This window comes from Plectropomus leopardus, chromosome 11 (genome assembly GCF_026936395.1).
Source record: "Plectropomus leopardus strain MGB_pleo_1.0 chromosome 11, ASM2693639v1, whole genome shotgun sequence".
In the NCBI taxonomy this organism is placed as follows: Eukaryota; Metazoa; Chordata; class Actinopteri; order Perciformes; family Serranidae; genus Plectropomus; species Plectropomus leopardus.
In genome coordinates, this window is record NC_142186.1 from 32,426,361 (window position 1) to 32,634,049 (window position 207,689).

The following is a 207,689-nucleotide window of genomic DNA, read 5'->3' on the forward strand; positions in this document are numbered from 1 at the left end:
ATGTAAAACAGAAAAAAGGCTAAAAAGTTTAAATAAAGAGTCAATAAATTAATAAATACAGTTCAATTAAAAGCTAGACTAAAAAGGTAGGTTTTTGGTTTAAGTTAAAAATTATCGACCCCCCTCCTCCACTGTTTGACAAAAAAGACGCCTCTCTGTGAGTTTTTGCACTAACTTTAGCTCATGAAAAACAAAATCTGTGACGCACACTGTAATGTTTTAAAATGACAAATGCTAATCGTTGTTTGACCTGAATTTGTAAAGCAGATGTAAAAAGGGCTTAAGTATGAGTGACGACCTAGTTCACACACACACACACACACACACACACACACACACACACACACACACACACACACACACACTTACTGACCTTAACTAGGCCAAAGAAAGCCAAAGGCAGCAGCAGCAGACACTTCAGAGCCATTTACATTAAATTTTACTGGCTTAAATAAGAAGTCACCTCCAAAAGATTTGCTTGTTAATCTCCTGTCTTTCGCTGGCTGTAATCCGCTGCAAATTATGTTTTGACACACAAATCGATTCATTCAAATGCTCCTGCGTATGTTTTTGATGAGACGCTCCATTTTACCCTCGAGATACTTGCACTCCGGACCCAGAGGGGGCAAACCCCAGTTTTCCGGCAGAGAACCGTGACCTCTGACTCCGAGGTGCTGACTCTCATCTCGACCGCTTCACACCTGGCTGCAAACCGCCCCAGTGCATGCTGGGGGTCATGATGTGATGAAGCCAACAGAACCACATCGTCTGCAAAAAAAAGCAGAGATGCAATTCTGAGTCCCCTAAACCCGACCCCGTCCTTGCCTTTTTAATTACTTGTAAATTAAAACTTGTGTTTTTAGAATTTTGTTACCTGAGACCTGCTCCCTTTAGGGAATAAGATCTCGTCACCATGTCGCACCTGCATGTTTCTACAGTAGCCCAGAACGGACAAACCAAACACTGGCTCTAGATGGTTTGCATTTTCATGTTGGTAGCTGCTGGAGTTTCAACACCTTTTTGGAAAAATACACTTATTTTTTTTTTTAGGTGAAATGGCTTTATTCAGTGTTTTTAACTGATGTAAAACACCAGGTTGGTTTGTTTTGGAGAGGAGCGCTCTGTCAGCGCTTTTGGTGCACAAGCGGGATGCCAAAAACCACCTTCTGCGTCGAGCGGGAACGCAGCTGGACGGCGTCAGATGAAAATGCGTTCGACCAGAACAGGTGGCTTTGGTATCATACGTTGGCGGACGGCCTGATGGTGTCAGGGTGTGTCCACATGCAACAGGCAGCGTCACTTGAGAGCGGGGCTGCATGAAACAGTTTTGTAGATTTAGAATTTTTTTTTTAAAGCTATGGAAAAATGCCCAATATCCATAATTATCTTAATTATATATTTAAAAATATTTTACAGAATTGTTTTTTTAAATTATTTTTTTCAAAGTCATTTCCTTTTCTTTTTCTTTTCTTTCTTTTTTTAAACTCAACAAAGCTAAATGAATCACAAAATATTTATGATGCAACCAACCTCCAAAGGAAGACACAGAACCAAAGATAGGTTTTGCATATTAAAATATTGTCCGCCTCTATAAGTGACTCGAGTAGGTTGTAGCCATCGTTTTCTGTCTATGCATTTTTGGAAGATTCGCTGCAAACAGTTTCGCACGCAACAACATTCAAAATCTGGAATTTAAACTGGTAAGTACATTTTATTTTTCTATTGCACTTTTTACAATATTCAGTGACTGCATAATGATAAGGGCCGAATAATTATCCAACGGTTTATTTCAGGGTTCAGTTTCCAGCATTTGAAACTCGTCTCATTTTTTTAAATCAGAAAATCTGATGCACTGATTGATTATTCGTACGTCAAAATTTGTTTAAACATCCCACCAGAAACTGGGGCAATGTTAAATTATCTAAACAACCTGTAAACATATGAATGTTCAATTCAAACTACTATATTTTCACGGGGAGCAGATCTTAAATATATATTTGATCATATGTTGAAATGGTATTGATATTAATAATATATATTTATGTGTGACCTTGAGACTTCCTCAAACCTGTAAATCACCACATATAAAAATACAGAAAAATGATCCCAGTAATAAAAAGTGCACCACTAATATATCTTTGTACCTAATTTTTCTTGTGTTTTAAGATGCCTCCATGCAAAACTTATGAAGTACATATTTCAATTTAGCATTTTTTCACATTTGTCCTTTTCTCCATCTCTATTGTCATTGCAGCTGTTCTAACTTTTCTTTATAATTATTCCTAAAGTTTGATGATCTTAAATTTTTTTTTTTTTTTTTTTTTTTTTGCAGAAAAAAAACAGGAATGGATTGTTACGTGACTGTAATTTTCCTCTTCTTGGGTAAGTTCAAGTTATTTACATAACTTCATGTATGAAATGTGTTTTTTTAATTTAATAAAGAAGCTAGTTAATTAAACTTCAGTGACTAATGCAGAAGGAATAGGATTAAATAAGTTTGCACTACGTCTCACTCCTTTTCAAATATGTAAACAAGTCATCATCATGTTTAATAATTTCTTTTGCTTCATGTTTTTCATTGTTAATATATTTTTCGGTCTGTCTGCTTTTGCATAATAATTTCTCTATTTCCCTTTTTACATGTTCAAAATAATCAAATATTTAATTCATTCAAATGACTCACCTAATGTTAAATCTGCCCCTCTCATCAAGAGAAGAAAAAACAAAGTCTGCACATTAAATCATGCTGCCATGAATAAAAATTAAAAATAAAATTACCACCAAGGTGACGTTTCAGGCTTTCATCCGTCTGATTCACATCAATTCAAAACAATTTATTTATTATTATTTGTAAGGCACTCACAGTAGTGTGGTTAAAAAAAAAAAAAAAAATTATATATATATATATATATATATATATATATATATATATATATATATATATATATATATATATATATATACATAATAACAATGACATAAAAATGAAATGAAATGGAATAAAGTAAATAAATAAATAACTGAATAAATAAAATAAAAATAATATTAAAAATGTGTTGTGCAGACTTTGTTTGTCTTTGCTTGTATTATCTTGTACTATCTCTTGTCAGCACCTATGTTGTTGTTGACTGGATGTGCAGACTTTTGTGAATTAACCCTCTCATGCACCCTCAGGACTGAGCCTCGGCTCCGGCTCTCACTTCCCCCTGTGGGAGTATTACTATGTCGACTTGGAAATGAGCTGGACCGACGCTCAGAGTTACTGCAGAATGTATTACAGCGACCTGGCGACCTTTGAGAGCGCGGATGATCAAAGCAGGCTTCAACCTGCTGCCCCCGATACATGGTTTTGGATCGGACTGAGTGATGACCCAAAATCCTGGAAAGGAATCATGGGCACCGACGCCAACTCCTGGAGGTGGACAAGGACCGGTGAAACGAGCAAAACTGGTTACCAAAACTGGGATGGATCCCAACCAAATAATCATTATGGAAAGGAGGGCTGCGTGACAATGGCCAGGAATGGACGATGGATGGATGCGCCCTGTGACGAAATCAGGACTTTTGCTTGTTACAGTGGTAAGAAAAGATCACAGCTAATACTTTTCAGGTGCATCTCAGCTCCCCTTGTGAACTTGCCTGGGGCCATCAAAGGCTGTTTTTACACCAAATTTAACAACTATTTTCATTAATTAGTACCTGTGCCACAACACAAAAAATAATTTAATCCAATGGTTCCTAACTGGTCCGGTCACTGGATCCAGATTTCTCCTTAGTGCGATTAGTCCAAGGTCTGCAGATAAGAGAAATGATCACATGTTCATTTTTATTGGATAAAATGTAAATAAGACGCAGGCTAAGAGCACGATAAAATAAAACATATTGCAAGAATGTAGTGAAATTAGTTAAAACCAGGATGTTTAGCACATTTGAAGGCATTGAGGGCTTAGCTGAGGGCCCGAGGGTTGGAAGGTAGTGATTTTTTTTTCCTTTTAAAATTTTGGGTAATTTATAAATACTTTAGGGGAATTTTTGTTTTCAAAATTTGGGGCATTTTTTTTTCTTTTTTAGAATTTTTTTTGGTATTTTTTTTTTAAATTAGCAATTTTCTTTCACTCTGAAATATTTTGTCTTTTTTTTTCTCAGGAAAAATTTTGCAGTTTTTTAAAAAAGAAAACATGCCTTTCAAAGCGAGAGGCCCGCCGAAATGAAAATCACCAAAATGATACCTTCAATCACACCCAGAAACTTTAAAAACAGAAATTCAGTCACTCTGTAGCTTTGGGGACAGTGAAAAAAAACCCAAAAAAACTTGACTTTTGCACTGGCTTCCTTTTTTTCTATTGCAGAGATAAACCAAACCCAGAAAACCTTTTTTTTCATCATAAACTCAAGAACGTGGCCCGATGCCCGCGACTACTGCAGAGAACACTACACGGACTTGGCTTTCATCGAGAACAGTGAAGAAAACGATGAGGTCTTTTCTGTGAAACTACACAATTCTGAGGTTTGGATTGGTCTGTACCGAGAGCTGTGGACTTGGTCCGACAAGACCCGAAGCTCCTTCACATCCTGGAAACACGGCAGCCCAAATAACGAAGGTCTTAACCAGTTCTGCGTCAGTCAGAACTCTGATCACGAATGGGAGGACGACGAATGTGGGCTGATGCAGCCTTTCATCTGCCATCAAGGTGCTTTTTGATGACAACACTGATAAATTATGTTGAGTTTTATCAGTGAATATTCAACAGTATCTGTGTCTCTTTGTTTTACTGCTGCATGTTTGTTGTGTTGCTCAGTTTCAAAATTTAAGACCTTGGTGAAGATGACATTCGAGACTGACGCTGACTTTACCGATTCAGCTACTAACACTCAGATCCTGCAGCAGGTACAACTTTCTTTCTTCCTCTTATTTATTCATTTTTAATTTTTTCTTTTAAGATTTAAAATGAAAGAGATATTAAGAATATGATGGTAAATTACAGACAACAGACGAGTGGAGGAAAAAATAATGAAATTTGTATATTTTATTTCTCAGCTGGATGCAGTGCTAAAAAGTCTGGGAAGGACTGACGTCAAGCTGCAGTGGACGATTCAGCCCAGAAAACAAGAGAAACTGATAAAATGATTTTGTTGTGTTTGTGTAAATCAAATAATTTGTGCGTGTGATTACTAGTCAGCTAATGCAGCATGAGAATATAATATGAGATAATTAGATTTTTAGTATTCGGCTACAAATTGAGTGGGAGATTTGTCAACTATGTAAGCGACAAATGGCCAAAAAATGGTCCTAATAGCAGAGTTAAACTGATTTAATAATCTGCAACTATTTTGATTATGTATTAATCACTTTATTAAAAAAACAAACATTACACAGTTGCAGGTTCTCAGATGTTAAGATTAGCTGATTTTCTTTGCACAATGTGTGCTGAAACTAAAGATTTTTGGGGTTCTGGTCAGACGAAGCAGGACGTTTAGATGCATCAGCTGCTATTTTTATATTTTAACCTTTTGAAACCTAGATTGACTTGTTATTTCATTATTTATTTGAGCAAAAATGTCAAAAAAAAAAATAGAAAATGTCTAGTTGAAAGTGCCATAATTTTACTTTTTTTTTTTTTTTTGCTTTTCTTTTTGTTTGTTTCTTATTTTCTTTATTTTCTTGTAATGTTTTCACTAATTTCTTGCTAATTTTTGGACCACATCTTGTTGAATTGCCCATTTTTCTTCCTTTGTGTGTGAAAGACCAAACCAAGGTTTGGCCCAGGTCTCAAATGGTTAAGACTGAAAAATTAATAAAATTGATAATGTGCAACCGAATGAATAACAGATCTAGTCATTGGTTGCAGTTCAGCTAAGAAATGCAGCCCCGTTGCCAGATGAAAATGTTGACATAGTACATTTTTGCAAACCAAGTAAAACTTGCATTTTCATATTTCATACGCATCATATCAACTTTCCTAAAGTGATGTTTTAATGCAAGTTGACTCTGACATTGTGACACTTTGGCAAGACGGCTGCCAAGCTGCAGACCGCCGTTTGAGACCAACAAACAACAAAACCTGTTGTGATTTAGCGAGCCATTGCTGTGTTTCAGCTGCTCTTTAGGCACCACACATGGGTGTTTTGTAGCAACCTGTCAGCGGGGATAATGCCACAAAAAGCCACTGTTTATTCACAACAACATTTCTTCTTTTCCTGCTAGGATTGTGCCTCCCAAACTGGGTATTTTAAGCCAAAATATGTTTTCTTAACCATAACCAAGTGGTTTTTGTGCCTAAACCTCACCACGTTTAACTTAACAGTGTTGGCACATAAAGTTAGAAAATGAGTGAGTGTGTTGAAGAAATGGTAGAGTGTGCGTTTTCACTTTGCATGTACCAATAATGAAAAAATAATGTAAAATTTAAAAAAAAACAATTGCTGTTAATCTTATGGCTATTTTTTCATTGATTACACTTTTGTTGTTGCTTGTTTGCTGTCCGTGTTTTGTTTTTTTCAAGTAACTATTCTGTCTTACTTTTTTATTGTACTGAAACTTGTAAAGTTTCTCACTGACTGACTGTTACCGCCAACTTTTGTTAAAATTTCTTGTTTTTAGACGTGTTAATATATACAGAGGAAACCACTGATAGTGTTTACATCTGTTAGGATCAGACTGATCGTGCTTTAAAAAATATGCTTTATGAATAAACTTGCCTTACTTTGCCCCCAAGTGGCCAAAAACCCCAGTTAATGCAGCAAGGTCGCAAAACATGTTGAAAAATGAAATAATTTATATTTATGCTGAGAAGAGGCTGATGAGATTACCTCAACAAATTAGACAAACCTGCCAGGAGAAGGACACTTAAGATGCAACCAAAGAATGACTTTGATCCAGAGGCAAACTTTGCATATTAAAATGTTCTTGAGCTCTACAAATTAGCCAAGCAGGTGATAGTCATTGTTTTCTGTCTCTGCGTTTTTGGAGGATTGACTGCAAAGTGTTCGGATCTCAACCTTTTAGCATGATTCAGAAGCTGGAGGTTAAATTTGTGAGTATACTTTTAATTTTTCCATTGCATTTTTACAAAAAACTAGGACTGCAGGGGAATAATTATCCGACTGTTTAAGAGCCGAGGGTAGATGATGAGTTTTGAAACGAGCTTTTAAAACTTTTTGATGTTCGTTTGTATTTGTTAATACTGAAATAAATAGAATCTGAATTGTTTTAAAAATCTGAAGTGTTTGATGGTTTGCAGGTCAAAAGATGTTTAAACATCACAACAGAAACGACGGTGCAAGTCCCAATTTTATCAATGTGGTGAAAACTCAGTTTTATATTTGACCTCTGGACTTCTCCGGACTTGCAAATCACCAAATCATGAAAACTGAGCAAAAACAGTAAAATATTAAGAATTATAGCTTTCAAAGTTTGGTGTTAAGTTTTGTTGTTTACTTATCTTCTTCTTATTTGCAGTAAAAAATCAGAAATGGATTGTAACATGACTCTGATCCTCCTCTTCTTTGGTAAGTTCAAGTCATTTACATAACTTCATGGACCAAATGTGTGTTTTGGTTATCAGTTCACGCTTACTACACCACAGTATTGTAATCCTATCATGCAGAACAAAAAATTCAGAGAGGTAACTTGTGTTCACATATGGTGTTTATTTCGATTACCATGTTTAGGAGTCATTTTTCCCTCATCACAAACATGAACTGTTTCATTTGGTGAGGACTCGAGGAAATTTGTCGGAGGAGTGAAGTTTTTAAAACCATTACGTGTAAATTCTGACAGAGTTGTTAGCAGGAAAAGAGATTATACATGGTTAGTTCTGCAAACTGAATTTGCATCATCTCACATCTTTGCATATATTTTGTTTCTAATCTCGTCACATGAAACGCTCAATCTGTGAGCACGCAAAAATCCAAATTATGAGTTACTGTGAGTATTCTGTCTTTTTTTCATTACCTTTCTGAAACGAAATTGACTTCCTTATTGAAATAATGACATTATTTCAGTAATAATGACCAGCTTTGCTGTCATCATTCATATGGAAATTCAACACTGTTCAGCATAACATTATTGAAGTGAAAGAAATTAAAAGTGATAGTTATAAGGTAATGCCAGCCCAGTCCTCACACACCGCCACTTTGACAATACTTTCAGCATACGATCCCAAAGCCAGAAGGCACCTTTTGTGTCCACATGCTGATGCTGATGTGGTCAAAGACACCAAAGGACATCTGGATGACACCTGCCACATCAGCCTGAATACATTAATGTAGTTTAAGACTGCAGCTGCCCAAAACCTGCCCAAGATTTGGGAGCCTGCTAAAACCATCGTGATGATGACGTTCTGTTTAGCTCTCCGCATCAGTCCGAACCATAGACTGTATGTAAAGATGGACAACATGACAGCTCCCCAGAGTGTAACTTTTCCATCTCGATCGCCCCCTGGTGTCTGACTGCAGTATAGGTCATGAAGCCCGCCGCTCCATGTTAGTGAATGGGACATTAACCAAACTAAAACTCAAAGTAGACGGCAAACAAATTTTTCCCAAAGATGGTTTCTGACACTAAAGGTAGTTCACATCGACCTGATGTTTGTTCAAGTGTTTGTTTTTAAGAGAAGTTTGGTTTTAATGAGTTATTCAATTCTAAAAAGAAAAAAAAAGGGAAAAAAGAGGATTTTTCCACCATGATTGACAGCTGTGACAGCCAATCTTTGCGCTCGCATTCAGTGGGGCTGCTCACGATTGGTTGGACAAATGTTTTGGCAGGTCCACTGCAAAGCAGCAACATGATGAATTGGGATGAGATCGTGTCGGCAATAGTTGAGAGGATTTAATGCCATTGAGTAAAGGTATATGTTGTAAATTTGTACAAACAGTTTTTGTGATAATTTTTATTGCTTTTGCATGGCAGAAGCCCCCCTTTCCTTGGCGTCCCTCCACCCAAAAGATCTCCATAAACACAAATTTAGGAAAATCTTAAGTCTTTATTGAGGATGAAATAATTCCATCATAGCCGTAAATCATATATGCATAGTTAAACAATAATTTGTGTGTATATATACACATACAAACTTGCACATGCACATACATATACATGTTTATACAAATACATATATCTTGCATATATTCCAGATATGCTGGTTCAGAATTATACCGATGACTAGAAAACGTTTATGCTCTAACTAACAGGTCATTTTTAATGATTAAACTGTAGTTAGTGTCTCCGCACAGGATAAGATGCATTCTACGTTTTCTGTTCTGAATGCAGGAGTGAAAGCTACATCAACATTTAACATTTTTGATAAAGACAGAACATTTGTAGAAACATCTTTCCATTTGTCTGTTTTTCCTCTTTAAAACCATTTTAGTTAATTTTCAATTCTGTCCAGTTATGGACTGAAATTTAAACTTGTCCTCTCTCATCCACCCTCAGGACTGAGCCTCGGCTCCGGCTCTCACTTCCCTCTGCGGGAGTATTACTATGTCAACTTGGAAATGAGCTGGACCGACGCTCAGAGTTACTGCAGAATGTATTATGGCGACCTGGCGACCTTTGAGAGCGCGGATGATCAAAGCAGGCTTCAACCCACTTTCTCCTATTCATGGGCATGGATCGGACTGCATGATGACCCAAAATCCTGGAAGGAGAACATGGGCAACGACGCCAACTCCTGGAGATGGTCAAGTACCGATGAAACCAGCAAAACTGGTTACCAAAACTGGGATCCGCCTGATCCATCTAATAACAAAGGACAAGAAAGCTGTGCGATAACTAACTATCGGGGAATATGGTACGATGCGTCCTGTCAGTCAGCCTGGACTTTTGTTTGTTACACTGGTAAGAAAAGATTTTTGTTTACTTTCTGTTTGCTTTTGTTTACTTTTTTCTCAGTTACATGAATGATGCTTTGCAGGTGCATCTCAGAGCTCGTCGTTGACTTGTCTGGTGCCATCTAACGCCATTTTTACACCGAATTTAACAATTATTTTTATTGATTAATCCGTTTTTGTGTCTATGATTTTGAATTTCTTGATCAGTTATTTAAATTAAATCCACCTCGACCCGCCCTCACTATGAGAAGCTGTGACTCAGCAGCAGAAATAATTTATTATCACACTGGCTTCCCTTTTGTCTATTGCAGAGATAAACCAAACTGAGAAAACCTATGTGTTCATCTCAAGCCCAAAAACGTGGTATGCTGCCCGTGACTACTGCAGAAAACACTACACGGACTTACCTGTGATCGAGAGCAATGAAGAAAAGAATGAGGTCATTTCTGTGATGCCGCACTTGGCTGATTCTTGGATTGGTCTGTACCGAGTGCCGTGGACTTGGTCTGACAAGACCCAAAGCTCCTTCACATCCTGGAAAAGCGGGAGCCCAAATAACAATCGTGGTGATGAGTTCTATGTCGCAGAGAATCCCAAACATGAATGGGAAGATGGCAGATGTCGGGTGAAGAAACCTTTCATCTGCCATCGAGGTGATTGTTCACTGCAAAGCAAAAAAATATATTTTGGGTTCTGTCCATTAAAATTAACAGTATGTGTCTCTTTGTTTTGTGGCTGCATGTTTGTTGTGTTGTTCAGTTTTGAAACTGAAGACCACGGTGAAGCTGATGCTTGAGACTGACGCTGACATGACCGATCCGGCTACTAACACCCAGATCCTGCAGCAGGTACAGCTCTCTGTCTTCCTCTTCTTCTGCTTTTTCTTCATTTTATTTTATTTATTTATTTTGAAGACGTAAAATGAAAGGATGAAGAAAATGATGGGAAACTACATACTCTACCTGTGCAGAAAAACAAAATGTCTGTATATTTATTCTGTTTCTCCTCAGCTGGATGCAGTGCTAAAAAGTCAGGGATGGACTGACTTCAAGCTGCAGTGGACGATTCAGCCCAAAAAACAAAAGAAACTGATAGAATGAGTTTGTTTTGCTGTTAATCAAATAATTTATGCACGTGATTCCTAGTCAGCTAATACAGCATAAGAATATAATATGAGGTAAGTAGCGGTTTTTGTGTGTGTGATTGGCTATTCATTGAGTGGTGATATTGTCTATATGTAAGCAACAAATGGCCAAAAACTGATCCAATAATCTAAAGCTATTTTGATTATATATGATATAATAACTTTATGAAACATTACATAGTTTCAGCGTCCGTGTATCATCAGTTCATTCAATTATTCAATTCCATCTGGATAACCAAAAACAACAACAAGTAACAAAAAATGAGAATTTCGTTTTTTTTCCTGTATAAATGAAATATTGAAAAAAATGTTTTCTTTTTATCTTATTATTAAGGAAATGAAAACAAAGTAAGTCAATTTTACGTTGTTCTGTATTTTGTGTTAATTTTTAGTTTTTATTTCCTATGGTATCATTGGATCCACGCTTCGTCCATGCTCCGCCAGAAGAGTGATGCGCAGAGTTGAGCATGTGACGGTGGAAAACATTTCAAAAATATTTTAGGTCCTATGGTCATCATAGCCAAGTTATTATAGAAATTTCTATAAGTCAGTCTGTTTTTAGTGGTGTATATTCAAACATTTGTCTTTTAAGTTTAATTCTGCATAAATAATCATAAATATAAAATGGCTTGTTCAATTGTAACCAAACTTGGTGCACATATGCGGATGGTTTGTCTGAGCTTCGCCAAGCAATCTTTGGATATTCTGTCATTAGGGGGCGCCACAAATGCCAAAAGTTAAGTTAAGTTGCAAAAAATTTTGATTGTTTAAAGTGGGCATGGCTTATCTCAAGGCATATCACATTTCAACCTTAAAACAACCCAATAAATCACCATTTTCTTCAGCATATAAACTGACGTGTGACAGCAGTTTTCCTCACTGCGACCATTAGACAGTTCAGACGTCCGTCACTCTGAATCTTCCTGTTTCAGAAGAATATTCAACATGTGTAAAATAATACAAAACTCAACTAAAAAAAACTTTATTCAATTCATAATTTGTACCCTCTGGACATGCTGCTAGGTATTTTTTATGCTTGTTGATACACAGTGACCAGTTCATTTACTGAGTGGTGAGATGTTTATTTTTAATGCAAAGAGTTAAGAGTTGAAATCGTACTTTTGACACTTTTCACACAGTAGCACTATTTGTGTATACATTAATAGACATGGGTTTCATTCCAGATCTTGACCAAAATAAAAATTAAATACAAATGTCATGTACCACATGTTTGCAGGGAAGGTGATCGGTTACATCTAATGTTTTTGAAAGAAGATTTATATTTGTAACAGAGCATATAGAGTTTTGTTTCTTGTCAATTAGATAAAGATACAAGCATTCAAATGCTGGCAGTCTGTTTGGATCATAATAAATGCCTCTTGTGGCTTTAATACTTCTTGTGTTTCTTCTTTTACTGTGTTTATGTTTAGATTAAAGCACTTTGAATGGCCCTCTTTTTGAAACGTGCTGTGAAAATAAACTTTTCTCAATCCCAGTTAATGCAGCAAGGTTGTAAAATATGTTGGAAAATGAAATAATTTATTTTAATGCTGAGAGGAGGCTGATGAGATTCCTGCAACGAAAAAGATATAAATAAATAAGGATAAAACATTTTAAATCAACAGTACTGTCATGTACGATCTGACAGGAGAAGGACATTTAAGATGCAGCCAACCTCCAAATGACGACTTTGATCCTGAGATACACTTTGCATATGAAAATGTTCTCGAGCTCTTATCAAATTAGTCAAGCAGGTTATAGTCATTGTTTTCTGTCTCTGCAATTTTGGAGGATTGACTTCAAAGAGTTCGGATGTCAACCATTTAGCATGATTCAGAAGCTGGATTTTAAATTTGTGAGTATACTTCTTATTTTTACATTGCTTTTTTTCCAGTAATCAAGGACTGCAGGAGTATAATAACTGTTCATGTAAGAGCTGGTAGAGGGTGAGTTTTGAAATGTGCATTAAAAACTCGCTGATGTTCTTTTTTCTTTTGTTAACATTGAAATTAATCATTTAAGACACCTCTCACAAGTATTTAATCTGTAAATCCTGAGCAAATTGATGCAGTTTCTTTCAGACACATCAGAAAAAGGTAGCTATTTGATAAATGTTTCACATATAAGTAGATTTAGATTTTTTTTAAGGTATGGAAAAATGTCTATGGAAAAAGTATGATTATAAATATCAAAATTACGTATTTAAAACTGTTAAAAAACAATATAATATTTTACGCACTTTTCCCATTCCATTTGCATGTTTTCTAGTTTTATAACTTTCTTCTACATTTATTTAAATTTCTTATGTATTTATTTAATGCATTTTCAGATCGTTTTCTTGTGCTATAAACACAATTTCTTGATATATATTTTTTTTCATTTCTTTTGTTTCTCATTTCTTCCTCCCATGTTTTTGTGAGACATCAAGTGATGCTCAGGTTTCAAAGGGTTAAATAGATGAAATCTGAAACATTTTAAAAATCTGACCTGTTTAATGATTTGCTGGTCAAAAGATGTTTAAACATCACAACAGAAACTAGGATAGGTTTTGAATTATTTAAATGACTTTTGAACAGATGAGCGTTTCATTTCATTGACTATTTCACACGAAACAGGCACCAATTACACATCAAAGTGGTAAAACTGAACTCAGTTTTACATTTGACCTCAAGACTTCTTTGGACTTGCAAATCACCAAATTATGAATGCTAAGCAAATTCAGTAAAATAATCCCATGAATAGCTTTCAGTGCTTGGTGTTACATTTTCTTTTCTTCTTTTTATTTGCAGTAAAAAATCAGAAATGGATCGTTACGTGACTCTGATTCTCCTCCTCTTTGGTAAGTTCAAGTCATTTACAAAATTTCATGGCCCATATGTGTGTTTTTGTTTTCAGTTCAGGCTCACCCCTCCACAGTATTGTAATCTTGTTGGATCACAATAATAAAAAAGGCCTAAAGATAAAAATTTCAGGCAATTCGAAATAGCCAAATGTTGCCAAACTGTCATGGAAACACGTTTGTTTGGCTTTTATCGGTCACATGATGGTGACTATGGCTATGTGTTTGTCAGCAGGAACTTGAAAGAGGTGTTATTGCATTGCATCACTTTTCAAATGTTGAGCGGATCATCCAGAGGTTTTGAATCCATAATTCCTGTGAAATCATGGACTATCACCTCCCAGAAATTCCTCATACTTGACTGCTCCCACATATAAGGGGCTTGCTTCTCCATTTTTGCAAGCTTAACACGCCTATGACGTCTTCCATTGGAGATAATGACGGCTCGTGCGGTGGCTGCAATAAAAATTAACCTGATAATGTTTTGAACATCCATCGCCATGGTTACTGGAGTGTTTTTGCAAGAGGAGGTCGCTTAACATCACTCAGTGGAAACCCATTCACCACAGTTTTGTTTTATTCATTTTATTGAAAAAATATCTCTTAATTTTTGCAAAAATCTGTAATGAAAACCCGCCTACTGTTTCAGAAATACTGGCCAGCTTGTCTGTCATCATTCAGGTGGAAATTCAACATTGTGTAGCCAACGTTAATGTAGTGAAAAAAATAAACAGTGACAGTTATCCAGCCCCTTCTTATTCAGAAGTCATCAAATACTGCCACTTAAACAGTGCTTTACACGTACGATGCTGACGGCATCAATTCAGAACGCGGGCGGACAGAGCCGTTCGTGGTGCTATTTTACACCACTGGATGGCCAGACAGCACCTGCCACAGCAGCATGATACGTGGATGGGCAGCGTCAGTTGACGGCGTGGCTGGACGAAACCTGTCACGTCCACATGATACTCCGTGGATGCTACTGGATAGCATCAGGTTGAAATGCTGTCTGTAACAACGTATGAGGAGCACGAAGGCACCAATAGAGCAGGCGGGAGTGGTGGATGGGTTCAAGAAAACTTCAAACTTTTACATCCAGTGTTGGCATCCAAATGTAATTGTTTTTTTTCTCCACCTTATCATGCGCCTCCATCCCCTAATCCTAACTACTCGTGTTAACATTTTAGAGTTGGTTGCTATGTTCTTGTGTTGTTTCCACATAACTGCTTGCAACGTCGTGGCACCTTGGACGTCAACATGCAGAAAAAACGTAATATGAAAAGTCCACTGCAAAGCAGCAACATGTGAGGACTTGGGATGACAACTTGTAATTGCTTGGATTAGTGCTTTTGTGTAAAGATATTTGTTGGAAACAAATGTTTTTCTTCCTCTTTGAACCCTTTAAAATTGTTAAAAGTCTTTCAAATTACTCCCTGAAATTTAAACTTGCCCTCTCTCATCCACCCTCAGGACTGAGCCTCGGCTCCGGCTCTCACTTCCCTCTGCGGGAGTATTACTATGTCGACTTGGAAATGAGCTGGACCGACGCTCAGAGTTACTGCAGAATGAATTACGACGACCTGGCGACCTTTGAGAGCGCGGATGATCAAAGCAGGCTTCAACCCACTTTCTCCTATTCATGGGCATGGATCGGACTGCATGATGACCCAAAATCCTGGAAGGAGAACATGGGCAACGACGCCAACTCCTGGAGATGGTCAAGTACCGATGAAACCAGCAAAACTGGTTACCAAAACTGGGATCCGCCTGATCCATCTAATAACAACGGACAAGAAAGCTGTGCGATAACTAACTATCGGGGAATATGGTACGATGCGTCCTGTCAGTCAGTCTGGACTTTTGTTTGTTACACTGGTAAGAAAAGATTTTTGTCTACTTTCTGTTTGCTTTTGTTTACTTTTTTTTTCTTTTTACAAAATGTCTCAGTTGCATGAATGATGCTTTGCAGGTGCATCTCAGAGCTCGTCGTTGACTTGATGATGCGATCTAAGGCTGTTTTTACACCGAGTTTAACAATTATTAATCAGTTTTTCCGTCTATGATTATGAATTTCTTGATCATGGAAACAAATTCTCATTTTTGAGGCCAGGATAAAAAAATCTTTGTTCTGTCTGAAAACTCAAAGATGTTCAGTATGAAGAAATTTTACACAGTGTGCAAAAATAGCAAGTTATTTAAATTAAATCCACCTCGACCCGCCCTCACTATGAGAAGCTGTGACTCAGCAGCAGAAAAGACAGTTTATTGTTACACTGGCTTCCCTTTTGTCTATTGCAGAGATAAACCAAACTGAGAAAACCTATGTGTTCATCTCAAGCCCAAAAACATGGTATGGTGCCCTCAACTACTGCAGAAAACACTACACGGACTTACCTGTGATCGAGAGCAATGAAGAAAAGAATGAGGTCATTTCTGTGATGCCGCACTTGGCTGATTCTTGGATTGGTCTGTACCGAGTGCCGTGGACTTGGTCTGACAAGACCCAAAGCTCCTTCACATCCTGGACAAGCGGGAGCCCAAATAACTATCGTGGTGACCAATTCTGTGTCCTGGAGAATCCCAAACATGAATGGGAGGACGACAGATGTCGGCTGAAGAAACCTTTCATCTGCCATCGAGGTGATTGTTCACTGCAAAGAAAAAAAATATATTTTGGGTTCTGTCCATTAAAATTAACAGTATGTGTCTCTTTGTTTTGTGGCTGCATGTTTGTTGTGTTGTTCAGTTTTGAAACTGAAGACCACGGTGAAGCTGATGCTTGAGACTGACGCTGACATGACCGATCCGGCTACTAACACCCAGATCCTGCAGCAGGTACAGCTCTCTGTCTTCCTCTTCTTCCTCGTTTCATTTTTGTTTATTTATTGCAGAAAAATGAAAAGTATGTATGTTTTATTCCTTCTCAGCTGGATGCAGTGCTAAAAAGTCAGAGGTGGATTGACTTCAAGCTGCAGTGGATGATTCAGCCCAAAAAATGAGAGAAACTGATAGAGGGATTTTGTTTTGCTGTTAATCAAATAATTTATGCAGGTGATTGCTAGTCAGCAAATACAGCATGAGAATATAATACGAGGTAATTAGGGGTTTGTGTGTGTGTGTGTGTGTGTGTGTGTGTCTGTGTGTGTGAAAAACTGTCATGATTGTAGAGTTAAATTGATCTAATAATCTGCAACTATTTCAATTATATATGAATCTCCATCCCTTTATAAGATCATCCAATTCCATCTGGCAAACTTTAAAAAAAAAAACCAAAAAAAAAACCAGAGAATTTCGTTCCCTTTTTCTCTAAAAACCACATATTAAAAGAAAAAATATATGTTTTCTCATATCTGCTTGAAAGGAAAAATTGAACAAATAAGGAAACAAAAACAATATAAGAAGTCAAATTTACATTCTAACATTTATTTTCTTATTTCTCATTGTGTCATTTTGCTGCGACTCTTCGTGCACGCGCCACCAGAAGAGTGACGCGCAGAGTTGAGGACATAACGGTGGAGAATATTTCAAAAATATTTAAATGTTTCATAAATATTTTATGTTGTGTGGTCATCATAGCCAAGGTATTACAGAAGTTTTCTTTAGTTATGTTATTCTTTAGTTTCTTTAAGTTATGTATTTTCAAACATTTGTCATTTAAGTTTCATTCTGCATAAATAATTATAAATATAAAATGGCTTATGCAACTGTAACCAAATTCGGTGCACATATGCAGATGGTTTGTCTGAGCTTCGCCAATATCTCATAATCAGCCACAGGGATTCGTATGAAATTTGGGTTGCAACATTTCGGGTCATGACTTAGTTAGTGCATGAAATTTGGTAATGACTGTTTAAAGTTGGCATGGCTTATTACAAAAAAATTCAAGGCATGTCACTTTCTAAACTTAAAAAATCCAAATAAATCACCACTTTATCCTTCAGCATATAAACTGAGGTGTGACAGCAATTTTCCTCACTGTGACCATTAGTCAGTTCAGACGTCCGTCACTCTGAATCTTCCTGTTTCTACCCAGTTGGTGTGAATTGTGACGGCTTAAAATTCTAAATGTCTTAATCTGTGCAACTTTATCAATTCCCAAACCAAAATTCCCAGTATCCTGTGACAAATATTCAACATGTGTAAAATAATACAAAGTTCAACTAAAAAAACTTTATTCAATTCATAACCCTCTGGACATGCCACTAGGTACTTTTTATGCTTGTTGATACACAGTGACCAGTTCATTTACTGAGTGGTGAGATGTTTATTTTTAATGCAAAGGGTTAAGAGTTGAAATGGTACTTTTGTCGTCCTGCTCATGCTTTTCCAAAACATTTGACACTTTTCACACAGTAGCACTATTTGTGTATACATTAATAGACATGGGTTTCATTCCAGATCTTGACCAAAATAAAAATTAAATACAAATGTCATGTACCACATGTTTGCAGGGAAGGTGATCGGCTACATCTAATGTTTTTGAAAGAAGATTTATATTTGTAACAGAGCATATAGAGTTTTGTTTCTTGTCAATTAGATAAAGATACAAGCATTCAAATGCTGGCAGTCTGTTTGGATCATAATAAATGCATCTTGTGGCTTTAATACTTCTTGTGTTTCTTCTTTTACTGTGTTTATGTTTAGATTAAAGCACTTTGAATGGCCCTCTTTTTGAAACGTGCTGTGAAAATAAACTTTTCTCAATCCCGGTTAATGCAGCAAGGTTGTAAAATATGTTGGAAAATGAAATAATTTATTTTAATGCTGAGAGGAGGCTGATGAGATTCCTGCAACAAAAAAGATATAAATAAATAAGGATAAAACATTTTAAATCAACAGTACTGTCATGTACGATCTGACAGGAGAAGGACATTTAAGATGCAGCCAACCTCCAAATGACGACTTGACCGAATGATAATTTTTGCATATGAAAATGTTCTCGAGCTCTTCAAATTAGTCAAGCAGGTTATAGTCATTGTTTTCTGTCTCTGCAATTTTGGAGGATCGACTTCAAAGAGTTTGGATCTCAACCATTTAGCATGATTCAGAAGCTGGATTTTAAATTTGTGAGTATACTTCTTATTTTTACATTGCTTTTTTTCCAGTAATCAAGGCCTGAAGGAGTATAATAACTGTTCATGTAAGAGCTGGTAGAGGGTGAGTTTTGAAATGTGCATTAAAAACTCGCTGATGTTCTTTTTTCTTTTGTTAACATTGAAATTAATCCTTTAAAACCTGGAGCGACATCGCTTTCATATAAGTAGATTTTGAACGTCTATGGAAAAACTCTGTTTATGAATATCATAATTACATTTTTAAAAATGTTAGAAAAATTTTATATTTTAAGCACTTTTCCCATTCCTTTTGCATTTTTGCTTGTTTTATAACCTTTTCTATATTTATCTATTAATTAAATGCATTTTTTTAATAATTTTCTTGTATTTTAATTGTAATGTAATTTTTTTGTCATTTCTTTTGTTGCTCATATTCTCCTCTCATGTTTTTGAGAGAAATCAAGCCAGTTTGCTCAGTTTTCAAAGGATTAAATAGTTGAAATCTGAATATTTTTAAAAAACTGAACTGTTTGATGATTTGCAAGTCAAAAGACAATTAACATTATAATTGAAAATAGGAGAGGTTTTGCATTATTTAGATAACTTGTTAACGTAATAGCTTTAAATTTGAATGGCTTTATTTTAGATGTGGCAGGTCCCAAATACATGTCATTGTGGTGAAAACTGAACTCAGTTTTATATGTGAAGTCTGGACTTCTTTGGACAAATCACCAAATCATGAATACTGACCAAATACAGTAAAATAATCCCAAGAGCAGTTTTCAGAGTTTGGTTTTATATTTTCTATTTACTCATTTTCTTCTTATTTGCAGTAAAAAATCAGAAATGGATCGTTATGTGACCCTGATTCTCCTCCTCTTTGGTAAGTTCAAGTCATTTACATAGTTTCATGGACCAAATATGTGTTTTGGTTTTCAGTTCAGACTCACCACGTCACAGTATTGTGATTGATTTATTTATTTCATAGCATATTAATGAACATCAGTATAAAAAACAAATGTGAATATGCCTGAGTTAGCATGACTGCTAATTTACATCCATAATGCCTTGGCAGGTAGTAAACTGTAAACTGGATGACATAAAGTGCATGGTGCAAAGTACTTCATGTGCAGAGAATAGAGTTAAACGTGTCGGTTTCGCACACAACAGTAATTCGAGAGTGTTAAACAACATGCAGCATCACGCCACCCTGAACATCAACGGCAGACGCAGAAGGACACCTAAGGCGTAAAATACAGACACAGCAGTCCACTGCAAAAAGTGTGATGACCTAGGATGAGAACATGTTAGCGCTAGTTTCTTGGATTTAATGCTATTGTATAACAATATTAGTTGGAAATTTGTACAGACATATTTCAGTTTTTTTTTCTTTAAAAGCCTTAAATTGTTTCAATTCTTTCAAATTACTCACTTAATATTAAACCTGCCGTCTCTCATCCACCCTCAGGACTGAGCCTCAGCTCCTGCTCTCACTTCCCCCTGCGGGAGTATTACTATGTCGACTTGGAAATGAGCTGGACCGACGCTCAGAGTTACTGCAGAATGTATTACGGCGACCTGGCGACCTTTGAGAGCGCGGATGATCAAAGCAGGCTTCAATCCACTTTCTCCTATTCATGGGCATGGATCGGACTGCATGATGACCCAAAATCCTGGAAGGAGAACATGGGCAACGACGCCAACTCCTGGAGATGGTCAAGTACCGATGAAACCAGCAAAACTGGTTACCAAAACTGGGATCCAAATGAACCAGCCAGTAGCCATGCAAATGAAAACTGTGTGGGAATGACCACTCATGGACGATGGTATGACGCGCCCTGTCAGTCAGACAGGTCTTTTGTTTGTTACACTGGTAAGAAAAGATGATTTTTTTTCACAATGTCTCAGATGCACAAATGATGCTTTGCAGGTGCGTCTCAGAGCTCGTCTTGCACACGATTGGCATCATCTAACGTCATTTTTGCACGGAGTTTAACAATTATCTCCATTGATTAATCAGTTTTAGTATCTATGATTTTGAATTTCTTTGTAAGTAAAAATATCTTATTTTTGAGGCCAGGATAAAATCGTCACAATGTTTGCCTGAAAACACAAAGATATTCAATATGAGGAAATTTTACACAGTGTGCAAAAATAGCAAACTAGTCAAATTGAATCCACCTCACCCGCCCTCACTATGAGAAGCTGCGACTCAGTAATGGAAATAATTTATTGTGGTTTGCCTTTTGTCTCTTGCAGAGATAAACCAAACTGAGAAAACCTATGTGTTCATCTCAAGCCCAAAAATGTGGTATGCTGCCCGCGACTACTGCAGAAAACACTACACGGACTTAGCTGCGATCGAGAGCAGCGAAGAAAACGATGAGGTCTTCTCTGTGATACCATCCATGGCTCGAACTTGGATTGGTCTGTACCGAGTGCCGTGGACTTGGTCCGACAAGACCCAAAGCTCCTTCACATCCTGGACAAGCGGGAGCCCAAATAACTATCGTGGTGACCAATTCTGTGTCCTGGAGAATCCCAAACATGAATGGGAGGACGACAGATGTCAGCTGAAGAAACCTTTCATCTGCCATCGAGGTGATTGTTCACTGCAAAGCAAAAAAATATATTTTGGGTTCTGTCCATTAAAATTAACAGTATGTGTCTCTTTGTTTTGTGGCTGCATGTTTGTTGTGTTGTTCAGTTTTGAAATTGAAGACCACGGTGAAGCTGATGCTTGAGACTGACGCTGACATGACCGATCCGGCTACTAACACCCAGATCCTGCAGCAGGTACAAGTCTTTACCTTTCTGTTTCTTGAAGACGGGTTGGGAATAATGGGAAATTACAAAGTTTGCTGGTACAGAAAAATAAATAAAGTCTGTATATTTTATTTCTCCTCAGCTGGATGCCGTGCTAAAAAGCCAGGGATGGACTGACGTCAAGCTGCAGTGGACGATTCAGCCCAAAAAATAAGAGAAATAAGAACTCACTGAATCACACTGCATTTTAATTTTTTAAAAAATTTTATCTCCAAACCTACAAAATTACATAATAATTTTTCTGTGTTGTTAATTATTTTCCTGTTTTTTCTCTTTTTCTTTTTTTAACTGTTGTTTTGTCCTTTCCTGGCCAAAAGTAATGCTCCGAATTAAAATATTAGTAAATCAATTTTTTAGAAAATGAGAGTTAAGTAGCCAGTTAAGATATTGCTTATTATTATATTGATTATTATTATTATTGTTTTTATTATTACTACATGTTTTGTTTTTGTATTTTAGCTTTCTGTATTTCTCTACTCGCCAGTTTTGTTTCTGTTTTATTCTTTTGATCGGTAACTCGCCCTTGTCCTGATTGAGCTGAACATTTTGATGTTTGAATGACGTTTCTCAATCGAGAAATGTTGAGGAAGGTGAGCGAAAAACGAATTGAATGCTTGCAGCCCAATCAGGCTTTTTGTTGCGTGTTACACATCGGTTAGTGTTGTGGTTAACTGTGAGCAATGAATAGCAAAAAAATCATTTGGTTTGCATGTACCAAAAACAGCCTTATAGCAGATTAATTGAACTGTTTTTTTAATTGCTGTGTTTATTTTATGGCCGTGTGTCTTCATATCGAGGATTGTTTGCTGTGTGAGTTTTTTGGAGTTACTCTGTTGTCTTACTTTTTAATTGTACTGACACCTGCACTAAAAATGCCTTGTACACAGTACTTGGTGAATTAAGTGTCTTACTAACTGACTGTCACTACCAGCTCTTTTTAAAAATGCTCTTGTTGTTCATTTTATGACCTATTATTAAGTTGTCTCTTGCCCGGACTGATTGATTGAAATTATACTAAATTTGCTGGGAGGGTTTTAAATGTTGTGTTTTATCGAAATTTCAAAAATATCATTTAAGTTTTGTGCAAATTTGTAACTGAAACCCAGCTAGTTTGTCTGGACAACTGTTACATATGACAATTATTTCAGCTGCATTTAAATTGCTATATTTCAATAAGTAGCACCAAAGTCGATATGTACTCACTAAAAGGTCATCTTCACTCCATGCAAATAAAGGCTGAGCTTGGACTTCCACATCTTTTGACTTGCAAATGAACAAAGTCATGATTATTCAACTTAATTGTTAATTACATATCACTATATCTTTGCACTGAATTGTAAAAGTTGCCATTAAATTTTATGAATTTGATGCACAAACTGTCACTGTCACTCACTGATTACATTTACATGCACAGAATACTCCAGTTTTTACCCTTATTCCCAAAGAAGCACAATATTCCCACCACAGAGTTTAAACAGCTACTTAAAAATAACATTCAGTTCATTTTCTCATTACATGCAGCAGAGCGTACTCTGATTAACATGCCCTTTTCATTCGTCACATCAAAATAAAAAGTAGAACTTCCTCAGCAGCTTGTTGTTTTGCGTCTTTGCATAAAAATAGGATGTTTTCTGATCGTATGAGCACAGTCCCTCTTTCATTCCTTCAACCACCTTCTTCAAAAGGTCAGCACTGTAGTATTTGCATATATAAAAAAATATGCATGAAGTTTAAAAGTAAAGTAGGTAAATGTTGACCAGTTGGTTGCTTAAAGGCTCTCTGCAAATGGTTGCAAAATATTTTTTGTGCAGAGAGGAGGCTGATGAGATTATAGGAGAGAAAAAAAAACTTTTTATCATCAACAGTGGTCAGTGAATGGTCTGTGAGGATATTTATTGTGCAACCAACCTATAAAGGAGGCGTTTGCATATGTAAATACGACCAGCATGTATCTCTCAAACACGTGTAACCAATGTGTTCTTTCAATACATTTAGTGCAAAGAGTTCAGATCTCATCCAACAACATTCAAGAGCTGGATTTTAAGCTTGTGAGTGTACTCTTTTATTTTTCCATCACACTTTTACAGCAAACAAAGACTGCAGGGGAATAATTATTCATCTGTACATTTACGGGATGAGTTGTTGTTATTGGAATTGTAATGTACTGTGAGGCACGTATTTTTGGATTTCTAATCTTTTACAAACTAGTTTACACATTTTTTTGTTACATAATGCACATATTTTTACGTTTACACATATAGTTACATGCAATTTTATAAACTGTAATTTGCAAATAAGAATATTTTCATGTTTCTAAACATTTACATGCTAATTTATACATTGCAATGTAGCTTAAGGCACATATTTTTCTAAAATTTAACATTCATTGTAAAGAAGCATGATGCAAATATTTATATATTTTAAAACTTTACATACTAGGTTATGCATTGTACTGTAGCATAACACATATTTTTATACTTCTTAAACTTAATGTACTAAGTTTTACATTGTAAAGTAGCACATGCTTTAATATTTCTTAAACTTAAGATACTAGTTCATACATTGAAATGTAGCACTTATTTTAATATTTCTTAATTTTTATATACTTGTTTATTGTAAAGTATCATGAGGCACATATTTCTAGATTTCTAAAACTTTAGTTTATACATTGTAATGTAGCATAATGCAATTATTTTATTTTTATAAAACTTTACATACCCTGCATATTATACATATTTTATATTTTAAAATATTTTACACATTGGTATAAAAATTTAAACAAAATGCACATATTTTTATATATTTTTAAGTTACTTCTTATTGTCATACTTCTTTATTGTACTTTCTCAAATTCTCTGTACTTCATATTAGAGCTGTAACGTATTTTCATCCTCATGGGCATTGATGAAGTATTCTGATTCTAATAATCGTCACAGAAACGAGGACACTTTGCATAATTAAAACAACTTTATTAGCATGAACATTCAATTTCAGTGGCTTTATTACGATGTGGAGCCGGTCCCGCTTACACATTGAACTTGTGATGAAAAATTGTATCTATGTTGCTGTGTTTCAGATGCTTCTACACACAACTTAAAAAGTACACAGGTGTTTTCATTTCCAGCCTCACCCAGTGACAACCAGTGCAAAGCTCCCAGTCAGCAGCCAGATTAACTGGGAACACCTGTGTGCTCATGCAGAGCTTTGAAAGCTCAGTGTTGCATTTTATTATTTGCTTTTTTTTAAAACTTATCTTGTTTCATTTGCAGTTGAAAAAAAACAAAAACAGAAATGGATTGTTGCATGACTCCGATTCTCCTCTTCTTTGGTAAGGTCAAGTTATTTACATAATCGCATGGATGAAATGTCTGTTTTTGTTTTCAATTTGTTTTAAGCTTTCGGCATAAAAGAGGACCACAGATGAAAACAGAGAGAAAATTCACAGCGGATTTATGCAGTGATGAAATGTTAAAAGAAGTATCTATTGTCATCATTTCTGGCAATAACATTTAAAAAGTCAGTAAGCATAAAAAAAATATTAATATTAAGAAATGCCTTGTTTATAAAACACTAAAAATGCAAATTCTGAAAAGCTCTACATAGATATATGTGCTGTGCCGAGCAATCTTATTTTCATAGCTACTACTTGTAAAAATTAAAAAAATATATAAAAAATAAAAAGATTTGTGCACACTTATATCCATGCAGTCTTTCACTCTTTTTACACTGCCTACACCACCCACAAATCACTGCATTTTTTAAAATATTTTTATCTTTGCATCTGTTGTCTGAATTTTTGCCATTTTCAACAGTGATTTTTAGTTTTATATTTTATGTCTTATCTCTTAACTCTTTACACAAATAAAGTTGCCCTGCCGTATTCTGAGCGTGATGATGCTGTGTCTGATGACAGACTGAAAGCAGGAAAAGTGCTTTGAAATACTTATTACTTATTTGGAAAATGACCTCATTTGAACCAATCTAACTGCAATCTCTTGGTATGTGGGTTTTTTCAGCTAAGCTATATATAAAATATATTTTTAATTCCTCCTTAAATCCTTTTTTTTCTTCAGTTCGTTCAAACAACTCACTAAATACTAAATATGCTCTCTCTCTCGTCCGCCCTCAGGACTGAGCCTCGGCTCCTGCTCTCACTTCCCCCCGAGGAAGTACTATTATGTACATACAGCAATGACCTGGACCGACGCTCAGAGTCACTGCAGATCAAAATACACCGACCTGGCGACCTTTGAGAGCGTGGATGATCAAAAAAGGCTGGAACCTGTTGCCCCTGGTTTATGGTTTTGGATCGGACTTCATGACGATCCAAAATCCTGGAGGGAAGGTTTTGGTAGTGAAGCCAACTCCTGGAGATGGTCAGCGACTGGTGGAACAAGCAGAACTGGTTACCAAAACTGGGCTGTATACCAACCAAATAATTATTACACAGATGAGGGCTGCGTGGAGATGATCACAAATGGAGGATGGACTGACGTGCGCTGTAACACAAACAGGAGGTTTGTTTGTTACACTGGTAAGAAATGATTTTCTGGATTTTAATGAACTTAATGCATTTGTTCACTGATGAATTTCATACAAAATGTCACGGCTGCAGCGCTGATGCTTTGCAGGTGCACTTCACATCTCCTTTCCAACAAACTAGCTCTGGTTCTTGAACTGGTTCCTTTCAAACCTTAGTTATCAAGTGAACCAGCCCGTGTTTCCACCAGTTTTGATCAACCGTGGATTTGTCATCAACAGAGGGCACAACATAGGTCAAAAGTTATAGCCAGATGGCTGCTAACTGTTGTTCTGTCCTTACAAATATTTTATCCAAAAACAAGCATGGATCAACTAAAATGAGAGGACTGCTGCTCCTTTTATCCCAGATGATTTCTCACTTAAGATCCATTTTTGACTTCTCCATCTTTTCAGTCTGTCGAATATGAAACGCACACATGCTGTTTTTTGGCTCCAGCTGGGTACCAACTTTTCGGGTTCTGAACAAATTTATTTGAGGTGCAAAATGCTCTGAACGGTTTAAAATTAGGTGCAGTACCCACGATGGACCCAGGTTATGTTAGTGGATAAAGGGGACTTGGGAACTTGTTTGGCATCTGATATTGTAGACTTGCTGACTCCAACACATCTGACCACAAGTTTTTTAAGGGTGTGCATGAGCCTCCACATTCAAGTTACAGTCTGATGCCGTTCGATCGGTGTATCATGTGGAGGCGACAGGTTACGAACACCACAAATATTGCTGTACAGCTGTGTTCTCAGCTCACACCGTCCAGCAGCGTATCATGCAGACGCAAAGAGTGGCTTTTAGCACCAGGATCTTGCACAGGAATCACTGCAAAAGTGTCAGAATTTGATGATAGTAAAACAGGCTAAGTTTTAGACCAGCAGGAAAATAATGTTGGAGCACAACCGATGTGAACACCCCTCATGTGTTCGAATTGCAAAAAGTAAAAATATGAGGACCTGTCTCGCTGCCTTTGTTGACAAAAAAGAAAAAAAACAATCATGTTTCATCAAATTTGTTGCATCAAAAATATCTTTTTTCCTTTCTATAAATGCAAAAATGGCACTTAAACATGCATTTTTTTCTTCCTGAGAAGGTGTTCATATTTATTTATCGCACAGCTACAAGGTACCCTAAAAGCTAGCCACCTAAACAGACAGAGACACTCTGAGTCAGGACAGTCCTGAAAACTGTTCAGTACACTGGGATGGACAAACATTGTAACTTTCATGACTCATAATGTAGAAATCTTCAGCAGCAAGCAGAAACAATAATTCAGATTAGTCAAAATGAGTGCACCACACACAAAACTTACTAACTATAAGTAGCAGCAATGGAAATAACTTTACTAATTTTCATACTGGCTTAATTTCTCTCGATTGCAGTTACAAACCAAACTGAGAAAACCTACGTGTTCATCTCAGACCCACAAAAGTGGACTGATGCCCGCGACTACTGCAGAAAACACCACACAGACTTAGCTGTGATCGAGAGCAGTGAAGAAAACGATGAGGTCAGGTCTCTGACACCTAACGGTGTTAAAAGCTGGATCGGTCTGCACCGAGTGACGTGGACTTGGTCCGACAAGTCCCAAAGCTCCTTCACACCCTGGCGAGGAGGCAGCCCAAACAGCAAAGGTCGTAACCAGTTCTGTGTCACTCAGAGTTCGTCTTACAGATGGGACGACGCCGGGTGTTGGGAGGAGTACCCTTTCATCTGCCATCAAGGTGATTTTTCACTACAACACAAAGAAATGATTATAAAGATTATTATTGTGTGATATTATGTGTTTCTTTTGTGTGTGTGTGTGGTTGTGTGGTTGTGTGCTTTGTGTTGTTCAGCTCTAACATTGAAGACCACGGTGAAGATGATGTTTGAGACTGACGCTGATATGACCAATCAGGCGACGAGCTCCCAGATCCTGCAGCAGGTACAGTTCTTCCTATTTCTCTGTTTTTTTGGGGGGTTTCAGAATATGTAAAATGACTGATGGTGAAGACAATAAGAAACTACAGACTCTACAAGTACAGGAAAAAAAGATAAAGCCTAATTTAGTTTTATTTCTCTTCAGTTGGATGCAGAGCTAAAAAGTCAGAGATGGACTGACTACAAACTGCAATGGACGATTCAGCCCAGAAAACAGAAAAAGAAACGTACTGAACCTCACCACACTTTACATTTATAATACATTTTCATCTCCAAACTTAATTAATGATATAATTATTTTTTAATTTGTGTATGTATTTACACATAATATACTTAGACTATAATAATAACAACATATAATTAGGTTTTTTATTGTTTGCTGCACTTGTTTGTGAGAAGGTTACATCGCCAAAAAAATTGTCCAGATGCACAAAAAATGCAGAGCTAAAACAGTAAGTTGATAAATCTGCAACCATTTTGATTAATCATTTTATTAACTTTCTAAACAAAATTAAACATGACAATTAGCTGCTTTTTTTGTCTAATGTGTCCTGAAAACAGAGCTTTTTGGGGTTCAGTAATGTAATTATCAAGTTTTGTTGTTTTGTTTATTTTACCATATTCTTATATTTTATAGTTTAAACAAGTAATCAAAAAGATAATGCACAGATGAATCAATAATGGAATTAATCAATGGTTGTGGTTATACAAAGAAATGCAGCCCAGTAGCAGATAGAAATGTTGGTATTATACATTTATGCAAAAAAACATTTGAAACTTGCATATGAATCATATCAATGTTTTAAAGTGATGAAATAAATGAGCTGATTCTGACAATGTGGAGGTCGAGGGTTGTGACGGTGGAGGGTCACCTGGGCGAGACGCCTGCAAAACTGCAGGTCACAAAGCCAACAAACAACAAAACCGGTTCAAATTTAGGGAGTTTTTTTACGGCAGCTTTTTAGGCTCCAACATGGGTGTTCTGTAGCAACTCAACATGAACTTTTTCTAACCATAATGAAGTGATTTTGTGCCTAAACTTAACCACATGTTAACCGCAGTGTTTTTAAATCATTTAGTTTCAATGTAGACTCACAATAATGTACAAATGTGACATATATAGTTTACAGAAATGTAAAATGCCAACATTCTTTCTTTTTTGCGACTGGGTTGAAGAAATGCTGTGCTGTCGCTCTGCATTTACCAAAAAACAGCTTAATGAAAAATCAACTGAACTGATTTTTGACTGTTGTGTTGATTTTCTGGCCTTTTGTCTTCGTAGATGTGAATTATATCGTGGCTTGTTTGCTCTCTGAGTTTTTTGGAGTTGTCTTACCTTTTTATTGTACTCAAACCTGCACCTAAATCCTTTATACATGATACTTGAATAAAGTTTCTTACTGTCACCACCAACTTTGTTAAACTTGCTTTTGTTATTAAACAAGTTTAAGAAAGACAAAAATGGTGCACATTTATGTGCCTTTACGCAATGGTTCGGGCCATGCTGCTGTTGAATTGTGCTTCTTATCGCAGTGTAACTGGTCGTGCCATTCAATTGTTTATTTGTGTCCATTTCTGCATCTTTATGCAGCGCTGCTGGTCATGCTATTGCGTTGGTTTGTTCGTATTTATGCATAGTGTGCATCTTAACTCAATGTTGTTGATTGTTAGTCATGCTCAGCTGTGTTTTTTATCAGTGTTTGCGCCGCCCAATTGTGCACTGGTTTCTAGCAACGAATCCACCCGTTGCTGCTGTTAAGGCATAAGGACTCTAAATCACAGCTATCTAAATCACACGCTCTCTCTAACATGCCCTGACACCGGGGCTGAACAATGTTTTTGTTAAACTTTAATTCTGAATGTTAAATAATCCATTATAAATCTTGAATGCAGCCAGTCACTTTAAATAAATCTTATTTTTTAAGTAATCCTGTTTTGTTGGGGTTTTTTAAAATGTGCTTAAACGTCTATCTGCATTTGAAGGATATAGGATGCTTTCAGGGGCAGATAAAACAGCTGTAGTACAAAAACAGTTTTTTGCACTGGCTGTTTTTTGTTTGTTTGTCTACTTGTTTTAAAGGTTTCCCCTTCAGAGGATTAATGAAAAAACAGACTTCTTGAGTCAAACGTTGCACATGCATCATTCTGCAAGAAACACCGAAGCAAAGTAACAATAAGAGACTTACTTTTTAGTAGAGGGGGATATTTAACTTGAACCAAAAGTAAAATGTCATACCATTAGTAAAAGAGAACCGTTGGCAATGTTCCCTGAAATTGATTGTTGATTGTTGATTGATTCCCTGATTATAAACTGAATATCTATGGCTTTTGGACTGTTGGTCGCACAAAACAAACACCTGAAGGAATCCTCTTGGACTTAATCAAGAAAATAATCATCAGACTATTTGATAATGTAAATCATTATTTACAACTTTATGAAAGACATTTCTGTTTTTTACTTGCACTGTTGGTAATCTTTAGTATTGTATAACACCATGGTCTAATTGTGGTCTGTGGCATATCAGGAAGCATGTGCGTGCTTTGCATATGAAAATAGTTGCAAGACTATTGTGTAAACTACAGTACAAATCAAAGGGCATTAGCAGACATCTGTTTGGAAGATTTATTACAAAGAGGTCAGCTCAGCTCAACAGTTATTGTGACTATGCCTTTTTATTTCCGGGGAATACGTGATTAAATACCACTGAAAATTTTCAAGCAAGGTAAGAAATTAATGTCTTTAATTTCTAAGATTGACGTATTCTGTCTTCCAGTAAGATGCAGGAAACAGCAGAAGCCTTTACAGACTTTTACAGTCGTATTTTTGTATTTGCTGATATTGAAATACTTTCCATCATTGTTTTCATGTATAACTGCTTGACTTCTCCAGTATTATTTACTGTGCCTCTGAAATAATTAATATGTAAATAAAAGATTAATCATATTTAATGTATGATAATGTACACAGATACACAGATGAGACATGTTTTCTTGGTTTGCCAGAACAAAATGTACAAACCACTAAGTCATTACATTTGCATGTTGGAGAGGTGGTGGCTCGCATGTCTCTGAGATGGGAAGTCTGTCAATCGTACAGATTACTTTTTGAGATCAACAAATAACAAAACTGGTTGTAATTTAGCGAATTACTTCTGTTTTTAACGGCTTTTTGGGCACCAAACATGGGTGCTTAGTCAAAACCTGTTGCCCCTTTTCTAGCATCTTTTTAGGCACCAAACATGGGTGTTTTGTAACAACCTGTTGGCAGAGATAGTGACACAAAAAGTGTTTTTTTATTGAGACTTTGCTTCTTTTCCAGAGGGATTGTTCCCTGAATACCAGGTATTTTAAGACAAATCATAATTCTTTCCTTATTAAGACAAAGTGGTTTGTGTGTGTAATCTTAACCACGTTTTAAACACAGCAGTGTTGAAATATAAAGTTTCAGGGGTTGAATGGGTTGCTCTGTATGAAGAGTCCTGTCTGACTCAAAGTATGTTGACTATGCGTACTTACATTGGTGCTATGTTTCAGATGAAATGCTCCCCCCTATCTGTTATCTCCAGCACCATTTTGTATGAGAAGTGTCGCCCAAGATTATTTTGATTGGTTTAAAGAAAAACAAACAACCTATAAGTGCAGTATTATGATGGTTTTAGCCAGATCTTTCTCCAGTGCTTGCACAGTGCTAAAACAAAGTGTGGTGCTAGGTCTGGCAATACAAGGCTAGTAGAGTTTGTGATCATATCTGTGTGCTTTTCTCTAAATGTTGCATGTTGCTTCATTGCATTTTATGACCTACTGATGCCTTTGTGTTTGCAGAAAGTCACATGGCGCTCATCTAGCATCAGATTTCTTCCTGGACTGATTGACCGCTGGCAGAAAAAGGTGGAACTTCACCAGAGACACAAGGTAAGCTCTGAAAAGAGGATTTGTAGGTCAGAGGACCTTGAGACATGCAGATAAAAACACAGGTTTGGTTCAAGAAATTACACTAAATTTGGCAAATAACAGTTTCTTTAGTCAACTATGTTACATCTGACAATTGTTCCAACTTCATTTATTTGATTTATAGCACCAAACCACACACTGGAATATAATCACTGAAAGGTCATATTAATCCTAAACAAATGAAGTCCAGGTTGAGCCCAGTCTTCCAGAAATATTTTGACTTGCAAATCCCCAAAGCCATGATTACAAGGAACCATCAACTTAATTGTTCCCAGTAGTGCAAAGTATAACACCATTAAGATATTTTGGCTTCACTTTTGGGGAACTGTCAAGTTTTCAATCTTTATATACAGTCTATAATTTGAACTTTTCTATTTTCTGGAACTTAATGTAATTCCCGTGTTCTCATCCCAGCTTATAAAATACAGCTGCTTTGTCTGTGGACATACACATCAAAATATAAAAAAAACATAAAAATTTGGCTTAAAACTCACACAGGAACTGAACAGCAAACATATTCTCATCACAAGTCATCATATATCGCCATTTTGTCAGTGGACTTCCGAGTCTACTTATTACACAGGCTGGAACAACAAGCTCCTGAGTAAAAGTCTGGGCTTTTGATAAAATGGCGTTATTTGATGGCTTGGGTCTTTGCACACTGCCTCTGAAAATGACAAGCTTGGTGCATATCATACTGCCATGAAAAGTGCCTCTGTGCATTGGTCTCTGATGCCAAAATCACTGACAAAGCAACGTTATTTGGTGGGCTTTGAGTTAGAATGGGCTGGTAATTCCCAACATAGCTTTGTCAAATGTCAACCAGAGATGAGGTCTGTACATCGAGAATAACTGGAATCTCCCATGTGGCAGTGCAGTTTGTGATTTATACTTCACACATACTACAGTCCCCAACACATTCATTATTTGTGGTGGGCCGCCATAATGAAAACATCTCTTGCCACAAATAGATTTTCTCGCAATGTTGAAATATATATACTGTTATTCATTGCACCACCACACTCTCAGACTGCAGAGTGTACTGTTGTCACAGATGGAGGAACAGAACACCAGGTGCAATGAAAGTGAAACTTAACTGTTCATTCTGCAGAGTCCAAAAGTTTGCATTCACTCACTGTGCACTCTGCTTCTCCTCTAATCCATTAATCTTTTTTAAAAATGGACAAATGTACAAATGATTTAAAAAATAATCATAACAAAACTGATCATCAGATACTGCTACACATAAATTCTTGTAAATTAAAACATTGTATGCAGTATAACATGCACCATTTTTTTCCTTGTTCACAGTTAAGTCATAAATGGATCGTCACATCACTCTGATTCTACTCTTCTTTGGTAAAATTCGGGAGTGTTTTTGTATTATCTTACAGATGATTCTTTTGGTTAATGCAATATTAATGATAAATACACCACTCTAAACATAGATATCTATCTATCATAAATCCCCAGGACTTTGCATCCTGTTCTCGAACGCCCTTCGTCAATTCCACTACATCAACCTGCCAATGAGCTGGGACGACGCTCAGGACTACTGCAGGTTGCATTACACTGACCTGGCAACCATAAAAAGCATGGAGGACATAAACAGGTTGAACAGACCTACTTTGGACACATGGGCATGGATCGGACTGAGAGATGACCCACAATCCTGGAAGGGAACCATGGGCAATGACAGCAACTCCTGGAGATGGTCTGCAACTAATGAAACGAGCCGAACTGGTTATGCTGCCTGGAATTCTGGTGAACCAAACAATTACCATAGTGAGAACTGTGCTATGATGAACTCTTTTGGCAAATGGATTGATATGTCCTGTGAACACGTGCAAAGTTTCATTTGTTATACTGGTAAGAATATATTGGATTTATGTAATCCGATGATTAATGTTCATTATGTATAGAAACTAGTGAAAAATCCCCACATTTCCACATCCTCAAAGAGAACATATTCAAAATGCTTGTTTTGTTACAACAACAGTAATCTCTCAATTGATCTGCATCTTTGCTTCGATAGTCTTCTGCTCAAGAATGTCAAATTTTGCAACTCAATCATACTTTCACAAACTACTACACAACTGTTGGGCCAACAGACCTTGGCAGGATAATTTACAGATATTGTTGATTTAAAGTTATTATATAAAATTTGATAAGTCAGTCTCTTTTGAGGATATATATTTTGAAACTATTGTCTTTTAAGTTTAATTTTACACGAATACTCATAAATCAAAAGTGGATTAAGCAATTAGAATCATAATGTTTTTAATAATTATTATGTTGGCTTCTCTTCTGTCTACAGCAGAAACAAACCAAACCGAGAAAACCTATGTGTTCATTATAACCTTGAAAACGTGGACTGATGCCCGCGACTACTGCAGAAAATACCACACAGACTTGGCCATGATCGAGAACAATGATGAAAACACAGCTGTCAAAATCACAGTACCATACCTTGCCTTTGGTTGGATTGGTTTGTACCGAGTGCCGTGGACTTGGGCCGATAACAGCAACAGCTTATTCAGAAATTGGCAAATTGGAGAGCCAAATAACGGTGGTGGTACCCAGCACTGTGTGACTGAAAATGCTCAACACAAATGGGATGATAATTTCTGTTGGAAAGAGCTCCCTTTCATCTGCCATGAAGGTGATCAGTACAACACAAAGATTTTTTTCTAAAATATTCTTCTTCACAGTCTCTGTGGTTTGTGATTGTATTTAATAGATCATCCACCTCTGAAATTGAACTCGACCGTGGTGAGGATGCTGATGCAGACTGCTGCTGACTTGGCAGATGCAGCTACCAACACCCAGATCCTCCAACAGGTAAACTCTTTATGTTTCTCTCGACATGTTCAGCCTATATATTGAAAAAAATTACAAAATATGCAACACTGTCTCATCCCAAGGTTATCAGATACTGCCACTTTTGCAGAGATTTTGGTGTAAGATCTGGACATCAAAAGCATTTTTTTTCTGTATGATAAGCCACCCCATTCCAAGTCGTCAAATACCACCACTTTTGCAGTGTTTTTCCACGTAAGATGTTGCCGCCAAAAGACCATACACTTTGGAGTAGACGGCACCTGCCACAGCAGTATGACACGCCAACAGGAGGTATTAGTTGTGTATGTGACCAGAATGAAACTGTTGTGGATGATACTCTGCTGGACGAATTTCAGGTTGAAATGTTGCTGGTAACGTCGTAATATAAGGAGCACAAGGGTGTCCTTTTTGCCTAAACCTAACCATCCGAGCTGTGCATGTGCTTTGACATCCCGGCATTGGTAGCGGCATCCGTAAACGCCAACAGCAGACACAAGGACACCTGGAGCTGAAAATGTTGACGTGGAAGTTCACCGACAAAGCGACAATATGTGACAGCTTGGGATGAGAATGTTTTGAAATATGACATGAGGCTATACAGAATCTAAAATGTTACAGAAAATAGATTTTTAAAAGTCTGTATGTTTCCTTTATTCCTCTTCAGCTGGGTGCAGCGCTGCAGAGTCATGGAGGGTCTGACATTAAGCTGCAATGGAGGATTCAGCCCACAAAACAAGAGAAAAAGAAACCCAAAGAATCTCACTGCAACTGACATTTTTGACATATTTTTGTCCGCAAACCACAGTCAGACGCTTGGATGACAAATTTGACCAGTAATACTGTACCTAAAACACACCTATTCTTTTAAATGATATAATGACTTTGTTGTGTGAAATTATCTGTGTTTAGCAAAGTTTCAGCTTAAAGGAGACTAAAATGGAGCTTGTGCACAAAAATCATAATTTTTAAAGTGTGAAGTCGAGTAGAAGTAAGGAAAAAGTGAAAGTATCTCAAATTTGTACATTATGTTAGTAAATGTACTTAGTTACACCCCACCACTGGATATAATAATATGAGATTGTAAGGGTTTTGCTGTGTGCTGCATAATTGCTTGGTAATGTGTTTAGCTGTAAGCTGCGCTCTAAGATGTTACAACACACTCTCATCTCAAGTCGTCACATATCGCTGCTTTATCAGCGGACTACTGCATCTATATATTACGCTCTAGGTATTCTCCTGCGTCTGCTGTTGATGTTCTGGGATGGCACAACAAACGATGTCAACAAAAGCACATGGTTAGGTTTAGGCGACAAAAGCAAGTGTTTAAGTTGAGAGATTAACATAATGGTTTGACTCTACATTCACACGTGGCAAAACGTGGCTTTTGGCGACCGTATCTTACACTGTAATCACTGACAGAGCGGCGATATTTGACGACTTCGGAATGAAAATGGGTTGGATATTATGTTATATAATGAATCTGAATAACTAGTTTGTTTGATAGTGCCCTGAATTAGTTTAATTAATTTTTAAATAAAGTGGAAATAGACCATTTTTTAACTTATAAAGCAAATACTGCGCAGTGTAATAGCAATAGAATAATGGCACCATCTGTGTTTACAATGTTTCCCTATTAGCCTCGCGTTCTCGATGCAGTTCTGTCTGCCGCCATGTACGACCTCTTGGGAAAACAAAGGCTCAATTTATGGCACAAAAGAAGTGCATCAGCCATGGAGAAATGGAGAAACAGTTTAATACCCACTCTCAGATCTGTGAATCTTTTATTATTAATCATTTTTTAAATTTATGTTAGGAAATGTTTCTACTACTCTGTTTTTATTCGTAAAAACACACAATTTTTTTCAGTTTTACTGTTTTTATCCTTTCTAGATCACATTAGACCAGATGTTGATCAAAAAGCATGAAATTTAGACCTGCACAAAGTGTGTGCAAAGCTGCAGAGTGTGTTTCAGACAAATCTAAATGGTAAATGTCTTAGTTTTACTGCTTTTTGCACACATCTGCACAAATAAAGTTTATGTTTATTTATGTTATGTTAAAATAATAAAGAAAAATACTCAGAGGAAAATGGGAATTAAATGTTTCTGCATTCTTTTTTATCAAGATTTACCAAGAAACGCATTTGTTTTTGTTTTGCCTTCACGAAATGACAAAATTATCCTGTGATGTGAGTGCTTGTGTTCTGTTTGTTTTGTTCTTTTCCACCACTCTGCGCCTAAAATTTGTTCAAGATTTTGAGTTGTGTGCATTGGTTTTCCTGAACAAGCTTCCTTTATTTTATATTAACATTATTTTACGTTATTAGTTGTAGTAGTAGTAGTAATAGTAGAAACTATTTTATTAATACTGAAGTGTATTTTTGCTCTCCACTGTCCTGGCAAATTATGTTTTATTATTTAATACTTTTCTAGTTTGAGCCAAGGTGACCTTAAACAGCTGCCTATTTGGATATTTAAATACTGCATGAAAAAATGCATCACCGGATGCTTCTCAGACAGGTGAGCAGACATTTCTTTACAGACAGAAAGGATTCCAAGTTTGGTTGGTTTGTTGCCAACAGTTTGAGCGCTGGATTTAGTTCATGTGAGTACATATCATTATTATTGGTAGTAGTAGTATTAGTATTACAGCAGTAATAGGCATTTTATTAAAGTTACAAAATTCACTTATCTTATTAACTTTTAACAATATGTAGAATGTACTGCCTCAAAATATTCCTGTTTATTATTATTTATTTTATAAATATTTGAACTCAATTTTTTTTTTTTTTACTTTTCAGTGAAATCAGAGATGGATTATACCACGCTTTTGATTTCCGTCTTTGTTGGTAAGTGTTTTTGTAAACTCAGTAAAATAGTCTTTTGAAACACAATTTCAAAAACGATCTTTGACAGTTTACAGACAAATGTACTTTTTTTATCCACCCTCAGGTTTCGGCCTCACGTCCTGCTCTCACATCCCCTCTCGTGTGTACCACTACGTCAATTTAAAAATGAAGTGGAGCAACACTCGGGACTACTGCAGACTAAAGTACGACGACCTGGCGACCATTGAAAGCATGGATGACGCAAGCAGACTAATCAGACCAAGCTCAGACACCTCTTGGTTGTGGATCGGACTGACCGATGACCCAAAATCCTGGAAGGGATCCATGGGCAATGATGCAAACTCCTGGAAGTGGTCCGCAACTGGTGAAATGAGCAAAAGTGGCTTCCAAAACTGGGCATCGCATCAGCCAAATTACTTAAAGACTCATCAGGCCTGTGTGTTTTCAAACACTAATGGACAGTGGGCTGATTTTTTCTGTGGCAAACAACTTTATTTTGTTTGTTACAACGGTAAGAAAAAAATGTGTTTATTGGATTAACTATTTGAAACCTGGGTTGACATGACTTTTCTTGTGCTGCTTTCAGACGCCTGTAAAAAGTATTTTAACCTTTGAACCCTGACCAAATTGGTTTGATTTCTTAAATAAATAAATAAATAAAAAAAAGTTCAAGAAAATTACCTGTACAAAATAGCACACAAAAACAAGGACATGACCTAAAAAATGCTTTCAAACAATAATGTTAAATCTTTAATTATGATAATTTAATATAGTTCACTGGGCAATTTTCCCTATAGCTTTTGTAAAAATAATACTATAAAACTGTCTTAAAAAGCTCATTGCCTTTTTCCCCAGTGTTTTTGAAAAATATCGCACCAATTTGGTCCAAAGGTTTAAACGCTTGTGAAAGTCATCTGAATGCAGTCACTCCAGGTTTCACAGAGTTAAAGCAGTGGTTTAATTGATAGTGTTGATTCTTTGCAGTTAAAGTAGTTTCACCTTTTCTTCTATTGCAGATAAAATTGATCCTGGTCAGAAAACATACACTTTAATTCAGATTTCACTGGCGTGGGAGGACGCCAAAACTTACTGCAGAGAACACTACACAGACCTGGCTGTGATCGAGAGCGCTCAGGAAAACGCAGACGTGTTGTCATTACAGTTAATATATCATGTGTGGATTGGCTTGTATCGAGTATTATGGAGGTGGTCTGACAACAGCGACAGCCCCTTCAGAAACTGGTTGAGGGGACAGCCAAATAACTACCTTAGCCAGTACTGTGCGGCTGAGGATTCAGCCCACCGCTGGGCTGATTTGAGCTGTGAAGATGAGATTTTCTTTTGGTGCCATACAGGTGAAAAAAATATAAATCTCATGCGCTTTTCCATTTTACTTTTCTGGCATTTAAATGATGTTTCTCTCTTTGGTTTATGGTGTTTGTTGGATTGTCCAGTTGTAAAACTGAAGACAACAGTGAGTGTGAAGATTCAGACCGAGGCTGACCTCTCAGATCCAGCTACTAACGCCCAGATCCTACAGCAGGTAAAGCTCCCGTCCATATTCTCTTTTTGGGAGGGGGGACAGCTGAGGAACAATTTTGGGCAAGCTTCAGACCTTAGGGCCCTGATACACCAAGCTGACAGTTGATTTCATGCCGCTGGTGGGTATCTGTCGTTGCTGTGGTGTGTCATGCACGTTGGTCCTCGTCAGCTGATTCAGCATATTAAATCAGCATCAGATATAATGAAGTCATTTAATGAACTCAATTACCACTTCAGCTCAGTACACGAGCAAAGAAATAGAAGTTAGGAAAGTAAAAACGATGACAAAAGTCATGAGGGAGCGAGATCAAAACAAAGTTGTAGTATTAGGTACACTTATTTCTTTTAACTATTGAGCTTTTTAGCAGAAATGGTTTGTTATTGTTTGTGATGTTGTTCGCGAGTTGTGTTCCAGTTTCACTTTTCAAATGATGAATAAAGACGACCACCAGCTGCTGCTATGGAGTTTTTTCCTCTCGTGCAGGATGGCCATCGCTTGTAGTCTTTGCGGTGTGTTCAGGTGCAGGTTTTTGGCTCGGACACCGGTGACGTGAACTCAACAGTTGACCTTCGTCTGTTTGATGTGCCTCGGCCTTAAGTATCAGATCTTGTAATCATACATCAGCGTTTGAATTACAGGCATCAGACATCCCACATCTCAAGATCAGACATCAGACCTTAAGGCCCGGACGTCAAAGAACTAGCAGTGATGAAACTGTTGTGTCGCCTCACGCCGCCTTCGTCTACGCCAAAAAGTTGCACACATATAACTGATGGCCAAGCAGCACACGTGATCTGCACCTGCGTTAAAGAGAAGAAATCTCCAGACCAGCAGACGCTGGTTGTCTGTAATCACCGTTAAAAAAAGGGAAACTAGAAGACCGTCATGCTGCTAGTTAGCCACTTAGCACATTAACAATGCAATCTTATGGTGGAGGAACAAAAAAATATTAACCGTGCGTTAGTGAACATCGACACAACCCATCAGGAATTATCTCCGCTAAAGAGCTCGAACAGTCTCACCTCACTCCCTCTTGACTTAAGCTGTTGTCTTTCTCACTTCCAGTTCTTGTCTTGTGCACTGATCTGAACTCATTCATTCACAGATAGGCCTCAACACAGATTCAAATTGCTGAATTGGGCTGAAAAAAAGCCGACAAGGCCCAACGAGGTCCAAGAGTATGGGACTCGCCGCCGAAACTGTGTTGACAGAGGCTCACCGACAGCCGACTATCAGCTGTTGGATAATCCGGGCAGTCGGTGAGCGTCTGTTGACCTTGTTTCAGTGGTGAGTCTTGCACTGTTGGCACGACGGCCGGTTTAGTATGCTGCAGACAGAAGGCAGTGGGGGACATGACGCAGTGAATATAGCCGACACGCTCACCAGCAGCCCAACGTTGATCAGTGGCCAACAGTCGACTCGGTGTGTCGCTGCCTTTAGGTATAAGACAAAGAAAGCCAGACCCCAGAAATCAGACTCTAGGATCAGATCTTTGGCATCAGACCTCAAGAATCAGACTTCTCTGGAGTAAACATCAGGAATCAGCTCAAACTTTATTTTGACACACTGGACAACAATTAAAGACAGCTGTTTACTCTCGTAACTCCCTAAAGTAACGCTGCGTTGCACTAACAAAAATAAACACAACAGAGAACATGTGTGTCAGATGCTACGTGTCTTAGTAAGTTGCATTTGCAAAAGATTAGTATCGGGGTGTTTTTTTTTTTTTTAACAATTTTCCTCTACAGTTGCATTTATTCCCTCTCAGATAGGTGCAGCGATAATGAGCGAGACTTCACAGACTGACTTTAACCTCAGCTGGAAGACCCAACCCCGAAAACAAGAGCGAGAGAGTGATTGACACAGTCAGTGACTGACTGTGATTGATGTCTTCTGCAAGCTGCAACGGCAGAATGCCTGGAGCATTTATTTATTTATTTATTTATTTATTTATTTATTCATTTATTGACGACAACATTCTATTTTTATGCTTTTTTCAGAAATACAATCTGCCCTTTATATGTATATATATTTTTTCTTTTTAGATTAATTATGAAAGAGGAAAGAAGAAAAAAAAAATCCCATTCAGACAGAAACCTGCGTGACCAACACGAGCAGCGTTTCGACCTGACGCCATCCTGCCACGTTTCGTGCAGACAGCGTTCTGAAGCGACGCAGACATCCATGCATCATGTTGACATAGCCGGTGCCATCCGGCCATCTGGCATCGTATAATAAAACCAGAAGCAGTTCTGCCCTCCCACAGTCTCACTGATGCCATCCAGTGGTTTATCATGCAGAATCGAAATGTATTTTTTGGAGCTTTAGGCAGAAATAACGGTAAAATTGTATATTACTAATTATCAGACATTGGTTTTTTTTTAGTTATTCTGTTTTAAAGTTGTGTAATTTAGTGTATTATTGAGCCAAATGAGATCCAAGTGATTAGCTAATGTATTTTTTAGAATGCTTAGGAACCACTAAGGCAATATATACAATAATTTACTGTTAATATTGCTGCAGCTAATTTGTGGATATTTCATCATGTCTAAAACATGGCTGTATACTCACTAAAAATGCAACACACTGTATGCACATCTTTTTTTTCAGGGTGGACTTTTGCTTTAACGTCTGCTGTCTCTGTTAATAAGACTTTTAAATTGTTTTTCTCTTTGAGGCTTTGGTTAATCTCCGGACACCAACGCCTCACAATGGTCTGTGTCCTATTAAAGCAAATTAAACATTTACTGTAATTTAGCACCCTGTTCTGCTTCCCACTGAAAAAATGAACAGCAGTTACAGAAAAATGTCATTTGTCAAAGCTTTCTGCAATAGTGTGTTTCCAATAATTGGCCAAACATCCACAAAGTGTCTTGAAATCAGTTTCTTCAACCTGTAAACCCTCAGCACATTGGTGAGATTTTTTTGAAAAACATGGGGAAAAGGCAATGAGCAACCTCGTAAGAAATATTCTACATATTGTAAAAAATAATAGATTTATAAAATATTATAAAAATTTATAAAAATTATAAAAAATTCTACATAGACAAAGAAAAAAACTGGGCCAAAATATATTTGTCATTGTCATAATTACTAATATTTTGTTTGATTTGATTTTTGTTTTTTGTTTTTTTTTTGGGGGGGGGGTGATTAATAGGCAATAGTTTTGTAATTTATTGCTAATTTTTGAGTCATTTCTTCTTTTGTAGCTCATGTCCTTCTTCCTATGTTTTTGAAAGAAAATAAGCCAATTTTCTTAGGTTACAAACGGTTAACTTGGGCAGACTAAGCATTTATCAAGCCAATGATCGACGTTTTTGTCCTTGTGTGAATTTAATGTTTAGTTCTGTGTATGTGAATCAACAATTGGTGTGTGTGTGGATATTTTATCACTCCAAGAATGGCCTTTGTCTGAGATGAAATCAGATAATTTATTTGATTTAGGTTCTATATATTCTAAAAACTAATAAAACATTAATCAGTCTGAAGTACGTCCCCTTTGGAAAGTGTAAAACTCTACTTAATCCCCGACAGGTCAGCGTTACAAACTGTCGTGTCGCAGAGATCTTATCGGCTGCAGATGTTCCAAATTAAGAAATCGTAGCAGCCGTTCATCAATCAGCAAGAGTGGTCTAAATTTTCAGTTTTTTAATAGGCCAGACGCGATCCTTTAGAAAACTTCAAAGAGGAGTTTGACTTACAGAGAGCCCTTTAAACCTGCTCGGTCTCTGCCATCCCATTGCTGTTTGTGTGACAGTGAAAATAAAGAGATATATTGCGCTAATAAATAACCCCTGAATGGTGTCGGGCTCCCAGTGAAGGTTTACAACTGGCTGTAAAGAATCAAAAGGAAGGCTGAGGATCTGTTAAGTAGCTGGTCATTCTGCTCCTATTTACCATTTGGTGCGACACCATATTTGGACGAAACGCTGGGAAAATGCACAAAGTGAGGAGCAGATGAAAAGCATTTTACAGCTGTAACAAACCAAAGACGTGGTTTGAGTGGTTTTTTATATTTAAAGTAGAATTCCTTGATGACACCAAATCTGAAGGAAAAAACCCAAATAATAGAAACACTCTAAAAGTAGATTGTTCTGAACATTTCATATAATAACATATATCATAGTATATAAATAATGAGCATATTTATGTTTAACATTATCTAATATTTAACTGAAACCAGATTTTATTACCATGAAATCTGATGAAAATACACTTTAGGATGATTGATGGATAGTTGGATAAACGCTTGAGACTTTGGTGATCGTGTTTCTGTTCATCAGGTGCCGGTAATAGGATAAAGTTGTTTCTGTCGGCCTGGTTTACCACTTTCTCATCCCAAATTGTGACGAATTGCTGCTTTTTCAATGACTGCAGTGTCTACATATTACTCTCTAGGTATCCTTGTGCGTTTGCTGTTGACGTTCAACGATGCTGGTCGCATTTCCACGATCGGACGTTATAAACAGAACAGTGACATTCTCAGCTGACTCTGTATTATACAGCCGAAGGGTTGCTTTTTTTCTTGCATCAGGATTTCGAGCTGAAATTACTGCAAAAGCGGCAGTGTTTGAAACCTCAGAACGAGAGCAGGCTGGGTTTAGACACATATGTTCACAGGAAAATCTTGCTCTTAAATATGGCGGCACTGTTGACGCACAGAAAAAGTCAACGTGACTTTTACAAATAATGTTATACACCTGTATGTTATACACCTTTTATTTATATTTTGCAATAATTCAGCTACTGGTACTTTATTCTTATCCCAGTTCCTTGGCTCCTGGTGCACTTGCATGTTTTTGTGCGTGTATTTGTTTTATAGTCTTTACATGCTGCTCTAAACTAACTGCCCCTAGTGGGACTGAATTGAATTGAATTTTTTAACAATATGTTTATTAATTTTTGATTTTTCAGGGCAAAACAATGCAACAATAAACAGAAAATACAGAAAAAAATGTGAAAAAAACTTGACTCAGCTCACAGATACTAACATCTATAAAGGAAAGAGACTCAGGCGTTATACATTAAAACTTAAAGAAAAACAGGTGACAAAACATATTAATCCCCTACTACACAAAACAAAGCAGGATCGAAACGCTGTCTTGAATAAACTTGTGTGGCATGGAGTAATTGTGCAAGCGTTACCTTTTTCATCATGCATGTTTTTTGAAAGCTTTGCACTCACGCGATGTCGGGTAACCATCCTTTTTTCAGCATGTTTGCATGCAGACATTAGCATGCCTTCAAAAAACAGCTGTGCCAAAGTTTAATGTCAAAAAACTGCTGTTTAATCCGAAAAAATCTCTATATCTTAACCTCCTGCCACAAACACTTATGATGAATGGCCGAACAGATGCACGACCATGAAAAGAAATAAATAAAGAAATAAATAAATATATAAATGCCTGAGTGAACATTGGAGAGAGTGATCGAGATGGAGACCTAAAAAAAAAAAATAAGTGAGCAATGCTAAATGGGACAGAACGACAAGGAGGTAGACGAGGAGCCGGGGGAGGATGGATGAAGGAGGAGAAAGGAGGACAGGGGAAGACTGGGCTGGAGGGAGGTCCAGCAGCGGGCTGCAGGAATGTTTCACATGCCTGTCCTCCGGATGACCTCGCCTCCCTGGAGTGTGGGAGATACTGGGAGTAATTAGCCTCCTTTAACATTGGATCTGCGCTGCCTCTGCGCCTCAATGGGGTTAGCAGTGGCATTGAAGGAGATCAAGTGTATTTTTATTTCAAACAAAACAAAATAGTTTCTTCTTTGGTACCGCCCGCCTGTCTTTATCATTTTTACATGACGCATTAACATCCTCTTTTATAAATTTCTTTTTTGTTTTTAGGGCAGGGAACTTGTTTTCAGTCATTTCCAGCTGATGAATGCTGTAAATTAGGTCCATTATTTTAAAGTGGAACAGATTTCCTTCCCCCCTCCGCCCACCAACCCATCTTGCAGCTGACCTACTTTATCTCCTGGTAGATTTAATTATGGATCCTCCTGGCTGCAAATATTTCTCACTTAAAGTCAAGGATCAAGAACTGAAGTGGACGTGAATGAAGAGAAACTGAGGCTAAAAAGTATTGACTTTGTAAAAGGCCACATGCTTTCAATCACGAAATGCCAATACGGGGACATCAGTGTTAATCTGCTTTGCTGTGATGCCCTTTATGTAGAGCAGACGCGTGTCCCTTTACGGTCACCCATGAATCCAGAGCTAAAAGCCTGAATGTCCAGCATAATGATCATTTTACTGCACTTGTGTGATTTTGGGAGGGTGGGGGGGGCAGGAAGAGTATTTCACTTTAGATTAGGAGTCATTTGAATATTATCAGCGTCAAGTGAAAACAAATTTTTTTTTTTGCTTAGTCATTATCCAAGAAAATTCCACCTCTTAAACTCCTAAAATAATTTTAACGTCAATGGAGGATCTTAGGAAATAAAAAACATGCAAATGCGTAATAGTTAAATAGAAAAACATTACTTTAAAATTCTTTAAATCATTGTGAAAAAGGGCAGAGTGTTAAATTATTAACAGCTGGTGCATGTTAAAAACATCATTGATTAAATACAAACTTTACCTTTGCTGGTGCAGAAAATAATATAAATAATATAAATAAATATTTCTAATTGTTACTATAATAAAATCATTCTTTTGCTCTGAGAAATTAACATTAAGGGGGCAGTTTACAAGATCTTTACCAAACAATATAGCTGCTGAATGTAAAATTATGAGTTGTCAATGCAAGATATCAAATCATCTTTGTTTGGTTTGATGCTTGGATGAATAATATTTAACCCTTTGACACCTGGGTTGACATCACTTTCCTCAAACTGCTTTCAGATGTATTTCACAAGTACTTAACCCTTTGAAACATGAAAAAATAGGCTTGATTTCTTCCAAAAACACTGGAAAGGAGCATCTTGGTTATAAGTGTTTCACAAATTGCAAGAAATTTGTAGATTTAGAAGAGTTTCTTCAAAAAGCTAGGGCAAATGTCTTAAAAAAAGACAAGGTAAAAACTATATTTATAATAATTATTATAATAATGACATATTTAAAATTATGTTGGTCCTTTCTGTCAGTTTTTAACTTCTTTTCTTTTGTTTTTTTTAATACTATTTTAAGGTAATTCTGTTGTACTTCTTATTTCTAACTCCATGCTGATTTTGGGTCATTTCTTCATTCTTCCTATGTTTCTGAAAGAAATCAGGCCAATTTTGCAGGTTGCAAAGGGTTAACCCTTAACCTGGATGGACATCAGTTTTCCTTTGCTGCAGTCAGACGCCTTTCCAAAGTACTTAAACCTTTGCAATGTAAGCAAACTGGTTTGATGTCTGTCAAAAACATTGGGAAAAGACAATCAGCAACTTGGTATGAAATGTCCTGCAAACTGCAAAAAAAAAAAAAAGAGAGAGTCAGTAGAAAATTACGAAATAACTGGGGGAAAATGTGTATATTTATATTGGTGTACAGAAAAAAATTTTTTTTTTTTTTTCAAGCTTCCAAAATGTAGTGGAGTAAATGTAAAAAGTGGACAAACTTGATTAAAATACATAAAAAATTGTACTTTCATGCAGTAAATATTTGCACCAATATCCACCACTGATTAGCTGCTAACAGAGCCGTTTAAGAGACTATGGTGTCTATTTTAGCGCACTAGCTGCTACAATCAAAACACAACCGCATCTCCGACCATTGGTGGTCGAGTTGCATTGTGGGTAATGTAGGCACCATGTTGTGGATTTAAAAATCTGGTATTTCTGATTCTTCTGCAATCACTTTTGACACTTTTTGAGGTTAAACTTTGATTAAAGTAGGTTACTTTTACTCGAGTCCACCTCAGTGTCGATACTCTTACCTGTGCGCGCGGGACTTGTTTGCAGCCGCTGTGTGACGTCAGACAGCGGCTGGGTCATGTGAAGGTCAGCAGGAGGAGGTTCACAAGGAGTTCACTCGCATACATTAGGTAACACCATCGCTCGCGCTGACATAACTAGTATGAAGCAGGTTGAGTTGAGACATTCGTCAATAAAGACGAGATAAGAGGAAGAAGTCCTGGAAGTAACTTTGTTATGCAAAACAGCCTCCAGATCTGGACTTTAACCGTCGTCCCGCTGCTGCAACATGCAAACACTTTCAGACCGGCTGCGGGAAATCTGGGTCTGATCCCGAGCGCACACGCCCCTCTGACTGCAACACGGGCACGTTTTTACTGCTAAAACACCGTTTGCACCAAAACACAGAGGAAGAAACCCGCCCTGCTGCGGAGAATTGCACATGCAGACGTTTCCACTCGGACTTTGCAGACTCTGAAGCCACATCATGTTTGACTATCTGGAGTTTCAAGCTTTCGGTCCTGGAGAAATCATGGACTTGTACACTTCCACATCCAGCCCCGCGTGCACGCTGCAGGAGCAGGACCAGGATCTGGCAGCCTACTTCCCCGAGCTGATCGAGGCGGACTGGCAGCAGCACCGGTGCTCACAGTGTAGGTGGAAAAATCCTGATTTTGCTCCAAGATTTGAATCATTAATGTTGTGCTGAATATATGGACATCCACAAGGAAAACATCAGCTCATTATCAAAACAGAAATCAATCAGGGATAGATCAAGTTGATTTTATTGACCACAAATTTGCCTCCAAGGTCTTGTAATTTGACCTTTCATCCTTACAGCACTAAAAATAATTTATTATAGTGGCGTACAATGCAGTATTTAGCCATGCATCTACTCATATTTACATGCATTTTCAATAAGACTGTTTGGTATTTACATTTTAAGTTAAGTGTTGTGCAAAGATATTTATCCTTTTGCAGAAAGATACATTTTGGTGAATCTGTGGATTTAAAAGAAAAATATCGCTGTTGTTTTTTTTTAAATCAATTATAGTAAATAAAGTTAATTTATGCAGGACACCATTCATCCTAAGGCCCTCAAAAATATTTCAGTATGTTTGCTTAATAAAATTGTATCAGGTGTGTTTACTCACTAAGGCTTGACATAATAGGTCAACATTTTTAGCCTTGCATCTCCAAATTTTTCATTGAATTTTCAATTGTAATATGTGACTGTTTGGTTTTTAGATAAGAAATAACTTTATTTATCCTGAGAAAAAAAATAGTTAGGCAGTTGCAGCACAAAGTAGGAGAGAGTGTAGAGATAAAACATCCAAAATACATATATATATAGTACATATATATATAACAGTGTTGATTATAAGATATATAGGGCTACAGGTTAGTGGTAAGGGTGATTGCATATAGTTATATTTTGACAAATCTGTGTTTTTATAAGGACAAAAAACATGTTATTATCAACCATGTTAAATCAAGTTAATTTTATTGATGTGACCCAAAATCAGAAACCATAAATCTGCCTCAGAGGTCTTCAGATCTGTGGCTGGACGCCCTCCATCCTCAGACCCTCAAGAATGCTTAAATATCTTTGCTAAACAAAATTATATCAAATGAGTTTACAGCCAAAGAGTTGAACCAATTTTTGTTTTGCATTTATTGATTTTTGTGTGATTTTGTGTCTTTAGTTTGGTGATTACACTAAAGGTCAGGAGGTGTGCTAAGAAAGATAAGACAGAACTTTATTTGTCCTGAGGGAAATTGTTCTGCTGCAGAAAAAAGGTAAAAATACAGAGAAAAAACATAAAATAATGTGCAAATCCAAAATACACACAATGCAGAAAAAACACAAGCTGGTTAATGTTAGGGTGAGGCCCAGTCTCTGTTAGTTGAATGCATGATTAGGATCAATTTTAACATTTAAATAACATTTTAAAACACGACGTTGCACCGATAGGGGGATGGATTTTGATAATATGTGTATACAGGTAGAAATATGGCTTAAATTCACTGCACTTCTTATCTTCCCTGTTGTGACTTTTCTTAATCAATAAGTAAATCAACATATTTTGTTGAGCACTTTTTATACAATGTAGCATAATTCATAATGCTTTACTGTGGACTGACAAACAAACGTAAACAGTAAAACAATTTGAGACTAATGTGCAGAAGGAAAAAAAAGATGAAAATTAATAAATAAATAAAATAAAATACATTTAAAGCTAAAAGGCCAAAAATAAATAAAAAAAAAAAAAACATTTGTGTGCATAAAAAATAATAAAAAGTTAGATATGGTGTATCAACACTTTTAAAACAGGAAATGTTACCATCCTCAGTTTATCCTTTAATCATGTGTGGAGGACTTTACCTTTGACTGCAACCCTCTTATTTAACATTTATAAGCTGTGCATACGTCTTTAATCAATGGATAAATGTATAAATGTGGTTGTAAGCAGATATAAGTGCTTATTAATGCGTTTGTCAACAAAAATAAGTCCTCATGTGGGCTCCTGTATGTAGGAGCTGATGTATAAACACATAATAAATGACAATATAGTAAAAACAGTTGTAATTTAAATGTCTTTAAAGGAGATAGTTGAAAAATACTGAACAGAAATGACACTTTATGTCTTTGTAGCTGTGTACAACTACACAGTGCTTATTACTGCCAGATACTAGTAAAACTAAATACTATGATGCTTTTTCGATGAGTTTCGTCTGGCAGGAGTTTTTCTTTTGAGCAGGAAAGTGGGAGAGCAGCAGCGGTAAACGGGGTATCAGAGCGGCTCGTGACGGTGTGGTGGTCTGTGTTTGGGACGGGGGACGGTCAGTTTGGGGTCACAGCGGGTTCACCGGACGGTCACCGGCTCAGGAGGTCAGAGGAGAGCCGGACTGCTGCCAATGATGGAGGAAGTATCCTTAGATACTTTGCTGCAGGAAAAGTGCAAGTAAAAAAGAAGATGAAGTAAAAGTCCTGCAAAATTTATCATTAAGAAGTAAAAGTACCAAAGTATAAGTACTTTTTCTACAGAAAAATGGCACCTGTGACTGATTTATTATTATATTTCACATTATTAGATATTATATATTTCATTTTATGGATTTGATGTATTTTTTTTCATTTTTTATTTTTTAGTAATTTACTTTTTGTTGCTTTTTATCAAATATAAACAGAATAGTACAATAAAAAATACAAGAAACAAAGAATGAGAGCAAAACAAAAAACTAAACAAAACAAACATACAGGACAAGCAGTCGTTTCAACAGAGAGTGTATATGTTATATTATCTTTTTATTATCTTTTTTTTTTAAAAAAAAAAAAGGGACAATTTGTCCTCTTCAGCCTCTTTGTTGAGTAAATCGATTTGTTTAATGAAAAAAAATTATTTTGCAATTTTTTTGACAATCGACCATTATTTCGGCCATTTTTAAGTAAATATACTCCAAAATTTGCTAGTTTTAGCTTCTCAAACGTGGAGATTTGAAGTTTTTCTTCATCAAATATGACAGTAGAGTAAATGTATCTTTCAGTGTTTTTTGGTATTTCATAGGACAAACAGTTATGATTCAGCAAACTATATTCATTATTTTAAAAGTTTCAACATTTTGATTTTATTTTATCTTTTGAATTTATGTTTATATTTACAAATATAGATTATTATTAATGTTATTATTAATTGCAAAACATACAAAATACCAGGAGGAGACAAAAGTTAACATTTGCATAAAAATGACATAAGATAAATAATAAATAACCCAAAGCTGCAGCAATTCATTAAATTACGTGTATTTTGATAATAAATTTATAATTTTGCTCATATTTCAAGCAGAAGCAGGAAAGCCCCAAAATTTGCTGGTTCCAGCTCCTCAAACATGAGGATTTAAAGCGTTTCTTTGTCATGTATGACAGTAAATTTTGGATTTTGGTTGCATAAAACAAGCAACTTGAAGGAAGTTAGTTTTTGACATTTCATATTATTAAAAAATATATAAAAATATTCAACAACATAAGTTAATACGTCACCAGGGCTGCAACAGAAAATGCATCTGCAGAATTATGATTTATGGATGTTGTATTTGGTATCTTATCAGTAGAACCACAGATAACATGCACCAGTGTGACATGAAAGTTTCTGTGATTTTACTCAACAGCTGCTGTTCAAATGTTTCAGGGTTTTTGACTCACACAATACATCGTTGCATACATCAAATAACACCTCCTAAATTGGGATGGGGGGGTCTTTCTCCCTTCCCTCGACCACATCACTCTCGCCGCCCCTCCGCGCACACACACACACACACACACACACACACACTCTCTCCTCCCTCTCATCTGTCAGCTGGGCTCGTGGCATGCTCCTGCATTGTTGTGTGTTGTTGGAGGGCTCGGGCTGATGGGGGTGTCCTCGACTGACCCGCTGATTCCAGGTTCAATCGGAGGCCACGGGTTCAAGGGGATGTAGATGAGCAATTTTTCTCGTTTTGTGCCTCTTTTCAAAAACGGCTTTCTTTCGTTTTCTGTCAGCGTCGGCGCGGTGGAGGTGATCAGAGAGCCGGCGGGGAGGCTGAGCGAGCCCCTCGGACCGCAGCAGTCGGGAGGGCGGGCTGTTGTGATCGATGGAGTGAAATGATACATTCAGCTGGGAAAAACGCAGCTTTAAGCTGTTTGCACTTTAGGGAAGAAACATCTGCAGTGAAAACATTTTCAAAGAAAATAAAATGAGTCAATTTTGTGATGTTGCAAGAAAGTCAAAGACTGATGAGTTCAGCTTTTGTTGCACCACGGAGCACCAACTCTGCTTTTTCTGACACATTTTGGGTTTCACTCTTTTTTCTTTTTGGTTTCTTAGGTGCAGATACGTCACTCCACACTTTTTTATTGGGAAAAGTTGACTGACGTTGCCTCAAGTCAAACAGTTGGATATTTGGGTGGATGTCTCGCATGTTTTGGGCCCTAGATTTTGCTGTAGAGTGAACGCTCTAGACTTTCACGCTACTCTTTGTAGACAGACGGGAGTAGGAGAGACCTCGTGTTTATAAGTGGATCATTTACAGCTCACAGCAACTTAATGCAACACACTCTCTGGCTTTTGCCTGATATCTAGTGTTGGAGTGAGTCGGGCAGAGCCCTAGATCTTTGATTTTTTTAGTATTTCTGCTGTATAAGTTTACATTTTGGCCTGACGTTGATGGAGAGGACAGGCTTTATTCACAGGAGGAAACTGGTGTCTGTAAAAAAAAAATCCTTGTAGTAAAGAGTGGCTGCTGCCTTATTTTTGTTATTTTGCCATCAATTGTTTGGAGCTCAAAACACTTAAAACGCCCTCTCAGGTGTTTCGACGTTATGATCATCCCATCAGCTTTGCTCACTGATCGGTCAAGAATTTTAAAAACGCCTCAAAGCAAACGACCTCATACGATCCATCGAGGTCAGAGAAAACAAAATTTGAATGCAAATGTGACATTGCAGTTAGAATATTTAATTTTAAAACTTGAGAATAAAAAGGTTGCAGTCCTGTAATAGATTCATTGATGTTATAATATGTTAAAAAAAACTTTACTGCATGTCGTCCACACTCACTTTCTCTCACCTTTACCATCGACATCAGCTGTTCTGAATAATACTGAAAAAAAATCTAATTTAAAAAGGAAAAAAACTTTAAAATGCTCGTTCCCCACAGTTAAAATTGTTGCTTTGTTTGACCAAAACCCAAAGATATTCTATTAACTGTCACGCCGTCATCATGAAATCATGCACAAGTCAAATTTTCAGACGAGTAAGTTACAGTGTGTTACTTTCTCTGTGCTGTGTGTGTTTGAGTTTTTTATGGTCTGATATTGTGTGTTTGCAGCCGTCGGAAGTCAGAGCTCCAGCTCCAGCTCAGACGACCTGTTCGCCAGCCCCGCCTCCCCGCCGCCGCCTCCTCGCACATACAAACCCTGTTTTGTGTGTCAAGACAAGTCCTCGGGCTACCACTATGGCGTCAGCGCCTGCGAGGGCTGCAAGGTAACTTGTCCTCCTCACAGCATGCTCTGGGACAAAGACATGCTGTCCACGATTTCACTAAAAATAAATATATAGACTTACACCGAAATAATACTTCTCAATCATCACCTGTGACCGTCCCTCTGTGTGTAGCAGTGTTTTTATATTCTTAACTTGGTTTTTTTTTTGCTGTGCTCCGCAGCACAACATGCAGATAATGTTGGGACTTAATTAAAAAGTAGTGACCAGAACATAAGGATGATGCATGCAAGAGAAAGCGACAGAAATCCCGCACACGATGCAGAAAAAATGCAAATATAGCAAAGCTTAAGTTCGTTACAATGTTAATTTTAACAAAGCGAACAGTAACGGACAATTTAATATTAATTTATACCTTTAAGTTGTTTGCTCAAAAACAGTTTTCTCATTTTCTAAATGTGTGTCATGCACTTTTTGGGATGAAACTTTTTAATTGATTCTGAAGTTTAGAGGGAAAAAATTAACTAAATATGAAGCAAATATGTTGAGAACATTTAAGAATATTTTTCACATTATGTTTGTTTTTTTGTGTCACATATCAGTTATTGATGGCTGAATTTTCTCAGAGAAACATCAACGTCCTGAACTTTGTCCTGATAAACCAACACGTGTTAGCAAATGTCAACGTGGTCAATATTACAGTGCAACATAAACACGCTTTTGTAAATAATCAGATTTGTAGACGTTTTTACTCCACTTTTTCTTTCATGTTTCTTGCTAATAAAGTTTTAGTCTATGACATTTTTGTAGAATCGCACTTAGTTTCTGCTGAAAATGAAGCTTTGTGAAAGCTTTGTAACACCCTCAAATGTATTAAACCACAAACATAAAACAAATCTGCACGTTTTAATGTAATAATCCCACAAGCGGAATAAAAGTTGCCCACTATAAATGTAATAACTGTTACATTTTTGCAGGGATTTATTACGTTTATGGGAATCTTCAGCTTTCTAAATTGTAATAACTTCCCACAAATTTAATATGAAAATGAAAAATGGTCTTTGTAGTCATTGTTGTTGTTTGTTTATTTACTCATACACCTGCTAACGGGTTCGAGTCAGCTCATGAGAAAATATCAGAGGTTTGGGCAGAACGTGTCAGAGCAGCGTCTGAGTTAAGTAACTGACAGAAACATTACGCTCAGAAAGTCCATCCTTCACCGTCTCTTCCACTTTCTCTGTCACTCTCTCAAACACACACAACTTTATCATTCGCTGTCAGAATTGTTTTTCGGCACGTTAATATCCTGTTTAAATAGATTTTTTTTGCATAAGTCAAATGCCACAAACGTAACAAATCTGCAGATGTAAAAACAGTTGCAGGAAATTACGTACTACCGTTGTAGTGGGCAACTGCTATCAGGTTTGTGGAAAATGTGTCATGTTTGTGAGATTATTACATTAAAAGCTGCAGATTTTGTATTACGTTTGATAAGATAAGAACTTTATTAATCCTGAAGGAAATTCTTGTGCCAGCTTGCTCCAAAAGTACAGTAGCAAAAAATAACAATAACACAACAACAGAGCATCAAATAAGTGAAAATAAAATACAAAGTGTCTAATAATAATGTTTAAAGGTAATATTGAACATTGAGTTTAAAAGTGCATATTAACATAAGTAAAGTTTGTGGGCTGGTCTCAGAGAGTTGTACACATAACAGTATTTTCACTGTCAAAACAGTAAAACTATAATATTCTCAACTGAGCAGGCAGATGTTTTAATACACATCAGTATTTTCAAAATATTGCGCAGGTATTCGTGGTTTCCATAGGATGTTTCCTATTGACTCCTAATGAGGTCAAATATTTCAGTGAAATAACTCATCTAATGAATTGATGTTATTTTAATTAATTGAATTTCTTTATGTGTAACACATTTGCACAGGAGGTTTTATTGTGTCCTGTCACATTAGTCAGTTATTGATTATTGTATTTGCACAGATAAAGACACCAAGATCAATATGAACCAGCCGATTCAACTCAAATTCAAAGAAGTCCAGCAAAGGTCTGAACCTCATAATGTCTGTCAAATAAAATCAACAAAGTACAATATCCATATCATTTCAACAATATTTTTGAACAACATTAACATGCAAATATATTATGGCAAATGTGTGGAAACAACAGCTGCCTTTACAGAAATAAAGTAACAGAAAACAGACCATAATCCTTTTAAACAAAAGATATGCCTATTTTAGAAAAGTGCAAACACAGCTTTCTCTTTTCTCTCTTATTTCACATTATTTTCTTTTTCCCTTCTTTTCTTAGCAAAGTGAAATTCAGGCTTTCAAGTGAAATAACAAGTATCTCAAGTAAAAAGTAGAAATAAAAACTGCCACTTTTTTGAAAAAGTGTGAACAGAGAGGAGCAGCCTCTCTCTCTCTTTAAATTATTTTCTACTTTTCTTCATTTGGATATTGGCCATACCTTCTCAAGACAAAACTCTTCAGCGGTTCTGTGCGGCAAACGCCAACAATCGTAGTCGTGGCACCTGTCAAAAAATAAAAAAACGCTCGGTGCAGATTATTGTTCTCATTCTTACACATTATTAAAACTTGGCCACGGGTGCAGATAGGGTGGTGTTTTGGTCCATCAAACTAGAACAGAAATATACCTGCTTACACCGTCAAAAATACTCTGGTCCCTTAAATAATTCATATCTTCTCTGTTCTCCCCTGTTGCCTCTGCAGGGCTTCTTCCGGCGCAGCGTGCAGAAAAACATGGTGTACACCTGCCACCGAGACAGAAACTGCATCATCAACAAGATCACCAGGAACCGCTGTCAGTACTGCCGGCTGCAGAAGTGCTTCGCAGCGGGAATGTCGAAGGAGTGTAAGTGTTTGACCCACTCTGATTCAGCAGGAGGCCTCCTGAGACCTCCTGAGACCTCCTCCTCTGCGCGCTCTCAGGCTGAAGGCTGTGAGGAAAAGGTGACGCCTTCAAGGACAGAGCAGATAACAGATAGCGGACGATGGATTGTAGATGTCATTGATCACAGAGAGGAAGATAAAGGTCAGAGTCACTGACTGACACCTCAGGTTTATCGTTTGTGTCTTTTAGAAGCAGTTACACATTAGGTTTGTGATTTATGGAAGCACAATGCAAAAAAAAAGCATATTTGGACCATAGAAACCACCATGGAGTCCACAGCTTTAACTGGTAGGGCCCGCTTTAATATTAGAATAGAAAAAATAGAAATACTTTATTAATCCTGTGAGGGAAATTGTTTTGTTACAGCAGCAAATAAGAAAGCAGCAACTGAATAAAATATTCATTTAAAAGGGCAAAATAATGCAAATATAAATCTACAAAGGAAGGCACTTAACATAGAATATAATGCAATAGAATAAAATAAAATAATAACAACAACAATAATAATAATAATAATAATGTACAAAAATACACCGAATATTACACACACACTCTGTGCACAAAATTTATATTACTTTCTAATTTCATTTTCAAAAAATTTTCAAAAAAATGAAAAATTAAAAGCACGTAAAATGCGCCAATCAGTCCTTAAAAGTTTACTCAAATCATAAAACGAAAATCTTCTGCTTTTACTGAAGTTTTGTCCGAACGTGCAGATAGTTTCAGTTTGAAAAAGCTCTGCTGCCGCCTCGCTCACGATGAAACGATCAAAACAAAATGAGTCAAGGGCTCAATAATTAAAACGTTTTATATCAGCAGATCCAGAAAATCCCTAAAACTGTCCACAGTGAGGTTTTTTTGGGGGAAGGTTGTTTGGGAGTAAATCCTCTTAGTGGGTATTTCCCATTCGACTGACATCTGAGTGTTGCTAGGAGACGTGGTGTCAATTTTGCCCTCGAAAGGCAGATTAGTTATTATACCGTGTGTCCCCTAATATCATTAAACATGTGGGACGATCCTTTGTGCAAAATGACGACTGACACATCACTCACTCACAAAGTGTTGCTGTGAATTTGTTAACAAAACTTTGTTTTTCTCGCACGATTTCGTGTTGAACGAAGATTTCAAAAAAAGGTGAGCAGGGACTCATCTATCAGTGCTCAGCACTTTCCAAACATTTTCGCTGAAACATGATTTGAAACACGTCGATACAAACAGTCTCGTGTGTAATATTAAATGGGCCTTCAGGGTTAAAAAATGCAAGAAAAGGAGCTCAAAAGTCCGTCTGTTAGAGGAGCTCTTTGGGTGGAGATATACTAAGATTTGAAAAATCAGAAAGAAAGCTTTACAATGTTAAAACGTCTTTATTTCTACGGCATGGTCACGATGGACCTTAAAAACACACTCCTACGCGTTTCGGCATACAAGCCTTCGTAGGGGAGTCAAAAAAAAAAAACGCATGAGTTTTATTTGATTTAATTTTTTGACTCCCTGACAGACTTATATGCCTAAACGCGTAGTTTCTAAGGTCCATCATGACCATGCTGTAGAAATAAAGCCATTTAAACATTTTACAAGTGAGTTCCTTGGAGTTTTCTTATGATTTTTGGGGCCCTAAGGGTTAATTAATCTTTTAAAATACTGACTTTCATGGAGAAGTTCTCAATGAGCTCGAACTCCAGCGTCTCAACTGTACCACAGAAACAAAGTCATCGACCCAGATAGCGGAGCGTGTGTTATGTGGAGGAGGGCAGCGATAGGGCAGCAGAGGAGGAGCCTCCCATCCGCCTGTTCTCATTGTTGCTGCTCCGCACTCAGACGCACATTACATAAAAACGTCACATGGAGCAGACAGATGGATGCTATGTAACCGCTCGCCGCGCCGCTTCACTCAGTCAGTGTGTAACACGATCTCACTGCGAGTGTTTACACAATGATGGCTGAATGTAGGGCATCAGGGAGGAGGAGGAGGAGGAGGGGGAGGAGGACGGGGAGGAGGGGGAGGCTGGAGTAGGCAGGAGGGCAGAGACGGAGGTGTTGCATAATCCTCAGCTCCTCTGACATGTGTGTAGCTGCCTGAGCCAAGTCAGTGGGACGCACTGAAACGTGTTGACACCGTTACCGAAGTGATTATGAAACACTAACCTGGTTAGGCTGCGTTAGCCGGCTTCACGTGCTCCCTGAGGATCAGTTCAGACTCACTGCCAACTGGTTTCACTGGAAACTATTTGCTGTCGGAGGAAGAGTTCATTTGTTATTTTTAGAGGCGTTAACTGAAATTCCCTTCACCTGAGCTGCACTGCAAAAATATGTGAAACCCCTGTCCTCATACTTTTGGTCTCGTCTCCTTGGCTGCTAAAGTGTGACACAGTTTTTTATTTTAGTCTGCAGGATTTAATTCGGGGCAGCACTGAGTAGTAAAAGCTCTAAAAGGGACAGTTCACCCCCTAAAGTTGCCAAATTTTGGAGATATCGGCCGTAGAGACGTCTTCCTTCTCTCCACTAAAATGTTTAAAGAGCCAAAAATAAATACAATTGAAAAACTCTGCCGATCTACTCCACCACGCTCGTGACAACATGAGAGGTCACCATTAATAACTGCGGTTGCTAGGAGACAATACCAACATCTGTGGTGTGTCACTAACTGTAACACGGAGGCACAGGGCGTTTCCTCCTCTGCCGAAAACACGCCACGGTGTTTTTGTGCTGTGAGGAATTTAAATCGTCCTTTTAAACATTCGGCTGTTGAAACGAGTCAAAACAAATAGCAAGGACATTAAATAGACACACAGTACAAATACACACACACACACATATATATATATACTGTTTACACACACAAGCTGTACACTCAGGATGTGTACAGCAAAAACTCAGTTAACCATGTAATGTCCACGCGAGGAAGAAGAGCAAGGGAAAGATTCTTCCTCTGCATTCATTTATCAATTTTTTTTATTTTATGTATTTACTAATTTATATATTTTATTTATTTATGTATTTCCTCAGAGTCATCATTTTTTCTTTCATTTATTTATTATTTATTTTACAGACCCCATAGTTTTTTTTAGAAATAGGCTTCTACCAAAAAGTTGAGATGTCACTTCATGTTAATGTTATAACAAAAAACAAAACTAAACATATTAGGAACCATGTACTGTTACAATGTTTGCTTTTTGTTAGTTTACCAACATATGTCAGTTTTTTGACAACGAAATTAGTAGTTTCACCAGCGCGAGTATTATTTCCACACATTTATTCCAGATTTTACCATCACCGTTCTTTGAAAACATCTCAGAAAAGGTGAAAAACATTAAACATATAATGGATTTACATTAAATTTATGGTTTTAACAACAGTGAATATTCATGCTTTTTATATTAAAAAAAATAATTTATTTACCATAAAAATACAATTCTGTTGTTTTGTACACAGCTTTAGACAGTTAAAAATCATACTTATGGAATTATTATTAATGAATAATCAGATTTTTTTTCATTTCTTAGCAAATAGTCCATTTTAATCTCATTAGCTGAGTTTCATTACCTTTACCAAAATCAGCAGATTGGTATGGCATGTTTTGTTTTTTCTTTGGTTTGTTTTGGGGTTTTTTTTGTAATATTTGACTCTTATTTGATTTTTATTTTTTGTATACATTTTTGTGACATAAATCTGTTGGGTAACATGTCGAATAAATGCGTCCACATTTAAAATTCCTGCAACACAAAGTGTTTGTGAATGTCTGGAGTTCAACTTCCAGTAGGAGGCAAACTGGAAAGAAAGACTAACTGTATTAAGATACAGCAGTATCTCGTGTATTTTGTTATCATAAGAAACTTAAACTGAATGGTGGAGATGGCTCAGTCAAGTTGAATTAAGTATAACACATTTTTTATGAAGATACAGTCACTCAAAATGTGGTCAACTAAACTGTTGATGTTGCATTTTTTTGTGCAATTCCCTGTTTGCTTTCACGTCCAACAATGTCTGTCTTTTCTGAAATGTGTGGACAAAAAAATAAGCATCTCACGCTTGAAGAGTAATGAAAAAGGCTCGTGAATGACCTGCAATCAAGAGACAAACGCATCAAAATGCCAAATGTTTAAAATCAGGTTTTGTCATTTAAACAGTCTGAATCCCTTTCACTGATTTCCTGAACGTCTCGTAATCTGGGTCGTTGTTTTCCTCAGCAGTGAGAAACGACAGAAACTCCAGGAAGCTGAAGAAGGAGGCGGTGAAGATGACCGTCATGGAGACGTACGAGCTGACGGCGGAGCTCGGCCTGATCGTGGAGAAGATCTGCAGAGCTCACAGAGAGACGTTCCCCTCTCTCTGCCAGCTGGGAAAATACACCACGGTGAGTCACCGCATGAGAGCCGACTGCTGGAATAATATTCCTCTACGGAGGAAAAACTATCTGCAGAGAGGAGATGATCAAAGCGGTGCTCTCTGAACGCTGCGTCATCACATTTAAATATGGATTTATGGACAATCATTGGTGCAAAGCATTAAATTTAGACAGATATATCAACAGAAAATATACACGAAAGAGGTCCCAAAACTTGCTTAATATTTCGTATTTTTAAAACATTGATTTAAGAAGGCAGCAGCTGAATAAAATATTTGTTAAAAAGGGCAGAATAATGCAAATATAAATCTACAAAGGAAGGCACTTAACATAGAATATAATGCAATAGAATAAAATAATAAATAATAATAACAATAATGATAATAAAGACATATACATAATGTACAGAAATACACAGAATATTATTACTCATAAATTTATTTATTACTCCCTAATTTCATTTAGTTTATTTTTTTAACCAACATCAGTCCTAATCATAAATATCAAATATTCATTATTTTCAGAATTTTAATCCTTTAAATACCAGGTTTTTGTCATGATGTCGCTATGTTTTTAGATGAAAAAAAACCACAAAAATCACATTATTTTCAATATACTACACAGCCTAGGATGTGTCAATAATTAGCAGCAACAATATTTCTTTTTACATAACTATTTTTTGTGCAGTGTAAGGTGAGTTATTAACCCTTTAGGGCCCGCTTTAATATCACACACTCCTATCGCTCTTCACAAAAAATGTGCTTTTCAAAATAAGGCTTTAAAAAAAATTATATAGTAGTATTATTTTCTGCTTTCATTAAGTTAAGGTTTTTGACCAACATTAGTCCTATAAACAAAAATCAAATATTCATTGATTTTTTGTAGACGTTTAACCCTTTGAATACCTGTTTTTGTCATGCTGCAACTTTTTTAGATGAAAAAAAAAACACAAAAATGAATTATTATTTTCAATATACTACGTGCAAAGTGGATTTTTTCAAAATTATTATTATCACAGCCTGTCAATGATTTGCAGCAATATTGATTTTGACAGTGCACCTGGTGGAAATAGCCTGCATTTTCTCAAAATACCAAATGGGGTAAAAATGACTTCATCAGGTGGATTTTTTCATTTTTGCATGTTAAGCTGCGCTGACCAACAGGGCAGCCGATAAACATTCAAATTGGGTTTTTCTGCATTAAATAAAGGGCCTGTTTGGTCTCATCCTCATCCAAAAACGTACCTGTAAATGTTCGTGCAAGCTGGGACACACATGCATCATAAACAGGAACAAGTTCTTGTTCCTTCGTGACAAAGTCAGTGATCCGGCTGGTTTAATGTGTCCGGGTGTGCCCTTTTCAGAAACGCATGAATGGTTTCACATCAGTTTAAAGTCAGAAGAGGTGAGCGACGCCTGGAGGTGTGAGTGAAATCAGGAAGGACAAAAGGAACAGCATGTTTTTCTGTTGAAAAAACTTCCTGGTTTGAGATTAATTAGGATTATGACTCTTAAACTCTCTGAAAATCCTAAATTGGCTCACTTAAATCCCTCAAATAGGATATTTTTGGTACTCTGCTTAGAAGTCGTAGTCGTTGTTTTGCTCTATTGATGCTTTTTTTATTTTTAGAGTTAAAAATCCTCAAGTTTAATCACTTTAAAAGACATACAAGACGCTTTTTATCCACTTTGCCTAAAATTATGAATTAAAGGATCATTGTGATAAATTTTGAGTTTAAAACTTTTTTTGTTGTTTCTTCTGAGTGGATTTTGACAGTTACTCAAACAGATTTCCTTTTACTGTTGACGATGTACGATTATTGTCTGTTTTTCTAAAGCCATAATCAGTATTTTTTATATTAACACAGTGTTAACTCCAGGGCGTCGTAAGGTCCAAAAGTCCAAATTCTATAATATAAAAATATTTATATTATTTTCTTTGGGGGTTGACAGATTAATGGGGCCAATATTGGGGCAGATTGGGGCAGATATTGTAATGATTGACATTAATTAATTAATCGATTGAAAAGTGCAAAGAAAGTGTCATCACAGGAGGAACTTTTACTTTGTAAAAGCTCTGGGAGCAATTTCTATTTATTCATTTTTTATTAAAATTTTCAATTGATTTTATAAAAAAAAAGATTGCTGGGAAACTGCTGTATATGATGTTAAAAGTCTCGGATTTGATCAAACATTTGCCAAATACATTAAAACAACGTTTTGTGTTTGAATTGGTTATATTCTACATTTTTAATATTCACAGAAAAATTTAAATTTTAAGTATAAATGCATATCGTATCCAAATATCAGTTATCGGTCTCATTAACTGCTAATAATCTGTAACAGCTCTGAAAAACCGATATCAGTCGACCCCTAATTTTTATTGATGCCCACAGTGTGCTGTCATGCTGTTATTGGTAAGAAACCTTATTCGGATGTTGCTTGTGGTTCTGATCCAGAACTCCAGCTCAGACCACCGGATCCAGCTGGACCTCGGGCTGTGGGACAAGTTCAGCGAGCTCGCCACCAAGTGCATCATCAAGGTGGTGGAGTTCGCCAAGAGAGTGCCTGGTTTCACTGGCTTGACCATCGCCGACCAGATCACTCTGCTAAAAACCGCCTGCCTGGACATCCTGGTACGTCTGAGTGTCTCCTAAAATAACTTTCTACTTCAAGACTTCAGGAAATTGTAGCAGAAACTTTTTGATGATGACAAAATATATGAGTGAGCTGCAGATCTCTTTATCTCCCCAACACGAGATTCTCTAAAACTGAACGAGATGGATTACTCTTAGGCCACGTTTAGACGAGAGCGGCACTGCTAAAAATGGAAAACTGTTTCCTTTGTGTTTCAAAAAAATCCATGTTTATATGCTAACATTGTAAAAGTGATCCTTGTGTACATGGATCTGCACAAAGAACCAACATTACTGCAGTTTTTCATGTCAGGCCACACCACCGAAGAACACAGGATTCTCACAGGATCTGCACGCTGCCACTTTACACGGCGGCAGAAAGGGTTGCAGTTTTAAAAGTTTGCATTTCAGTCCCCCAAAACGCCATAATCTTATGAATGAAAGGCCAAACTGCAACAAAAGTTTAATGTTTCATTCAAGAACCATTGCCATGTCACACAGAGAACAGACACAGATCTAGTCAAGTCAATTTTATCATTTTACTGTTATCACAAATTACAATTTAGGGCTTTACTGTTTGACACATTGACTAAGGAAAACTCCCCCCAAAAAAAACAAACATAATAATGGGAAAAAAATAAAACTACACACATACACACACCTACTGAGATTCACACCTCTGTGGGTCGTGACTCGCCGTCAGCCAGCGTTCCTGCCGAAGACAGACTGACAGGCGTGCTGTCAGACAGACAGCAGCCCTCAGGCAGAGTGCGTTGTTTGTTTTATCGCCTTACACCCTCCCTCCGTCTCCCCCCGTCACCGCCTGCCAAGTCTGTCTGTCGTCGTCCCCGTCAGGACAGGATCTTCCTCTGATGCTCTCTGATAGCAGCAGGGGAACGTCGTGTACCCGCAGAGGCTCTGTCGAGTCTTTACACGATGAAGCGTTCTGGGATTTCTGCCAGGTTCTCCTCGTTTGGTCTTTTTTGTCTGGTCTAGATTTGTCACACCCTCCTCAACACTTTGAACCAGAGTTAAACAAGAAGATGTTACGCTCAAATAAAAACATGAAAGCGTATTTCTTTGTTCTGTAAAAAAAAAAAAAAAAAAACTATCGGAGCATATCGGACAACTTACGGCATTACTGCTATGTCTGTGAGAAGCCAATATCGGCCAGTATAAATCAATATATCAGTTGGTCTCTAATAGGAAAGGAGCTCACACACCTCTGAATAATGAACACTTAGCTTCACGATTTAACCGATCGTTGGTATGGGCAACTAGTTTTATTTGCTAATTTTGCAAAAACGCCAACAACAAATTAATGAGATACAGAACTGTTAAACATTTCCTGTCAGTTTGTCATTGTCGTTGATAAATTAGCCGTACCGTGTATTTTGTATCAAATCGGGCCTCCACCTGAGCACCTTATTTTTGCCAGAAGCAGCTGGCTCGGTAACTTCTTCTCTTGCATAGCTCACTGTGGTCTTTAGGAGTTATCTGACCTTTATTACACACTTTCAGTGAAAAAGTAGATTTTTCACAGCGCTGTGTACGGTAGAAAAAACTGAAGGAATAATCCCAAAATGAAAGCTCACTGTCTTGTTAGTGTCGCATCTTCAGTGTAGCCCAAAAAAAATCACGATAAGCTGACCGCGCAGCTCATTACAACGTTTTTAATGTTTTCTGTCCAGATGCAGGCAAAGAGGCAAGACTGTGATGGCGTATTCGGGCCATTGTAGATGAAAAAAATAAAATAAATTTAAAAAATGGAGGGGAATATTCAGAAAAAATACTCAGAATTTTGAAGATTAATGCCGCAATTTGGTGAGAAAAAAAATGTATATTTTCTGAGTTTATAAAGTCTGAAATTTCCAGGAAAAAAAAGTCAGAAAAATAGTAATAGTAAAAATAGTATTTTTTTTCTTTTTTTCTCAGCTTTTTTCACTCAGAGAATATCCAACTAAATTTCCAACTTTCTAAACTCAGAAATAGCATTTTTTTCTCACAAATTTGTGACATTCAACTTTGAAAATCTGTTTTTTTTTTTCTCAGAATATTGCCCTCCATTTTTTGTTTTTGTTTTTTTTAATCGACAGTGGCCCTAATATCCTGTCGTACTTGTCAGTGCGCCTGTGCAAACTCTGAGGATGACGTATGACCAACAGCTCTGACGAAAGTCCTACTCAGCATTTTAGCAACAGCCTTCTTTTTTTAACTTTGGACATAACATGAAGTTATTTGTTAAAAAGATCAGGGAAACAGTGCAGCTATTCAACATCAGTGACAAAAAAATATGTGATTTAAAATGCCAAAATACTCAGAGGGACTTTAACTGACCGTCAGTTCTTTCTCGTGTGCAGATGTGCCTCTGAGGTGCAGAAGCACATTTGGGTACAAATGTGACGTGCAGCTTGAACTCATTTCATTGTTTTTCCGATCTTTCCTGCAGCTGCTTCTGTCCCATATTACCGTGTGCCACAGTTTTATCATGACCTAATTATCTTCCCTCTGCCCTCCTCCTCCTCACTCTTTTCTTCCTCCATCCAGATCCTGAGAATTTGCACGAGATACACTCCCGACCAGGACACCATGACCTTCTCAGACGGGCTGACTCTGACCCGCACTCAGATCCACAACGCCGGTTTTGGACCGCTGACAGACCAGGTCTTCACGTTTGCCGGCCAGCTGCTCCCGCTGCAGATGGACGACACGGAGAGCGGCCTGCTCAGCGCCATCTGTCTCGTCTCTGGAGGTGCTGAAGCTCAGAGGACACAAACACCACCTAAGTTTTTACAATTTGGGGAGAAAATGTGATACATGTGAACCATAAACTCCTCCTTTTACAGCTAAATATTCACTCCTGTGTTTCCTGTCCGTCTGAACAGACCGGCAGGACCTGGAGGAGCCATCTAAGGTGGAGGTGCTGCAGGAGCCGCTGCTGGAGGCGCTGAAGATTTACTCCCGCAAAAGGCGGCCCAGCATGCCCCTCATGTTCCCCAAAGCCCTCATGAAGATCACCGACCTGCGCAGCATCAGCGCCAAAGGTCAGAAAACAAAGTTCTTAATTCATCACAAATTATTTCAGTATTAAAATAACTCTAAAGCACCTTTCACATTACCCGGTCAAAGCATGAACGTAACGCTTTTGTGCCACCTCGTCGTTCTGTATAACGTATACGATCGCAAATAAATGAGAAATGAGTTATCGCGTCTTTACACCGGCAGTGGAGCTACAAACAGCACCGAAACGAGGTCTGTTAAGATGCGAAGACATTTTGCATGCAAATATATGATTTCAGCAAACCTTTGAACCCTGAGAAAATTAGTACAAAATCTTTCAAAAATGTTCCACAAATAAAACTCCAACTCTAGTTATCAAAATTACAAATTTAAAATTCTGTTACAGATTTGTTACAATTTTCTACTTTTTTACTTTTGTTAATTTTATGTTTTCTTTATTAACCAATTCTCAGGTAATTTTCTTGTCCTTTTTTATTTTATTTTTTTTCATAAATCAAGCAAGTTTGCATTGCATCGAATGTTAGGCCATTGTGACTGTTAGAAAGTGCTGCCAATGTGCATGTTTTCTGTCACATTAGAGGTCGGCGCTTTTGCGTTAAACGCCACCCCACCACGCCGCTTTTGTTCAAAAATCCACGCAGGAGCATCATGATGCTGCCATTGTTTTGTTAAGTGTAAAAAATGCAAACTAGGCATAAGAGACTTAAATCTCTGTGTAAAACGATCTGTGATGGGAGGTGATAAAGTCGCCGTTGCTCATTGTCCAATCATGATCGAAACATTTCCACAGGAGCTGAGCGGGTGGTGACTCTGAAGATGGAGATCCCGGGCTCTATGCCGCCTCTGATCGAGGAGATGCTGGAGGATCTGCAGAAGCTGGAGAAACACTCTGAGGAGAGCAGAGCGGAGGCAAACAGCAGCCAGCACACACACACACACGCACACACACCGTCTCCTCACAGCACATGAACTCCTCCGACTCCTCTCTCTGAAAGAACAGTGGCTCCGTCTACCAGAGAAAACGCTAACAACTCAACCACAGATGCAGTCCAGACGGTTTCTTGTGTCTTACCTCAGTTTCACAGAGACGCCGCCGCGTTTGAAGAAGAGATGCAGTTGTTTTGGTAACGACTTCGCTCATGAACGAAGAGCTAAACTCTGCTTCGAAGGGGGAAAAGAGAACGAAGCAGTCATTGTTTTATTTGCATCACAGTTTAATTTTTCACCTCTCCTTGCAGACACCTCAAAACCACAGAAACATGTTTCTGCTGTATTTATATTTGCATGAGATATCACATGGATTCATTTTTACCTCATTAAATAACAACACCCGTAGCTTTAGTGTAGCAAAGTTAGAAAACGTGGACTTAAAACGTCCACTGCGATTTATTAATTTCCATATGTGTAAAAAGACTAACTGAACATATTTGGAGAAAAAAAGACAAATTTATCTGCGCAAAAGGGAAATGTAAACATTTTTACTGGTAAGGCTGAATGTTCATAACTGGCATTAACAGTTTTATACAACTGAGTTCATACTGGAAAATAAATAATAAGAGAAAAACAATTTATTATCAGTGACGATAAATCTTTGAAGTGAACCAAACAAAGTGGTTCAAATCAAATCTGCAAAGTGATTCGTGATCGGCACCTTTAGCTGAGTTTCACAACAGCAGTTGCATTTGTATTGTGGGATTGTTTGCAGAAAGTACATGCAGCTCGTCTCATTTCCAGAGCATCAAATGCTCCGCTTTGTCACGCCCAAAGGCAAACTTTAACGTCTTTATGGGGCACGCCGAGCTCTGTGCAAACCCATCTGCTGCCATATTTGACCCTGAGAGAAACTGAAGTGTTTAAAGTGAGAGAAAGTCGATGTAGAGCGACACGTTCCACGTGAACTGTAGTTTTAACGTATCCTGCGTAACCTTCGTCCCATGTGAAACCAAAAGCCAACGTTTTAATGTAACGTAACAAAAAGTACGGACTTGCACGCTGGTGTCAGTAACTTGATGTATTTACATCACGTTATATTACAACAGTAATTTCAGTTTTATTTGCACAAAATAAGATAAAGTTGTGCAGTAATAAACAAATACAAGTCATGTAATAAAAAGTTAACAAGAAAACACAAAGTAAGCAATGTAAATAAACCAAACAATAGAATAATAAAATAAAAATTAAATAGAATAATAAAGTAATTAACTTAATCGAGTAGTTGTGTTGCCTCCCTGACCTCATCGTGAAAACATTTTCACGTTTCAGTGTCACTAGAGATGCTAAACATTTAAAGAGTTATGTGAAGCAATAACAGCTCTGTAGCTCCTGCTGCTTCACACAACCACAGCATCATGTGACCTAGAAAAGTCGAAAAGTGTTTCCACTGTAGTTTTGCGAAATCTGGCTTTTTCAAACTGCCTGAAATACAACCTCATGCGAGCGTGAAAACTTTTCTTCGTACTTTATATTTGTGATTACAATTTGAGCAAATTGAGGGTTGATGGAAACCCGCCGTGTGAGACACTGAAGGGTGTGACAAGACGTCAGTATTTGACGTCTGAGGAACGAGCTCAGGTTCATACCATGGACGCATTTTTTCAGTTGACTAATGCATGTTTTGTTTTTTTAAGGCACTATGAAATTTAATTTCATTTCACGCTCAGTGGAGGGTAAATGTGAAGCACTGTGTTATTAAATGGGATTAATTTTGGACTCTTTTAGCTTTGCCAACTCACTCCAGAGTCACGCACCCCCTAAAAACCACAAATTGTTATTTTAACACTTCGATTTATATACATTTAAAAAAATAAATAAAAGACATAATGTGTTAATCGGTGAGCTTTAGAGGTGCTGGTCGGTGGAGTTTGTCTCTTTCGGACAGAACCATGCTAACTGTTTCCCCCTGTTTCCAGTCTTTATGCTAAGCTAAGCTGCTGGCTCCAGCTTTATATTTACTGTACAGACGTGAGAGTCGTATTGATTCACTCCGAGCAAGAAGTCAAATGAGCGCATTTCCCAAAATGTCTCACTGCTCCTTTAAGAGCTGTCCGCTCATCAGGTGTCAGAGTCTCTTAAAGGAACAGTTGTGCTGGAGATCTGCTTCACTGTTTTTTGCAGTTATTAAATTTAAGCTCACTGTATGTAAAATAATACACAACTTTATTCTTTCTCACATATTTTAAATGCAAAGTTTTATGCACAGATGACATATTTGTTGCATATTGTTCGAAATTTTTGAGTTCCAGTATTAATAATGAAAATCCTTTTTTTTATGTAAAAAAAGGATTTTTGTCACTTTGTTGAGTTCTGCATAAACATATTTTCTGCAAGTGTTTATATTTCTTTAACAAAATAAGCCAGTTATTAAAAAATGCCGCAGTGTTCATATCGTATTATCACAGATAACCTTACGTTATTTTTTCCTAAATAAAATACTGTATACTGTAGAAATATCACTAATAAGAAAGAAAACTTGCAACGGGAGGAAAGAATCGTGGTGAAAACTTGTCTCATGTTTGTCAAAACAAACAAAAAGGTACACATACAGTGGCATTGTCTCATTGTTTGCAAATCAAATAGGTATAAAATATAAAATCAGATTCTTAAATGACATTTGTGCCTAAATAAATGTACATTCCCGACACAGACGGATGTTTACGTTCATAAAATGTTGACTGTAAGTGGCAAAACAAGCAGCCTGCGTACTGTAAGAACTCATGTGCCTACTTCAAATGTGCAAACATCTTTTTTTTGTGTGAATTTTACATATTGTGCCAAGTTAACCTGGAACAGATCACATTTCATATGTTTTTGTTACTCTATTAAAGTCTTGTGTACTGAATGTTAGTTTTCTCCTTGATGTTTCCGCTGAAGCTGCTGTTTTTTTTTTGTTTTTTGTTATTGTCTGAAGAAGAGGACGGCATGTACTATAGAGTGACGCAGAGGTTCATATTTCATGTTGTGGAGCAGTGAGGTTGTTTGAGGACAGCTTTGCAGACTTCTCTCTAAATTTGGGATTGTACTGCCCCCTGTGGCTCATGTGAGGTAACTGCACTGCAGCAGAAATAGTCATAACCGCATCCAGTTAATGTGAGTAAATTCCAGATTTACAGACTAAAAGCTCATTTTACAGGAAAACCTGGAAAAGTCATTCAATTTCACAATTTAAAATCATCAGCAGAAATTCATTGGTAAGATTTGGAAAAATCACAGAATTTTGTTGTAATTAATTAATTTACATTAATGCCACATAACAGTGACTTTATTTTCTGTCACTGACAATGAAGCGTATCTCTAATATGTGTCGACGTGTGACAACGGTTTGGTTGTTTTTTGTTTTTTTTCATCACAAAACTTTCTTCATTCTTGATTTTCCCTGTGCTTAGTCTGGCCCTTCATGTCTGTCCACTGAGCATTTCAAATATGTTTTAAGTACTTTTGGTTCATGTGGGAAGCATGCAACTTTAAATTACTGTCCTTTGGAATTATTTTCCTACCTTTGAGGAAAATGTGCCTTTTTATTTATGAATAATGACTTTTAATTTTTTTTCTGTAATTTTTTATAGAAAACTTTAATTTAGGTTTTTTTCTTTAGATTTTTTATATTTTTTTTAATGATGTCAAATTGGCAATTTTCTTTTTTTTAATTTTACATATATTTTTAAAGAAAACCACAGATTTTTGGCATGCTCTTCTTACAATATTTCTTTTTCAAGAATTGCCAAAATTACACTGCTTATCGTACCCAGAAACTTTAAGAGCAGAATTTATTGGGTGTTTAATATTTCTTACGGTCCCTGAACACATAATTGGGATTTTAAAATTATGTTTGAATAGAGTTTGAATATTTTTAAACGCAGGGAAAATGCGGTAAGAAAAAAAAGTATTTAAATTTTGTGGGAACCCTGATTACTAAAGGGGAAAATTCAGCCCAAAATCAAAAACACATATATTTGTTCTTACCTGTAGTGTTATTTATCAGTGTAGAGTGTTTAGGTGTGAGGTGCTGAGTGTTGGAGAAAAACTTGTTCCATTATTTTGGAGAGAAAGCAGACACGATATCTCCCAAAAAAAACTCTAAAGCAATCTGGATTGATAAAAATGAGGACATTTAATTTGGGGATGAACTGTCCCGTAAAGGTTTCACACATATTTCAGATTTCACTTTGCTGAAATCTGAGTCACCAGTATGGACAGGTAATTATTGTCAGTAGTCAGAGGAGATGAAGTGAGTTCTCCCAAATAAAAGTAGCAGAACAAATGTAAAAACACACATGCAGTGGTGTGTTTGTGTTTGTGTTTGTGTTTGTGTGTGTGTGTGTGTGTGTGTGTGTGTGTGTGTGTGTGTGTGTGTGTGTGTGTGTGTTCCTCTGTTGCAGATTCATGTTAACTGATGGGCGGGTCTTTACAATTTGGCTGACTGTGAACACCTGGGCCCAGTGCTCCCAATCACACAAACCTTTGGCGTCTGTTTGTTTGCCTTGAACGTCTAAACTGGTCATGAAAGCAGCTTTTCAGTGATTTATGTGCACAGAAAATGAAAATGAAACTGTGTATTTGGAAAATTTCAAACTTTACGACTTTTAAGCACTTTAATGAATTAAGGAATGAACTCTGTGCAGCTGAACCGCCTTCATCACCAGTGACTGAAAGTAAGTACATTAACATTTTTACAACTTTAAAGTACTTTACTTGAGTATTTCCATTTTATGCCAGTTTGCACTTCTCTTTGGGATTATTGTACTTTTCCATTTATCTGTCCGTTAAACTGTTGTTTAAGATATTACATAAGCGACGAATGCTTATAAAATACAGTACAATGTTACTGATAAATCTGCAGTTTGTTTGCAACTGTTTTGGCTTGTGACACCTTTTAAAAAAGCAGAGTGTAGTTGGGCCTCCTGAGTTGGTTGCAGTTTCACCAAAGAAATGCAAGTTCATAAAATGCCTGTTAAACAGATTAAAGTGTTTTTTAATGTGATATTATTTTTGGCCTGCAGCCCCCCCCCGTCTAATTTTTTTTCTCTTCATGGGAAAGAATTTGTGCACTTTCGCTCTAAACTTTCCAGATGCTACATTTAAATAACAGTTTGAGGCCCAAATAGGTCAAATTACCCCCACTCACAAAAAAAAGTCCAAAACACACATATTTGTGTATCAGAACTTTTTGTTCTTTCCTCTCCAGTTAATCGTTTTAATTTGGCGGGGCCTGACCTGGAACCACTTAACTAAAATATGTTCGATATAATCAGCCACAGGGGACATTATTTTACAAAATGAGTACTTTTACTTGTGATGCTATAAGTATATTATATACTACTTATGTTTCTGTCCTTTTACTTGAGTAAGATTCCTGATGTTTTCCATGTATTCGAGTATTTTTATAATGTTGTATTCATACTATGAAGTTAATCTCAGTGCGTCTTCTCAAAGTTAAACTTTTTTCACTGTGCAGCAAAAGGGCAGAGTGTTTAAACTTTATATATAAATGTGATGAATGACTACGGGACATTTTATGCATTAAATAGTTTATTTTTCATTTTAAATTATCTATTCCTTATACAGATTATACTGACAAATCCCTTTTGGATCAAAGTGCATAAGAAAGCATCCCTCCGCTCTTCAAAATGACAGTGAAAATGTTCAGGAAGTATATTTCAGATGTTTATCGTATGAAAAATGATAGCAGTGTTATCTGAGCACATTTTAATAAAGTTGAACCGTCTGCCAGAGCTGCAGTCACATGTTGTGTTATCTTTGGAAACTGATGTTGAATTAAGGTGAAGGTTTAGTTTTTTATCAGCTGTGGAGGGAATTTGGCTTTGCAGCTTTGGTCAGCAGCCATTAGAAACACGTCTTGTGATGTGCAGCCCTGCAGCGAGGAGTTAAAACAGTCAAATCGCAAAGTCCGATCCTGAGAATTTAAAGTGCTAGACTCAGAAACAACATCGCAGAAAGCTTCAGATGGCAGATAAAAAGCTCTGGACAGTGTTTGAGGTTCAGTTTGACGTGAGAAGCTTCTCATGAGCTCAAGTGACAGAAAAAAAAACTTCATTACAAACAGCACAGTGTCAACATGTTAAATTATCTTTGGAGATTCACACAGTCACATCAAATTTGTACAAATAACACCTGAGAGCTGAGGAGGTGTGTGGCATAGAGCTGCAACTATTAACCCTTTCAAACATGAGAAAACTGTCTTAATTTCTTTCAAAAACGGGGATTAAGACAATGAGCAGTTTAAAGATAAATGACCCAAATATTAGCAAGATATTAGAAAACACTTCAGAAAAAAAAGTGAAAATTAGCAAAGAATAAAAAATAAAAAAAACATAAAAAGAAATTACCTGAAAAAAATGCAAAAGTAAAACTAATTATAGGTAAATTATAACAACAATAATTATTAGAATATTTACTAATAATAATAATAATAACTAATAATAATAATAATAATTAAGTCTATATATTTTGTTCCTTCATTTTAAATGTATAATTATAATTATTATAAATACAATTAAATGAACAGTTTCCCTGAGTTTTTAAAACATTTTTCTAATTATTGTCTCTCCCTTTTTTTTTTTTAGCTAATTTTAAGGTAATTTTCTTATCATATTTTAATAATTTCTTGCAATTTGCTTTTCATTTCATGCCATGTTGCTGCATGTTTTAATCAAACCAGTATGCTCAGGTTTCAAAGGTGTTATTGCTTGTGAAAGGCGTCTGAACGCAGCACAAGAAAGCTGATGCAGATCAAAGTTTCAAAGGGTTAATCGATTAATCTGCAATAATCAACATTTAATATCTTTGGTTTTTGGACTGTTGGTCAAATAAAGTTAAACATTTTTCTGGCATTTTAAAGTCCAAAGATGAATCAATCGATTGAGAAAATAATGACATTAATAACTGAATGCAGCCTAACAACAATGTCAGCTTATTTCTTGCTGTAATTATTCTGCTGGAACAAAGTTGTCAGTATGTTAGTGAGAACAAACACGCGTTTACGTGGTATTTTCATAGTTTCTTATGTTAAAAAATTATATATAAAGATGCTTTAAATTAAGGTTACTAAGAAGTATTTTTATGAGGTCAGGTTCAAATCTTGCCACGCTGGAATAAATGTTTATCCCGCTGCATCTGAGGGTAACTATGGACGACGGTCACTTGTTTTCGAGGCCATTTCTGTTCTCTGCAAATCTAAAATAGAATAAAAAACATTAAATATTTTCTAAAACCACATCAGCTCTTTTTCAATTTAGTCAATTGTTTTTTTGCTGTAGAAATTTAAAAAAGAATTTGTTTGCTTTTAAGAAAAGCAAGTTTTTCTATAGTTTCCCTTTCTTTTACACTTTGTTCACAGTAGTCAGTCTGATAGATTTCTGACCCTTTAACAGCCCGGAAACCAATAATACACAAGTGCTGCCATTAGAATAAAATGCACTGTGACAATCGTGACTCATCTTTGGAAAAGCAAACACTAAACAGTTTTCACAGCTTTTAACGATGAACGATGAGTTTAGGCGTCTGTTATGGTCAGAATGGTAAAATGTCACCTGCTGTTTGTTGCTTCATAGTAGCCGCTCTCCTCCAGCAGCTCCTCGATGATCCCCTGAAAAATAACGTTTGTACAGGAAATCACTTCACTGCCGGCAGACAGACGTTCAACATGACCGTGAAGCGGAAATTAAAGAATTTTGTCCGAAAATGAGACTAAATCCAGCAGGAGAAAACAAAGGCGACACCTGCTCTGACAGAAGAATACATAATACTCAGTACTGACACTACTGGTGTATATTAAATTAAAAAAAAAATGTTTATTATGTCTTGATTACCTGGAGGGAATAGTTTGGCATTTTAGGAGAAAAACACCTATTCATTGAGCATTACAGGTGTTAGCTTAGCTTAGCATAAAGACTAGAAGTAGAGGGAAACGGCTAGCCTGACTTCAACCAAAGGAACAAAACTTCACGATTCAACACTTAAAAATCTCAGATCTGAGGAAAACTGTAAAGGAAAAGTGTAAAAATGAAATGCTAAATCAAACTCACCCTGCAAACACCTACATGAAATCTAACTAAACCCAAGCAGTTGACACCCTGTCTATCTGTTTTGGGGCGGGTTTTTTTTTTTTTTTTGGTCATTTATTTGATTTTACTCTTTTTTTTCCTTTTGTTTTCCCTTTATTTTTTAAGCATCTTAACATTCATTAATGTTACTCCTTAATATTGTAGCTTTCTTACTTCTATCCAATATCCAGTCTAATATTCTACTTTGTATTTGATTATATGTATGCACTAAATGGTGAAAAAAGGTTTTAAAAAAAAGTTGGGATTTTATTGGGGTTTTATGCTGGAACTTTCTTGACGAGACACAGTCGAGGCCGTCTCCCAGTGCTGCCAGTGTTTGTGCTCAGCTAATTATTAACTGATCATTAACTTACAGAGAAGTGGTATCAATCTTCTCAGCTCAAAGGCGAATAAGCGTATTTTCCTAAGAAGGTTTTCCTGACGACCTGTGTTTGTTTTCCAGATGTTAAATGATCTGGTAATTGTTTATTATTCAAAACTTTAAAATCCAGAAGCTGACCTGCATCTGCTGATATGTGACTCCATCTTTAAGATTTCCGTCACCTGTCAAAAGCAGAGAGAAAATCAGATGCACATTCTTGGTATTTTAACCCTTTGAAACCTGGATCATCATCAGTTTTCTTGTGTCTTTCCAAAGCATTTAAACCTTTGAAACATTGAGCAAATTTGTTTTCTTTCTTCTGACATGGGAAGAAGGTAATAATCAGCTTTGCCAGATTGCAAAAAAAAATGGAAATGTTGAAAATTACCTTAAAAAAATAGCTAGAGAGAATCATTAGAAAATTTTAAAATAACTAAAATAATTAAAAACAAACAGCTATAAATATTATAACTATCAGAAATTATTATTTATATATGAAACTATTATTATTGTTATGTATTTATCTTAGCACCTTTCCAGCTCATTTCCTTTTTTGTTTCTTTTACTTTTTATTTTTGTTTGGCTGATTTTGGGTAATTTTCTTGAAACTTTTTTCAATTTTTCTTTTGTTAATTTTTTGGTCATTTTTTTAAAAGTTGCTCTTTGCCTGCTCTCCATGTTTTTGAAAGAAATCAAGCCAATGTCAGGTTTCACAGGTTAAAATTAAATTGAGGCATGCAACATTTGACTTCAGTTAGGACACTACTTTTGATTTTCACAAGGTTTACTAACCAGATTACAATCTGGAAAATCACAATATGCCAAAAATGCCCCAGATGACATCCTAATCTCCTTGGGTTTGAGTAGCTGTAGGTAACTCTTACCTGTGCTGTCAGCAGAATTTGGGTCTCCTGTAAAGTGGTGGACTAGAGGCCACCAGTCTGAACTGGTTGAGCTGAACTCCATCAGCTCTGGAGAGGCCTGGAGGAGCTGCAGGGACACAAAAAAGAGATTCTCATCTGCTCAGGGACCGTGCAAAGATTTAAGGCCCGCCCCACTGTCATATTCCCATTGCTTTACAATAAAACTGCTGTAAAATATTATAACAGAATTGGATTTGTACAGTTCATTTTACATTAATAAATACAAGAAAAACATAACATTGTAATATTATGTATATCAGTTTAATCATTAATGTCATTTTCTTGCTCTCAGACATAAATAGACCAATTTTGTTGCAATAAATCTGACATGAGTAGGGTAACATAAAAGAGAGAGAAAAGACTTTTCCCTGTTCTCCCCAAATAATTAGAAATAAATCTGTGACCAGATTATTTAATTTATGCACGGTTTAGAGCTAAAACAATTAAATTAATTTGTCTGAAGAAAAGTAACATTGTTTATGGAGTTTTTTCAAGCTTTTCTTGGTCTTATGTGACGATGTCTTTAGGTTTTGAGTAATTCGACCGTACGAACCTTACTGAGCTCCACTTTCAGGTTGCACGGATCGCTGCCAAAGTGGAAAAGAGACTTTTTAAATCTTTCAATGATCCGTCGTTTGGTGTTGTAGTGCGGAGCAGGCGGAAGCTGGGGATTTAAGGGGGAAAAAAGACAAAGTTACTATCAACATTTCATATTTATATTGAAGTATCTGTCCTGCTTTATTTGAGGATGAAATAATGTTTTGCATGTTGGTGGACGTGATTTAAAGTTTTTTTTGAAGGATGTGTAACACAATTAATTAGCCAACAGTCATGAAACCGTCTACATGTTAATGAATCTTAAATTCTAATGAAATGTGTCTGCAGCTTTAAATTGAACTTTGATAGATTTAACAAAAATGTTTCTGCACCTGAGTGACGTAAATAATTTTGTGCAGCTGCAGGAGGAGCCTCTGAATGGGATCATCGATCTGCCGAACTTTCTTCTGGGAGACGCAGATCCCCGCTGACACTGAGGTAAGAGCAAACAAACACACACACACACACACACACACACACACACAGAGGTGAGGCGAAATAACACAACTATATATTTTATAAGAAACTTTAAGGGACGTCTGCTCTCTGGGTTGTTTTGTGTTCTGGTTGAAGATGTACCTGGTCGTGGTTTAATCTTTGCAGCAGCGTAATCTCCACTGAGAGGAGAGGAAGATTAAAAAAGCAGATTAATAAAAATTGTCCGATATGAATAAACTGCTTTTGTGTGGGTGTTTGTGCATCAACAAACATCAGCTTCAATTACATATTAATGTTTTTTAACATTACTAATACAGTTTCAAATATATACAATAAACATGTCACACTGTGCATTTTTTCTGAAAACCACGGATACTTTACATTTGTGTGTTTTATATGTCTCATATCAATGTTCCTAAAGTGACGTAGTATACGAGCTGAGAGGTGGAGGGGACGGTGTGACATCTTGGTGAGATCTCTACCAAGCTTCAGACCACAGTTTGAAACCAATGAACAACTAAACCGAAATATCACTGTGCTTCCAGCAGCGTTTTAGCCCCCAAAAGCTGTGTGTTCGTGGTGAAATGTTGCTCTGTTCCCACCAGGAACAAGCCAGAGAAATCACTGCGTTTCCAGCCATGATTGTGCAACAAGAAAAGGGTTTTTTAAGCCAAAACATGATCTTTTCCTAACTGTAACCAAGTGGTGCTTGTGTCAAAGCATAACCACATCCATTAAAGTTTGAATGCGTCTGCTACATAACGTGCACATGTATCGTGTCTGTGGTCTGCAGAAACGTACCATGCCGATATTTACTCTAACGATAGGGTTGTAATGTAAGATTTTTACTTACCCACATTGAATTTGGTGCGGTGTAACACAGACTTTGGGCTTTAGTTCTTTGATCAAAAGGAAACAAATGAAAAAGATCAAACCATATATCATCATGAATAAACCAACCTGAAAAGCTTCAAACAAAAATAACTTCTAGATTCAAAAAATGAGCCATGTTACTGCAAGACTGTCGATTCAAACTCCAAACTGCCTTTATTTCTTTGCAATCAGCAGGTCAACTTATTTATCATGGAAAACAACGTGCTTGTTGTATGAATATCCCCCATATAAATACCAAAAAAGTCCCACCCAGCCACATGATGAATACAAACCGTAGTGTTTTCTTGTAGCAGCCGTGGTGTCACATTGTTCAACATCACCATCTGAGGCATCATCTGAAAACATAAAATTCTAACATGTAATGATTTCGTATTTTTAATCTTTCCCAATCTGCGTTAAAGTCGGTGCAGTATGAAACAGGATTGACCTTGAATGATGTTTTCCTCACTGTAGTTTGACCTGCAGGCTGCAGAGGAGCGTGGAACTTGAGTTTCTGGATTCATTTTGGGTTTAATCTGCAAAAAAGTGCAACATGTGTTTTAAAAACCCTGCAGGAAAAACTAAAAATAAATAGTTAGTCACTTACTTTAACATTAAATCACAAATTTGCAAACACATATTAAATCATTTTTATGTAAATAGTCTATAATGACGAATTTTAGATTTTTAAAATCCCGTTCACCTGCGACAGGCTCGGGTGACAGCAGTCCGTTTGGCTTTTGTGCCTCTCCAGGAAGTACTTCTGCGCTCGTTTCCTGTCTCTCTCTGCTCTCCTTTCCAGTGTATTCTGGGAAGTGTAGAGGCCGTCCATCAGCCTCATCATGAGGTCAGAGATCCTGGAGCTGACGGCCACAATGTCGGGCCGCTGCTCTGCGTCTGGACTCAAACACCTGACAGAGCGTCCCATAACAGAGTAGAGTCGTGTATGAATCCGTTTAATGACTTCAGTTTTTAAATGACATTAAATCTACAGCAATACTCAAGTGTCCCCAACATTAACTATGCACAACATTATGTATTACTGAAATGTAAACAGGTCAGTTATAGAAAAAATCTACAGTTGTCATGAATATTGAAAATGGCGCTAGTGACCAAAACTTTTTTTTTTGTTCCAGGCTGTAAACATGTTTGTTTTAGCTCTAAAGGTTGTAAAATTTTAACATTGGATTGACTCGCGCTTGGAGCGCCAGAGGTTGCTACTTGACCAGTATCCATAATTTCAAAATAAAAGTCTCACCATCTGATCATGTCAGTGACCCTCTCTGAGAAAGCTCCTTCTTCGATCGGCTCATAGAGGGCCTCGACAATCTACCGGCACAGAAAAAGAAGCAACGGGCGGCCGAGAGGGAAACATTTCACAAGTTCAGAGAGTGTGTTGTGTGTGTTATGTGTGTTGTGTGTGTTGTGTGTGTTGTGTGTGTTGTGTGTAACCTTGCTGGCCAGCGACAGCATGTTACTGCTGTAGAATGGAGGCTGTAAAGAGGCCATCTGGTAGAGGATGCAGCCCAAAGCCCAGACGTCGGCTTTCTCTCCGTACGGCTCGTTCTTCACCACCTCTGGACTAACACACACAAATGTTTGCACGTGTTACCGTATGAGTCACCCTCATAATGCATTCCCAAAATACCCAGCCCTCCTCTATTTAAATTTAATCTTATCCAAACCTGAGAACAGCTTGTTGACAAAGTGAGGACCAGAAAATCACTCACTCTCAAGGTGTACACACACACACACACACACACACACACACACACACACACACACACACACACACACACACACACACAGCTGTTGGCAGGGCCATAAACACACTTTAGTTTCTCTACATTTCTAATAGGCAGTAAAAACATAAAAACAGCTCTGCCACACTCCCTTTAAAGGGCTGGTTCACTCAAAACCCATTTTCTTACCTTCCTCTAGAGCAGTGATGCTTAAATTATGGCCAGCGGGCCAAAATCTGACCCGTAAACCATTTTCTTATTCACAATTTAAAAAAAATAATGATTCTTAATGGGAATTGTTTTGTACTTTTTGTATACATTAGGAGCTAGAGTGCAAAAAAACAGCAAAAAAATTGTTTTAGAAAAAAAAAGGTGACAGTATAGGATCCCCCACAACCAGGCAGATGTCTCAGCTAAGCCACTAATGTCCTAAAATCCCCAAAATGTCCTAAAATTATAGGAAGGTCCTAAAGTTCTAGAAACGTCTTAAAATCCTACAAATGTCCTGAAATGCTAGAAACATTTTAAAATCCTAAAAAGGTGCTAAAACCCTACAAATGTCTTTGAGAAAAATTACAATCCTAGAAATTTTCCCAATGTCTTAAAATCCTTAAATTGTCCTAAAATCCTAGAAAGATATGTCTTAAAATCTAGAACTGCCCTAAAATCCTAAAAGTGTATTAAAATCCTTGAAACATCTTAAAATACTAAAAGTGTCCTAAAATCGAAGAAACATGTATAGGGCTGCTGTGATTGGCCCCTGGCCTTCTGTGCACTTTGTGAAAGTGGCCCCAAAGCAAAGCACGTTGAGTATCGCTGCTGTAGTCTTATCTAGCCTTGCAGATTATTTTATTTGCACAGGTTTTGAGATATCTGATTCCATCCTCAAAGTCATGGAAAAAAAATCTCAAAACAGTCATTGTTAATCTGGATAATCCACCGACCTCACCACAAGCAGATTTAATTGGATCTACTATCAACCAAAGAAATGACGAAAACTCCTCACAGTGACCCTTAAAACCGACCGTTTAATCAAAAAAGCCGCTGAAATCTCAGACGGAGTTTCCTCACCAGGAGTAAAGGATGGTGCCGACCACCGACGTCAGCTTGCTGTTTTCCTGTTTCTGCTTGGCGAGGCCGAAGTCGGCTTCAGACAGAGAAAAACACGCAGGTTAAAATTTTATAATAACAGAAGACGAAGAGATGAATTGCTGCAACTCACTGATGGTGACTTTGTCCTTCTCCCCAAGCATGATGTTGTTTGGTGTGAGGTCGCGGTGGACTATTCTCTTTTCCTTGTGCAGGTACCTCAGAGCCAGACACATCTGAGGGAACACAGAGGTTATTTATCCATCAGTTCATATGTGATTAAAAAGACACTTTGGAGAGAGACTGAGATGTTTCCACTGTGATAAAATGGCTTTTCTTTGCCAATGGAAATTATTTACATTCATATTTCAGGCTTTTATCCAAAGCTATTGGCAATGAACGCAGAAATAGATCAGACTGAAATTCTCCAACTGTTGGAGAACCAAAAATATCTGTTGTAATACGAGAAATATGAAGAAAACAGTCTTTCTATGCAGTGGTCCCCAATGTTACAGCAATTCACAGATAGACAAAGGGTTAAATCAAAATAAGCATTGCAAAAAAAAAAAATCAACACACAAAGAATGACTTTCTTTAGTAGTAGTTCTGGTCAAGATTTTAATTCAACTGGTTCTTCTAGTCTTGTGAAATGTTGGACCGAATGGATCAAATTTTGAAACAAGCCGTTTTGCAGGGCTGTGATGCTAAAAAAAAAAAAAAAAAAAGATGTCCTCTTTAAAAAAAGAGGTGAGGATTATATTTGAAAATGATCAAACAAAATAAGAAAAAATGTAAATATATATATATATATATATATATATATATATATATATATATATTTACAACTATAATATTTTTATATTTAAAATGATGTAGCAGAAAAAAATTATAAAATATATAAAATACTAATATTTTATTTTCTGCAATTTTTCTAGGTAATTTAGTTTTCTTGTCTTATCTTTGGGTAATTTTCTTGTAACATTTTTACATTTTGTTGCAGTTTTTTGGGGCCATGTTTTTTAAGTGGGTTGTTGCTTCCTCTCTATGTTTTTAAAAGAAACCAAAACAATCTGCTCAGGTTTCAAAGGTTTAATCAATTGGAGATTTTTTTCCCAAAAAGATTAAGGTCAAAAGTTGTTACCTGTATGAATATATTCCAAATTCTGTCTTCTGTGAATTTCTGCAGTTTCTCCTTTAGAGAGTTAAAATGTTCGGCCAGCGGCACACCTTCAATCAGCTCCATCACGATGTACAGCTTGTCGCCTAAAACAAACAGTATGATTTTTAAGCTTTGAATTTGTGTTGTATTTCTTCCTCACTGAAGCTGGGAGCTAAAAGAGTCAGAAAAAAATTAGTCTCACCTTCCAAAAATGTCTTGTAGTATTTAACAATGTTTGGGTGTGTCATCTAGAGAAGAGGAATCAAGGAGTATATAAACAACAACAGGCCATAGCCACACGCCTGTAAATAAATGTATTAATAATAACAATTATTGTTATTATTTATATAGCAGTTTTCAAGCCCATTAATAAAATAAGATGTCAGAGACCCATGTAGCCCCCCCCTGCCCCCTTATGACAAAACTAAAATTGAGAACATCGAGAACATTTAAGCACAAAAATAAAATAGCAATGTGTACAAAAACATATGACATATATGTGAACATATGTAAGTAGAAAAATACAATTTCATAAATAAGTAAATAAAATGTGGAAAAGAGAATTGACCTCACTTAAGCAGATAAAAAAATAAGATTAAAAGAAATAACCATACGTATAAGCAGATAAGATGCTAATAAAAATAAATGATGTCATATAAAACAGGTTGAATACCAATAAAAGAAGAAACTTTGAATTCAAAACAGGTGAAAGTGCAAAATATATGGCTAATAATAATAATAATAATGCTAAATACACTGAAACGTTGTACCTGTTCTTTGATGATCGTGAGTTCGGAGATGATTTTCTCCACGTTACTGTCTCTGGACTTCTTGTCTTTGCCAAACGCCGGGTTGTGGAGGTTCACTTCCTTCAGAGCCAGGAGGTTCTGGCCGCTCTGCTTTCGGACCTGTCGTTATGTACGAGTATAGGATCCAACAACACATGATGATGATGTGAACTAAAACTACTCAGCTGTTTAAAATATGTTCGTCGTACCTTAAAGACGCTTCCAAAGGCGCCGGTGCCCAGATGGTCCAGTATGGAGAAACCATTGATCACTTTAAGTGGAGGCCGGTTCTGGTCCACAGTCTCGATGCTGTCTCTCAGACTGTCCAGCTCCTCTTCCTGCATCACAAAATACACAACAATAAAGTCACTCTCAGTGGTTTATTGGAGGTTCCCAAAAACAGCTAAGAGGAAATTTGGGATGCAGCGTTTGTCAGTTATGCCCCAAAGCTCTGACACACACTGCCTTTCAATATTAGAGATGCCACCTCACTTAATATTTTGAAATAAAACTAAAAACTCAGTTTTAGTCTCAAACTTGCTCTGTTTTAACTGCTGCATCTCTTTACAATTTTCCATAATTTTATGCATTTTATACTCAATTTTTAGCTTATTTTTTACTGATATGTGGGTTTTGTTTTTCATCTTATATTATGCATTCTGTGCATTCTATTTTTCTCCTTATTTTTATCTTACTTTTACTGGTATTGTCAAGAGGTTTTGTCCATGTGAACATGCATTCTGTGTATTATATTCTGATCTTATTTTTACTTGCAGGTTTTATGTCTTTTATGTCTTTTCATGTGAAGTACTTGGTGCATGTAATGTCTTTGATTTAAAATGTATTGGGCTGCATCTTATGTTTGAAAGGTGCCATACAGATAAAGTTGATTTATATTTTCATCATAATCTTTATCGCAAAACACAATTACATTTTTTATTTTACAGCCAAAAGCTGTCTGAACAAACAGCTGAATCCTTTTAGAAGCTGCTCTCTTACAGTGTAGAGGGAAACGTTGGTTTGCAGTCCTTCGTAGGCCGCGAGGTCCCGAACATAATGTCCAACATCAATAAACAACTCAAAGAGGTCTGTGGGAAAGAGTCTGAAACGGATAAGAGATTACATAACAGCACTGGAGAATTATTTGAGGAGATTTTTTTCCAAAACAGATACAGAACAGTAGCCAGATTTCAACAATTCGTGCATGACATGAACTGAAGGTTTTGTACAATATGTTTTCTTTCTAAAATAAATATCACCTCTTGAACAGATGTCTGTTTCTCTCCACGCTGAAGAGAAACCGGAGGGTCCGAAATGCATAGCACTGCCGATATTAAGACAAATGTACAAATATGTTACTCTCTAGTACAATATCGTCTTTTACATTATAATTCAATACATATATGAACTCATACCTGTAAAGATGAGACCTTTAATCCAGAGTTTTGCGGTAAAATCAACTTTGCAATTATATAGACCCCATTTTCCTAACAAAAAGACAAAAGTAACACAATGTTTTAAAATATTTCACACACAGTAATTTGATTAAATGTTGGATTTATTCAGCCCCGCCCCCTCAACTCTCCCGCTCTTTGTGTGAGGAAGTTTTCTTACCTGCACAATGTGGTGAGCAGATGTGTCATCCAGACTTAGCTCAGTCAGAACTGTACAGCAAGCTGGAAAAAGGATTAAAGGGGATATGATTTAATTTAAGAACTCATACATGCAATCTTACAGTCTCAGACAGTCCAATGAGCAGCTGTAGACATTAATAACTCACTCCCCGAACCACAGGAGGAACACAGACTGGAAACAATGATGACTTCAGACTGTAAAAATCAAAGATTTTCCTGCAGATTCTTATTGGGACAGACATAATGAAATGTTTGTGTTTTTACCCATATTAGTTTGATTATATAGCGGCATACAGAATCAGAAAATTTACAACCATTTCCTCCCAAATCATGGATAGAGTTAGTCAAGTCTTTAGTAGGTCTGGATTATCACTTCAGGAAAAAAGCAGCTGATAAAACTCCTCTGTGGGAAGAGTTTACTGTCCACACTGGCCTTCTTCACCATCATACATTATTTACAAAATTACTCTAGGTAGTCTATATCTATCAAAAAACCCCAAAGAAAGAAACATGTTAATATTAAGCATGTTGTGGGTGCCTGGTGGCCCAGCCATCCATTTTCTAATAAAATAGAAATAAGATGATTCACACTGGGAATTGTTTTTGTTCTTCTAGTGTACATAAGGTGCCACAGTGCATAAAACAGCATCAAAACAGAGACTGCTCTTCAAAGAAAGTACCAGTGGAGGATCCCCCACACCCCCCAACATCGGTCCAAGCCCCTAATGTCCCAAAATCCTAGAAACATCCTACAATCTGAGAAATGTCTTGAAATCCTAGAAATGTCTTATAACCCAATAAATGTCATAAAGTCCAAGAAACATACCAAAATCCTAGAAATGTCCTGAAATCCTAGAAATGTCTTAAAATGAGTGTTGTGGGTTGTGCCGTCCCTGACCTGACTGCAGGGCCATAGTGTTGTCCACCTCCTCCTGCGGGCTGAGCTCCTCCCTCATGTGCTCTCTCTGGATGCGGCCGGCTGCGTTGGCGCTGGAGAGCGTCTCGATGGACGAGCGGTCAGAGACATACTGCCTGTCACTGGAAGAGTTATCATGTGTATTACTGTATGATATGTTGTAAATATATATTTTAATAAATCAGCAAAATCAGGGCACCACTTGGTGCTGTGTGGCATTGATTGATTGATTGATTGCGGACTAGGGGAATCCGACTGTTTAACTAAAAGAAAGCATCACAAATGTCACAAAACCCCTTCTGGTACTTGGCTGGGGTACAGTTGTAAAACGGGTTACCAGGGGAGCCCCCATGATGGGAAGGATTGCTGGGGTGCTGGAGGCGTGACTTTGGCACAGGAGCTGACTGGAGGGGGATGGCAGGGGGCGACCTCCAGGAAATATGACAGACAGAGGGCAAGTTAGAGTCCTCAAGGGGCACTGGAAGGGTCCTGGAGGACGGCCTCCAGGAGATGGGACTGATAGAGGGTTACCCAGGGCGGGCTGGAGTTCTCAACGATCATTGGAAGATCAGAAAATAGAGATTCTGCTTTTAATTTTAATTATGGCTAAAACTAAATAAAATATAAAAGTAGTTTCACATAAACATCGTTTTTAATCTCTGCCTCAGACCTGCTGAGCAGCCGGAGGAGCTGCTGCACCCCGCCCCAGCTCCGGATCTCCGTTCTGGTGTCCGGATCCTCGCACAGCTGCACCAGGATCCAGGTGACGCTCCACAGCAGCTTCAGGTGCTGACCGTACAGCAGACTGAGCAGCACCGGCAGACCCTCCAGCTCCCGCACCTGGTCCCTCACCTGCTTCACCGGGGACAGCAGCCTCAGCAGCTCCGCACTCATCCTGCAGGAAACATCAGGGTCAGTCTAACCTTTGTTTTCATATTTTATGTAGTTTGGAATCCTTTAAATTGCAAAAAAAAGTCAGTAACTGTGTTATGAAACGCTTTTTGAAACAAAGTTACAAAGTGCTTTACATGGTTGATCCCAGATTTAAAACAATGTAGCATTTGAGCAAATGAAATCCAGCAATTTCAAGAAATACAAAGAAACAGCAACCCCAACAATAAAAATAAAAAGGTTTATAGAGGTATATATGAGGTTTATAAAATCAGACAATTAGAATAACACTACAATAAAAGAATATAATACCTGATGACCGTATTAGATAATAACAATAACGACAATAAAAAAAGGCCTGGTTAAAACAAACCGTGTGCTAAAATTAATAAAAGGCTTAAGAAAACAACAAAAAACAGATCAGTTTAAAGAAGTGATTGAAAATGAAGGGAAGAAGGTTCCCAAAGTGATTTCTAACCTCTTTGACAGCAGGTCGTACTCCTGCAGTATTACAAGAAGGTTCTCCACTATCTGCAGCTCGCCAATCTCCTCCTTACTTTCTGGGCTGCAGGAAAAAAAAGGCTTGCAACAGGTGAAATCATAAACGTATTTAAAGCAATAAATGAAGTGTTTGTTTACCTGTCAGCCAGAGTGGTGAGTGCCAGCAGGGCTCCCAGCAGCACGCTGCTTTCTGTCGTGGAGAGGAGCTTCACCAGCGTCTATAAATGGTTTACTTAATTAGAAACGTAAATATTTTTACATAAAATACATCAAATGTAGAAGAACTAGAGATGATAAAGAGCAGAGAGACTCACTGACCATCACGCTACATGAAAAGCATGACTTATATGGTCATTAATCTCACAGAGATTTGGTTCATTTGAAAACAGTGTAAATATCTGTTTGCACCCTGGAAGCTGCAATGTTCATAATCACTCCAAATACCAAGTACTGAATGAAGCAAGCAACAATACTGACAATGCTGCTATTCTTAGAGCTACAGTACCATACAGCCAAAAATGTAAAAATGTTCATGTGGGTGACGGTAGGGGTCCGTTCGTAAATCCAATCAAACAACTATTACAACATAATACAGGTCGCATTATGGATTTATGAGATCCTATTTTTTTTTTATTGTTATGTGACTTTTGCACTAAAATCCTTTGAAAACTCGTTGTGATCTTTCTTGTGCCGTGTTCAGACGCCTTTCATAAGTATTTTAACCTTTTAACCCAGAGCACATAGGTTTGATTTCTTTGGAGAACACATGGGAAAGGAAATGAGCTACTTGGTGAGAAATGTCTTGCAAATTTCAAGAAATTAAGTTTAGAAAATTATTTTTTTAAAATGTCCAGAAAACTATATAATTATAAAAATTCTATATGTAAAATTATTTTACAGAATTAGGTATTTTTTAAAAGTAATTTCCTTGTTTCTTTTTGTGTTTTACTTTCCTTTAATTTATTTGTTTTGTTTGTTAGTTTTCACTTATGTAGTTTTTACTAATTTCTTGCTAAATTTTGAGTCATTTCCTATTAAGGTGTTTTTTGTCTTCTCTCCATGTTTTTGAAATATTATTTTTTTTTAGTTTTATTTTTATTTTTCACAGACTAGCAGTCTTGTGCTGTGTGGACATACGTAGTTACAGTTTCAGCAAAAAGGAGTTCTTTTCTTAAAACTTTACAACTAGAGCAATAAGGTCCAGTGCTAAATAAAACAATAACTAAAGTGAATTATAATAAATAAACTGTGAAAAATAAATTGTATTCTCAATTTAAAAAAAAAAACTTTGAAAAAAATTTACAAAAAAAATGGTATAATAATTTGAAAATTAAACAGCCTATAGTCACAGATACTCTCCTCAGGACTTATCACTCACCCTGTGAGCGCCGCTCTCGATGACCCAGACTCTTTGATCTTCAGTGGCAGACAGTTTCTGAAACATGTCTGCAGAGCAATCAGTGTTGATGAGGACGTACACAAGACTTAAATTATCAGTGGCAACTTGATATTCAGAATACTCACAGGTCATCGTGACCAGTTTCTGCACAGCAAACGCCTGCTCGCCGCAGTTTATGTACATGGCAGTGACGTGCTCCATATACTGACAGAGAAAGAGAGCAACAATGAGGAAGACGTGTGGAAAAATGACAAAGTCAGCCTGTTTAGGCAGGTGAGAAAAATCTTAGAGAGCATTTACCCTGGCAAGTAAGTGGATGCCTTGGAGCTGATGGAGGATTTTCTAAAAGAGAGCAGTTAAGAGAGGAATTTTATTATATTAAACGCTAAAAAATGAGTTTTTTTCAAGCTGTACCTGATGGTGGGGGTCTCTGATCAATAACCGCAGGCAGATCAGAACTCTGACAACAGACTCAGGCGGTGCAGAGTCAATCCATTCACTACAGAGAGAGTAAACACTGTCAGTTTTTATGAGACTAAATAATAAACAGAATAAATGCTGCAATGTTTAAAATATCTTCTACCTGCAAAGTCGGTTCTTGATCAAAGATGTAAGGATGTCAGAGAAGAGTTTGTGCAGCGGGTGGCTGCTGAAACATCTTTGGTCTCTGTATGTGATGCTGAAAAATTGACATATATATATAATTAGGTACAAAAAATTACAGACTGTATTTAATCTTTAAAAGAAACGAATGTTTTTTTTGTTGAAAAAGCCAATGAGCAACTTGAGGAGAAATGACCAAAAACTTAGCAAGACAAAAAAAACCTGTAAAAAGTACAAAAAAACTACATGAAAATGTGCCAAAAGAGAAAGGAATTTACCTTGAGAAACGGTGCTTTAAAATAATAATAATACTGTTCAAAAAATCAAATATACAATTGGGATAATTATAAATACAGATTTTTGGAAAAAAAAGTTCCTAGCATTCTTAAAAATGATTTAATCCTAATAATTTTTTGCAACATTTCTTGCCAAGTTACTTTTTCCCTTTTCCCTAAAAGGAAGGTCCGGGTTCAGATTTTGTAAAGGCGTCTAAACGCAGCACAAGTAAAATTATGCTGAATGACAGGTTTCAAAGGGTTAAAGTGATATTGATAAGTTATATAATAAGTGTTATTGCTGACCCCATCCACATGTGTAGACTGCTTAGCTTCTTTGTCAGACTCAGCGTGCTTCTCCAAACTGTGGAGGCGTGCCGTAATACTGTCTATGAAAAAGTCACTCAGAAATTCCCACTTCCAAAATCCAAACTATTCCATAAAAAAAAAAAAAAAAAAGATTAAAAAAATGAATGAGACCTGAATTTTTCTAGCTCAGAGGCTTCACTGGTGAGGTCGCTGTCACTCCTCTGTCTGCTGGCGTCTCTCTGAGGCTGCTGAGCTCTGCTGGCTCCACTGCTGCGAGCTTTACTGTGACTCAGCACTGCCACCTGCGACACACACACACACACACACACACACACACACACACACACACACACACACACACACACACACACACACACACACACAGAGTCTCATACTACAAAATACACAGACCTGCAGAAATATGAGTCTCTTTGTAGTCGTTATCAAAATGTCTAGACACAGCGCCTCGGCGTGGCGTCATGTGTTTTTGTTCACCTCGTGTCTGGGAATGCTTTTGGCAAGCAGGGACTGAAGCCTCCTGAGATCATGAGATGTCCTAAAAAAACAGCCTTTATCAGGGTTTTTTTTCTTTCATATCAGGCAAATTAAATCTTTTTAACAGACTGTTAAATGGATGTAAGGAGAAGACTTGGCTAACTTGCTCTGGATTCCTCTGGATTTCAGGGGCGATTTTTCTCCTTGTCTCACTTTTTTAACCGGATTGGACATTTTCAGCTTTCCCCATGAGTAACCTGTGGTACATGTAGACAGTGGTTTAATGCAACAAAGTAAATTCACTCTGTAATTACTTAAGTATAATTTTAGGTGCTTGTACTCTACTTGAACATTTCCATTTTATGCTACTAATATATTATAATACCAGTGGTGTAACAAGTACTCACATATTTTACTTGAATGAAAATGTAAGATTCTGTAGTGTAAAAATACATTGTTCTTATTCAAGTACAAGTACAAAAGTAATACCATAAACATATACATAACCAAAATTAAAAGTACTGAAGAATGGCCCATTATAGAATTATTTACATAATAGGTTTTTACTGAATTATTATTATTATTATTATTATTATTGTCATTATTATTTGTAGTACTAGTAGTCTTTGTTTTTTTTTTAATTAATAATAATTAATAATAATATTTGCATTATTTATACATGAATATGTTCATCACTTTAATGTTGGAGTTTGTAAATGTGGAGCTAATTTTAACTTCTTTATATGCTGCTGGCAAAATTGTAATTTATTACTTGATTTTTTGTGTTAATTTAAATTTGCACAGTATCTTGTGTCAAATAAAAGTAGCGGAATAAAAAGTGCAATGTTTGCCTCTAAGTGGAATAGAATTATGAATTAATATAAAATACTCTAATAAAGTGACAGTAGTCTTGTGTTTAAGTACACTACTTAAATAAATCTACTTTTTTACATTCCTCCACTGTAATACTAATATTGGACTTTTTACTCCATAATTATCTGGCAACTCAATGGAGACTGATGGCTCTGATGAGGGTATAGATTCTTAATATAGCATTAATTTAACCCTTTGATACCTAATTTATTTTTAAAAAAATATGGGAAGAAGGCATTAAGCATATTAAGGTGAAATTATCCCAAAAATAGCAATTTAAAAAAAAGACCTAAAAAATTGCCAAAAAACTTTTTGAAAATTAAAAAAGAGGGAAAATGACAAGAAAAAAATGCTTTTAAATATTTTTAAAAAAAAATATGTTAAAAAATACACTTATTAATAAGATAATTTGGTGTAGGGAAGGTCATGCCCCAGCCACTGAAGGAAGTCACACCTAAGCCACCTTTACTCTGATAAATAGAGTACAGTCCCTAACTAGGGTATGTTTTGATGTTTTTGAACGGGTTTAAATGCAGGAGTTTTACTTGTGACAGTATCTTTTTACAATGTATGTTACTTTTCATAAAGTACACAATCATAATAATTCTTCCACTACTGCATTTACACATTAAAAAGTCGCACAGAAGAAACACATCAGAGGGCCTAACGGTTGACCTGAGCTGTCGTTATTTAGCGGCTAAAAACACAAACAACAAAAGTCTCTTACCTTTCCTCCAGCATCGTAAACAAACACAGACTGTTGATTTTTCAAGCTGCTAAATGCGTATTTTTCGTCAATGAAATGATAAAGGCGACACAGTTTTTTTTTTTTACTCCTGAAACAGAAGCTGCTCTTTACATTAGCAAATGAGACAAAGCGATGTTCAGATTCACGGAGTTTTTAACCAATCAGGGTGATCGATGTTAGAGAGTCTCGGTTTCCATGGATACAACAGACGCTGTTCGCATTCCGTCACCAGGGTGCAATTTGACCCAAAGACTCCCACGTATTTTGTAAACTGCCATTGAATATGTAACAGCAACATACCAGCATTTATAATAATAATAATTATAATAATGGTAATAGTCGTAATAGTAGAAATAATAGTAAATATTACTACTACTACTACTACTACTACTACTACTACTACTACTAATAATAATAATAATAATAATAATAATAATAATAATAATAATAATGATGATGATGATGATGATGATGATGATGATGATGATGATGATGATGATGATGATGATGATAATAATAATGATAATAATAATAATAATGATAATAATTAAAATCATTATAGTGGTGGTAGTAGTATGCTAAGAATGGTCATAATAATAGTAATACGTTCCATTTATTTACTTTATATGCTGCTGATTAAATTATAATTTAGTTGATTTATATTATTTTGATGTAAATCTGCAAAGTAACTAATGTAAAATAAAAGTAGTGGAGGAACAAAATGCAATGTTTGCTTCTAAAATACAGTGCAATAGAATTATGAATCTATATAAAATGAAAATACTCTAGTGAAGTTGAGGTAATCTTGCTCTTAAATACTATACTAAAGTAAATTTGGTTGGTTACATTTCTCCAATACATAACACTAATATTGTAATTTTTACTCCATGATCATGTGGCGTTGGTGTGTGCTAATTTTCAAATAATTTACTTGTATTTTTTTACCATTTTGTTTCATTTCTTCTAAATACCCCCAGAACCCCCCAAACTGCAAGTGGGTTTTAGAGGCATGTTTTCATTATTTAAAAAATGTAGCGAGAAACTACTGGTATGATTTTTAAGGTGGATTTTTAAGGTGGATTTGAGGATAACTCTCAATCCAGTCGTGTTGATGCATAAATTTAAATTTAAAAAAATGCAAGTAGTATTGCAAATTCCGGGGACATACATATAGAATAGGAAAAGGAAAGATACCATACAAATATGCCAATAAATATTTTTATTTGATTTCATTTATTCATTAATTCACACTTAATTAAATGTATTCAATATAGCCAAATAGAAATGCATAATGTGCATAATTGTGCAAAATATTATCCAAGAAACAAAAATTCATAGTGAAAGAAAGAATGTGCCATGTGGAAAAATCTGCCCCCATCATCATTTAATCATCATTTAATTAAACTGCACTTTAATGGTTACAGAGCAGGAGGTGTAATTAGTTTAACATGTTGAAAAAAAAAAGTTTCACAGAAAAAAAGCCTTTTTACTCGTTATCGCGAGAACGTATGAAGACTGAAAGAAATTACAACTTATCGCGAGGATTCACTGTTCCTCCCTTAGTGATTCACGTAAAATTTACGTCAGCCTCCCTGCGTAGCTCCGTTGATGACGGGGTGCGCTGCGTGCCTCATATTGCGTAGCTCGAGGAGAGTCAGTTAGAAACGGAATGACGGCTTGTGAATGATCGCACCGAGGCGGCACGGAGAGTTAACGTTATGGGTAAGAGCACTGCACTCAGATACCTTAACGATTTATCGCGAAACCAGTGTTTTAAACTCAAGCTCTGATGTGTCGGATTAAATCCGCTTTTTGTTAATAATTTGTCTGTACCGCTGTTTAGCTTGTGCAGTTGTCTGAGCAACCAACGCCCAGTCCGCCTCCACTTGGATGGGTGCTAAGTAGCTAGCTAGCTGTTAGCTTCGCATAACCTAACGGTAGAGTCATTTCCTGTCTTTAGCTCTTTAGCAAAGTATTTTAGTCAACGTTTCTGTGAGTCTAAAGAGCTAACACAGTAAATCACATTAACACATACGTTATAAATGCTTTATAAACTTGCCAAGCGATACAATTATTAGCTATTAGACTAACGTTAACTGGCTAACTGTCGTTAGTTGGATTACATAGCGAACGTTAATGCTAACAAAATACTGCATTGAGGTGTTTGTGGCTTCATATTCAACTTTTACACTTTTGTTAACATAAAATAACATTTATCGTGTCAAATAAGAGAAAACTGACATTTTATGCCAAGGTGCTTGTTGCCTTTTTGGGGAAAAAACACAAATTTTCAGTCAGGGAGGCTCTAGGAAATATGTTTTTAGCTTCAGGGACAGTTTTAAAAAAGCCAATAAAACATGGAAATTATTTGAAAAAGGCAATTAAAATTGGTATTTATTTATTTATATTTTAAATACTTAATTTCTATTGTTATTGTTCTTTGGACATTTTCCATAACTCTAAAAATAACAGAACATATAATATAATATAATAACAGAACTGCAGTTTTGTCCTTTTTCAAAATGTTTCTTTAAAAACAAGGAGCATGACTACTTTTCTGTCGCCTCTGTGCCCTACATGGGGGCTGCATTAGTGTGTGTGATCAATAATTTGATTAAACTGTCACGATTGGGGCATCTAGGTTAGACAAACGAAGCCAAAGCTGGAAGATGTGTCAGAGTCAGGCAGAAGGAAGGCATGGCTGCCATCTAATCTGGATTACAGTTGATCTAGTACCTCAGAGTTCACTTTTTTTTTAAGTTCATTGGCTTCAGACTGTAAGCTTAAAGTCAGGATACCGTAGCTGGTGTTTCCCTCAAACTGACACACACCAAAAAAATACCTTCTTTAGCAAAAGAAAACTGTAGTTTCATCCTCCACATGTCACCACTTCCTCTAGCAGACTTGTCAGACACTGCCGGAAAAAGGAAACAGACAGCTGTCGTTTTAGAATGACAGTTCTCACAATTTCCCCTTGGCTTTTTAAATTAAAAATTTCAGCTGTTGTAAAAGATGACTGATAGAGGTTTGCCGTCCCAGTTTGGAGGAGTAGACTGGAGTCTGACATTAAATCTGAGCAATCTGCTGCTGTGAAGGAGTCAACAACAAAACATATTTTGTAGGGATATCAGGGGGTAATATCAGCAAGTCATCGGTATCAGCAGATAATGGCTTTAAAATGAAATATCTGCACTGGCCCAAAATAATTATTTCTGCCAGTATGACGATTGGCAATATGACACTTTAATTATGCAATTTTAATTAGTTAAAATAGGTCAAATTTTCTCAGTTTTTGGCTATTGTCAGGATTGTATTTGTGAGGGCATCATCCAAGCCTGTTAGAGTGGGAGGAATTTTTAAGTTCTGCATAAAATTTGTTACATAAGAATAAATTTATCATGTTTTACATAAAAGCAGCAGTAATAGAGATTTTACGTTCTATGCATATATTGGCATTGACATCTGCAGTCAGCCAAAATGTTAGAAAACATGAGAAAGAATTCAATTTTATACATCCCTAATATTTTGAGAATAAATATGTCATGTTTAAAATATAATCTTAGTTAAAGTAGAAGTAAGAGAGATTTTATTTTTTCTGCATTTGTTCAGTGAGCTAAAATTACTGTTTTTGTCAGTTGAGTCTGGTGGCTTTGACAAGAGATGTTAACGCAAAGCAGTAAAAATACTATAATAGCATATTATAGCATACATTTTTATTAGCAAAAACATTATGGGTTGCCGATTTTAATTGCTTAACCTCTGTACTGGACTCCTGCCTGCTTCTCCAAACTAGGCGCATGTCGACTGACATTTACTGTGTGTAATACACAGACTGTGGATGAGTACCTCATACAACCCCACTTTAAATATCTAAACTATCCCTTTAATCTATTTGCAGAATACAATATGTGGTTGTTAACAAACTGAAGCAGTCAGATGCTGCTGAGATTAAACTGCATGTGCTGTAGGCAAATGTAGTCGCAGCGTCACACAGAAGACATGTGGGCTGCTGCTGGCGAGCAGGAGATGCTTCAGAGTTACCTCACAGAAATCCACTCCTCTCCTCTCCACAGGCGCAAAGAAAAAGCTGCCGCAGTGAATGGGCCTTGCTTTATGGTGTTACTGACATTAAAAAGGAGCAAGTGGAGTGGAATATGTACCACACTGGCCAACTGTCTGTGTTGTTACAGTAGCCCAGATCATGAATCATTTTGCCTCGGGCTCCTCAGCCTGGGAAACTGATTCTGGAGACAGAATGGTTTGTTTGTCAGATGGCCTGAGATTGATTCTCTGTTGCTCTTTTTGTTTTTGTGCTCTCCCCCTTTGCTTTCTGACCCTGGAAACGCTGGATTTTCCTGCTCACTGGGACCAAAACACATGGATCTACACAAAACAGCTGTAAGTATTGAAATTCTGCTTTTATTAACACAATGTTATTTTTTTCCATCCATTGCTTACACACAGACAGTCAGTGTCCAGCTCTGCAGAATGTAATTTTACTCAAGATCTTCAAATACTCCAGTGTACCATCTAGCGCTGATGACAATCGACGATCGATTAATCTGCATAAAGATTTAATGTACTTGATCAATCATTAGGTGATGTAACGTGTTCAAAGTATATACAATATGTTGCTGTGAGCTTTGAGGAAAAATGCATTTGGTATTTTGTATAAGCATAAGTATGAGTTATTTTTTTAAATAATGATAAATCAATCATTATTTTACCAATAATTGATTAAATAAAGGACCCATAATTTGCAACTCTAATGCCAACTGTTTCCATTTTAAATGTAAAAATGTGTGACGGATAGGGGTCAACAAATAATTGTCCTGGCCTGTTATTGGGGCCAGTGTTTGTTTTTTGCCAATTAGCTGTATCAGAGCTTAATTTAATAATGAATTATGAATGGTCTCATTAACCACTACTCATTGGTGTCGGCCGTGAAAACCCAATATTGGTCAACCCCCAGTGACTCCAGCTCATTCAAATATTGGGTGCATCTTGAATTTTTGTATTTTTCTCAATGTACGTTTGATGTAATAAAAACAGGAATAAGCACATGTAGAGTATGTATGTGAAGCTGGCGAACATTGTTAGAAAAAATATTATGAATGTACTAAAAGGGGAACATTTGGGTTCAGGTGGTTAGAAGACTGGGAGTATATTTCAGAGTTGGCAGCGCGGGATGATAAAAACTTTTTAAAGTCTTGCAGTCGAAGCTGGGGTGCAAGATTAGATTTCTGTAAATTTAATGTTGTTGTTTTTTTAACTTTCTTACAGCAGCAAAAGAATCTGGAAGGATATGTTGGCTTTGCAAGCCTCCCCAACCAAGTGTACAGGAAGTCTGTGAAGAGGGGCTTTGAGTTCACCCTGATGGTCGTGGGTAAGAACACACGCTGCTCAGCCCTCTGTTTGCTCGTTTTTATATGAATCATTTCATTGTGTTTTTTGCGGTTGGCATTTGCAAATCCCTCGCTGCGGTTTGTTTTCAACACAGAGACAGAGAGGTTGTGTGTGCGTACAGTCATATTTATACACAAGGGGACATGCCCCCAGCTTTGAAGTGTTAATTGCTAAGTCAGGGAGGAGCGGGGGCGTTTTGTTGCTGTTTTTCAAAGTAATCTTGATGTCACGTCCTTGACACTGTCTCCCAGAACAGACACATTTGGTACGGATTTATCTAGCACTCCACTCAGAGAATCAAAAATGGACACATTCTTTTAAAAATGCCTGGATGTGGTGGTTGACACGGATCCAAGATCCTCCTCGGCTGATCAGACCCTGTTTGGAGGGAAAATGTTTCCTCGGGTCAAAACCATTTCCTGTGGTGGGAGCGACAGAATATGTACCCAGCATGCCTCTAAGAATAGCGCATCTCCCATTGCTTTCCACAACACTGTGTTTCGACAGGCTTTTGCTTATAGTAGGGCAGATGCATTTCTGTAACATGTTAGTGTGCAGTCTTTGTATTGCTGTTATTAGGTACTTACATTAGAACACCCTCGTGACAAGGCACTTAGATTGTGCTTCAACTCTCTGCAGCATGTCCACTGGAAACGCTGCTGGATGGAGACCAAGTGGTCCTCCTGGGCCTGTGAATGCTTTAATGCATTGATACTCAACTTGTGGCCCACAGGCTAAATCTATCAGGGGGACAGTAAAAATAGTAATATACACATTCAGAATTGGTTTTGTACTTTGAGTGTACAGAAGGTGCCAAAGTTTATGAAAGAGCATCAAATAGAGCTTGCTTTTCAAAATAAGTGTTGGTGGAGGATCCCCCACAACCCCCAACAGGACTCCTGGCTAAGCCCCTAATGTCCTTAACTCCTAGAAATGTATCTGAGAAACATCCTAATATCTGAGAAATGCTACAAACATCCTAAAATCCTATAAACATCCAAAAAACTTAGATTCATCTTAAAATCCTACAAACATCTTAAAAGCCCAGAAATGTCCTAAAATCCCCAAAAATTCCTAAAATCCTAAAAATGTCCTGAAGTCCTGGAAATGTCCCCAAATCCTAGATTCATCCTAAAATCCTAGAAATGTCTTGAAATCCTAGAAATGTCCTAAAATTGTAAATGCGTCCTAAAATCCCAGAATTCTTCTAAACATCCTTAAGTTCCACTGTGTCCTAAAATCATAGAAACATGTATGGAGATGCTGCGACTGGCCCCTGGCCTCCTTTCATTTTGCAAAAGCGGCCCTCAAGGAAAGCCAGTCCATGCTTCCTGCTTAGATGTGTTTGCAACAAACAGCTTTATTTTGGGAATAATTTCAGAGAAGATACAAATGGCATTACATCTAGGAACAAGGAAAAGTCCTCTGGGCTTTGTCGGTACTTAAATGCTCGTCATTGTTTAATGGTATCTCCCTCTTGCATGGACTCTCTCACACACACACAATATTCAGCTTTTCTTGGCTCTGACGAGCTGTGAGCCCACATGTCCCTGTCGTGCAACGCAGTGCGTCACCAGTGTGGTGTGAAAGAGGAAAAGAGGATGAAAGAAAGAGGAAGGGAAGCAGAGAGATGGGACTGGTATTAGCTGCAGTGACTGGCACGTCGTCTGCCCACGCCTCTTGAAGCACATGACCCAACAACCTGTTCAGTTCACAGATTGCAGAGCAGCACATTTCACGGGCCTGTCACCGCTTCATATCGCAGTAAATTTAACAAGCGCATACCCACACACAGTGACGTGCCATGCATAAACCGTGCAACAAACAAATGCCGCAGTGCAAGATCCACACTTTGACTGCAGCTCTGGTGTAAATGGTGACTCGTTAAATATTGACTCGTGGCCATCAGCCAAGGCGGGCGGCATCAGTGGTCGTTTCCACTAATGATTCTTTTCATTGGGAGCTTGGAAACTGGGCGCACAATGGCCAGCCAAGCTTGAGAAGCCTCCCAGACCGCACAGCCAGTCAGCTGCACATAACAAGAGTCATTGTCTGTGTTGTTTCCTTAGCCTTTTAACTGTTAGCCCAAATGGATTAATGTCTTGGGCAAATGTCAGTCTCATCTCGGACAGACACACGGCCTTTGGTTGTGTGCAGGATGTCAACAGTGATCTTTGTGTGAATATAAAACAGGCGCTGATGCAGTGCTTTACAGTGCAGCAAACTTTCTGATTATCACCTGAAGGAAGAGGTCACTCACTACAGAAACATGATGACAGAAAACGTCCAGTTATTGTGTTAGTTTGACTAAAACTGGACTTTTAAAATACACGTGAACATGATATTCGGACTGAAAGTCAAATTTCTCAAAGTCAGACGCACCAAGATAATCTGGTTGACGGTGAATTTACTGTTTCATGTGTACGTTGTAACTGGCCAAGGTGTTCTGTGCGTGCTCTGTAGTCCCTGTGCCAGACTTTGACCTGAAAGACAAACAGCATAAATTCAGAGAAGAAAGGCAGGAAAAACAAAAAAGAAGACGAATGAAGGAAATCAAACGAGAAAAAAGGGCAAAGTACGTACAACTTGTTTGGTATGTGACATAATTCGTCAAGCGGAAAAGGGTCCAATGGCAACTATCTGAGAGGGGACATATCCCCACCTCCTGTAGCGGAGTCAGGCATATTTCCATCTATGAATTGATCCTCCAGCGTTGCCTGTATACTGGGAAAGGAACAGAAGTCCTAATAAATGGCCTAACGTAGCGAAAATCTTAAATCAGCTTCACTGGGCATGTAAACTGACTGATGAAATGCTGATTTAATGTATGTTTTTGTTTTTTTCCAGGTGAATCAGGGTTGGGCAAATCCACGTTGATCAACTCCCTGTTCCTAACGGACCTGTATTCACCTGAGTATCCTGGACCTTCACACAGAATCAAAAAGACTGTACAGGTACGTTTGGCCACAAAAAGATCTTTGAGCTGACATGCTGCACACATTGTTTAAGAGGAACTCTGGTATTTTTCAACTGGATTTGTTGCTTTCTATGGAAAAATATTTAATTTTGCTGTAGGGCCCTGCAGCACTCTCTCAATACTGGACCTATTTCAAAAATTGTTGTTTTTAGGAGTTACCTACTGAGAAAAAAGGGTCCAGGTTCATTTAAAAAAAACAAAAGTTCCCCTTAAAACACACCTGCTCTGTAAAAATGATCTGGGACAAAAAAAAACACACTGAGTGGAACTGCCACAGTTTTTAATTACAGCAACAAAATAACCAAACAACATTCGATAAATGGCACAGTTTAAAAAAAACCCATCTAAATGCTGTCTTTTACTTTAGCTGTGCCTGTTTACGATTATCTAACATACCAGCAGCTTTGGCACAATCTTTATGATATTTTCTTTTAAAAATGTGTCCCTGACTAAACAGATAGAACCAACAAGTACAGATTAACTGTCTCATAGCACTTCTGTGTTAATGATATAAATGCCTTCTTATTCATCAGTTTATTTTTAACTTGTTCTCCGCCATTACATTTTTTAACAGTTACAGCAGCATTAGGACCATTAACAGACTTTACATATTGCAATGAAAACATAAATGAGTGCTCTGTTGATATAACATTGTGATGAAGAGTGTTACAGTGCCAGAAAACCTGCTTTGTGAAAACTGTTATCCTTTCCTTTCTTTCCATACGTCATCTGAAGTAGTCACTACAAAGGTTTAACATCAGCAGACATCGTCTAAATATTAAAGAAAGCTATTGTACTTTTAGATTTATGTTTATATGACTTAACCAAGTTTACCAAACTGTAACGAGGTTTGATTGACGCTTTAGGAAGTGCAGTAAAACCTCTGAGAGTCTGACTTGTTTAAACCAACATGAGAAACTGGCAGCTGCTGCCATGAACACCTTCATCTTCGTCTTCCCTAATTACACAACTTGGTCCTGAATCTCGAGTGCTGCACTTGTATCAGTCTGGCTCCTGACTGACAGCGCTGCTATCTCCACATGCTTGTGTGTCGTTTCTGGCTTCTTAGCATAGTTAGCTAATAGCACAGTGTGACATGGCGTGTTGCTGCATGCTGCAAGCTTAAAGTGTTTTTATGTGAAATACACCGGGTTCATACGGTCATGACAAACCTGGAAAAGTCCTGGAATTTGCAGAAAGTAGTTTCCAGGCCGGGAACAGTTTTGGAAAACTAAATGTACCCTCAAAAATTATGGAAAAGTCAAAATAAAACTTTAGAATAAGTAATAAATAGAGATTTTAAGTTGTATCCCCTCCAGCTAAGTGAAACTTCAAACATAAGTCCCTCCCCAGTGCTTAAATATTATTTGACATGCCTCCATGTTTTTGCACCAGCCCCTCCTCTCTCATAAAAAAGTGCCTGTTATATTTGAATATTAAGTCTTGTTTTGAATTCATTATTTGAATTTATTATTTTTTGGATAACATAAAAAAGCTATTATTAATTAAAAAGAACAGATAAGTAGTCTCAATGGTCTTTTCAGAGAATGTATGGTCTTTAAAATTTGCCTCAAAGTCACAGAAAATGTATTGGTAAAAATGTGTTCTGAACCCTGAAATTATGATCCTGGATGTTAATAACTTGCCTTCCATATAGTGTTTTTTTATTTTTGTTGTTAATTAAAATATTTAATCAATTTAAGGCAGAAATAAACACAATATGCCCTTGTTTCTGTCTCCTGTGCCAGGTGGAACAGTCAAAAGTTTTAGTTAAGGAAGGCGGCGTCCAGCTGCTGCTCACCATCGTCGACACTCCAGGGTTCGGAGATGCCGTCGACAACAGCGACTGGTAAGGATCGCCACAACTCAAACTCAGCACTGATACTTCATTTATGATCCTTGAAATACCAAATGTACTCTCCGACATTCCTAATTCAAGAGGTATTTTGTGAGGATTTGTTTCTTAAGAGAAATTTCTGTTGTGCAGCTGGCAGCCCATCATTGACCATATTGACAGCAAGTTTGAAGACTACCTGAACTCCGAATCCCGGGTGAACAGACGACAGATGCCCGACAGCCGGATCCACTGCTGTCTCTACTTCATCACCTCGTCGGGACACGGGTGAGTCTGGGAGACAAAATCATAAGACTGTTTAATTCTACGAATGCTAAGCATCGGTATTTGCCTCTTTGACTGCAATCAGAATATCTGCAAATTAGATGACGTTTTCCGATGGCTCTGACCGATTTTTTTCTGTTGTCACATCAAACTAGCACAGGCTAAAAAGCTTAAACTGTCTGTGATGAGATCGCTGGTAACAGCCAGCATCCTGGGGACAATAGGAAATGTGTTTGGGTTCCCCCCGGATGACTTGAGGACCTAAGGCCAAGAAAGTTGTTTCAGAAATGCATATGATCCGATTTCTGCTTATTCAAAAGTCCTATAATGGAAGGCTGAATAATGGTTAAACTGTATCTTTTTATAGTGTAGATTTGATTGTTTTCCTAGTAAAAAATGGGAATAAATGACAAAATAAACAATATAAAAATATCAGTATCAACTTTTTGTAACTGCCCAGAATTTCACCTTTTGTGCATCCTTATTAAGTTTATAAGAATCTTAATATCTTTTTTAATGCTCTCATAGAGTGCCCTGCACTGCTCATGTTGTAGTATGAGCATATCCCATAAGAATCAAGCTCCTGAAATGTCACAACAGGACAAGAGGATGAATGTGATGAATGAAAAGGGCTGGAGAAAGGAAAACGTTGGAGGGAAAGGGGGAACACTAAGAGGAAATAAGTCAAAAATAGTGTAAGGAGGGAAACGAGAGGTCAAGAGTCCCCTAAAGGTCAGGGTGGCAGGTTTGTGACTGCAAGTGATGGTCACTGGTTCAGGCCTCTGTGCAGTCTGGGCAATCCAGTAAAGCACCTCCCCTATCTCCTTTAGCATTTTGCAACTCCCCAACTGCTTCTGGAGCAGCTCTGCAGCCACAGCATGAATCTGGTGTCACGCAGGGCCGCTCACGAGTGTGTGCGCAGTAAATGTGTCATACTCTATCTCCTACAACTGCTCCCCTCAGGCCTTTACTGTAAATGAGAATGTGAGACTGCTTGTCGTGCAAAGTAAGGGTTAAAACTTGTAAAAGTGGGAAAAAAAGGAGGACGCAGGCCGTGCAGATGAAGACGCTGGCAGAAAGCCCGGCTGATGATACCGATCGCTGAATGTTTCATAAAGAGAGGACTGTGAGGAATTTTAACTGTTGTGCTTATTTTTTCACAAGCCACCAGATCGTCCCGCTCACATGTGCTCATCTTATCTTTTTTTTCACAAGTGTACGTGTCCTGTGTGATTCACAGTGCAGTCCAACAGCAGAAAGTGTGGGAGTAGTGAAATATCAGAGAGAAACTTCAGAGGTTACTTCCTGCGTTTTGAGTCAATAACTGATCTAAATGCATGTATGGGTTTACTCTTGGAAACCTTTAAAAAAGCATTTTTAAATGATTTTTTGTTCATTGTTCACTTATCTTCATTGTCATCAAGACATGATTTCACACGCAAAATAAATGTTTTTCCTAATATAGAAAAAACAAAACAAAAAGTTAAGCAAAAAATATATAAATATATAAATAAATGATGTACATTTTAGCTGTTGACCTGAGAAAAGAAAAAAAAAGAAAAAATGCATTTTTCTCTTTTTGTTTTTACTTTTTCTGAGGTCATTTTTCTGCACCTTTTTACAAATTTCTTGCGAATTTCAGGCTATGTCTTAAATTTCTCATTGTCTTTTTGCCATGTTTTTTTAAAGAAATTTGCTCAGGTTTCAAAGGGTTAAAATTGTGTTAATATGAAAGCCTGCCCCTTGTCAAGGCTCCTAAACTTTTTAAAAATACAGAAGGAGCTCACGCTGTTTGTCATTAGAGGACAGGATAGTGGTGTGTTTGTGTGTGTGGAGCTGCCTTATTTGTGTGTATGCAAATGTCCAGCGTGTGCTCACATGTCCTCAGAGCTGTTGACCGTGACTTACTGTAAACAACGATGAAGACTCTGTCCTCCTCTCGCCTCTTTTTTTTTCTTCCTTCCTCGGTCTGTCCGTCCTCTGTAAGACATTGTGTTTGTACAAGCCTGTCCTCTGTCCCCACACAAGCAGCGCTTTAGCCTTGAGGATGGGCAGCGTATGTTCTGTCACACACACAGAGCGTCCCCTCACGACACCAGCTGACTGCTCTCACGCAGCAGCACGACCTCCAACACCGAGAGACAATCTGAACATTGAACTCGCAGCTGAACTCTGCTGACGGGTTTTTCTCCAAGGCTGAGGAAAAATCACCCACGTTAATCTGTCAAATCATTAAACGTGGCCTTCCTCAAACTGCGGTTTAACCCAAATGTGAGACCTTTTTGACATTGTGAACGTCAAAGTATTGCTTAATCTAATTTATTGATCAGTTGATTGCCACAACTTCTGTGGCTTCACTAATGTGAAAATTTGCTGCTTCTCTTGGTCATAATAGTGACCTAAATATCGTTCGATCAGCGAAAACAAGACATTTTATGAGTGGCTCGAGTGTTTTGTGATTGCGTTTTTTTTCCCCAATATTGCCAATATCTGGGTTTTATCCTGTTTTTTATGACAATCATGACATTTGAAGGTGTCACTCTAGGTTTCTGTAATGTGATCCACATTTGTCACTATTTTCTGGCATTTTGTTGACCAATTCATTGGTTTTATTGTAATTAATGTATAATCTGATGTGATGTATTTACAGATAATGCTGAGATTATCCATCATATAGTGTTATGGTGATTTTTTAAAAATGTTTTCCTCCTCAAAGGGCGTACTGATGTGTGTATGACTGCTCATTATTTGTTTGGATTATGATAAAAGTTAACTATTTTGAGAGCAACATGATCAGTTAGGTCACCTGTTAATGATGCTCGTAGGATGCTTTAAACAATAATTAATCTGATAAATTGAAACCAGTGAAGTAGTTTTTATTGTTGCTCTTCTTTGGGAAGAGCAGTCGCTGTCAGCTGCTGCATTCAGGTTTTCTTAAGAGCGTCAGTGCAGCGCTGAGCTGCAGGCTGACCTGCATTTCTGTTGGCAATGTGACAAAACATCCCACTCTTCAAACTACCAGAATCAGATTCTGCTTGAGGGCAGATTCTGACTCAGAGGGATATTTCCACTGTGCCCTCAAAGAATCAAATGAAAATTAAGTTATGCTTTTTAACCAAATGCAAAGCTTTAACTCAATAAATTAGTCATGTCAAATGGTATTTATACAGCTCCAAAACAGCCAAGTATAGCAAGGCTTTCTCACGACTACAAGGTCATTTTCTTAGACATTACAAACATCATTCGTGCGTCACAGAGGTTTTCTTTATTTGGGTATAACTCAACTTATTCTTGTGCTGTCTAAGGAAGACATAAACAAGAACATTGATGAAATGTAAATTCAAAAGCCTGTCAGCTCCAAAATATCCAATTTTCTGTTTTAATGACAAAGGAGCAGCAACAGTTTGATGATGTTGTTCTTAAATGTGTCAGATTTAAGTTATCAATACTTATTTCAGGCTACAGAGTGATTCAGAATGATTTAACACAACTTGCTGCAACCAGTTGAGCAACATGCTAAGCTGTATTTTTATCTCCACGCAGACTGAAGCCCTTGGACATTGAATTTATGAAACGGTTACACGAAAAAGTGAATGTCATCCCGCTGATCGCGAAAGCTGACACGCTCACCCCAGAGGAATGTCAGCAGTTCAAGAAACAGGTCAGTGGTTTCCACAGCTGCACACTACTGCAGAAAAAGTATCCCAGAGCATTTTTTCACTGTAGTCATCGGTGTGATGGTGAAAATGTGCATCACGAAGCCAAATAAAGAGGACCCTCTGTTGTGTTACAGATCTTTGTGCAGCGACGTTCTGCTCTGTGGGGAAGGTTTTTCTGTAAATTAAACATGCCTATGAATAAAAGCCAAGAAAAGAGAAGAGACTGGTAGTTTCCTGAAGAAGCAGAAATGCAAACAGTTTAATTTTTGCATTGTGCTTTCGTGTGATGTTTTATTTCATCATACACAGTGAGTCAGACAGTGTCAAGAAGACAGGTGTGACCCAAAACGACAGCTGTCATCTCCTAAGCACCGATCCAAATACATCTGCTCTGAGTTTAAACAAAAGACTGTATAAGTAAGAGAGATATAAAGAGAAGAAATCACTGAAAAGTTTTCAGACTTGTGTTCCTGCTGCTGTCGACCGTTTACCTGTTCTGTGACGTTGCATGGACGAACAGCCCACACTCACAAAGTTTAACAGAAAAGCAGACCTTTGTTGCAGCAGTGTGCTCACTGGCAATGGGAATGCAGTCTATTGCTCTTTTATTTAGCATTTAGCCATGTTTGAAAAAAATGTTTGAAAAACCAGTGTGCACGTGCTAATTTGGGAGAAAGGGATGCAAGTGTAGCTCAAGAGTCATGGCTCAATGCAGGTCGGTGCTCATGATGACGAGCCCACAGCAGTGTTTATCGCTTTGTCACTCGGACACAAAGAGGCACAGTGCACTCGTGTAAGCTTGGAGGACGACGTATAACCTACAGCTCCTACTATAACCATACGTCATCTCCCTGTTTTTAACTTTGAGCACAATATTTAAGTCATATTTGGCAAATATTGTTAAGAAATGGCTCTTAAAATTATGAAATATCATAAAAATTACAATTTACTTTAGTGATCTTCTCTTTCGTTTTAGATCATGCGAGAAATACAAGAGCACAAAATCAAAATCTACGAGTTCCCTGAGACGGATGATGAAGAGGAGAACAGGCTGGTGAAGAAAATAAAGGTACTGTATGTCACCTGACACGTCGTATAACATAAATACATTTGTTTACACTCTTGCATTAATAATGCCATTTATTCTTCCCATCCCAGGACAAACTGCCGCTGGCTGTCGTAGGTAGCAACACCATCATTGAGGTGAACAGCAAGAGGGTCAGAGGGAGACAATACCCCTGGGGGGTTGCAGAAGGTATGAAAGTTTAGTTAGTTAAACATTAACGCAGAAAAACAGTTTAAGATGCTGATATCAAGTTAAAGAAACGGTAGGAAAAGTAAGACATTAGATGTAAGAGAGAACGAGTGTTTCATACGGAGGCTGTCAGCGGAGTCGGAGTGATTCAAAAAATGCAATTAATCTCAATTAACGATAGAAGTTTGAAATTAATCACAATTTTAAAAATCTGCTGTTTGGTATCCAACACGTGAGAAAAGTGGGAAATTTTTGAGCATCATGAAAGGAGAACATTCCTGAAAAAAACAGCATTACTTATGCTCCTGTTTTCTTCTGCATCAAGTTCAAGATGTTACTCGGTGTCTGAGGTACAAACAAGGTCACTCATTTACTTTATTATGATAACTGACTGACTTTTTGTGTTTTTTTTATAGTTGAAAACAGCGACCACTGTGACTTCACCATCCTCAGGGACATGCTCATCAGGTACGGAGAAAAAGGAACATGTCGAAAAACACTTTAAACTATCAGGCAGATCATTAGCAGCAGGGATGTGCCTTATCGACTGTCAGGGTACTACCCGTGTGGTTTTTAGTATGATCAAAAAATTAAAAAAAATATTGTGATAATGGCAATTTTCCAACATGTTCACATAAAGACGTCTTACCGTTACACACGGCAACAACAAGCATAGCTGAGAGCAAAATGCTACCAGTTACTGTTTTTTTTTCAACCTAAAGAAATGATTTGTTTGTTTACTGAATATCAGTGTAATTAATTGCTTTAATATTTTTCAGTGTTATGTCACATGATTGAGAGTAACGAGTATTAGTATTAGAGTATTAGTCCACCCCTAATAAACAGAGCATCTATAAAGACTGTTAAGTGGTTTTATTATGTAAGGTCTGACTGTAATTAAAAGAGCAGTTGAAACATGACTCATGGAGCATTTGAAATAGCTTCAATTCTTTGCCGTCTCTCCGCAGAACTCACATGCAGGACCTGAAGGACGTGACAAACAACGTCCACTACGAGAACTACCGCAGCAGGAAGCTGGCTGCTGTCACTTACAATGGGGTGGACAACAACAGAGCTAGAGGTCAGCTGTCCACAAAGTAAGTACAGCAGATGCAGGATAAGTGCACTGATATATAATGATATCCAACAGCTGCTTTATTTATTTACGAAGCCACTTTACAACACCGTTAAAGTTTGGGGGATTAAGTTCACCAACCAAATGCTGCAGAATACTTGCTGAATCAATCAGGAGTTTTAACAACCAGTGATCACCTGGAGGCTGTTGTCAAGAATTTAAATGATTTATACAGATGCACTCATGATTCCATTAGTAGGTTTTTCTGGCTTTAAATTGACCTAAATTTCACAGTTGCATCTGTTGAACCAATTGTGATAAATTTGTGAAACAGGGTCTCTGCAGGTCTTGAACAAATTTTATAAAGAACCATTAAGTAGGGCTGCAACAGCATGATTTCTCACAGTACAGTAACCGTCTCAGAAAACTGCACCGCGTCACGTTCTTATTGTCAGTATTGGTTTGGTCTATTTTTCTTGGTCTATTTATAAATTTATTATATTATATTTATAAATGTATTATATTATATTTGTTATATTATATTTATTTTATATTTAAACATAGGTTTTCATACTACAGCAGACGGTTTCACAGTATACCGCTGCAACCCTAGCATCGAATTGAGTTTCTTCAAATAAAAACAAAATAACATTCAGTTGAAATAACACTTCATGAAATATTTTCTTTTATATATCTGTTATATAATAATACATGATCATTTTGTCTGTCAGCTGACGCTGCTTGCCACAGTAGCTTTGAGGCTCATTGTCAGTGTCAGTTTGAGCAAAAACTTTAATTTACTCAGAATAATTACTAATTAATTAGTTTTTTTAATTGCTGAATTTCAATAGTTAATTGCTATAAATTGCATCTTTACTGTGTTTATAAGACTGTAAAAGTGTCCCAATATGCCAACCTGAGGACGTCCCTCAGTCTTCCACCATGTTGGCTGGTCTGCAGTCAGTTTTCACACACTGCAGAGCTGTAGTTAACTTTTTCAATTTAGTTTCTAGGTCACATTCATGTAATGTCATTGGTAATTATTGTTATATACTGCTGGGAATTCCAGAAAAAATACATCTAGGCCCTATCGTCCCTCCTGGTTTTCCATCATAAGTCGATACTTCTGCCAGTGTGATAGTGAAACAGGTATTAAATTGCATTTATTGTACTTGGATTTTTTTTAAAGTCATGAAAGATTTCGTTTTTAACTTTGTGATCCTGCAGAGACCCTGATGAAGCAATATGAGACATTTGGTTTGGAGAAAATGATTGCAGATGGCTGATTCATATTCTGATTATTTACCTCTGTCTAATTTATTTAGGTGTTTAGGTTCCAGGTAAAAGGAAAAGTCTAAGTTTGGGGAGTTCATTCATCACCTGTTGGTTCTCTGTTTGTGATGTTTAACTCTCAGTGATTCTGCTTTTGTCGTAGCCTCTCACTGTGCCACTTTGCATAAAATCATGCCACTGATTTTCATACGTTTTCATTCAAAGCACCGCGCTGCTCTGTCGTTCATGTAGACACAAGCAAACGTCTAACTCACTAAGCCGAAATTCTAGCTGAACCGAGGCCTCACACTGCTGATGCTAACACACAGCTCAACATTTGGCCAACTCTGCTGATGTATTTGACACCCAGCTCACAAAGCCCACATTGTTGTTTTTTCCAAGCTTTCTTTTTTTCCATTTACAGCAAAAATGTCACTGAAATCACAGAAATAGACTGTAGTTTTATTTCAGTGCATGACCTCATTGTTGCATGCTGTGTGTGTGTGTGTGTGTGTGTGTGTGTGTGTGTGTGTGTGTGTGTGTGTGTGTGTGTGTGTGTGTGTGTGTGTGTGTGTGTGTGTGTGTTTGGTTGAATGTGTTTTTGTTTTTAGACTTGACACAGTTGAAGGAATGTAAGTGCTCATTTTTTTTTCACCTATATTTTAGACTCTTGTCTTACTCTTCCTCTACTCTCCCCTGTTGGCTGCATTTAGGCATTTTCCCTGTTGTCTGTTTTAGGTCTGCCGCCTCCTCCTCCTCACAATCCCCACCTCACCCTACCCCCCTCCCCGACTCCCCTCCCATCAGTAGATATTTCGAGGAACAGGTGGTGGAAAAAATGGAAATTTCCACATTTTTGAATTTTTTTTTCATTTTTCATTTTTTGTAAATAAAAACCTTTAATTCTTTGCACTAATGTTTTCACTGCTACTGCTGGAGTGATAACAGAGACCTGTAGATGTGTGGAGTGGTTAAAAATGATTAGGAGATGCACGGCTTTGACTTAATTCCCTTATTTTGACATTACTTAAAGCTACAACTTAAAACTTTTTGGACTGGGATTGATGTACTGACATCTATAAACCAACACTATAATCTGTAATAATGAGATACAGAGGAAGGTCCCTTTATTAGTCATTTTTTAAACAAAGGCTAAAAAAACAAAATTTAAATTGTCCTTGACGTTGCTACATCTTTGAGTTAAAGGCTGAGTTGATAAAAATCAGCAGCTAATGTAAAAATTCCATCCAGTTGCTCGGGCATGTTGCTGCTGAATTTGCATCACAGTCTTGAGTCCTTATGGCTCCCAAACTAACTAGATTTGTGTGACAAGCCCCTCAACTCTTGGTGTCAAATCCCAACTACTTCTCTTAAGGTGTCAAAATTCAGGACTGAACTCGAGTTGTCCCGAATATCATTTCTAGGCTCCAAAGTTTCAGCACTGATCCACAGCAAACTGTTGTCAGGGAGAGACACGGTACGCCAGCAGCTGACGCCCGACGGTTTCAGCGTCAGGTTACGAATGGGCACATTATTATAGACCCACAAATGACTCATAATAAACTCCAGCTAATCTAACATATGTGATGGATTTCTTTTCTCACAAACATTGAAATTTCATTCATCTTCTCCAAAAAATTAAAAAAATCAAATTCCTAAATTGAATTGAAAAACAAACATCCATGGATATTCGTGGCGTTCTTATGTTCATAAAAAAACTGTAGAAGTCATGGAATTTACACATTCAACACATTTTCTGGACCTGTAAAAATAAAAACACTGAAATCTCTGGAAAAGTCAACAGTAATTGAAAAATGTCCATGTAACATAACATGACGGCAAATGAATTTTCTGTAGCTGACGATGTAACTGTTCATTGTGTGATGTTTTGTTTACCATCACACACAAAAAAAACATTTTGGGTCCTTGAGAAGTCATGAAAAAGTATTTATTTTTTATTATGTTTTATGAATAATTTGTTCATCAAGTAATTTAATTATTTAGTTTTTATGATGGCACATTTGGTCCTCCATATCATTGAGGGTCCCTCTCTTGTCGTCACTCCTGTAATCTCAGTAAACGTCTCCACACACATCAGAACGGGTCTCTGAGCACTAACCCTGCAATGAAGCATCCCGATGAGCTTCACTAACATTTAACCCACAACCTGCACTAACAGCCGCTGCTCCAGGCGTCTCCCATCACCCTCTGGGTTCCTCCTCTGGGTTCCTCCTCTGCCTCTCTAAAGGCTCATGGTTGGTTTCCTGTTCCTGTCACAGCCTTGTTGGAGCCCATCGTTCCTCAACGTTCACCTCTTGCTCTGTTTTCCCTCCTGCACCCCGACGTGTTGTATTTCTTTGGGAAATGAGGGTGAATGTTGTCATGATACAGGTTGTGCGGCGTCTGTAGGCGAGTTTACATTAACCCTCAAATTGTGCAAATTGAAATTGGGAATGTAGAATGCGTCTAATGGAAACATGTCAGTATTGGAAAAAAACTCAGATTTATCAAAAAAAAAAAAAAGGTTTTTATACTTGTATGAGCTGGTATTTCAGGCAATTCGAAAAAGCCATATTTTGCAAAATTGCATTGTCACTTTTATAGGTCACATGATGTACAACATGATGTGTGAACGGAAGAAGAGACCAAGATCTTTCATGATCCTTATTTGATACAAAGAAATTACAGCGATATTAGATTAATCACAGCAGTAAAATGCCAGTAAGACCTCCAAGCAGATATGAGTGAGGGGGGCTCGCCTTTCCATTATCGCTCGCATTAAAACGCCTACGTCCCCTTCAGTTGGAAATAATGACAGCTAGTGTGGTGGCTGCAATAGAGATAAACCTGCTAATGTGTTGAACGTCCGTTGTAATGCTTCTTGGAACATTATCACCAGGGAAGTCTCAACACATCACTCATGGACATTTTTAAAAAATCGCTCAAGTTTTGCACAAATCTGAAATGGAAATCCGCTGTTACCTCTTGGAGACAAAATTTTGCATGTTTTACTTTGTCCTGTGTAGTGAAAGCAGGTGTAAGTAAAACATGCTCCTCAAGTCAAGTCAACTTTATTTATATAGCGCATTTCAAACAACTAGTCAAGTCAGTTTTATTTATAGAGCCCATTATCATAAAACATGGTTTGCCTCAGAGGGCTTTACAGTTTACGACAACCCTCTGCCCCTAGACCCTCACATCATCCAAGGAAAAACTCCCGAAAAGGAACCACTGAAACGGGGGAAAACAAAAAAGGAAGAAACCTCAGGGAGCGCGGTAGAGGATGATGAGGGATCCCTCTTCCAGGACGGACAGACGAGCAATAGATGTCGTAAATAACAAAACACAATCATGGCAAAAAGGAAAGAGAAGGGGGGGGGGGTGCATGTCATATTACAATAACGGTAGGTGTGAAATTATTAATTGCTCTCTATGATGATGTTGAGGGAGATGATAACAGTCTCATGCATATGTTGATAGGGAGGAGTCCAAAGGCAAGATCACAGCATCGGCGCAACCAGGAGCAGACCACGATCAGGGCGAGCGGGGGGCACAGTATCAGTACAGCCACAGCACGAGCACAACCAAAGGCAGGGTCGCAGCATCAGCACAGCTATCACCACGGTCAGGCACAGTCAAGGTTACGGCCAGGATCCGGGAAAACTAGGAAACAAGGGAGCAGGAACGCTCCCGAGAGGCAACGGGATTAGCGTAGTGCAGTTCAACAGACCCAGGCTTCTTAATCGTGAGACCCTCGGTTTACCAAAGTGCTTTACAGGGTAAAAAGGCAAATAGAAGACATCACACAACCTAAAAAAATATCTACATTATCGGCAATATCAACAAAAACAGTAAAATCTGTTGGGATAAAAACATTTTCATCTTAAACCAAGTAGGACTAGACTGGAGTGCAGCACCTATAATCCCCACACAATTTTTTAAGCGGGACAGGAGAATTCTGTGATCGACGGTACGCATATTTTTTCAATTTCAACAAATTTAAGAAAATAGTCACAGAGGGTGGAGGATGGTGTGACAGGAGCTGTATCACAGGGGTTTATGAGAGTGTTAAAAACACTTAAAACGCAATTTTTACAGCTCGTTGGTAATTAGACAGGTCTGTAATATTTCAAATGACACACAAAGTTTGTCCTTTTTCCTCCTTCTCTCGGCCTGCCGGCATTCACGTCTGAGAGCGCGGGTAGAGTCATTTAACCACGGCTCAGAAAGTCTTCAGTGCGTTTCAATTTCAAAGGGGCAGCAGAGAGTCCAAAGTGCGGGTTGAGTTAAAAAGAGTTAAAAGCTCATCATGACCTCACGCTCATGTCTCTTTATCGCCTTTATAAATCAGTTTTTAAATGCTAAAATAAGATTCCTCTTTGCAGAATTTTATTTTTTTTCAGCAGTCGTGACATTTATAATCTGATCAGTCAATGTTGAAAAACTGAAGCTCTAATCATGACAACTCGATGCAAACTGATGAGCACGCCTTTCATACTCTGTAGAGCTGCTCTAAATCTGTGTGTGTTTTACGTGTGTGTGCGCGCTTCATCTCTCGTCGTGCAGGAGTCCCCTGGCTCAGATGGAGGAGGAGCGACGAGAGCATGTGACCAAGATGAAGAAGATGGAGATGGAGATGGAGCAGGTGTTTGAGATGAAAGTCAAAGAAAAAGTGCAGAAGCTCAAAGACTCTGAAGCTGAGGTAACACACACACACACACACACACACACACACACACACACACACACACACACACACACACACACACACACACACATCTGTCTGAGCTCCTTCCTCTCGTGCTGACGTGTGTCGGCGGTTAGAAGTGTGACTGAGCTTTTTTATGAGTGTGGTGTTGATTTGTTTAAACGGACGTCCTATTTTTTAGTTGCCTTTTTCTGTAACTGTGTGTGTTACTTATTTGTCTGTAAAATCAAATGTTGGATTTAGGTCCGCTCACATGTGGGTTACCTGTCGGGGCGGGAATCACCAGAAACCTGCTGATACATTATCACAGTCCAAAGGTCACAGTTTTTCTAATATGATACAGCAAACAAAGCCGAACTAACTTAAAACAAATAAAGGAAACATAACATTTACCTTCCCGTGAAAATCCTGATAACATAATGTTGTTATTCTAGACAGAGGATAAAAAGTTTGTGCATTTTCCCATTTTTGTCTCTGTTAAACAAGCTGAACATTTATCTTTTCGGGTTATTGTGCTTGAAAAAAATATTTCAGTACCATCAGCGTCTCTGATTTGTATTTGATGCAGTTCTGTTTTTATCTGTTTAAATGCTTCTTACTCTTAAATTTAACCAGAGAGGCTTTTGTGTTGTTAAAAGCTGCAGAATTGACATAATGTTGTCTACATTTCGCTGTTAAACTGCATGTGAGACTGTGCTCGTGTATTGACGTCGTCCTCTGTCCTGTGCGTCTCTCTGCAGCTTCAGCGGCGTCACGAGCAGATGAAGAAGAACCTGGAGGCTCAGCACAAGGAGCTGGAGGAGAAGAGACGCGTGTTTGAGGAGGAGAGAGCGAACTGGGAGGCCCAGCAGCGCCTGGAGCAGCAGAAACTGGAGGCCTCCAGGTACAGCCGAAACCTCACGGCACACTTTTAACGGTTCAGCTGTTTGTTGTAAAAGACCCCAAACATTTAAGCACCTTATACCTAACCATTATTTACAATGAGGTTACAGGTATTTTTTAGATTATTTTTACTTTATCTCTTTTTTTTGCAGTCATTTCCTATTTTTGTTCTTTTACTTTGCTATTTTGTGCTATTTTCAGGTGATTTTCTTGTAGGTTTTTACATATTTCTTGCCAATTTTTAGGGCATTTCTTGCTGAGTGAAAAAAAATCTGAAAATGAATGTAACTTTATAAAATAACAGTAAAAGTAAATATAAAAATAAATAAAAAGAACTACAAATGATGATAAATGTAGTGAGAAAATCAGTTTGAAATTCATGGTAATAAATAGTCAATGTAATATAATAAAAATAGAATTTAATAGAATTAGTGAAAAATAAAATGTTTGCATTTGTTTTGTATGGTATCTGTTTTCACTTTTCATTAATAAAACAGTTGATAACAAAACAAAAAGAATTAGTGAAAAATAAAAATACTGAAATCAGTCTGGGCTTTGCAGAGTTTTGAAGTGAAGCAATTCCATTGCAAAAAATGTCAATGAAAAAATGTCTTGTCACTGATAATACTCTGTCTGTCTGTCTGTCTGTCTGTCTGTCTGTCTGTCTGTCTGTCTGTCTGTCTGTCTGTCTGTCCTCTCTTGCAGGACTCTGGAGAAAAACAAAAAGAAAGGCAAGATCTTTTAAAAGACGGCAGGACCACCCAAAATCCAGTTAATTTTTGTTTGCCAACGTTGCCGGTCAGGACACCAGTGTGTGGCACTGACATCACCCTCCTCCTCCTCTTCCTCCTCCTCTTCCTCCTCTGTCTCCCGTCTCCTCCCCATTGTCTCCAAACCTGTCCCCTGTCTCCTGTCTCTGCTCTGTCTGCCCGCACAGCTGTGCTCCTGCTCCCAGCCACCAGAGGGGGTACTATGGGTATGTGTGGAGGTGGAGGGGGTCTGAATGTGCGGTCAGAGCCGCCACCACAGAGCCCCCTCGCTGCCTCCGGACTTATCATAAAAACAAATAAAAAAACACATTTTCAGAAAGGCCAAACCCATATTATTATTTTAATTGTTATTATTATTATTGATGTTATTATTATTAATATTATTATTATTGTTGTTATATCTGAATACTGTCCCCGCCCCTTCCTGCTGCTCTCCTCTTTTACACCCCAAGGTTGCTTTTAAATGAATGATGTGTACAGTTTGACGGAGAGCACAGAAAGAAACAAAAAAAAACAACAAAAAAAAACATAACGATGAGTCATGTTTGTACAATCAAGTCCTGGTGAGTTTTACTTCTTGTTTACAGGAATTCTGAAACAGTATATGAACATTAACCTGATCTTCCTTCGTGTATTAAAGTAAGAAGAGGAAAAGGCATTAACTAATCCTTTTTGTTTTGTTTTGAGTGTATCCGGTAAACCTTTTTAACTCCTCCTCATCAGTGTGACAGAAATGAAACGGTGTCAGCAGAAAAACCCGAAGAAAAACAATAAAATGCACCTTGGGCCTTTTTTATAGATTAAAAAAATGGCTTCTTTTTTTCTGAAATGTAACGCTTTGTTTTTTTTTCCTCTGTGTTTAGCTATTTCCACTAGCCTTGGACCACCATTTATAATGTCATAAGTGTTATATTTCACTTTAGTTTATTTTTATATATACCGAGCCAGCTGAAGTAATAACTTCTTTTGTATGTTTAGAAAATCCTCAGAGACTTGAGAGCGGCGTCCACTGTTTAACAAAACACGCTTTCAAATACAACAGTGACCCATCGACGCTTTAAAAGACAAAAACAATACTTCAACCACTCTGCGGTAACGGTCTGTGGGAAATGAAGAGTCAACACCGCAGTTTGCTTTGGCTATGTACTCCGTCTCTGTATTTTAATTTTATTTTTCATTTGTATTGTACAAAGTCACTTAATAAACCTGTGATGATATTGAGGGGTGAGATGGGCTTATTATGAAAACTGGTGTGCAGACTTGTGAGGTGATGACGCTTTTATTTTTTTTAGTTTTTAAATGTTACTTTTGAGTTTCTTTTAATGATGCATTCAAAGCCTCCAGACTGTTTCCATCATTTTATTTTAACACTAGATGGCGCCGTTTGCCTGAAGCTTCTCTGCTTTTGCAACAGTGTGAACTTGATTCTTTAAATGTGACGTTGTAAATGAAATGATGGCAGACTGATGGCACAAATGTATTATTTTGTGTGATTTAATATCTTGAAAGACACATAAGAAAACAATTGTAGATCCTCAAATCTTCAATCTACCAGGCAGATTTCCATTTAAATAACCCTCCAATATACAATATTTAAAGGGTCAGTGTGCAGGATTTAGGGCAGCAGTGCTGCAAAATGTCAGGTCAGGGCCCATGGATGTATTATAGGTAAGTCATGTTTCTTGGATTTTAGCGCGTCCCAAGGATTTTAACATGTTTCTAAGACTTTAGGATGTTTTTGTGATGTTAGGGAGTTTCAAGGATTTGGGCACATATCCAGTATTATATATTTCTAGGATTTCAGGACAAGAAACAGGTCAGTGGTTTCCACAGCTGCACACTACTGCAGAAAAAGTATCCCAGAGCATTTTTTCACTGTAGTCATCGGTGTGATGGTGAAAATGTGCATCACGAAGCCAAATAAAGAGGACCCTCTGTTGTGTTACAGATCTTTGTGCAGCGACGTTCTGCTCTGTGGGGAAGGTTTTTCTGTAAATTAAACATGCATATGAATATAAGCCAAGAAAAGAGAAGAGACTGGTAGTTTCTTGAAGAAGCAGAAATGCAAACAGTTTAATTTTTGCATTGTGCTTTCGTGTGATGTTTTATTTCATCATACACAGTGAGTCAGACAGTGTCAAGAAGACAGGTGTGACCCAAAACGACAGCTGTCATCTCCTCCTAAGCACCGATCCAAATACATCTGCTCTGAGTTTAAACGAAAGACTGTATAAGTAAGAGAGATATAAAGAGAAGAAATCACTGAAAAGTTTTCAGACTTGTGTTCCTGCTGCTGTCGACCGTTTACCTGTTCTGTGACGTTGCATGGACGAACAGCCCACACTCACAAAGTTTAACAGAAAAGCAGACCTTTGTTGCAGCAGTGTGCTCACTGGCAATGGGAATGCAGTCTGTTGCTCTTTTATTTAGCATTTAGCCATGTTTGAAAAAAATGTTTGAAAGACCAGTGTGCACGTGCTAATTTGGGAGAAAGGGATGCAAGTGTAGCTCAAGAGTCATGGCTCAGTGCAGGTCGGTGCTCATGATGACGAGCCCACAGCAGTGTTTATCGCTTTGTCGCTCGGACACAAAGAGGCACAGTGCACTCGTGTAAGCTTGGAGGACGACGTATAACCTACAGCTCCTACTATAACCATACGTCATCTCCCTGTTTTTAACTTTGAGCACAATATTTAAGTCATATTTGGCAAATATTGTTAAGAAATGGCTCTTAAAAATATGAAATATCACAAAAATTACAATTTACTTGAGTGATCTTCTCTTTCATTTTAGATCATGCGAGAAATACAAGAGCACAAAATCAAAATCTACGAGTTCCCTGAGACGGACGATGAAGAGGAGAACAGGCTGGTGAAGAAAATAAAGGTAAAGGTACTGTATGTCGCCTAAAACAAACAGTATGATTTTTAAGCTTTGAATTTGTGTTGTATTTCTTCCTCATTAAAGCTGGGAGCTAAAAGAGTCAGAAAAAAATTAGTCTTAGAGACTGATAGAGGGTTACCCAGGGCGGGTTGGAGTTCTCAACGATCATTGGAAGATCAGAAAATAGAGATTCTGCTTTTAATTTTAATTATGGTTAAAACTAAATAAAATATAAAAGCAGTTTCACATAAACATCGTTTTTAATCTCTGCCTCAGACCTGCTGAGCAGCCGGAGGAGCTGCTGCATCCCGCCCCAGCTCCGGATCTCCGTTCTGGTGTCCGGATCCTCGCACAGCTGCACCAGGATCCAGGTGACGCTCCACAGCAGCTTCAGGTGCTGACCGTACAGCAGACTGAGCAGCACCGGCAGACCCTCCAGCTCCCGCACCTGGTCCCTCACCTGCTTCACCGGGGACAGCAGCCTCAGCAGCTCCGCACTCATCCTGCAGGAAACATCAGGGTCAGTCTAACCTTTGTTTTCATATTTTATGTAGTTTGGAATCCTTTAAATTGCTTTCTAACTGCAGTTAAATTATGGAAAGTTTTTAGATATGATATCCAAAGGTTTACATGATCAATTCCTGCAACAGTAATGTGTACTTTCTGATGAGACGACACAACAGAAGAGATCCGTCATTTTTTGTTTTTCTCAGTTCTGGTTAATAATAATAATAATAATAATAACAATAATAATAAGAATAATAATAAGAATAATAACAAAGAAGTCAGTAACATTTACATTTTACATTTTAACAACATTTACATGGTTGATCCCAGATTTAAAACAATGTAGCATTTGAGCAAATGAAATCCAGCAATTTCAAGAAATACAAAGAAACAGCAACCCCAACAATAAAAATAAAAAACATAAATGAAGCAGATTAGCAAAGTTTGTGCTGAGGTTTATAAAATCAGACAATTAGAATAACACTACAATAAAAGAATATAATACCTGATGACCGTATTAGATAATAACAATAACGACAATAAAAAAAGGCCTGGTTAAAACAAACCGTGTGCTAAAATTAATAAAAGGCTTAAGAAAACAACAAAAAACAGATCAGTTTAAAGAAGTGATTGAAAATGAAGGGAAGAAGGTTCCCAAAGTGATTTCTAACCTCTTTGACAGCAGGTCGTACTCCTGCAGTATTACAAGAAGGTTCTCCACTATCTGCAGCTCGCCAATCTCCTCCTTACTTTCTGGGCTGCAGGAAAAAAAAGGCTTGCAACAGGTGAAATCATAAACGTATTTAAAGCAGTAAATGAAGTGTTTGATGAAGAAGAGATCAGAGATCAGAACTCTGACAACAGACTCAGGCGGTGCAGAGTCAATCCATTCACTACAGAGAGAGTAAACACTGTCAGTTTTTATGAGACTAAATAATAAAGTCGGTTCTTGATCAAAGATGTAAGGATGTCAGAGAAGAGTTTGTGCAGCGGGTGGCTGCTGAAACATCTTTGGTCTCTGTATGTGATGCTGAAAAATTTACATATATATATAATTAGGTCCAAAAAATTACAGACTGTATTTAATCTTTAAAAGAAACAATCTGATAACGAATGTTTTATCCTCCAAAAGCAAAGAGTGCGTCTGGATCACCTTAGCAACTTCAATATGCAAAAATGGCCCATAATTTATCTTCAACAACTTTTGCAGTATAACACAGGTTGCATCATGGATTGATTGAGTATTTAAACCTTGTAACCCTAAAAACTGGTTTGACTACTTGCAAAAACCTGGGTAAAAAAGGTGATGTGCAACTTGGCAAGAAATGTCCCACAAATAAATTTTTTTTTTAAATAATTTTTAATTTTAATGAAAATACTCTTATTCTAGCACACTCTTAACCATTTGAAGCCTGAGCAAATTGCTTTGATTTATCTCAACAACATGGGAAAAAGCCAATGAGCAACTTGAGGAGAAATGACCAAAAACTGACCAAAAACAAGACAAAAAAAACCTATAAAAAGTACAAGAAAACTACATGAAAATGTGCCAAAAGAGAAAGAAATTTACCTTGAGAAAAGGTGCTTTAAAATAATAATAATACTGTTCAAAAAATCAAATATACAATTGGGATAATTATAAATACAGATTTTTGGAAAAAAAAGTTCCTAGCATTCTTAAAAAAATATAATCCTAATAATTTTTTTTGCAACATTTCTTGCCAAGTTACTTTTTCCCTTTTCCTTAGAAGGAAGGTCAGGGTTCTCAGATTTTGTAAAGGCGTCTAAACGCAGCACAAGTAAAATTATGCTGAATGACAGGTTTCAAAGGGTTAAAGTGATATTGATAATTTATATAATAGGTGTTATTGCTGACCCCATCCACATGTGTAGACTGCTTAGCTTCTTTGTCAGACTCAGCGTGCTTCTCCAAACTGTGGAGGCGTGCCGTAATACTGTCTATGAGAAAGTCACTCAGAAATTCCCACTTCCAAAATCCAAACTATTCCTTAAAAAAAAAGATTAAAAAAATGAATGAGACCTGAATTTTTCTAGCTCAGAGGCTTCACTGGTGAGGTCGCTGTCACTCCTCTGTCTGCTGGCGTCTCTCTGAGGCTGCTGAGCTCTGCTGGCTCCACTGCTGCGAGCTTTACTGTGACTCAGCACTGCCACCTGCGACACACACACACACACACACACACACACACACACACACACACACACACACACACACACACACACACACAGAGTCTCATACTACAAAATACACAGACCTGCAGAAATATGAGTCTCTTTGTAGTCGTTATCAAAATGTCTAGACACAGCGCCTCGGCGTGGCGTCATGTGTTTTTGTTCACCTCGTGTCTGGGAATGCTTTTGGCAAGCAGGGACTGAAGCCTCCTGAGATCATGAGATGTCCTAAAAAAACAGGCTTTATCAGGGTTTTTTTTCTTTCATATCAGGCAAATTAAATCTTTTTAACAGACTGTTAAATGGATGTAAGGAGAAGACTTGGCTAACTTGCTCTGGATTCCTCTGGATTTCAGGGGCGATTTTTCTCCTTGTCTCACTTTTTTAACCGGATTGGACATTTTCAGCTTTCCCCATGAGTAACCTGTGGTACATGTAGACAGTGGTTTAATGCAACAAAGTAAATTCACTCTGTAATTACTTAAGTATAATTTTAGGTGCTTGTACTCTACTTGAACATTTCCATTTTATGCTACTAATATATTATAACACCAGTGGTGATACAAGTACTCACATATTTTACTTGAATGAAAATGTAAGATTCTGTAGTGTAAAAATACATTATTCTTATTCAAGTACAAGTACAAAAGTAATACCATAAACATATACATAACCAAAATTAAAAGTACTGAAGAATGGCCCATTATAGAATTATTTATATAATAGGTTTTTACTGAATTATTATTATTATTATTATTATTATTATTATTATTATTATTATTATTATTATTATTATTATTATTATTATTTATAGTACTAGTAGTCATTTTTTATTAATAATAATAATAAAAATATTTGCATTATTTATACATGAATGTGTTCATCACTTTAATGTTGGAGTTTGAGTTAATTTAAATTTGCACAAATGTGTCAAATAAAAGTAGCGGAATAAAAAGTGCAATGTTTTCCTCTAGGTGGAATAGAATTATGAATTAATATAAAATGAAAATACTCTAATAAAGTGACAGTAGTCTTGTGTTTAAGTACAGTACTTAAGTAAATCTACTTTTTTACATTCCTCCACTGTAATACTAATATTGGACTTTTTACTCCATAATTATCTGGCAACTCGATGGAGACTGATGGCTCTGACGAGGGTATAGATTCTTAATATAGCATTAATTTAACCCTTTGATACCTAATTTATTTAAAAAAAAATATGGGAAGAAGGCATTAAGCATATTAAGGTGAAATTGTCCCAAAAATAGCAATTAAAATGACCTAAAAAACTGCCAAAAAACTTTTAAAAAATTAAACAAAAGAGGGAAAATGACAAGAAAAAAATGCTTTAAAATAATTCTTCAAAAATATGTTAAAAAATACACTTATTAATAAGATAATTTGGTGTAGGGAAGGTCATGCCCCAGCCACTGAAGGAAGTCACACCTAAGCCACCTTTACTCTGATAAATAGAGTACAGTCCCTAACTAGGGTATGTTTTGATGTTTTTGAACAGGAGGAAGCTGCTCTTTACATTAGCAAATGAGACAAAGCGATGTTCAGATTCACGGAGTTTTTAACCAATCAGGGTGATCGATGTTAGAGAGTCTCGGTTTCCATGGATACAACAGACGCTGTTCGCATTCCGTCACCAGGGTGCAATTTGACCCAAAGACTCCCACGTATTTTGTAAACTGCCATTGGATATGTAACAGCAACATACCAGCATTTATAATAATAATAATTATAATAATGGTAATAGTCGTAATAGTAGAAATAATAGTAAATACTACTACTACTACTACTACTACTACTACTAATAATAATAATAATAATAATAATTAAAATCATTATAGTGGTGGTAGTAGTATGCTAAGAATGGTCATAATAATAGTAATACGTTCCATTTAATTACTTTATATGCTGCTGATTAAATAATAACTTGAAGTTGATTTATATTATTTTGATGTAAATCTGCAAAGTAACTAATGTAAAATAAAAGTAGTGGAGGAACAAAATGCAATGTTTGCTTCTAAAATACAGTGCAATAGAATTATGAATTTATATAAAATGAAAATACTCTAGTGAAGTTGAGGTAATCTTGCTCTTGAATACTATACTAAAGTAAATTTGGTTGGTTACATTTCTCCAATACATAACACTAATATTGTAATTTTTACTCCATGATCATGTGGCGTTGGTGTGTGCTAATTTTCAAATAATTTACTTGTATTTTTTTACCATTTTGTTTCATTTCTTCTAAATACCCCCAGAACCCCCCAAACTGCAAGTGGGTTTTAGAGGCATGTTTTCATTATTTAAAAAATGTAGCGAGAAACTACTGGTATGATTTTTAAGGTGGATTTGAGGATAACTCTCAATCCGGTCGTGTTAATGCATAAATTTACATTTTTTAAAAAAGCAAGTATTCCAGGGACATACATATAGAATAAAGGAAAATTACCATAAAAATATGCCAATAAATATTTTTATGTGATTTCATTTATTCATTAATTCACACTTAATTAAATGTATTCAATATAGCCAAATAGAAATGCATAATGTGCATAACTGTGCAAAATATTATCCAAGACACGGGCAAAAATTCATAGTGAAAGAAAGAATGTGCCGTGTGGAAAAATCTGCCCCCTTCATCATTTAATCATCATTTAATTAAACTGCACTTTAATGGTTACAGAGCAGGAGGTGTAATTAGTTTAACATGTTGAAAAAAAAAAGTTTTACATAAAAAAAGCCTTTTTACTCGTTATCGCGAGAACGTATGAAGACTGAAAGAAATTACAATTTATCGCGAGGGTTCACTGTTCCTCCCTTAGTGATTCACGTAAAACCTACGTCAGCCTCCCTGCGTAGCTCCGTTGATGACGGGGTGCGCTGCGTGCCTCATATTGCGTAGCTCGAGCAGAATCAGTTAGAAACGGACCGACAACTTGTGAATGATCGCACCGAGACGGCACGGAGAGTTAACGTTATGGGTAAGAGCACTGCACTCAGATACCTTAACGATTTATCGCGAAACCAGTGTTTTAAACTCAAGCTCTGATGTGTCGGATTAAATCCGCTTTTTATTAATAATTTGTCTGTAACGCTGTTTAGCTTGTGCAGTTGTCTGAGCAACCAACGGCCAGTCCGGCCAGGCCAGCTGTTAGCTTCGCATAACCTAACGGTAGAGTCATTTCCTGTCTTTAGCTCTTTAGCAAAGTATTTTAGTCAACGTTTCTGTGAGTCTAAAGAGCTAACACAGTAAATCACATTAACACATACGTTATAAATGCTTTATAAACTTGCCAAGCGATACAATTATTAGCTATTAGACTAACGTTAACTGGCTAACTGTCGTTAGTTGGATTACATAGCGAACGTTAATGCTAACAAAATACTGCATTGAGGTGTTTGTGGCTTCATATTCAACTTTTACATTTTTGTTAACATAAAATAACATTTATCGTGTCAAATAAGAGAAAACTGACATTTTATGCCAAGGTGCTTGTTGCCTTTTTGGGGAAAAAACACACATTTTCAGTCAGGGAGGCTCTAGGAAATATGTTTTTAGCTTCAGGGACAGTTTTGAAAAAAGCAAATAAATCATGGAAATTATTTGAAAAAGGCAATTAAAATTGGTATTTATTTATTTATATTTTAAATACTTAATTTCTATTGTTATTGTTCTTTGGACATTTTCCATAACTCTTTTAAAAAATAACAGAACATAGTAACTGTAGCTTTGTGCAAAATAAGAGAAAACTGACATTTTATACCAAGGTGCTTGTTGCCTTTTTGGGAAAAAAACACACATTTTCAGTCAGGGAGGCTCTAGGAAATATATTTTTAGCTTCAGGGACAGTTTAAAAAAAGCAAATAAATCATGGAAATTATTTGAAAAAGGCAGTTAAATATTGGTATTTATTTATTTATATTTTAGATACTTAATTTCTATTGTTATTGTTCTTTGGACATTTTTCATAACTCCTTTAAAAAATAACAGAACATAGTAACTGTAGCTTTGTGCAAAATAAGACAACCTGACATTTTATATCAAGGTGCTTGTTGCCTTTTTGGGGAAAAAAAACACACATTTTCACTCAGGGAGGCTCAAGGAAATATATTTGTAGCTTCAGAGACAGTTTTTTAAAAAAAAGCAAATCAAACATGGAAATTACTTGAAAAAAGGCAATTAAATATTGGTATTTATATTTTAAATACTTAGTTTCTATAGTTATAGTTCTATGGACATTTTCCATAGCTCCTTTAAAAAATAACAGAACATAGTAACTGTAGTTTTGTCCTTTTTCAAAATGTTTCTTTAAAAACAAGGAGCATGACCACTTTTCTGTCGCCTCTGTGCCCTACATGGGGGCTGCATTAGTGTGTGTGATCAATAATTTGATTAAACTGTCACGATTGGGGCATCTAGGTTAGACAAACGAAGCCAAAGCTGGAAGATGTGTCAGAGTCAGGCAGAAGGAAGGCATGGCTGCCATCTAATCTGGATTACAGTTGATCTAGTACCTCAGAGTTCACTTTTTTTTAAGTTCATTGGCTTCAGACTGTAAGCTTAAAGTCAGGATACCGTAGCTGGTGTTTCCCTCAAACTGACACACACCAAAAAAATACCTTCTTTAGCAAAAGAAAACTGTAGTTTCATCCTCCACATGTCACCACTTCCTCTAGCAGACTTGTCAGACACTGCCGGAAAAAGGAAACAGACAGCTGTCGTTTTAGAATGACAGTTCTCACAATTTCCCCTTGGCTTTTTAAATTAAAAATTTCAGCTGTTGTAAAAGATGACTGATAGAGGTTTGCCGTCCCAGTTTGGAGGAGTAGACTGGAGTCTGACATTAAATCTGAGCAATCTGCTGCTGTGAAGGAGTCAACAACAAAACATATTTTGTAGGGATGCACGGTAATATCAGCAAGTCATCGGTATCAGCAGATAATGGCTTTAAAATGAAATATCTGCACTGGCCCAAAATAATTATTTCTGCCAGTATGACGATTGGTAATATGACACTTTAATTATGCAATTTTAGTTAGTTAAAATAGGTCAAATTTTCTCAGTTTTTGGCTATTGTCAGGATTGTATTTGTGAGGGCATCATCCAAGCCTGTTAGAGTGGGAGGAATTTTTAAGTTCTGCATAAAATTTGTTACATAAGAATAAATTTATCATGTTTTACATAAAAGCAGCAGTAATAGAGATTTTACGTTCTATGTATATATTGGCATTGACATCTGCAGTCAGCCAAAATGTTAGAAAACATGAGAAAGAATTCAATTTTATACATCCCTAATATTTTGAGAATAAATATGTCATGTTTAAAATATAATCTTAGTTAAAGTAGAAGTAAGAGAGATTTTATTTTTTCTGCATTTGTTCAGTGAGCTAAAATTACTGTTTTTGTCAGTTGAGTCTGGTGGCTTTGACAAGAGATGTTAACGCAAAGCAGTAAAAATACTATAATAGCATATTATAGCATACATTTTTATTAGCAAAAACATTATGTGTTGCCGATTTTAATTGCTTAACCTCTGTACTGGACTCCTGCCTGCTTCTCCAAACTAGGCGCATGTCGACTGACATTTACTGTGTGTAATACACAGACTGTGGATGAGTACCTCATACAACCCCACTTTAAATATCTAAACTATCCCTTTAATCTATCTGCAGAATACAATATGTGGTTGTTAACAAACTGAAGCAGTCAGATGCTGCTGAGATTAAACTGCATGTGCTGTAGGCAAATGTAGTCGCAGCGTCACACAGAAGACATGTGGGCTGCTGCTGGCGAGCAGGAGATGCTTCAGAGTTACCTCACAGAAATCCACTCCTCTCCTCTCTACAGGCGCAAAGAAAAAGCTGCCGCAGTGAATGGGCCTTGCTTTATGGTGTTACTGACATTAAAAAGGAACAAGTGGAGTGGAATATGTACCACACTGGCCAACTGTCTGTGTTGTTACAGTAGCCCAGATCATGAATCATTTTGCCTCGGGCTCCTCAGCCTGGGAAACTGATTCTGGAGACAGAATGGTTTGTTTGTCAGATGGCCTGAGATTGATTCTCTGTTGCTCTTTTTGTTTTTGTGCTCTCCCCCTTTGCTTTCTGACCCTGGAAACGCTGGATTTTCCTGCTCACTGGGACCAAATCACATGGATCTACACAAAACAGCTGTAAGTATTGAAATTATGCTTTTATTAACACAATGTTGAATAAGCACATGTAGAGTATGTATGTGAAGCTGGCGAACATTGTTAGAAAAAATATTATGAATGTACTAAAAGGGGAACATTTGGGTTCAGGTGGTTAGAAGACTGGGAGTATATTTCAGAGTTGGCAGCGCGGGATGATAAAAACTTTTTAAAGTCTTGCAGTCGAAGCTGGGGTGCAAGATTAGATTTCTGTAAATTTAATGTTGTTTTTTTTTAACTTTCTTACAGCAGAAAGAGAATCTGGAAGGATATGTTGGCTTTGCAAGCCTCCCCAACCAAGTGTACAGGGAGTCTGTGAAGAGGGGCTGTGAGTTCACCCTGATGGTCGTGGGTAAGAACACACGCTGCTCAGCCCTCTGTTTGCTCGTTTTTATATGAATCATTTCATTGTGTTTTTTGCGGTTGGCATTTGCAAATCCCTCGCTGCAGTTTGTTTTCAACACAGAGACAGAGAGGTTGTGTGTGCGTACAGTCATATTTATACACAAGGGGACATGCCCCCAGCTTTGAAGTGTTAATTGCTAAGTCAATTAATCTTGATGTCACGTCCTTGACACTGTCTCCCAGAACAGACACATTTGGTACGGATTTATCTAGCGCTCCACTCAGAGAATCAAAAATGGACACATTCTTTTAAAAATGCCTGGATGTGGTGGTTGACACGGATCCAAGATCCTCCTCGGCTGATCAGACCCTGTTTGGAGGGAAAATGTTTCCACGGGTCAAAACCATTTCCTGTGGTGGGAGCGACAGGAAATGCCTCTAAGAATAGCGCATCTCCCATTGCTTTCCACAACACTGTGTTTCGACAGGCTTTTGCTTATAGTAGGGCTGATGCATTTCTGTAACATGTTAGTGTGCAGTCTTTGTATTGCTGTTATTAGGTACTTACATTAGAACACCCTCGTGACAAGGCACTTAGATTGTGCTTCAACTCTCTGCAGCGTGTCCACTGGAAACGCTGCTGGATGGAGACCAAGTGGTCCTCCTGGGCCTGTGAATGCTTTAATGCATTGATACTCAACTTGTGGCCCACAGGCTAAATCTATCAGGGGGACAGTAAAAATAGTAATATACACATTCAGAATTGGTTTTGTACTTTGAGTGTACAGAAGGTGCCAAAGTTTATGAAAGAGCATCAAATAGAGCTTGCTTTTCAAAATAAGTGTTAGTGGAGGATCCCCCACAACCCCCAACAGGACTCCTGGCTAAGCCCCTAATGTCCTTCACTCCTAGAAATGTATCTGAGAAACGTCCCAAAATCCTTGACACATCCTAATATCTGAGAAATGCTACAAACATCCTAAAATCCTATAAACATCCAAAAAACTTAGATTCATCTTAAAATCCTACAAACATCTTAAAAGCCCAGAAATGTCCTAAAATCCCCAAAAATTCTTAAAATCCTAAAAATGTCTTGAAATCCTAGAAATGTCCTAAAATTGTAAATGTGTCCTAAAATCCCAGAATTCTTCTAAACATCCTTAAGTTCCATTGTGTCCTAAAATCATAGAAACATGTATGGAGATGCTGCGACTGGCCCCTGGCCTCCTTTCATTTTGCAAAAGCGGCCCTCAAGGAAAGCCAGTCCATGCTTCCTGCTTAGATGTGTTTGCAACAAACAGCTTCATTTTGGGAATAATTTCAGAGAAGATACAAATGGCATTACATCTAGGAACAAGGAAAAGTCCTCTGGGCTTTGTCGGTACTTAAATGCTCGTCATTGTTTAATGGTATCTCCCTCTTGCATGGACTCTCTCACACACACACACAATATTCAGCTTTTCTTGGCTCTGACGAGCTGTGAGCCCACATGTCCCTGTCGTGCAACGCAGTGCGTCACCAGTGTGGTGTGAAAGAGGAAAAGAGGATGAAAGAAAGAGGAAGGGAAGCAGAGAGATGGGACTGGTATTAGCAGCAGTGACTGGCACGTCGTCTGCCCACGCCTCTTGAAGCACATGACCCAACAACCTGTTCAGTTCACAGATTGCAGAGCAGCACATTTCACGGGCCTGTCACCGCTTCATATCGCAGTAAATTTAACAAGCGCATACCCACACACAGTGACGTGCCATGCATAAACCGTGCAACAAACAAGGATGCAGTGCAAGATCCACACTTTGACTGCAGCTCTGGTGTGAATGGTAGCTCGTTAAATATTGACTCGTGGCCATCAGCCAAGGCGGGCGGCATCAGTGGTCGTTTCCACTAATGATTCTTTTCATTGGGAGCTTGGAAACTGGGCGCACAATGGCTAGCCAAGCTTGAGAAGCCTCCCAGACCGCACAGCCAGTCAGCTGCACATAACAAGAGTCATTGTCTGTGTTGTTTCCTTAGCCTTTTAACTGTTAGCCCAAATGGATTAATGTCTTGGGCAAATGTCAGTCTCATCTCGGACAGACACACGGCCTTTGGTTGTGTGCAGGATGTCAACAGTGATCTTTGTGTGAATATAAAACAGGCGCTGATGCAGTGCTTTACAGTGCAGCAAACTTTCTGATTATCACCTGAAGGAAGAGGTCACTCACTACAGAAACATGATGACAGAAAACGTCCAGTTATTGTGTTAGTTTGACTAAAACTGGACTTTTAAAATACACGTGAACATGATATTCGGACTGAAAGTCAAATTTCTCAAAGTCAGACGCACCAAGATAATCTAATAAAATAAATAAAATAAATTTACTGTTTCATGTGTACGTTGTAACTGGCCAAGGTGTTCTGTGCGTGCTCTATAGTCCCTGTGCCAGACTTTGACCTGAAAGACAAACAGCATAAATTCAGAGAAGAAAGGCAGGAAAAACACAAAAGAAGACGAATGAAGGAAAACAAACGAGAAAAAAGGGCAAAGTACGTACAACTTGTTTGGTATGTGACATAATTCGTCAAGCGAAAAAGGGTCCAATGGCAACTATCTGAGAGGGGACATATCCCCACCTCCTGTAGCGGAGTCAGGCATATTTCCATCTATGAATTGATCCTCCAGCGTTGCCTGTATACTGGGACAGGAACAGAAGTCCTAATAAATGGCCTAACGTAGCGAAAATCTTAAATCAGCTTCACTGGTCATGTAAACTGACTGATGAAATGCTGATTTAATGTATGTTTTTGTTTTTTTCCAGGTGAATCAGGGTTGGGCAAATCCACGTTGATCAACTCCCTGTTCCTAACAGACCTGTATTCACCAGAGTATCCTGGACCTTCACACAGAATCAAAAAGACTGTACAGGTACGTTTGGCCACAAAAAGATCTTTGAGCTGACATGCTGCACACATTGTTTAAGAGGAACTCTGGTATTTTTCAACTGGATTTCTTGTTTTCTATGGAAAAATATTTAATTTTGCTGTAGGGTCCTGCAGCACTCTCTCAATACTGCACCTATTTCAAAAATTGTTGTTTTTAGGAGTTACCTACTGAGAAAAAAGGGTCCAGGTTCATTTAAAAAAACAAAAGTTCCCCTTAAAACACACCTGCTTTGTAAAAATGATCTGGGACAAAAAAAACACACTGAGTGGAACTGCCACAGTTTTTAATTACAGCAACAAAATAACCAAACAACATTCGATAAATGGCACAGTTTAAAAAAAACCCATCTAAATGCTGTCTTTTACTTTAGCTGTGCCTGTTTACGATTATCTAACATACCAGCAGCTTTGGCACAATCTTTATGATATTTTCTTTTAAAAATGTGTCCCTGACTAAACAGACAGAACCAACAAGTACAGATTAACTGTCTCATAGCACTTCTGTGTTAATGATATAAATGCCTTCTTATTCATCAGTTTATTTTTAACTTGTTCTCCGCCATTACATTTTTTAACAGTTACAGCAGCATTAGGACCATTAACAGACTTTACATATTGCAATGAAAACATAAATGAGTGCTCTGTTGATATAACATTGTGATGAAGATTGTTACAGTGCCAGAAAACCTGCTTTGTGAAAACTGTTATCTTTTCCTTTCTCTCCGTACGTCATCCGAAGTAGTCACTACAAAGGTTTAACATCAGCAGACATCGTCTAAATATTAAAGAAAGCTATTGTACTTTTAGATTTATGTTTATATGACTTAACCAAGTTTACCAAACTGTAACGAGGTTTGATTGACGCTTTAGGAAGTGCAGTAAAACCTCTGAGAGTCTGACTTGTTTAAACCAACATGAGAAACTGGCAGCTGCTGCCATGAACACCTTCATCTTCGTCTTCCCTAATTACACAACTTGGTCCTGAATCTCGAGTGCTGCACTTGTATCAGTCTGGCTCCTGACTGACAGCGCTGCTATCTCCACATGCTTGTGTGTCGTTTCTGGCTTCTTAGCATAGTTAGCTAATAGCACAGTGTGACATGGCGTGTTGCTGCATGCTGCAAGCTTAAAGTGTTTTTATGTGAAATACACCGGGTTCATACGGTCATGACAAACCTGGAATTTGCAGAAAGTAGTTTCCAGGCCGGGAACAGTTTTGGAAAACTAAATGTACCCTTAAAAATTATGGAAAAGTCAAAATAAAAATTTAGAATAAGTATTATTAGTATTATTATTAGTAGTATTATTTGACATGCCTCCATGTTTTTGCACCAGCCCCTCCTCTCTCATAAAAAAGTGCCTGTTATATTTGAATATTAAGTCTTGTTTTGAATTCATTATTTGAATTTATTATTTTTTGGATAACATAAAAAAGCTATTATTAATTAAAAAGAACAGATAAGTAGTCTCAATGGTCTTTTCAGAGAATGTATGGTCTTTAAAATTTGCCTCAAAGTCACAGAAAATTTATTGGTAAAAATGTGTTCTGAACCCTGAAATTATGATCCTGGATGTTAATTACTTGCCTTCCATATAGTGTTTTTTTATTTTTGTTGTTAATTAAAATATTTAATCAATTTAAGGCAGAAATAAACACAATATGCCCTTGTTTCTGTCTCCTGTGCCAGGTGGAACAGTCAAAAGTTTTAGTTAAAGAAGACGGCGTCGAGCTGCTGCTCACCATCGTCGACACTCCAGGGTTCGGAGATGCCATCGACGACAGCGGCTGGTAAGGATCGCCACAACTCAAACTCAGCACTGATACTTCATTTATGATCCTTGAAATACCAAATGTACTCTCCGACATTCCTAATTCAAGAGGTATTTTGTGAGGATTTGTTTCTAACGAGAAATTTCTGTTGTGCAGCTGGCAGCCCATCATTGACCATATTGACAGCAAGTTTGATGACTACCTGAACACCGAATCCCGGGTGAACAGACGACAGATGCCCGACAGCCGGATCCACTGCTGTCTCTACTTCATCAACTCGTTGGGACACGGGTGAGTCTGGGAGACAAAATCATAAGACTGTTTAATTCTACGAATGCTAAGCATCGGTATTTGCCTCTTTGACTGCAATCAGAATATCTGCAAATTAGATGACGTTTTCCGATGGCTCTGACCGATTTTTTTCTGTTGTCACATCAAACTAGCACAGGCTAAAAAGCTTAAACTGTTTGTGATGAGATCGCTGGTAACAGCCAGCATCCTGGGGACAATAGGAAATGTGTTTGGGTTCCCCCCGGATGACTTGAGGACCTAAGGTCAAGAAAGTTGTTTCAGAAATGCATATGATCCGATTTCTGCTTATTCAAAAGTCCTATAATGGAAGGCTGAATAATGCTTAAACTGTATCTTTTTATAGTGTAGATTTGATTGTTTTCCTAGTAAAAAATGGGAGTAAATGACAAAATAAACAATACAAAAATATCAGTATCAACTTTTGGCAAAATTCTTATTTTAAACAATTGTAACTGCCCAGAATTTCACCTTTTGTGCATCCTTATTAAGTTTATAAGAAAATTAATATCTTTTTTAATGCTCTCATAGAGTGCCCTGCACTGCTCATGTTGTAGTATGAGCAGATCCCGTAAGAATCAAGCTCCTGAACTGTCACAACAGGACAAGAGGATGAATGTGATGAATGAAAAGGGCTGGAGAAAGGAAAACGTTGGAGGGAAAGGGGGAACACTAAGAGGAAATAAGTCAAAAATAGTGTAAGGAGGGAAACGAGAGGTCAAGAGTCCCCTAAAGGTCAGGGTGGCAGGTTTGTGACTGCAAGTGATGGTCACTGGTTCAGGCCTCTGTGCAGTCTGGACAGTCCAGAAAAGCTCCTCCTCTTCCTCCTTTAGCATTTTGCAACTCCCCAACTGCCTCTGGAGCAGCTCTGCAGCCACAGCATGAATCTGGTGTCACGCAGGGCCGCTCGCGAGTGTGTGCGCAGTAAATGTGTCATACTCTATCTCCTACAACTGCTCCCCTCAGGCCTTTACTGTAAATGAGAATGTGAGACTGCTTGTCGTGCAAAGTAAGGGTTAAAACTTGTAAAAGTGGACAAAAAAGGAGGACGCAGGCCGTGCAGATGAAGACGCTGGCAGAAAGCCCGGCTGATGATACCGATCGCTGAATGTTTCATAAAGAGAGGACTGTGAGGAATTTTAACTGTTGTGCTTATTTTTTCACAAGCCACCAGATCGTCCCGCTCACATGTGCTCATCTTATCTTTTTTTTCACAAGTGTACGTGTCCTGTGTGATTCACAGTGCAGTCCAACAGCAGAAAGTGTGGGAGTAGTGAAATATCAGAGAGAAACTTCAGAGGTTACTTCCTGCGTTTTGAGTCAATAACTGATCTAAATGCATGTATGGGTTTACTCTTGGAAACCTTTAAAAAAGCATTTTTAAATGATTTTTTGTTCATTGTTCACTTATCTTCATTGTCATTAAGACATGATTTCACACGCAAAATAAATGTTTTTCCTAATATAGAAAAAACAAAACAAAAAGTTAAGCAAAAAATATATAAATATATAAATAAATGATGTACATTTTAGCTGTTGACCTGAGAAAAGAAAAAAAAAGAAAAAATGCATTTTTCTCTTTTTGTTTTTACTTTTTCTGAGGTCATTTTTCTGCACCTTTTTACAAATTTCTTGCGAATTTCAGGCTATGTCTTAAGTTTCTCATTGTCTTTTTGCCATGTTTTTTTAAAGAAATTTGCTCAGGTTTCAAAGGGTTAAAATTGTGCTAATATGAAGGCCTGCCCCTTGTCGAGGCTCCTAAACTTTTTAAAAATACAGAAGGAGCTCACGCTGTTTGTCATTAGAGGACAGGATAGTGGTGTGTTTGTGTGTGTGGAGCTGCCTTATTTGTGTGTATGCAAATGTCCAGCGTGTGCTCACATGTCCTCAGAGCTGTTGACCGTGACTTACTGTAAACAACGATGAAGACTCTGTCCTCCTCTCGCCTCTTTTTTTTCCTTCCTTCCTCGGTCTGTCCGTCCTCTGTAAGACATTGTGTTTGTACAAGCCTGTCCTCTGTCCCCACACAAGCAGCGCTTTAGCCTTGAGGATGGGCAGCGTATGTTCTGTCACACACACAGAGAGCGTCCCCTCACGACACCAGCTGACTGCTCTCACGCAGCAGCACGACCTCCAACACCGAGAGACAATCTGAACATTGAACTCGCAGCTGAACTCTGCTGACGGGTTTTTCTCCAAGGCTGAGGAAAAATCACCCACGTTAATCTGTCAAATCATTAAACGTGGCCTTCCTCAAACTGCGGTTTAACCCAAATGTGAGACGTTTTTGACATTGTGCACATCAAAGTATTGCTTAATCTATGCAATTTATTGATCAGTTGATTGCCACAACTTCTGTGGCTTCACTAATGTGAAAATTTGCTGCTTCTCTTGGTCATAATAGTGACCTAAATAGCGTTCGATCAGCGAAAACAAGACATTTTATGAGTGGCTCGAGTGTTTTGTGATTGCGGTTTTTTTCCCCAGTATTGCCAATATCTGGGTTTTATCCTGTTTTTTATGACAATCATGACATTTGAAGGTGTCACTCTAGGTTTCTGTAATGTGATCCACATTTGTCACTATTTTCTGGCATTTTGTTGACCAATTCATTGGTTTTATTGTAATTAATGTATAATCTGATGTGATGTATTTACAGATAATGCTGAGATTATCCATCATATAGTGTTATGGTGATTTTTTAAAAATGTTTTCCTCCTCAAAGGGCGTGCTGATGTGTGTATGACTGCTCATTATTTGTTTGGATTATGATAAAAGTTAACTATTTTGAGAGCAACATGATCAGTTAGGTCACCTGTTAATGATGCTTGTAGGATGCTTTAAACAATAATTAATCTGATAAATTGAAATCAGTGAAGTAGTTTTTATTGTTGCTCTTCTTTGGGAAGGGCAGTCGCTGTCAGCTGCTGCATTCAGGTTTTCTTAAGAGCGTCAGTGCAGCGCTGAGCTGCAGGCTGACCTGCATTTCTGTTGGCGATGTGACAAAACATCCCACTCTTCAAACTACCAGAATCAGATTCTGCTTGAGGGCAGATTCTGACTCAGAGGGATATTTCCACTGTGCCCTCAAAGAATCAAATGAAAATTAAGTTATGCTTTTTAACCAAATGCAAAGCTTTAACTCAATAAATTAGTCATGTCAAATGGTATTTATACAGCTCCAAAACAGCCAAGTATAGCGAGGCTTTCTCACGACTACAAGGTCATTTTCTTAGACATTACAAACATCATTTGTGCGTCACAGAGGTTTTCTTTATTTGGGTATAACTCAACTTATTCTTGTGCTGTCTAAGGAAGACATAAACAAGAACATTGATGAAATGTAAATTCAAAAGCCTGTCAGCTCCAAAATATCCAATTTCCTGTTTTAATGACAAAGGAGCAGCAACAGTTTGATGATGTTGTTCTTAAATGTGTTAGATTTAAGTTATCAATACTTATTTCAGGCTACAGAGTGATTCAGAATGATTTAACACAACTTGCTGCAACCAGTTGAGCAACATGCTAAGCTGTGTTTTTATCTCCACGCAGACTGAAGCCCTTGGACATTGAATTTATGAAACGGTTACACGAAAAAGTGAATGTCATCCCACTGATTGCAAAAGCGGACACCCTCACCCTTAAAGAATGTCAGCAGTTAAAGAAAAAGGTCAGTGGTTTCCACAGCTGCACACTACTGCAGAAAAAGTATCCCAGAGCATTTTTTCACTGTAGTCATCGGTGTGATGGTGAAAATGTGCATCACGAAGCCAAATAAAGAGGACCCTCTGTTGTGTTACAGATCTTTGTGCAGCGACGTTCTGCTCTGTGGGGAAGGTTTTTCTGTAAATTAAACATGCGTATGAATATAAGCCAAGAAAAGAGAAGAGACTGGTAGTTTCTTGAAGAAGCAGAAATGCAAACAGTTTAATTTTTGCATTGTGCTTTTGTGTGATGTTTTATTTCATCATACACAGTGAGTCAGACAGTGTCGAGAAGACAGGTGTGACCCAAAACGACAGCTGTCATCTCCTCCTAAGCACCGATCCAAATACATCTGCTCTGAGTTTAAACGAAAGACTGTATAAGTAAGAGAGATATAAAGAGAAGAAATCACTGAAAAGTTTTCAGACTTGTGTTCCTGCTGCTGTCGACCGTTTACCTCTTCTGTGACGTTGCATGGACGAACAGCCCACACTCACAAAGTTTAACAGAAAAGCAGACCTTTGTTGCAGCAGTGTGCTCACTGGCAATGGGAATGCAGTCTGTTGCTCTTTTATTTAGCATTTAGCCATGTTTGAAAAAAATGTTTGAAAGACCAGTGTGCACGTGCTAATTTGGGAGAAAGGGATGCAAGTGTAGCTCAAGAGTCATGGCTCAATGCAGGTCGGTGCTCATGATGACGAGCCCACAGCAGTGTTTATCGCTTTGTCGCTCGGACACAAAGAGGCACAGTGCACTTGTGTAAGCTTGGAGGACGACGTATAACCTACAGCTCCTACTATAACCATACGTCATCTCCCTGTTTTTAACTTTGAGCACAATATTTAAGTCATATTTGGCAAATATTGTTAAGAAATGGCTTTTAAAATTATGAAATATTATAAAAATTACAATTTACTTGAGTGATCTTCTCTTTCGTTTTAGATCATGCGAGAAATAATGGAAAACAAAATAAAAATCTACGAGTTCCCAGAGACGGGTGATGAGGAGGAGAACAGTCTCTGTTGGAAAATAAAGGTACTGTATGTCACCTGATACGTCGTATAACATAAATGCATTCGTTTACACTCTTGCATTAATAATGCCATTTATTCTTCCCATCCCAGGACAAACTGCCGCTGGCTGTAATCGGCAGTAACATTGTCATCGAGGTGAACGGCAAGAGGGTCAGAGGGAGAGAATACCCCTGGGGGGTTGCAGAAGGTATGAAAGTTTAGTTAGTTAAACATTAACGCAGAGAAAACAGTTTAAGATGCTGATATCAAGTTAAAGAAACGGTAGAAAAAGTAAGACATTAGATGTAAGAGAGAACGAGTGTTTCATACGGAGGCTGTCAGCGTTAACAGCAAGGCTGTAAGCGTTGTGTTAATTGCGATGTGATTAAGGTCTGAAATTAACTGTAAAGTTTTTTTAAATCATGTAGACATTTCTGTCTGTCTGTGCTGGGCTGCGTGTGATGATGATACTGGTATCATATAAAACTAGAGGACCTGAAGAAACCAGAGGTACCAAACATGTCATGTCAGCTGCAGCAGGTCAAGGGTCGTTTGACTTCTGACCTCAAGATAACTGAATAAAAACGTGTTCTTTGGGTCCCCATAAGTCTGCTCTTTACAGACAGGCCAACTTTATGCTTAGTCCTATAGTTTTTTTGGGGCTGACATTTGATTCCTAATCAAGACAATCTGGTAAGAACTACTTTAATTACTTGGACTTCAAAACAGTTTTTTTAATGCAAAATAATGGAACTAAAATCATGATTCAAAAAATGCAATAAATCTCAATTAACAATAGAAGTTTGCAATTAATCACAATTTTAAAAATCTGCTTTTTGGTATCCAACACGTGAGAAAAGTGGGACATTTTTGAGCATCATGAAAGAAGAACATTCCTGAAAAAAACAGCATTACTTATGCTCCTGTTTTCTTCTGCATCAAGTTCAAGATGTTACTCGGTGTCTGAGGTACAAACAAGGTCACTCATTTACTTTATTATGATAACTGACTGACTTTTTGTGTTTTTTTTATAGTTGAAAACACAGACCACTGCGACTTCACCATCCTCAGGGACATGCTCATCAGGTACGGAGAAAAAGGAACATGTCGAAAAACACTTTAAACTATCAGGCAGATCATTAGCAGCAGGGATGTGCCTTATCGACTGTCAGGGTACTACCCGTGTGGTTTTTAGTATGATCAAAAAATTAAAAAAAATATTGTGATAATGGCAATTTTCCAACATGTTCACATAAAGACGTCTTACCGTTACACACGGCAACAACAAGCATAGCTGAGAGCAAAATGCTACCAGTTACTGTTTTTTTTTTCAACCTAAAGAAATGATTTGTTTGTTTACTGAATATCAGTGTAATTAATAGCTTTAATATTTTTCAGTGTTATGTCACATGATTGAGAGTAACGAGTATTAGTATTAGAGTATTAGTCCACCCCTAATAAACAGAGCATCTATAAAGACTGTTAAGTGGTTTTATTATGTAAGGTCTGACTGTAATTAAAAGAGCAGTTGAAACATGACTCATGGAGCATTTGAAATAGCTTCAATTCTTTGCCGTCTCTCCGCAGAACTCACATGCAGGACCTGAAGGACGTGACAAACAACGTCCACTACGAAAATTACCGCAGCAGGAAGCTGGCTGCTGGTCAGCTGTCCACAAAGTAAGTACAGCAGATGCAGGATAAGTGCACTGATATATAATGATATCCAACAGCTGCTTTATTTATTTACGAAGCCACTTTACAACACCGTTAAAGTTTGGGGGATTAAGTTCACCAACCAAATGCTGCAGAATACTTGCTGAATCAATCAGGAGTTTTAACAACCAGTGATCACCTGGAGGCTGTTGTCAAGAATTTAAATGATTTATACAGATGCACTCATGATTCCATTAGTAGGTTTTTCTGGCTTTAAATTGACCTAAATTTCACAGTTGCATCTGTTGAACCAATTGTGATAAATTTGTGAAACAGGGTCTCTGCAGGTCTTGAACAAATCTTTATAAAGAACCATTAAGTAGGGCTGCAACAGCATGATTTCTCACAGTACAGTAACCGTCTCAGAAAACTGCACCGCGTCACGTTCTTATTGTCAGTAACAATAACCGAGAGGGTTTTTTGGTTTGGTCTATTTTTTATTTTATTAATAAATTGATTATATTATATTAATATTTATAAATGTATTATATTATATTTGTTATATTACATTTATTTTATATTAAAACATAGGTTTTCAGACTACAGCAAATGGTTTCACAGTATACCGCTGCAATCCTCGCATCGAATTGAGTTTCTTCAAATAAAAACAAAATAACATTCAGTTGAAATAACACTTCATGAAATATTTTCTTTTATATATCTGTTATATAATAATACATGATCATTTTGTCTGTCAGCTGACGCTGCTTGCCACAGAAGCTTTGAGGCTCATTGTCAGTGTCAGTTTGAGCAAAAACTTTAATTTACTCAGAATAGTTACTAATTAATTAGTTTTTTTAATTGCTGAGTTTCAATAGTTAATTGCTATAAATTGCATCTTTATTGTGTTTATAAGACTGTAAAAGTGTCCCAATATGCCAACCTGAGGACGTCCCTCAGTCTTCCACCATGTTGGCTGGTCTGCAGTCAGTTTTCACACACTGCAGAGCTGTAGTTAACTTTTTCAATTTAGTTTCTAGGTCACATTCATGTAATGTCATTGGTAATTATTGTTATATACTGCTGGGAATTACAGAAAAAATACATCTAGGCCCTATCGTCCCTCCTGGTTTTCCATCATAAGTCGATACTTCTGCCAGTGTGATAGTGAAACAGGTATTAAATTGCATTTATTGTACTTGGATTTTTTTTAAAGTCATGAAAGATTTCGTTTTTAACTTTGTGATCCTGCAGAGACCCTGATGAAGCAATATGAGACATTTGGTTTGGAGAAAATGATTGCAGATGGCTGATTCATATTCTGATTATTTACCTCTGTCTAATTTATTTAGGTGTTTAGGTTCCAGGTAAAAGGAAAAGTCTCAGTTTGGGGAGTTCATTCATCACCTGTTGGTTCTCTGTTTGTGATGTTTAACACTCAGTGATTCTGCTTTTGTCGTAGCCTCTCACTGTGCCACTTTGCATAAAATCATGCCACTGATTTTCATACGTTTTCATTCAAAGCACCGCGCCGCTCTCTCGTTCATGTAGACACAAGCAAACGTCTAACTCACTAAGCCGAAATTCTAGCTGAACCGAGGCCTCACACTGCTGATGCTAACACACAGCTCAACATTTGGCAAACTCTGCTGATGTATTTGACACCCAGCTCACAAAGCCCACATTGTTGTTTTTTCCAAGCTTTCTTTTTTTCCATTTACAGCAAAAATGTCACTGAAATCACAGAAATAGACTGTAGTTTTATTTCAGTGCATGACCTCATTGTTGCATGCTGTGTGTGTGTGTGTGTGTGTGTGTGTGTGTGTGTGTGTGTGTGTGTGTGTGTGTGTGTGTGTGTGTTTGTGTGTGTGTTTGGTTGAATGTGTTTTTGTTTTTTTAGACTTGACACAGTTGAAGGAATGTAAGTACTCATTTTTTTTCACCTATATTTTAGACCCTTGTCTTACTCTTCCTCTACTCTCCCCTGTTGGCTGCATTTAGGCATTTTCCCTGTTGTCTGTTTTAGGTCTGCCGCCTCCTCCTCCTCATAATCCCCACCTCACCCTACCCCACCCTCCCACCCCCCTCCCCGACTCCCGACTCCCCGATATTTCAATGAACAGGTGGTGGAAACAATAATAATTTCCACATTTTTGAATTCTTTTTAATTTTTCATTATTTGTAAATAAAAACCTTGAATTCTTTGCACTAATGTTTTCACTGTTACTGCTGGAGTGATAACAGAGACCTGTAGATGTGTGGAGTGGTTAAAAATGATTAGGAGATGCACGGCTTTGACTTAATTCCCTTATTTTGACATTACTTAAAGCTACAATTTAATCTGTAATAATGAGATACAGAGGAAGGTCCCTTTATTAGTCATTTTTTAAACAAAGGCTAAAAAAACAAAATTTAAATTGTCCTTGACGTTGCTACATCTTTGAGTTAAAGGCTGAGTTGATAAAAATCAGCAGCTAATGTAAAAATTCCATCCAGTTGCTCGGGCATGTTGCTGCTGAATTTGCATCACAGTCTTGAGTCCTTATGGCTCCCAAACTAACTAGATTTGTGTGACAAGCCCCTCAACTCTTGGTGTCAAATCCCAACTACTTCTCTTAAGGTGTCAAAATTCAGGAGTGAACTCGAGTTGTCCCGAATATCATTTCTAGGCTCCAAAGTTTCAGCACTGATCCACAGCAAACTGTTGTCAGGGAGACACGGTACGCCAGCAGCTGACGCCCGACGGTTTCAGCGTCAGGTTACGAATGGGCACATTATTATAGACCCACAAATGACTCATAATAAACTCCAGCTAATCTAACATATGTGATGGATTTCTTTTCTCACAAACATTGAAATTTCATTCATCTTCTCCAAAAAATTAAAAAAATCAAATTCCTAAATTGAAATGAAAAACAAACATCCATGGATATTCGTGGCGTTCTTATGTTCATAAAAAAACTGTAGAAGTCATGGAATTTACACATTCAACACATTTTCTGGACCTGTAAAAATAAAAACACTGAAATCTCTGGAAAAGTCAATGGTAACTGAAAAATGTCCATGTAACATAACATGACGGCAAATGAATTTTCTGTAGCTGACAATGTAGCTGTTCATTGTGTGATGTTTTGTTTACCATCACACAAAAAAAACATTTTGGGTCCTTGAGAAGTCATGCAAAAGTATTTATTTTTTATTATGTTTTATGAATAATTTGTTCATCAAGTAATTTAATTATTTAGTTTTTATGATGGCACATTTGGTCCTCCATATCATTGAGGGTCCCTCTCTTGTCGTCACTCCTGTAATCTCAGTAAACGTCTCCACACACATCAGAACGGGTCTCTGAGCACTAACCCTGCAATGAAGCATCCAGATGAGCTTCACTAACATTTAACCCACAACCTGCACTAACAGCCGCTGCTCCAGGCGTCTCCCATCACCCTCTGGGTTCCTCCTCTGGGTTCCTCCTCTGCCTCTCTAAAGGCTCATGGTTGGTTTCCTGTTCCTGTCACAGCCTTGTTGGAGCCCATCGTTCCTCAACGTTCACCTCTCGCTCTGTTTTCCCTCCTGCACCCCGACGTGTTGTATTTCTTTGGGAAATGAGGGTGAATGTTGTCATGATACAGGTTGTGCGGCGTCTGTAGGCGAGTTTACATTAACCCTCAAATTGTGCAAATTGAAATTGGGAATGTAGAATGCGTCTAATGGAAACATGTCAGTATTGGAAAAAAACTCAGATTTATCAAAAAAAAAAAAAGGTTTTTATACTTGTATGAGGTGGTATTTCAGGCAATTCGAAAAAGCCATATTTTGCAAAATTGCATTGTCACTTTTATAGGTCACATGATGTACAACATGATGTGTGAACAGAAGAAGAGACCAAGATCTTTCATGATCCTTATTTGATACAAAGAAATTACAGCGATATTAGATTAATCACAGCAGTAAAATGCCAGTAAGACCTCCAAGCAGATATGAGTGAGGGGGGCTCGCCTTTCCATTATCGCTCGCATTAAAACGCCTACGTCACCTTCAAGTGGAAATAATGACAGCTAGTGTGGTGGCTGCAATAGAGATAAACCTGCTAATGTGTTGAACGTCCGTTGTAATGCTTCTTGGAACATTATCACCAGGGAAGTCTCAACACGTCACTCATGGACATTTTTAAAAAATCGCTCAAGTTTTGCACAAATCTGAAATGGAAATCCGCTGTTACCTCTTGGAGACAAAATTTTGCATGTTTTACTTTGTCCTGTGTAGTGAAAGCAGGTGTAAGTAAAACATGCTCCTCAAGTCAAGTCAACTTTATTTATATAGCACATTTCAAACAACTAGTCAAGTCAGTTTTATTTATAGAGCCCATTATCATAAAACATGGTTTGCCTCAGAGGGCTTTACAGTTTACGACAACCCTCTGCCCCTAGACCCTCACATCATCCAAGGAAAAACTCCCGAAAAGGAACCCCTGAAACGGGGGAAAACAAAAAAGGAAGAAACCTCAGGGAGCGCCGTAGAGGATGATGAGGGATCCCTCTTCCAGGACGGACAGACGAGCAATAGATGTCGTAAATAACAAATGAAATACAATCATGGCAAAAAGGAAAGAGAAAGGGGGGCGGGGGGGGGGTGCATGTCATATTACAATAACGGTAGGTGTGAAATTATTAATTGCTCTCTGTGATCATGTTGAGGGAGATGATAACAGTCTCATGCATATGTTGATAGGGAGGAGTCCAAAGGCAAGATCACAGCATCGGCGCAACCAGGACCAGACCACGATCAGGGCGAGCGGGGGGCACAGTATCAGTACAGCCACAGCACGAGCACAACCAAAGGCAGGGTCGCAGCATCAGCACAGCTATCACCACGGTCAGGCACAGTCAAGGTTACGGCCAGGATCCGGGAAAACTAGGAAACAAGGGAGCAGGAACGCTCCCGAGAGGCAACGGGATTAGCGTAGTGCAGTTCAACAGACCCAGGCTTCTTAATCGTGAGACCCTAGGTTTACCAAAGTGCTTTACAGGGTAAAAAGGCAAATAGAAGACATCACACAACCTAAAAAAATATCTACATTATCGGCAATATCAACAAAAACAGTAAAATCTGTTGGGATAAAAACATTTTCATCTTAAACCAAGTAGGACTAGACTGGAGTGCAGCACCTATAATCCCCACACAATTTTTTAAGCGGGACAGGAGAATTCTGTGATCGACGGTACACGTATTTTTTCAATTTCAACAAATTTAAGAAAATAGTCACAGAGGGTGGAGGACGGTGTGACAGGAGCTGTATCACAGGGGTTTATGAGAGTGTCTGCTCTGAGTTTAAACGAAAGACTGTATAAGTAAGACAGATATAAAGAGAAGAAATCACTGAAAAGTTTTCAGACTTGTGTTCCTGCTGCTGTCGACCGTTTACCTGTTCTGTGACGTTGCATGGACGAACAGCCCACACTCACAAAGTTTAACAGAAAAGCAGACCTTTGTTGCAGCAGTGTGCTCACTGGCAATGGGAATGCAGTCTGTTGCTCTTTTATTTAGCATTTAGCCATGTTTGAAAAAAATGTTTGAAAGACCAGTGTGCACGTGCTAATTTGGGAGAAAGGGATGCAAGTGTAGCTCAAGAGTCATGGCTCAATGCAGGTCGGTGCTCATGATGACGAGCCCACAGCAGTGTTTATCGCTTTGTCGCTCGGACACAAAGAGGCACAGTGCACTCGTGTAAGCTTGGAGGACGACGTATAACCTACAGCTCCTACTATAACCATACGTCATCTCCCTGTTTTTAACTTTGAGCACAATATTTAAGTCATATTTGGCAAATGTTGTTAAGAAATGGCTCTTAAAAATATGAAATATCATAAAAATTACAATTTACTTGAGTGATCTTCTCTTTCGTTTTAGATCATGCGAGAAATACAAGAGCACAAAATCAAAATCTACGAGTTCCCTGAGACGGACGATGAAGAGGAGAACAGGCTGGTGAAGAAAATAAAGGTAAAGGTACTGTATGTCACCTGACACGTGGTATAACATAAATGCATTCGTTTACACTCTTGCATTAATAATGCCATTTATTCTTCCCATCCCAGGACAAACTGCCGCTGGCTGTCGTAGGTAGCAACACCATCATTGAGGTGAACAGCAAGAGGGTCAGAGGGAGACAATACCCCTGGGGGGTTGCAGAAGGTATGAAAGTTTAGTGAGTTAAACATTAACGCAGAGAAAACAGTTTAAGATGCTGATATCAAGTTAAAGAAACGGTAGAAAAAGTAAGACATTAGATGTAAGAGAGAACGAGTGTTTCATACGGAGGCTGTCAGCGGAGTCGGAGTGATTCAAAAAATGCAATAAATCTCAATTAACGATAGACGTTTGCAATTAATCACAATTTAAAAGTCTGCTGTTTGGTATCCAACACGTGAGAAAAGTGGGACATTTTTGAGCATCATGAAAGAAGAACATTCCTGAAAAAAACAGCATTACTTATGCTCCTGTTTTCTTCTGCATCAAGTTCAAGATGTTACTCGGTGTCTGAGGTACAAACAAGGTCACTCATTTACTTTATTATGATAACTGACTGACTTTTTGTGTTTTTTTTATAGTTGAAAACAGCGACCACTGTGACTTCACCATCCTCAGGGACATGCTCATCAGGTACGGAGAAAAAGGAACATGGCGAAAAACACTTTAAACTATCAGGCAGATCATTAGCAGCAGGGATGTGCCTTATCGACTGTCAGGGTACTACCCGTGTGGTTTTTAGTATGATCAAAAAATTTAAAAAAATATTGTGATAATGGCAATTTTCCAACATGTTCACATAAAGACGTCTTACCGTTACACACGGCAACAACAAGCATAGCTGAGAGCAAAATGCTACCAGTTACTGTTTTTCTTTTTTCAACCTAAAGAAATGATTTGTTTGTTTACTGAATATCTGTGTAATTAATAGCTTTAATATTTTTCAGCGTTATGTCACGTGATTAAGAGTAAAGTTATCCCAAAAATACCCTGAAATATTGTGAAATTATTTAAGGGCATTTCGGGCTCCATTTAAGGGCTCCTCAAGTCACCCCTGAAACGGGGGAAAACAAAAATGGAAGAAACCTCAGGGAGCGCCGTAGAGGATGATGAGGGATCCCTCTTCCAGGACGGACAGACGAGCAATAGATCTCCTAAATAACAAATGAAATACAATCATGGCAAAAAGGAAAGAGAAGGGGGGGTGGGGGGGGGGTGGGGTGCATGTCATATTACAATAAAGGTAGGTGTGAAATTATTAATTGCTCTCTATGATCATGTTGAGGGAGATGATAACAGTCTCATGCATATGTTGATAGGGAGGAGTCCAAAGGCAAGATCACAACATCGGCGCAACCAGGACCAGACCACGATCAGGGCGAGCGGGGGGCACAGTATCAGTACAGCCACAGCACGAGCACAACCAAAGGCAGGGTCGCAGCATCAGCACAGCTATCACCACGGTCAGGCACAGTCAAGGTTACGGCCAGGATCCGGGAAAACTAGGAAACAAGGGAGCAGGAACGCTCCCGAGAGGCAACGGGATTAGCGTAGTGCAGTTCAACAGACCCAGGCTTCTTAATCGTGAGACCCTAGGTTTACCAAAGTGCTTTACAGGGTAAAAAGGCAAATAGAAGACATCACACAACCTAAAAAAATATCTACATTATCGGCAATATCAACAAAAACAGTAAAATCTGTTGGGATAAAAACATTTTCATCTTAAACCAAGTAGGACTAGACTGGAGTGCAGCACCTATAATCCCCACACAATTTTTTAAGCGGGACAGGAGAATTCTGTGATCGACGGTACACGTATTTTTTCAATTTCAACAAATTCAAGAAAATAGTCACAGAGGGTGGAGGACGGTGTGACAGGAGCTGTATCACAGGGGTTTATGAGAGTGTTAAAAACACTTAAAACGCAGTTTTTACAGCTTGTTGGTAATTAGACAGGTCTGTAATATTTCAAATGACACACAAAGTTTGTCCTTTTTCCTCCTTCTCTCGGCCTGCCGGCATTCACGTCTGAGAGCGCGGGTAGAGTCATTTAACCACGGCTCAGAAAGTCTTCAGTGCGTTTCAATTTCAAAGGGGCAGCAGAGAGTCCAAAGTGCAGGTCGAGTTAAAAAGAGTTAAAAGCTCATCATGACCTCACGCTCATGTCTCTTTATTGCCTTTATAAATCAGTTTTTAAATGCTAAAATAAGATTCCTCTTTGCAGAATTTTAATTTTTTTCAGCAGTCGTGACATTTATAATCTGATCAGTCAATGTTGAAAAACTGAAGCTCTAATCATGACAACTCGATGCAAACCGATGAGCACGCCTTTCATACTCTGTAGAGCTGCTCTAAATCTGTGTGTGTTTTACGTGTGTGTGTGTGTGCGCGCTTCATCTCTCGTCGTGCAGGAGTCCCCTGGCTCAGATGGAGGAGGAGCGACGAGAGCATGTGACCAAGATGAAGAAGATGGAGATGGAGATGGAGCAGGTGTTTGAGATGAAAGTCAAAGAAAAAGTGCAGAAGCTCAAAGACTCTGAAGCTGAGGTAACACACACACACACACACACACACACACACACACACACACACCTGTCTGAGCTCCTTCCTCTCGTGCTGACGTGTGTCGGCGGTTAGAAGTGTGACTGAGCTTTTTTATGAGTGTGGTGTTGATTTGTTTAAACGGACGTCCTATTTTTTAGTTCCCTTTTTCTGTAACTGTGTGTGTTACTTATTTGTCTGTAAAATCAAATGTTGGATTTAGGTCCGCTCACATGTGGGTTACCTGTCGGGGCGGGAATCACCAGAAACCTGCTGATACATTATCACAGTCCAAAGGTCACAGTTTTTCTAATATGACACAGCAAACGAAGCCGAACTAACTTAAAACAAATAAAGGAAACATAACATTTACCTTCCCGTGAAAATCCTGATAACATAATGTTGTTATTCTAGACAGAGGATAAAAAGTTTGTGCATTTTCCCATTTTTGTCTCTGTTAAACAAGCTGAACATTTATCTTTTCGGGTTATTGTGCTTGAAAAAAATATTTCAGTACCATCAGCGTCTCTGATTTGTATTTGATGCAGTTCTGTTTTTATCTGTTTAAATGCTTCTTACTCTTAAATTTAACCAGAGAGGCTTTTGTGTTGTTAAAAGCTGCAGAATTGACATAATGTTGTCTACATTTCGCTGTTAAACTGCATGTGAGACTGTGCTCGTGTATTGACGTCGTCCTCTGTCCTGTGCGTCTCTCTGCAGCTTCAGCGGCGTCACGAGCAGATGAAGAAGAACCTGGAGGCTCAGCACAAGGAGCTGGAGGAGAAGAGACGCGTGTTTGAGGAGGAGAGAGCGAACTGGGAGGCCCAGCAGCGCCTGGAGCAGCAGAAACTGGAGGCCTCCAGGTACAGCCGAAACCTCACGGCACACTTTTAACGGTTCAGCTGTTTGTTGTAAAAGACCCCAAACATTTAAGCACCTTATACCTAACCATTATTTACAATGAGGTTACAGGTATTCTTTAGATTATTTTTACTTTATCTCTTTTTTTTGCAGTCATTTCCTATTTTTGTTCTTTTACTTTGCTATTTTGTGCTATTTTCAGGTGATTTTCTTGTAGGTTTTTACATATTTCTTGCCAATTTTTAGTGCATTTCTTGCTGAGTCACAGATTGCTTTTTTTTCATGTTTTTGTGAGAAATCAAGTTAATAGGCTTTAAAGGGTTAAGATGAGCAGTTTTCATGAAATTGTCAAAACCTAGCATTTTTAATTTCTTAAGAACATGACAATGATGTAATATACAAGAAATGTTTTTTTTAACCCTATAATACTCACACCAAGAAAAGCCTTGGCAAAACATTATACATTATAGACCATAGAACGTGTTAATAAAATGCATCAATTCATTAAGAAAAAAAAAATCCTAGTATAATGCATGTTCAAAAAAGCAGAAGTCAGGATAATATAATAAAAATCTGAAAATAAAAGAAACTTCATACAATAACCAAGTGAAAATAAACAAAATTAAGTAGATACAGATAATAAGTCTAGTTAAAAAAAAGCATTTGCATAAAATATACAGTAAAAACGTGAGTGTTGTGTAATAGCAAACTGAAAATTAAAATAACTTCATACAATTAACAAATTAAAATAAACAGAATTAAATTGATACGAAAAGAAATAAATCTTGTAAAAAAATCTATAGTAAAAAAACAAATTGTCAGTGTTAAAGAATAGAAATCTGTAAATTTAAAAAAATCATAAAATAAACAAAATTAAATAAAAAATAAAAATAACTATTTTTTTAAATGTATAAATTAAATGGTAAAACAAGAGAATTGTCAGTGTTGTGTAATAGAAATGTTCAAAAAATCATGAAGTTTAAAAAAAAACCTGTATGGAATATATGGTAAAAAAAAAATGTCAGTGTTATATAATACAAATCTGAAAATGAATGTAACTTTATAAAATAACAGTAAAAGTAAATATAAAAATAAATAAAAAAGAACTACAAATGATGATAAATGTAGTGAGAAAATCAGTTTTAAATTCATGGTAAAAAAAATAGTCAATGTAATATAATAAAAATAGAATTTAATGGAATTAGTGAAAAATAAAAATACTGAAATCAGTCTGGGCTTTGCAGAGTTTTGAAGTGAAGCAATTCCATTGCAAAAAATGTCAATAAAAAAATTTCTTGTCACTGATAATACTCTGTCTGTCTGTCTGTGTCTGTCTGTGTCTGTCTCTCTGTCTGTCTGTCTGTCTGTGTCTGTCTCTCTGTCTGTGTCTGTCTGTCTGTCTGTCTGTGTCTGTCTGTCTGTCTGTCTGTCTGTCTGTCTGTCTGTCCGTCCGTCCTCTCTTGCAGGACTCTGGAGAAAAACAAAAAGAAAGGCAAGATCTTTTAAAAGACGGCAGGACCACCCAAAATCCAGTTAATTTTTGTTTGCCAACGTTGCCGGTCAGGACACCAGTGTGTGGCACTGACATCACCCTCCTCCTCCTCTTCCTCCTCCTCCTCCTCCTCTGTCTCCCGTCTCCTCCCCATGGTCTCCAAACCTGTCCCCTGTCTCCTGTCTCTGCTCTGTCTGCCCGCACAGCTGTGCTCCTGCTCCCAGCCACCAGAGGGGGTACTATGGGTATGTGTGGAGGTGGAGGGGGTCTGAATGTACGGTCAGAGCCGCCACCACAGAGCCCCCTCGCTGCCTCCGGACTTATCATAAAAACAAATAAAAAAACACATTTTCAGAAAGGCCAAACCCATATTATTATTTGAATTGTTATTATTATTATTGATGTTATTATTATTAATATTATTATTATTGTTGTTATATCTGAATACTGTCCCCGCCCCTTCCTGCTGCTCTCCTCTTTTACACCCCAAGGTTGCTTTTAAATGAATGATGTGTACAGTTTGACGGAGAGCACAGAAAGAAACAAAAAAACAACAAAAAAAAACATAACGATGAGTCATGTTTGTACAATCAAGTCCTGGTGAGTTTTACTTCTTGTTTACAGGAATTCTGAAACAGTATATGAACATTAACCTGATCTTCCTTCGTGTATTAAAGTAAGAAGAGGAAAAGGCATTAACTAATCCTTTTTGTTTTGTTTTGAGTGTATCCGGTAAACCTTTTTAACTCCTCCTCATCAGTGTGACAGAAATGAAACGGTGTCAGCAGAAAAACCCGAAGAAAAACAATAAAATGCACCTTGGGCCTTTTTTATAGATTAAAAAAATGGCTTCTTTTTTTCTGAAATGTAACGCTTTGTTTTTTTTTCCTCTGTGTTTAGCTATTTCCACTAGCCTTGGACCACCATTTATAATGTCATAAGTGTTATATTTCACTTTAGTTTATTTTTATATATACCGAGCCAGCTGAAGTAATAACTTCTTTTGTATGTTTAGAAAATCCTCAGAGACTTGAGAGCGGCGTCCACTGTTTAACAAAACACGCTTTCAAATACAACAGTGACCCATCGACGCTTTAAAAGACAAAAACAATACTTCAACCATTCTGCGGTAACGGTCTGTGGGAAATGAAGAGTCAACACCGCAGTTTGCTTTGGCTATGTACTCCGTCTCTGTATTTTAATTTTATTTTTCATTTGTATTGTACAAAGTCACTTAATAAACCTGTGATGATATTGAGGGGTGAGATGGGCTTATTATGAAAACTGGTGTGCAGACTTGTGAGGTGGTGACGCTTTTATTTTTTTTAGTTTTTAAATGTTACTCTTGAGTTTCTTTTAATGATGCATTCAAAGCCTCCAGACTGTTTCCATCATTTTATTTTAACACTAGATGGCGCCGTTTGCCTGAAGCTTCTCTGCTTTTGCAACAGTGTGAACTTGATTCTTTAAATGTGACGTTGTAAATGAAATGATGGCAGACTGATGGCACAAATGTATTATTTTGTGTGATTTAATATCTTGAAAGACACATAAGAAAACAATTGTAGATCCTCAAATCTTCAATCTACCAGGCAGATTTCCATTTAAATAACCCTCCAATATACAATATTTAAAGGGTCAGTGTGCAGGATTTAGGGCAGCAGTGCTGCAAAATGGCAGGTCAGGGCCCATGGATGTATTATAGGTAAGTCATGTTTCTTGGATTTTAACAATGTTTCTAAGACTTTAGGATGTTTTTGTGATGTTAGGGAGTTTCAAGGATTTGGGCACATATCCAGTATAATATATTTCTAGGATTTCAGGACAAGAAACAGGTCAGTGGTTTCCACAGCTGCACACTACTGCAGAAAAAGTATCCCAGAGCATTTTTTCACTGTAGTCATCGGTGTGATGGTGAAAATGTGCATCACGAAGCCAAATAAAGAGGACCCTCTGTTGTGTTACAGATCTTTGTGCAGCGACGTTCTGCTCTGTGGGGAAGGTTTTTCTGTAAATTAAACATGCGTATGAATATAAGCCAAGAAAAGAGAAGAGACTGGTAGTTTCTTGAAGAAGCAGAAATGCAAACAGTTTAATTTTTGCATTGTGCTTTCGTGTGATGTTTTATTTCATCATACACAGTGAGTCAGACAGTGTCAAGAAGACAGGTGTGACCCAAAACGACAGCTGTCATCTCCTCCTAAGCACCGATCCAAATACATCTGCTCTGAGTTTAAACGAAAGACTGTATAAGTAAGAGAGATATAAAGAGAAGAAATCACTGAAAAGTTTTCAGACTTGTGTTCCTGCTGCTGTCGACCGTTTACCTGTTCTGTGACGTTGCATGGACGAACAGCCCACACTCACAAAGTTTAACAGAAAAGCAGACCTTTGTTGCAGCAGTGTGCTCACTGGCAATGGGAATGCAGTCTGTTGCTCTTTTATTTAGCATTTAGCCATGTTTGGCAAATATTGTTAAGAAATGGCTCTTAAAAATATGAAATATCATAAAAATTACAATTTACTTGAGTGATCTTCTCTTTCGTTTTAGATCATGCGAGAAATACAAGAGCACAAAATCAAAATCTACGAGTTCCCTGAGACGGACGATGAAGAGGAGAACAGGCTGGTGAAGAAAATAAAGGTACTGTATGTCACCTGACACGTCGTATAACATAAATGTATTCGTTTACACTCTTGCATTAATAATGCCATTTATTCTTCCCATCCAGGACAAACTGCCGCTGGCTGTCATCGGCAGCAACATCGTCATCGAGGTGAACGGCAAGAGGGTCAGAGGGAGACAATACCCCTGGGGGGTTGCAGAAGGTATGAAAGTTTAGTTAGTTAAACATTAACGCAGAGAAAACAGTTTAAGATGCTGATATCAAGTTAAAGAAACGGTAGAAAAAGTAAGACATTAGATGTAAGAGAGAACGAGTGTTTCATACGGAGGCTGTCAGCGGAGTCGGAGTGATTCAAAAAATGCAATAAATCTCAATTAACGACAGAAGTTTGCAATTAACCCCTTCGGACCCAGTGTCCTTTAGAATGGACATGACATATTTCTGTCTCTAAACCAATAAATACCCTGTATTTGAATGATGTCAGTAATGCTGGTTACTGATTGGATCCTGATTATCCAATCACAATCATTTCACGACTTTGCGCACGCTCTGAGAGAGTGACAGACATCGGACAAGACAAGCATGGAGGAGCGACTGCAGAGAGGGAGGAGTAAGTGCCCATTTTCAATCAAAAATATAAATTTATGCTCATGCTGGCCAAATGAATTTGCTGTCAGCATAATTGTAACTGTTATAAGTGATAAAATTTGAAGTTATTTTGAACATATATCGTATCATTAATTTACAGGATTTTTTCAAAGTCCGATGTCCACTGCAATGGACATCAGGAGTTGGGCGAGTTTAGCTAACACTCACGTTTTTAGTGTCAGTATATAAAGAAACAAAGTACCTGTATACTTCCAATCAGTAAAGTATGTTGTAATGCATAACAGTTCAAGAGTGAGAAAACATAAAATGAGTTGAAATGTGATTGTTTTGTTATAAGATTCAGAGAGGGACAGTGGAGAGGAAGCCCTTGGACATTGAATTCATGAAACGGTTCCACGAGAAAGTCAACGTCATCCCGCTGATCGCAAAAGCTGACTCCCTCACCCCAGAGGAATGACAACAGTTCAAGAAACAGGTCAGTGGTTTCCACAGCTGCACACTACTGCAGAAAAAGTATCCCAGAGCATTTTTTCACTGTAGTCATCGGTGTGATGGTGAAAATGTGCATCACGAAGCCAAATAAAGAGGACCCTCTGTTGTGTTACAGATCTTTGTGCAGCGACGTTCTGCTCTGTGGGGAAGGTTTTTCTGTAAATTAAACATGCATATGAATATAAGCCAAGAAAAGAGAAGAGACTGGTAGTTTCTTGAAGAAGCAGAAATGCAAACAGTTTAATTTTTGCATTGTGCTTTCGTGTGATGTTTTATTTCATCATACACAGTGAGTCAGACAGTGTCAAGAAGACAGGTGTGACCCAAAACGACAGCTGTCATCTCCTCCTAAGCACCGATCCAAATACATCTGCTCTGAGTTTAAACGAAAGACTGTATAAGTAAGAGAGATATAAAGAGAAGAAATCACTGAAAAGTTTTCAGACTTGTGTTCCTGCTGCTGTCGACCGTTTACCTGTTCTGTGACGTTGCATGGACGAACAGCCCACACTCACAAAGTTTAACAGAAAAGCAGACCTTTGTTGCAGCAGTGTGCTCACTGGCAATGGGAATGCAGTCTGTTGCTCTTTTATTTAGCATTTAGCCATGTTTGAAAAAAATGTTTGAAAGACCAGTGTGCACGTGCTAATTTGGGAGAAAGGGATGCAAGTGTAGCTCAAGAGTCATGGCTCAATGCAGGTCGGTGCTCATGATGACGAGCCCACAGCAGTGTTTATCGCTTTGTCGCCGGACACAAAGAGGCACAGTGCACTCGTGTAAGCTTGGAGGACGACGTATAACCTACAGCTCCTACTATAACCATACGTCATCTCCCTGTTTTTAACTTTGAGCACAATATTTAAGTCATATTTGGCAAATATTGTTAAGAAATGGCTCTTAAAATTATGAAATATCATAAAACTACAATGTACTTGAGTGATCGTCTCTTTTGTTTTAGATCATGCGAAATACAAGAGCACAAAATCAAAATCTCTGAGTTCCCTGAGGCAGACGATGAAGAGGAGAACAGTAGTCTCGGTCAGAAAATAAAGGTACTGTATGTCACCTGACACGTGGTATAACATAAATGTATTCGTTTACACTCTTGCATTAATAATGCCATTTATTCTTCCCATCCCAGGACAAACTGCCGCTGGCTGTCATCGGCAGTAACATCGTCATCGAGGTGAACGGCAAGAGGGTCAGAGGGAGACAATACCCCTGGGGGGTTGCAGAAGGTATGAAAGTTTAGTTAGTTAAACATTAACGCAGAGAAAACAGTTTAAGATGCTGATATCAAGTTAAAGAAACGATAGAAAAAGTAAGACATTAGATGTAAGAGAGAACGAGTGTTTCATACGGAGGCTGTCAGCGGAGTCGGAGTGATTCAAAAAATGTCAAAAAGTCATATTTGGCAAATATTGTTCAGAAATGGCTCTTAAAATTATGAAATATCAAAAAAAGTACAATTTACTTGAGTGATCTTCTCTTTTGTTTTAGATCATGCGAGAAATACAAGAGCACAAAATCAAAATCTACGAGTTCCCAGAGACGGACGATGAAGAGGAGAACAGTAGTCTCGGTCAGAAAATAAAGGTACTGTATGTCACCTGACACGTCGTATAACATAAATGCATTCGTTTACATTCAATACTTATTTCAGGCTACAGAGTGATTCAGAATGATTTAACACAACTTGCTGCAACCAGCTGAGCAACATGCTAAGCTGTATTTTTATCTTCAGGCAGACTGAAGCCCTTGGACATCAAAGTTATGAAACTGCTACACGAGAAAGTCAACGTCATCCCGCTGATCGCGAAAGCTGACTCCCTCACCCCAGAGGAATTTCAACAGTTCAAGAAACAGGTCAGTGGTTTCCACAGCTGCACACTACTGCAGAAAAAGTATCCCTTTTTTCACTGTAGTCATCGGTGTGATGGTGAAAATGTGCATCACGAAGCCAAATAAAGAGGACCCTCTGTTGTGTTACAGATCTTTGACTGGAGACTGTGGAGAGGTTACATGCATACCAGAAAAACTTGATGTGGCAGATGAGATTGAGATAGAGGAGACAGACAGTGCAGGGACAGGAGGAGGACAGGAGGAGGACAGAGGAGGACAGTAAGCAGGAAGGAAGAAATCATGTGGCATCACAGGCCGTTCACTACAATCATTGACACTTCCTTTGAGAATCCTCCAGTTCATGAGGATCATCCCATGAGACCCTATGAATACTTCAAACAGTATATACCAGATGAGAGCTTCAGTTTGATGGCCGACAACACAAATGTTTGTGCCTTGCAAAGTGGTACACTAGGTTTCAAACCAACAAGTTCAGGAGAGATCAGAACCCTAATCGGTCTCCACCTTGCAATGGGAGTGATAAAAATGCCAAGAGTCTCCATGTACTGGGAAGCCGGGATGGACATAGGAATTTTCCAAAACACCGTGCCCCGTGACAGATTCTTCCAGCTCCGGTCACATTTGCATTTGGTCAACAATTTGGAGAAGCCAGCTGAGAACAATGATGTGTTTTTTCAAGGTACGTCCTCTCTATGATGCCATACGCAATAGATGCTTGAAACTTCCACTAGAGGAGAACCTTTGCGTGGATGAACAAATGGTGCCATTTCGCAGAACTCTGTCTGTCAAGCAATTCATCAAAGGCAGGCCACACCCATGGGGGGTGAAAATATACTTCCTGTGTGGGAAAAGTGGCACGGCCTACGACTTCCTGCTGCACCAAGGCACTATAATGGAGCTATCACAACAGCACAGAAAGCAGCTGGGCCTTGGAGCTGGAGTGGCGTACCATCTAAGCCAGCGAATCACTGAGGCCAACCACAAGTTGTATTTTGACAACTATTTCACAACGTACAGTCTTCTGGAGCTGCTGGCTGAGAGGAAAATTCATGCCACTGGGACAGCAAGGGTCTCTTGCTTTGCCAGGCCTCCTCTACAGTCTGACAAAGAGATGGCCAAAAAGCCTCGAGGAAGCTGTGATGAAGTTGTAAGCCGTGATGGTAAGGTGGCACTGGTCAAATGGTATGACAACAGATCAGTTCTCATGGCCTCAAACTTTGTTGGTGTTGGCAGAATGGATGAAGTGCAGCGGTGGGACAAAAAGAAGGACATGTTTCTAAGACTTTAGGACGTTTTTGTGATGTTAGGATGTTTCTAGGATTTGGGCACATATCCAGTATTGTATATTTCTAGGATTTCAGGACAAGAAACAGGTCAGTGGTTTCCACAGCTGCACACTACTGCAGAAAAAGTATCCCAGAGTATTTTTTCACCGTAGTCATCGGTGTGATGGTGAAAATGTGCATCACGAAGCCAAATAAAGAGGACCCTCTGTTGTGTTACAGATCTTTGTGCAGCGACGTTCTGCTCTGTGGGGAAGGTTTTTCTGTAAATTAAACATGCGTATGAATATAAGCCAAGAAAAGAGAAGAGACTGGTAGTTTCTTGAAGAAGCAGAAATGCAAACAGTTTAATTTTTGCATTGTGCTTTCGTGTGATGTTTTATTTCATCATACACAGTGAGTCAGACAGTGTCAAGAAGACAGGTGTGACCCAAAACGACAGCTGTCATCTCCTCCTAAGCACCGATCCAAATACATCTGCTCTGAGTTTAAACGAAAGACTGTATAAGTAAGAGAGATATAAAGAGAAGAAATCACTGAAAAGTTTTCAGACTTGTGTTCCTGCTGCTGTCGACCGTTTACCTGTTCTGTGACGTTGCATGGACGAACAGCCCACACTCACAAAGTTTAACAGAAAAGCAGACCTTTGTTGCAGCAGTGTGCTCACTGGCAATGGGAATGCAGTCTGTTGCTCTTTTATTTAGCATTTAGCCATGTTTGGCAAATATTGTTAAGAAATGGCTCTTAAAAATATGAAATATCATAAAAATTACAATTTACTTGAGTGATCTTCTCTTTCGTTTTAGATCATGCGAAATACAAGAGCACAAAATCAAAATCTCTGAGTTCCCTGAGACGGACGATGAAGAGGAGAACAGGCTGGTGAAGAAAATAAAGGTACTGTATGTCACCTGACACGTCGTATAACATAAATGTATTCGTTTACACTCTTGCATTAATAATGCCATTTATTCTTCCCATCCCAGGACAAACTGCCGCTGGCTGTCATCGGCAGCAACATCGTCATCGAGGTGAACGGCAAGAGGGTCAGAGGGAGACAATACCCCTGGGGGGTTGCAGAAGGTATGAAAGTTTAGTTAGTTAAACATTAACGCAGAGAAAACAGTTTAAGATGCTGATATCAAGTTAAAGAAACGGTAGAAAAAGTAAGACATTAGATGTAAGAGAGAACGAGTGTTTCATACGGAGGCTGTCAGCGGAGTCGGAGTGATTCAAAAAATGCAATAAATCTCAATTAACGATAGACGTTTGCAATTAACCCCTTCGGACCCAGTGTCCTTTAGAATGGACATGACATATTTCTGTCTCTAAACCAATAAATACCCTGTATTTGAATGATGTCAGTAATGCTGGTTACTGATTGGATCCTGATTATCCAATCACAATCATTTCACGACTTTGCGCACGCTCTGAGAGAGTGACAGACATCGGACAAGACAAGCATGGAGGAGCGACTGCAGAGGGAGGAGTAAGTGCCCATTTTCAATCAAAAATATAAATTTATGCTCATGCTGGCCAAATGAATTTGCTGTCAGCATAATTGTAACTGTTATAAGTGATAAAATTTGAAGTTATTTTGAACATATATCATATCATTAATTTACAGGATTTTTTCAAAGTCCGATGTCCACTGCAATGGACATCAGGAGTTGGGCGAGTTTAGCTAACACTCACGTTTTTAGTGTCAGTATATAAAGAAACAAAGTACCTGTATACTTCCAATCAGTAAAGTATGTTGTAATGCATAACAGTTCAAGAGTGAGAAAACATAAAATGAGTTGAAATGTGATTGTTTTGTTATAAGATTCAGAGAGGGACAGTGGAGAGGAAGCCCTTGGACATTGAATTCATGAAACGGTTCCACGAGAAAGTCAACGTCATCCCGCTGATCGCAAAAGCTGACTCCCTCACCCCAGAGGAATGTCAACAGTTCAAGAAACAGGTCAGTGGTTTCCACAGCTGCACACTACTGCAGAAAAAGTATCCCAGAGCATTTTTTCACTGTAGTCATCGGTGTGATGGTGAAAATGTGCATCACGAAGCCAAATAAAGAGGACCCTCTGTTGTGTTACAGATCTTTGTGCAGCGACGTTCTGCTCTGTGGGGAAGGTTTTTCTGTAAATTAAACATGCGTATGAATATAAGCCAAGAAAAGAGAAGAGACTGGTAGTTTCCTGAAGAAGCAGAAATGCAAACAGTTTAATTTTTGCATTGTGCTTTCGTGTGATGTTTTATTTCATCATACACAGTGAGTCAGACAGTGTCAAGAAGACAGGTGTGACCCAAAACGACAGCTGTCATCTCCTCCTAAGCACCGATCCAAATACATCTGCTCTGAGTTTAAACGAAAGACTGTATAAGTAAGAGAGATATAAAGAGAAGAAATCACTGAAAAGTTTTCAGACTTGTGTTCCTGCTGCTGTCGACCGTTTACCTGTTCTGTGACGTTGCATGGACGAACAGCCCACACTCACAAAGTTTAACAGAAAAGCAGACCTTTGTTGCAGCAGTGTGCTCACTGGCAATGGGAATGCAGTCTGTTGCTCTTTTATTTAGCATTTAGCCATGTTTGAAAAAAATGTTTGAAAGACCAGTGTGCACTTGCTAATTTGGGAGAAAGGGATGCAAGTGTAGCTCAAGAGTCATGGCTCAGTGCAGGTCGGTGCTCATGATGACGAGCCCACAGCAGTGTTTATCGCTTTGTCGCCGGACACAAAGAGGCACAGTGCACTCGTGTAAGCTTGGAGGACGACGTATAACCTACAGCTCCTACTATAACCATACGTCATCTCCGTTTTTAACTTTGAGCACAATATTTAAGTCATATTTGGCAAATATTGTTAAGAAATGGCTCTTAAAATTATGAAATATCATAAAAACTACAATGTACTTGAGTGATCGTCTCTTTTGTTTTAGATCATGCGAGAAATACAAGAGCACAAAATCAAAATCTACGAGTTCCCTGAGACGGACGATGAAGAGGAGAACAGTAGTCTCGGTCAGAAAATAAAGGTACTGTATGTCACCTGACACGTGGTATAACATAAATGTATTCGTTTACACTCTTGCATTAATAATGCCATTTATTCTTCCCATCCCAGGACAAACTGCCGCTGGCTGTCATCGGCAGTAACATCACCATCGAGGTGAACGGCAAGAGGGTCAGAGGGAGACAATACCCCTGGGGGGTTGCAGAAGGTATGAAAGTTTAGTGAGTTAAACATTAACGCAGAGAAAACAGTTTAAGATGCTGATATCAAGTTAAAGAAACGATAGAAAAAGTAAGACATTAGATGTAAGAGAGAACGAGTGTTTCATACGGAGGCTGTCAAGCGGAGTCGGAGTGATTCAAAAATGTCAAAAAGTCATATTTGGCAAATATTGTTAAGAAATGGCTCTTAAAATTATGAAATATCAAAAAAAGTACAATTTACTTGAGTGATCTTCTCTTTTGTTTTAGATCATGCGAGAAATACAAGAGCACAAAATCAAAATCTACGAGTTCCCAGAGACGGACGATGAAGAGGAGAACAGTAGTCTCGGTCAGAAAATAAAGGTACTGTATGTCACCTGACACGTCTTATAACATAAATGCATTCGTTTACATTCAATACTTATTTCAGGCTACAGAGTGATTCAGAATGATTTAACACAACTTGCTGCAACCAGCTGAGCAACATGCTAAGCTGTATTTTTATCTTCAGGCAGACTGAAGCCCTTGGACATCAAAGTTATGAAACTGCTACACGAGAAAGTCAACGTCATCCCTCTGATTGCGAAAGCTGACTCCCTCACCCCAGAGGAATGTCAGCAGTTCAAGAAACAGGTCAGTGGTTTCCACAGCTGCACACTACTGCAGAAAAAGTATCCCTTTTTTCACTGTAGTCATCGGTGTGATGGTGAAAATGTGCATCACGAAGCCAAATAAAGAGGACCCTCTGTTGTGTTACAGATCTTTGACTGGAGACTGTGGAGAGGTTACATGCATACCAGAAAAACTTGATGTGGCAGATGAGATTGAGATAGAGGAGACAGACAGTGCAGGGACAGGAGGAGGACAGGAGGAGGACAGAGGAGGACAGTAAGCAGGAAGGAAGAAATCAAGTGGCATCACAGGCCGTTCACTACAATCATTGACACTTCCTTTGAGAATCCTCCAGTTCATGAGGATCATCCCATGAGACCCTATGAATACTTCAAACAGTATATACCAGATGAGAGCTTCAGTTTGATGGCCGACAACACAAATGTTTGTGCCTTGCAAAGTGGTACACTAGGTTTCAAACCAACAAGTTCAGGAGAGATCAGAACCCTAATCGGTCTCCACCTTGCAATGGGAGTGATAAAAATGCCAAGAGTCTCCATGTACTGGGAAGCTGGGATGGACATAGGAATTTTCCAAAACACCGTGCCCCGTGACAGATTCTTCCAGCTCCGGTCACATTTGCATTTGGTCAACAATTTGGAGAAGCCAGCTGAGAACAATGATGTGTTTTTTCAAGGTACGTCCTCTCTATGATGCCATACGCAATAGATGCTTGAAACTTCCACTAGAGGAGAACCTTTGCGTGGATGAACAAATGGTGCCATTTCGCAGAACTCTGTCTGTCAAGCAATTCATCAAAGGCAGGCCACACCCATGGGGGGTGAAAATATACTTCCTGTGTGGGAAAAGTGGCACGGCCTACGACTTCCTGCTGCACCAAGGCACTATAATGGAGCTATCACAACAGCACAGAAAGCAGCTGGGCCTTGGAGCTGGAGTGGCGTACCATCTAAGCCAGCGAATCACTGAGGCCAACCACAAGTTGTATTTTGACAACTATTTCACAACGTACAGTCTTCTGGAGCTGCTGGCTGAGAGGAAAATTCATGCCACTGGGACAGCAAGGGTCTCTCGCTTTGCCAGGCCTCCTCTACAGTCTGACAAAGAGATGGCCAAAAAGCCTCGAGGAAGCTGTGATGAAGTTGTAAGCCGTGATGGTAAGGTGGCACTGGTCAAATGGTATGACAACAGATCAGTTCTCATGGCCTCAAACTTTGTTGGTGTTGGCAGAATGGATGAAGTGCAGCGGTGGGACAAAAAGAAGGACATGTTTCTAAGACTTTAGGACGTTTTTGTGATGTTAGGATGTTTCTAGGATTTGGGCACATATCCAGTATTGTATATTTCTAGGATTTCAGGACAAGAAACAGGTCAGTGGTTTCCACAGCTGCACACTACTGCAGAAAAAGTATCCCAGAGTATTTTTTCACCGTAGTCATCGGTGTGATGGTGAAAATGTGCATCACGAAGCCAAATAAAGAGGACCCTCTGTTGTGTTACAGATCTTTGTGCAGCGACGTTCTGCTCTGTGGGGAAGGTTTTTCTGTAAATTAAACATGCATATGAATATAAGCCAAGAAAAGAGAAGAGACTGGTAGTTTCCTGAAGAAGCAGAAATGCAAACAGTTTAATTTTTGCATTGTGCTTTCGTGTGATGTTTTATTTCATCATACACAGTGAGTCAGACAGTGTCAAGAAGACAGGTGTGACCCGAAACGACAGCTGTCATCTCCTCCTAAGCACCGATCCAAATACATCTGCTCTGAGTTTAAACGAAAGACTGTATAAGTAAGAGAGATATAAAGAGAAGAAATCACTGAAAAGTTTTCAGACTTGTGTTCCTGCTGCTGTCGACCGTTTACCTGTTCTGTGACGTTGCATGGACGAACAGCCCACACTCACAAAGTTTAACAGAAAAGCAGACCTTTGTTGCAGCAGTGTGCTCACTGGCAATGGGAATGCAGTCTGTTGCTCTGTTATTTAGCATTTAGCCATGTTTGGCAAATATTGTTAAGAAATGGCTCTTAAAAATATGAAATATCATAAAAATTACAATTTACTTGAGTGATCTTCTCTTTCGTTTTAGATCATGCGAGAAATACAAGAGCACAAAATCAAAATCTACGAGTTCCCTGAGACGGACGATGAAGAGGAGAACAGGCTGGTGAAGAAAATAAAGGTACTGTATGTCACCTGACACGTCGTATAACATAAATGCATTCGTTTACACTCTTGCATTAATAATGCCATTTATTCTTCCCATCCCAGGACAAACTGCCGCTGGCTGTCATCGGCAGTAACATCGTCATCAAGGTGAACGGCAAGAGGGTCAGAGGGAGACAATACCCCTGGGGGGTTGCAGAAGGTATGAAAGTTTAGTGAGTTAAACATTAACGCAGAGAAAACAGTTTAAGATGCTGATATCAAGTTAAAGAAACGGTAGAAAAAGTAAGACATTAGATGTAAGAGAGAACGAGTGTTTCATACGGAGGCTGTCAGCGGAGTCGGAGTGATTCAAAAATGCAATAAATCTCAATTAACGATAGACGTTTGCAATTAACCCCTTCGGACCCAGTGTCCTTTAGAATGGACATGACATATTTCTGTCTCTAAACCAATAAATACCCTGTATTTGAATGATGTCAGTAATGCTGGTTACTGATTGGATCCTGATTATCCAATCACAATCATTTCACGACTTCTTGCACGCTCTGAGAGAGTGACAGACATCGGACAAGACAAGCATGGAGGAGCGACTGCAGAGAGGGAGGAGTAAGTGCCCATTTTCAATCAAAAATATAAATTTATGCTCATGCTGGCCAAATGAATTTGCTGTCAGCATAATTGTAACTGTTATAAGTGATAAAATTTGAAGTTATTTTGAACATATATCATATCATTAATTTACAGGATTTTTTCAAAGTCCGATGTCCACTGCAATGGACATCAGGAGTTGGGCGAGTTTAGCTAACACTCACATTTTTAGTGTCAGTATATAAAGAAACAAAGTACCTGTATACTTCCAATCAGTAAAGTATGTTGTAATGCATAACAGTTCAAGAGTGAGAAAACATAAAATGAGTTGAAATGTGATTGTTTTGTTATAAGATTCAGAGAGGGACAGTGGAGAGGAAGCCCTTGGACATTGAATTCATGAAACGGTTCCACGAGAAAGTCAACGTCATCCCGCTGATCGCAAAAGCTGACTCCCTCACCCCAGAGGAATGTCAACAGTTCAAGAAACAGGTCAGTGGTTTCCACAGCTGCACACTACTGCAGAAAAAGTATCCCAGAGCATTTTTTCACTGTAGTCATCGGTGTGATGGTGAAAATGTGCATCACGAAGCCAAATAAAGAGGACCCTCTGTTGTGTTACAGATCTTTGTGCAGCGACGTTCTGCTCTGTGGGGAAGGTTTTTCTGTAAATTAAACATGCATATGAATATAAGCCAAGAAAAGAGAAGAGACTGGTAGTTTCCTGAAGAAGCAGAAATGCAAACAGTTTAATTTTTGCATTGTGCTTTCGTGTGATGTTTTATTTCATCATACACAGTGAGTCAGACAGTGTCAAGAAGACAGGTGTGACCCAAAACGACAGCTGTCATCTCCTCCTAAGCACCGATCCAAATACATCTGCTCTGAGTTTAAACGAAAGACTGTATAAGTAAGAGAGATATAAAGAGAAGAAATCACTGAAAAGTTTTCAGACTTGTGTTCCTGCTGCTGTCGACCGTTTACCTCTTCTGTGACGTTGCATGGACGAACAGCCCACACTCACAAAGTTTAACAGAAAAGCAGACCTTTGTTGCAGCAGTGTGCTCACTGGCAATGGGAATGCAGTCTGTTGCTCTTTTATTTAGCATTTAGCCATGTTTGAAAAAAATGTTTGAAAAACCAGTGTGCACGTGCCAATTTGGAAGAAAGGGATGCAAGTGTAGCTCAAGAGTCATGGCTCAGTGCAGGTCGGTGCTCATGATGACGAGCCCACAGCAGTGTTTATCGCTTTGTCGCTCGGACACAAAGAGGCACAGTGCACTCGTGTAAGCTTGGAGGACGACGTATAACCTACAGCTCCTACTATAACCATACGTCATCTCCCTCTTTTTAACTTTGAGCACAATATTTAAGTCATATTTGGCAAATATTGTTAAGAAATGGTTCTTAAAATTATGAAATATCATAAAAATTACAATTTACTTGAGTGATCTTCTCTTTTGTTTTAGATCATGCGAGAAATACAAGAGCACAAAATCAAAATCTACGAGTTCCCTGAGACGGACGATGAAGAGGAGAACAGGCTGGTGAACATAAATGCATTCGTTTACACTCTTGCATTAATAATGCCATTTATTCTTCCCATCCCAGGACAAACTGCCGCTGGCTGTCATCGGCAGCAACATCGTCATCGAGGTGAACGGCAAGAGGGTCAGAGGGAGACAATACCCCTGGGGGGTTGCAGAAGGTATGAAAGTTTAGTTAGTTAAACATTAACGCAGAGAAAACAGTTTAAGATGCTGATATCAAGTTAAAGAAACGGTAGAAAAAGTAAGACATTAGATGTAAGAGAGAACGAGTGTTTCATACGGAGGCTGTCAGCGGAGTCGGAGTGATTCAAAAAATGCAATAAATCTCAATTAACGATAGACGTTTGCAATTAACCCCTTCGGACCCAGTGTCCTTTAGAATGGACATGACATATTTCTGTCTCTAAACCAATAAATACCCTGTATTTGAATGATGTCAGTAATGCTGGTTACTGATTGGATCCTGATTATCCAATCACAATCATTTCACGACTTTGAGCACGCTCTGAGAGAGTGACAGACATCGGACAAGACAAGCATGGAGGAGCGACTGCAGAGAGGGAGGAGTAAGTGCCCATTTTCAATCAAAAATATAAATTTATGCTCATGCTGGCCAAATGAATTTGCTGTCAGCATAATTGTAACTGTTATAAGTGATAAAATTTGAAGTTATTTTGAACATATATCGTATCATTAATTTACAGGATTTTTTCAAAGTCCGATGTCCACTGCAATGGACATCAGGAGTTGGGCGAGTTTAGCTAACACTCACATTTTTAGTGTCAGTATATAAAGAAACAAAGTACCTGTATACTTCCAATCAGTAAAGTATGTTGTAATGCATAACAGTTCAAGAGTGAGAAAACATAAAATGAGTTGAAATGTGATTGTTTTGTTATAAGATTCAGAGAGGGACAGTGGAGAGGAAGCCCTTGGACATTGAATTCATGAAACGGTTCCACGAGAAAGTCAACGTCATCCCGCTGATCGCAAAAGCTGACTCCCTCACCCCAGAGGAATGACAACAGTTCAAGAAACAGGTCAGTGGTTTCCACAGCTGCACACTACTGCAGAAAAAGTATCCCAGAGCATTTTTTCACTGTAGTCATCGGTGTGATGGTGAAAATGTGCATCACGAAGCCAAATAAAGAGGACCCTCTGTTGTGTTACAGATCTTTGTGCAGCGACGTTCTGCTCTGTGGGGAAGGTTTTTCTGTAAATTAAACATGCGTATGAATATAAGCCAAGAAAAGAGAAGAGACTGGTAGTTTCTTGAAGAAGCAGAAATGCAAACAGTTTAATTTTTGCATTGTGCTTTCGTGTGATGTTTTATTTCATCATACACAGTGAGTCAGACAGTGTCAAGAAGACAGGTGTGACCCAAACCGACAGCTGTCATCTCCTCCTAAGCACCGATCCAAATACATCTGCTCTGAGTTTAAACGAAAGACTGTATAAGTAAGAGAGATATAAAGAGAAATCACTGAAAAGTTTTCAGACTTGTGTTCCTGCTGCTGTCGACCGTTTACCTGTTCTGTGACGTTGCATGGACGAACAGCCCACACTCACAAAGTTTAACAGAAAAGCAGACCTTTGTTGCAGCAGTGTGCTCACTGGCAATGGGAATGCAGTCTGTTGCTCTTTTATTTAGCCATGTTTGAAAAAAATGTTTGAAAGACCAGTGTGCACGTGCTAATTTGGGAGAAAGGGATGCAAGTGTAGCTCAAGAGTCATGGCTCAATGCAGGTCGGTGCTCATGATGACGAGCCCACAGCAGTGTTTATCGCTTTGTCGCTCGGACACAAAGAGGCACAGTGCACTCGTGTAAGCTTGGAGGACGACGTATAACCTACAGCTCCTACTATAACCATACGTCATCTCCCTGTTTTTAACTTTGAGCACAATATTTAAGTCATATTTGGCAAATATTGTTAAGAAATGGCTCTTAAAATTATGAAATATCATAAAAACTACAATGTACTTGAGTGATCGTCTCTTTTGTTTTAGATCATGCGAGAAATACAAGAGCACAAAATCAAAATCTACGAGTTCCCTGAGACGGACGATGAAGAGGAGAACAGTAGTCTCGGTCAGAAAATAAAGGTACTGTATGTCACCTGACACGTGGTATAACATAAATGTATTCGTTTACACTCTTGCATTAATAATGCCATTTATTCTTCCCATCCCAGGACAAACTGCCGCTGGCTGTCATCGGCAGTAACATCGTCATCGAGGTGAACGGCAAGAGGGTCAGAGGGAGACAATACCCCTGGGGGGTTGCAGAAGGTATGAAAGTTTAGTTAGTTAAACATTAACGCAGAGAAAACAGTTTAAGATGCTGATATCAAGTTAAAGAAACGATAGAAAAAGTAAGACATTAGATGTAAGAGAGAACGAGTGTTTCATACGGAGGCTGTCAGCGGAGTCGGAGTGATTCAAAAAATGTCAAAAAGTCATATTTGGCAAATATTGTTAAGAAATGGCTCTTAAAATTATGAAATATCAAAAAAAGTACAATTTACTTGAGTGATCTTCTCTTTTGTTTTAGATCATGCGAGAAATACAAGAGCACAAAATCAAAATCTACGAGTTCCCAGAGACGGACGATGAAGAGGAGAACAGTAGTCTCGGTCAGAAAATAAAGGTACTGTATGTCACCTGACAAGTCGTATAACATAAATGCATTCGTTTACATTCAATACTTATTTCAGGCTACAGAGTGATTCAGAATGATTTAACACAACTTGCTGCAACCAGTTGAGCAACATGCTAAGCTGTATTTTTATCTTCAGGCAGACTGAAGCCCTTGGACATCAAAGTTATGAAACTGCTACACGAGAAAGTCAACGTCATCCCTCTGATTGCGAAAGCTGACTCCCTCACCCCAGAGGAATGTCAGCAGTTCAAGAAACAGGTCAGTGGTTTCCACAGCTGCACACTACTGCAGAAAAAGTATCCCTTTTTTCACTGTAGTCATCGGTGTGATGGTGAAAATGTGCATCACGAAGCCAAATAAAGAGGACCCTCTGTTGTGTTACAGATCTTTGACTGGAGACTGTGGAGAGGTTACATGCATGCCAGAAAAACTTGATGTGGCAGATGAGATTGAGATAGAGGAGACAGACAGTGCAGGGACAGGAGGAGGACAGGAGGAGGACAGAGGAGGAAGGAAGAAATCATGTGGCATCACAGGCCGTTCACTACAATCATTGACACTTCCTTTGAGAATCCTCCAGTTCATGAGGATCATCCCATGAGACCCTATGAATACTTCAAACAGTATATACCAGATGAGAGCTTCAGTTTGATGGCCGACAACACAAATGTTTGTGCCTTGCAAAGTGGTACACTAGGTTTCAAACCAACAAGTTCAGGAGAGATCAGAACCCTAATCGGTCTCCACCTTGCAATGGGAGTGATAAAAATGCCAAGAGTCTCCATGTACTGGGAAGCTGGGATGGACATAGGAATTTTCCAAAACACCGTGCCCCGTGACAGATTCTTCCAGCTCCGGTCACATTTGCATTTGGTCAACAATTTGGAGAAGCCAGCTGAGAACAATGATGTGTTTTTTCAAGGTACGTCCTCTCTATGATGCCATACGCAATAGATGCTTGAAACTTCCACTAGTGGAGAACCTTTGCGTGGATGAACAAATGGTGCCATTTCGCAGAACTCTGTCTGTCAAGCAATTCATCAAAGGCAGGCCACACCCATGGGGGGTGAAAATATACTTCCTGTGTGGGAAAAGTGGCACGGCCTACGACTTCCTGCTGCACCAAGGCACTATAATGGAGCTATCACAACAGCACAGAAAGCAGCTGGGCCTTGGAGCTGGAGTGGCGTACCATCTAAGCCAGCGAATCACTGAGGCCAACCACAAGTTGTATTTTGACAACTATTTCACAACGTACAGTCTTCTGGAGCTGCTGGCTGAGAGGAAAATTCATGCCACTGGGACAGCAAGGGTCTCTCGCTTTGCCAGGCCTCCTCTACAGTCTGACAAAGAGATGGCCAAAAAGCCTCGAGGAAGCTGTGATGAAGTTGTAAGCCGTGATGGTAAGGTGGCACTGGTCAAATGGTATGACAACAGATCAGTTCTCATGGCCTCAAACTTTGTTGGTGTTGGCAGAATGGATGAAGTGCAGCGGTGGGACAAAAAGAAGGACATGTTTCTAAGACTTTAGGACGTTTTTGTGATGTTAGGATGTTTCTAGGATTTGGGCACATATCCAGTATTGTATATTTCTAGGATTTCAGGACAAGAAACAGGTCAGTGGTTTCCACAGCTGCACACTACTGCAGAAAAAGTATCCCAGAGTATTTTTTCACCGTAGTCATCGGTGTGATGGTGAAAATGTGCATCACGAAGCCAAATAAAGAGGACCCTCTGTTGTGTTACAGATCTTTGTGCAGCGACGTTCTGCTCTGTGGGGAAGGTTTTTCTGTAAATTAAACATGCGTATGAATATAAGCCAAGAAAAGAGAAGAGACTGGTAGTTTCTTGAAGAAGCAGAAATGCAAACAGTTTAATTTTTGCATTGTGCTTTCGTGTGATGTTTTATTTCATCATACACAGTGAGTCAGACAGTGTCAAGAAGACAGGTGTGACCAAAACGACAGCTGTCATCTCCTCCTAAGCACCGATCCAAATACATCTGCTCTGAGTTTAAACGAAAGACTGTATAAGTAAGAGAGATATAAAGAGAAGAAATCACTGAAAAGTTTTCAGACTTGTGTTCCTGCTGCTGTCGACCGTTTACCTGTTCTGTGACGTTGCATGGACGAACAGCCCACACTCACAAAGTTTAACAGAAAAGCAGACCTTTGTTGCAGCAGTGTGCTCACTGGCAATGGGAATGCAGTCTGTTGCTCTTTTATTTAGCATTTAGCCATGTTTGAAAAAAATGTTTGAAAGACCAGTGTGCACGTGCTAATTTGGGAGAAAGGGATGCAAGTGTAGCTCAAGAGTCATGGCTCAATGCAGGTCGGTGCTCATGATGACGAGCCCACAGCAGTGTTTATCGCTTTGTCGCTCGGACACAAAGAGGCACAGTGCACTCGTGTAAGCTTGGAGGACGACGTATAACCTACAGCTCCTACTATAACCATACGTCATCTCCCTCTTTTTAACTTTGAGCACAATATTTAAGTCAAATGGCTCTTAAAATTATGAAATATCATAAAAACTACAATGTACTTGAGTGATCGTCTCTTTTGTTTTAGATCATGCGAGAAATACAAGAGCACAAAATCAAAATCTACGAGTTCCCTGAGACGGACGATGAAGAGGAGAACAGTAGTCTCGGTCAGAAAATAAAGGTACTGTATGTCACCTGACACGTGGTATAACATAAATGTATTCGTTTACACTCTTGCATTAATAATGCCATTTATTCTTCCCATCCCAGGACAAACTGCCGCTGGCTGTCATCGGCAGTAACATCGTCATTGAGGTCAACGGCAAGAGGGTCAGAGGGAGACAATACCCCTGGGGGGTTGCAGAAGGTATGAAAGTTTAGTTAGTTAAACATTAACGCAGAGAAAACAGTTTAAGATGCTGATATCAAGTTAAAGAAACGATAGAAAAGTAAGACATTAGATGTAAGAGAGAACGAGTGTTTCATACGGAGGCTGTCAGCGGAGTCGGAGTGATTCAAAAAATGTCAAAAAGTCATATTTGGCAAATATTGTTAAGAAATGGCTCTTAAAATTATGAAATATCAAAAAAAGTACAATTTACTTGAGTGATCTTCTCTTTTGTTTTAGATCATGCGAGAAATACAAGAGCACAAAATCAAAATCTACGAGTTCCCAGAGACGGACGATGAAGAGGAGAACAGTAGTCTCGGTCAGAAAATAAAGGTACTGTATGTCACCTGACACGTCTTATAACATAAATGCATTCGTTTACATTCAATACTTATTTCAGGCTACAGAGTGATTCAGAATGATTTAACACAACTTGCTGCAACCAGCTGAGCAACATGCTAAGCTGTATTTTTATCTTCAGGCAGACTGAAGCCCTTGGACATCAAAGTTATGAAACTGCTACACGAAAAAGTCAATGTCATCCCGCTGATCGCGAAAGCTGACTCCCTCACCCCAGAGGAATTTCAACAGTTCAAGAAACAGGTCAGTGGTTTCCACAGCTGCACACTACTGCAGAAAAAGTATCCCTTTTTCACTGTAGTCATCGGTGTGATGGTGAAAATGTGCATCACGAAGCCAAATAAAGAGGACCCTCTGTTGTGTTACAGATCTTTGACTGGAGACTGTGGAGAGGTTACATGCATACCAGAAAAACTTGATGTGGCAGATGAGATTGAGATAGAGGAGACAGACAGTGCAGGGACAGGAGGAGGACAGGAGGAGGACAGAGGAGGACAGTAAGCAGGAAGGAAGAAATCAAGTGGCATCACAGGCCGTTCACTACAATCATTGACACTTCCTTTGAGAATCCTCCAGTTCATGAGGATCATCCCATGAGACCCTATGAATACTTCAAACAGTATATACCAGATGAGAGCTTCAGTTTGATGGCCGACAACACAAATGTTTGTGCCTTGCAAAGTGGTACACTAGGTTTCAAACCAACAAGTTCAGGAGAGATCAGAACCCTAATCGGTCTCCACCTTGCAATGGGAGTGATAAAAATGCCAAGAGTCTCCATGTACTGGGAAGCCGGGATGGACATAGGAATTTTCCAAAACACCGTGCCCCGTGACAGATTCTTCCAGCTCCGGTCACATTTGCATTTGGTCAACAATTTGGAGAAGCCAGCTGAGAACAATGATGTGTTTTTTCAAGGTACGTCCTCTCTATGATGCCATACGCAATAGATGCTTGAAACCTCCACTAGAGGAGAACCTTTGCGTGGATGAACAAATGGTGCCATTTCGCAGAACTCTGTCTGTCAAGCAATTCATCAAAGGCAGGCCACACCCATGGGGGGTGAAAATATACTTCCTGTGTGGGAAAAGTGGCACGGCCTACGACTTCCTGCTGCACCAAGGCACTATAATGGAGCTATCACAACAGCACAGAAAGCAGCTGGGCCTTGGAGCTGGAGTGGCGTACCATCTAAGCCAGCGAATCACTGAGGCCAACCACAAGTTGTATTTTGACAACTATTTCACAACGTACAGTCTTCTGGAGCTGCTGGCTGAGAGGAAAATTCATGCCACTGGGACAGCAAGGGTCTCTCGCTTTGCCAGGCCTCCTCTACAGTCTGACAAAGAGATGGCCAAAAAGCCTCGAGGAAGCTGTGATGAAGTTGTAAGCCGTGATGGTAAGGTGGCACTGGTCAAATGGTATGACAACAGATCAGTTCTCATGGCCTCAAACTTTGTTGGTGTTGGCAGAATGGATGAAGTGCAGCGGTGGGACAAAAAGAAGGACATGTTTCTAAGACTTTAGGACGTTTTTGTGATGTTAGGATGTTTCTAGGATTTGGGCACATATCCAGTATTGTATATTTCTAGGATTTCAGGACAAGAAACAGGTCAGTGGTTTCCACAGCTGCACACTACTGCAGAAAAAGTATCCCAGAGTATTTTTTCACTGTAGTCATCGGTGTGATGGTGAAAATGTGCATCACGAAGCCAAATAAAGAGGACCCTCTGTTGTGTTACAGATCTTTGTGCAGCGACGTTCTGCTCTGTGGGGAAGGTTTTTCTGTAAATTAAACATGCGTATGAATATAAGCCAAGAAAAGAGAAGAGACTGGTAGTTTCTTGAAGAAGCAGAAATGCAAACAGTTTAATTTTTGCATTGTGCTTTCGTGTGATGTTTTATTTCATCATACACAGTGAGTCAGACAGTGTCAAGAAGACAGGTGTGACCCAAAACGACAGCTGTCATCTCCTCCTAAGCACCGATCCAAATACATCTGCTCTGAGTTTAAACGAAAGACTGTATAAGTAAGAGAGATATAAAGAGAAGAAATCACTGAAAAGTTTTCAGACTTGTGTTCCTGCTGCTGTCGACCGTTTACCTGTTCTGTGACGTTGCATGGACGAACAGCCCACACTCACAAAGTTTAACAGAAAAGCAGACCTTTGTTGCAGCAGTGTGCTCACTGGCAATGGGAATGCAGTCTGTTGCTCTTTTATTTAGCATTTAGCCATGTTTGAAAAAAATGTTTGAAAGACCAGTGTGCACGTGCTAATTTGGGAGAAAGGGATGCAAGTGTAGCTCAAGAGTCATGGCTCAGTGCAGGTCGGTGCTCATGATGACGAGCCCACAGCAGTGTTTATCGCTTTGTCGCTCGGACACAAAGAGGCACAGTGCACTCGTGTAAGCTTGGAGGACGACGTATAACCTACAGCTCCTACTATAACCATCGTCATCTCCCTGTTTTTAACTTTGAGCACAATATTTAAGTCATATTTGGCAAATATTGTTAAGAAATGGCTCTTAAAATTATGAAATATCATAAAAACTACAATGTACTTGAGTGATCGTCTCTTTTGTTTTAGATCATGCGAGAAATACAAGAGCACAAAATCAAAATCTACGAGTTCCCAGAGACGGACGATGAAGAGGAGAACAGTAGTCTCGGTCAGAAAATAAAGGTACTGTATGTCACCTGACACGTCTTATAACATAAATGCATTCGTTTACACTCTTGCATTAATAATGCCATTTATTCTTCCCATCCAAAGACAAACTGCCGCTGGCTGTCATCGGCAGTAACATCGTCATCGAGGTGAACGGCAAGAGGGTCAGAGGGAGACAATACCCCTGGGGGGTTGCAGAAGGTATGAAAGTTTAGTTAGTTAAACATTAACGCAGAGAAAACAGTTTAAGATGCTGATATCAAGTTAAAGAAACGATAGAAAAAGTAAGACATTAGATGTAAGAGAGAACGAGTGTTTCATACGGAGGCTGTCAGCGGAGTCAGAGTGATTCAAAAAATGTCAAAAAGTCATATTTGGCAAATATTGTTAAGAAATGGCTCTTAAAATTATGAAATATCAAAAAAAGTACAATTTACTTGAGTGATCTTCTCTTTTGTTTTAGATCATGCGAGAAATACAAGAGCACAAAATCAAAATCTACGAGTTCCCAGAGACGGACGATGAAGAGGAGAACAGTAGTCTCGGTCAGAAAATAAAGGTACTGTATGTCACCTGACAAGTCGTATAACATAAATGCATTCGTTTACATTCAATACTTATTTCAGGCTACAGAGTGATTCAGAATGATTTAACACAACTTGCTGCAACCAGCTGAGCAACATGCTAAGCTGTATTTTTATCTTCAGGCAGACTGAAGCCCTTGGACATCAAAGTTATGAAACTGCTACACGAGAAAGTCAACGTCATCCCTCTGATCGCGAAAGCTGACTCCCTCACCCCAGAGGAATTTCAACAGTTCAAGAAACAGGTCAGTGGTTTCCACAGCTGCACACTACTGCAGAAAAAGTATCCCAGAGCATCTTTTCACTGTAGTCATCGGTGTGATGGTGAAAATGTGCATCACGAAGCCAAATAAAAAAATGCAATAAATCTCAATTAACGATAGAAGTTTGAAATTAATCACAATTTAAAAAATCTGCTGTTTGGTATCCAACACGTGAGAAAAGTGGGACATTTTTGAGCATCATGAAAGAAGAACATTCCTGAAAAAAACAGCATTACTTATGCTCCTGTTTTCTTCTGCATCAAGTTCAAGATGTTACTCGGTGTCTGAGGTACAAACAAGGTCACTCATTTACTTTATGATTGTAGTGAGATATAGCACCTGACTGTTGAGTAGCACTTGTGAACGTACCACTGACCTCAGTAGCCACTCCCTTCGTCACAGCCAGCCTATATAAAGGACGAGTGAGCACATGCTTGTTTCTTTTGGCTGCTGGTTCCTGTGTGTGGTGGCTGCTGTTTGCTGTACTGGTAGGTATGGGAGCCCTTTTCAGTTTAGTTGTCATGTTTTATTTCTTCACTGCACTTTTATTTAAAACCCCCCTTTTTTCTCTCTGCTAGGCTGGAGGTAGCAGTGGTGTCTGAGCCTTCCTGCTGTAGTGGGCTGGTAATCCAGGTGGTTCACGTGATTTCCTGCTGTTTTGCCCTTGTTTTGCTTCTGTTTTGTTGTTTGGTTTCCTGTTTTGCTCTTTGTATTATGCACTTAGTTTTGCTTTCTTATTCTTATTTGCTTTTGCATTCTATTGAGTGATTTCTTTGAATATATTAAAACAATTGGGTTGCTGTATTTGTTAATTTTGTTATTAGTATTTTTCTTTTAGTGAAGTGGAGCACCATTTGGTTGGGGAGGCTAGGCACCCCGGGTGAGGTTCCTACACACTGGGCACTGGGACACGATTGCTGTGAGGTTTGCTGTGTTGCACTGAAGTGAGTAGTGGTGGCACCTTTAGGCACCCCTCCATAGTAGTCTGCCCCCCCACTGATGGCCTCTGCTCACTCTTTTATGTAGGTTATGTTGGGCTGAGTTTTATTTTGATATTTTACCACATCTCTGGTTTTTAGATTGTAGTTGTTAAGGCCTTTTTTTAGATGACTTTGTAATAGAAATATTTTTAATCCCTTTAATGTTTGTTTATTGATTCAGTTTATTTTGACTAGTTAATTTTTCCCTCTTCCTTTGCAGTTCCAGCCCTGCCTGTTTATTTTGATTATCAATAAATATTTGATTTATTTGGAAAATACGTTTCTGTCCTGTTTCAGAAACAAATCTGTGTGCCTTACTGATCATCCAAACTTTAATATTTTGAGGTATTTCCTGGGGCGCAATTCCTCAGATGGCGTTGTCGGTTCTCCCCCTCACATTACCTCGTGAACACACGCCTCACCACGACACATTATGATAACTGACTGACTTTTTGTGTTTTTTTTTATAGTTGAAAACAGCGACCACTGTGACTTCACCATCCTCAGGGACATGCTCATCAGGTACGGAGAAAAAGGAACATGTCGAAAAACACTTTAAACTATCAGGCAGATCATTAGCAGCAGGGATGTGCCTTATCGACTGTCAGGGTACTACCCGTGTGGTTTTTAGTATGATCAAAAAATTAAAAAAAATATTGTGATAATGGCAATTTTCCAACATGTTCACATAAAGACGTCTTACCGTTACACACGGCAACAACAAGCATAGCTGAGAGCAAAATGCTACCAGTTACTGTTTTTTTTTTCAACCTAAAGAAATGATTTCTGTGTTTACTGAATATCTGTGTAATTAATAGCTTTAATATTTTTCAGCATTATGTCACGTGATTAAGAGTAAAGTTATCCCAAAAATACCCTGTAATATTGTGAAATTATTTAAGGGCATTTCAGCCATCCCTAATAAACAGAGCATCTATAAAGACTGTTAAGTGGTTTTATTATGTAAGGTCTGACTGTAATTAAAAGAGCAGTTGAAACATGACTCATGGAGCATTTGAAATAGCTTCAATTCTTTGCCGTCTCTCCGCAGAACTCACATGCAGGACCTGAAGGACGTGACAAACAACGTCCACTACGAGAACTACCGCAGCAGGAAGCTGGCTGCTGTCACTTACAATGGGGTGGACAACAACAGAGCTCAAGGTCAGCTGTCCACAAAGTAAGTAGTAGGGCTGCAACAGCATGATTTCTCACAGTACAGTAACCGTCTCAGAAAACTGCACCGCGTCACGTTCTTATTATTTTTAATTATAATTATCAGTAACAATAACCGAGAGGGTTTTTTGGTTTGATCTATTTTTTTATTTAGTGCTGGGCATAGATTAATTTTTTTTTTTATCTCACTGCAATCCTGTAGTTAATCTAGATTAATCTAGATTAAAATTATAGATTTGAATTTTGCCAAAGACATTCAAAATAATATCTATCTAAATGATGAAAATGCATCACAAACTGCTTGAGAAAGCTGTTCTACTACAATATTTGGTAAAGAAAAATAATGTTCCATAAGATTTACTTTGGTGTTTAACTTTTTTTATTTTGTTAAACACAGACATTTAGGAACAGGTTCTGTCTCCGTGTGGGAAAAAGCTTTTTCCTGCTAACTGGAATGAACAGCAGAGGGCGCAGCCTCTGATAACATGACCCTAACTGAACTGTGGGCCTACATTAGAGGTCATGAAGAAGACCATTAACAGTCAGCAGCTTTGTGACACGGCTTGAGCCAAATCACTCCAGTAACGCGGGATTCATATCGCGCGATAAGCAAATTATCGCGCGATAAGAATCCCGCGTTAACGCAGCACGGCCCTATCTTCCCTCCTGGTTTTCCATCATAAGTCGATACTTCTGCCAGTGTGATAGTGAAACAGGTATTAAATTGCATTTACTATACTTGGATTTTTATTTTTTTATTTTTTTTTTGAAGTCATGAAAGATCTCGTGTTTAACTCATTTTTCAACTCTCATTTGGCCAACTCTGCTGATGTATTTGACACCCAGCTCACAAAGCCCACATTGTTGTTTTTTCCAAGCTTTCTTTTTTTTCCATTTACAGCAAAAATGTCACTGAAATCACAGAAATAGACTGTAGTTTTATTTCAGTGCATGACCTCATTGTTGCATGCTGTGTGTGTGTGTGTGTGTGTGTGTGTGTGTGTGTGTGTGTGTGTTTGCGCGCGCAAAAGCTCCTCAACTCTTGGTGTCAAATCCCAACTACTTCTCTTAAGGTGTAAAAATTCAGGACTGAACTCGAGTTAGCCTTCGAATGCAGCCTCCGAAGAATGCAGACCTTCGGAGGTCGCAGCCTACGCGGTCTACGGAGGCGACACCTACAGAGGCGAGTCCTACGGAGGCACCTCCGAGGGCCGCATCAACGGTTGTTAAATGAGACAGTCTAGCCTTCGGAGGATTTCGTGGTTGCTTCACCACGTCAGTTGAGAGAAAGAGAGGGACTGACTACAGCAAAGAAATGATTTTATTTTTAGATATATTTTTTTAATTTATATTTTGCTGTAGGAGGAGTAGAAGTGCTTCTGTCTGCGTCAGAAGCTGATTTATCTCTCATAGCTAGTATGCTAGGTGGCTACGTGTAGCTGAGTGAGGCTCTGCTGCCCGGAGATAAATCAGCTGCCTACTCTAACAGAGGCTCCTTCTCCTCCACAAATATAAATATAAAAACAAAATCATTTCTTTCTTGTGTTCGTTTTAGGACATTTTCCTCTCTCCCTCTGATGAGTCTTGACAGCTGAAATCAATTGTGACGTGGGATGAAGGGCAGGAACATCTGGTGACGCAACCAGGAAATCCTCCGAAGGCTAGACCATCCCTTTGAACAACTGTTAATGCGGCCTTCGGGGTCACCTCCGTAGTCCGTGTAGGCCGCGTCCTCCGAATGATGCAGTCCCTGAATTCCGTGTCACGTTCTTATTATTTTTAATTATAATTATCAGTAACAATAACCGAGAGGGTTTTTTGGTTTGATCTATTTTTTTATTTTATTCATAAATGTATTATATTTAGTACTGGGCATAGATTAATTTTTTTAATCTAGATTAATCTCACTGCAATCCTGTAGTTAATCTAGATTAATCTAGATTAAAATTATAGATTTGAATTTTGCCAAAGACATTCAAAATAATATCTATCTATCTAAATGATGAAAATGCATCACAAACTGCTTGAGAAACCTGTTCTACTATAATATTTGGTAAAGAAAAATAATGTTCCATAAGATTTACTTTGGTGTTTAACTTTTTTTATTTTGTTAAACACAGACATTTAGGAACACAGGTTCTGTCTCCGTGTGGAAAAAGCTTTTTCCTGCTAACTGGAATGAACAGCAGAGGGCGCAGCCTCTGATAACATGACCCTAACTGAACTGTGGGCCTACATTAGAGGTCATGAAGAAGACCATTAACAGTCAGCAGCTTTGTGACACGGCTTGAGCCAAATCACTCCAGTCACTCAGGCAGACCAGCTTCCGCCTTGTTCACGCCCCCTCCGCGTAATTCGACCAGGTATACATCCGCGCTTAAACAACAAAGTGAAATTGGTGCCTTGCTCACTGTATAGACCCAACTTAGAGAATAGTTTATCGTAGCGATAATTTGCTTATCGCGATAAGAATCAACGTTAACGCAGCGTTAACGCCGTTAACTGATCCAGCACTAATTATATTATATCTATATTTATAAATGTATTATATTTATTATACTAAATTGCCATACTATAGCAAATGGTTTGACAGTATAAAGCTACAACCCTAGCATCAAATTGAGTTTCTTCAATAAAAACAAAATAACATTCAGTTGAAATAACACTTACTGAAATATTTTCGATTATATATCTGTTATTTTTGTCCCTGACAGTTGTCTGTCAGTTGTCACTGCTTGCCACAGTAGCTGAGTATTTGCTGAGTTTCAATAGTTAATTGCTATAAATTGCATCTTTATTGTGTTTATAAGACTGTAAAAGTGTCCCAATATGCCAACCTGAGGACGTCTCTCAGTCTTCCACCATGTTGGCTGGTCTGCAGTCAGTTTTCACACACTGCAGAGCTGTAGTTAACTTTTTCAATTTAGTTTCTAGGTCACATTCATGTAATGTCATTGGTAATTATTGTTATATACTGCTGGGAATTACAGAAAAAATACATCTAGGCCCTATCTTCCCTCCTGGTTTTCCATCATAAGTCGATACTTCTGCCAGTGTGATAGTGAAACAGGTATTAAATTCCATTTACTATACTTGGATTTTTATTTTTTTATTTTTTTTTTGAAGTCATGAAAGATCTCGTGTTTAACTCATTTTTCAACTCTCATTTGGCCAACTCTGCTGATGTATTTGACACCCAGCTCACAAAGCCCACATTGTTGTTTTTTCCAAGCTTTCTTTTTTTCCATTTACAGCAAAAATGTCACTGAAATCACAGAAATAGACTGTAGTTTTATTTCAGTACATGACCTCATTGTTGCATGCTGTGTGTGTGTGTGTGTGTGTGTGTGTGTGTGTGTGTGTGTGTGTCTTTGCGCGTGCAAAAGCCCCTCAACTCTTGGTGTCAAATCCCAACTACTTCTCTTAAGGTGTAAAAATTCAGGACTGAACTCGAGTTAGCCTTCGAATGCAGCCTCCGAAGAATGCAGACCTTCGGAGGTCGCAGCCTACGCGGTCTACGGAGGCGACACCTACAGAGGCGAGTCCTACGGAGGCACCTCCGAGGGCCGCATCAACGGTTGTTAAATGAGACAGTCTAGCCTTCGGAGGATTTCGTGGTTGCTTCACCACGTCAGTTGAGAGAAAGAGAGGGACTGACTACAGCAAAGAAATGATTTTATTTTTAGATATATTTTTTTAATTTATATTTTGCTGTAGGAGGAGTAGAAGTGCTTCTGTCTGCGTCAGAAGCTGATTTATCTCTCATAGCTAGTATGCTAGGTGGCTATGTGTAGCTGAGTGAGGCTCTGCTGCCCGGAGATAAATCAGCTGCCTACTCTAACAGAGGCTCCTCCTCCTCCACAAATATAAATATAAAAACAAAATCATTTCTTTCTTGTGTTCGTTTTAGGACATTTTCCTCTCTCCCTCTGATGAGTCTTGACAGCTGAAATCAATTGTGACGTGGGATGAAGGGCAGGAACATCTGGTGACGCAACCAGGAAATCCTCCGAAGGCTAGACCATCCCTTTGAACAACTGTTAATGCGGCCTTCGGGGTCACCTCCGTAGTCCGTGTAGGCCGCGTCCTCCGAATGATGCAGTCCCTGAATTCCGTGTCACGTTCTTATTATTTTTAATTATAATTATCAGTAACAATAACCGAGAGGGTTTTTTGGTTTGATCTATTTTTTTATTTTATTCATAAATGTATTATATTTAGTGCTGGGCATAGATTAATTTTTTTAATCTAGATTAATCTCACTGCAATCCTGTAGTTAATCTAGATTAATCTAGATTAAAATTATAGATTTGAATTTTGCCAAAGACATTCAAAATAATATCTATCTATCTAAATGATGAAAATGCATCACAAACTGCTTGAGAAAGCTGTTCTACTACAATATTTGGTAAAGAAAAATAATGTTCCATAAGATTTACTTTGGTGTTTAACTTTTTTTTATTTTGTTAAACACAGACATTTAGGAGCACAGGTTCTGTCTCCATGTGGAAAAAAGCTTTTTCCTGCTAACTGGAATGAACAGCAGAGGGCGCAGCCTCTGATAACATGACCCTAACTGAACTGTGGGCCTACATTAGAGGTCATGAAGAAGACCATTAACAGTCAGCAGCTTTGTGACACGGCTTGAGCCAAATAACTCCGGTCACTCAGGCAGACCAGCTTCCGCCTTGTTCACGCCCCCTCCACGTAATTCGACCAGGTATACATCCGCGCTTAAACAACAAAGTGAAATTGGTGCCTTGCTCACTGTATAGACCCAACTTAGAGAATAGTTTATCGCGCGATAATTTGCTTATCGCGCGATAAGAATCCCGCGTTAACGCAGCACGTTAACGCCGTTAACGGTCCAGCACTAATTATATTATATCTATATTTATAAATGTATTATATTTATTATACTAAATTGCCATACTATAGCAAATGGTTTGACAGTATAAAGCTACAATCCTCGCATCAAATTGAGTTTCTTCAATAAAAACAAAATAACATTCAGTTGAAATAACACTTACTGAAATATTTTCGATTATATATCTGTTATTTTTGTCCCTGACAGTTGTCTGTCAGTTGTCACTGCTTGCCACAGTAGCTGAGTATTTGCTGAGTTTCAATAGTTAATTGCTATAAATTGCATCTTTATTGTGTTTATAAGACTGTAAAAGTGTCCCAATATGCCAACCTGAGGACGTCCCTCAGTCTTCCACCATGTTGGCTGGTCTGCAGTCAGTTTTCACACACTGCAGAGCTGTAGTTAACTTTTTCAATTTAGTTTCTAGGTCACATTCATGTAATGTCATTGGTAATTATTGTTATATACTGCTGGGAATTACAGAAAAAATACATCTAGGCCCTATCTTCCCTCCTGGTTTTCCATCATAAGTCGATACTTCTGCCAGTGTGATAGTGAAACAGGTATTAAATTGCATTTACTGTACTTGGATTTTTTTTTTTTTTTTTGAAGTCATGAAAGATCTCGTTTTTAACTCATTTTTCAACTCTCATTTGGCCAACTCTGCTGATGTATTTGACACCCAGCTCACAAAGCCCACATTGTTGTTTTTTCCAACCTTTCTTTTTTTCCATTTACAGCAAAAATGTCACTGAAATCACAGAAATAGACTGTAGTTTTATTTCAGTGCATGACCTCATTGTTGCATGCTGTGTGTGTGTGTGTGTGTGTTTGTGTGTGTGTGTGTGTGTGTGTGTGTCTTTGCGCGCGCAAAAGCTCCTCAACTCTTGGTGTCAAATCCCAACTACTTCTCTTAAGGTGTAAAAATTCAGGACTGAACTCGAGTTAGCCTTCGAATGTAGCCTCCGAAGAATGCAGACCTTCGGAGGTCGCAGCCTATGCGGTCTACGGAGGCGACACCTACAGAGGCGACTCCTACGGAGGCACCTCCGAGGGCCGCATCAACGGTTGTTAAATGAGACAGTCTAGCCTTCGGAGGATTTCGTGGTTGCTTCACCACGTCAGTTGAGAGAAAGAGAGGGACTGACTACAGCAAAGAAATGATTTTATTTTTAGATATATTTTTTTAATTTATATTTTGCTGTAGGAGGAGTAGAAGTGCTTCTGTCTGCGTCAGAAGCTGATTTATCTCCCATAGCTAGTATACTAGGTGGCTACATGTAGCTGAGTGAGGCTCTGCTGCCCGGAGATAAATCAGCTGCCTACTCTAACAGAGGCTCCTCCTCCTCCACAAATATAAATATAAAAACAAAATCATTTCTTTCTTGTGTTCGTTTTAGGACATTTTCCTCTCTCTCTCTGATGAGCCTTGACAGCTGAAATCAATTGTGACGTGGGATGAAGGGCAGGAACATCTGGTGACGCAACCAGGAAATCCTCCGAAGGCTAGACCATCCCTTTGAACAACTGTTAATGCGGCCTTCGGGGTCACCTCCGTAGTCCGCGTAGGCTTTGTCTTTGAAGATGATGTCACAGACATCATCTTCAAAGGAATTCTAAGTGACATCATATTATGACATCATTGAATCAGATTCAGAAGTTTACAAATAGAAGCCTCATTTTTTAAAAATCACATTTTTCTTCAGACACACAGAGAGAGGTCACCAAACAAAACTTGGATCGACATCCTGACTTGAAGACACTTGGAGATACAACCGCCAGATTCAGATCAGCAACCTCAACTTGTTTGTGCCACACAACAACTTAAAATGAGCCGCGTGGATATGGATATGTCTGAAGAATTTCTTGAGGCTTTGGAGAGAGAGAACAGCGAGCCTCTGATCTTTAATTTCATGAGACAAAACCCGCTCTTTATCTACACAGAGCCGAGAAATGACCACAGATATGATTCCAGCGTCCAGGAGGAGCCCCAGACTTCTGAAGGGGCGACATGCCGTGAGGACATGGATATGTCTGAAAAATTTCTTGAGGCTTTGGAGAGAGAGAACGGCAAGCCTCTGATCTTTAATTTCATGAGACAAAACCCGCTGTTTATCTACACAGAGCCGAGAAATGACCACAGAAATGATTCCAGCGTCCAGGAGGAGCCCCAGACCTCTGAAGGGGCAACATCTGCTGTGACAGAGACCCTCCTGAAAGATGACATCACCTCTGCGCTGGAATCATTCTTTGAAAAAGAAAAAGTCGAGGAACAGCAAATAATAATTGCGCGAATGGATTTGCTCAAAAGACGGTTTGCCTTCTGTCTGTCCCTGTTAGAGCGCAATCATTCAAAGGGAGTGAAGAAAAAATCTAACAGCAGCAAATCACGCACAGGACAGGCAAAAACAGAACAAGAAAAGGACGAGACACAACAAGGAACGTGGGACCATATCAGAATTCTCCAAAGACATTGTCTCAGCAGTATGTCAGAGTATGAAGCTGAGCTCAACAATTTGAAGAAATTGTTGGGAAACTCCAGCAGCAACAAATTACTCAGAAGACGGAGCCTGAACTTTGCTGGTCTGACAGAGACAAATGAAAATGATGTGAGTGTTCATAAGGAGCGTGACACCACTGAAGGAGACAACTCCCCACAACAAAAAATAGCTGACCAGACAGAGACTCACCTAACAGATGACTCAGATGTATCTGACAGTTCAGATACGTCTGAAGAGTCATCTGTAAATTTGAAGGCAGAGAAAAGCGACTCTTCACTGGATTCACTCCTTCAACAATTATTAGAGAAGGAGCGTGAAGGAGAATTAGACGGTGACGAAGTACTAGATAGACAGTATAACTGTATTCTGTCAAAGTACGATGGTGCACTTGACAGTTTGACAAGAGTGAACGAAAAATCTAGCTGGCTCGTATTAACAGAAACGATCCTGAACTTTGCTGGTCTGACAGAGACAAATGAAAATGATGTGAGTGTTCATAAGGAGCGTGACACCACTGAAGGAGACAACTCCCCACAACAAAAAATAGCTGACCAGACAGAGACTCACCTAACAGATGACTCAGATGACTCAGATGTATCTGACAGTTCAGATACATCTGAAGAGTCATCTGTAAATTTGAAGGCAGAGAAAAGCGACTCTTCACTGGATTCACTCCTTCAACAATTATTAGAGAAGGAGCGTGAAGGAGAATTAGACCGTTATGAAGTCCTAGATAGACAGTGTAACTGTATTCTGTCAAAGTACGATCGTGCACTTGACAGTTTGACAAGAGTGAACGAAAAATCTAGCTGGCTCGTATTAACAGAAACGATCCTGAGGTCTGTTGGTCTTGAAGAGACTGATGAAAAAGATTTACCAGTCCACAAGGAGCAGGAGACCACTGAAGGGGACGACCTCCTCCTACACCTTCCTTCAGATGAGGCGACTTCCAGCAGCACAATTCTCCCTGAAAAGGAGCTGAGCTTTGTGCGTTCAGAGTGTGTGGACAGGCCTGAATCTAAAGGGGAAAGCTTTGCCACAGAGATCAAGGCCTTGAGAGATGAAGTGAATCAGCTCAAGCATGAAAACTCAGTGGCAGCAAAGAGTTATTCCCTGAGGGTGGCCCAGCTGGAAGAGAAGCTCTCATGGTATGAGAAAGGAGCTAGACCAAAGACTGTCAGGATCAGATTAGACCATACTGCCACCAGTGAGGGAAACCATGATTCTGGGCAGCGGAAAAAGCCCTTCATTGAGGAAAACATTGATTCCAGGAAGCTGAAAACGCCCATGATTAGTAACATTAAGGATTTTTGTCAGCAGAAAGAGTCCATCGAGAAAATAATCCTTCTGGGCGGCAGAAATATCCTGTCCTTGAGGAAGCTCCTGACTCTGGGCGGCGGAAAAACCCTGTCCTTGAGGAAGCTCCTGACTCTGGGCGGCGGAAAAATCCTGGCCTTGAGGAAGGTCCTGACTCTGGGCGGCGGAAAAATCCTGGCCTTGAGGAAGCTCCTGACTCTGGGCGGCGGAAAAACCCTGTCATTGAGGAAGGTCCTGACTCTGGGCGGCGGAAAAACCCTGTCATTGAGGAAGGTCCTGACTCTGGGCGGCAGAAAAATCCTGGCCTTGAGGAAGCTCCTGACTCTGAGCGGCGGAAAAACCCTGTCGTTGAGGAAGGTCCTGACTCTGAGCGGCGGAAAAACCCTGTCATTGAGGAAGGTCCTGACTCTGGGCGGCGGAAAAACCCTGTCGTTGAGGAAGGTCCTGGCTCTGGGCAGCAGGAGAACCCTGTCATTGAGGTAGGTCCTGACTCTGGGCAGCAGGAGAACCCTGTCATCGAGGAAGGTCCTGACTCTGGGCAGGAAAAGCCCAAGAAAAAGCGGAAGGGCTGGAAAAAATTTATTTATTATGTCAAACCCTGGCATTGGGTTAAAAGTAGAAGATAATCTTCCATCTACCTGGTTGGAAGCTGTGACAGTTTTCAATCTGCTCTCTGCCAGGAGCTATGTGGGGTTTTCTCTGGGAGCTCCAGTTTCCCCCACATTCAAAAAAAAAAAAAAAAAATTTTGTAAATGCCCGCGCAGCTCCCCCCTCCAAGTCTGACTCCTGAGGGGGAGCAGGCGAAGTACATTGAACCCGGGTATTAGACTAAAAGATAGAAGGTGAGATTATTCTTCCTCAGTAATAGTTTGAGATTCTGAAATTGACATTGAAAAACTGTCATTTTAGTGTTTTTGTCAAACTATTATTGAGCTAAAAGGTTCGCGCGGTAATCAATGATTTGAAGTTGTGGCCTCACAGTTTAAAATTTTCAAAATCGGTCGTTTTCCACTTTTTTTTTCCTTTTTAAAATAAAAACAAATAAATATGTATTAGTATCTTTTTCAATATTCCGTTTGTAAGTCCGGATCAGATAAAGGGAAGTTGAAATACTGGCCACAGGCCATATTTGATTTTATTTTTTAATTTGTTTGATCTGCATGATCCGGAAGTTCGAAATTTTTGTCGGCAAGGTTCAAAACTAAGAGGAGAGTTGTGACTGTGGGCAGTTTAGTTTAACACCATGGTCACATTGGGGCCACGTGCGCATGTTATTAAGGAGTTGTTTGAAGCTGGCAAAACACACAAATTTCTACCACGCTGCAGCAGATGGGTATCCAGCAGTGCTCCGAAATGAGTGTCAGAAGATTCTGTGCTCAGCACGGACCCAAGCAAAAAGGGTACGTTACTGACAGAGAGCTGGAGAGGGCGGTGCATGGTTCAATAACTGAGGTAAGTTTTCTTGTTTGTTTCGGTCTACAGTTAATCAGCTGGCCTGATGTTCTGTGCATAGGTTACTGTCTGTGATTTAAAACGCTGATTAAATGGTTATTTCTCTCAGAACAGACGGGCCTTTCTTATGGCCACATTCATCAGCCGTATCATGATTTCCGATGGCAGGTTAACAGAATAACAGACATTAAACGGCGAAAAGCGCTGTTGTAATTAACCCCTGTGATATCCCTTGTTGCAAATGTCTGTGAATGTTGTATTCAAAGTGCTGTTGTAATCAATCTCTGTGATATTCATTGTTGTGAATGTTTGTGAATGTTGTATTGTAATGTGACAAAGATGGAACATTGATTAATCATAAAAATGTAAATTGCTGCGTTTAATGTCTGTTATTCTGTTTACCTGCTGTCAGAAATCATGATACGGCTGATGAATGTCTTCAGGTCGACCCTCTTCTGCACGTCATAAACCTGCGGCCATAAGATTAGCCCGTCTGTTACGAGAGAAATAGCTATTTAATCAGCGTTTTAATTCAGAGACAGAGTAAGCTATGCACGGAACATCAGGCCAGCTGATTAACTGTAGACCGAAATAGACAAGAAAACTTACCTCATTTGTTGAGCCATGCTCCAGCTCTCTGTCAGATATGTTCCCATTTCGCTTGGGTCCGTGCTGAGCACAGAGTCTTGTTACACTCATTTGGGAGCATGGCTGGATACCCATTTGCTGCAGTGTGGTAGAAATATCTGAATGTGTCTTGACAACTCCTTAATAACCCGCGTGTGGCTCCAATGTGGCCATGGTGTTAAACTAAACTGCCCACAGTCACATCTGTCCTCTTACTTTCAAACTTTGCCAACAAAAATATGAAGTTCGGGTCACGCAGATCAGACAAATTGAATAGTGAAATCCAATTTGGCTTGTGGCCATATTTCAGCTTTCCTTTATTTGATCTGAATTTTAAAAAATGGAGTATTGAAAACAAACTAATTTTCATTTATTGTTTTCTTTTCAAAAGGGAAAATGGAAAAACGACCCGTTTTTAATTTAGTGTTTTTGATTCTGAATTTAATATTAATTCAGCAAATTTTGCACAGATTCAGTTTACCCCAAACTTAAAAACAAACAAAAAAAACTGAAAAAAGGCCCGGACACCGTGCTCTCCAAGTGTGGCTCCTGAGGTGACCTCGGTGTGCAGATACGGTACATGAAGTTGAGCTTTGTTGGTCTGAAAGAGACAAATGAAAATGATTTACGCGCCTGGGACAGTTCAGATACATCGAGTCAGCTGTAACTTTGAAGGCAGAGAAAAGCGACTCTTCACTGGATTCACTCTTTCAACGAGAATTAGAGAAGGAATATGAAGGAAAAGTATGACGCTGCACTCAACAGTTTGAAGGCAGAGAACAACGAATCCAGCAGCAGCTCAGGAGAGAACTCGAGCTCGAGAAAAAGAAAATGATATCAGGAGGAGGTGAAGTCAGACAGGACCCTGATGGATTAGGTGGTTCAGTTACTGATGTTGGTTTTAGGTATGGTTGTGTTCATTTGCTTTATAGTGCAGAAACTGTAATCAGTCTGCCACGTCCTGTGTACGGTTTTCTCTGGGGGCTCCAGTTTTCCGGACACATTAAAAAATGTATTTTAAAAACTTGAAAAGGATGTCAGGGTTCAATGTAACTCACCTGCATACTGCCCCCACCCCAATCTGGCTCCTGAGGGGGGGCAGTATGGAGGTGAGTTACATTGAACCCTGACATTACACTAAAAATTAGAAGACAGGACTTTTCAACTTGATCAGGACTTTCACATTTTGGACTTGACATTTGGACTTAAATTAACATTGACCTCATAGTTGATTGTCACATCACTGTTTTCAGTCTACTATCGGTCACCTGCTTTGTGGGTTTTCTCTGGGTGCTCCAGTTTCCCCCACAAATATTTCAAATAAAACAATACTTACAAATAAATAAATCAACAAAGTGAATTATTAAGCATTTTTAGCCATTTGTTAATCATTTTAGCTAAATTTGTCAGATTGATCAATCAATTTGTGTTGAATACATCAGGCATAAATTATCATTAATAATGAAAGTAAATTATACACATTGAATGTTCTTAGTTACTAAAACAAAAATCAGTCAAAAGAAAAAACAATGAAGAGATTATCATAGCAATAATAATAATAATAATAATGGTTTAAGTTAGGTGTCTGAAATTAGGTCTGTGGAAAACACAAGATGAAGATACTTTAACGTTTTGTTCTACGATATAAAATAGCTCAGTAAATATCCCACTCATGAACTCTGAGCCTTTTATGTGTCTTATTAGATATGGTTTCCAACAAGTGGCTATATTATTCTACAGAACATCATCACATCGAGCCGCGCCAAACGCAGCTTTACAGCCTCGTGACAGTGCGACCGTGGTGTTGTTTGTTATAGCCTAACATTAGCTTTCACTCTGGCAATTATATTTAAGCTTCAAAAATCCTGAAAGTGTCGTTTGTTTGTGGAGATTATCTGACTGAACAAAACATGTTGGTATCATAAACGTTTGTGTACCACAGTGCTTCTTTTCTGCAATAATCAAATATCCAGTGGAAAAATCTCATCAGATTTTGAGGAGGGAACGAGAGAAACGTTACTTTTGGGTTTGGCTTACAGACAAACATCATCCTTGGAGCACTTAATATGGTACATTTATATTTATATAAATTAATGAATACATATTTACATACATATGTGGTGGGTCAAAATAAAAAAAAAAATTCAAAAATGAGGTAGAGTAAAATGTACACATTAAATGTTCTCATCACCTTAAATTAAAAAATAAAGAAAGACCAGAAATTGCGCTTATTCTTATTGTCAATGAAATTCTTTGTTAATTCACAGTTACTAGGTCCATTTCTCATAACACCGTTTAAAACATTTCATATGCCTTGAATGTTGTTTTTATTGTTATCGAATCATTTATTATAATATTCTAGTTGTTTTTCTACTTGCAGGCATTTTGTTACTCCATTGTAATCCATGGACTCTGCATGTTTCTGTTCTCTGTTGTAAAAGCTCAGTCTAAAGTCTTCAGACTGTGAGATATTTGCAATTACTGCAACCTACACTCTGCAGCATGAATCTTTATAAACTTGGGTACAACATCAAGTTTGATGTATGTGTTGCTCCCACGAATCACGTTAGACTCAGGGTAGACATATATCAAAAGCATCATAGATTTATTCTGAAAAATAAATTAAGAAAAATAATTATTGGCTGTTCTTCAGTTGCCTCTGTGTCTAACAGCCAACTGATCAGGCACAACTCAATACAAATATATGCAAACATATTTAAACATTCTTCTAAAATTCTTATGATCAGTACATTGACAGAAACATTAGATTATTTCAAAGATTAGTTCAACTGTACAGGTTACAAATTAATATCACAATTTCCTGCATGTTCCCTTTTCCATTTAAAGCCTGTTATTGTGTTTAAACTTTATATTTACAATCTAACAGTTTCCTGTCCTCTCCTCCCATGCCTAGGTCCTGACCCAGATGGATATTGTTGCTATGACAACGGGTCTTGGCCTCTGTGACCATATCGAGCCAGCCCCCACGACGTTTTGGTGGTGCATGTAGAAAAGACATTACAGTAAGAGCATGAAACACCTGCTTTGCAAAAACAAGCCTGCTGCTGGGGTAACTATCGCTGATGAAGTGGAGGCTGGCTTCGCAGCAGTCAATGACAGGATACAGTGATGTAAAATTTCAAAATAAAAGTCATTTGAAATATCACAAATAATTAATGGTTGCAGGAAAATGAGGATTCATAGTAAAACTTTGTTTCGACAGACTCAAGCAAAAATGAAGGCAATCTGATGTGGAATTTCAAAGTAACAGCCCATCTAAGATTAATATCTTGACCTTTTTTAATTTGAAATTGAAAGTGAAAGCAGTCCACGCGGTGACCACAGCAGCCCACCCGCTGATCGCAGCAGCTAACCGGGCATTCAGCAGCAGCCTACCCAGTGACGCCCGATTAGCCCGGCTAACTACAGGCTAACCCAAAGCCTAGTACGCTCATCGGTAACTAGGGGCCACTGTCTAACTTAAACAATCATATACCCATGTGGCTGTCACTATAACCTACATTCCCATAGCTAGTATGCTAGGTGGCTACGTGTTAGAATTGCTAACGTCACGTATTAGGAAGTAAATTATGAGATTTTAATGTCCCTCTAACTTCAACATATCTGGTGTTTGATTTTCAAATGAGTAAAAACCCACATGAAGTTAAATCAACGCTCCGATCTCCGCTCTGTGCCGCCATTGTGACAATTACTTTTGAAAATCGCGGGCGCACAGGGAATCTTGGGAAATGGAGGGCCGCGAAGGACAGTAGCGATGTGTTCTCCAAAAAGAGGGGAAAAAAAGGCCACGTTTGTGGGCTGTATAAGAAGTAGCCTTCGAATTGTTACTAAATGTGACAGCTTTTGCGCAGTGCTGTGATATAATTGGCCTTCGAATGCAGCCTCCGAAGGATGCAGACCTTCGGAGGTCGCAGCCTACGCGGTCTACGGAGGCGACACCTACGGAGGCGACACCTACGGAGGCACCTCCGAGGGTTGATTCCTGCTGTCAACGCTCGCCAGAGAAGGAGAGAGGGAGAGAGTGAGAGAAAGGGGGGGGGGTTACTACAGCAAAGAAATGATTTTATTTTTAGATATATTTTTTTAATTTATATTTTGCTGTAGGAGGAGTAGAAGTGCTTCTGTCTGCGTCAGAAGCTGATTTATCTCCCATAGCTAGTATGCTAGGTGGCTACGTGTAGCTGAGTGAGGCTCTGCTGCCCGGAGATAAATCAGCTGCCTACTCTAACAGAGGCTCCTCCTCCTCCACAAATATAAATATAAAAACAAAATCATTTCTTTCTTTTGTTCGTTTTAGGACATTTTCCTCTCTCCCTCTGATGAGTCTTGACAGCTGAAATCAATTGTGACGTGGGATGAAGGGCAGGAACATCTGGTGATGCAACCAGGAAATCCTCCGAAGGCTAGACCATCCCGTTGAACAACTGTTAATGCGGCCTTCGGGGTCACCTCCGTAGTCCGTGTAGGCCGCGTCCTCCGAAGGATGCAGTCCCTGAATTGGTACACAGCTTCAATGATGTCTCTGTCTTTATACTTTGTACCTGTATTTGTGTATGTGAGTGAGGCTACTGTGAGAAGCGTTATTTCTTCATTTGACGTTGAAAACTTCTTCTATGATGTCCTGAAGCTTTGTGTTGGCAGCTGATAGCATGTAATCTTGTTTTGTTTTGTTTTTTATTGTTTTTACATATTAAGAACTATTACATACAGTGAAATTTGTGTGTAATTTGTGCCTTTGTGTAATAACTTTGAGGAAATGTCAAAAGTAGTCAAGTTCTTTCTACATACAACTTGAACACAAACAGAAAACTCTCAAAACAAAGTCCACACTATACTCAAAACCTAAATTATGACAAAATAAAACAATCCATTTTGTAAAAGAAATTAAGTTTGATTTAACAGACACTCAAATGGAAATACAAAGATCCAATCTGATGAACACAAGATAAATAAAGCTTTTTTTTATAGTCTGCATAGCGTTTATGTTATCCCATCACCAGGGACCGTGAATTAGACTGTAACGCCACCATGCAGTTTCACCTCCCTTCTTCGGCATTTAAAACAACAACAAGGTCACCTTCCGTGTCTAACAGATCTTGCGAGCTTTTTCCCTCCTTAAGTCGACACCTCTCTGGTGGACTTGGCCCTTGGCTATCCTGGTGATGCATCTGCAGTCCAGATTCATGCAGCTCCTCCTGCACACGCTCTGATCCATACCGGTGATGTACCTGGAGTCAACACAATCATTCCCCAAATGACCAGAAAAAGTCGCTAGATTTGTCGCTGGTCACTCTAATTAAGTCGCAGAGGGGGGTCTGAAAAGTTGGCAACACTGCATTTGCTTTCTAATCACAGAGAAACAGTTTTCACACAACATAATGTAGGTACTAGAGCTGTGTTTTTTGTTCGTTGTTTTTTTTAAAAGGTTTCTTTTCATTTTTAAGGTGTTGTTTTTTCAACCTTTTTTTTGGTGGGGTGTTTTTAATCATTTTAAGTTTGGGGGATTTTTCAAATTTGGTGATCGGTGATGAAAGTTTTATCTTTTGTCATACTTTATATTTTTTTAAAAACAAACCTTTGTTTTTTTTTTACTGATTTATTTTTAAAAAATTATCTGGAGTCGTCTTTGAAAAAACTCCTCGTGCTTATGTCTGCATGCAGGATGTATACTTTCTGAATGTTGCTTCGGTTTGAATGGTTTCATGCTTTCATGTGCAAGCACTTGACTACATACCACAAACTGGGTTTTCTGTCCCTTTTTACCTTCTATATATCTCACTTTACGTGACTTTTTAAAGCATGTTGATAGGATAAGCGGTTCAAAAGTCAGACTTAAGAAGGAAGTCTTTATAAACATGACAACACATTGCTCGTCTCTTATCCACCTGCTCTCCATTGCTGTCCTCAATATACAAAAATCCACATTTTCAATACTGTGGTTCACATTCGCGCGTTGCCATCTTGCCCCTGAACATCAACACAAACTTAGAGTGAGCATCAATCAAATGATGATTACTATGGCTACTGTGCCAGACTGCTTTGTGTCTCGTGACTGCTTGGTGTCTCTGTGGAAAGGCCTGAACCCACAGACGTGCCTGTGGAGTCAACCAGGGAAAGAGAGGGAGAGACAGAGCTGCTGTCTGCAGGATTTCTGTGCTGAGGTTACTGAGTGGAGCTGCAAGAGAGTCCCAGGCTCAACGCTCCAACCACAGCTCCCTGTGATGACACCCCACATGGCCTAGTTATCTGAAGATTTAGGCTAATGTAGTCTCAAATAAAATAAAAAACGATTGGTTTAGTTTTATTTTATTTATTATTTATTTATTTATTTTATTTTTTAATTGGGACAAAACTACTAGCTATTTAAATAAAATTATGAAAATCACAACCTCAAAATGAAAAATAGAAACTAATGACCTGAAAAAGAAGAAATATATCAGTCAAAACTATAAAAATACAATTCTCTAAAACTTAAAATAATATAAATATATATATTATTAAAAAACTTAAAATAATTGAAAAAAAAAACACTAATTATAAAAAATCATTTAAAAAAATCACCAAAAAGATTTATATAAAAAAGAAAATTAGAGAGACATTTTTTAACATTTTTTTAAAACAACTACCTCAAAATGAATAAGAAAACTGGAAAATACCAATTCTCAATGCAGAGAAATCTCAAAACAGAAATACATCCAAAACACTCACAATCCTGACACAAAAAAAAATCAATGAATTAATAATTATTTATTTTATATAATCAGAAATAATCAAATTTATATTAAATAAATAGATAGATAAAGGACATACCCAAAACCTCAAAATCATAAAAATATCAACAACCCTAAACTCAAAATTATAAAGGATCAAGAAGAAAAAGTATATTTGAAAAAAAAAATCAACATTGTAGAAATGGAGAATAAAAGCAGCCATAACATAGCTCTGTGTGTGTGTGTGTGTGTGTGTGTGTGTGTGTGTGTGTGTGTGTTTGATGACATCAGACCGTTTCCTCAGTGACTGATGATGTCACAGACTCAGGCGTGACATCAAGTGTCTTTGAAGATGATGTCACAGACATCATCTTCAAAGGAATTCTAAGTGACATCATATTATGACATCATTGAATCAGATTCAGAAGTTTACAAATAGAAGCCTCATTTTTTAAAAATCACATTTTTCTTCAGACACACAGAGAGAGGTCACCAAACAAAACTTGGATCGACATCCTGACTTGAAGACACTTGGAGATACAACCGCCAGATTCAGATCAGCAACCTCAACTTGTTTTGTGCCACACAACAACTTAAAATGAGCCGCGTGGATATGGATATGTCTGAAGAATTTCTTGAGGCTTTGGAGAGAGAGAACAGCGAGCCTCTGATCTTTAATTTCATGAGACAAAACCCGCTCTTTATCTACACAGAGCCGAGAAATGACCACAGATATGATTCCAGCGTCCAGGAGGAGCCCCAGACTTCTGAAGGGGCGACATGCCGTGAGGACATGGATATGTCTGAAAAATTTCTTGAGGCTTTGGAGAGAGAGAACGGCAAGCCTCTGATCTTTAATTTCATGAGACAAAACCCGCTGTTTATCTACACAGAGCCGAGAAATGACCACAGAAATGATTCCAGCGTCCAGGAGGAGCCCCAGACCTCTGAAGGGGCAACATCTGCTGTGACAGAGACCCTCCTGAAAGATGACATCACCTCTGCGCTGGAATCTTTCTTTGAAAAAGAAAAAGTCGAGGAACAGCAAATAATAATTGCGCGAATGGATTTGCTCAAAAGACGGTTTGCCTTCTGTCTGTCCCTGTTAGAGCGCAATCATTCAAAGGGAGTGCAGAAAAAATCTAACAGCAGCAAATCACGCACAGGACAGACAAAAACAGAACAAGAAAAGGACGAGACACAACAAGGAACGTGGGACCATATCAGAATTCTCCAAAGACATTGTCTCAGCAGTATGTCAGAGTATGAAGCTGAGCTCAACAATTTGAAGAAATTGTTGGGAAACTCCAGCAGCAGCAAATTACTCAGAAGACGGAGCCTGAACTTTGCTGGTCTGACAGAGACAAATGAAAATGATGTGAGTGTTCATAAGGAGCGTGACACCACTGAAGGAGACAACTCCCCACAACAAAAAATAGCTGACCAGACAGAGACTCACCTAACAGATGACTCAGATGTATCTGACAGTTCAGATACGTCTGAAGAGTCATCTGTAAATTTGAAGGCAGAGAAAAGCGACTCTTCACTGGATTCACTCCTTCAACAATTATTAGAGAAGGAGCGTGAAGGAGAATTAGACGGTGACGAAGTACTAGATAGACAGTATAACTGTATTCTGTCAAAGTACGATGGTGCACTTGACAGTTTGACAAGAGTGAACGAAAAATCTAGCTGGCTCGTATTAACAGAAACGATCCTGAACTTTGCTGGTCTGACAGAGACAAATGAAAATGATGTGAGTGTTCATAAGGAGCGTGACACCACTGAAGGAGACAACTCCCCACAACAAAAAATAGCTGACCAGACAGAGACTCACCTAACAGATGACTCAGATGACTCAGATGTATCTGACAGTTCAGATACATCTGAAGAGTCATCTGTAAATTTGAAGGCAGAGAAAAGCGACTCTTCACTGGATTCACTCCTTCAACAATTATTAGAGAAGGAGCGTGAAGGAGAATTAGACCGTTATGAAGTCCTAGATAGACAGTGTAACTGTATTCTGTCAAAGTACGATCGTGCACTTGACAGTTTGACAAGAGTGAACGAAAAATCTAGCTGGCTCGTATTAACAGAAACGATCCTGAGGTCTGTTGGTCTTGAAGAGACTGATGAAAAAGATTTACCAGTCCACAAGGAGCAGGAGACCACTGAAGGGGACGACCTCCTCCTACACCTTCCTTCAGATGAGGCGACTTCCAGCAGCACAATTCTCCCTGAAAAGGAGCTGAGCTTTGTGCGTTCAGAGTGTGTGGACAGGCCTGAATCTAAAGGGAAAGCTTTGCCACAGAGATCAAGGCCTTGAGAGATGAAGTGAATCAGCTCAAGCATGAAAACTCAGTGGCAGCAAAGAGTTATTCCCTGAGGGTGGCCCAGCTGGAAGAGAAGCTCTCATGGTATGAGAAAGGAGCTAGACCAAAGACTGTCAGGTTCAGATTAGACCATACTGCCACCAGTGAGGGAAACCATGATTCTGGGCAGCGGAAAAAGCCCTTCATTGAGGAAAACATTGATTCCAGGAAGCTGAAAACGCCCATGATTAGTAACATTAAGGATTTTTGTCAGCAGAAAGAGTCCATCGTAGAAAATAATCCTTCTGGGCGGCAGAAATATCCTGTCCTTGAGGAAGCTCCTGACTCTGGGCGGCGGAAAAACCCTGTCCTTGAGGAAGCTCCTGACTCTGGGCGGCGGAAAAATCCTGGCCTTGAGGAAGGTCCTGACTCTGGGCGGCGGAAAAATCCTGGCCTTGAGGAAGCTCCTGACTCTGGGCGGCGGAAAAACCCTGTCATTGAGGAAGGTCCTGACTCTGGGCGGCGGAAAAACCCTGTCATTGAGGAAGGTCCTGACTCTGGGCGGCAGAAAAATCCTGGCCTTGAGGAAGCTCCTGACTCTGAGCGGCGGAAAAACCCTGTCGTTGAGGAAGGTCCTGACTCTGGGCGGCGGAAAAACCCTGTCGTCGAGGAAGGTCCTGACTCTGGGCAGCAGGAGAACCCTGTCATTGAGGAAGGTCCTCACTCTGGGCAGCAGGAGAACCCTGTCATTGAGGAAGGTCCTGACTCTGGGCAGCAGGAGAACCCTGTCATTGAGGAAGGTCCTGACTCTGGGCAGCAGGAGAACCCTGTCATTGAGGTAGGTCCTGACTCTGGGCAGCAGGAGAACCCTGTCATCGAGGAAGGTCCTGACTCTGGGCAGGAAAAGCCCAAGAAAAAGCGGAAGGGCTGGAAAAAATTTATTTATTATGTCAAACCCTGGCATTGGGTTAAAAAGTAGAAGATAATCTTCCATCTACCTGGTTGGAAGCTGTGACAGTTTTCAATCTGCTCTCTGCCAGGAGCTATGTGGGGTTTTCTCTGGGAGCTCCAGTTTCCCCCACATTCAAAAAAAAAAAAAATTTTGTAAATGCCCGCGCAGCTCCCCCCTCCAAGTCTGACTCCTGAGGGGAGCAGGCTAAGTACATTGAACCCGGTATTAGACTAAAAGATAGAAGGTGAGATTATTCTTCCTCAGTAATAGTTTGAGATTCTGAAATTGACATTGAAAAACTGTCATTTTAGTGTTTTTGTCAAACTATTATTGAGCTAAAAGGTTCGCGCGGTAATCAATGATTTGAAGTTGTGGCCTCACAGTTTAAAATTTTCAAAATCGGTCGTTTTCCACTTTTTTTTCCTTTTTAAAATAAAAACAAATAAATATGTATTAGTATCTTTTTCAATATTCCGTTTGTAAGTCCGGATCAGATAAAGGGAAGTTGAAATACTGGCCACAGGCCATATTTGATTTTATTTTTTAATTTGTTTGATCTGCATGATCCGGAAGTTCGAAATTTTTGTCGGCAAGGTTCAAAACTAAGAGGAGAGTTGTGACTGTGGGCAGTTTAGTTTAACACCATGGTCACATTGGGGCCACGTGCGCATGTTATTAAGGAGTTGTTTGAAGCTGGCAAAACACACAAATTTCTACCACGCTGCAGCAGATGGGTATCCAGCAGTGCTCCGAAATGAGTGTCAGAAGATTCTGTGCTCAGCACGGACCCAAGCAAAAAGGGTACGTATCTGACAGAGAGCTGGAGAGGGCGGTGCATGGCTCAATAACTGAGGTAAGTTTTCTTGTTTGTTTCGGTCTACAGTTAATCAGCTGGCCTGATGTTCTGTGCATAGGTTACTGTCTGTGATTTAAAACGCTGATTAAATGGTTATTTCTCTCAGAACAGACGGGCCTTTCTTATGGCCACATTCATCAGCCGTATCATGATTTCCGATGGCAGGTTAACAGAATAACAGACATTAAACGGCGAAAAGCGCTGTTGTAATTAACCCCTGTGATATCCCTTGTTGCAAATGTTTGTGAATGTTGTATTCAAAGTGCTGTTGTAATCAATCTCTGTGATATTCATTGTTGTAAATGTTTATGAATGTTGTATTCAAAGTACTGTTGTCATCAACCACTGTGATATCCCCTGTTGTAAATGTTTATGAATGTTGTATTCAAAGTACTGTTGTCATCAACCACTGTGATATTCATTGTTGTGAATGTTTGTGAATGTTGTATTGTAATGTGACAAAGATGGAACATTGATTAATCATAAAAATGTAAATTGCTGCGTTTAATGTCTGTTATTCTGTTTACCTGCTGTCAGAAATCATGATACGGCTGATGAATGTCTTCAGGTCGACCCTCTTCTGCACGTCATAAACCTGCGGCCATAAGATTAGCCCGTCTGTTACGAGAGAAATAGCTATTTAATCAGCGTTTTAATTCAGAGACAGAGTAAGCTATGCACGGAACATCAGGCCAGCTGATTAACTGTAGACCGAAATAGACAAGAAAACTTACCTCATTTGTTGAGCCATGCTCCAGCTCTCTGTCAGATGTGTTCCCATTTCGCTTGGGTCCGTGCTGAGCACAGAGTCTAGTTACACTCATTTGGGAGCATGGCTGGATACCCATTTGCTGCAGTGTGGTAGAAATATCTGAATGTGTCTTGACAACTCCTTAATAACCCGCGTGTGGCTCCAATGTGGCCATGGTGTTAAACTAAACTGCCCACAGTCACATCTGTCCTCTTACTTTCAAACTTTGCCAACAAAAATATGAAGTTCGGGTCACGCAGATCAGACAAATTGAATAGTGAAATCCAATTTGGCTTGTGGCCATATTTCAGCTTTCCTTTATTTGATCTGAATTTTAAAAAATGGAGTATTGAAAACAAACTAATTTTCATTTATTGTTTTCTTTTCAAAAAGGGAAAAATGGAAAACGACCCGTTTTTTAATTTAGTGTTTTTTGATTCTGAATTTAATATTAATTCAGCAAATTTTGCACAGATTCAGTTTACCCCAAACTTAAAAAACAAACAAAAAAAAAACTGAAAAAAGGCCCGGACACCGTGCTCTCCAAGTGTGGCTCCTGAGGTGACCTCGGTGTGCAGATACGGTACATGAAGTTGAGCTTTGTTGGTCTGAAAGAGACAAATGAAAATGATTTACGCGCCTGGGACAGTTCAGATACATCGAGTCAGCTGTAACTTTGAAGGCAGAGAAAAGCGACTCTTCACTGGATTCACTCTTTCAACGAGAATTAGAGAAGGAATATGAAGGAAAAGTATGACGCTGCACTCAACAGTTTGAAGGCAGAGAACAACGAATCCAGCAGCAGCTCAGGAGAGAACTCGAGCTCGAGAAAAAGAAAATGATATCAGGAGGAGGTGAAGTCAGACAGGACCCTGATGGATTAGGTGGTTCAGTTACTGATGTTGGTTTTATGTATGGTTGTGTTCATTTGCTTTATAGTGCAGAAACTGTAATCAGTCTGCCACGTCCTGTGTACGGTTTTCTCTGGGGGCTCCAGTTTTCCGGACACATTAAAAAATGTATTTTAAAAACTTGAAAAGGATGTCAGGGTTCAATGTAACTCACCTGCATACTGCCCCCACCCCCAATCTGGCTCCTGAGGGGAGGGGGGGCAGTATGGAGGTGAGTTACATTGAACCCTGACATTACACTAAAAATTAGAAGACAGGACTTTTCAACTTGATCAGGACTTTCACATTTTGGACTTGACATTTGGACTTAAATTAACATTGACCTCATAGTTGATTGTCACATCACTGTTTTCAGTCTACTATCGGTCACCTGCTTTGTGGGTTTTCTCTGGGTGCTCCAGTTTCCCCCACAAATATTTCAAATAAAACAATACTTACAAATAAATAAATCAACAAAGTGAATTATTAAGCATTTTTAGCCATTTGTTAATCATTTTAGCTAAATTTGTCAGATTGATCAATCAATTTGTGTTGAATACATCAGGCATAAATTATCATTAATAATGAAAGTAAATTATACACATTGAATGTTCTTAGTTACTAAAACAAAAATCAGTAAAAAAGAAAAACAATGAAGAGATTATCATAGCAATAATAATAATAATAATAATAATGGTTTAAGTTAGGTGTCTGAAATTAGGTCTGTGGAAAACACAAGATGAAGATACTTTAACGTTTTGTTCTACGATATAAAATAGCTCAGTAAATATCCCACTCATGAACTCTGAGCCTTTTATGTGTCTTAAAAAAGACGGTTGCCAACAAGTGGCTAAATTAGACTACAGAACATCATCACATCGAGCCGCGCCAAACGCAGCTTTACAGCCTCGTGACAGTGCGACCGTGGTGTTGTTTGTTATAGCCTAACATTAGCTTTCACTCTGGCAATTATATTTAAGCTTCAAAAATCCTGAAAGTGTTGTTTGTTTGTGGAGATTATCTGACTGAACAAAACATGTTGGTATCATAAACTGTGTACCACAGTGCTTTTCTGCAATAATCAAATATCCAGTGGAAAAATCTCATCAGATTTTGAGGAGGGAACGAGAGAAACGTTACTTTTGGGTTTGGCTTACAGACAAACATCATCCTTGGAGCACTTAATATGGTACATTTATATTTATATAAATTAATGAATACATATTTACATACATATGTGGTGGGTCAAAATAAAAAAAAATTCAAAAATGAGGTAGAGTAAAATGTATACATTAAATGTTCTCATCACCTTAAATTAAAAAATAAAGAAAGACCAGAAATTGCGCTTATTCTTATTGTCAATGAAATTCTTTGTTAATTCACAGTTACTAGGTCCATTTCTCATAACACCGTTTAAAACATTTCATATGCCTTGAATGTTGTTTTTATTGTTATCGAATCATTTATTATAATATTCTAGTTGTTTTTCTACTTGCAGGCATTTTGTTACTCCATTGTAATCCATGGACTCTGCATGTTTCTGTTCTCTGTTGTAAAAGCTCAGTCTAAAGTCTTCAGACTGTGAGATATTTGCAATTACTGCAACCTACACTCTGCAGCATGAATCTTTATAAACTTGGGTACAACATCAAGTTTGATGTATGTGTTGCTCCCACCTAATCAATCACGTTAGACTCAGGGTAGACATATATCAAAAGCATCATAGATTTATTCTGAAAAATAAATTAAGAAAAACAATTATTGGCTGTTCTTCAGTTGCCTCTGTGTCTAACAGCCAACTGATCAGGCACAACTCAATACAAATATATGCAAACATATTTAAACATTCTTCTAAAATTCTTATGATCAGTACATTGACAGAAACATTAGATTATTTCAAAGATTAGTTCAACTGTACAGGTTACAAATTAATATCACAATTTCCTGCATGTTCCCTTTTCCATTTAAAGCCTGTTATTGTGTTTAAACTTTATATTTACAATCTAACAGTTTCCTGTCCTCTCCTCCCATGCCTAGGTCCTGACCCAGATGGATATTGTTGCTATGATAACGGGTCTTGGCCTCTGTGACCATATCGAGCCAGCCCCCACGACGTTTTGGTGGTGCATGTAGAAAAGACTTTACAGTAAGAGCATGAAACACCTGCTTTGCAAAAACAAGCCTGCTGCTGGGGTAACTATCGCTGATGAAGTGGAGGCTGGCTTCGCAGCAGTCAATGACAGGATACAGTGATGTAAAATTTCAAAATAAAAGTCATTTGAAATATCACAAATAATTAATGGTTGCAGGAAAATGAGGATTCATAGTAAAACTTTGTTTCGACAGACTCAAGCAAAAATGAAGGCAATCTGATGTGGAATTTCAAAGTAACAGCCCATCTAAGATTAATATCTTGACCTTTTTTAATTTGAAATTGAAAGTGAAAGCAGTCCACGCGGTGACCACAGCAGCCCACCCGCTGATCGCAGCAGCTAACCGGGCATTCAGCAGCAGCCTACCCAGTGACGCCCGATTAGCCCGGCTAACTACAGGCTAATCCAAAGCCTAGTACGCTCATCGGTAACTAGGGGCCACTGTCTAACTTAAACAATCATATACCCATGTGGCTGTCACTATAACCTACATTCCCATAGCTAGTATGCTAGGTGGCTACGTGTTAGAATTGCTAACGTCACGTATTAGGAAGTAAATTATGAGATTTTAATGTCCCTCTAACTTCAACATATCTGGTGTTTGATTTTCAAATGAGTAAAAACCCACATGAAGTTAAATCAACGCTCCGAACTCCGCTCTGTGCAGCAATTGTGACAATTAATATTGAAAATCATGGACGACAGGGAATCTTGGGAAATGGAGGGCCGCGAAGGACAGTAGCGATGTGTTCTCCAAAAAGAGGGGAAAAAAAGGCCACGTTTGTGGGCTGTATAAGAAGTAGCCTTCGAATTGTTACTAAATGGGACAGCTTTTGCGCAGTGCTGTGATATAATTGGCCTTTGAATGCAGCCTCCGAAGGATGCAGACCTTCGGAGGTCGCAGCCTACGCGGTCTACGGAGGCGACACCTACAGAGGCGACTCCTACGGAGGCACCTCCGAGGGTTGATTCCTGCTGTCAACGCTCGCCAGAGAAGGAGAGAGGGAGAGAGTGAGAGAAAGGGGGGGGGTTACTACAGCAAAGAAATGATTTTATTTTTAGATATATTTTTTTAATTTATATTTTGCTGTAGGAGGAGTAGAAGTGCTTCTGTCTGCGTCAGAAGCTGATTTATCTCTCATAGCTAGTATGCTAGGTGGCTACGTGTAGCTGAGTGAGGCTCTGCTGCCCGGAGATAAATCAGCTGCCTACTCTAACAGAGGCTCCTCCTCCTCCACAAATATAAATATAAAAACAAAATCATTTCTTTCTTTTGTTCGTTTTAGGACATTTTCCTCTCTCCCTCTGATGAGTCTTGACAGCTGAAATCAATTGTGACGTGGGATGAAGGGCAGGAACATCTGGTGATGCAACCAGGAAATCCTCCGAAGGCTAGACCATCCCGTTGAACAACTGTTAATGCGGCCTTCGGGGTCACCTCCGTAGTCCGTGTAGGCCGCGTCCTCCGAAGGATGCAGTCCCTGAATTGGTACACAGCTTCAATGATGTCTCTGTCTTTATACTTTGTACCTGTATTTGTGTATGTGAGTGAGGCTACTGTGAGAAGCGTTATTTCTTCATTTGACGTTGAAAACTTCTTCTATGATGTCCTGAAGCTTTGTGTTGGCAGCTGATAGCATGTAATCTTGTTTTGTTTTGTTTTTTATTGTTTTTACATATTAAGAACTATTACATACAGTGAAATTTGTGTGTAATTTGTGCCTTTGTGTAATAACTTTGAGGAAATGTCAAAAGTAGTCAAGTTCTTTCTACATACAACTTGAACACAAACAGAAAACTCTCAAAACAAAGTCCACACTATACTCAAAACCTAAATTATGACAAAATAAAACAATCCATTTTGTAAAAGAAATTAAGTTTGATTTAACAGACACTCAAATGGAAATACAAAGATCCAATCTGATGAACACAAGATAAATAAAGCTTTTTTTTATAGTCTGCATAGCGTTTATGTTATCCCATCACCAGGGACCGTAACGAGACTTTAACGCCACCATGCAGTTTCACCTCCCTTCTTCGGCATTTAAAACAACAACAAGGTCACCTTCCGTGTCTAACAGATCTTGCGAGCTTTTTCCCTCCTTAAGTCGACACCTCTCTGGTGGACTTGGCCCTTGGCTATCCTGGTGATGCATCTGCAGTCCAGATTCATGCAGCTCCTCCTGCACACGCTCTGATCCATACCGGTGATGTACCTGGAGTCAACACAATCATTCCCCAAATGACCAGAAAAAGTCGCTAGATTTGTCGCTGGTAACTCTAATTAAGTCGCAGAGGGGGGTCTGAAAAGTTGGCAACACTGCATTTGCTTTCTAATCACAGAGAAACAGTTTTCACACAACATAATGTAGGTACTAGAGCTGTGTTTTTTGTTCGTTGTTTTTTTTAAAAGGTTTCTTTTCATTTTTAAGGTGTTGTTTTTTCAAACTTTTTTTTTTGGTGGGGGGGGGGTGTTTTTTAATCATTTTAAGTTTGGGGGATTTTTCAAATTTGGTGATCGGTGATGAAAGTTTTATCTTTTGTCATACTTTATATTTTTTTAAAAACAAACCTTTGTTTTTTTTTTACTGATTTATTTTTAAAAAATTATCTGGAGTCGTCTTTGAAAAAACTCCTCGTGCTTATGTCTGCATGCAGGATGTATACTTTCTGAATGTTGCTTCGGTTTGAATGGTTTCATGCTTTCATGTGCAAGCACTTGACTACATACCACAAACTGGGGTTTCTGTCCCTTTTTACCTTCTATATATCTCACTTTACGTGACTTTTTAAAGCATGTTGATAGGATAAGCGGTTCAAAAGTCAGACTTAAGAAGGAAGTCTTTATAAACATGACAACACATTGCTCGTCTCTTATCCACCTGCTCTCCATTGCTGTCCTCAATATTCAAAAATCCACATTTTCAATACTGTGGTTCACATTCGCGCGTTGCCATCTTGCCCCTGAACATCAACACAAACTTAGAGTGAGCATCAATCAAATGATGATTACTATGGCTACTGTGCCAGACTGCTTTGTGTCTCGTGACTGCTTGGTGTCTCTGTGGAAAGGCCTGAACCCACAGACGTGCCTGTGGAGTCAACCAGGGAAAGAGAGGGAGAGACAGAGCTGCTGTCTGCAGGATTTCTGTGCTGAGGTTACTGAGTGGAGCTGCAAGAGAGTCCCAGGCTCAACGCCTCCAACCACAGCTCCCGTGATGACACCCCACATGGCCTAGTTATCTGAAGATTTAGGCTAATGTAGTCTCAAATAAAATAAAAACGATTGGTTTAGTTTTATTTTATTTATTATTTATTTATTTATTTTATTTTTAAATTGGGACAAAACTACTAGCTATTTAAATAAAATTATGAAAATCACAACCTCAAAATGAAAAATAGAAACTAATGACCTGAAAAAGAAGAAATATATCAGTCAAAACTATAAAAATACAATTCTCTAAAACTTAAAATAATATAAATATATATATTATTAAAAAACTTAAAATAATTGAAAAAAAAACACTAATTATAAAAAATCATTTAAAAAAATCACAAAAAAGATTTATATAAAAAGAAAATTAGAGAGACATTTTTAACATTTTTTTAAAACAACTACCTCAAAATGAATAAGAAAACTGGAAAATACCAATTCTCAATGCAGAGAAATCTCAAAACAGAAATACATCCAAAACACTCACAATCCTGACACAAAAAAAAATCAATGAATTAATAATTATTTATTTTATATAATCAGAAATAATCAAATTTATATTAAATAAATAGATAGATAAAGGACATACCCAAAACCTCAAAATCATAAAAATATCAACAACCCTAAACTCAAAATTATAAAGGATCAAGAAGAAAAAGTATATTTGAAAAAAAAATCAACATTGTAGAAATGGAGAATAAAAGCAGCCATAACATAGCTCTGTGTGTGTGTGTGTGTGTGTGTGTGTGTGTGTGTGTGTGTGTGTTTGATGACATCAGACCGTTTCCTCAGTGACTGATGATGTCACAGACTCAGGCGTGACATCAAGTGTCTTTGAAGATGATGTCACAGACATCATCTTCAAAGGAATTCTAAGTGACATCATATTATGACATCATTGAATCAGATTCAGAAGTTTACAAATAGAAGCCTCATTTTTTAAAAATCACATTTTTCTTCAGACACACAGAGAGAGGTCACCAAACAAAACTTGGATCGACATCCTGACTTGAAGACACTTGGAGATACAACCGCCAGATTCAGATCAGCAACCTCAACTTGTTTTGTGCCACACAACAACTTAAAATGAGCCGCGTGGATATGGATATGTCTGAAGAATTTCTTGAGGCTTTGGAGAGAGAGAACAGCGAGCCTCTGATCTTTAATTTCATGAGACAAAACCCGCTCTTTATCTACACAGAGCCGAGAAATGACCACAGATATGATTCCAGCGTCCAGGAGGAGCCCCAGACTTCTGAAGGGGCGACATGCCGTGAGGACATGGATATGTCTGAAAAATTTCTTGAGGCTTTGGAGAGAGAGAACGGCAAGCCTCTGATCTTTAATTTCATGAGACAAAACCCGCTGTTTATCTACACAGAGCCGAGAAATGACCACAGAAATGATTCCAGCGTCCAGGAGGAGCCCCAGACCTCTGAAGGGCAACATCTGCTGTGACAGAGACCCTCCTGAAAGATGACATCACCTCTGCGCTGGAATCATTCTTTGAAAAAGAAAAAGTCGAGGAACAGCAAATAATAATTGCGCGAATGGATTTGCTCAAAAGACGGTTTGCCTTCTGTCTGTCCCTGTTAGAGCGCAATCATTCAAAGGGAGTGCAGAAAAAATCTAACAGCAGCAAATCACGCACAGGACAGACAAAAACAGAACAAGAAAAGGACGAGACACAACAAGGAACGTGGGACCATATCAGAATTCTCCAAAGACATTGTCTCAGCAGTATGTCAGAGTATGAAGCTGAGCTCAACAATTTGAAGAAATTGTTGGGAAACTCCAGCAGCAGCAAATTACTCAGAAGACGGAGCCTGAACTTTGCTGGTCTGACAGAGACAAATGAAAATGATGTGAGTGTTCATAAGGAGCGTGACACCACTGAAGGAGACAACTCCCCACAACAAAAAATAGCTGACCAGACAGAGACTCACCTAACAGATGACTCAGATGACTCAGATGTATCTGACAGTTCAGATACGTCTGAAGAGTCATCTGTAAATTTGAAGGCAGAGAAAAGCGACTCTTCACTGGATTCACTCCTTCAACAATTATTAGAGAAGGAGCGTGAAGGAGAATTAGACGGTGACGAAGTACTAGATAGACAGTATAACTGTATTCTGTCAAAGT

General features: G+C 38.4%; 13 protein-coding genes and 1 long non-coding RNA gene across 30 annotated transcripts; 12 read left to right on the plus strand and 2 right to left on the minus strand.

Annotated features, from left to right (window-relative positions):
• Positions 1 to 2,345: 2,345 nt before the first annotated feature.
• Positions 2,346 to 5,128, plus strand: LOC148188315 (putative C-type lectin domain family 20 member A). The gene is made up of 5 exons (XM_088084893.1): positions 2,346 to 2,382; positions 3,175 to 3,579; positions 4,350 to 4,691; positions 4,800 to 4,888; positions 5,039 to 5,128. Exons 1-5 carry the CDS (start codon positions 2,346 to 2,348, stop codon positions 5,126 to 5,128), a joined length of 963 nt encoding a protein of 320 aa, XP_087941019.1.
• Positions 5,129 to 6,778: 1,650 nt separating this feature from the next.
• Positions 6,779 to 12,343, plus strand: LOC148188316 (secretory phospholipase A2 receptor-like). The gene is made up of 6 exons (XM_088084903.1): positions 6,779 to 7,034; positions 7,460 to 7,509; positions 9,434 to 9,838; positions 10,143 to 10,484; positions 10,591 to 10,679; positions 10,842 to 12,343. The coding sequence occupies exons 2-6, from the start codon at positions 7,473 to 7,475 to the stop codon at positions 10,929 to 10,931; spliced, it is 963 nt and encodes a 320-aa protein (XP_087941029.1). The 5' UTR covers positions 6,779 to 7,034; positions 7,460 to 7,472; the 3' UTR covers positions 10,932 to 12,343.
• Positions 12,344 to 12,729: 386 nt separating this feature from the next.
• On the plus strand, positions 12,730 to 18,419 carry LOC148188317 (secretory phospholipase A2 receptor-like). Its single transcript, XM_088084904.1, has 6 exons — positions 12,730 to 12,830; positions 13,765 to 13,814; positions 15,285 to 15,689; positions 16,113 to 16,454; positions 16,561 to 16,649; positions 16,742 to 18,419. The coding sequence occupies exons 2-6, from the start codon at positions 13,778 to 13,780 to the stop codon at positions 16,811 to 16,813; spliced, it is 945 nt and encodes a 314-aa protein (XP_087941030.1). The 5' UTR covers positions 12,730 to 12,830; positions 13,765 to 13,777; the 3' UTR covers positions 16,814 to 18,419.
• A 356-nt stretch (positions 18,420 to 18,775) lies between these two features.
• LOC148188318 (macrophage mannose receptor 1-like) lies at positions 18,776 to 23,070 on the plus strand. The gene is made up of 6 exons (XM_088084905.1): positions 18,776 to 18,880; positions 19,702 to 19,751; positions 20,337 to 20,741; positions 21,128 to 21,469; positions 21,576 to 21,664; positions 21,777 to 23,070. Exons 2-6 carry the CDS (start codon positions 19,715 to 19,717, stop codon positions 21,846 to 21,848), a joined length of 945 nt encoding a protein of 314 aa, XP_087941031.1. The 5' UTR covers positions 18,776 to 18,880; positions 19,702 to 19,714; the 3' UTR covers positions 21,849 to 23,070.
• A 1,743-nt stretch (positions 23,071 to 24,813) lies between these two features.
• On the plus strand, positions 24,814 to 36,911 carry LOC121945676 (C-type mannose receptor 2-like). 4 transcript variants are annotated; one of them, XM_042489608.2, is made up of 7 exons: positions 24,815 to 25,022; positions 25,824 to 26,228; positions 27,608 to 27,949; positions 28,064 to 28,152; positions 31,971 to 32,060; positions 33,411 to 33,458; positions 33,573 to 33,686. In XM_042489608.2, the coding sequence occupies exons 1-6, from the start codon at positions 24,986 to 24,988 to the stop codon at positions 33,441 to 33,443; spliced, it is 996 nt and encodes a 331-aa protein (XP_042345542.2). In that variant the 5' UTR covers positions 24,815 to 24,985; the 3' UTR covers positions 33,444 to 33,458; positions 33,573 to 33,686. The 4 variants fall into 4 exon arrangements, with proteins under 4 accessions (XP_042345541.2, XP_042345542.2, XP_042345543.2 ...); XM_088084645.1 differs by lacking the exons at positions 24,815 to 25,022; positions 25,824 to 26,228; positions 27,608 to 27,949 and adding exons at positions 34,417 to 34,761; positions 34,840 to 34,940; positions 35,605 to 36,911 and having other exon boundaries at positions 28,104 to 28,152; positions 33,573 to 33,968; XM_042489607.2 differs by lacking the exon at positions 33,411 to 33,458 and having other exon boundaries at positions 24,814 to 25,022; positions 33,573 to 33,766.
• Positions 36,912 to 37,751: 840 nt separating this feature from the next.
• LOC148188319 (macrophage mannose receptor 1-like) lies at positions 37,752 to 41,192 on the plus strand. Its single transcript, XM_088084911.1, has 6 exons — positions 37,752 to 37,788; positions 37,892 to 37,927; positions 38,057 to 38,299; positions 38,805 to 39,143; positions 39,243 to 39,331; positions 41,100 to 41,192. Exons 1-6 carry the CDS (start codon positions 37,752 to 37,754, stop codon positions 41,190 to 41,192), a joined length of 837 nt encoding a protein of 278 aa, XP_087941037.1.
• Positions 41,193 to 47,172: 5,980 nt separating this feature from the next.
• Positions 47,173 to 69,922, plus strand: LOC121945447 (retinoic acid receptor beta-like). Of its 2 annotated transcripts, none has more exons than XM_042489606.2 (8): positions 47,173 to 47,823; positions 53,041 to 53,195; positions 55,903 to 56,044; positions 60,274 to 60,437; positions 62,887 to 63,063; positions 65,611 to 65,815; positions 65,949 to 66,107; positions 66,875 to 69,922. In XM_042489606.2, the coding sequence occupies exons 1-8, from the start codon at positions 47,658 to 47,660 to the stop codon at positions 67,051 to 67,053; spliced, it is 1,347 nt and encodes a 448-aa protein (XP_042345540.1). In that variant the 5' UTR covers positions 47,173 to 47,657; the 3' UTR covers positions 67,054 to 69,922. The 2 variants fall into 2 exon arrangements, with proteins under 2 accessions (XP_042345540.1, XP_042345539.1); XM_042489605.2 differs by having other exon boundaries at positions 47,180 to 47,823; positions 60,271 to 60,437.
• Positions 69,923 to 71,508: 1,586 nt separating this feature from the next.
• LOC148188320 (uncharacterized) lies at positions 71,509 to 79,608 on the plus strand. The gene is made up of 3 exons (XR_015777994.1): positions 71,509 to 71,732; positions 77,405 to 77,483; positions 79,159 to 79,608. It is a non-coding gene; the product is annotated as an uncharacterized LOC148188320 (long non-coding RNA).
• nek10 (NIMA-related kinase 10) lies at positions 71,901 to 91,903 on the minus strand. The gene is made up of 36 exons (XM_088084659.1): positions 91,758 to 91,903; positions 90,321 to 90,414; positions 90,158 to 90,218; positions 89,834 to 89,964; positions 89,059 to 89,154; positions 88,890 to 88,974; positions 88,776 to 88,817; positions 88,601 to 88,679; positions 88,455 to 88,522; positions 87,215 to 87,294; positions 87,054 to 87,140; positions 86,355 to 86,579; positions 85,667 to 85,806; positions 84,749 to 84,810; positions 84,550 to 84,621; positions 84,394 to 84,458; positions 84,134 to 84,236; positions 83,344 to 83,472; positions 83,117 to 83,254; positions 82,549 to 82,594; positions 82,329 to 82,450; positions 81,321 to 81,423; positions 81,170 to 81,245; positions 79,809 to 79,938; positions 79,615 to 79,685; positions 79,060 to 79,267; positions 78,805 to 78,892; positions 78,650 to 78,712; positions 78,337 to 78,382; positions 77,625 to 77,662; positions 77,378 to 77,478; positions 77,002 to 77,112; positions 76,410 to 76,515; positions 75,664 to 75,707; positions 74,631 to 74,686; positions 71,901 to 74,274 (listed from the first exon to the last, which is right to left on the minus strand). The coding sequence occupies exons 2-36, from the start codon at positions 90,389 to 90,391 to the stop codon at positions 74,238 to 74,240; spliced, it is 3,180 nt and encodes a 1,059-aa protein (XP_087940785.1). The 5' UTR covers positions 90,392 to 90,414; positions 91,758 to 91,903; the 3' UTR covers positions 71,901 to 74,237.
• Positions 91,904 to 97,042: 5,139 nt separating this feature from the next.
• Positions 97,043 to 117,118, plus strand: LOC121939459 (septin-7). 3 transcript variants are annotated; one of them, XM_088084650.1, is made up of 13 exons: positions 97,043 to 97,164; positions 100,032 to 100,138; positions 101,910 to 102,010; positions 102,149 to 102,283; positions 105,824 to 105,941; positions 106,916 to 107,008; positions 107,098 to 107,194; positions 107,611 to 107,662; positions 108,163 to 108,291; positions 110,153 to 110,173; positions 114,108 to 114,243; positions 114,990 to 115,132; positions 115,837 to 117,118. In XM_088084650.1, the coding sequence occupies exons 1-13, from the start codon at positions 97,155 to 97,157 to the stop codon at positions 115,874 to 115,876; spliced, it is 1,182 nt and encodes a 393-aa protein (XP_087940776.1). In that variant the 5' UTR covers positions 97,043 to 97,154; the 3' UTR covers positions 115,877 to 117,118. The 3 variants fall into 3 exon arrangements, with proteins under 3 accessions (XP_087940776.1, XP_087940777.1, XP_087940778.1); XM_088084651.1 differs by lacking the exon at positions 110,153 to 110,173; XM_088084652.1 differs by lacking the exons at positions 108,163 to 108,291; positions 110,153 to 110,173.
• An 854-nt stretch (positions 117,119 to 117,972) lies between these two features.
• On the minus strand, positions 117,973 to 122,147 carry LOC148188321 (serine/threonine-protein kinase D1044.8-like). Its single transcript, XM_088084657.1, has 5 exons — positions 121,812 to 122,147; positions 121,649 to 121,709; positions 121,333 to 121,463; positions 119,963 to 120,049; positions 117,973 to 119,287 (listed from the first exon to the last, which is right to left on the minus strand). Exons 1-5 carry the CDS (start codon positions 121,880 to 121,882, stop codon positions 119,005 to 119,007), a joined length of 633 nt encoding a protein of 210 aa, XP_087940783.1. The 5' UTR covers positions 121,883 to 122,147; the 3' UTR covers positions 117,973 to 119,004.
• A 5,770-nt stretch (positions 122,148 to 127,917) lies between these two features.
• Positions 127,918 to 155,657, plus strand: LOC148188322 (septin-7-like). Of its 6 annotated transcripts, none has more exons than XR_015777987.1 (17): positions 127,918 to 128,039; positions 130,831 to 130,937; positions 132,643 to 132,743; positions 132,882 to 133,016; positions 136,587 to 136,704; positions 137,682 to 137,774; positions 137,864 to 137,960; positions 138,787 to 138,838; positions 139,340 to 139,432; positions 141,309 to 141,329; positions 147,850 to 147,985; positions 148,700 to 148,842; positions 150,307 to 150,332; positions 152,884 to 152,976; positions 153,065 to 153,161; positions 153,906 to 154,043; positions 155,561 to 155,657. XR_015777987.1 is itself a non-coding variant. In XM_088084653.1 (15 exons), the coding sequence occupies exons 1-14, from the start codon at positions 128,030 to 128,032 to the stop codon at positions 152,931 to 152,933; spliced, it is 1,182 nt and encodes a 393-aa protein (XP_087940779.1). In that variant the 5' UTR covers positions 127,918 to 128,029; the 3' UTR covers positions 152,934 to 152,976; positions 155,202 to 155,298. The 6 variants fall into 6 exon arrangements, 3 of the variants coding, with proteins under 3 accessions (XP_087940779.1, XP_087940782.1, XP_087940780.1); XR_015777988.1 differs by having other exon boundaries at positions 127,943 to 128,039; positions 153,065 to 153,569; XR_015777989.1 differs by lacking the exon at positions 141,309 to 141,329 and having other exon boundaries at positions 127,943 to 128,039; positions 153,065 to 153,569.
• A 2,383-nt stretch (positions 155,658 to 158,040) lies between these two features.
• LOC121939483 (septin-7-like) lies at positions 158,041 to 182,380 on the plus strand. 5 transcript variants are annotated; one of them, XR_015777990.1, is made up of 14 exons: positions 163,832 to 164,299; positions 165,277 to 165,923; positions 166,260 to 166,397; positions 167,365 to 167,460; positions 167,550 to 167,646; positions 167,909 to 168,004; positions 168,153 to 168,274; positions 168,401 to 169,419; positions 170,587 to 170,682; positions 170,772 to 170,868; positions 171,130 to 171,225; positions 171,374 to 171,495; positions 171,621 to 172,651; positions 173,841 to 173,937. XR_015777990.1 is itself a non-coding variant. In XM_088084658.1 (8 exons), exons 3-8 carry the CDS (start codon positions 159,077 to 159,079, stop codon positions 181,492 to 181,494), a joined length of 558 nt encoding a protein of 185 aa, XP_087940784.1. In that variant the 5' UTR covers positions 158,041 to 158,103; positions 158,193 to 158,289; positions 159,032 to 159,076; the 3' UTR covers positions 181,495 to 182,380. The 5 variants fall into 5 exon arrangements, 1 of the variants encoding a protein (XP_087940784.1); XR_015777991.1 differs by having other exon boundaries at positions 165,277 to 165,515; positions 165,857 to 166,397; XR_015777993.1 differs by lacking the exons at positions 163,832 to 164,299; positions 165,277 to 165,923; positions 166,260 to 166,397; positions 167,365 to 167,460; positions 167,550 to 167,646 and adding exons at positions 160,766 to 160,783; positions 160,936 to 161,053; positions 161,180 to 162,210.
• Positions 182,381 to 183,197: 817 nt separating this feature from the next.
• LOC148188323 (uncharacterized) lies at positions 183,198 to 192,435 on the plus strand. 2 transcript variants are annotated; one of them, XR_015777986.1, is made up of 4 exons: positions 183,198 to 183,356; positions 183,498 to 186,088; positions 190,603 to 190,711; positions 192,007 to 192,435. XR_015777986.1 is itself a non-coding variant. In XM_088084647.1 (3 exons), exons 2-3 carry the CDS (start codon positions 183,621 to 183,623, stop codon positions 190,607 to 190,609), a joined length of 2,475 nt encoding a protein of 824 aa, XP_087940773.1. In that variant the 5' UTR covers positions 183,198 to 183,356; positions 183,498 to 183,620; the 3' UTR covers positions 190,610 to 192,435. The 2 variants fall into 2 exon arrangements, 1 of the variants encoding a protein (XP_087940773.1); XM_088084647.1 differs by having other exon boundaries at positions 190,603 to 192,435.
• Positions 192,436 to 207,689: the final 15,254 nt, after the last annotated feature.

Coding starts and splice junctions, on each gene's coding strand:
- LOC121939459 (XM_088084650.1), top strand. Junction 102,284..105,823: donor ATCACCTCGTCGGGACACGG/GTGAGTCTGGGA, acceptor ATCTCCACGCAG/ACTGAAGCCCTTGGACATTG. Junction 105,942..106,915: donor GTCAGCAGTTCAAGAAACAG/GTCAGTGGTTTC, acceptor CTTTCGTTTTAG/ATCATGCGAGAAATACAAGA.
- LOC148188318 (XM_088084905.1), top strand. CDS start 19,715: ATGGATCGTTATGTGACCCTGATTCTCCTCCTCTTTG. Junction 19,752..20,336: donor CCTGATTCTCCTCCTCTTTG/GTAAGTTCAAGT, acceptor ATCCACCCTCAG/GACTGAGCCTCAGCTCCTGC. Junction 20,742..21,127: donor GTCTTTTGTTTGTTACACTG/GTAAGAAAAGAT, acceptor TGTCTCTTGCAG/AGATAAACCAAACTGAGAAA.
- LOC148188317 (XM_088084904.1), top strand. CDS start 13,778: ATGGATCGTTACGTGACTCTGATTCTCCTCCTCTTTG. Junction 13,815..15,284: donor TCTGATTCTCCTCCTCTTTG/GTAAGTTCAAGT, acceptor ATCCACCCTCAG/GACTGAGCCTCGGCTCCGGC. Junction 15,690..16,112: donor GACTTTTGTTTGTTACACTG/GTAAGAAAAGAT, acceptor TGTCTATTGCAG/AGATAAACCAAACTGAGAAA.
- LOC121945676 (XM_042489607.2), top strand. CDS start 24,986: ATGGATTGTTGCATGACTCCGATTCTCCTCTTCTTTG. Junction 25,023..25,823: donor TCCGATTCTCCTCTTCTTTG/GTAAGGTCAAGT, acceptor GTCCGCCCTCAG/GACTGAGCCTCGGCTCCTGC. Junction 27,950..28,063: donor CCCTTTCATCTGCCATCAAG/GTGATTTTTCAC, acceptor TGTGTTGTTCAG/CTCTAACATTGAAGACCACG.
- nek10 (XM_088084659.1), bottom strand. CDS start 90,391: ATGTCCAATCCGGTTAAAAAAGTGAGACAAGGAGAAAAATCGCCCCTG. Junction 81,246..81,320: donor GAAGGACAAAGTCACCATCA/GTGAGTTGCAGC, acceptor CTCTGTCTGAAG/CCGACTTCGGCCTCGCCAAG. Junction 79,686..79,808: donor TGCTGTCGCTGGCCAGCAAG/GTTACACACAAC, acceptor CTGTGCCGGTAG/ATTGTCGAGGCCCTCTATGA.
- LOC148188321 (XM_088084657.1), bottom strand. CDS start 121,882: ATGTCCAATCCGGTTAAAAAAGTGAGACAAGGAGAAAAATCGCCCCTG. Junction 121,464..121,648: donor AAAGCATTCCCAGACACGAG/GTGAACAAAAAC, acceptor TGTGTGTCGCAG/GTGGCAGTGCTGAGTCACAG. Junction 119,288..119,962: donor TACGACCTGCTGTCAAAGAG/GTTAGAAATCAC, acceptor TGTTTCCTGCAG/GATGAGTGCGGAGCTGCTGA.
- LOC121945447 (XM_042489605.2), top strand. CDS start 47,658: ATGTTTGACTATCTGGAGTTTCAAGCTTTCGGTCCTGGAGAAATCATG. Junction 53,196..55,902: donor GCGCCTGCGAGGGCTGCAAG/GTAACTTGTCCT, acceptor TTGCCTCTGCAG/GGCTTCTTCCGGCGCAGCGT. Junction 60,438..62,886: donor AGCTGGGAAAATACACCACG/GTGAGTCACCGC, acceptor GTTCTGATCCAG/AACTCCAGCTCAGACCACCG.
- LOC148188316 (XM_088084903.1), top strand. CDS start 7,473: ATGGATTGTAACATGACTCTGATCCTCCTCTTCTTTG. Junction 7,510..9,433: donor TCTGATCCTCCTCTTCTTTG/GTAAGTTCAAGT, acceptor ATCCACCCTCAG/GACTGAGCCTCGGCTCCGGC. Junction 10,485..10,590: donor ACCTTTCATCTGCCATCGAG/GTGATTGTTCAC, acceptor TGTGTTGTTCAG/TTTTGAAACTGAAGACCACG.
- LOC148188315 (XM_088084893.1), top strand. CDS start 2,346: ATGGATTGTTACGTGACTGTAATTTTCCTCTTCTTGG. Junction 2,383..3,174: donor TGTAATTTTCCTCTTCTTGG/GTAAGTTCAAGT, acceptor ATGCACCCTCAG/GACTGAGCCTCGGCTCCGGC. Junction 4,692..4,799: donor GCCTTTCATCTGCCATCAAG/GTGCTTTTTGAT, acceptor TGTGTTGCTCAG/TTTCAAAATTTAAGACCTTG.
- LOC148188322 (XM_088084653.1), top strand. Junction 137,961..138,786: donor CCCCTGGGGGGTTGCAGAAG/GTATGAAAGTTT, acceptor TTTTTTTTATAG/TTGAAAACACAGACCACTGC. Junction 150,333..152,883: donor GGAGAAAAACAAAAAGAAAG/GCAAGATCTTTT, acceptor CTTTCGTTTTAG/ATCATGCGAGAAATACAAGA.
- LOC148188323 (XM_088084647.1), top strand. CDS start 183,621: ATGAGCCGCGTGGATATGGATATGTCTGAAGAATTTCTTGAGGCTTTG.
- LOC148188319 (XM_088084911.1), top strand. CDS start 37,752: ATGGATTATACCACGCTTTTGATTTCCGTCTTTGTTG. Junction 37,789..37,891: donor TTTGATTTCCGTCTTTGTTG/GTAAGTGTTTTT, acceptor ATCCACCCTCAG/GTTTCGGCCTCACGTCCTGC. Junction 39,332..41,099: donor ACGCCCAGATCCTACAGCAG/GTAAAGCTCCCG, acceptor ATTCCCTCTCAG/ATAGGTGCAGCGATAATGAG.
- LOC121939483 (XM_088084658.1), top strand. CDS start 159,077: ATGAAACGGTTCCACGAGAAAGTCAACGTCATCCCGCTGATCGCAAAA. Junction 163,419..176,218: donor CCCCTGGGGGGTTGCAGAAG/GTATGAAAGTTT, acceptor TTTTTTTTATAG/TTGAAAACAGCGACCACTGT. Junction 176,271..176,799: donor CTCAGGGACATGCTCATCAG/GTACGGAGAAAA, acceptor GTCTCTCCGCAG/AACTCACATGCAGGACCTGA.